At 35.1% G+C, this 243,793-nt stretch overlaps 1 long non-coding RNA gene across 1 annotated transcript; it reads right to left on the reverse strand.

Moving 5' to 3' along the window:
• Positions 133,187-233,123, reverse strand: LOC102163767. The gene is made up of 4 exons (XR_002339001.1): positions 232,932-233,123; positions 199,198-199,252; positions 133,745-133,902; positions 133,187-133,517 (listed from the first exon to the last, which is right to left on the reverse strand). It is a non-coding gene; the product is annotated as an uncharacterized LOC102163767 (long non-coding RNA).

A 243,793-nucleotide genomic window follows, 5' to 3' on the forward strand; every position in this document is an offset into this window, starting at 1 on the left:
CTGACCACAATGCCATGAAATTAGAAATCAACCATGGGAAAAGGAAAGAGAAAAAACCTACTACATGGAGACTCAACAACATGCTACTAAAAAACCAATGGGTCAATGAGGAAATCAAGAAGGAAATTAAAAACTACCTTGAAACAAATGATAATGAAGACACAACCTCTCAAAATCTATGGGATGCTGTGAAAGCAGTGCTCAGAGGGAAATTTATAGCAATCCAGGCCTTTCTCAAAAAAGAAGAAAGATCCCAAATGGACAACTTAACCCTCCACCTAAATGAATTAGAAAAAGAAGAACAAAGAAGTCCTAAAGTCAGCAGAAGGAAGGAAATTATAAAGATCAAAGAAGAAATCAATAAAATAGAGACTCAAAAAACAATAGAGAAAATTAATAAAACCAAGAGCTGGTTCTTTGAAAAGGTGAACAAAACTGACAAACCCCTGGCCAGACTCACTAAAAAGAGGAGAGAAAGAACCCAAATAACCAAAATTATAAATGAAAAAGGAGAAATCACAACGGATACAGCAGAAATACAAAAAACCATAAGAGAATACTATGAAGAACTCTATGGCAACAAGTTTGACAATCTGCAAGAAATGGACAATTTTCTAGAATCTTACAGCCTGCCAAAACTGAATCAAGTATAAACAGACCAACTGAACAGACCAATCACTAGAAATGAAATTGAAGAGGTCATAAAATCACTCCCTACAAATAAAAGTCCAGGACCAGATGGCTTCACAGGTGAATTCTATCAAACATATAAAGAGGAATTGGTGCCCATCCTCCTTAAACTCTTTCAAAAGGTTGAAGAAGAAGGAATACTCCCAAAGACATTCTATGAGGCCACCATCACCCTCATTCCAAAACCAGACAGAGATACCACCAAAAAAGAAAATTATCGCCCAATATCATTGATGAATATAGATGCAAAAATTCTCAACAAAATCTTAGCCAACCGAATCCAACAACATATCAAAAAAATTATACACCATGACCAGGTTGGGTTCATCCCAGGTTCACAAGGATGGTTCAACATACGCAAATCAATCAGCATCATACAACACATTAACAAAAAAAAGGTCAAAAATCATATGATCATCTCAATAGACGCAGAAAAAGCATTTGACAAAGTTCAACATCCATTCATGATCAAGACCCTCGCCAAAGTGGGTATAGAGGGAACATTCCTGAATAAAACCAAAGCCATTTATGATAAACCCACAGCAAATATAATACTCAATGGGGAAAAACTGAAAGCCTTCTCACTCAAATCTGGAACAAGACAGGGATGCCCACTCTCACCACTGCTCTTCAACATAGTTTTGGAAGTCTTAGCCACAGCAATTCGACAAACAAAAGAAATCAAAGGCATCCATATAGGAAGAGAAGAGATCAAACTGTCACTGTATGCAGATGACATGATACTATACCTAGAAAACCTTAAGGACTCAACCCCAAAACTCCTTGAACTGATTAATAAATTCAGCAAAGTGGCAGGATATAAGATTAACATTCAGAAGTCAGTTGCATTTCTGTATACCAGCAATGAAACATTAGAAAAGGAATACAAAAATACGATACCTTTTAAAATTGTACCTCACAAAATCAAATACCTCGGAATACACCTGACCAAAGAGGTAAAGGACCTATATGCCGAGAACTATAAAACCTTAATCAAAGAAATAAAAGAAGATGTAAAGAAATGGAAAGATATTCCATGTTCCTGGATTGGGAAAATCAATATTGTAAAAATGGCCATACTACCCAAAGCAATCTACAGATTCAATGCAATCCCTATCAAATTACCCATGACAGTTTTCACAGAACTAGAACAAACAATCCAAACATTTATATGGAACCACAAAAGACCCAGAATCGCCAAAGCAATCCTGAGAAACAAAAACCAAGCAGGAGGCATAACTCTCCCAGACTTCAAGAAATACTGCAAAGCCACAGTCATCAAAACAGTGTGGTACTGGTACCAAAACAGACAGACAGACCAATGGAACAGAATAGAGAATCCGGAAATAAACCCTGACACCTATGGTCAATTAATCTTTGACAAGGGAGGCAAGAACATAAAATGGGAAAAGGAAAGTCTATTCAGCAAGCATTGCTGGGAAACCTGGACAGCTGCATGCAAAGCAATGAAACTAGAACACACCCTCACACCATGCACAAAAATAAACTCCAAATGGCTGAAAGACTTAAATATACGACAGGACACCATCAAACTCCTAGAAGAAAACATAGGCAGAACACTCTCTGACATAAACATCATGAATATTTTCTCAGGTCAGTCTCCCAAAGCAATCGAAATTAGAGCAAAAATAAACCCATGGGACCTCATCAAACTGAAAAGCTTTTGCACAGCAAAGGAAACCCAAAAGAAAACAAAAAGACAACTTTCAGAATGGGAGAAAATAGTTTCAAATGATGTAACTGACAAGGGCTTAATCTCTAGAATATATAAACAACTTATACAACTCAACAGCAAAAAAACCAATCAATCAATAGAAAAATGGGCAAAAGACCTGAATAGACATTTCTCCAAAGAAGATATACAGATGGCCAACAAACACATGAAAAAATGCTCCACATCGCTGATTATAAGAGAAATGCAAATCAAAACTACCATGAGATACCACCTCACACCAGTCAGAATGGCCATCATTAATATATCCACAAATAACAAGTGCTGGAGGGGCTGTGGAGAAAAGGGAACCCTCCTGCACTGTTGGTGGGAATGTAAACTGGTACAGCCACTATGGAGAACAGTTTGGAGATACCTTAGAAATCTATACATAGAACTTCCATATGACCCTGCAATCCGACTCTTGGGCATCTATCCGGACAAAGCTCTACTCAAAAGAGACACATGCACCCGCATGTTCATTGCAGCACTATTCACAATAGCCAGGACATGGAAACAATCCAAATGTCCATCGACAGAGGACTGGATTCGGAAGAGGTGGTATATATACACAATGGAATACTACTCAGCCATAAAAAAGGATGCCATAATGCCATTTGCAGCAACATGGATGGAACTAGAGAATCTCATCCTGAGTGAAATGAGCCAGAAAGACAAAGACAAATACCATATGATATCACTTATAACTGGAATCTAATATCCAGCACAAATGAACATCTCCTCAGAAAAGAAAATCATGGACTTGGAGATGAGACTTGTGGTTGCCTGATGGGAGGGGGAGGGAGTGGGAGGGATCGGGAGCTTGGGCTTATCAGACACAACCTAGAATAGATTTACAAGGAGATCCTGCTGAATAGCATTGAGAACTATGTCTAGATACTCATGTTGCAACAGAAGAAAGGGTGGGGGGAAGAACTGTAACTGCAATGTATACATGTAAGGATAACTTGATTCCCTTGCTGTACAGTGGGAAAAAAAAAAAAATTTTGCTTAAAATGCTACCCATCATTTGAGCCTTCAGTTAATCATAATCTTTTTGCCGGTGGAGGATCTTGATGTTGTTGGCTGCTGACTTATCAGGGAGGTAGTTGCTGAAGGTCAGAGTGGCTGTGGAAATTTCTTAAAATTAAGACAACAATAAAGTTTGCTGCATTGATTGACTCTTCCTTTCATGAATGATTTCTTGTTTCCTGAAATGCTGTGTGATAGCATTTTACCCACAATTAAATTTCTTTCAAATTTGTAGTAAATCTTCTCAAATCATGCTGCTGCTTTATCAAATAAGTTCATGTAATATTCTAAAGCCTTTGTTGTCATTTCAACAATCTTCACATCTATACCGGGAGTAGATTTCACTTTCTTTGCTCATCTATAAGAAGCACTCCTGATTCATTAATGTTTCTTTTTTTTTTTTTTTTTTTTTTTTTTTTTTTTGCTTTTTGGGCTGCACCTGTGGCATATGGAGGTTCCCAGGCTAGGGATCGAATCAGAGCTGTGGCTGCTAGCCTACATCACAGCCACAGCAACACCAGATCCGAGCCATGTCTGCGACCTACTACCACAGCTCAGAGCAATGCCAGATCCTTAACCCACTGATTGAGGCCATGGATCGAACCCGCAACCTCATGGTTCCCAGTCAGATTTGCTTCTGCTGCGCCATGAACTCATGCTAACGAACTCCCTGACTCATTAAAGTTTTATCATGAGATTGCATCAATTCAGCTACACTTAGTTCCCTTTGTAATTCTACCATATCTCCTGCTACTTCATCCACTGGTGTTGAACCCTTGCTCTGGATTAGAGTTAAGGCCTTGCTCTGGATTAGGCTTTGACTTAAGGGAATGTTGTGGCTAATTTGATCTTCTATCCAGACCACTAAAGCTGTCTTATCAGAAACAAACTGTTTGACTTTCTTACCACTTGTGTTTTCACTGCAGTAGCATTTTTAATTTCCTTCAAGAACTTTTCCTTTGCATTCACAACTTGGCTAACTTTTTGGCACCAGAGGTCTGGCTTTCCACCTATGTTGGCCTTTGACATGACTTCCTCTCTAAGCTTAATTGTTTCCAGCTTTTGATTTAAAGTGAGACACATGTGACTCTTCCTTTCAGTTGAACACCTAGAGGCCCTGGTAGGGTTATTAATTGGCCTGACTTCAATATTGTTGTATTTCAGGCAATAGAGAGGCCCCAGGAGAAGGAGAAAGACAAAGGAATAACCAGTCCAGTAGAGCAGTCAGAACATACATAACATTTATCTGTTAAGCCTGTCGTCTTACATGGGTACAGTTCAAGGCACCCCAAAGCAATTACATGATGGCATCAAGGATCACTGATCACACATCAGCATAATAAACATAATAATGATGAAAAAGTTTGAGATATTATGAGAATTACCAAAATGCAATATAGAGACACAAAATGAGCAAATCCTGCTGGAAATACAGCACCAAAGGCTTATTGCCACATACCTTCAATTTGTTAAGAACGCAATATTTGTGAAGTGCAATAAAATAAAGTACAGTAGGAGTTCCCTTCGTGACACAGCGGAAACGAATCCAACTAGGAACCATGAGGTTGTGGGTTCGATCCCTGGCCTCACTCAGTGAGTTAAGGATCTGGCATTGCCGTGAGCTGTGATGTAGGTCACAGACATGGCTCAGATCTGGCGTTGCTGTGGCTGTGGTGTAGGCCAGCAGCAACAGCTCCGATTCGATTCCTAGCCTGGGAACCTCCATATGCCGCAGGTACGGCCCTGAAAAGACAAAAAAGAAAAAAATAAAAAAAAATAAAGTACAATAAAGTGAGGTGTGCCTGTATTTCTTTCCTCAGCCAAGGCAGATGATGTGTTTGTTCCATTTTAACAACTTATATTTCACTTATGATTGCAATTACCTGCATGTCATCAATTGTTATTTAAAATTATTATTTATACAATGAGAGGTCCTATCTCCCTAAATAAGCTCTCTGAAGACAGGAATTATGTGTTAGAATACCAGTCCGTAGCTTACATGTTTACACATGGTTAAAAATAAGTATGGGTTTATTATGAGCAAAAATGGGTCACTAATCTAAAGATTTATTTATTTATTTATTTATTTATTTATTTACATTTGGCCAATCCTGCAGCATATGGAAATTCCAGGGCCAGGGATAAAACCCATGCCACAGCTGTAAAAAGGCACAGCAGTAACAATGCTATATCCTTATCCCACTGAGCCATGAGGAAATTTCCAAATATTTTCTAACTAATAATGTTAAGTTTCTAAACATCATACCAAAGTATAATTATCCATATTAGTAGAGAAGGGAAAGGGATAGATGATAATAATGTGCTGGGCACTACAATAAAATGGAAAACAAGCATCCTGTCTGGAAGAAAATATCTGCATCGTCTATTTTGACCTGCCTCTAAGTATTGGTTGTATGGATAACCCTGATAAGATGACCTTTTTCCAAGATTATCTTTTTCCTTCATAAAAGTGTAGAACATGGATTAAGAGCATGATCTAGTAAGTCCGTCAGATTTACACTCAAAAATCTTGTTCTAATATTTACTAGTTGTAAGACCTGAGTAAATCATTGCAGTTTCTGTACTTCGGTTCCCTCATCTTTAAAATGGGTAAAAAAAGAAATGTGTTCCCACCTCAATAGGTCATTATGAGGATTAAAAGAAATCATGTGAAAAAAAACCCTGGAACATGAAACATGCTCAAGAAATAACAATACAAGCACATCAAATCTGCTTTATTTCTAAAATGTATTTCTATGGTTGAAATTCATCTGTAGGTTGTGTTCGGAGAACATTCTAGGAAACATAAGTCTTCTCCAGAAACCCTGCTTCACCACTGGCACTGGCTAAATAGCAATGACTAATGAAAGGGGGAAAAGTTCTCAATTTCTATGGAGTCCATTTCCTCAACTATTAAGTGATATGCTTAATTCAGACAGCATCTAAGAGCCCGTTTCTGAATATACTTATGTACCCAGAATACTCATGAGTAAAATCTACCACCCTCTTCTCAGCTATCTATTGTTTAGTGTCATTAATATGATTATTAGTCAATATTTATTGAATATTTACTCTACACCAGACACTGATGTAAGTGTTTTACACAGATTCTTATTTAATCCTAATAATTACCTTGTTTCATGGATCAGAAAATAGAGACTTCAGAATGTTAATTAACTTGCCCAAACCTAAACATCTAGGAAGTACATGACAAATTAAAATATCTTTATAACTCTAAAGGCATTGCATTTTATCTCCCTAATAAATTATTTTTCTCAATCAAATGTTTTCTAATTTAACTTCTGACCATCAAATTTACCTTGCCATAATGTTGAGGACATTTCTACTACCTCATATTATCAACTGCTAAATTAAAAAAAAAATTAATATCCTGAATCTATCAAACACATAAAAATCTAGTTCAAATTAACTGTGACACTGAATAGTCCTGGGGTCTAACCAATAAAGCCCATATGCAACCAAAATAGAGGAATAAAAATATTTTAACAACTTGATATAATGAAAGAATTCCAGCTTGTTCTCATTAAATCAGACCCACGGTTATTTTCATTATAGAGAAATTGAGAGACGTGAAAGTATCTTGTACCATTTTTTTCCCCCAAAATTTAAAAATATCTATTCTCCATACTTTGATTTCTTGTGGAATCCAATTTAGGGTTCTTATTTAAGTATTAATCTAAATCTATTTTGAATTTATTTAAAATTTAAGCATGAGGACAATAAATTCCTAAAATTTTCTCCCAACTTATATGTTTACACTTTTAAACAAACATTTTCCAAATTTCTTTATCTTCAGCTTCAAGGGGTATGCTCCTTCCTCTCCTCATTCCATAAATGGGTTTGTAACTTTCAAACACTTTATGGCCTTTATCTGCGCAATGTTTAATATGAACTATGCTGCTTTAGGTGGTTTCCTGACCCATAGCTCAGCAGTTCTCTTCCATTGATGATTTCTGTTACTCTTTTCTATGCATCTTAAGATTCTATTATGTCTGAGGTATAATAACAAAAATTGTAAGTAGTGCCTCAGATGAAAATTATCAGAATCTTGTACAATTGAATTTAATTTGTTTCCAGTGCCCTGCCCTTCTATGTTATAGTCAATATTCTGTTGGAGTTTTTAATACAGTAATATGTTAAATTTTATTTTTAACAGAATCTTAATAACTCTTGAGTATCATTACAAGCCCAGAATCCTATAAATCAACTTGAATTTGCTTACTCTCAAAGTTTTATCTTGCATTTGTACATACTGAAACAATACTTTTATCATCTTACTATTCACTTGGACATTCTTACAAGAATTTCCTAAAATTTGCATCTATTGGCTTACCTGACTGCTATCTACTGAATAAATTCCTCACATCAGATCATATTAAATCATGAAATAAGACTATTTCTAGGTCTTAAATCCAGCAAAATTCTTCACTAACTCCCTAAGAGCTTTAAATTCCCAAACATAAGATGTAGAGGGAAGCAGAGACAATGAGTGTGACACTGGCCAAATTTGCAACCTGCCTGCTTCATTTTAGTTTACATACAAATAGAACTTGGAAACGAGCAGCTCTAGTAACTATCAAATAATTCCCAGATCCAAGCTGTGTCCAAAAGCTTGAGAGCATAATATTATTAAAGGTTTATGAATCAGCTTGGACTTTTCTCCACACTGACCCCTACTTACCCTCTGCCCTTTACTTCTAGGCAAAGATAAATTCTGCTTTTCACATAACATTTTATTATTTGTAATAACAACAATATTGTCACAAAATATTAAATCACAGTAGCTAGGGTTATTTTCAGGTTTGGCCCTACAGCTTATTAGCAGGGAAAAAAAAACAACTTAAGGAAACTAAACACTGAAACTGAAAAATTGATTTGTTAAAAATTATACTTTTTATTTATAAAGCTCTTTAGATTTTACAAAATACTTTCAAAAACATGATCACAGGGTGGTTCAGAAAACAGGCATCCTGGGTTGGAAAGCTGTATATTCATTGTGGCTAAGGATAAGATTTAATATGTTTCAGTTTCCTCATCTGTAAAGTGACTCTAGTGGAAGAGTTCAGACTTCAAAAGACTGTCAAGACTAAAAGGGTTAATGTTTATAAAATGCTTAGTACAAGAGTTGATATGCATTAAGTGCTATTTACTTGTAAAACAACAGCAGCAGCTGCAGTAACTAAAGAAATAATACTCATTTAAACACTTTGAGATAGATGTTATTATTACTTTTCCAGAGCTAAGAATTTGTAGCTCAAAGAGATAAAGGACTGACCCAAGCTCATATGACTACTAAGGATTATAGCTGTGATTCAACTCCAGCTCTTCTGCTCCAAGTCTAGTTTCTGTTTTTCTTCATAGACATAAAATTCTGTGAATTAAATCTTCCAATTATGCATATCTAATCACTTATTTCATTTGTGTATTATGAAGCCAGTAATTATGACACACAGTTTCTGTATAATGAGGTACCTTTTATGCAGCAACCCTCCATAAACATTTGAGTAAGTACAAGAATCACAGACTTTCATTGCATTATAGACTTTAAGTCTGGGTTCTGAACCCACTTCATCAACAACACTTAAAAACTGTTTGTAGACAAGATCTCCTCTAATGAGAGCCTAGAAGACAGTTAAAAGTCAGTATTATTACAGCTGTATCTTTTATGGTCTGGAAAAAAAGAAGACTGGCTACTGAAGGTCATTGCACAATACTTCCAGAATAACCTCCACACATCAACAGTCAGAATCTTATCTGCAGATGTGGTCTTAACAAGCATAGCTGTTTTGGTCTCATTACCAAGCATTTATTTTGACTTGCCATGTGCCAAATGTTGTTTTGGGGCTGAAAAAACAAGAAAAAAAGCAACCTATTCTCAAAATGTTCACAGTCTTGTGATAGACATATAGACATACTTATAGGACTACAATGTAATATGATTTCTTAAGTATTGGAGATATAATCCAAATAGTTTTACAGTTTTTATTCACCAATGAGGACTTATATAGCAGTTAAAGGAAATCTCTGCCTTAAAATTTATATTTATATGTCTTTCTTTTTTGCACTTTAAAAAAAGAGCATGTACTATTTTTGCAATGTAAACATTTTAAGGTGCAAAATGAAAATTAAACTAAGTCTAATACAAAATAAATACCTGCCCAGTGATAAGGAAGGGAATGACTGGAATCTCTTGGAAGGAGTATGTATAAAGAACAGATTTAAGAGTGACGAATAAGTGTTTGACTCATTCTATGTCTTAAAAAGAATATGAAGAGTATTCTGGGAAAGTTTATGATAATGTGATGCTCATGGGTGTATGTTTGTAATAATTTTAGTTGTCTACCAGGCAGATGATATAGGGGAGAAATTTCATGTGCTTTTGGAGAAGAACATACAAAGTTGCAGATGAATGAAGTCATGTGGGACAGACAGAATGATCATAGTTTTCTCTTTAGCAATATCATAAAATGTAATTCAGGAACTAGTAATAAGAAACAAAGCTGCAGAAGTAGGCAGCACCCAAGTCTTTATGGATTCTATACACCTGTAAGAATATTATGTTCTTATATTCTAAAGGATTTTAAGCAGAGAGCTATCATAGCAAGACTTATGTTTTCCACTAATTGCTTTTAGACCACTTCCTAGGTTCCTCAATCATTCAATAAACATCAAATGCCTATGGTAGGCATTGTTCTATATATTAGAGATACAACCAAGAGGAAAATAGACAAAAATCCAGTAGTATGCTGAGGTCAGCCCAGCTTGTACCAATTTTCAAAAGCTTATTTTTACATTTTGAGCAATTTTGAAAGCTGCTCATTAAACCTTGGCAAACACCAAAGAAACTGACTGGCCTATGTTACAAATTGGGATTTTTTCCCCCTAGAGAGCTGATTATTAGGCATTTACCAGCCCACCACTGCAGAGATCCCAAATCTCATTGGGCTTGTATTTAATATAACTGTATAATTATATATATTATATATAGCTTAAATTTTATATAAACGGTGTTATGGAGAAAAAACATAATGGTAAAGTTGATTGAAGTAAAGGTTTGTGGAAGGTGAAGGAGTAAGCTACTTGTACAGGACCCTAGGATGAGAGCAAGCAGTGTGATGTTGGGAGAGTGAGTTGGGGCCAGTAAAACAGAAGCAGAGTGAGTGACGGGAAGCACATTTAGTAGGTAACAGTGGAGGTAGAAGGGCCAGCATGAGACCGGAAACATTCCCTTTCGTCGTGGACACTGCCTTTTAGGCTGCATGGAATGGGAAGTCATTGGAGACTAGCAGAGAAAATGACCTGATCCATCTACACAAACTGCCCTTTGATATTTCTACTAAGCATCCAAACTCTGCATATGGCTTTTATAAATAATAACTGAACATTACAAAGCTTCATCATACCTTTGCCTGAATGTAGCTTTCATTTTATGATATTAACGAACTTGCCCCTAAATATGCTTTATCTCCAGACATAAGCTGATTCTCATCACCCTTGAACAGTGCAACTGGAAATCTGGCCAATGAAGAAAGAGGGTCAACACTACTTAGCAGGCAAACACTGTCCCTTTCTCCAATATTACCAGAGGGATCCAGAGCTCCAGACTGGACAGAGGCACTAGTTCACAAGCGATTGTCCACGATCAAGTCCAATGAAACCTGCCCAGGCTAAATGGAAGAGGAGGCCAGTTATATCTCCCCCTTTCACATTTCACAGTATAAAGCCCATTAATACTAACCCATGATGACAGCACAAAGTCTATATTATAGGTTTTCCCCTTACACATACTCTTACAAATTGCAATGGTATAAGACTCTATTTATGCACATTGATCTTTTAAGCAGTAAATTCAAAGAGGTCAGAATCTGTGTTTCACTGATTTTGAGAACTATGTAAACTTATCATTAGCAGGGAGTTATTTAATAAATATTACAATGCTAATGATGCTAGTGGTGATTAGGCAAGCATCACAAGTAAATAGTGAAAATTATTTTAAGCCTTATTAGCAGATGCCTTTTTTCTTATTCTCAAAAAAGAATGAGCTGAGACAGCATTAGAAATCATGGTGGAAATGAGTCAGAACTGAGAGGTTTGGGGTAGGCTAAGTGCATAGTCAAACCTCAGAACCAAAGAGAAGATAAAGAACACGTAATCGTACAAAGAGTCAGTCTTCCTGAAGTGTGGTGGGCAGCTGGTTCTACCTCTAGCCTTTCAGCCACCGTTCACTATACCTCTGAGCCTGGAAAATGGATAGAACTAAAATGTGCATTATGAAATGGATAAGAGTAAATTAGACAAAATGTTTCCAAGCCCTTGATCACATAGCAATGCTCTGCACAGGCCACATGGTAACATAATAATGTTTCTCAAAGATCTCAACTAGGTAGACACTATATTTAATAGTAAAATAATGAAAAAATGTTCACACTTCCTTCGGTCATAAAAATAATTTTGATAATTATAAGGCAGTTTTATGGGTATCTATTTTTTCACTATATTTCTGATAATGGGTCAGGTGAATAAACTAGAGCCATTTTATTTCAGTCAATAGCATATTCTTTAACAAGCTGAATTTTATTATCTATAGAATAATAGATAACCCTGTGGCAAGCAGAGACTTCCAGACCAGAGACTGAATTCCTGCCACAGCAGTAACCAGAGCTACAGCAGTGATGATGCTGGATCCTTAAACTACTGAGTCACCAGAAAACTCCTGAATTTTCATTATTTAACACTAAGTTCATGGTCTCTCTGGTCTCAGTGATTAAAATGTAGTTGTCAGAGTTCCCACTGTGGCTCAGCAGTTAGCAAACCTGACTAGCATCTATGAGGATTCGGGTTCCATCCCTGGCCTCACTCAGTGGGTTAAGGATCCTGTGTTGCCGTGAGCTGTGGTGTAGGTTGCAAACGTGGCTCAGATCCTGTGCTGCTGTGGCTCTGGCAAAGGCTGGCAGCTACAGCTCCGATTGGACCCCTAGCCTGGGAACCTCTATATGCAGCAGGTGCGGCCGTAAAAAGACAAAACAAAACAAACAAACAAAAAAATTAGTTGTAGTATATTTCCAAGTGAATTCTGGAACAATTTGATAAATAGATGAAACAGTTAAGAAATGCCATTTTGGGAACTTCTTGAGGTGCAGATTATTGATAACATACAACATCAACAGAATGAATATATGTCACTTTCTCTTCACTCCGTTTCAATTCCTTGATAGGTACAGCAGTGATCAATACAATAAGACTCAGCACTTCTCCATCAAATTTGTATTTGATACAAACATTGAAAAATAATACCTCTTACTTATCTAATACAAACATATTTTACAGTTACTCTGTAGATGCAATATACTTGACGTTTTAAAGTCCCTTTAGAAGACTAATATTTAAAATACAATTGCATTAACTATACTTCCCTGCATTGATAAAACAGGATAATGTCTATTCAAGACTCTTCTAAATTTGTGTACAATAATAAAGCAAAGTAGAAAAATGAGTAGCTTAATGCCTTTGTAAAATATACTTCCTTAAAATAATTTAGTGGATTCAAGTAGTGACTGAACTGGTTAATTAATACGGTGAAAAAAATAGGAAACTGAAAAAAACTTCACATGAGAGAGAGAGAGACTTTATTTTTTTAAAAATAACTTTTTAAAAGAATTTACAAATTGTCAAATCTCACAAAAAATAACAGAAGCAATTTTTTATAAGAGTTTAACGAAAAAAATCAGCCACTTTTAATCTATGTTTCTTAAGCAGAATTCTTTCTACATCAACGTTTCTTTTCTTTCCAGCAGATTTTCCAGGTGGCAAAAACTGAAATATCTCAAAAATAAACCCAGGATTCAGGTAATTATAAAAACCTATTATTAGCTAGTTACACTTTCTATATCTAAACAGTTATGGCTTTGTAATAGTTAAAATTCCATCCATTTAATATCACTAATTATTTTCCCTCTGCAGCTTTGATGGGTTAGTTATAGCCTGGAATAAAAAACACTGTGGTAAGGACAACTGTACAGCAAGGTTAAGTGCCTTCTTGTCTTCAGTACCAATAATTACCTTTAAACAAAAAAAGGCTGTTTTCAGATTTGACAGTTAATTTACTAATGAGTATGTGGACCCAATTTATAATAAAGTAATATTGACCAGAAATAGTCCTACATTGGTACTCATCTGAATTATTTTATTGTTCACGTCCTCTATTAAATAAATTGGAAAGGATTAATTTTGCAAGATGGGATTGTCAGAGACTGCTGCATAAACTAGATGCATGTCAGCACTAAATTTAATTATTGATCACAATACAATAGTGCTGAGTGTTCCAATCCCCAAACAGCTTCCAGTAACTATCAGCAGATTCCAAATATAGAGACTCAAGTAAAAATTTGATTGCAGATGACTACATTTTTAATAAATAAATATTTCATCAGCACTAAATAAAAATTTAATTTTACAGTACTATTTAGATCATTCATTGAACCATGGAGCAAATGTACGATGAATGAGGGTGACTCCCTTCAAGATATGAATTTTATTTTAATGGTTTAATAGTCTCAGTAGCCATGGGTCTATTTTGCTCCCTTCATTTTGGCAGAGAAATAAAACTTGTAAATAGAAGGGCACTTACAGCATGCCCTTATGTTGTTGAAAAGCATGAAGTGGCAACTGACTGGCTTGGATTCATATCCAGAATCCCGAACCATAATTTCCTTCAAGACATTATAGACTGGTGCAGTATAAGTATCAGTATCAGGATACAACTTTAACTGTGCCAATTTGAAACTAGTTAAAAATTAGAAATTCAGTTTTAATTGGCCATAAAATATGAAATAAATAGTTTTTTTTAATTGAAATTGAATGCATACATGAACTGCTTTTATTGTTGAGCACATTTTACAAGTCACAGCGGACATTTACCTTAACTGAAAAATCATTTTGACACAATGGAAAATATTCCTTAAGCTTAGCAATCAAGCAGATTTGTAGTTGCTCTTCCAACGACTATGGTTAAAGAATCAATGAGTGTGTATTGTGATATAATATATTTATAAGAACTGAATTAAATGACTGGTCCTGCTACCAAAAAATAGATATGACTGCAGTCTCAGTCAGAGCTGCTCTCTATGAAAACTCAAATATTCAGTGTATTCAAGATTTTATTATATAACCATAAAAATTGTACTTCAAATGAGAAAATAAAGATTATATTAGTATTGCTATTATAGTTTGTATGACTCGGAATATTCATTCTATGGCTGGTGTTCAAATAAAAACATAAAAATATTTAATACCATGTGAAATATATTGTGAGAGTAGAAGTCATTTTATTTTAAATGGAAAAAAGAAGCGAAATTGTCCTACTAAATAAATCTTAAAGGAGAAAAAGATGCCTATAGCTTTTATCAAGAATTTATAGAGTGAAATTCATGCAAATGTTGATTAGATCATTTGACTCATTCAACCTATTTTTAACTTGATATAAAACTTTGGAAATTAATATACTGTTTTAATTTTGATAAGCATTGGTAAAGGAGAAAGTCATCAGTATTCTAATAAATTTTTAACATGTATCTTGACAATTTTTCAATTTCCTCTGACCTTTTGAACAAGAGCTCTACACATAATTTTTTACTCCAAAATTCATCAGTTTAGTTTGAAGTAGAATTTATTCTTCTCTATCTTGAATTTGAATCCAGCTATTCATTTTTTGTATTACTGTAATAAATTAGTAAATTAAAAATAAAAGGTATAGATCTATCTCAGAATTTATTCATTTATGTGATGGCATTGCACATTAAAAAGAGTCCAAGCTTCATGGACAACCAGATGATGGTTCAGAACCCAAAACAGCCATTGAAAACAATGTCATCCAAGCAATTGACATAAATCCTCCTGAGTCTCTATCCATCAAAATTGTTAAACATTACTTTTAGTAAAATAATATTCTAAGTTCGGAATATGTCCTTAAAATGTAAAAGATAGTTTTAAGAAGATTCAGTCTATGTAAGCTCATCATTATTTCACTAGTCACTCTCAACAAAGTAAATGACATCTCATATAGTATCTGCCATAGCAACCAACATACATATTATGTATTTGCTATCACATCATTGAGTTGTTTGGAGAACAACTTTAAAAATATTAAGTACATCAAACACAATAAACACTTGTTTCAGAACTTCACAAGGAAGTAAAACAGGACATTGTTTTGTGAAAAGTAGGACTATATATTACAAGTAACAGAAAATCCAAATTAAACTGGCTTAAACCAAGAAGGCTGTTTTTTGACTTATGTAACTCAGGAGAACAGGAGGAAAGTGGTGTTCAGACAGAGTCAAAGGAAGACTCATCTTGCAAGGCGCGTTTCTGAATATAAGCTTAATATCCATGCTGGGTCCTCTTGTGATTGCAAAATAATTCACTTCCTTTTTCATTTCTAAGAGAATAGGGCAGGGGTCTGCAAATCAGACCTGCAGGAAACGGTTGGCTCACTAGCTGTTTTGTTACGGCCTGCAGTCTAAAAACGGCTTTTACATTTTTAAATGATTGGGGAAAAAATCACAAGAAAAGTAACACTTTGTGGCACATGAAAATTACTCAAAATTCAAATCCTCATTCATTTAATTTTCATATGTGGCTGCTTCTGTTATAACAGCAGGGTAGTTAGAGCAGAGATAGTAGCACATGACCAACGATAGATCATACATCCTGAGTTCAACTTTGAAGGACAACCATAAAATAATCTCATGACAAAAAGAATGCCGCGCATTTGGTTTTCTAATGAATCAATGTGGATTTCTCTCTAAAAACAACCGGTGAGTAAAAGTGAATGGAATTACCCTAATTGGCTTAATTTATCTTTGCTATGCAATGCAGAAGCCACTAGCCACCTGTGCAGGTATGACTGAGGGCTGATTTTTTTTTTTTTCATTTAAATTAATTTTTATTCATTTTAATTTTATAACACTAAATTGTTAATATTTTAAATGCATTTGGAACAACCTCAGTATGTAAATCTACTTTTTAAACTATAAATTTAAAAATCTCAACACAGATCAAGAGTTTCAGATGAAAATTTAGCATCCAAGTGAGGTGTGCTGTTAATATATGGAATATATACTAAACTCTGAGGACTTAGTACCAATAAAAGGATGTAAAATATTTCATTAATGTTTTCATATTGGTTACAGTTGAAATGACAAACTTTTGGATTTTCTGGGCTAAATAAAATGTATTAAAAGTATCTGTATCTTTGTACCTTTTCAAATATAAACATATAAACATTAAAAATCATATGTATGGCTTGCACTATATTTCTGCTGGACAGCATTAGCTTCAATTAATTTCTCCTGTAGGTGTTATCTGCTGGTGAAGAGGGCTTCGATGCTGGTATGCAACAACTACATTTCTGCTATAAAAGTAACTGCTGTATTGAGTCAAGAAAGCACTTAAGATGAATATTTTAATGTGATAATGTTAGACATTACCTAAGTTCTTCTCAAAACTGCACAAAAGCACATTTTCTAGTAAAAATCAAAGCTAGTTTACACAATTTAAAATACATTAATAATAAAATAATACATTGTTTTCTGTTTCGCAAATTAGAGTACATACATACATTAGAACACAAAGGAAGGTGCTATAACAAAGAGTCCACCAAATGCATTAGCTTTAAAAAGATAGAAATTGATTTCTTCTAGTAAAACAGTTAAGAAGAAGAGAAATGTTTGAGGATAGGAAGGTAGCTGTGCTCCCTTAGTTAGTCAAGGGATCCAAAATCCTTTTTATAGAGGCCATAGGATATCCTAAAACAAGAAGCATAAGTGACCAACTCCAGCTGTCACTCTTCTGGATCCACCACCACAGAGGCCACACTGATTCCAGGATGTTACCAACCAATGACTGTAAACAAGTGAGCTACCAATGAAAGCCTTTTTCTGCCAAGCACAGGTTTGTCTAACAGGCAACTTTAGACAGAAGGCTCCTTATAACCTTGGCTGAAACTTTCTAGTAACATGTTGCTGCCTCTCGGATGAGAGTCTCACTTTGCCTGGCCAATTCTCCTTCTTTCAGAAGCCCTTTATCCTTCAGCAGTGTTTTCTCCAAAAGATCTCTCACACACCTAAGCCCCTCTTGATATGTGGTTTCAAGAGGGCCTGGACTAACACATCTCCATTCTGCTCCTGTCCCATTTCCTAGGCCCTTGTCTGCATGGTCAAACCTAGCTGACCAGTAATACACCCACACTCCAGCCTACAAGAAGTGGGAAAAAAGATAAAGTGAGTTCACGCTCAATCAAATTACAAGGAAAGTTGCACGAGTCCCTTCAATTCATTTCTCAGGTAAGAACTTAGTCACATGGTCACACTATTTCAAGGAAGGGGAGAAAAATCTAATCTCTAGTTGGGATGAAATGCCCTACTAAAAATCAAGGGGTTCTATTTCTAAAATGAAAAGGCAAACAGTAAAGCCTAAGGGATGTTTTGAAGTTTCTGCCAAAATATACTGTAAAAGATTTAGATGTTTGGAAGATTGTTTGCTATTTTTCTCCTAGCAATCATAAATAAAGTACATATTACTTCTTTTGTAGACACTGCCGTGCAAGAAATAGAAATTATATTTTATGTGAATCATCTGGAATCTCTTGAAATCATTAACAAAAATTAATGACATTTGGATATTGAATAAAATCAGTTGAAAATGTTGATCCTAAAATTATCGTTTTGACTATCTCAATTTATAAATGATACTCGCAATATCACCCCAGTATCATTTTAAAATAAATATTTCAGCTTTTGAACGAACTGTATTTACACTGTTCCCTCAGCCTGTGGGAGACAACAACTCCCCACTATAGCCCTGGAGACCTCTATACCATGTCCATTTCCTTTATTAACAAATATATTCCACCTACACTCTTATAAATTGTCCTTTCACAAAAAAAGCCAGCTCAAAAATTCCAACTGAATGTGCCATATTATTCCCACAAAGAACTTGACAGATAACAGCAACCCAAACCATATTTACCATTAAAAGATTAAGTATAAAAGCATATAAGGAAGAATCCACAAACTTACTAAAGGACAGATATTGTCCGAGATATTCTCCATCTCTTCACTTGTCTCCTTCCCGGGTTGGCCCCAGGAGGCTCATCTCTGGAGACTGAACCATCCTAGTTCTTTTGCCTTCCGGATTCAACCAATGAGAGGCTCTGGTGAAGAAGAAAAGGATGGTTGGAGAAAACACTCGAAGTATTTCTTATCTCTATTCTCTCTGTCTGGAGCCTGGAGGTTAGTGGTGGTTGAATTCCTCAACTAAAGGCTGCTGCTTCTATCAGATAGCTCTATTCTATTAGAGATTTCACAGCATTTTGCTTTGTTGCCTCATCTTATCTCTTCAAGCCTAGGGATCTAGGAGTGACAATAGTTTCCTACCATTACAAGGTGCTTCACCATCCCTTCTTGGTTTCCCTTCCATATCTTTGTCAATGGTCCCTTCATCAGAATCTCTTCAATCATCCTTTGGGTGTGCTATCTGTCTCCTACAGTATTTCTACCTGAAACAGACATAAAAGAATTTCTGAATACACAAAGAAAAACCACGGTTCTGAATGTGAAAACAGAGTACTACAAAAACGTTTCTCAGAAGTAATTTATATATTTATAGATAGTTTCAATAAAAAGTTTAGTTTTTATAATTTTTAACATTACAGAATAAAAAGGATACACCCAAGAATATTTTTAACATTTAAGAAAATTCTGAAAAATAATATTCGTGGCAGAGGACTTCTGTTAAAAATTATTAAAACTGGAGTTCCCGTCGTGGCACAGTGGTTAACGAATCTGACTAGGAACCATGGGTTGCAGGTTCCGTCCCTGGCCTCGCTCAGTAGGTTAAGGATCCGGTGTTGCCGTGAGCTGTGGTGTGGGTTGCAGACGCGGCTTGGATCCTGCATTGCTGTGGCTCTGGCGTAGGCCAGTGGCTACAGCTCCGATTCGACCCCTAGCCTGGGTACCTCCATATGCCGCGGGAGTGGCTCAAAGAAATAGCAAAAAGACAAAAAAAAAAAAAAAAAACTATTAAAACTATGAAGCAATGATAACTAAAAAGTATGGTATTACATAAAGAACTGACAGATGGACAATGGAAAAAATTATCTCTAAACAGCCTGTTATAGAAAATAACAGAATAAAATAAGGATGTCATCAATATTAGAAAGGGAGGGGAATTAATCATTATAGGATAATTATTTAGTCATTTAGAAATTGAAAAAAACTAGATTCATCTCTGAAGACTTAAACCCAAATAAACTTCAGAAAAGAAAACAGATCAATACAATCATTCAGGAGTTCCCATCGTGTCTCAGTGGTTAATGAACCTGATGAGTATCCATCCATGAGGACATGGGTTGAATCCCTGACCTTGTTCAGTGGGTTAAAGATCCGGCATTGCCATGATTGTGGTGGAGGTTGTAGACACGGCTTCGATCCTGCATTGCTATGGCTGTGGCGTAGGCCAGCAGCTACAGCACTGATTCAACCCATAGCCTGGGAGCCTCCATATGCAGTGGGTGTGGCCCTAAAAAGACAAAAAAAAAAAAAAAGAAAAGAAAAAAGAGAAAGAAAAAAAAAAAGAAAGAAAATCATTCAAAAGATGAAACAAAAAACAAACTGCAAAAAGTCACCATAAATAAAAAGAACAATAATTTTGACTGCTTCTGAGCCCTAAAAAAGTCCGTAAATAGTAAGAAATTAATAATCTTAATTAATATTTGTTAGTATTTGTTATGAACATATGCATATAAAAGATTAAAAATTCAATATAGAAATCAATAAGGAAAATATAAATACAACTAGCAAAATAAAAAAGGATATGAGTAAAAAAATTCTACAGAAAAAAATGTAAAAAATATATAATCTTGAAAAAAGTAACAATTTCACTAATAATCCAAAAGTGAACATTAAAGCTATCAAATTGATAATGGAAGAAAATGCTGCTCACTGTCTTTAATATGACAATGAAAGATGCCTCCATGCTTCTAGAGGTAAAATAAACTAACACTTTATTTTCCAATTACAATCAAATATTTTTAAATATTCATTACCTTTAATGTAACATTCAAACAGACTAATCTCTTACAAAACTAATTAGTGATATTTAGATTTGTAAATTTAGGTTCAGATTTATAATGAGTATATGAACCATAATTTCATTTATAATAATGAAACATGGGGGAATATACTAAATGATATGGAAATGATTAAATAAATTATAAATCATTGGTAAGAAAATAAAACATAGCAACAAAAGCAATAACATAATTCAACAATATTTAGTTGAATATCATGAAAAATACTTAAAGTAAAATTAAGTTAAAAAGAAGGTATTAGCTTTAAATAGTACTATCCTTATTTTATTGGTATACATATACATGAATACATAACACAGAAACCAAACTTTTCTAAACATACATATGATATACTGACTATATGCCAAACCTGATGAATACCTTAATGCTTAAATAGGTATAATTTATTTTTGAGCAATTTGGTTCATAAAAGGACAATTAATTTTAATTTCCGCAAATTTTTCTGTGTTCAGTGGTCTTTAAGAAAACACCTGCATCTTTTTTGTACGTATATGTGTATACTCACACTCATAAACCATATAAAATAGAGATAAATCTAAATGTATGCTTGTTTGGAGGTTCTAGCAGGGGGCCGCAGCTACTTGTATGCTCTTGACTGAAGAATGGTCCCCCTCTATCAGGGATGGTTGTCCTCTTTGACCTAGCATGCAGCTTTGGGAGGGATGCACATGGAGCAATGAGGGAGGAAGGGGACACCTGCCTAGCCAGCCAGATCAGCCGAATCAACCCTGGTGATCAATGGGTGACAGATGTTGCAGCCAGATTGCCCTCACATCCAAGTCCAACATCCATTCATGATAAAAACTCTTACCAAAGTGGGTATGGAGGGAACATACCTTAACATAATCAAAGCCATTTATGACAAACCCACAGCAAATATAATACTCAATGGAGAAAAGCTGAAAGCCTTCCCACTCAAATCTGGAACAAGACAAGGATGCCCACTCTCACCACTGTTATTCAACATAGTACTGGAAGTCCTAGCCACAGCAGTCAGACAAACAAAAGAAATAAAAGGCATCCAAATTGAAAGAGAAGAGGTAAAATTGTCACTGTATAAGATGACATGATACCACATATAGAAAACCCTAAGGACTCAACCCAAAAACTACTTGAACTGATCAACAAATTCAGTAAAATAGCAGGATAGAAGATTAACATTCAGAAATTAGTCACATTTCTGGAGTTCCCGTGGCGCAGTGGTGACGGGTCGATGGGAACATGAGGGGGGTTCGGTCCTGCCTTGCTCAGTGGGTGGCGATCCGGCGTGCGTGAGTGGGTGGGGGCGGGCTCGGATCCTGCGTTGTGGCTCTGGGTAGGCGTGCTACAGCTCGATTGACCTGCTGGAACCTCATGTGCGGGAGCGCCAAGAAATAGCAACAACAACAACAAAAAAAAAAAAAAAAAAAAATAAATAAATAAAAATCACCAGATCCAATTAGGTAAAAGACAAAGTGCAATGATTACTGTTATGACTGACAATCAAAAAAAATACTCTACAAAAAAAAAAAAAAAAAAAAAAAAAAAAATACATTTGTACACTAATAATGAAATATTAGAAAAGGAATACAAAAATACAATACCTTTTAAAATTGCACCCCCAAAAATCAAATACCTGGGGTTACACCTGACCAAGGAGGAAAAGGACTTCTACACCGAGAACAATAAAACATTAATCAGGGAAATTAAAGAAGATGTAAAGAAATGGAAAGATATTCCATGCTCCTGGGTTGGAAAAATTAACTTTGTAAAAATGGTCATACTATTCAAAGCAATCTACAGATTCATGCAATCCCTATCAAATGACCCATGACATTTTTCACAGAACTAGAACAAACAATCCAAAAAGTTATGTGGAACCACAAAAGACCCAGAATTGCCAAAGCAATCCTGAGGAACAAAAACCAAGCAGCAGGCCAGCAGGCATAACACTCCCAGACGTCAGGCACTATTACAAAGCCACAGTCATCAAGACAGTGTGGTACTAGTACCAAAACAGACACACAGACCAATGGAACAGAATAGAGAACCCGGAAATAAACCCTGACACCTATGGTCAGTTAATCTTTGACAAAGGAGGCAAGAACATAAAATGGGAAAAAGACAGTCTTTCCAGCAAGCATTGCTGGGAAACCTGGACAGCTGCATGCAAAGCAATGAAACGAGAACACACCCTCACACCATGCACCAAAATAAACTCAACATGGCTTAAAGACTTAAATATAAGACAAGACACCATCAAACTTCCAGAAGAGAACATAGGCAAAACATTCTCTGACATCAACCTTATGAATATTTACTCAAGTCAGTCTCCCAAAGCAACAGAAAGAAGGGCAAAAATAAACCAATGGGACCTAATCAAACTGACAAGCTTTTGCACAGCAAAGGAAACCAAAAGAAAACAAAGAGACAATTTACAGAATAGGGGAAAATAGTTTCAAAGATGCAACAGACAAGGGCTGAATAAAGGAGATTAAAAAAGAATGTATACATGTTTGTGTAACTGGGTCACCACGATGTACAGTGGGAAAAAAAATTGTATTGGGGAAATAACAACTTTTAAAAAAGGATACGTTCCATAGGAAAACTTTAAAGAAAACACACACAAAAAAAAGAAAAAAGAAAATGTTACCAAAACATACTCAAAACTATGCTGCACAAATATCTTAATATTACATTTCATTTTTTGGATGCTGTTGAGTCAGGCGAAATATTGTAATCCCTATCTCCTGCATAGTAACTAGTTTGGCTATATTAAGTCAAGAGAATCACTAGACTCGTCTTTAATGGCAGAGAAGAGGACTCTTTGTTCTGGCAGTAAAATGTGCAGATGTGAGGCCTAAAATTCCTGGTTGTTTTGTTTTTGTGAGGGAAGCCAGCATAATGGCAAAGTTGACATATGGGGAATGGCAAAAGGGGGAAAATCACAGACAAAGGAAGCAAGGGACCTCATCAACTTTTACTTTGATGACGAAGTCTATATGCATAACACTGGAATTGCATTCTGCTGCTAGTAACAGAACTTTCAAAAATTAGAAGTTTAGTTTAAACTGTATGAATGAAATCTGGAGATAGGTAATCCAGGATTGGAACAAAGACTCTCTGATACAATCAATAGCCAATAATTCAGGCTCTTAAAAATCCTTCCATCATTTTGTCCTCAAGATGGCTGCTCGAGTTCCTCTCATCTTCTCTCTTTTTGTGGCAGAAAGAAGGAAATGGGCAAAAGGTAAAAATGAAGGGTACATTTAGCTGAGTCTCTTTAATCTACATATATTGTCTTCTGAATAAAATCAAGGTTTTGTTAATAGGGAAGATGGGAAAGACATTTTGGCTAAGTAACCAGCAGTCTCAGCCATCCCACCCTAACCTGGACACTTCAGTTAAGGGTGCCAATAAATTATTTCAATATTAAAACAAAAATCAAGTAAAACAAAATGGAAGAACTCAACATAGCTATTTGTTTTTTGTTGTTTATTTATTTGTTTGGTTGGTTAAGTGGCACTTTGGGGTTTGTTTTTCCTATATAGATTTTTTTCTCCAATACTATAATAGAAGGCCCAAGATATTAAAAGAAAAATCTATCATTTGATGAGATCTTTAATACCTTCTGGTGTGCCAGCATTTAATTAATGACCAGTTTTTTAATGTAATGTATTCTCAACCAATTCAGTTTAAAATACTAAACATTTATTTGTTTCACCTATTTTATGAGGCCCTTTTTTCCCATGGAATATCTATGAGATTGCATTCCACAAAAAGCAATACTTATGAATTGTAATAAAATTCTCCCATAAATGTATTTATTTTACATTCATGTTATACCTGAAAACAATTACACTCAAGGCTATGAAATGTTTAACATGAGTGTAAGCCAATCTCTCTTTCCCTTAATAGTAAAGAGATTTCAATACTTTGAGCCACTGCTCTAATAAATATGATACATTAGAACTGGTATTACAATAGTTTGTATTGATTCTATTCATTTTATTTAGCTCTGTTTATTTAATTTTAATCATTCATCAACATAAAAATGAATGTTTGCTTCAACTTTCCTTTTAATTCTTTCTATTTAAGAAACTTCTGCTCTTTCCACTATTCCTCATATTTCCAAATGGGACCTATAATAAAACACATTTTCACTTATTTCTCTATTATTCACTTACATTTGTCCCTAATATATTTCAATGCCACTTCACTAAGTGGTATGTAAAAAAAGTTAAATTGCTCTTATTTGGCTCAGTCGTGCTGAGGAGCTATCTATATAAAATTCCAATATGCATCAAGCTTAGTTTCCTGAAAATATTCTTAACTCAAAAAATTCTAGTATTTTAAATGGTAAAACCCATAGAGTAATTCCTGCCTTAACTGGCAATCAGACTTCAGATAACCATAATCAGCTTCAACAAAACCACAAACCAAAATAAGGCAATAAAGACCCCTGAGCATCAGAGAAAGCAGTTGTCACAAAGATCTTATACTATAGGTTAGGCATGGAATTATCCCTGGGACAGAACAAATTGATTTAGTGTGTGTTTGACTAAAGCAAACAGTAAAGGGTAAATAGTACAAATCCAAAAGAATCTGAGGATAGATTAGAGAAAAACATTTCTCAAGAAGAACCTAGCAAATAATTGGGAGACCCAAAGGCCATTATTCATCCATCCATTGATCCTACATGTACTTACTGAGCATCATTAAATGTTAAGCACTGTTTTAGGTGCTAAAGATATAAAAGAAAATAGCCTCTTGCCTGTTCTCAAAGGCTTACATTCTATTTGGATGAGGTATGTACAGATAGATGTATGCAAAGTGAACAAAGTAATATGTATACCAGAGTTTTATGGGGATAAATAGAAAGGAATATGTATATACTTTTACTAGGATGGTCAGGGAACAGCACTCTGATAAGGTGACTTTTGTGATCAAGTTAGTGAGAAAGCAATCTATGGGCATATAGGAAAACAAGCATTTGGGTGGAAGAAAAAGCAACAAACATAAAATCTGTACCTAATATATCTGATGAATAGCAAGGAGGCCAGTGTGTCTGTTTCACAGTGGGAGGAAATGAAATAGTAGGAAAACCAAATGGCCAGGTTACACAGCACCTCATGGGCAACGCCAGGGGTTCTTGATGGTTTTTTTTTTTGTTTGTTTGTTAAACTCAACAAGAAACTATTGGAGAGTGGGGAAAATATGTGCATGACATGACATAGGGTTTCATATATATATATACACACATATACACACACACACACACACACCACACACACACACACATATATATAATTATTTTAATTTTTTTCCATTATACCTGGTTTACAGAGTTTCATTTTTTTTAAAGATCGCTCTGGCTTCTGGAAGGACACAGGGCTCTGGCAGGCAATGAACAGAAGCATGGAGATCAGCTAAGAGGCTATTGCTCTAGTCCAAGAGGTACAGCAATCTGGAACAGGCAGGCAAGGATGAGAGAGCTAGTCAGATTCTGGATATATTTCTAAGTTAGAGCTCAAAGGATTTGCTGAAGATTTGGCTATGAAAGGGTGAGAAAACAAAGGTAATAAACATTTTCTCCAATCTTTTAGGCCAGAGCAACTTGAAAAATGAAGTTGTTATTTCCAGAGATGAGGAAGACAGAAGAGCCATTTTATGAGGGAAAATCGTGTTTGTTCCAAAGCCTATTGTATTGTATTGTATTGTATTGTATTGTATTTTTAGGGCCACACTCACAGCATATGGAAGTTCCCAGCCTAGGGGTCAAATCGGAGCTGTAGCTGCCAGCCTACACCACAGCCACAGTAATGCTGGATCCTTAATCCACAGATCGAGGCCAGGGATGGAACCTGCATCCTCGGGATGCTAGCTGGATTCATGACCGCTAAACCATAAGGGAATTCTGTAGTTTAGAGGTACCTTTTGGGCTTCCAGACAGAGGTGATTAATAAGCAACTGATATTCAGGACTAGAGGCAGGGTTTGAGATACAAATTTGTTACTATCAGCATATAAACAGTCTTTAAACTACAGGGTTGGTTAAACTCACTCTGTGATTCTGTATAAGCAGAGAAGAGATTCGATATAAGAACGCTGACACATTTCAACATTTCAAAATCTGGAAAAGAGTTGGAACCAACAAAGGAGACTTAGTTGCAGCAGTCCTTACAACTGATGGAAAATCAAAACATGAAGTGTGAAAGCCAAGTGAAGGTGTTTCAAAGAAACAGCAGTGATCAACTGCCACATGCTGTGAATAGGTCCAATAATATGAAAAATGAGATTGGACCATTGGATCTAGCAGTTATCTAGGTCACTGTTGACCTCAAAATTAACAGAGTAGGCACTAGGTCACATGGCTTATGGATTTCAGGAAAGCCAAACTAAATGGGAAAGGAGGATGACTAAAGCAGACAGGGAAAATGGTAATTAAGTTGAAGAGATCTAAAGAATTATTATTTACTGTGGTATGTACTGTATCTAACACTAACCTTAGGAGATTAATAAATTGTTTATCCCAAAGAAAATACCTTGTATATAAATTTGAAGGGAACAAAGACTACAGTAGAGTCATGATAAATAATCTGGACTCCAAAGCATGGACACTTTAATACACACACACACACACACACACACACACACACACACACACACCTGTCTTCCATATCAGCCCAGGAAAGGGATGCCTCATCAATATTTATGAGGGAGGAGAACATCAAACCAAAACTCTCAATGTCTACTGCAACCTATACATATTATTTATATGTGAGATATGTACAATTTTTATTAATTAAATATCTCATATAGCATTTTAAAAGAATTTTTCTCATTCCAGATATTTCCAGGAGTTCTACGAATGGGGAATATGCCAACTGGCAGTATTCTATGAAATCAATTACCTGGGATTAGAATCCATGTAACAAATGTACCAATTCAGGTATTACATGTCTCAAATTAATATTACTGTTTTAACAAATATGGTTATCTTGTTTCCCTAGCAACTGAGAATGACAGTTGACAGAAGAAAAGCAGTAGAGACCAGAAGACCAACAAGAAAAATATAGCAATTTGAGTCCATTAGATTTTAGACACAAACCATTCTGCCTAGTTCAATGGTCCCTAAGGTCTGCATTGTTTTGGTGTAAAGTGTGATTAATGCTTATTATAATGAACCTGAGCCATCATGAAACGGTTAACTCAAGCTTATTCTCTTATCTACAGTATGTAATACAATTTTGAAAAGATGTTTATCAAAAATGGTTAAAACAAAAAGGTTTGAGAGATTAGCTTCAGTTATCTGAAACATTCATTTACCCAAAAAGAGTTTTCTGATACCAGATATAGAAGGCATTAAATAAAGCAGTCAAATAAATAGAAATGGTTAGAATTTATTTTGCTAAATAACGGTGATAATAAATCATTTATACACAAAGTGAACAATTTATTCAACAAAAACTTACTGACTCTGAATTCACTGTTTTCGGCAATGGGAAGAATGATAAGTAAGACCCATTTTCTATCTTTTACAAGCTCATATTCTACGCAGTAAAAAAAGAGTCGATGTCCAAAATTCTCAACAATTTTTCAGCACCATCGGAAAGTAGTTGCTTGCATGGTCATATCAAGATACTGTCGGGGAAATTGGATAAGTGTGGTCTTCTTACTAATGAAATGCTACATGAGAAGTAAGCCTAAAATTTGCATAGGTAATGGGTAGACAATATCTATGATTTTTTCCAAGTGGAGTCTATGAAGTAAATTGTAATATAAAGTTGAGTATTTTGATGGTAGCTGGTACACTGAAATGGTCTTTTCGGCTATAGAAGAGCTAAATGCCAAAAGTATGACATATTCCTATGCAAATAATAATTTGTTATATACTAGTGGGTTTAGAAATTTGTATAATTTGTATTCTATTTGAACTAAAAACCTATGACTATCACAAGACTCTGCCAGATACTCCAAGCTGAACCTCTGCCTATTCAATGTTTCTACTGGATTGTCTTGTCACTGTATTTATTTATTTGGCCACACCCATGGCATATGGAAATTCCCTGGCCAGGGACTGAATCCAAGCTGCTGGAGTCAGATTCTTAACCCATTGCATCATAGTGGCAACTCCTAACTTGCCACTTTAAACCTGAGGCAACTCTGTATGTCAATTTTTCATACATACAGAAGGGCATAAAATGATACTATAATGATACTGTATGTATTTTTTATACATATAGAAGGGCATAAAATGATACATACTATAATGTATGTCAATTTTTTATACATACAGAAGGGCATACAATGATGTTATGCTATTCCTAAGCACAACATACTCAGTGTACCTGAGTCAAAATTCAAACTTCTTTCCCCATTCCAAAAAAAAAAAAAAAAAAAGTTCTTTGAACCCATTTTCCCCTTTAATGGTACCATGTCTCTCAGTTACACACCACCTGAGATCTAAACTTATGATGAGTTTCCAAGTTTTAAAACCATCAATCCGGTTAATTAGTCCTCCTTTTTCCCCAACGACAGAGCCATAGCTTCCAGATATTACGTGTGTTTGAAGTGATGCTACTTTTAAATTATGATTCATGCTATAGTCAGAATGATATAATACATAATTAATCTAATAATAACATGGCATTACCCCCAATACACCTGGTATCTCCCCATGGTCTACAGACCTTCTTAGCCTGGCATTTTGAAAGACTGAAAATCCTGAATGTTTTTAGAATCTTTAAGCTTATTTAATACCTTCTTCATTTCATTCTGTATGCCCCAGTAGTACCACATTGCTCATAGTTCTATATCTCACCTTGCTCTTTTACGTTTTTCATTCTGGTTTCTACCCAAGATGCCCTTTTAAACTTTCTAAACTGGGCTGGTTTTACGCAGCCTTTAGAGCTTGTCCCAGACATCATTTCCTCCAAGAACATTTCCTTAAAGTATCTATTCTCTGTACTCTCATACTTTAGCTGAGCATATTTCTGTATTCACGGCTCCCATGCTGAATTGAAGTTGTCTTTATCTGCCCATCTCTACCATGATGCTGCACATTTATTGATAATAAAGAATGTATCTTACACAGCATTGTCCCAAGAACATTTTCACTGGGGAGAGTACTTAGGGGGTACATAATAAATATTTACTAGGCTATATTAAATCTGTCCGGGTTCTTTTTACTGTCTAGTTCCTATCTTTATTTTCAATATATTTTCCCTCTCAAACTCCTTCCTCTTCCCAAATGTCCTATTGGTAAATCCTTTAATACCCTTGTACTTTACTTCCTCCAAGGTTTGTTCACCCTTTTGGCTTAGCTCACCCTCATTCCTCTCATTGATTCCATTTTCATGACCCAAGTGAGCACAGTGCAAGCTTAGATGCCTGGGAAAGATGGGTCCCTGGACTTCCAAATTTGGCCTATGACTGCCTTGGGCAAATTATTCACACCCACACTGGCTATCCTGCAATGTTCTACTTTAAATATTACTGTACTCTATTTTAAAATTTACTTTCCGGAGTTCCCGTCGTGGCGCAGTGGTTAATGAATCCGACTAGGAACCATGAGGTTGCGGGTTCGGTCCCTGCCCTTGCTCAGTGGGTTAACGATCCGGCGTTGCCGTGAGCTGTGGTGTAGGTTGCAGACGCGGCTCGGATCCTGCGTTGCTGTGGCTCTGGCGTAGGCCGGTGGCTACAGCTCCGATTCAACCCCTAGCCTGGGAACCTCCATATGCCGTGGGAGCGGCCCAAGAAATAGCAACAATAACAACAACAACAACAAAAAAAAGACAAAAGACAAAAAAAAAAAAAAAAAATTACTTTCCTTTGGAGTTCCCGTTATGGCGCAGATGCTCGGATCCGGTGTTGCTGTGGCTCTGGTGTAGGCTGGTGGCTATCGCTCCAATTCGACCCCTAGCCTGGGAACCTCCATATGCCGTTGGAGCGGCCCAAGAAATGACAAAAAGACAAAAAAAAAAAAAAAAATTACTTTCCTTACTATAGAGTTTAGAAAAAATCTAACATGGCACTACAATACTTTTAGATGTCTTCACATGTCTAGTATGTAGTAACATTTGTCACACCTCTAAGCAAATAAAAGAACCCACACAGAATCACTTTTCATGAAAGACAAAGAGAAAAAAGAATAAGGAGAGAATGAAAATGGGAGCTGGGGTGAGGACCACTGAGAATATAATAACTAAAGGACAGGTTCCTTTATTTATTTATTTATTTATTACTTTTTTTTTTTTTTTTTTTAGGGCCACAACCACAGCATATGGAAGTTCCCAGGCTAGGGGTTGAATTGGAGCCATAGCCACCCAGCCCACACCAAAGCCACAGTTGAGCTGCCCAGCCTACACCAGAGCCACAGCAACACTGGATCCTTAACCCAATGAGTGGGGCCAGGGATTGAACCTGGGTCCTCATGAATACTAGTCAGGTTTGTTACCCCTGAGCCACAACAGGAACTGATACAAGCCACATCTGCAATTTACACACAGCTCACAGCAACACCGGATCCTTAACCCACTGAGCAGGGCCAGGGATCGAAACTACATCCTCATAGATACTAGTCGGGTTTATTACCCCTGAGCCACAACAGGAACTCCCAGGAAAGTTTCCTTTAAATGCGATGATAAGTCACTATGAATTAGATCAAAAATTATTTTGAGTAGGAGTAAGAAAATGTCTAACCAGCTAAAAAGTCTCTTATGCTTCTGGACTTAGGTTGTCTAACATTTTTTAATTCCAGTAAATTTTGGCAATAGTGAAATCTTTGTGTCCTAATCCTATACTTAAACCAGTGTCAACTATATTGTTATTTCTGCTTTTTTCCCAGCATGCTGAAAAATATTCATTTAATAATAACCAAACCATTCTAAAGTAGAATATATTGTTTTAACAGAAATCCCAAGAGCTATGTGGCCATAGCAATAAAGTTCTAGCGCCTGCAGTAACTCAGCTGATTCTGTGATTGGCAAGTTTCCTATTACTTTTACAATGCACCCAAAACATGACATACTAAGTACTTGACTGTGGCCTTTTGTGATTGCTTCACATGAGATATCTTTTTCCTTTCCAAAAGAAATTTCATTACTATGCCCATTTGTCTACAGGGCCCCCAATGCAGTGATATTCCCTCAAATGACTGCTGATTTCAAGGGAACTAAGGTCTTTTCTGTGAGTGTCCATCAAGCTTCCAGTTCTCAAAGAGCCATAAAAATGGGATCCTTTGAGCTCCTGAGTAACTGGAAATTCTTCACACTATGTTATTGTTTCAGCAGCTAAGCAAGAACTTTTATCCTTTGTCTGCTCCTTATTTCTCAAAGAACAGAAATAGAACTGCCAAAATGCCACAAGAAAAGCTATTCTCATTGTCAGGCCAAACCATAGTCCCATTAATAATGCTAGCGGAAGTAAGAAATATCATACAATTATACCAGTGATTGTTCTTGTTAGAATTTTACTCTCTTGATTTGAAGTAACCTTTTTTTTTTCCTATTACAAGGGGGTTTTAATTTATTGTTGCTTTTTTCTTATTAAGGAACTTGGAAATTGTCTGGTATCTGTCTGGTATGATTCTAAGATAACTGATTTCAATGACAGGTAAATGCATCCTCTAACTAGAAACTAAGTTTTGAGCAATTCATAGGCTCAGTTTAAGGTCTAGTTCATGTTCCCATAAATGTTATTCTTTGAGTTTTAATTCAATAAGATTGTTTCACCCTTACTGTATAGAGAACAAGTGGGAGACCATGTCAAATCTCATGTCCTACAGAAGAGGTTGTCAAACTTTTCTGCAAAAGACAAGAGAGCGAGTATTTTAGACTTTGAGGGATGTACAGTCTCTGCTGCAACTGCATAGATTTTTCACTTTAATGTGAAAGTAGCTATAGATGTAACATAAAGGAAAGGATGTGGTTGTGTTCCAATAAAACTTTATTTAAAAAATAGAATATGGGTTAGACTCTTGTTCTAGAGGAATTACTGTATCAGAGAACACAGTTACTGAGGACTGGAAAAATACTAGGGATAATTATTCAGACAATCAGGACCCCACAAGAGCTCTGTTACCCCCATCTAAATTAGAATTCATCTTACTTTTGGTGACAAGTGTATTTGTACCCAAGTATAGGCTAAGCTTATAAAACAGAGGCCTTGCAAAAGAATGATTTAAATTACATGGAAATGTACTCTTTTCCAAGTGTTATGGATTAAATTGTGTCCTCCAAAAAGATATGCTGAAGTCCTAATCCCCAGTATCTGTGAATGTAATCTTATTTAGATTGACAGTCTTTCCAGATGCAACTAGTTAAAATGAGGTCATACTAACGTAGGGTGGGCTCTTAACCTGGTATGACTTGTGTCCTTATTAAAAATGAGATGATGTGAACACACACACACATAGGGAGGATGTCACCTGAAGAGGAAGGTACACACATTAAAACAAATCTAATCAAAATATTAGAAAAACATTCAAAATATAGCAATATATATTCTTTCTTAAAACATTAAATATCAAGATTAAGTAATTGGTCTAATAACTACTAAAATTTCTTTTTTTGGTTGCATCTGTGGCACATGTAAGTTCCCAAACCAGGGATCGAATCTGAGCTGCAGCTGCAGCCTACACCACAGATGCAGCAATGCCAAATCTTTAACACACTGCCTCGGGCTGGGGATTGAACCTGTGCCTCAGTAGCAACCCAAGCCACTGCAGAGACAATACCGGACCCTTAAGCTGCTATGCCACAGCGGGAACTCTATAACTAACAAAAATTTTAATAGGGGTGAATATACTATTTTGGTGCATCCTCAACTATAACAATATATGAGAATATCTGCTGTTTCTATAGATGAAAAAGGCACAGATACCACTAAGAAATGTTTTTTGCTTATATTCAGAATTGAAAGAAATGCTAATTTTCAATTAGAGGTTAGTAAAAATTAAGATGTAATTGTTCCCTTCCAAGTTCATGCCTCCTCGGATTCTATCCCTAGATCCTTTGGTTCATCAACCTCAGGAGTTAAAAATCCTTCCCAGTATGTTCATATAAGCAAAATTAAAGGTAGTTCTCTATAAATCCTTTGCTCTATCCCAAGCAAAGGGATTTTAGAGATTGTTCTAGGTAAGGGTTTTTGGTTTTTTTTTTGTTTAATTAGGTGCCCAGAGGTTGCATATTCTCATTCTTAGTCATAGAACTACAATTAAAAGGTTGGAAATCAAGAGTTCCCATCATGGCTCAGTGGAAACAAATCTGACTAGCATCCATGAGGATGCAGGTTCGATCCCTTCCTTGCTCAGTGGGTTAAGGATCTGCCATTGCTGTGAGCTGTAGGTTGCAGAGGAGGCTCAGATATGGCATTGCTGTGGCTGTGGTGTAGGCCAGCAGCTACAGCTCTGATTTGACCTCTAGCCTGGGAACTTCCATATGCTGAGGGTGTGGCCCTAAAAGAAAAAAATAAAAAAGCCAGAAATCCAGTCTATCTCTATGTGCTCACATTATATTATGGTATTATGGGGTTAATTTAATATAAGGAAAATAAGGAAAATGAATAACTGGGAATATTAGTACCCATCTCTAATTAAGAAATATATTTTCTGGAGTTCCCATCTTGGCTCAGTGGTTAATGAATCCAACTAGGAACCATGAGGTTGCGGGTTCGATCCCTGGCCTTGCTCAGTGGGTTAAGGATCTGGCGTTGCCATGAGCTGTGGTGTAGGTCGCAGACGCAGCTCAGATCCTGCATTGCTGTGGCTGTGGCGTAGGCAGGTGGCTAAAGCTCTGATTAGACCCCCTAGCCTGGGAACCTCCATATGCCGAGGGAGCGGCCCAAGAAATGGCAAAAAGACCAAAAAAAAAAAAGAAATATATTTTCCTTTTGGATGGGCTTATTTCTAGAAAATTAGGGAAAAAAAGGAACCGAAATAAACTTTAATTTTTTAAATATTTAAATAAACTTTAATTTTTTTAATATTTTAATAAAATTTTATTTTCAAGAAGAACCAAGAGATATACTGTCTGCCTTAGGTTTTGTTTTATACCAAATGTGCTCTTACACAAAGAAAGAATTTTATAGGGTTTAAACACATATCACTGTTGTCCTTATCTGCTTTTCATCAGAAATTTCAGAACTCTATGCAAATATAAGAAGAGCTTATATTTATTCCACCTGGTATGGATGAAACTACCTCTGCTGCCCAGGTTGCAATGATGGGCAACCAAAAAAATCACATCAGTATGACCACAGTAATGGGTTAAGCTATGAATCTTCATAGAATTTGACCTATGATAAAAAACACTCTTGAATATCACAATAAATGAAGGTAATGCGTTCTTGCTATCACATAGAGAGAAACTATCTGGATATAGGCAGAGGTAAGCAGAGCCTGGAGATAAAAATCATAATCCTATTAGCAACATGCAGAGGTCTGGATCTGGCCATGAGGAAGCCAGACACACCCAGTGCCCAGTTCCATAACCAGCTAATTCTCCTTTAGTTTAAATGAATATGGGATATATCTGCATTCAGCATACCTCTGCTGTCTGAATCAGAGTGATGGCTTGTATTGCATTTTAAAACTTTTGGACTGATGCAGATTTTGAAAACTACATGCCATAAGCACCACATGTGTAATCTTATGACACCAGTATGCTTCTCTAGAATGCTTTTCTTCACTTTGATCACTCTTCTTGCTTGATTTTGAGCAAAACTGACAAGTATTCTGAATGATTCTACTCTCTGTAACACACTAGGGATATTGGCTAATATCAATATAGATTTATTCTCAGAACTGTAAAATAGCTTTCTTGAAATTGTAATTTTTTGTTAAGATGTCATCAGCCTATACTGAGGGCTATCATAAGAAACACCCCTATAAAATGGGTTACTCTACTCCCTGTAAGATGTAAATGCAGACCCATGTCCCTGAAGTTAAACAGTGCCTGTTCGATGAAGACCCAGAAGAAGTAGTTTATCTTTGTTATCTGTATATCTTTGTGTTGCCAAGGCAACTAGATTATTTTTAGGTTATGGATACTATGAATTATGTAACTCATAATGTGTTTTTTTTTTCCTAAGAGGTTACTTAGAAGCTTAAAGCCAGTGTGTGACCATCTCTACTAAGATAGAAAACTTATCCTATACTTTGTGTACCACTGTCACCCACAGATTCAATTTTTTTCTTTGTCCTAGCTTACTTAAATTTAAAAGTTCTTTTATATTTTGTTGTAAGGATCTTCATACATGGCTTTAAATTCCTGTTTGGGGAACAGAGTAAAGAGAAATAAACATTTTCTCTTATGATATTATTTTTGCAGTAATAAAATATTAGAATGAATTATGTAAATTAGTGATGTCAATAGCATAACTGGGAGTCATCCTTAATCAGATATAATTGAGGCTTCTATTACTACCTCCAGTTTATTAATCTACAAAGTTTGCTTTATAAATTAATAAAGATACCATAGGTATTAATGGTTTGTTCTTTGAGTTTACTATTCTAGACAAACTGCGTATGTCTCATCATGAGTTTACCATAGCAATAGTGACAGAAAGCAATATAAGTTTGAATATTAAATTTTTATCAGGGATTCAGTACAACTTCGAAAGCTCGGTTACATTGGATGGACACAATGTTTAATACAACACAATGAGTTTTCACTAAACACAGGATGAAGATTTTGAAGACATGGGCATTAGTCATGAAAATTATCTTTAATTGGAAAAGGAAATCACAGGCCACTGTCAAACAGAAGAATGGTGTGGAATATTATAGTACATTTTTCTGAAATTGATATCTAAATTATTAAATATACAAGCTTTCCCCTGACTCCTATTATTTATTTTTTTACTTCTCTAAGTAAGATACATCTGATATAACTGAAAAAAGATATTTTTTTTGCATAGCACTTACATATTCCCTATTATATGTTAAGTAATTTTCCAGTTGGCTTGCAATTTCCCCTGTTCCTGATTGCTCAATTCTAGACCATATTCCACTTACATTGACAGCAGTACTGAAAGCAGCCTAATATTTAAAAGATGCAAATGAGAATAGTAACTCATGCCCTAACTAGAGCTCAGTTAATTAATATTTATTTGGACACACTCGCCATCAGTTTGTTTATATAATATTAAAAATAATACTGATCCAAAATAAGTTAAAACAGACTGGACATACAGACTAGAATATAAAGTCACTGACTGAATTGCTTGCTTTCTCTCTGTTTTCACAAAACTGGTGTCCTCAAGCAGTGGTTTCATGGGAAATACAATTATTCTCTCATTGGAGCATCTTTCCTGGAGTAGAGAAAAGATGTATGATACAACAAAGATGATATAAACAGGAAAATCACTGTAATGCCCCTCCATTCCAATTACTGTTCTTAAGTGCTGCAAAGAAAATATTTTTGATAAACCCACTTAATGGCAGTAATGCTGCAATATACTATTTTGCAGGATCTAGTAACATATACCACAGTGTTTTACACATCCCAGGTACCAATGTATACAAGAACTTTCAGCTTTTGAGATGAAAATCACCCTCCAGAACTTCCGCCTTTTACTGAACCAACAGGAAATAATGAACTATTTTGTATGTGTCAGACATGGGAGATACAGTTATGACATGGCAGATGAGGATCCTGCCACCGTAGGATTGAGATGCTTTGTGACAAAGCAGCAGTGAAAACAGTGTTGAGGTTTGGGCTTTGAAAAAGAAAAGGGATTGTCTTTCTAAGGGCATCTTAGCTAGAGGAAGTACTTGAAGGGGAAGAAAAACTAAATAAAATAACAATGAAACTCAATATCCAAAGGACAATTTATAATAAGAAAATGAGGCAATAATACTGAGAAAATAGCTTGGAAATATGGAAAGTATAAGTATAACCTATCTAGTCTCAGTCAAATTCCTTAATTAATCTTGGATCTTTTGCATTATCAAAAATAATATATAATTATATAATGTCAAGGAAAATACTACATATTTTATGATCATTCAATCAAGATTTATGATGAGAATGTTATGAACAGTTAATAAGTATTAATGGTAAGGAATAATAAATTTATGAGGTGTATTCTTTCTCCATTTTATAAGCTAAATTCATATATGATTTAAATTGAAGTAAATTCCAGATATTTAGAAAAATGCTAAAATGTCTTTCTGCTTCTAATAGTATTCCATTATTTTCCTACAAATCCATAGACATATCCAAAAAATCTAAATAAATGCAAAATACTGTATTGACACACTCAAATTTCCAAACTAATAAGCAGTAGAAAAATGCCAGTCTTGTTCTAGCCAAACCATACTCCCAGCTCTAGAAAGCAGTGACAATTCAATCACTGGGCTACTTAAGCAATGAAATCATTCTACTTCATAATTCAATGATATAATTTATACCAGAAACTTTAAAATAGATTTCACATACTTAAAGATACATTTTTATTTGTATTAAATGTACTTTATATATTACCAGAGGGAAAAGCGAAACAGCTCTGATAGCACTGTAACTGACTAAAAGCCTGAACTCAAGCAAAAAAAAAAAAAGTAAATTTCAAAACTATTTTGTATTTTAATAGGATCAGTTAGCAAGTTTAAATTCCCTCTGCTCACTATGCTTTCAAGTTATAAATGAGATCTGAAACCATAAAGTAAAAGCAGGAAGAAAATTATTTCCAGATTCTCTGATGCTGGAGAAAATATATACAATGGGTTATGTGAAGAAATGACCTTTATCTGCCAAAGTAATCTGAATATATTTCATACACATTTTGAATAGTCTACAAGAAAGCAAATTATATGAGATAAAGTTGTTGAAATAAAAGTTAAATGAGATAAAATGTCATTTGCTTTAAAATGTAATACTATGGAGATAAATTAATACAATGTAACCAGTTATAAACATGCAGAAAGGATCCCTTTTATATTTATCTGTTTTTATGACTAAGAAGCACACAGTGCTGCTTGTTGTACCATAAGATATCCCAGTATCATCATGTACAAGACCTTCAGATTTAACCTGACCTCCTCAGGATGGATAGCCCCACTACAGTAAGTTAGGAGACCTTTTTGATACCACTTTGATAATTCCTTGCAAACCTCCATTAGAAACAGAGAAAGCCACTTCAAGAGTGTGCATGTACAGCTTACTGTTTACCTATACACTCGTAAGATCAAAACCCCTGGTCTTACTGTTTTTGTTAACAAGGAGCAGTAAAAGTCTTCCCACATACTGAGTTTGGGTTTCCATTTTACAATCTGAGATGACAGACGCACAAAAATGATGAGAAAACTGTGGGGAGGCTTCCAGAAGATTGATTCTCTCATCAGCTGATTCTTTTCTAGTTAGTCTTTTATTGACTACAAAGGTATAGCCAATGCAGAAAAGGAAAACCAGACTGCCCTGTTTAATCCTGAGGGCATTGGCAAAAGGTGATCACTTTTTGAGAAAACAGAGGCCTACAAGGAAATCAGCACACTGTATGAGCCGTTAAGCTGATTTAAACACACAAGGGATGCCTGGGGTTGAGCACAAGATCTCTGAGGTGTGAGATGAGAATGAAACCATTCCACAGACTAATATTACTGAGCTTTAGTAGCAGGTGGTACAGTTGATCAGTCAGGAACCTGTCATTTGGAGAGTAGGCCAATATATCCGAGAGACAAGAAATATCCTTTTTTCCCCCTCCTTCTCACCAAGAGTAAAAATATTGCAATTTTGAACATTTGGCAATTATCAACTACAAGTTATCATGATTCAGGCACCCTTAAGAAGTAAAACCGAAGCATAGGTAAATTTTCTGATGTTTGTCTAAGATTGCAAACTATTAAAAACTCACAGTGGCTGAACCAAATATTTAGTTCTGATTGAAGTCTAACTGGAATGAAATCTTTACATGCTATCAGCATAATCTGCAATCCAGACAGCCAGAAAAATCCACATGGGATTTTCATAGCTAGAGAGAGAAAACTAACATTTCCCTTTTTGTTTTGCTGATTTTGCAGCTTGGGTGGTCAGTTTTCTCTGTGGCATCTTACTACTTAAAAAATTGCAGAGAAAATATGCAATTTGACAATTCTCATTTGCTGATTGGAGGTTTAGAAAGAAGGTGAAATGTTGAAGTGTGCTATTAACTTATATTTGTAATGCCATATATGACCCTATCATTCTCCATTTGCTAATTCCTACACGCAATTCAGCACCAATCTGAGACTTTAGTGACAAATTAAATAAAGCATAGTAAATGAAATACATCATGTCTGAAAAGAGCATTTTTACTACAATTAGTTCTATATCTTGAACAGTTAGATTTACCATATAAACTAATAAGAATGTCATTAAGATATTTCATTAAAACTAAGACACCATCAATTTTAAACGCATTTAATTTCAAACATGTAATGTCCTGAATTGAGAACACACAATATTTGATTTTGCTTTTATTTACAATGGATTAACCACAGAATTCCTAGATAGAGCAGTCATTTCTTCAAGGAACATTTTATAACAGTGCATATAATTAATGATTATACCAAAAATTATTTTTAAGTGTCTACCAGATGTCTTATAATTTCCTAAATTCTAGGGGGTAATGTGGTAGTACAGGGTTTTTTTAGTTTGTTTTTGCTTTTGTAGTTTACAGTCAGTAATCAAAAAGTTGAAGGAAATTTGCTTCATCAATTCATTTATTTACTCCTTACTAGAATCTTTTCAGAAACAGAGCCCAAAACAATATACCGAAAAAATGTCAGAAAGACATCTACACCAGCAAGAACTTTGCAGAGGATAAAGTCGTCTTAGAACTTTAACCTATGTTACAGATTTTCAAAAAACAGATTTGCAGTATACTGCCTTCTCATTACTTCTGCTCTTCAGTCTGAACCTTGACATAATGCACTAATGATTACATGCATGAGCTCAAATCATGAAATTATCTGCTCTGAGTACAATCTTCTGTCTTTACACCTCTCTCACCTCCTTACATCTACTGATTTCATACTATCCCTCATCCATTGAAACCTGACTGTTGTAAAAACCAATTAGCTCCCCTTTGCCCTCATTTATCTCTGTTTAGCCATAACCAAGATCTGTCTATCTTCATGCTAGAGATGATGATACCTCTAGACTTTCTGACTGTCAGAACATGGCCAAACAACACAACATAAACACCATAATTACATGGCATATAATTCTGCGGAAGCAAACCCAAGGATCAGGCATTGTGGCAGGTGCTCAGGACCAGCTGCCCCATCCCTACACATTGTGCAGTACACAGAAAACTATCAGGATCAGACCTCAGACTTTCGGTGAGGATCAAAGATCCTCAAATTATGGAACCTTTAAACTGCACGGTAAGGGAAGCATTGCTCCTCCATTGGCATGATCAGGAGTCAGCACACAACAGTAATATGATATGCAAGATACTAACCCCAAATTTAACCCAACAATACTATGCCCTTCCCTGACACAATCATAGGCTTAGGGGACAGCCATGTCTTCAAAGCTGTGTCACGTGACTAGCACGGAGTATCAGCCTTCACAAGAGAGAAAACATGAATCCCCTCACTAGTGCGGTCATGAAGCTAGGGTCCAAGTCTTGAAAAGGAACCTCCATCATGTAGCAAGTGCAATTCATTAGCCTTCAAGACTGATGAAGCACCAGCTCCTTTCCAAGCACTATGTAGGACTGGGATCCAGCACTGGGTCATATCTGGTCTCTATGGAAATTTGCAGTGAGCTAGTGCCTTCTCTGGGTAGCCAGGCTGCAGCAGTTGTCTTAAAACATTAACCTTTACCTCTCAGGGATTAAACAATCAAAATGAAATAGAAGTTCTAATAGTTGATTTTTATACTCTGATTTTTACTTTCTCTGGAGTTCAAGTTTTTTCAACCCTGGGTAAATTTTAACACATCTCAATTCCTGCTCCCTCTTTGCCAGGCATTGCTGAGAAAGAGATTAGATTGTGTTCCATATCAGTTGAGTGCTTAAGTGTCCTTTTAAACAACTCATTTAATTTCTTTAATATCAATTTCCTTCAATAATGATTAGAAAATTTCCTCTCTGTGCATATAACTACAGAATCTTAGGAAATGAACATCTTCAATATTTCTAATCCAACTTGAAAATGTTTTTTCATATTCATTTATTCTTTTGGCTGTTTAACTCTTTTTCTGTATTAGTACACAGTTTTTCTCCTTTAGCTCTATATCCTACTAGCTGTCCATTAGTTATCCATTAGTCATCCTATTAGATACCTCTCATGTCTTCAGTTTCTTATTTATACATTTTCCCTGCACATGTTTCAATGAATCAAAACATAGTTTAATAAAATATCTCTATTTGTCCCCTGGTTATCTTTGCTTCACAGTATTCCTTTCATTGCAAACTTCTTAAAAGTATTTTTGCCTTGATATTTTACCCATTCACTCATCTCTTAATTCCTATTAACCAGGGTTCTACCACCAAAAATGCTTCATCTGAGATCTACAATTATAGCAGTTACTAATTAGAAAGAAATTTGTTAAGGGCTTTGAAAATATGATAGATCATTCTTATCAGATATCCTCAAATTTTCAATTCTATTCTTGTCTCTGATTTCTCCTAGTTTATCAGCTAAACCTCAGATCAGAGAAATTCTTTCATCTTTAAAAATCTTTTTATCTTCTATTTTATCATATTTAGCCTGACCTATATTGAATAAAGTTATTGAAAGAATTAACAAGGATATCAGCAAATTAAAGTGATGAAACCAATGCATTCAATTGCAAAAGTATAAAAATTACTTGTATACATGTATGTCTTTAGTCTCCTGTCACACAGGCTGTGCTTAATATGAATCTGTCAAAAGAAAAATATATATATTTATTTAAAACTATGTATTTAAAAATAAGCTCTGCTCACTGCACATGTCTATTGCTTTGCATTAGGATTAATTAATTCTTTATGGTGTTTTAGGTGTTTTTATAAAATTAAGTTTTGTATGGTTCCTCTCCAGCACTGTAGCAGTTTTTGCTTTCAGCTATCCATATATTATATATGACATGCATATTTAATGTAAATATCTCACACTAGATGAAAAAGTAAGATTGTACAATTTACCATTTACAATCAGGAGTGGGGGTTAAGAGACATTTTATTTTTAAAAGAAATTACTTAGATTAAAGATAGACATATCTTCTCACTACCAAAACAAATTTAATAGTAAAAAAGGAAACTCCTAGAAAATGTAGACATACAATGGAATTGATGAATAAGATAACAGTCTTGTTTATCTATAGTACCAAAAGATATATTTAAATATTTCCTTTGCCAAATAGGGGAAAAAGTAGCAGGAAAGAAAATTTATTTCTCAGTCTCTGAAGATAGAAAGGAAAATTCTGTGTAAGAATACATAAATTGTAAATGACATTTAACAGATATCACATGTGAAAGTGCCTTCAGTGCACTATTTCCAATTTGCTTAGACAACTTGAAAGTAAAACATCAAGATAAGTGCATGTAACTTGCCCCAGAATGGCCAAGCTTTAAAGAGAAACAGCATTTTCTGATTTAACTTATTACTATTGATTCACAAGGGAGAAGTTGCATTCAAATATGTATTTTTCAAAATAGCACATTATATACTAAAAACATAAAAATACATTGGAACAGTGTTTAAATGAAGAAAGAAAAATGAAAATAAAAAAAATAATAATTCACTTGCAAGCAAGCATATCCATTTCAGCTCACCCTGGTAGCCTAAAATATATATAATTTGTTTCCTTTAATATATAATTGTTAAAAATACAGTTAAAGTTAATAGCGAGAAGAAAAGAGAATATAGCAAATATTTATTTTTATGCTATATTCAAGGATTTTTTGTCTCTCATTCCAAGTTATAACCTTCTCCATTAAACAACTCAATTACCTACCATATCACACAAGCATAATTACTGGCTTATGTCATTCGGTTTTGCTTTTCATGGCCCGCCTCAAAGCAGCTGGCACCAAACTATAGTTCTACACAGGGAAAACTACTAGCTGGAAGGACTCTGCCATACATCTTACAGGGGAGTTTTTAATAGAGCCTCTATTTTAAAGTTACACAAGAACTGCTAAGCAGGGGGTTCATAGAAGTCTGCTTTCCCACTCATTTTTGCAAATCTTTACTCCCAAACCTTGGCTATAAACCAGATTAGAGTTTAGTCTCTATAATGAAATTTGGGGCATACTTTGAATAATTCACTGTATGAGCTGCAAACCTAGACTATTAACTATCTCTGTAATATTCTGGTCCTTCTAGTTCTAAGCAGACTATTTTACTTACTTATATACCAAGCTGACTGGATACAATTTTTACAGGATGTTTATATTATTTTTATAAGAAAATATATGAGCTAATTAAAAGGTTTCAGTAACGTAAAAGGCCTGAATAAAGTTTTTTAAAAAAAAAAAAAAAACACTCTAAATCCAAAGCCACACAATGAAAAAGTTTAAATATGAATAAGATGGAAAAATTGTGCCAGACAACTATGAACAAAAATATCTAGATAGAAATCTTCATATCCGATGAAATCAAGCTTAAGGCAAAAATAATATTTTAAAAAAGTGAAAAGATCCTATAAATACTGTATTTTGAAAAAATAAACAACAAAAAATATTGCATTAAATAGAGTTAACTATGTAGTCTCATGATCTATCAAGAAACTTAAAAGAACAGAAACTATTGTAGCTGGTGATATTAACACACTCCAAGCAGGTACAAAGAAAGCAACCAGACAAAATCATATGCAGAGGCATTGAAAATCTGAAAAAAACAATTAATAAACTTGAGTTAACAGATAATATGCAGAACTCTACTCTCGCAAAGAATGAATATTGCTTTTGAAGACATACTGAATATTCACAAAAATAAATCTTATATTCAGTCATGAAGACAGTGGCAATAAATCATGAAAGATGATATAATGCACTTGTTCTCTGTCTTCAGTGTAACAATATTCTAAATTAATAACAGAAAGATAATCTTAGTTTCCTATAATCTGAAAATTAATTAACATACCATTAATTTTTGGTTCAAAAGAAAATGATAAAGAGATTTTAAGGAATATTTTATAACTTCATGACAATGAAAACAGAGGATATCAAAATATGTGCGACAGTTTGAAGTGGTACCTATAGTGAAATTTATAGATTAAATATAATCTGTTTTGTTTTTATGGCCACACCCATGGCATACAGAAGTTCCCAGACCAGGGATTGAATCTGACCCACAGCTGGGGAATGCCAGATGCTTTAATCCACTGTGCTAGGCTAGGGAATGATTTCATGCCTCCATAGCAATCTGAACCACCACAATCAGATTCTTAACCATCTGTGCCAAGGCAGCAAGTCTCAAATTTAGGGTTTAATGAAAGCAATTGTAGAATAATAACACCTAAAGAAACAAAGAAAATAAATAACAAAGGTAAAGGAAGAAATTGATGAAACTGAGAATAAAAATAGAGATAATAAAAATGACTATTCTTTAGAAAGATTGATTAGAATTTAGAAAAAAAAAGATCAAAAAGGAGGAAAGATGTAAATAAACACAATGAAGAACAGAAAGAGGAACTATTTAAGACCCCCAATTTTTTTTACAAATGACAAAAGAGGAGTTCCTGTTATGGCTCAGTAGTTAACGAATCCGATTAGCATCCACGAGGATGTGGGATCAATTCCTGGCCTCACTCAGTGGGTTAAGTGGGACCATTGCCATGAGCTGTGGTGTAGGTCACAGATGCAGCTTGGATCCAGCATTGCTGTGGCTGTGGTGTAGGCTGGCAGCTACAGCTCTGATTCGACCCCTAGCCTGGGAATCTCCATATGCCACATGTGCAGCCCTAAAAAGACAATAAAATAAAATAAAATAAAAATAAAAATGACAAAAGACAAAAGATAAAATAAAGCTCTGAATAGACCACTAAATCTCACAGAAATTTAAATGTTAGCCAATATCTATTTTTTTCCAAAACTCCAAAAAGTGCCTACCTTATTTACGGAGCTACTGTAATACTAAGACAACACAAATTAGCAAAGTCATGGAGCCATTTCACCTATAAATATACAAGCAAAATTCCTAAAGAAAATACTACCTAACTAAAAATCTGAGAAAATAAGTCATATCAAGTAGAGTAATATTATGACATTTCAACATCCAAAATGTGTATTTTGCTACACTATTATTATGAAAAAAAGAAATCTAAATAGGCAAAACAATCTTGAGAAAGAAGAGTGGAACTGGAGGAATCACACTTGGCCTCAGACTACACTACAAAGCTATAGTCATCAAAACAGTATGGTACTGACACAATATCAGCTACATAGATCAAAGGAACAGGATAGAAAGCCCAGAAAGAAGAAAAACAAATTTATGGTCAATTAATACATGACAAAGGATACAAGATATACAATGGAGAAAAGACAATCTCTTCAATAAGTAGTGCTGGGAAAACTGGATAGCTACATGCAAAAGAATAAAATTAGAACATTCTCAAACACCACGCATAAATACAAACATGACATGGATTAAAGACCTAAATGTAAGACCAGATACTGTAAACCTTCTAGAGGAAAACATAGGCAGAACACTCTTTAACATAAATCACAACAATACTTTTTTGGATTTATCTTCTATATTAATGTAAACAAAATTAAAAATAAATAAATGGGACCTAATTAAAATATTTTGCATATAAAAGGAAACTACCAACAAAATATAAAGACAATCTATTGAATGGGAAAAAATATTTGCAAATGATGTGAGCACCAAAGGATTAATTTCCAAATATATATAAACAGTTCATATAGCTCAATATCAGGAAAAAAAAATGGGCAGAAGATCAAAATAGACATCTCTCCAAAGAAGACATACATATGGACAATAGGCACATGAAAAGATGTTTGACATTGCTATATTAGAGAAATGCACATCAAAACCGTGAGGTATCATCTCACACTGGTCAGAATGGTCATCATTAAAATGTCTACAAACAATATATGCTGGAGAGGCTGTGGAGAAAAGGGAACCTGTTTACATTGTTGGTGGGAATATACATTGATAGAGCAACTTTGGATATTTTACTGATTTTTCACTTTGATATTTTTTTATCCTTATTTGATATTTATTTTTTCTTAATTTTCTAGTTACTTAAATTTGAAGCTGAGGTAATTAACTTGAGATCTTAATGCGTTTTAATGCAAGCATTTGGTGCCATAAAATTCCTACTGTGTAAAACTTTAGCACCATCCCATAAATTTTGCTATATTCTCATTTTCATTCATCTCAAAATTCTTCCTAATTTTCCTTTTTATTTCTTCTTCTACTCATGAGTTATTTAAAAGAAAGTTCTTTACTTTCCAAATATTTGGCTACTTTTCAGATAGCTTTCTTTATTGATATCTAAATTAACTCCACTGATGTTAGAGAATATATATCATATGATTTAAATTCCTGCATATTGATTAAGACGTTTTATGGCTCACTGTATATTCTATCTTTATAAATGCTGATGTACTTGAAAAAAAAGTGTGATTTTGTCTTGTTGTACAGTATATTCTATAAATACCAATTACCTCAAACTGGTTGATAGTTTTGTTCAAATCTTTCACACCCTTACTAATTTTTTATCTACTCTTTCCATCAGTTATTGAGAAAGACAGTTAAAACTCCAACTGCAATTATAAATGTATCTATTTCTCCAAAAAATCCTCTCAGTTATGGCCTTATATATTTTGGAGTTCTGCTATTTGAGGTAAATACATTTAGGATTATGTCCTCTTAATAAATGATCCTTTTGCCATTATGAAATAATCTTTATCTCCAGGGATATTTTTGGCTCTGAAATCTAGTTGTCTGATATTAACATAGGCTCTCTGGTTTACTTTGGTCAGTATTAGCATAGTATATTATTTCCCATCCTTTTTCTTTTAAATTATTTTGTTGAATACCTAAAGTCCATTTTGTGTAGGCAGCAGATAGTTATTGCATCTTTGTCCAGTCTGAGAATCTCTGCAATTTAATTGGTATACTCACACCATTCAATCTAATTTATTCATATGGTTAGATATAAGTAAAACATCTTGATAAATGGTTTCCATTTGTCAGTCTTCGCTCCTTTTTTTTTTTTTTTTTCTTTATGCTGCCTTCTCAACACTGGATACAATCACTTGAAAGAGGATTCTGATGAAAAAGTAGATGGATGAGTGAGATTTCTTAAGTATCAAAGTGAATTCCAGTAGAATATGAGTGTGAAGTTCAGGAGAATGGTCTAGGACAGAGATGATGATTTAAGAGTCATTCTGCATATTCTTGGTATTTAAAGACTTAAGACTTTAAATGTAATCACTTGTATTGTTAGTTTGTGGGGTAAGGATAAGGAGATCAAGGAAAAGTTTAAGGTACCCAAATTTTAGAGAAGAGGAAGAGTTAAGGAGTAACCTGCAAATGGAACCCACAAGAAAGTCTGGAGGAAAACCATATTAGTACGTTGTCTTGATATTTAGGTGAAGAAAAGCTTTCAAATAGAGGAATAAGTTGTTTAAAATGTTGCTTTAGGTCAACAGGATAAAGCTGGGAGAGTGACTAAGAATTAGGAATGTAGAAGATCAACTAAATAACAGTTCATTTGTTGGATGAGGTAATGGGAATGATGTAATAGAGAGGAAAAGTTACCAGAAAATAAAGGACGATGTTTCATTGCTCATTTTATTTTATGATGCCAGCATAATCCAAATCCCAAATATGAGAAAACATTATGGAAAAACAACATATAGAATACACCCATCATGAATATAGACAAAAGGTTCATTAAAATACCAGCAAATTGAATGCAGCATATAAAAAGTGATAATTCATTACGACCAAATAAGTATCTTTTATTCCTAAAATGGTAAATTGGTTTGGCCTCCAAATTTTAGTCAATGTAATATACCACATTAACTGAATAAAGGACAAAAATTACATGATTTAACCAAGTTTAATAGTGATTCATTATTAACACTCTCAGAAAAATAGGAATACTAAGGAATTTTCTTAAACTGTAAAAGGTTCCTTGAAAAATGTACTAAATTGTGAAAAACTAAATTGGTTCCCCAGGAGATTGGGAACAAAGTAAGGATACTTACTTTAACCACTTTTATTTATTATCTCACAGAATGTCCTAACCATTGCAATATAGCCAGGAAAGTAATAAAAAAGAATGAGTATCTAAAATGAACAAGCGAAGCTGTTCTTTTTTTTTTTTTGGTCTTTTTGTGATTTCCTGGGCCGCTCTTGCAGCATATGGAGGTTCCCAGGCTAAGGGTCTAATTGGAGCTGTAGCCGCTGGCCTAAGCCACAGCCACAGCAACGTGGGATCCAAGCACGTCTGCAACCCACACCACAGCTCACAGCAATGCCAGATCCTTAACCCACTGAGCAAGGGCAGGGATCGAACCCGCAACCTCATGGTTCCTAGCCGGATTCGTTAACCACTGCTCCACGACGGGAACTCCTGAAACTGTTCATATTAGTAGATTATATAATATTCTGCCAAGTACCAGTAAATGTATAAAATTACTAGTAAAATCAATACAATTTATTAGCAAGTATGACACAAAGTTAATTCTTAAAAATTAATTTCATTCTTATAATAGAAAACTATTGGAAATAAAATTTTAAAATCCCATTTACAGTAGCACCAAAAATCATGAAATACCTAGTAGAACATGTTCAAGACACCTACACTGAATACAACAAAAAAATGCTGAAGGAAATCAAAGAAAACTTTAATAAATGGGAGGATATACAGCAGGTTCCTAAATTTGAAGACTATGTTAAGACGGCAATTGGTCTATAGATTTGAAGCAACTCCAAAAAACTTCCAAGTCTTTTTTTTTTCCTGGAATTTGAAAAATTGATTCTAAAATTTGTTTGGAAAGGCAAAGGACCTAAATTAACCAAAGTATTTAAAAAAAAAAAGAAGAAGAAAGTAAGTGAACTTACCTTACTTGATTTTGAGTCTTCTTATAAAGCTAATGACCTTACTTGATATTAAGTCTTACTATATATAAAGCTAAAGTAATCAAGACAATTTAACATTCCAAAACAAAATAAAACAAATGAACAAAAGCATAGAAATTGTGAGTTCCATGGTGGTCTAGTAGTTAGAATTTGGCACTTTCACCACTGTGGCCCATGTTCAATCCCTGGTCTGAGAACTGAGGTCCCACATCAAGCCACTGCATGCCATAGCCAAAAAGAGCAAACGAACAAACAAAAACATACACATTTAGATCAATGTAATAGAATAGTCCAGATGTAGATCTACATGTTTATTTTTCACAACGGTGACAAGGCAATTCAACAGGGAAAAGAAAGACTGCAAAGTTGTTCCAATAACTGGATATCTCTATGGATAAGAGTAAATGCTCACCTCATACCAATCACAAGATTAATTCAAAATGGATCATGGATCTAAACATAAGACCTAAAATAATAAAATACCTAGAAAAAAGGCAAAGTCAAATTTTCTTAAACGGAACATAGAAAGCTTAAGTCAGAAAAGAGAAAATCAATAATTGGACCTCATCAATATAACAAGACTTTTGCTCTTTGAAAAGTGTCATTTACAAAATGAAAAGACAAACAACGGACTGGAAGAAAAGATTTGAGATAACTTGTATTAGTCAAAAACTTATATCTAGAGAATATGAAAAATTCTTACATGCCAATAATAAGAAAACAAACAATCTAATAAAATTAACCCAAAAGAATATATTTGAATACTCAATAAGTGGATGAAAAGATATTCAACATTATTATTCGTAAAAGAAATATTAAATTAAAACTAAAATGAGATACCATTACATAACCATGAGAATTGATCAAAATAAAGTCTTACCATACCAAGTGTTAGTGAGGATGCAGAGGAATTGGAAATCTCATACAATACTGATAAGAAGGTAAAGTGGTATAATCACTTTGGAAAACAGCTTGACAGTTTCTTAACAAAGTTAACACTCATCTATCATGTGACTTAGTCATATTATTTCTCAGTATTGACCACAGAGAATTGAAACATATGTCTGTACAAAAACTTGCCTTTAAGTGTTCACTGAAATTTTATTAACTACGAGGAACTGAAAATATACATCTGCATAGAGACCTGTATATGAATATTCATTGAAATGGAGTTGCAATAGCTCCACACTGGAAACAATTCGTATGCTCATCAACAGCCAGTGAATAAACAATTTGGGATATATTTGCTCAATGGAATACTTCCTACTCATTAAAATTAACTAATGATACATAAAACAACATAAATGAACCTCAAAATCATTATGTTGAAGGATAGGAGCCAGACCAACAAAAAAGTTTGTGCATTAACATAAAGTTCTAGAAAATGCAAACTGAGCTATAACAGAAAACGGTTTACTGATTATTTAAGGATGGGGTGGTGGGAGGGATGGATTATAAAGGGGCACAAGGAAACTTATGCAATTAACAGAAAAGTTTTTTAATTCGATATTGGTAATGATCTCACGTTTGCATATATATACTGAAACTGATCAAATTAAGCACTTTATATATTTTTAGTTTATTTTCTCACATGAAATTCAAAGTTTAAAAGAAGACATAACTTCCATTTAAATTCCTATTAAGTTGTCAAATATAGCTGAAAGTTATAGTCTCAATAGAAAAAGGATGGGTAAAATGAGTGGGGGATTTACAGTTTAAAGACAAAAAACTTTTGTAAAAATATCTTAGCATACACAGGAAAACTTCCAATTTTATTAGGTAAGGCCACTTATAAGCAGCAGATGTCATAAAAGCAATAATTAAATCACCACTACCACCAAACTATCTCTTTTGGATATTTCTACCACTCTGGTATTACAAAAGAATTCTTAGTACCTGCAATGCTCAGGAATAGAAACCAGTAGGAATGATGAGCAATGGGAGTAGGAGAAAAATCTTCCAACTTAAAAAAATACTTTCTGCAATATATAACCAAATATATTATAAAAATCCCAAGTGTATTACTGTCTCTGAAATATACATGATCTGTTCTCTCCCACTCTCCTTTCTCCCTGCCTTTCTCTACTCGTTTCATCTGGCTACAATCAGAGACTTCTCTCTGGGTCTTACTTTCCTTTTCCTTTTTCCAATTTCAAAGCAGTCAAAAGGATATCTTTAAAACATAAATTCTTCATTCCATTACCCTATCTTCGAAATGGACATAATGCCCTAACCTAATAGTGTTTTTAAGGATCAGAGAGATACAGATAGATAAGTAGATAGATAAATAATAAATGCCAGATAATAAATTATAGTATATAATAGACAGATGATGGATAAATAGACAGATGAAAGATATTCATTAAATGATAGCAATTACTCAATTTAAACTATGTGAACAGAGTTTTCATCACACAGGCTTTTGAATGCTCTTTTTCAAGCAGGACATCAGCATATTCATATACATATGAGATCAAAACTATACATTTTTGCCTTTCTATTTAACTGAGACTGCTTTCTCAGTTGCTATATAAAACTATCTTCCCTTTTGAATTCTCTTTTGAATACTCATCAAGGTAGAGAAAGATCTGGAATCAAGTGCTACACACAAAAGCAAGCACTTGTGGAACAGCATAGGACCCATTTCACTAGAAGTGTAGCTGATCTCCTACTGACTAAAACATAATGTCTCTTAAACCACTTTTGCAAGTACTTTTGAGGTGGAAGTCTGCCATGGAAACAGATTTCTGCCAATTAATATGGGCAACAGAAAGGGGGTAAAGAATGGCTTACAAAGGTGCTCAGTTCTGGCACAACTTCTTCTTTTAAGTTAGTTGTAATCACCTGTACAAGGGTTATTTTACATGGGTTCAACCTTTGATAATTAGCTTTTAGTTTTGTCCCACAACTGGATCATGGCTGGTGCTGCTAACTCTATGGTGATACATATTTAAAGTGCATTATTTGCACTTGGCATTTTTCATCCCCCTGGATTTATTTGTCAAGAATATAATTGATTTTTACCACAAATACCAAACCCCAGAGGACATATTACCCACAATGCTCCTTTTGCTATTTCCCACAGGTGCTGTTGTCACTTTCCTACTGACGTTTTATTAGATGAGTATTCAGAAGTTAGCTTTGTTTTCATACACACACACACACACACACACACACACACACACAGAAAGCTAAATCTCTGCAAAAAACAGGAAAGTTCAAATATAATCAAACCAAGACAAGTGCTTCAGTTTGTAGTTCAATAAAGGAATAAAATACTTTTAAAAAGTCTTTTTTACAAAGTTCATTGTCAAAGATTTCCTAAAATGTAAGCTAAAATAATAAAGCTACCATTGCTATTAATTGCTTTTTCCTATTGTTTCTTTCCTTCAGAGGCAAGAATGTCGTGGCTCTAAACAGTTTCATTTGCTTCATAATAAATCTGATGCTTTAAATTGTCACTTGTTGGAGGAGACCATCTGTGCTTCAATGTTGGCGTTCCTCATTGCAGGCTAATAAATTTGTCATATTAGTTACTATTTCAGCCAATAAAATCATGGATAGAAAATCTGATTATGGGATGTGTCATTAACAAACTGTTACTTTAGATCAAAACAAAAGCACCTGCTACCTAATTTTTAAGATATGTAAGTTCCCCTAAAAATATTTGTGATTCTATTTTGCACTGGAGTCTACATACACACAGTGTTTATTTGCCAAAGACCCTGTCTTTGTAAGGATACTCTGGCTATCTGAAAATGCTATTATCTTATGCTAATGATGTATCACCACAGTAAGCAATAATTAATTATTCAAGAACATATGACTGCTTGGTAAGGCATCCTGTATAATGGGGTCGATACAACTTAGCAGCCAGTGTAAGGCACAGTAATTTTGTGAAACAAACTGTTTATTTTATAATTGAATTTCACTGAGTTTGTGTTATTTTGTTTTGTTTTTGCATGTTATTTGAGCAGAAAACATTTTACCACAATTTTGTCCAATGTAAAAGTTAGAATTTTAGTTATTGAACACTAAATTTAAATTGGATTTGACTTAGTTACTGATTTTAGTGAAGAGATTCTTTCACTTAGATTAAAATATTAAGTAATTCTATTATACAATGCAAAATACAGTCCTTATAACCCCTTTGTTAATTATATCTAGTTCTTTTTTTAGTTGTTGCAATTATTATGTATTTCCCAGTAAAGAATATAAGCATTTAGTCACCTGTCAAACATGACTCACTTCCCAAACATAAAAAAATTGTATATCTCCCAAATTATTTCTATATCTGAAATATATCTGGATCTGCCCATTTCTCAATACTTTTATATCATACTTACAATTAGATTAATATTTAATGCTTAGATTATTAGGATTATGTGAACATTATTCCTAGAAGGACTAAGTACTAGATGGAGATTACATTGGGGGGGTACAACTTTTCCTTTACATTTCAGGTAATATTTATTTTCTTTTTAATTTTTTTGTGTTCTCTTTCCCATTAATTCAGTCCCAAGCTTTCCCCAAGTTGTCTACAATCTCTCTCAATATATTCAAATACCTCATGGGTCCTATCAATTGCCTCATCCTGGAGACAGGTCCTCTGGAGTGTTTGGACATGTTTTCTACTCCGGAGCACAGCTCTCACCCTGACATCCTGGGACTATATCTTTTTCTTGAGTTAGAGCCATTGTTTCCTGGTTCTTGTTATTTCTTCTTTCTTGGATTACCCACTCCTTCACTTCCTGAGAAAGGATATGTCAACAAAAAAATGTTTTGAGAATTCTCATACCTGAAAATATCCTTGTCTATCTCATACACAATTACTTCTGTATAAAATTCTAGGTTGGATGTCTTTTTTGTTTTTTTCAAAATGGGAATGCTTTGCTCCATTGGCTTTTAGTTTCTAGCGTCACAACAGAGAAATCCAAAAACATTTGGACAGCAGATTCTTTGTCCATCACCCCTTTTATTACTTTTTTCTTTTCAACAGGCTTTTGGAATTGTCCCATTTACTTCAGTGTTTTGATATTTCATAATGATATGTTTCATGTAGGCATATTTTTCCCCTTGAACATATTTTTGTTGAACACAATCTTGAATCACTTCTTTGATGATTTTAATCTCTTAATTTTCTATGATCTCTCTAATACATCAGCCATTTAATTTTTGGACTTCCCCATTCAATATTAAAAGTCTTTTTCCTATATGTCCGTTTGGGTTTTGTCTTTCATGCTGATAATTTTTGGCTATGCGTACTTAGAGATGAAACACCTAAAAGTTGATTGAAGCTCTGCATTGGTGAATGGTCATTGCCAACTGGGAGCCTGTAGGTCAGCTGGCAGGGCTATTTCCTCAGGGAAACTTGAATGTAGATGACTTTAGAGTTCTCTCTTTGACTGCCCGGATTCCCCAAAATGGAATTAGCCTATGTCCTATTTATGGAGAGCATAAACATTACTGTCAGCACTCTGCTTTCCAAGCTAGGGATGAAAATTGAACATTTCAATAATAAGAGAAACAAAAGACAATATATGTCTACTTAATAGGACTTCCTGTTGTGGCACAGCAGAAACGAATATGATTAGTATCCATGAGGATGTGGGTTTGATCCCTGTCTGTGCTCGGTGGGTCGGGGATCCAGCGTTGCCGTGAGCTGTGGTGTAGGTCGCAGATGCGGCTGGGATCCAGCGTTGCTGTGTCTGTGGCATAGGCCAGGAGCTGTAGCTTGATTCGACCCCTATCCTGGGAACTTCCATATGCCTCTGGTGCAGCCCTAAAAAGCAAAATATATATATATATATATATAAAATGATTGTAATGTCATAAAGAAGATGGTTCAAATAAGTATTATAAATCAATATATTTTTATATACAGCAATAAACATTTAGATCTTTGAAAGTGTATTCATGCTTTTATTTTAATGAACTTGTTTTAAAATTTTAATTGAAGGAAACAGAAATTTGGCAAAGATTTTTGTATAATGTTACTTAATATTATTTATGATACAAAAACTAAAAAAACCCAAAATGCTCCCATATGGGATCTACTCTATCACAGGAAGGAAGAAAGGAAGAAGGAAAAAAAAAAAAAGGGAGAGAGGAAGAGAGAAAAAAAGGAGAAAATAATCTTTTCTACTTCTTATAATCTTGGCCAGTAAAACAGAAGGCCAGAATTTTGACTTGTCCTGTATTTACTGTCAAAGCTTTTGGCATTTTTATTGGCTTAGTGGCAATCTCTTCATGCTGTAAGTGGCCAAGAATATAGAAGACACTAATGACTAGCTAATCAATTTACATAGACTGGAAAATATTCTAAAGCCCCTTCCCTCTACAGCTAAGGCTGTCCTTTATCAAAATGTTGTAAATGCTGAAGTTCTGAAAATCAGAATCTCAAAACCATAAAAATAATGTAAATTTAGCTACAAGGCCATCTCAATGCCCTTTTCAAGGCTCTGGTCTTTGAATAAGCAGTCCAAGTCAGAAGTGCTCAAGGTTTTTCTATCTTGTAAAAGGCAGTAGTAACCTGGCACAAACCAGAACAGTGCAGTCAGAAATCCTAAGAAGTTTCTTTTGTTACACAGAACAAAGAAATGAGCTACACAGTTTAAAACCCATCAGGGTTTCAGGAATAAGTGGAACTTTTTTTTGTTTGTTTCAGAACTGTTGAAAAAAATGTTATAGTCCAAAGGTTTTACAATCAAAAAAGGCTATGTTCATGGTATCTCAAGCAAAGGAAATAACTTATCTGAAGAAAACTACCTTAAAAGTAAAAAATAATAGTAATCTTACTTATGACCCTTACTGAGCAGTCAATATCACAAAGTATATGTATTATATAATCAAGGTATGCATGGAGAGCTTTTCCAACTTTAAAGGTTAATTTCTTTGGAGGGTTACATGACAAGACATTTACAATGACTAGTGTTCAGTCTTCTCCAAGCTCTGCTAAATAACTCCAAGGAAAAAAATTCTGATTGGAAAAGGAGTGCATTATATATGTTCATTATACAATTTCAGTGATAATTATCATTTTAATTATGTAAACTGTGACCTTCATTCTGTGTATCTTGATTTCTCCAAACAGTTCCTACAAATGTTAAGAGCTTAGAGGACTTGAATTTTACTCCACTGTCTTCCTTCTGGCAAGTAGGTTACAGTCATCATTAATATCTAAATATTAATGAAAACACAAGTAGAACATAAAACTCTTTTTTTAAGGTCCCACAGACCCCTCTATTATATGACTCCAATTTCACTGGAAATTAAAACTACTTTTTCTGAAATTTATTGGTAATGAAAGCCAATCATTAAAGAAATGTGATAAAACTACTAATGAAAGTTTACTGAACACTTCTTTAATAAAGTGTTTACCTATGCAAAGTAACTAGGGAGCTGAAATTAGTACAATATAAGTAGGAGATGGTTTCTTTTTCACCTATTCAGCAACCATTTCTCCTTTTAGTAATAATAATCAGCTCTTTTCAGGGAAACTAGCCTTCCTTATTCTATGTGTCCAGATGATGCTGTCAATACTTGATAAGCAGAACCATTGAATATTGATATGAATAAAAAGACAGACTCATGAAAACATTGAAATTTATGCTATGTCTAATTATTTCTCTCATCCTCAGATGACCTGAAAAAATTACTTAAGTTTGTGAACAATGCTTATGTAAGAAAATCAAATACAGTCATAGCATAAAAAATCTTATAACTATGAAGGCAATTTTTGAAAAGTAAAGAATAAATCATGGTCCCAACAAAGTTACAAAACTGAACATGATGTCATAGATTATTGATGGGAATTTTAAAGTAAAATATCTTAATTACCACCTGAATAGTCCAATTGTCTAAAACAGCAACAACTATAAGACAGAATGGTCAAGAAAGAAATTAATTTAGTAATTTAAAATATAATGAGCCATATAAATTTTAAAAACTTAAATGAAAAATATACTCTGAACTCTACTTGTATTTAGGGTTGTTAAGATTCTTTCTTCTCTGCTCTTGGTGATAAAAGAATAAAAATCACATCAACTGTCATAATAAATGTAAATGAGATAAAATTAAGATTCCAAATTAAAAATCAACCACACTCAGATGGGTTAAAAAAACACACACAGGCCAACCAAATGCTGCTCACAAAAAGGTAGCTTAGCAAAAAGAGGTGAGAAAATATTAAAATATAAGGATGAGCAAAACATAGACATTAGATCTTCTCTCTTCCAAAAAGTGTTAAAAAAAAAAAAAAAAAGGAAGTGAGGGGGCAGAGGTAATAAAAAAAAAATAGGTGAAGAAGAAAGGGAAAAGGAAAAAGTAGAAGAAACAAGAAAAATGGGCAAACATCAATACAAAAAAATTTACTCCAGAAAAGGTATTTAACAGGAATAAGAAAACTTTTACTGGTAAAAGTTTATTTCCAAAACAAATGTACAATATTCATGAACATATGAGCTGAACAGCATGGAAACATATAAGGGAAAAACGCCTAGAAATACAGAAAGAAATTGATCAGATGAAAGTCATAAGAGTATTCAATAGAGTAATTTTTGTAGATGAGAGATAAAAATAAGTAATATATAATGTTTATTAACATATTAAATAACATATGTTATTATTTTATAATATATAAACTTTATGGACTAAAAACCAAAAATTCACTTTTCTCATCTGTGAAATATTTATTAAATTAACAAAATTGTTATGTATAAAGATATACATATATGTTAGAGATATGACCAGATGATAGACAACTATATATGGATATTGTGATATAGAATCATTATATTTTCACTTCATACTTCATAAAATTCTGTTCATGTTTCTATTTCATATCTTTTCTCTATTTGATATAATTCCTTTAGTTCCATATACAGCATTTTAATCATGCTTTTCCTTACTTTAGGGACAAGCCATTTTAATTCTTTAGTTTAAGTAGGGAAGGGATGAAGAAAAGAAATTGACTACTTAAATATCCAACATTATCAGAACAATTAAACAGTATATGGTAAAAAAGTAGGAAAATGATACTTAAATACAATATTTGCACATTTTAATGCCATGAAATATGTTCATAAAATAAAATGTTTTAATAAAACAAAATTATACCAAAAAATGAGAAAAACAGTAAATGATCAGTGTTTATTAGGGTTTTAGTGGGGAGAGAGGGATCAGCAGACAGAGGAGAGAGGATACTTCGGGCTAATCTGCAGAACACTATAATGGTAAACACACGTCATCATACAGTTGACAAAACCAATATCAAAAGTGAACCCTAAGTAAACCATGCATTTTGAGCGATAATGATGTGTCAATATTGACTGCTGTTTTGTTACAAATGTACCACTCTGATTCCAGATGGTGATAGTGAGGGAGTCTGTGTATGTGTAGGGATAGGAGTACGGGGGAAATCTCTGTGTTTTCTGCTCAATTTTGTCGTGAAACTAAAACCGCTCTAAAAATAAAGTCTATAAAAAATAAAGTATTATTTATGCTACAAATGTATGTATATATGCACATGTGCATATGTACACTTATACATATATACACACCAGTGGGTATGAGAGAAAAAAACTAATAGTAATTATTTCTAAATCTAGAATTTTCTGTATTTTATAAAATCAGAATATAAATGATAGAAAGTTATTTAAATTTTGTTTTATATAATATGACTAAAAATAGAATGGTAACATAAAAATTTACATTAAATATGAGTTCCCACTATGTTGTAGTGGATTAAGAATCCAACTGCAGTAGCTGGGTCACTATGGAGGCATGGGTTTGATGCCCTGCCTGGTGCAGTGATTTAAAGGATCCAGCATTTGCCACAGCTGCAAGGTAGTTCTCAGCTGCAGCTCAGATTCAATCCCTGGCCTGGGAACTTCCATATGCTGTGGGTGCAGCCATAAAAAGAAAAAATTAAATTAAAATTAAATTAAATTAAATGTTATTTATTGTGAAAATGTGTATGTGTATAAATATGACTAATAATTTAGAAACATGTTACAAATATTTTATAAATAAATACATAATGAAAACAAAAGTGCAATTTATTATGTTTTTGAAAGAATTAGTGACAAATTCATTTTTATTACTTAAACCTAATGTTTTACATTTCCATATATCTTCCATGTGTTTAGAGGTGTTATCTGAGCTGGCAATAGAAATGAATCCAAATCATCTAAATAATACATGAGGTGGGTGATATACAGTCTTCTATTTAAAAAGGCATGTTATTCATAAAATGGGGACTTAAATTTCATGTGGAAACCCTGATTAATATGTGTAAATCATTGTTTGTAATGTCTAAACTTAACAAGCTTTTCTTAGTATTTATAGGGTTCCGTTCATAGAAATCTGCTGATTCAATGCAATCCCTATCAAAATACCAAGGGCATTTTTCACAGAAATAAAACAAAAATTTCAAAAATTGTATGGAAACACAAAAACCCCAAATAGTCAAACCAAACTTAAGAAAGAAAAATGAAACTGAGGATTCAGGCTCCCTGACTTCAGACTATACTAAAAAAATACAGTAATCAAAACAGTATAGTACTGGCACAAAAATAGACACATAGATCAATGGAACAAAACAGAGAGGCCCAGAAGTAAATCCACAAAATATGCTCAATTAATCTATGACAAAGGAAGCAAGAATATACAATGGAGAGAAGACAGTCTCTTCAATAAGTAGTGCTAGGAAAACTGGATGTCTACATGTGAAAAAATGAAATTAGAACTTTCCCTAACACCATATACAAAAATAAACTCAACATGGATTAGAGACCTAAATGTACAAATGGGAACCATAAAACTAGAAGAAAACATAGATGGAACACTTTGACATAAATCATAGCAATATTTTTGGGGGTCTGTCTCTTAAAGCAAGGGAAATGAAAGAAAAATAAAGCAAATAGGACCTAATTAATCTTAAACTTTTGCACAACAAAGGAAACAATCAGCAAAATGAAAAGACAATCTACTGAATGGGAGAAAATATTTACAAATGATATGATCAATAAGGGGTTAATATCCCACATACATAAACAGCTCAGACAACTTGACATCAAAAAAACAAACAACCCAATTAAAAAATGCAGAAGAACTGACCAACATTTTTCCAAAGAGGAAATGCAGCTGGGCAACAGACACATGAAAAGATGCTCAACATCACTAATCATTGGGGAAATGCAAATCAAAACCAGAATGAGCTATCTCCTTACATTTTCAAAATAGCTATCATCAAAAAGAACACAAATAAGAAATATTTGCAAGGATGTAGAAAAAAGGGAACCCTTGTGCACTGTTGGTGGGAATGTAAATTGGTATAGCCACTATGGAAAACAATATGGAGATTTCCCAAAAAACTAAAACTAGAACTACTGTATGACCTAGCAATTCCACTCCTGGGTACATATCTGAAAAAACAAAAACAAAAACAAAAAAAAAAACACTAATTGGTAAAGATACATGGACCCCAAATGTTCATAGCAGCATTATTTAAAGCAACCTGTCAATCAACAAATAAATAGATAAAGAAGATATGGGACATATATACAATGGAATATCACTCAACCATGAAAAGAAAGAAATCCTGCCATGAACAGATTTGGAGGGTATTATACTAAGTGAAGTCAGTCACACAGAGAAAGACAAATACTGTATGATATCACTTACATGTGGGATCTAAAAAAATAAAATAAACTAGTGAATATAATAAAGAAGAAACAGACTCACACGTATAGAGGACAAACCACTGGTTATTAGTGGAGAGAGGGAATGAGGAAGAACAAGATAAGGGTAATGGATTAAGACGTATAAACCACCATGTATAAAATAAACTAAAAAAAAAAAGTCACAACACAAGGAATATAGCCAATATTTTATAATAACTGTATATGGAATGTAACCTTTGAAGATTGTGAATTACTATATTGTACACCCAAAATATATAATATTGTACACACATTATAAAAATCCTATTAAGAAATTTCAAACATCTAGGTCTACTAGACTGGTCTACAGCCTTATTATAAATACTCATTTTAATTTAAATTATTTTTCTTTTGCAGGATTTATGGTTAAATGTTATACAGTTTTGTTATTCTACCTTGTTTCGTCAAAAATTGTGTATTTTACTTGCCTATATGACAAATACACTATAAAATTACAAAGTAAAGTATCAATGATCTGGTTGGTTTAGCAGATTTATTTTCATTCCACTCACAGACTGTTCATGAGTATTGCATTCTAGATTTGTTAATGGAACATAGCCAAATGCATTAATCCTTGAATGCTTAGTTCACCAGGATGATTTGAAAAATGATAATGCATGTGCAACTCCTGAGTACAGTAACTCATAAACGTTAGTTACGTAATGATGTTGACAATGAAAATGATGACTTTACTCTAAATCAATGTTAAATTTAATTGAAAGAAAAAAAATCAATTGAGCACCAATTGAGTTGAAGATGCAAAATTATAACAAAAATCCAAAATCATACCATTCTCAAATATCAGAATCTTGCCATTCAAAAGCAGAGAAACATATGAAATATTAAATGCATAGTTGTATACATAAAAACAATACCATCAGCACAATGGGAAAATAAATAATTATGGAACTGCATTTAATCAGTAAAGTCTAGAATATGGTGGGATGTCATGCAAAATGGCATTCATGAGGAAGACCACAAGTAGTCCAACGGGGGAGGGGTCATTTGTTCTTTCTTTTCTATCATTTAACCAAAAAGTCTATATTTTAATTTTAGAAAATAATAATTGTTTGTGATAGGTCAAGAAGAAATTGATAAATATTTAAGAGAAACTTTAGAAGTTTCTCTACAAATGAGACAAATGCTTTAGAGAAACTGACATTTTTTTAATTTAAAGCTTCTTAAGTACCACCCTACACCAGCCAGAAAGGCCACCATCAAAAAGTCTACAAACAATAAATGCTAGAGAGGGTGTGGAGAAAAGGGAACCCTCTTACACTGTTGGTGGGAATGTAAATCGGTGAAAGCACTATGGAAAAGAGTCTGGAGATTCCTCAAAAAACTAAAAATAAAATTAATGTATGATCGAGCAATCCCACCCCTGGGGATCTATTTGATCAAAACCATGACTCAAAAAGATACATGTGCCCCAACGTTCACTGCAGCACTATATACAATAGCCAAAATATGGAGGCAACCTAAATGCCCATCGACAGAGGAGTGGATAAAGATATGGTACATATATACAATGGAATATTACTCAGTCATAAAAAAAGAATAAAATAATGACATTTGCAGCAACATGGAATGATTTAGAGATTATACTAAATGAAGTTAGGCAGTGAAAGACAAGTATCATATTACATCATTTATATGTGGAATCTAAAAAATGAATACAAATGAACTTATTTGCAGAACAGAAACAGACTCACAAATTTTAAACAAAGGGGACAGAGGAGCAGGGAGGAATGGCCTGGGGATTTGGAATTGGCATAGGCACACTGTGGTATGTGGAATGGTAGCCAAGAGGAACCTGTTGTCTAGCACAGGGAACCCTACCCAATATTCTGTGACAATCTATACGGGAAAAGAATCTGAAAAAGAATGGATGTGTGTGTGTGTGTGTGTGTGTGTGTGTATAACTGTTGTGGAGCAGAAATTATCGCAATATTATAAATCAACTGTGCTTCAATGAAACTTCAAAAAATAAAAAAATAAAGCTTCTTAAGATAATATTAGCACTCTTCCATAAATGGATTTATCTAGGCAGTTTTAAATATGTGTTTGTATGTATGTTCACACACACAATAGTACTACAAAATTCACACACATTCTATTTAATTAAATATGTAAGGGTATAGTTAAAAAAATAGGCCTAAGAGTTAACAAGACATTCTATTTGCCCTAGACATTTCCATTCTTTCTTAACTAAGATAATGAAATTAATTTTGATAGAAAAACTCATGAACGTTTTTTAAAAACTCATGAAAAATATTTAACAGTCAAGTATTTATTATCTTTTTATTAAAAAAAAACTAACAGTCTTAGGTGGATCTCAGACAACTGTGGAAGTTACTAAAATAACAACTTCCATATGCTATTTTATATGAAGTTCTTCCATCATTTTGGCAAGAGTCATTCTCTATATAAGTAGTAAAAATCAACCCCTCTTATAAAGTGTGTTAGGAATTTTCCAGCTCTCAAGTTTATTTATTTATTTATTTATTTGTCTTTTTGCCTTTTCTAGGGCCACTTCCCGCAGCATATGGAGGTTCCCGGGCTAGGAGTTGAATCGGAGCTGTAGCCACCAGTCTACACCAGAGCCATAACAACGCGTTATCTGAGCTGCGTATGCAACCTACACCATGGCTCACAGCAACACCGGATCCTTAACCCACTGAGCAAGGCCAGGGATCGAACCCGCAACCTCATGGTTCCTAGTTGGATTCGTTAGCCACTGAGCCACGATGGGAACTCCCTCTTAAGTTTAATTTTTAAAAATTTAAGAAATGAGAAAAGACAAAAAGCAGGAAGAAGGGAGGGATGGAAGGAGGAAAAGGAAGGAGGGAGGGAGGGAAGGAAAGAAGGAAGGAAGCAAGGAAAGAAAATGGAAACATGCTTATGCAGAGCTAGATCTATGCCCTCAATGATCTGCTTACTGACTATGCCATATGTTAGCCGCTTAAGATGTTGGAGCCCAGAATTCATTAGAGATAAAGTCAACAGGATAATTACAGGAAATTGAAAATAATGAAACACTGAGTTTTAAGTCCCATTAATTCTTTAAAATGTCCAGCTGCTAGTGGACAAACTCTTGGAGTGGTTAATACCCTATGGTGAGAAATGTTTTCCTTTTTTTTCTTTTTCTTTTTTTTTTTTTTTTAGGGCCACACCACCTGTGGCCTATGGAAATACCTTGGCTAGGGATTGAATCAGAGCTATAACTGCCAGCCGCAGCCACAGCAACGCAGGATCCGATTCGCATCTGTAAACTACACTGCAGCACACAGCAATGCCAGATCCTTAACTCACTGAGTGAGGTCAGGGGTTGAACACAAGTCCTCATGGATACTAGTTGGGTTTGTTAACACTGAGCTAGGACAGGAACTCCCTCCCCCTTTTTTATAAATGACTCAGTTTATGAGAAGGAAATTCTCTCCATTGATAAAAGCATATGAAAATTACATTAACTCTGAATATTCTTTAAATATCAAAAGACAAATTCTTAGTTAAAATAGAAATCAAATATAAAATAAAAAAATTGAACATTTACATTTGTAGAGGCAAACAAAAATTGAGTCACTTACATCAAGGACAAAGCGAAGATGGTCAACGCAAGCACACAAAGGAAATAATCTAAACTTAACAGAATTTTACGGGTCTCATAAGTCAGCAGAGGACACTAGACAATCTCTAAACGCCAAGTCAGTTTATACCATTTCTAGACTTCCTTGTTCCCCTGACTCAGCTACCTTGATCCAATAAGACCAGTAGGCAACAATCAGCTGAAGCCAAGTGATTTCTGCATTTACACCATTAAAACCCCTTAGTCTATAGGCAACTAAGAATTTATTACTCCCATAGCCTTGAGTTTTCTAGTTTACAGATTGAAAGCCTTTCAATGAACTGATCTTTCTGCTTTGTTTTATTCAGTATATAAAGTTTGGTTTCAGACACATTAAATGTGACTAGTTCCCTTGAAATATGTGGTTGCTTAGTTTTTGCCTTACCTATGTGGTAGTAATTATAGCTTGGCAACAGAATTGAACATTTCTAAATGTGAATATTCATGTCCACTATGGATAGTGTTGCCACGGGAGTCATTTCCTTCCTTGTTTCCATAGAAAGGTATAATAACACTTATCTTCCTCACTGGGGTGCTGTAATATTAAATACTAATGGTGGTGATTTCCACAGGCTGAGTTTTATCACAAACCTAATCAAATGATCTTACATATCAAGAAGTAAATCACAAATTTTTCATCTTGCAAAATTTGAAACTAAACTCTCTTATACATTCTGATTGTCAATACTCTTACAATATTATAGTTTTCTTCAAGCTTTTAAAAAAAATCTGTATATGCCAAAAGGCAATAACATCTCTTACAATAAAAAAAGGGTGAAAATAGTATTCTCTGGTTGAAAGGAGCCTTATGCATACTTGTGTTGGATTCTTCAATCTTCAAAGGAGGTCATTCATATAAATTCAGTAAAGACAGTAATGTGTGAATCTGATACTACCCTGACCCCTATCCACCTTAGAAGGCAACTCTAACATTTCAAACAGTAAAATTCAGACCAAAAGCCACCTCTTCTGCTGCCAAACAGATAGATAGCCTATATCTGAACTCAATTTACAAAACAGGGACATCACTATATGTTAGCCACTTTAATAGATTCAAGTTTATTTTCAGAATATACATCTACCTTCAGTAGAGAATAAAGCAATTTGAGACCAAGGGGGAAAAAAGTGCTGACGGGCCAATAAGACAAAGAAAAGAAACCGTCAATTAACCTACAGTGATAGACCCCTTAAAAAAAAAAAAAAAAAAAGCATGGCAAATCAATTTATTCATCTTCAAATACTGCTTCTGTGATACTATTTCTCCTCTTCCAAAGGTTTCTAGATGCGGTAGACATATTCATGCACAGCATGTTGTAGAAAGCTGTCAGTAGTTCTGATATAGTCACCCCAAGGTCTAATCCTATTATATTAGATGAAAAAAATACAAGGATGCTCACAAGACCAGTCCTTCTTAAGAGACATCAAGAAATACATAAAGTACTTTAGGTGCTTGGCCCCTAAGTGTTGCTAGAACAGTAACAGCCTGCAAACAATCTATGAATCTAGAGACGGCAGTAAACAGGATTGCTTTCAGTTTATGAGCTGTTAAGCCTGTTTCATAAAGTAGTTCATGGTGACTGACAGTTAAAACACTGGGTCATTCACTAGTTCCTGTGTTATGTGCCAAGTGGCACAAGGCCATGAAAAATGATGGTACTAGGAGAAAAATCTTACAACAAATGATCTTTTTGTGCAGCCACCTACAGGGGAGATGAACAAAAAGTACAGAAGTATTTCAAAACTATAAATATCTTCAAAAGCAAAGTCTCAGACTGCTACAACCAAAGTAAATAACCACTTATAAAAAACAATTTCTAGTGACAACCCAACACTGTCAATCTTATAGTATTATTTAGAGCAGTGTGGGTGGAGTTGAACAAGAGGTTGAAACCAACTTTATCATGAATGACCCACACTCAAAATTTTAACAGTCTAAACCAGTTATCTCAGTTAGTGTTTATAAAGATTCACTCTGTGTATTGGTAAATTTGTATCAAATGTACAATGTTTCATGACAACAAGTAGATCCCTACATGCTCTTTGCTATAAGCGTATATATTCTGAATTCCTGGGTTCAGATTGTTGACTAAGCCTGGAGCACACACTCTAATTCCTCCTCCCACTTGAAACTAATTGAAATGTTTGGTAACATATACATAAATTAAGAAAGAGAAATAATTTCCAGGTGCCAGAATCTGAAAGAAAATTCACAGAAGTAATAAGAAATCTCAGTGACTATGGAATATTAGGACTCAGTAGAAACCACGTTTCAGGTTTCACTGCAATTTCAGAGAAAGAGCCACAGGCTATTTGCATGTCAGGGAAGCAGGACTGTGGAACACACCTCTGCCTGCCAAGTGGAACAGGAAAATCACTGCTGAAACAAGTCACTAACCATGTCTATGGGGAGAAAAATCCCATAAGCCAGAAATCGAAGTCGGCATTTTGAGGGTGCTGTGGCTCAATTCACAGAGTAGAAAGCTGCTTAAAAGAAAAAATAAGCCCAAAGTACCCAAGAAGAAGCAACAAGCAAAACCTTACCTAGAAAGGCTTCTATATCTCAGGATGAAAAACCTCCCCTTTACAGCAACTCCGAAAGAAAATAAATTTGCAGAAAGCAATTACAGAACGTATGAAGAATGTCACTTCCAAAGAGGAGAATTTATACCTGAATAGATGGCTTCATAGATGCTCTGAACTTTAAAATAATTACAGTAATCCTCAATAGAACTCATGTACCAGGAACAGAAAGTCATGCAAAAAATAAGCAAGGATATAGGAAAAAACAAACAACCAACCAGGAGTTTTAGTAGAGTAAATCATAGCTACTATTAGTAGATGAGATACAACTGAATGAAGAATTAGGAAATTTGAAGAAAAGAACTGAAGAAAATTTTCAGAATATACCTCATAGAGATAAAAAGATACTAAAATATGAGACAGAAATGAGAAACACAGAAATGGCACAGAAGCTCCAGAATCTATGTAATGGCATGGTAGAGATGCAACTTTTAAAAGTATATATATTGAAAGAGAAATAACCAACAATGAAGAAAGCCATAGGTTCTCTAATTGAAAATATACATCAAGTGTTAAGATCAAAGAAGAAAAAAATCATATGCAGACACAGTTTAACATAACTGTGGAACTCAAATATAAGGATAAAATTCTAAAAACCACTGAAGGAAAATTATACATAGCATGTACAAAATAATAGTAATTAATTAATAAAAAGTTTTCTTTGTGGGGTCCCCAAGCCTCCTTCCCATCCTCTCAGGTTCATGACCCACCAGAAACACTCACAGGACTTAACTATATAGTCATATTCATAGCTATGATTTATTACAGCAAAAGATGAAAAGCAAATAAGCAATGGGAAAGGCTCATGAAGCAAAGTCCAGAGGAAACCAGGCTCAAACTTCCCAAAGGGCATCTCATACCCAATAAGCCCCTAAATTTTTATTCCTCTGATTTAAAAACAAAAACTTTATTTCCCTTCACTTCATATCTACCAGTGTCACTGATCACATAATCTGGAAATCTCATATAAAAATCCAATTAAAAAAATCTAAAAAAATTTCCTAGAACTAATGAGTACATTTAGCAAGGTGGTGTTACCTCTTAGTAAGGTCTCAATATACGAGACTACAAAGGTAATCATCTTCCCATATATCAACAACCAACATTTGGAATTTGAAATAAAACATTACCACATAGAATGACAACAACAACAAAAAATAAGCACTAATTAAATATGTGTAGGATTTGGACCTATTTTCAAGACCTACTATAAACCTCCAGGTAAATAAAAACAGTATGATGTTTAAAGAGAACAGAAACATACATCAATGGAACAGAGCAGAGAGCCCAAAAATAAATAGACTCATACTGACAGAATTATCTGATATCTGAGAAAGTATAAAGGTAATACAATGGAGGACGAAAGTCTTGTCTTTTCAACAGGACATGCTGAAACAACTGGGCCTCCATAAATAAAATAAAATAGAATAAAACAAAATGTTGCATACTCGCAACTCATTAAAAATTTAACTCAGCATAAAACTACAGAATTTCTAAAAGAAAACACAGAAGAGTATCTGCATGATCTTGGGTTGGGTTATGAGTTTTCAGATAAAAAAATACCAAGCTTCATGAAAATAACTGATGAATTGAATATTAGCATAATTAGAAATCCATATTTTATTAAGAGAATGAAAAGCCAAGCCATAGACTGGAAAAAAATATTTTCCAAACACATATATTAGATAAAATATTTTTATCTAAAATGTTTTTATACAGAACCCCTAATCAATAATAATTAAACATACATCAAATTAAATGCTGGGGGAAAATTTGAACACAAACAAAAACACTATTACAGTGTGAGAAGTTTTGTGGAATCACTCGCCAATGAAATAAGCATAACGAGAAAACTATTTAAAGAAATAATCATTTACAGTCTCTGAAAATTATCCGAGGGAATACAGCCAATGAAGAAAGGTTCATTTTTAAAAAGCTACTAAAACTTGATAAGAATAGCAAGAGTTTGTGGTATCTGAACCAGGATACATGTCCTCCTTCCACTTTCACCTCAGCATAGCAGAAACTCTACTCTGGGATTGTACATATACAAATGCAGAAGCCCCCACCCTCAGGTCCTAGTCAATGACCTTACTATCTCCTCAGGAGTTACAGACCACCAGCACTTCTCATTCACCCTACATGCTCGAGAGGCTAAATTTAAGACGAATGCAGCCAAGAGGTCAGGAGTTCCCTTCTTCAGTCCAGGTTACACTTGTAGAGTAATGCCTTACTCAGGCATGAGGGGTGGAGAACACTTGGCACCTGATCATTGTCATCCAAGCTCACTCATAGGCTGAAGAATTCACACCGAGAAACCAAGAAAACCAGAGGCTATTGATTCTGCCAGGCTTGTTGGTCATAAAGCGTGAATGTTACACCAAGAGAAGCCTACCTCTGTCCCTGCCCCCTGATATGGAGTGGTTCTGAGATTTTGCCAGAGGGAGAGGCAGGCAATAATAACAGAGAGCTCCAAAGCTCTCCCCTATTGGAAACGGTGTGGGAAAATCAAATTTCAAAAACAATGGATATTTTGGTGGTAAGCAACTAAGAGAAGGTTGCTTCATGAGAGCAACAGGATAAACCAAAGGTCTGTTAATTTCCCAGAGAGAACCAAAGAAAGAGGAAACTAAGAGGGGTTCCCCTAAGGTCAGAACAAACCTCAAAGACTAACCTCAAAAACTATTCCTGAAAAGGTTAGATTTGGATCAGATTATGGAGAAATTTATGTCCTAGGACCTAACTATAAACAATAGGGAAATCAGTAGTAAATTAGTGTAGCTTAACAGCTGGATGTAATACTAACAAACACAAGTGTTCAACTGAATGACTATAAAAAGAAATAGTTGAAGAGAGCCCTGCTAAAAGTACTGTCATCCCAGTACATGCCTAAGGAGTGACATTAGGGGCTTCACAATGTGAGAAAAATAGACGGCACTAAAGTAGACTGGCCCAGTGCAAAAAATTAACTCCAGATCCTTACCTCACATTATGCACAAAAATAAAATGGATTATAGACATAAATGTAAAACTACAAAATATTTAGTAGCGATCATAACATTTATCCCCAAGAAGATATATAAATGGCCAATGAGGACTTGAAAAGATGTTCAACATCATTTGTCATCTGAGAAATGCAAATCAACAAAGTGGCACATTATTTGAAAATAAAAAGAAAGAATTGCTGACATGGACTAAAACATAGATGAACCCTGAAAACATTATGCTGAGTGAAAAAAGCCAGTCACAAAAGACTACGTATTATATGATTTCATTTATATGAAATATCCAGAATAGGCAAATGTATAGAGACAAAAAGTAGATTAGAGGTTGTCTACAGCTGGGCAGTTCAGGAAAAATGGGGTAAAGAGTGACTGCTAAAGGGTATTGAGTTTCTTTTAGGCACTATGACAAGGTCCTAAAATCATATAGGTAGTTTCATAATCCTGGGGATAAACCAAAAACACTAAATATGCATCTTAAATAAGTAGATTTTTTGTTTTATGAATTACATTCCAATAAAGCTAATACCCCTCCAAAAAAAGATGTGAACAATATTTGCCAAAGATACACGGTTAGGAAATAAACATAAAAAAATATTTAGTATCATCTGCCATTTGAAAAATACAAACTAAAACCACAACAAGAGACCTGTTAGGAAGGCAAACAAATATAAACAATATCAAATCTTGGAAAGAATGCAGAAAAACAGTAACTTTTATTCATTGTTGGTAGGAATGCCACATGGTAGAGCCACTTGGCAATTTTTTATAAAGGTAAATATACACTACCATATGGCCCAGCCCCATACTGTCCACACTCCTGGATATTTACCCAAGTGAATGGAAAACTTAAGTCCAAACAAAAATCCAGATGTGAATGTTTATAGGAACTTTATTAATAACCACCAAAAAGTTGATGCTGTGGTCTGAATTTTGTTTCTCCCCCCTAAAAAAAAAAAATCCATATTTTGAAATCCTGATGCCCATTACAATTGTATTAGGAGGTGGGACCTTTGGAGGTAATGAGATCATGAGAGTCGAATTCTCATGAATAGCACTGGTACCCTTATAAGAGAAGCCCTAGCGAGAACACTCACCCTATCCACTATGTGAGGATACAAAAAGAAGTCTGTGACTTCGAAGAAAGCCTTCATCCCATCTTGTTGACTCCCTGATCACAGATGTCCAGCCTCCAGAACTGTAAAAAGTATTCTTTATTCTTATAAGCCACTCAGTCTGTGGTATTTTGTTATAGCAGCTTGAATAGATTAAGTCATGGACATAAAAAAATCTTTCAGTAGGTGACTGGGTTAACAAATTGTATTATATGCATAATACTACTCAGCAATAAAATAAAAGGAACAAAGCTACTGATTCTTGCAACAACATAGATGAGTCTTCAATGCATTATTCTAAATAAAGCCAAGCCCCAAAATTAACATATTGTATAATTCCATTTATATAATATTGTAAAAAAACAATAAAATTATAGAGATGGAAAAAGATCAAAGCTCACTAGCAGTGAGGAGTAGGGGGAGTGCTGAATACAAAGGGACCTCATACTGGAGTTTTTAGTGTGATGGGCTTTTCTGTATTGTACTGCATAGGAAAACACAAGACTACGTATTTGTTAAAACCCATAGAACTGTAACATTACCAGGTGCAAATTTAAATAAAATCAACTAGGATTCTGTGTGCTATCATGACTGAATACAAACTGTACCCGATGAAACTAACTGTATTACAATTTACGAATTAACCTCAGTGAAGAAGATAGAGAAAAAGAGACATTACCTAAGTAACTTTTGGAAAACAGTATTTGACTAAAAACTATATGTGTGAAGACAAAAAGAACTTTACATAAACACTGTATTCTAACTAGCAAATGTGACCTTCATAGAGGTATTGGTTAGCAATTATGAAACTAATTTACATATGTACTAACCTTGGGCAAATTCGTAAATAAACTGTAGATGATGTGAGCCAAGTTTTATCACTGTCGAAGAAAGAAATCATAAATAAGCTAGAAGGTAAGGTTAGAGTGAAATCTATAGTTCTAGATTAATCAGTGATATAAGTGTAAACTTATATGCATTTTAAAATATATAAACACTTATATACATATAGATATATGTATATACCTAAATCAGTACAATATGCTGAGAGGACCTAGAAGCAGTGGACACCTCAGTAGCAATGAGCACTGAAATCTTGGTTTTTAAATCCTATTCTCCAATAAAAAGTAATCAGGTCTTTGGAAAAAACCTGATTATAAGATTGTGGCAATGACAATATAAGATTAGGCTTGAACTTCTTTAGCAAGTGTCAGAAAGAACGAAAGCGTCCTAAAAAAACAAAACAAAACAAAACTATATTTAGCATCATCATGCTTAAATTTTGTGTTTTTAATCCCAACTTTTCACTAATTGCCCCTCCCACACTTGTGTTGATTTTTGGTATTAGGCCTACATGGAAAAGCCAGACTGCATTACCCCTTCTCAGAAAAGCCATCATTAGAATGCATCCTCTTGTTTTCTTTGCTTTAAAGATGCCAGCTTTAAAACAGTCTCAGCTTTCAAAACTAAACAAAATCTCATTTCCCCAAGCAATACTACTAAACACATTTAAATGAAACTTAAATGAATTTTAAAGCAAATCTATGTAATTTTCAGGGGCATCATTTTCCCCAGAAATTAAATATGTGATGTACACCAGTTCCTCTTTAGTTAAAATATATGAATTTCATGTAATCCCAAAGCTAAAAGAGAACTTTGACAGTGAAGCAAAAGTTTTGTTTGGTTTTCCTGATGGTTTTATCCGTGATGTAGTCAATTAAGTATGAATCTTCTGCGTTTATCTCATTGAATCTGTCTCTGTTCATAAAAATGATGCAAGTTCTAAGTCCTGATTTTAGTGTTAGCTAAGCTAAGAGCTATCTGGGCAGCCCTATATAAGCCATAATCTCTTAGGATTCAGCAATCTTACCTGTAAAATTAGGGAATTAGAATATATTCTTACTATCCTTGAAATCTGGAAGGCTGTATTTTTTTTTTTATCATTTTTATTGTGTAAGTTAAGGACTTGTAATGTTATCAGGTCTTTGAGTAAGAGTAAATCTGCCTTCTACTTTGGACTTGCAGTTATTACCCTGGCTATGCTTTGTCAATTTTCAAGCCCAGGGTTTTTACCTCAAACTTATCTTAAGGGAATTAATTGTTTGATTACTGAAGAGCATATGCAATTCATTAACTCAAGGTCTGTCAAAAGGCATCTGAAGCAGCTTCATTGGTATATCCACTGAACCTCTATCATCATCACAAGAATTGGTCTCTTCTGATTGTCAAACTGTTGTGATCTATTTTCCTCTATCATTCCAAATTCCATTTATAACTTTGAAAGTGTGCTGAGAGTATTGAGATGAAAGTTGTGAAATGTACAGTATCCTGAACACAGTAATTGTTCATTAGATGATTAGAAAGAGTTCTTTTTAGTGAATTTCATAAATTCTATGAGACTGTTTTGATTCATGATCTTCTATATACCTTATTCATATAGAAAACAGGTGATACCAATGAAATGTGAGAAATATTACCTCTAATACTTCTTTATAGTCACACCCTGTGATCACACATTTGCCTTCCTGAAGATATGCTGGCTTTCTATATTATGAGGTACCTAATTAAAAAACTAAAATTTTGGAGTTTCTGCTGTGATGCAGTGGGTTAAGGATCTGGCATTGCCACAGCTGGGGCATGGGTCACAGTTGAGGCTCAGATTTGATCAGGAACTTACACATTCTGCAAGTGCAGCCAAAAAAGAATTAAAATTTGTCCTTCCACTGGACAAAATTTATAATCTAGCTATTTTTAAACACTGGAAGGTGTATAATTTAGGACTGTGATCCCTGATAAAAGGGAAACAAGGGAAACAAATGAGAACATCTCTACAATTATCAAAACATTCTGCCTAGGAAATGGTGCTGGGAGGGGAAACTCAAACAATCTTAACAAATTGAGAAGGCATATTGGTGTTTGGGGAATCAGAAAACTGCAATTTTCAAGGCAAGGGAACTAAAGAAGAAGAAGTTATTCAAAGGAAGAACTCCAGAAATATTTATAAGATTCCTCATACGTCTTTAGCTAAAGTTGCACATGCATAAGGTAATAATCTGAAAGGTTTCACAAAGATCTTCTAGAAATACTTGGAGCTACAGGCTGAAGAATTCCCAGAGCTAATATAAGACTAGAAGACTTTCAAATTTCAACCAGCCAAAGTGGAAAGACCTTGTTAAACACTCAGGACACATTCACTGGCAACCTGAGCATAGTTAAATCATAGCAGTAGGACTAAAATTTGTAGTATAGCTCTAGAGTAAATGCTATTTCAGAATTTTTCTAAAGAAACACAGAAACAAGACTCAAAAGAATCAAGCTAATGTGAAGCAATATAACACTTACCAAAACAAAAGTAAATACGCATTAAAGTACCTCAACAAAGTGACTCGAAATGCCCAGCAGCCAATGAAAAATTACTAAATATCCAAAGACGCTCTAAAGTATTCACCCAAAACTAGGGGGTAGGGGTTGCAGTTAAAGAAAGAGATTTATAATAATGTTCAGAATTTTAAAGGAAATCATGAATATCCTGATATACTATGGAGAATATAAAAAAGCAAAGGGATTTCTAGAGCTTGAAAATAAAATATTTGAAGTGAAAGATGCGCTAAATAGAATGAACAGCAGATTAAACACTGCAAAAGAACAGATCCAGGAACTGTAAGCTATAGCAATAGAAATCAAATAGGCTGAGGCACAAAAAGAAAACACTAAGACAAAAAAATGTGAGTAAAGTAACAGTGAGTTGTGGGGAAAAAAAAATCAATCATACTATCATATATATAATTAGAGTCCCAGAAATAGGATGGTAGAAGAATATTTGAATTCATGACAAAGTTCAAACTGGATGAGAATACTAAACTTACCAAGCCTAGTGGCTTAATTCAAAAAAAGTAAACCCAAATAAAACAACAATAATAAAAAATCATAACAAATTGACAACTAAGTATATAGAGAAAAATTACAAAAGAATCCAGAGAAAAAGGTCTGTTATACACAGGAAAACAAATAAAATAATTATAACCAGTTATTTCCTGAATCAAAGCAAGCCAGATGATACTAAAATGACATTTTAACATCTTGAAAGAAAAAATGTCAACAAAATACATTTTTCCATTTATATGAAACTCTTGAAAAAACTAATTTAATGTATATTAATAGAAAACAGAGACATGGTCAATTGAAACCTGGTGGGAGACAATTTAGACTAGAGAGGAGCAAAGGGGAACTTTTTGGAGTAATGGAAATAGTGTATATCTCAATTGTGTCAGTGCATAGATTGTCAAAACTAATTAAACTACAGTTGAAATAGTGCATATTATTAGATTGATAGATAGCAATAAGTTGATTTGAAAACAAAAACTAAAGTTAAATAATATAAAAATGCCTGGCGAAGTCCCTCACTGCATGTAAAAAATGTACTTATAAAAAGTTATATATAAGCCAAATTAAAATAAATAATATTTTAAATGTGCAAAAAATGGTTACTAATTAAATAATCACTTCATAAAACAAAAGTATGCTTTAAAATTTGCATAGTTCTGTGATTAAAATTAATGCACAAGAAGGTTACAGAAAGGCAGAGTAAGGAGCTCAGCACATCCTTTCTCCCGCAAAACAACAACGTAACTGGAGAAAAAAATAAAAACAAACAATAATTTAAAGTCTGAAGATTTGTCCTGAGGGCATATAGCAATGGAGAAACATTCATTTAGGAAAATCTATTAAGCCTCAGTAAGAACATCTGGAGTCTATGGCATTTGAGCCATGATCCATTTCCTTACCCTCACCCAAAATTCTGTGTAGAAGATTTTCCCTAGACATTCCACTCCATGCAGCTTTGGCCAAGAATATAGGAGCCTGCTCTCCCCAAAGCTCCCAGCCTAGGGTTATAGTTTTACCCCAGGAGGGGCTGTCTATGTTTCTCATACCTTTCAGTCCTATATTATAGAAGCTCTATTCCAGGCATATAGAGCTGAGGGGACCAGGACTCCCTTTCTCCATCTAGCTCTCGCTAGGAGGGAAGAAGCTCTATCTCAGGTGCAGTAGGTTGAAAATACTGGGACCCAGATCACCTCCACTCAGCTCACTCACAGGAGAGAATTTCCAAGCTGGGACAGGCAAGCCAAGAGGATCAAGAGTTGCACGTCTTTCTTGGCACCCACTCACAGCTGAGGTATCAACACACACACACACACACACACACACACACACACACACACACACAAAATGAGTCCTCACACTCAGTTCTGATATAGTGGCACAGGGTTTCTTCTCAGAGGTCAGGCAAGTCTTAAGAATAAAGACTTCTAAAGCTCTGCCAGGAGACACTGACTTTTTATGGAACACAGAGTAAAGAATTCTATGGCTAAAGGCATTGTTGAAAATAATGGAGATCTTGGTGGAGAGCAATTAAGAGAATACTGATAGCTCCATGATACAAGCAAAAAGGCAGAGCAGCCAGAAGTTTAATAGAGAAAACTAAGGAAAGAGAAAACCAAGAAGAATCCTCCTGAGATCACAGTCAACTCTGAGAGATGGGAAAGCTGTGCCCATGCACTAGGGTACCAGCACTCAGAATCAATCAGAGGAGGATGTGGGGCAGATCTGAAAGGACACACACATCAGAGGGCTCATTGGCACAAAGGAGCTTAAACACAACCTCTGACCAACACTTACTGAACAATATACTACTTTAACCCAGAGTGATTCCTGGAAAATTAGGCTTAAAAATGAAATCACATTCAGCCCTAGTATTTTGGACGACTGTGAACATGCCCAAGGCTACACTTTCTCAGGAGAAATCAGAAAGGAAATCTCCATGCTACTAGTCCCAAAAACATGAGAAATAAGAACTTAAACTTCATTCACATGATAGCAATCTCCAAAACACATAAACAATTCAATAGTAATGGGTAAAAATCTAACTGGCTCATGGGGATTAAGTACAAACTTTGACCAATTAATGACTTAACCGCAACTCAGGGAGGAACCTTAAGTAGCCAAGTTAAAAGATAAAAGTAAGGGGAAAATTCTGCACAGGAACATCAGACACTGCACACTATCAGAAGATAAGGAGAAAAATATCAGTAGGGACATTGGAGGATGCACATGGCAGGGAAAATAGACTTTGTAAAATCAGATCAATAAATAACCAAGAGAACAGATGACAATGCAAATAGTAATAACAACAACATTGGGTGAGGAATCAATATTCACAGTTGCTACAATACATTCACTAAAATAGCCAGTTTTCAACAACCAAAAAAAGTGAGGCATGCAAAGAAACACACATACAGGGCAATAGAAATGACAGACATCTTAGACAAAAGTGAGAACAACCCAAATGTCTTAGCCAATGAATAGATAAATAAAATATGCTCTATCCATACAAATGGATGTTATTTAGAATAAAAAGGAGTGAAATTCTAATATATGCTATGACATGGATGAATCTTTAAAATATCATGCTAAAAGAAGACAATTACACAAGGCCACATATGTATGATTCCATTTACACTAAGTGTTCGTATCAGACAGAAAAATTATTAATGTTTGTGTAATTGTGACAGGAGGAAGTGATAGAGAGTGCCTGTACAAGGTTTCTTTTTAGCAGACAAAAATGTTCTAAATTGGAATGTGGTGAAGATTACACAACCCTGAGGACATACCAAAAATTAAATTGTATACATTAAATTGGTGAATTGTATAGTTTATGCATTACATGTCAATAAAGCTGTTAAAAATAATGCACAACTATATCCTAATTTTTCAACTATTTACACATTACCTCTAATAAAAGTGGAATGACTAAAGGCCCACCCCAGCAATGTAATACCGTATAATACCATATATCCAAATATTTAAAAGTTATAAATTGAGTGAACAAAACTGTTAGCTAAAATATGTCCTTTCCTCTTACCTTGACCCATGTACCTCCAAAATAAAAAGTATATTTTAAAATATATAAAGCAATTATTTTTGCATGACTTAAAATCAGTAAAATAAGAAAGATAGCCAAATTAAGTATTATAACTTTTCCTAGACTTTCTGACAGAGAGAGAAACAATGTCTCCATGAGCAATAAAATGAGTGCATATATATAATTCACAAATTTTTACATACTTATAAAATCTAGTTTTTCTTGCTTTCATTTCTACAAACTCATCAATTACATGGTTATAATTAAGATAGTCACATCATTTATGTTCTAGTCACAATAATGATTTAAAGAGTTAAAATGTAATGATATTAAAAATGTACAAAATTTGAATTTATTTTCATTAAAAAATGCAAAGGATTAATGTTATTCATTTGTTTTCAAAAATCATTATTTTTCTTCTTAAATATGCAAAATATTTAAAGATTAAGGCAAAATCCCAAAAGATTATTTATTTTATAATTTCATTTCTAAATTATGAAATTTAGAAATAAGCTGACATTTTAAATAATATTTTGAACATTTACTAAAAATTTATTAAGTATGTTTTAAATAAAACTGAAATTCTAGCATTCAATGTCCATTTCATGATCAATGGGGAGTCATTTAGGGTTACAGTTGCTTTGTGTGAGGGCTAAATCCAAATTCCAAATGATAAGAATTGCTCAAATGTTCTTTAATAAAATTTTTGTATGTGTCCATGATATGCCAATCCCTCTAAAGAACAGTCTCTCTTGACTTTGTCTAAGGGCAATACTAAATGATTAAGTGTAAAGGGTAGTGTATTAGTCTTCAATTGCCACTATAATAAATTATTACAAACCTGATAGCTTAAAACAGCACAGACTTACTATGTGGAAGCTGGCTACAGAGAAGCTAGAAGTCTGACACTGGCAAAATCAAGGTGTTTCCAGAGCTGCATTCCTTTTGGAGGCTCTAAGGGGAAAACTGTTTCTTTGCTTTCTCCACCTACTAGAGACTGCCCACTTTCCTTGGCTCTTGGACCTCTCCTGCATCTTCACAGCTAGCAACAGAGCATTCCTTTGACCCTGCTTCTGTCATTACAGCTCTTTCTCTGATCTTTTTTATTGCTTCCCTCTTGTGTTTTCAAATACTCCTGTAATAAAACTCTACTCTCATAAACCACGATAATCTTCCTATCTTAAGGTCAGCTGATGAATACCTTAACTCCACCTGCAACTTAATTTCCCCTTGCTATTTAATCTAATTTATTTACAGAATCCAGTGTGGAAAGTGTGGTAGAGCCATTATTCTGCCTACCACAGACAGAATAGGTTAAATTATGCTATGATTAACACACAACCAATTAAATAAGCAGAAACTCCAAAATTTTTGTGATTTATAATAATAAAGATGTATTTCCTAATTGTGATGGATGTCCCTTTTAAGTCAGCAGATAATCTCTGTTCATTGTATTTAATGAGAGACTCAGGCTAACAGAGAAGCTGCCATCTTGAACACAGCTAATTAATGTGCCCTACATATAAAGAACCCCAGGGGATCACCCACCAGCAACTCAATGCTTGGCACAAAAAACACCATGAATCCTATCTGCTCAGAATTCACTGTTGAGAATTTGTCCCTTGACTCCACCCAAACACAGAGCATTCAGTCATGATAATTCTATTCTGTGCTTTGAAAGGGAAAATCTGTATTTGGTAAGCAAACCTAATACCCATTATCTTACTTGTCACAGCACATACAAATGTTGGCTAAATAAAATAAGATATAATTGATAGCTGAGTTTACAAAAATGAAAGTAAAATCCTCGGATCCCAGAAATAAAATCCAGAATCATAGGAATGTGAGCTAGTAATGCTACTGCTTTAAAGATGGAAGAGGGGAGTGGGGAATAGTTAATTAGATCCAATAAATCCTAAGGGATTGAAGTTTAATATTCTCACAGGGAATTAGGACAAGGGCACAACCAGAAGGGCAAAAGGAATTGGGATTTCTGCATAAATTCAGATTTCCCTTGGAAAAGAACTATAGGGAAAATTCTATTCAATTGAACAAGAAAAACTGTGTTTATACCCATGCTCTAGAGAGAAAGTAGGTGTGTCCCTAAAGAAATCCAGCCCAGCAGCATGTTAGGTTTTCCTATTCTAACCATGAAGTTCTACTCTAACCGTGGACTTGTTTTTCTCCTTTTTTTTTCTTTTTTCTTTTTTTGCTGTTTTAGGGCCACACCTGTGGCATATGGAGGTTCCCAGCCTAGAGGTCGATCAGAGCTGTGGCCGCTGGCCTATGCCACAGCCACAACAACATGGGATCCTAACTGCATCTGCAACATACACCACAGCTCATGGTAACGCAGATCTTTAACCTACTGGGCAAGGCCAGGGGTCGAACCCACATTCTCATGGATCCTAGCTGGGTTCATTAACCACTGAGCCACGAAGGGAACTCCCATGTTTTCTCTTCTTTTACCTCTATATTTCATATATATTTTTGAGGTCTTATTGTTAGGTACATTCATACAAAAATTACATCACAGTGTTGTATCAAACCTCTCATCATTATGAAATATATCTTTTTATCTCTAGTAATATATTGTCTTAAAGATTGTTTTGTTTGACATTAATATAGCTACACAAGCACCTGAGGTTAGTGTTTATTTAGTACCTCTTTTTCCACACTTTATTTTCTACCTTTCTTTAAACTTATATTTTAATTTTGAATCTTTTAAGCAAAATGTAATTGGCTGTACTTTTAATGCACTTTTTCTTTAGAATATCCAGCAAACACTTGTGTGTGAAAAAGAACACAACTGCTACATTAAAAACCACAAACTACAGGCAAAAAAGTTATTACTGGAACATATACAAGAGGCTACCTATAAGCCCTACAAATCAAACAGAAACAGACAAATAACCTAATGGAAAAATGAGCAAAATACATGAACAAGTTATATATATTGAAGATGTAACTCAAATGGCCTAAGAGCAAAAGTTGAGTAGCTTTAGCAGTAATCAGGGAATTGTGAATTAAACCCACACTGCAATACACTGCACAACTATAAGATTGTCATTTATTTTTTATATTCCATTAGAGTGAATAAGAATGGGGTTCAGTTCTCAAACCAAAGCAATATTAATAGGGTACACATCTGAGAACTTCCAAAAGTATCAACTTCAGAAATTCAGACATATATCTGAAGAAAAATAAAGTTGTTTCTATGCCTAGAAACTTAGACCCAATTTTGTAATAGATTACTAATGAAATAAGTTTTTATTTGATTGGGTTAGCTAGAATTGAATCATAATCATTTTCTATTTCAAATAAGACAGAGAATTGTACTTACTAACTATACATGTTTTCAGTAGTTTCCAGAAGTTGCTGAGATAGCAGAAACCATAGGAGTTTCTGCAGAGTAATCAGGCATATAGGCCAGAAGATTGCGTTCTTTGGGAGTCATCAGGAGACATGGCTTGAACAGCCAGTGCACACTTTCATATACTCAGGAGCATGAACTGTTGTAAAACTTTGTCAGGCAAGTGATCTCAAGTCTCAGGGCACTTGGCCAAATGCAGCAGGATTCTGAATCAGCAACACTATGAGAAAAGTGAACTTTTTTTCTGATTTGGGCTCCAGTGTCAAAGTCTGGACAGTCCTCTAGGATAAGGCCAGCAATTTCAGTGGCATATGTCTAAGCTAATTTTGATCTTTCAAATACCTGTTAAAGTTATGGGGCACTATCAGTAGAAATCTAACCTCTCAAGGACGTATGCATGGGAAAGCAGATGGCTTGCAACAGACTGTTTAATCCCAAATCAAATAACAGAATCAGCACTTCAGGATGACTGCTTATATAGACACTTTTGTCAGATAATGTGGCTGAGAGCTACACTTCCCACACAATAAGCTCCATAAAGAGTTTGTGATACACTGATTGATCAGTGGCAAATTCATTAAGCTTATATAGCAAACAGTGAGCTGTAGAGTGCATAATAAACACTGTCCCAGACTGACATGAATTTACATTAAAAGATAACAAGACATTAAGCTTTTGGTATCTATAGCCTTTTTGTTGTTTATTGTTTTTATTTCTTGATATAGACTGCAGGAAGATGTAAGTAAGTTTAACAGTGAAGCTGGAGATGGAAAATATATTGATTTAACATAATAAAGGAAGATTTCCATGAAGGTAGCAGTGAAAATACTTCCAAATAAGCAACTTTGGTATAAATCATCTATATAAACCTTCCGTCCAGAGGAAATAAACACTAAAAGTGCTGTTCTTCATAGGCAGCTTTCTTTCGGTATCTGGCATGGGAGTTGCAGTTTGCAGGAATCTCTACCTTTTTAAATTAGGGCAATCCCAGACTTTGATCTCATTTTTAAAAGAAAGCTCTGAAATGTAAATAGATGGAAATGATAGCATAAAATGACTTTCTTCAAAATATGCTTTTTATTTATACTGGAGTGATTCTGTGGTCAAGTAAATTTAAGAAATAATGTCTATAAAATGCTAAAAATGATTAACGTTTCCATAGGACTTATAACTTCAAGTAAACTGGTGTGAATGACTCTTTAAAAGAATATATTGTGTGAAGCATTTCCCAAGATTATTTGAGCACAAAAGTGTGTGTGTGTGTGTGTGTGTGCAATATCTCAAGAGACTAAAAGTTCCATGGGATGCACTTTTTGAAATGTTGATGATCGTTTGTACCTTCAACAAACAGTGGCTTCTGCTTTTCAATACGTTCATTTTGAAGTTAAGCCATTTTCTTTCCTCTGGTTCAGAAGTGCCAATAGATACATGGACTTCATAGCAATCTAGTAGTTGAGATGGAAGAAGAAAGATAGAGTAGCAAGAGTGTGGAAGATTGCAATAGTTGAAGCAGAAATAAAAGAAAATAAAAGAAAGTAGATTGGGGTCTTGGTGGTGGAAACCAAAAAGAAGAAACTGGCTTTTCAAACATTATAAAAGAAAGAAATGGCAGGACATAGAAAGGTCCTAGATGCTAGGTAGAAAGAGAGATAATCAAAGATGGACTCAAGGTTGTAACCCTGGGTGATAGGAGAGTTGTCGTGCTGCTAGCAATAATGGAAAGTAGAAGGGAAAAATGATAAGCCTGGACTATTATTATGACATTTTTAACTGAAGGGGCACAATGAAGGAGGCTTTTGTATGGGATGGGAAAAAAATTCAAAATCAAATACGAATTTAGAAAATGTAAAAAACTAAACATTTCCCAAGCAAGTATCAAAAAATATTTCTAAAACAGGATTTTATTTTTAGTTGGTATATGTAGAGCTAATTGAGTCAGTTGTGGCATGTGTTTTTGTTTTCTTCATCAACACTATTCGCTGGCACTTTTTTCTAATAATAATATAAAGACACACATTATGTATTTTATACATATATATATGTATATATATAGAGAGAGATGGCATAATCTTTGCAAAGCCTATGCACAAATGCAAATATATAACTTTTATATACAAAAATTTAATCTGACCATAAATGTAGATTGCCCACGCTGGGAAAGCAAAGGTAGTCTTGAAAAAAAATCTGAAAATTGAACACTGTCAAAGAGTTCTGATTTAATTTGCTAGTCTAATAAAGAGGAGAATGACAAAAAAAAGTCTTTATTTGCTTGAAGAGCCTCTGAGGCTTTTAGTACCATTGAAATGCTATTCTCAACTCAAGTACTTTTCATATATCAGAGAAGTGGCAAATTTAACAAAGCCTGCACTAATGTTTTGTATTTCTGTTCTAAGTAAAATGCTCCAGAAAGTAAACATGAGTATTCAATAATATTGTAACTGAAAACAATGAAAACAGCTCTTGTTTCATAATACATTGATAAGTAAATAATTTTAAGAGAAGCAAACAGTATTGTTGAACACTGAAAGGCTAAACTAGTCATAAAATAGAAGCTGCTTAAATACCATTGTTTATTTTGTGATAATACAAAAAAAGTTGGCATACATATGTTTTGTAAATTGTAGATACATTGTATAGATAATTTAATATTTAAACACATCATGAAGAGCAAATCCAAACTGCTGCTACAGGAGGAATTTTAACACAATCTAGATCAATGAGTCTCCAAATAAGAAAAAGAAAATGAGGCCAGAGTAACAAACTCTCTTTTAAATAAATTCAGAGAGCCTAGAAGACATAAACCAAGAAATTGCATTTCATGCAAAAATTGCATCTTTATCATGTCTTTAATAACCAAAACCTACATGCATAATTTATAATTTGGCTGGATACTGAGAAAATTTCACCTTGCTGTAAAACAGCAGTTAAGAGCAAGTCGAGATTAAGCCGACATTGGTTTAATTTGTTGTTGTATGGCATATTAGCAATGTGTATTTAGGCGCATTCTTTTAGTCACTCTGTGTCCTGATTCCCTAAGTGGGGAAAAAAAAAAAAAAGATGGGAGGGATAATAATGGCATCTTAATAAATGCAAATGTTTTACCCACTGCCTACAACATAGCCAATATTCAATAGATTAGATTTTATCCTAATTATTGTAGTAACTGTTATCACAGAATATCTTCCTATAAATAGCATTGTCTGATTACCCAAGGAACTTCTGGCCACTCCCAGAGCATGTGGAACTTCCCAGGCTAGGGACTGAATTTGTGCCACAGCAGCAACCTGAGCAGCTGCAGTGACAATGCTGGATCCTTACCAACCATGTCACTAGGGATTGCCACAAAAATAATTTTTAAAGCCTGATTTCAACATATAAGTCCTTAAAAACAAGATAAAATTACATATAATAAGTGTTTCAGGCTGACATCTTCACTAAGACTCAATAATAAGTATAGAACATAGAAGGAAAGTATCAGTGATTTTATACACACACACACACACACATATATATATACCTACACAAACATATACATATACATATATTTACATCTTTATCCATTCATCCACTGATAGACACTTAGGTTGTTTCTATATCTTAGCTATTGTATAATGGTACAGTAATGGTTCAGTGAATATGGGGGTGCATATATCTCTTCAATATCTTATTTTCTTTTCCCTCGGATATATACTCAGAAGAGGGGTTGCTGGATCATTTGGTAGTGCTAGTTTTATTTTTTTTAAGGACCTCTATACTGTTTTCCACAGTGGCTGCACCAACTTACATTCCCACCAACAGTGCACAAGGGTTCTCTTTCTTCACCTCTTCACCAATACTTACCTCTTGCCTTTTTGATGATAGCCCTTCTCACAGGTATGAAGCAGTAGACCTTGAGGGCATTATGCTAAGTGAAATAGGTCAGACAGAGAAAGACAAATACTGTATGTTATCATTTATATGTTAAATCTAAAAAATATAAAACTCAAAGAAATGAAGTAGAATGACGGTTGCCAGGGACTAGAAGAAAAATGGGGAGATGCTGATCAAAGAGTTCAAATTTCCAGTTAGAAGATGAACAAGTTCTGGGGATCTAATGCAAAGCACTGTAACAGATAACAATACTATATTATATACTTGCAAATTGCTAAGAGATTAAGTATTAAATATTCTCACCACAGAAAAATAAATGATAATTATTGTGACATGATGTAGATGTTAGGTAACACTATGGTGGTAATCATATTGCAATATAAAACTATATCAAATCAACACATTCATACACCAGAAACTTATGCAATATCATATGTCAATTATATCTCAGCAAAGCTGGAAAAAAAAAAGTGGAAAGGGCTTCAACTCTAGCCAAACAGCCAGAGTCTGGTGAGAATGTTATTCTGTCTTCCTTTAGGATGAGGGTAAATGATATTTATTCATTGCCATTATATCAAATCCTTTACATTTATTATCTCATTTCAAGATCTCAGTAACTCAAAAGACTGTATTTTACACAGAATACCAAAACAGTTCTGTTCTTTCAGCTTAAGATCATAGACACTGAACCCAGACTGCTAGTGTCTGAGTACTGGCTCTGACATTGGCCAATTTGGTGATCTAGAGAAACTTATTTAATTTTCTTTGTAAAATATGTAAAATTATAAGCCTGTCCTCATAAATTTTCTTTGTGTGTATATATATGTATGTGTGTGTTCAAACACATGCTGGTGTCTGCGTAAAATGAGTCAATACATAATAAAGCATACAGAACAGTGTGTGGAACTCAGCACCCAGTACATAATCAATGTATAATAATAGCCTACATTTGTAGGGCATTTACTCAAGGTCACTCAGCCAGTAGGTACTGGAGTAGAAGTCCTAGATGAAAATCTTCAACTGTACCGTATCTGACTAATGCTGGGGATCCTCTTAGCTTTGCTACGTCTCATACCTTCAGCTCCTAGGTGACTTAATTACTTTACGTATGAATTGAGGGCATTTTATTATCACATAAATTCGTGGCACTCCCAGTATAAACATGCCTCCTGATACTCTGAACCTCACCAAGAATATTAACACAGATTTAGTCTTAGAGACACTTTGCTGATCTTCCATTGGATCTCAGAATACTTGTCAGCTCTGTCCACTAGGCAGCCACTACCCATGAACTCAACAAATATTTACTAGTGCAAGTCTCTGGTATTCTCTTTCATGCATATGCTTTTTATTTTAGAACAGCTTAAGATTTAAAGAAAAATATCAGATAGTACACACAGTTTCCATGCAATGCAAATCACTATTTCCTCTATTATTAACATAGTACCCTGGTATGACACATTTGTTACAATAAGTGAACAAATATTGATACATTACTATTAACCAAAGTCAATAATTACTCAAAAATCCTTATATTTTGTCCAGTGCCCTTCTCTGTTCTGGGAACTCATTATGAACACTTCAACACTTTTAGAAGTCGTGTCTTCTTAGTTTCCTCTTAGCTGTGAGTGTTTCTCAGACTTTCCTTGTTTATGATGACCTTGACATTTTGAAAAATACTGGTCAAGAATTTTGTAGAATATCCCTAAATTAGGATCTGTCTGATCTTTTCCTCATGCTTACACTGGAGTTTGTGTTTGAGGGAGAAAAACTACAGAAGTAAAGTGCCATTTCCATAATATCATATCAAGAGTACACATTATCAACATGATTTATTGCTGTTGATATTAATCCTGATTACCTGGCTGAGGCAGTGTTTGTCAGGTTTCTCCACTGTAAAATTATTCTCCTTTTCCCCTTTCATATTGTATAAAGTCACCATGCACAGTCTACCTTAAAAAGTATACTTATGCTCCACTTCCTGGAAAGTAGAGTCACTACAAAAATTATTTGCAATTCTCCTGCATAGGAAATTTGGCTATTACCCATTTATTTCTTTATCCAATTATATATATCTATATGATATCTATATAGAAGATATATATAGATATATATGATTATGTACCTGTAGATTTCTATTTTATATCATGGGTTATAATCCATTACTATTTTATTTTTATTGATATTGAACCAAAGTTGCCTCTTGGGTGCTCTTTTAGTTGGTTTTTGTATCCCTTTGATATGCACCCATCATTGTGGTTACTTTGGTATTTCTGAGTCTTCTTTTTTTTTAGCATTTCCTTACTCTTTTTCACTGAAATCTTTTCAAAGGCTTGGTCTTCATATATTATGGACCAGTCCTAGAATCAGTCATTTCTTTTTTTTTTTTTTTTTTTTTTTTAGTCATTTCTTTTAAATCCCAGGGTCCTTATATTGAAGATTTGTATTAGAAACCAAGATCTAGATGCTAGGTGCACTCATTGATACTGAGTCATCCCTATTGTATGTCCCAGAAATACTGTCCCTATTTCTTCTCAGTTAACAGAACAAAAGAATAAATATATGTATCTCCTAACATAGGTATATATACAAACATCCATAAACATATCTATGTGTAACTATCTGTACATATAGTAAATTAAACATTAGTTCATACTGGTATCTCTAACTCTAATCCATTACCATATGGATCATTCATTCTAGCCTCTTCTCATTACCTGTAATCTCCCCTTAAAATGATGAAAACTATCTGCTATCATCTGTTATTCATTTATTTAATTATTCAGTTCCAGAGTATATTTATAGTGGTTTCAGGATTGCTGACTTTACTCCCATAAGAAACAACTTTATCAATTGGAATACAGTGCTTATTTACAGTTGCTTTTGCCTTTAGTCTTAGACTCCATTTATTTCCAAAGTTATATAAGATAGCAACTTTTTACCACATATACTTCAGTAGGAACGTTTCACACATTTGTAAAGTAGCTGAATTACTTTGTCACTTTCTACATTCCATCCTGGGATCCCCTGACCTAAATAATTTTCTTTTAATTTGCATACATTAGGGTTCACTCATGTGCTATATATTTCTATGGGTTTTGACAAATGTGGTATCAAATACCCACCATTATCATTTTATATAAAATAGTTTCACCATCCTAAATAATCCTCTGTGCTTTATAAGTTCAAGCCCTATGCCCCTGGATCCTGGAAACTACTAATCTTTTAACCATCTTTATAGTTTTGTCTTTTGCAGAAAGTCATATATTGGAATTATATGATATGTAGACTTTTAAGACTGTTTTCCTTCACTTAGCAATATGTAGTTAAAATTCATCCAAGGCTTTATATGGCTTGATAATTCATTTCTTTTTATCACTGAATAATATTTCATTGCACAGGCATATGTAGTGAGTATGATTATCCACTCACCTATTGAAGGACATCTCAGGACTTCTAGCTTTTAGGTGATTATGAATAAAGCTACTATAAACATTGGTATTCAGGTTTGCGTGTGGTTGGACATAAATTTTCAAACCAGTTAGATGAACCCCTAGAAGCACAATTTCTGAATTATATGGTAAAATTATGTTTAGATCTGTAAAAAATTGCCAAAATCTGTCCCCAAGTGGCTGTATTATTTTGCATTCTCGCCAGCAATAAATGGGAATTGTTGTTTCATAAGTTCACCAGTAACAAATAGAAAATTTTTAGACTTCAGCTCTTCTAACAGATGTTTAAAAGCATGTTATTGTTTTAATTTTCAAATCCCTAATGACAAATGATGTTAAGCACCTTTCACATAACTATTTTCCATCTATATATCTTCTTCTCCTTCCTTTTTTTTTTTTTTTTGACAGTTTTTCATGGTAACTTTCTCCACTTCTGCATTTGTTCTGAGGCCTTGTCTATGTAATTTTAAAAAGGACAATTATTCAGGTATATTTCAGTTTATTTTACTTTATTTTTTAATAGACCTTGTTTTTAGAGCAATTTTACATTCATAGCAAAATTAAGCAGAAAGATACAGGGATTACCCATGCACTCCCTGCCCCCACACATGCATAGCCTGACCCATTATCAGCATCCTCCACAGGAGCAGACATTTTTTACAATTGATGAACCTACACTGACTCAGCTTCTTTAGTGAGATTTCTGTTTAGATCTTCTGGCTATTTTTTAATTGAGTTGTTTGTTTTCTTATTGCTGATTTTAAAAGTACTTTGTATGATTTGGGTAAAAGTCCTTTCTCATATGTATGTTTGCAAATGCTTTTTACCAGACTGAAGCTTTGCTTTTCATTCCCTTAACAATATATTTTACAGAGCAGAAGTTTTAAATTTTAAGAAAAGCGAGACATCAAGGTTTGTTTTTGTTTTCCTGGATCACGCTTTTGGTGTTGTAAACCAACATCATATAGATTTTCTCCCAAAGCTTTTCAAATGGTTTTATATTTTTGTATTTTACATTTAATTTTCTTATACATCTTTGAGATGATTTATGTGAAACGTCTTCAGTATACATTTAGGTTAATTTTGTTTGTATATAGACATCAACTCTTCCAGAACTATTCATTAAGAAAGATTATCCTCTTTTCCCATTGAATTGCCTTTACTTCTTTCAAAAAATCAGTTGAGTATAGTTATATAGATCTTCTTTGGGGCTCTGTATTCCATTCCACTGGTCTATGTATTTAATTTTTTACTAATACCATGCTGTTTTGCTTATTGTATCTTTATAGTAAGTACTGAATTTTGGTAGTGTAAATTGTCCAATTTTGTTTTGCTTCATCTTGTTTTATATTGCATTGGCAATTCTAGATATTTTGCCTTTCCACGAAAATTTTAGAATCAGCTTGTTACTATCTAAAATATAGCTTGCTGGAATTCTGATCACATTGAATAGGTTTATATCTTAACAATGTTGAGTCTCTGATAAATGAATACAAACTACCTTTGCTTTTTAGTTCTTTGGTGGTTTTTTTTCTTTAGTTTTTAGTGGCAATGCCAGATCCTTTAACCCACTGCACCTGGCCATTGATCAAATCTGTGCCTCTGCAGTGACCTAAGCTGCTGCAGTTGGATTCTTAATCTACTGTGCCACAGCACAAACTCCTCTCTAGTTTTATTACAACATATTAGAATAATGCTAGTCCAAGAGATTAAGTTAGAATGTGTTCCCTTTGTTTCTACTTTTCTAGAACAGATTGTAAAAAATTGATATAATTTATTTCTTAAGTATTTGCTAGAAATTCCAGTGAAAATGATCTGGTCTTGTTGCTTTCTAATTTTGGAAAAATATAATAATTGATTTATTTTTTAAATTGATATAAGTAGGTATATTTTGATTATTTCATCTTGTGTGATATTTGACATTTTATCCTTAGGAAATTAGTGCATTTCATCTAATTTATCAACTTGGTGAGCAAAGAACTATTCATAATATTCTTTTGTATTCTTTAATATACATAGTATCCACAGTGGAGACATCACTTCCATTTATGATAGTGATAAATTTCGTCTTCTTTCTCTTTTTTCTCAGTTAGGCTGGCTAAAGGTTTATCAATTTTCTTGACAATTTTCTTGATAATTCCAAAGAACCTACCTTTGGTTTTGTTAATTTGTTCTATTACTACTGTGTTTTCAATGTCATTCATTTTGTGTTGGTGGTATAGTGGTGAGCATAGCTGCCTTCCAATGTCATTGATTGCAGGTCTGATTCTATTACTCTTTTCTTTTTAAAATTTCCTTAACTTAAGCTTCAATTACTCTTCTTTCTTTTTTTTAATGTTATTTATTCATTTATTTATTTATTTTTCTGCTGTACAGCATTGGGACCAAGTTGCACATACATGTATATGTACTTTTTCCTCCCATTGTTGTGTTGAGATGTAAGTATCTAGACATAGTTCTCAATGCTTCACAGCAGGATCTCAGTGTAAATCCATTCCAAGAGCAATAGTTTGCATCTGTTAACCCCAAGCCAATCCCTGATTATTAGAGAAATGCAAATCAAAACTACTATGAGATACCACCTCACATCAGTCAGAATGGCCATCATTATTAAGTCCACAAATAACGAGTGCTGGAGGAGGTGTGGAGAAAAGGGAATCCTCCTGCACTGCTGGTGGGGATGTAAACTGGTACAGCCACTATGGAGAACAGTTTGGCGATACCTTAGAAATCTATACATAGAACTACCATATGACCCAGCAATCCCACTCTTGGGCATATATCCAGACAAAACTTTCCTTAAAAAAGACACATGCACCTACATGTTCAGCAGCACTATTCACAGTAGCCAGGACATGGAAACAACCCAAATATCCATCAACAGATGATTGGATTAGGAAGATGTGGTATATATACACAATGAAATACTACTCAGCCATATAAAAGAATGATGTAATGCCCTTTGCAGCAACATGGATGGAAATAGAGACTCTCATACTGAGTGAAATAAGCCAGAAAGAGAAAGATAAATACCATATGATATCACTTATAACTGGAATCTAATATATAGCACAAATGAACATTTCCACAAAAAAGAAAATAATAGACTTGGAGAACAGACTTGTGGCTGCCTGGGGGGAAAGGGAAGGAGTGGGAGGGATCAGGATTATTAGAGAAATGCAAATCAAAACTATTCTTCCTTCTATAAGATGGAAACTTAGGTTGTTGATTTTAGTGTTCTGTACTTTACCAATACAAAGATTTAGCGCTATAAATTCTATAAGCACATCTTTTGTTACTACTCACAAATCTGATGTTATATTCATATATTATAAGTTCAAAATATTTCCTCAATTCCTCTTGCAACTTCTTATTTGACTCATGTGTTATTTGTAAGTATGTTATTTATTGATACTTTGGGGTTTTTTTCCTATTATTTTTCTATTATTAATTTCTGGTTTAACTCCATTGTGGTCTGAGAACATACTTTGAATCATTTCTATTCTTTTAAATTGGTTTAGGTATCTTCTATGGCCCGGGATGTGGTCCATCTTGCTGAATATTTCATGTGAGCCTTAGAAGAATGTATATTCTGCTGTTGCTAAATGGAGTATTCTATAAAAGTCAATTATCAAATTGATTGGTAGTGCTCTTCAGGTCACCAATATCCTTACAGATTAATTATCCACTTGATCTATCAAACATCAGTCTTCCAACTACAATAGTAGATTTGTCTGTTTTTTCTTTCAGTTCTATCAGTTTTTGCCTCCTGTGTTATGATCCTCAGTTGTTAGGAACATACACAGTTAGGATAATCATTCCTTCTTTTTCATTTTGTAATGCTCACTTTTATGCCTAAGAATTTTTGTTCCTTTGAGGACTGCTTTACCCAAAATGAGTACAGCTACTCCAGCTTAAATTTTATTATTATTAGCATGACATATTTTTCTCCATCTCTTTACTTCTAATATTTCTGAGACTTTATATTTAAAGTGGGTTTCTTATAGAAAATATTCAGTTGGGTTTATTTTTTCATTCACTCTGGTAATCTCTATCCTTAATTTGTGTATTTAGATCATTTGCATTAAAGGTGTTTATTGCTGTGTAGTACGTTTAATACCCACATTGTTTGTAACTGTTCTCTTCATTGCATTTCCCCTCTATTTCTTCAATCTCTAGTTTGAGTATTTTATGTGATTTCATATTATCTGGTCTCTTAAAATATCAATTATACTATATTTAGTGATTGCCCGGATATTCCAATATACATTTTGAAATAATTTAAATCTTCTTCAAATAAAACATGCCATTCACCTATATTACAGATACCTTATGACAGAGTATTTCTAATTCCTCTCTCTTATTCTTTATAACATTTCTGTCATTTATCCCACTTATCTCTATGCTATAATCATCCAATATAACTATTAGAGTACTCTAGATAAACAGTTACCTTTTAGTTTAATTAAGAATAAAAATAAAAGATTTTTACTACCATCAGTAATTCCTTAATACTTTCCTTTCTTTATGAAAATCTGAGTTTCTGATCTATACCATTTTTCTTCTGCCTAAAGAGCTATTTAACTTTTCTGGTAGTGTGGGTCTGCCAATGATGAATTTCCTCAGTTTGTTTGGGAATGTCGTATATTTATTTTATTTTGAAGGTTGTCACTAAATATAAAATTTTAGGTTTGTGTGTTTTTTTATTTCAACACTTTAATTGATTAAATTAATTTCAATTTACTGTGTTCTTGTGGCTTGTTTCTGATAAGTTTCCTGTAATTATTCTGGTTCCTCTACTTTTTTTCCTTCCTGTTTTGTCCATATTTTCTGGTTTTGGTTCTCTGCAGTTAAAATGTATTCTCTGAGGTACGTCAATCTCTAATTTGGTGTCTGTCATTAATTTTGGAAAATTCTTGGCCATTATTCCTTCAAATATTTCTTCTGTTTTGTTCTTGCTTTCTTGTCCTAGTATTCCAATTGCATGGATGTATTTACTTTTTGAAACTGTCCCATAATTCTTGGAGATTCTGTTTCTTCCTTTTCTCCTCTTCCTTCTTTCTTCTTTCCCCTTTTCTTTTTTCAGACTTTTTTCTCTTTGCATTTCAGTCTGAGAAGTTTATATTGACCTAACTTTAAGTGAACTAATTCTCTACTGTCTGTGTGCAGTCTACTGATGAGTCCATAAAAGGCATTATTCCTTTCAGTTACAATATTGTTTCTAGCATTACTTTTTTTTTTATCTTTCTTAGAGCTTCCATCTTTGTGCTTTCATGACTTATCTTCTTTTATATGTTGTCTAAATTTTCCATTAGAGACCTTAACATGGTAATCACAGTTATTTAAAATTTTTATATAATTTATTTAATTATTTATGTAGTTATGGATGCCAGAGGTATTAAGTTCTTCTATTATATTTGTTTTTTGTCTCCTCTCTTGATTTGGGGCTTCCCTGAGTACTCTTGTTTATATAAAGTCTGTATTTTACAGCTTTTAAACTATAATACATTTTTATTACACAAGAGATTTGTTAGCATGATGCTAAGGTTTAGAGAAAGGGAGGGTATCCTGTAACATTCTGAAGAAATCTCAGCCTTTTAGTGAATCTGTGTCTTGAGCTGTGACCTACACAAGTGTTTCCCCAGTACTTCTTTTCTGTGACTGTGTCATTCCCTGTTTATTTCCTTAGAGTCTTGGTATCTACTGAATATGTTTGCTTGTTTCATCCAATGAAAAGAAGGTAGGAATGGAATAAAGTGTGAGAAACACTTTTCCCCATCTGTGATAATACTCTGGTAAAGTCGTTTTCCTTGGAGATTAGACCTTTGTTAGGAGGACCCTCAGGATATATTTCATAGTGATTACTCTCCCACTATTCAGTTCTTTCAGCTACAATCCAGTGTTATTATACTAGAGTCCTGTTGGTGAGGTGATAAGATATGGAGAAGGAAAAGTGTTCTATAATCTAATGATTAAATCTCTGTGTTTTAATGGGTCTCTTACCATGACCTTCACCTTCTCCAGAGGAATAGCCCTTTTTCCCCAAATAGATGAGACAGGAAGGCTAGCAGGGACTGGAGAAATATTCTTCCCTCCCTGGAATAAGCTTCTTATAAAGTCATTTTCCCTTGAGAGTAGGCATTCGTTACGAGGAAATCTCAGGTTGAATTTCATAATGATTACAATTCCCTTGCTCCTTCCACAGGGATGAAGAGGTATTTTTCAAATGTTTATCTTCAGAATCTGGTGGGAGTTTTGGAGGTAAAACCCATGAAGCTGAGGAGGTCCCCTAAGACTACAGCCCCAGGGTGTCTCACTCCATGCTAATCTGTACTCATCCTCAAGAAATTTGTCATTTATTCATATCATTTATGTGTTCTTAACAGTTATGACTCAAACATCTCCTTCAAGTAAACTGATCTCATCTGTGACTCTCTGGGTTCACCTGTCTCTCCAGACTTTGAGGTCTTGATTTTCTCTACAAAAATTTTTCCAATAAATCCAAGAAAGTAACTGATTTTCAGTTTGTTCAATTTCAGTTTGTTTAAGCTCCTTATACATGTTGGAGCTGAAGCCAGAAGTTCCTGGTTTTAATTTTTTAAACATAAACAAGATATAATCTCTACATTCATAATTTGTCTAACAAAACAACATAGACAAATTTTAAAATGCACACATTAATGTGTTAATTGAAAATGATGACAATTGCTATAAATGGAATGAATAGAGTACAACAAGGGAGAATAACAGGAGATAATTTAGATTAGTGTATCAGGGAAGGTCTCTCTGAGGGAGGAAAGAAAATTGAGACCCAATGAATTAGTAGAATTTAGGGTATGAAGGAAGAGTGTGTAAGAAAGCTCAGAGATAGGAGAGCTGACTCAATTATTTGCCTAATTTGTGACTGGTGTGGGGGCAGAAATAGCTCTGAATAAGTTTAGAGCAGCTGGCAGCAGTTTTGAGCAGGTATATTAGGCGATGCATGTTAAGGAGTGTTTCTCTAAGTGCCTAAGAGAGCCATTGAAGGGCTTTAAGCAGTGAAGGGAAATGATCTCCTCATGCTAGATTATTCTTACTGCAGTGTGAAAAACTGATTAAAGTGAGGCCAACAGAAGTGGAGGCACCAATTAGGAGGCCACAGTACTAGTTCAGGAAGTAAATGATGGTGGCTGGATCCAATTTCATAAAGTAGAGAATGAAAATAAGTGAACTGATTCAGGATATATTTTTGGACATAAAAATAAGAGTGGTAATTACATTTTTAAAAGGTTAACAAAAACCAGTTTCCAGTTCTGCATGTAAGGAGTTTGGACATTACCATTCCATCCTAACAACAAAAAGTCAAACAGACTGAAAAAAATGATCCACTCATTTTGGATCTGTAAGAGAGGGGGAGACACTGGAAAAATGGCCGCCCCTATGATTCAAGAGACAGATCGGAAAACACAGAAGTCTGGCTTGCTGGAGCAGAGTCCAGAGTAGAAACCTCCACAGAAACCAGCGATGACATGAACTGTAATTGATGAATTGCCAGGACAACTCTGATACTTGAAAAACCCAGGGAGAGCGAATCATAGAAGGAGCCCTCCTACTATTGTGAGATTTACTTTCACAAAGTAGACTTTAAGTAAACACCAGAGAAAACATCAGTAAACATCAGAGAAAATTCCCCTCATGTTTCTGGCACGCGGAGGAAAAATAAAAACATTTTAAAATACAATAGAGCATTCTGGTCTCCCTAACAAGGCTTGCTCTCAGGGGAAACTATTTAACCAGAGCCTAACCTCCTGGGGCATTATTAGAGCCTAACTGACCTGGGAAAAGAAAAAGAAATTCCAACTTCAACCAACTGTAGCCATTTTTTTCCCCATCAACAAAAGGAGGAAAAAACTGGGAAACACTTGTGAAGTTCAGAGTTCAGAAGCATAGATTCACTAAAAGAATGAGAACTAGAGTTCTCACTGGGGCGCAGCAGAAACGATCTGACTAGGAACCATGAAGTTGTGGGTTCCATGCCTGGTCTCACTCAGTGGGTTAAGAATCTAGCCTTGCCAGGAGCTGTGGTGTAGGTTGCAGACGAGGCTCGGATCTGGCATTGCAGGGCCTATGTAGGCTGGCAGCTAAGGCTTCAATTAGACCCCTAACCTGGGAACCTCCATATGCTGTGGGAGCAGCCCTATAAGTAAATAAATAAATAAACAAACAAACAAAATCAAAGGAATGTAGAATGTCTTCCTTCCCACAATACTTTACCACCACATTACTAAAGGACTATTTAAGTGTTCCTTTCACCAGGTACACCATGTCCAGTTATCAAGAAAAGTTACAAAATTACAAAGCATACCAAAAGGCAAAAAATACAATGTGAAGAGAGGAGAAAGTATCAGAACCAGACGTGGTAGAGATGTTGGCATTACCAGACTGGGAATAAAACAATGATGCTAAAAGGCTCTCATGGATAAAGTAGATGGAAGGCATGTAAGAACAGATGGGCAATGAAAGCAGAGAAATGTAAATCCTAAGAAATCACCAAAAAGAAATACTGGAGATCAGAAACACTGTAGCAGAAATAAAGAATGCCTTTGATAAGCTCACTAGTACACTGAACATGAATGAGGGAAGAATCTCTGAGCTTGAGGATATACAAATAGAAACACTGAGAACTGAAAATCAAAGAGAACAAACACTTTTAAACAAGAATAAAATATCCAAGGACTATGAGACAACTACAAAAAGTGAAACATAATGGGAACACTGGGAGACGAAGAAAGAGAGAAAAGATCAAAAGAAATACTTAAAACAGTAATGACTGAGAAATTCTCCAAATTAATTTCAGATACTACAAATCCAGGAAATTCAGAGAACATCAAATAGAATGAATGGCAATAACAATAATAATAATAATTACACATAGCATATCATTTTCAAACTGTCAAAAATCAAAGACAGAAGATAAAAAATCAAAGAAAAAATTTCCTGAAAAAAGTCAGAGGAAAAAAAACAGCATACTTATAAAGAAACAAAGAATTACATCCAACTTCTCAGAAACCACATGAGCAAGAAGAGTACAGTGAGAGTTAAAATGCTGAGAGAAAACCCCCTACCAATCTAGAATTCTGTACTTGTCAAATATACCATACATACTTATGTATGCTTACATATGTGAAATAAATGATAGCAACAAGGGATGAGATGTAGAAACTAAGGTTACTTTGTTATTATAAAATAGATAATGCCCATGAAGTTAAATAGTGTTATTTGAGAGTGAACTTGCAAATGTATTCACAAACTCTAGGGAAAATCACTAAAAAAAGTTTTTAGAAAAATACAATTTGTATGCTAAGAAAGGAGAGAAAATAGAATCATATAAAATGCTCAAATGAAACCATAAAAGGCAGAAAAAGAATGGAAGATAAAAACAGGAACAAAGACAAGGCCAAAAATAGAAAACAGTAATGAATATGGTAGATACAAAACTAATTATATAAACAGCACTTTGAACATCAATAATTTAAATGCCCTAATTAAAAGAGATTGTCAGAGATGATCAAAAATAAGACCCAAGTATATGTTGTCTATAAGAAACCCACTTTAAATATAAAAACACATGCCAATTAAAGCAAATGATGGAGAAAATACACCATGCTGATGTGCAAAGCTGGTTCAGCATTCAAAAATGAATTACTGTAATATATCACACAAATAAGCTAAAGAATAAAAATCACATGTCAATAGATTTAAAAAAAAGCATTTGACAACATCCAAAATCCATTCATAATAAAAACTAAGGAAACTAGGAATAGAGAGGAGTTTCCTCAACTTGATAAAGAATATCTACTAAAAAGCCTACTGCCAACATCATACTTAGTAATGAGAAACTCAACGCTTTCCTACTAAGATCACTCCTCACTCCTTTTCAACAATGTACTAGAGGTTTCAGTTAATGCAATAAGACAAGGAAAGGAGATAAATGGTATACAGATTTGGAAGGGGGAAAAAAACTGCTTTGCATATAGTATGACTGTTTATGTAGAAAATTTTTAAAAAATCCACAAAAAATTCTTCTCAAGCTATAATAAATTACATCAGTCAGGAAATGACATAACTGTCTAGGCTGAAAATCTAAAAGAATCAACAAAAGGACTCACATAATTAATGAGCAATTATAGCAAGGTTGCAGGTTAGTACACAAAAGTCAACTGATTTCTATTACTATCAATTAAGTGGAACTTGACATTAAGTACATACCATTTACATTAGCACTTTCAAAAGTAAAATAGTTACAAATACAGAAAAATACTTACAAATATATATGAGGAAAACTACAAAACTGATTAACAAAATCGAAGAAGGACTAGATAAATGGAAAGATATACCACGCTCACGGATAAGAGAATAAATACTGTCAAGATGTCAGTTCTTCCCACATTGATCTATAGATTCAATGCAATTCCAGTAAAAATCCCTAAAAATTATTTTGTGGATAGCAAAAAAAAAAAAATTATTCTAAATTTCAAACATAGAGGAAAAAGACCCAGAATTGACAGCACAGTATTGACAAAGTTGGAAGACTGACACTACATGATAGCAAGACATAAAATAAAGCTACAGTAATAAAGATAGTGTAGCTTGGGTGAAAGATTAGACACATAGATTAATGGAAAATATTTGGAAGACCAGAAATAGACTTACATAAGTGTAGGCAACTGATCTTTGGCAAAGGAACAAAGCCAATACAATGGAGAAAAGATTGATTTTTAGCAAATGGTAGTAAAATAGACTTCCACATGCAAAGAACTGAATCTAGACTCAGATTTTACACTCTCTACAAAAACTGACTCAAGATAGATGACAGATCTAAACACAAACACACAGCTATAAAAACCTTGAGGATAATTTAAGAAAAACCTGAATTAATGGGGTACAGTGATGACTGTTTATTTATTTATTGTCTTTTTTTTTAATGGCCTCACCTATGGCATATGGAAGTTCCCAGGCTAGGAGTTAAGTACGAGCTATGTCTGTGACACACAACTCTGGATCCTCAACACACTGAGTGAGGCCAGGGATTGAACTTGTGTCCTCAAGGATTCTAGTCATGTTCGTTAACATTGAGACACAACAGGAACTCTGGTGATGACTTTTTATATACAATACCAGTGGCATGACCCATAAAAGGAAAAACTGAAACATTGGACTTCGTTAAAATTAAAAACTTCTGCTTTGTGAAAGACAATGTCATGAAAATGAGAAAACAGACTGGGAGAAAATATTTGCAAAACATATCTGGTAAATAGCTGTTACCTAAAATATACAAAGAATTCTTAAAAGTCAAAAGGAAAACAAATTACTCAAAAAAACAAATCACTCAAACAAAAAAGTCAAAAAGGAAAACAAATTACTCAAATAAAAAATGACCCAAAGACATTAAGAGACACCCTACCAAAGAAGGTATACAGATGGCAAATAAACATGAAAAGACAGTCCACATTAAATATTATCACAGAAATGCAAACTCCAAAAAATAACAATGAGATACCACTGCACACCTATTAGACTGATCAAAATCTGGAACACAGACAACACCAAATGCTGGTAAGGATTTGAAGCAATAGAACTCTCATTTATTGCCGGAAGGAATGCAAAATAGTACAGCCACTTTGGAAGACAGTTTGGTGGTTTCCTACAAAAGTAAGCATACTCTTACAAATGATTCAGCAGTTGCAGTGGTTGGTATTTACTCAAAGGAGTCGAAAATGTCTATCAGAATACCTGCACAGGGATATTTATAGCAGCTTTATTCATAATTGTCAAAAACTTAGGAGTAATCAAGATTTCTTTCAGTTAAATGAATGGATAAATGAACTGTGATATAATCAGACAATGGAATATTATTCAGTACTCAAAATAAATGAGCTACCAAGCCAATAAAAGACATGGAAACAACCTTAATGTATATTACTAAGTGAACAAAGCCAATCTTAAAATATTACATACTGTGTGGTTCCAAATATAAGACATACAACTGGAAACAGTAAAATTATACAACTATGAAGATAGTAAAACAATCATGGTTGCCCAGGGTTAGGAGTTAGAGAAGGATAAAATCGGCAGTGCAGAGAGGATTCTTAGGGAAGAGACCACTCTGATGCTAAAAGGGTGGATATATTTCATTATACATTTGTCCAAACCCATAAAATACACAAAACCAGAGTGAGTTTCAATGTAAACTATAATCTTTGGGTGATCATGATGTGTCCATGTAGGTTCATCAGTTATAATAATTTTACCACTCTAGTGGGAGATGGTGACAATGGGGCAGTCTATACAATCGTGTGGGCAGACATTTCTGTTTCTTCTTAATTTTGCTGTGAACCTAAAATTGTTATAAAAATAAAAATTTCATAAAAGCAAACAAATAAGAAATAACTTTCTGATCCAGATAAAGATGGCATGGTAGAAACATCCTGAACTTACTTCCTTCTCTAAACATGCTGAGTCTACAGCTACATATGGAAAATTTTCCTCTGAAAAAAACTTAAAGGCTGTCTGAGTGATGTAGAAAGGACTTTCTGATAGCTTGAATATGAAATGTATAGAAGACAGGAAGGTATTAAGGGTGACTTTCATATTTCTAGTTTAAAGCCACAGGGTAAATTCTGATGAATTTACCTGAAATAAACAGGAGAGGAGCATTTATGGAGGTATGACCTCTATGAAAGGGTAGAGGTCAAGAGGTCTTGTTTATACATTAGCTTTAAGATATCAAAGAATAAGCAAAATGAAGATGAGATTGCTGACTTCTAAAACATGTGGTTAATGAATTCCCCTAGCTAGAATGTAAAGTGATTAGGAAATGCAAAGTGAACAGAAAACAGGACCACAACCAGTCAATTATCAAGGCCTCTTGGAAAGAAACTATTTTCCAATTCTGATCTAAAAATACAGAGATTTTCACCCAGATCTAACACTATATATCTGAATCTAAATTGCTATCATAGTTCAGGTGCCAGTTAAAATATTTTTATGTTGTTTCTTTAGCTAGAGAAAATAGCTAATGACTGAGCATCTACTATATTCCAGGAACTGAGCCCATGTTTCAGGAATATCAGATGAATGAGAAAGCAGTTTTTTTAAAAATAAAAGCACAGAAGCAAAAGAGACAGAAGAAAGAAAAAGAAGGAAAGAAAAGGAAAGAAAAGAAAAGAAAAGAAAAGAAAGGAAGGAAGGAAGGAAGGAAGAGAGAAAGAAAGAAGAAAGAAAGAAAGAAAGAAAGAAAGAAAGAAAGAAAGAAAGAAAGAAAGAAAGAAAGAAAAGAAAGAAAGAAAGAAAAAGAAAAAGAAAGAAAGAGAAGGAAGGAAGGAAGGAAGAAAGAAGAAAAGAAAAGAATGGAGGGAGAGGTAGGCAGGGAGAAAGGAAGGAAGAAAGGAAAGGAAGGGGGGAAATGTGGAATGAAAAAGAGAAAGCATGGAATAGGGATGGGGTGATTAGAAATTCATAGATTTATTTAGACCATTTTAGTCAATTGTCAAATCAAATAATTCTATTTATTGTCTTTCCCTAGAGTAGAATAAAATATTCATGTCTGATTTCAATTATTGTCATTATCAATTATCAAATATATAACAAGATGTATAAGTCAAATTTCTGACATTTAAAAGCTTATAATGTATATATAAAATTGACCTTTTCCTTTAAGTAATGCTCCCTGATGTAGGTGCTGAATTAGGTATAAACTTGCCTTTACACAGGCAAAGTCAAGTATGCCGTGAAAGTAATTTTGTAGCCAATTGGTAATAAAAATTGAAAAGAAAAGAAAACCACATCCACATACCGACAAATATTTATAAAAATTATAACAATGATCCTTGCCAATGGATGCTTTTTAAAAGCTGAGTCTTCTATACAAAACATATTTGAAAAAAATATATGGTAATCATTATAGTATACGGGGGAGGAAACATGAATTCTGCTTAAACTCTATGGTCATTACATGGGAAAGGAGGTGTTGTTCCCCTGAATTAGTTAGATATGGTCTCATTCTTCATTTCACTACAAAGGTGCTCAAAGCATTTGACAGTCAAGCAAAGTATAGATACTTGTTAGAGATTTCTCTGAATATATGCCTAGGAGTGGGATTGCTCGATCCTATGGTAAATCTATTTTCAGTTTTTTTTAAGGAACCTCCATTATGTTCTCCATAGTGGTTACACCTATTTATATTCCCACCAACACTGTAAGAGAGTTCCTTTTTCTCCACACCCACCCCAGCATTTACTATTCATAGACTTTTTTTTTTTTTTTTTTTTTTTTTTGTCTTTTTTATAGGGCTGCACTCGTGGCAAATGGAAGTTTCCAGGCTAGGGGTTGAATTGGAACTGCAGCTGCTGGCCTACGCCACAGCCACAGCAACACAGGATCTGAGCCACGTCTGTGACCTATACCACAGCTCACGGCAACACCAGATCCTTAATCCATTGAGCAAGGCCAAGGATCAAACCTGTGTCCTCATGGATACTAGCTGGGTTCGTTAACCACTGAGCCATGATGGGAACTCCTATTTGTAGACTTTTTGATGATGACCACTCTGACTTGTGTGAGGTGATGCTTCACTGCAGTTTTGGCTGAATTTCTCTATTAGTGATGCTGAGCATCTTTTCCTGTCTATTGGCCATCTATTTATCTTCTTTGAAGAAATGTCTATTCAGATCTTCTGCCTTTTTTTTTTTTTTTTGATTGAATTTATTTTTAACTGGGCTGTGTGAGCTGTTTATATATTTTAAAGAGTAATCCCTTGTTAGTTGCATCATTTGCAAGTACTTTTTCTCATTCTATAGGTTGTCTTTTCATTTCATTTATGGTTTACTTTGCTGTGTAAAAACGTTAAAAACTTGTTTATTTTTGTTTCATTTCCATTAATCTAGAAGATGGATACAAAAAATATTGTTGCAATCTATATCAAAGAGTGTTCTGCATGTTTCCTTTCAAGAGTTTCATAGTATCTAGTCTTACATTTAGGTCAATTTTGAATTTGTTTTTGAAGACACTATAATGTGAAAAGATACATCTCAATATCTTTTGCACCACCATTTATACGAGCCAAGACATGGAAGTAACCTAAATGTCCATAAACTGGATAAATGGATAAAGAAGAATGGTATATATACACAATGGAATATTATTTAGCAGTGAAAAATAATGGAATAATGTCATTTGCAGCAACATGGATGGCCCTAGAGATTATCATACTAAGTAAAGTGAGACAGAGAAAAACAAATTTATGATATCGCTCATGTGTGGAATCTAAAAAAGTGATACAAATGAACTTATTTTCAAAACAGAAATGGACTCAGACATAGAAAACAAATTTAGGGTTACTGAAGGGGGTGGAGGAGAGAGATAAATTAGGAGTTTGGAGTTAATAGACACACCATACTATGTATAAAATAGGCAACAAATAAGAACTATTGCATACATAGCACAGGGAACTATACTCAATATCTTGTAATAACCTGTAAGGGAAAAGAATGTGTGTGTGTGCGTGTGTGTGTGTGTATTTATACACGAATCACTTTGCAGTATACCGGAAACTAACACAATATTGTAAATCAATGATTTGTCAATAAAAAATATAGACTTAATACAATGTCAGAAGAAATGCAATGAATAGTAGATTAATATACATACCATTGATGCCTATACCCTTTTGTTGAACAAATTAGTTTTGGCTGTGAACTTATCTATGCAATAGTTATTATCATGTAAATCACAATTTCAAGTGAACTATAGGGATTTCAGATATTACAAGTCTCCAACAGCTTTTTCATGACAAGAAATATTTGCCCTGTAAAGTTCTCCATGCTGTCCATTTAAGAGTTCCTTCAGTAAGTCTCTCTGTTGATCCCTGCTGATGACAGAATCTGTTCTGGAGTAGTCTACTAACAGGACATGGGAAGAACTTACTGTCATCTTCTGTTGACCACATAGGAAAGTATTTTTAGTACATAGTTGCAAAGCCTATTCTTATATTCTATAATGATAGGACAGCCTACAGACAGATTATCAAGTGAAAGTGGTGGTCAAATTCACAAATGTGGTCCCAAGTGTCCTAGTAAATTGCTATTACAATAATGTCAATGATGTAAGCACTTCCCAGAGATTTTTTTAAACATAAAATTTAGAAATACAACTCTTGCCTAAGAAATGTTGGGTCTCCCCTTCCCATGGTATTTGAGCAGGGAAAGATGAGAAGGTTTCACCTATATATATCAATAGCCTTGGTCAGGGCTCCTCTTTTCATTGGTTTTCCTGGGGTCCCTGGGAGGATTTTTGTTTTATCGACCTTACCATACCTAGGACTGGTGTCATTATAAGAAGAAAAAGTTTAAACACACAGAAAGACACCAAAGATGCATGTGCATAAAGGAAAGACAATGTGAGGACACAGTAAGAAGACATCCATCTGCAAGCCAAGGAGAGAGGCCACAGAAGAAACCAAATGGGCTGACACCTTGATCTTGGACTTTCAGTCTCAAGAACAGTGAGAAAATAAACTTCTTTTGTTTAAACCACCCAGACTTTGCTATTTTGTTATAACATCCCTGGCTAAATAACACCACCACCTAAGTTCTCCTAGAATAATTTATATCTATAAAATACACATTTCCAGTCTGTATTCCAGTGTCTGAATCTTGGACTTAGTATGCAAGAATCTACATTTCAACAGTTATCCCCAAGAGTCTTCTGAGGTCAAAATTTGAGAACCTCTAATAGCAATCATCTTTATAGATTAAAATTAATAAACATTTAATCTTTTCCATTTTAAAATAAGGTTTTATGATTACATTTAAGAAGTAGCAAGGCTTGAAAAGTAAGATAATAGAAAACTCACCATCTTTCTCTCTTCAGCTCTGTATTAACTGACATTTACAGAATCAGACTATTTTATAATGGTTTCATGTCCTACCTCTTACCTTAGATAGGGGCCCCTGACAAGTAGAGGACAGGGAACTCTTCATTAACACAGATGGCTGATTTCATGTCTAACACTTGCCAACACCTGCAGACTCAACCAAGACTTACTCCTCCTTTGACTAATTTTCTCTTTATTCTTAAAATTTAAAATACCACTAAATTAAAACCCAGTCACTATATATAGAACATATGACATTTTAAAAATATTGTGATACTTGTTAGAAAAATCTTGGGGACAAATCTTGCCCTCAGTCACACAGATTCTTCCCACTAATGTCATATTAGGGCCCTCTCACTATCTTCAACTAATTAAAGACAACAAATCTTACAAAGGTTGAAATGAACGTTCTGATCAATTGTAGGGTAGTTTTTTCTCTGCTCTACAAAAAGAAGAACCCTGTATATACACATATAAAGAAGTATGCAAAGGGGCAATGACAGGGAAAACACTAAAGTTCTGGCAAAATCTTAAAAATAGTCTTACTCATTGCTTTAGCTTACTTTCCTGAAAAGGAAAATTTCACCTACCTGTGGGTGTATGCAAGATTCTACCTGATTTACACAGTCTCTGAAAGCATGTCAAGTTTATTTTTCAGGTTTGCTTTTTGTCAGTTATTTCACTTATACACTCTATTTGATAACAAAACTAACAACTTGAATATTCCTTATCACTTTAACTCAGGTCTGAAGACATTTATTTAATGTCTCCTATATATCAGCCATTGTGCCAAATTCTGCAATGCTCACCTTTCTGACGCTACAGATGTGACATATCTACTTTAATTGAAAATACGGTATTTCCAAACAGTGTACACCATATATGCAGGCACAAAAATACACATGCACAATGCATATTCTCACTTCCTTTCTCCCTTCTCCCCCGCCCCTTCTCTTCCCTCCTCTCCTCTTCTCCCTTCTCATCTCCTCTCTCTCTCATACCAATTACAACCATCTTTGCTAGGACTGTCAGTTTCTACCTGACCAATAAAAAAACTCAGAGCAATTTTTCTAAGTTGCTCTGGAGGAAACAGCATAATTTTTATTCCTGTAATTCAGCCATATATTTCCATTTCCTACTTCAATAACAACAATGATAATAATAAAAAATAATATTTTCTGGTTTCTTATCTCTGTAATAAAAGCTATGTGATGTGATCTACATGGACTATATAGTAACATAATTATCTGTATTGTGTAGATGAGTCTCAGAGTAAATTCTCTTAGGCTGCTGAGCCAGTAGCTAGTAGAACAAGGCATCTAAACTGCCTTTTCTAGCTCTATAATTCATTTGTGTAATGTAACATGCCATTTCTAGTTCTCTTAAAACCAAAAGTTCCAATATGAAATAAAAATGCTTTTATATTTCACTAGGGTCATTACTGGAAACAGCCATCTGAGGGTGGGTTTGCTTTTGAGAATATTATTCATTAAGGTACTTAAAGATAGTCATATTTATTTGTTCCCAAAGCTCCTTCCCATTTTGTTACATCTTATGTTGGCATGCTATTTGGATAACACTTTTTTTTTTAATTTTGTGTGTGTGTGTGTGTGTGTGTGTGTGTGTGTGTGTGTGTGTGTTTTCTAGGGCCGCACCCATGGCATATGGAGGTTCCCAGGCTAGGGGTTCATTCGGAACTGTAGCCCTGTAGCTGCCAGTCTATGTCAGGGCCACAGCAATGCAGGATCCGCGCCATATCTGCAACCTACACCACAGCTCACAGCAACACCAGACCCTTAACCCACTGAGCGAGACCAAGGATTGAACCTGCAACCTCATGGCTCCTAGTCAGACTCGTTAACCACTGAGCCATGATGGGAACTCTGGATAACACATTTTTGTACTCTTTGTTATTTCTTGGAATTTTGACTACTATATTTCTTTTTATTCTCTCTAGTATTTAATATTTTATTAAATATTGCTTTTGCCTTTTATTATTTCCTCACTTATTAAAGTTTTATGTTTACTTCAGTGTAACTCTTCTTCCTTAGGTGAGGATGATATTATTTATTTTCATTTGTTCTTCTATTTTCAACAAAAACATTTGAAGCTTTCAATTTACATAAAAGTACTATTTTGACCGCATGACACAGGATTAAATGCACATATTGATTTCTTTCGATTTACTCAGTTGTAAATATTTTGTCATTTCCATTATGATTTTTTGAATAATCTATTACTTGTTCAGGAATTTACTATGAAATCTCTTAATAGGAAGAAAATTTCAAATTTTTCCCTGTTGATTTTTAATTTAATTGCATTATTAGAGAATATGGTATGTTTGATATTAGTTATTTAAAACTTCTTTGCAAACTAGTACCTGGTAAATTTTTGTAAATGTTCTAACAGTACTGGCAAAGAACATAAATTTTCCAATTATTGGAACAGATTTCTATTACTACTATCAGCTCAAACGTTTTAGTTTTGTTGTATAAAGTATCTATAAATTTCTTGTGCCCATAATTTTATAGATAATATAAAAATTTATACTTGTGCCTGTTTAATCAATGGGTCTGAGAGAGCTGCATTAAAATTTCCTGCTGTCATTATGGATTTGTGAATCCCACAATATCATTTTGTCACAAGGTTGCTATATACATTTTTGAGCAAGGTTATTAAGTGCACATAAGCTTCTGAATAAAATATCTTTTCGGTGTACTTTTATGATGTGCACATTAGCTTCTGAATAAAATATCTTTTTGGCATACTTTTATTTTTATCACGTATAATGACCCCCTTTATTCTTTTTAATTGTGGGGGATGCCAACATTTTAATTTTGAACAAATTTTGCTAATTTAAATTTTAATATTTTTATTTGCCTATTACAGCACTTAAATTTTATTTTACCTTTTTAATTAATTACTTAAATTGCTTTTTAATGTGCCTAAGGCATTTGGAAGTTCCCTGGCTAGGGGTCTAATCGGAGCTACAGCTGCTGGCCTACACCACAGCCATAGCAACTGCCATATCCAAGCCATGTCTGCAACCTACACAAGAGCTCACAGCAACACCAGATCCTTAACCCACTGAGTGAGGCCAGGGATCAAACTTGTGTCCTCATGGATACTATTCAGGCTCGAGCCATAACAGGAACTTCCAGTATTTTATTTTAAACTATTCTTTGGGAGTTTGTTTATGTATATCACTTGTACATAGAACACAGCTGGTCTTTGAACTTTAAAAGGAAAATTTTAGTAATGAGATCCTGCTGTGTAGCACTGGGAACTATGTCTAGTCACTTATGATGGAACACGATAATGTGAGAAAATAGAATGTGTATATGTATGTGTAACTGGGTTACCATGCTGTACAGTAGAAAAAAAAAAAACTGTATTGGGGAATAACAATTAACAATTAGCAATAACAATTTTTTAATTGTTATTTGTATTGGGGAAATAACAATTAAAAAAATGAAAATAAAAACTGAAAAAAAGGTTAAGTTTAATTTGTGAATATGTATTATGACTAAGAATATATTTAAAATTATTTCCTCCATATCATTTTGTGTTTTCTGCTTACCATTCATAATATTTGTCCTATTTCTTTTCCTTCTTGGTTTTCACATGGGTTAACAAACATTCTACGCTTTTTTTTCATGGCTTATCTTCACAATCTGTTATGTTTTTCATCTTTTAGTGTTTACCTTGATTTTTAATATATTACAAACTTTCTAAAATCTTCATCATTTAGTACTTCTAATTGCATTTTGGCCATGACAAGGTAATATTTTCACTGTTTTTTTAAACGTGTTTTCCCCCAAATCTTATATTTTGTGAACATTTTTAACTGGAAAACTTCTCATCTGTCTTTACAAAATTCACACAATTTTTTTTAATGATGATGTGAACTAAATTAAAACCAGCAATTTTGCTAATGTGTTCACCATTCCATTAGCCACAACTTCTCTACTTTTTTCACTTTTTTCTTCATTGAAAAAAATTTGGGGAGTTCCCATCGTGGCTCAGTGGTTAGCAAATCCGACTGGGAACCATGATGTTGCGGGTTGGATCCCTGGCCTTGCTCAGTGGGTTAAGAATATGGCGTTGCCGTGAGCTGTGGTGTGGGTTGCAGACGCGGCTCAGATCCCGCGTTGCTGTGGCTCTGGTGTAGGCCGGGAGCTACAGCTCCAATTCGACCCCCTAGCCTGGGAACCTCCATATGCCGCGGAAGCGGCCTAAGAAATGGAAAAAGACCAAAAAAAAAAAAAAAAATTAACAAGTTTTTTGTTTTTTTTAAGATGGTGTTTATAGGTTTATATGTCTTAATATCTGATAATGTTTTAATTTTACTTTTACTCTTGAATGACACTCTGATGGGTCATAAAATTCTAAACTGACAGTAATATAGCTTAACATTTAAAAGTTATTATTTTATGGTTTTCTATCATTTATTATTACCAATGAAAAAGCTTATTATCAGTTACTTTGTATAAAGTCAGTATTAAGTCATAAAAGTTAGGCATTTCGAGTTGCAAAAGATGGTACAAATAAATGGCTATATTTCAAAACCATACAAAAAATACGTAAGTGGCTACTTCACAACAATCATAAAAAGAATACCAGGTGAGTTAAATATTCACATATTAAAAATTTAGAAATAATTAGAAGATGAAGAATTATATTACACCCTAGAATTTACTTTATTTTTGTACCCCTGGACCAAAACACACCATAAACAAAGTTGAAAGACAAAGTAATTTATAGACTAGGAGACAGTCTGTAAAACATGCCAGATGAACTGATATCAAGAATATATAAATAACTATTATCAACTATTATATTATCTTTTCTACTTATGGGTATACACACATATATATGTTATACACACACACACACACACACACACACACACACACAGATATGGGTATATAATTTGTTCCATTTTGACAAAGGTAAAAATAAAACATGTTAAATAGCTTTTGAACTGTTTTCCTATCTCTCAAGTTAAAGTATGAAAAACATACTGTTTCACAAATATACAAATCAGATCCACTGAAGGCGTAAGGTTTTTACTACTCATTTCTAAGCTTCAGTGCAAAAGACAAAGGAGACTAAAGTGAGGGCCTTTATGTAGTTGATGTACTGCTATGTACTTGTGCAATTATAGAAAAGTGACAAGCTATAGTGAAAAAATATATAAACTGTTGAAGGAAAAGAATATGAATTCAGAGGCACTTCTACTCCTTATTAACTGTGTAATCTTGGGCCAACTTCCTAACTTCTCAGAACCTCTGTTCTCTACCTTTAAAGTAAAAATAATAATACCTACTCATATTTTTCTGTATTTAGTAAGTAAATCACATAGCATGCCAGGTACAGAATTTAAGAATTATTATTTTGTTTGTTTTCATCCTATAGTAATTATTTATAAAAACTTTTTTTTTATCTTACTAGGGCCGCACCTGCAGCATATGGAGGTTGGTATACTTTTATTTTTATCATATATAATAACCCCCTTTATTCTTTTTAATTGTGGGGGATGCCAACATTACATCCGAGCTATAGCTACCAGCCTACGCCACAGCCACAGCAATGCCAGATCCAGGCCATGCCTGTGACCTACACCACAGCTCACCACAACTCCAGATCCTTAACCCACTGAGCGAGGCCAGGGATTGAACCCGCAACCTCATAGTTCCTAGTTGGATTTGTTTCTGCTGCACCACGATGGGAACTCCTATAAAAACTTTTTAAAAATAATTTTTAATTTATGATTTTTAAATTATTGTTTTTATGTGTTATTTTTATTCTTTTCCTTCAATTTCATATCTTCTTGATTTGAGACTAGAAAGAATTTGTTTTAATAGTTTTATGGGGATGATTTTCACATAAAGAATAAAAGCTCTACCATTAAAACCTGCTAGTCTTTCCTCATAAAAGGTCATTTAAAATCATGTGTTGTGTCACAGTTATTAAAAAAAAATTTTCCCCAAAACTGGAATGCACAATATTAACCTGGGACCACCAGATATACAACTTCATGCCAGTTGACTAAAGCAGAAAGTATTTCCAAAAGCAATCTCTAAGCTACACGTAGAATAAAACAGATCAAAGAAATAACCACATCTTCATAGAAATAGTTTGGAGGGCTTAAGTTACCACAATAAGCAATAAAAATGAAGTTCTTTTGCAAGCAGAAGAGTCATATGTCTTCTTCACTGATTTTGTCACTTTATTACGCACAACAAATCTATGTCAACAGGAGTGGCAAATCTCAAAGGGAAAAAATGTGCATATCAAGGCCGTGAAAGCAGAAGATACACTTAGGAAATTGTCACTGCAGTAATAATGAAAGGGCTTGTCTTTTAGGATAGGATCCACAATACACTGTATCCAAAGAGGTGTTAAAGATCATTTTTTAGATTTAACATAGTTGTCCCCAGTCAACATGAATCAAAATTTTTTAAAGAAATAGAAAAAACATGACAATGTATGGTCACCTTACTAATTGGGCATCATTTTCATAAGGTGTTATTAGTTTTTTACTGTATCAGTTTGCTAGGACTGCTGTTACAAAGTACCACAAACCGAGTGGCTTAAAGAACAATTATTTATTATCTCATGGTTCTGGAGACTAGAGGTTCAAGACCAAGGTGGCACAGGGGCATGTTCTTTCTGAAGATGCTAGGAAAGTATCAGTTCTGGGCCTCTCTCCTAGCATCTAGTGTGTGTTTCTGTGTCCAAATCTCCCCTTTGTATAAAGACATCAGTCACACTGGATTAGGGGCCCAACCAACTTCAACTTGACCTCATCTTAATTAATTAAATCTGCAATGACCCTGTTTCTAAATCAGGTCATACTGTGAGGCACTTTGGGTTAGAACTTCGACATGTGAATTTGGGGGACCCACATGAACCCTTAACACTTACTAATACGTAGTATTTTTGTTACCCTTAAACATTTATGGGTAATGTAAGAAATCATGCTTTTTTTTTTTTTTTTTTTTTTGAGCAACTTTATCTTGTGCAAGACAACAAAGCAAATGTAGACATTGTCTTCTTGCTCAAAGAGCTTGCAAGTTTGGAAGGGAGATACACTGTAGATATGTGAAGAGATGTCCCATAATACAAGACATAAGTGATATAGTCAAATAAATATTACTAAAAGAAGGAATAATGGAATTCTAGAAGGTCTTTACAAGGATGATCCAGCTTTCTAAAAAGAAAGTTATACAGTTAGCAGAATTTTATGTGCAAAAATGTGGAAGTAGTGAGTTGTACCCAACACAGACAAATGCAGGTACACATACTCTCTCACAAACACAAAATCAGGATTCCTAAAAGGGGAAAAGGGGGCAAAAGGCTGAACTCTTCAGGGAGATCCTTAAATGCTAAGCTGAAGAGTTGGATTTTGTCACATAAGCAACGGGAAGATACAGAAGCATTTATGAGTAACATTCTAAAATAATATTTCAGGGAAATTAAGGCAGAATTGAAAAAGACGAAAGGAGAGAAATCATGGAAATAACATCAAATCTCTTCAGAGGATAAATCAAAAGACACTTTCCTTTCACATCTATGAAATCCTTATCCCTCTTTTGAAAGAATTCATTTTACCAATCCTCTTCCTTTCCTGACACTTCATCAATTATGAAGCAATGAAAGCCTGGAAAAGCTGCAGAAGTGGGCTTACTGCTATAATTGATTATGGTATTCTAGATCATCATGAAGCAGAATAAGACAGTAATTTGAAATCCCCAACCTCAAAGAACTAGAGATCACAATTTCCCAATTCTACTAAACACCTACAGTCATAAGATGGGGAGTGAGTTCATATTTCTGAAATATTTTAAATATTACCAGAAGGTAATGATGAAACTTGATAAATGGGGAAAGTCATTGTTATTTTGAATGGCATATGCAAAAACAAAATGTTATGAAACAGAGGAAAAGAGTCCCCTCTTTTTAATTCAGGAGAGACAGAAGCAGGAAATGCATTTAGTTTGGGGATCTCATTATGTGAAAAAGAGAGATATACTGCAGGAAGTTTAGAAGAAATCAACAGGAATAATTAAGGAACCAGAGATATTTACTCTAGAGGAAATATGAAAAGAATAAATAATGTCCATGCACTTGGCTAACGAAGGGGAACATGAGAATTGTCTACAAATACCTAATGTGTATAAACAATGAAAACTGAAAGTCAATATAAAGCCCAGAGGCAAGAAGGTAAAATTAAAAATAAGGCAAAATTAAAAAGAAAATTCTGGCAGAATGCAAGAAAAAGCAAGGAAAATTCTGTACAAATAGTTGGCTTAACTTTTCCCAGAATACTTAAAAATAAACTAGTCAAATAAAAACATGTGTTCTGTGGGGTGCAAGCACCAGGAATATATGTTTTACCTAATAATGTATTACTTTCCTTCCTTAAAAACTGTTTAAAAAATATGTCGTCACTAGTGAATAAAGACATGGGAAAAAATGTTTTGGCTTTACTGGAAAATAAAAGTGCAATTTAGTCATCTAAAACATTTGAAGATAAAATGTTTCTGTACATTAGGAGGTTGCAATCAATGTCCTCTCTTATCTGGAATAAATTCTAGTTAACAGCAAATGGGAGAAATGAACTGAATATTTGTATCGTTTATCTCTTTTCCATTACAACTCTCCCCTTGGAAGAAAGATGAGAGAAAAGGACGTTTTTATGAGGCTATACAGCTAGTGTCCCCTCTCCCCCCAGGCTTCCCTTCTCACCTGGGACTGCTTAACAACCCCATCACCACTAAACCACAGGTCTATAACTTCTTTTTTCAAATACTTACCCACAGCCTCTTACTTGAATCTATCTGATTTGTGGGCTCCTATCAGAACCTCTAGAGCAGAGGAGGAGACCACTGAGGGGAAGTTTTCATCACCAGAAGTATGAAATCCCTGTTCATTACTCCCAGTGCCTAACACAGAGCTGGTTCAAACCTCAGAAAACATGTGTGAATTCAATGAATGTGCTATGCCCCTCAATATCTGGAATGAGGAGGAAATGAGTCTTACCCTCTTTAATACTCTGTAAATGAAAAAAGAGTTTCTGATTATTTCATAATCCTTGTTAGATTTGGTTTTGATTTCAGTTTTTCAGGAGCATGACTACTACTTTCTCACTGATAAAGCTGAAATATTTCATTGAAAATAGTCTTCGTGAAAAACACTGTGCATGTTTCTGTTTTCACACAAGAATCAGATTAGACAGTCACTTTAAAATCAGACTTAACTATGCACAAGGTAGGTTGAATGGAGTGTCCTGGAATTGGGAATGTGCTCTGGGGTTTAAATTTGCTGCATTGTTTTAAGTCAAAGTCTCAGTTTATGTATGTGTAAATAGGAGCTACTCCTGCTGACCTGTGTCATCAGCAATGCTTCACTTTTCTGAAGGAAGTCCGGTTTAGGAAGGCAAACAGAAATGCCTTCAGAGGACCAATGCAAATTGCAGTAACCACAAGATTTATTGACCACTACTGTGTAGAAGGACAGAGCCACGGAAGACTGCCTCCCAACCCATCAACATTCAGAGAGTAGCTTGCAGTAAGTCTCCTTTTAATTTTAATGCAGTTCCTCCTGTTACTCTAGTAGTCTCTCATGTTATACTTTCAAAATAACACCTTTATTTATAATAAAAAAGTGACTTTCACCCTGTCTGAATATCATAAACTTTCTAAATAAAAACATCTTAAAATTCAGCTCATTGCACAAAACCAACTGACAAATTTCCTGCAGTTTTATACTTCAGCCAGCAAAAAGTACTGCCTATTCCCTGACTGATACCAATAAAAAATTAATTCTATTAAAAACTTAAATATAAAAACACATATTCTTATAACAAAGTTTTATTGCTATGTACATTCCTTTCCATTTAAATTTTAAGAAGCAACAGTGAGATCAGTGGGTAGTAAATTGATCACAATCCTATATCTAATGAATGTGAAGACATATGGTGTGACTTGGAGCAGGAGAGCCATGTTCTCTTGGTCTAGCACAGTTCATGAAGTGAAGTGTAAAATTGGACACAAGTGACTTGGGTACAGTCATTTAACATCTGTTCCAGTCATGTTAATTTAGGTTGGACATCATATGAAGGCAGGGCTATACCATGATGCAGAAACACTTAAAAAATTATCAGTTTAATAGCTTGGCAAAGAATGAATGTTTAACCTTTGCAGCCAGGAAACTTGGTTTGTTTAACAGTAAGAGTCTCCCTTCCCCTGAAATCATGAAAACATACCATGAAATAAATGTGCCCTTCCTCTATAAAGGCAATGATGATCACTATTTATTTATTCATTCCCTCATGCTTTAAAGATCAGCTCAAATATGAGCCCCTTTGTGAAGAGCCATTAACAGTTTTAAAGGGATGTATATTACATAAGAGCAAGTGTGAATGAGTCCCCAGAATCGAAAGTAGGGAATTCAGTATTTAGGGTAATTCCTTACTAGAAAAGCACATAAGACAGTAGGAGGAATAAAAACAAATTATGTGATGTGAGGCGCTTTGATTAAGGGCTTGAAAAATATCACATATTTTAGCCAACTCTTTATTTCCTATACCAGCATGAAGATAATATTCTTACCCACGGTTTTGCTGGATGGGGGAAAGAGACTACAGTTCCTCAACTTTCTGGCATTTATGCTAAGCCTACCCTCATAGTTTCAGTTTTTAAATGTAACAAAATGTAGCCAAAAGAATATCAGTCAATATGCTTTGTTCATTAACAGCAGGGTCCAACGGAAATTCAATAGTTTCATAACAGTTTTAGAGAACAGTTGTTAAATGTGTAAATGAGGACTTTATATCATTTATATTCAAAGCTTGGCAATAGGAAAGCAGAAAGATATAAGGGAAAAGAGGACATTGAACTGGAAGTCAGGAATTGTGGCTTCTGTTCATGAACATTAATAATGGCCAATCAGTCAATCACTATAAGCTTCAGTTTCTGCAATGATAACAGCAGAGTGGGATCAGATGGTCTCCAAGATCCTTCCCATCTTTACAGTCTATTTTAAATTTGTGACATATTATTGTTGCAAAAAAATTATAAAACTGGGCCTATAGTTCTAAGTTGATGTTACTTAATAAACTTTACTTTGCCCTGAGTTATATATACTGCTAATGAATCTCCACTAGCAATATATCTATTTCCAAAATGGCTTACTGAAAAGTAGCCTAAGGTTAGCAAATAGACTATTTCTGGGAATCATGCTATCGAGATTTTTTTTATAGAATAGACTTACAACTTTGGTCTCTTATTTGTTCAAAAAACCATTTTATTGAGTACCTACTATGTGCTAGGAAATAAACTGGTTATTGGATAATAAAGTGCAAAAATATTTGCAATTACACTTGCTGTTACTACTTCTCATGTCTTATAAAACTTTTCTGGATTTTTTTTTTCTCATGATGATATTTCTAAAGCCTGTTTTCTTTTTCTGAGCAGAAAATGTAAAAGTTAGTAAAACGTTCAAATTGCAACATGGAGAGAGAATTTTTAAAACACCTAAAAGATGCTAAGAAATGAAAAATAAGAAAATATAAAATATAATAAATGTACTTACTGTTTTCAAACCAAATAATTACTCACAAGCTATTTCTATATTGGTATATATTAAAGAAAAACTGAAAAATTTCAGCTAAACATTGTTATATAAGGCAACTGGTAACATGTCAAGTTTATCATTTAATTTTTTTCAATACCTTCTAATATGTGACATATAGGCATAAACGAAGTTAGTATGATGGACTTAAGTAATTTCTAGTTGTAAAAAAAGAAAAATAATAAAATGAAGCTATATTAAAATGTAGTAGCTTTACATAGTAAATAATGTAAAAAATTCTTCATGTGTTTGTAACAGTTCAGAAAATGGTCCAAGTAGATTTCCAACTTCATTTTTTATTGCCCATGTCCACAGCCCCTACTCCAACTAAAGGCACACTACCCTTTTTTTTTCTCCACAACCTGGCTCATTAGCCTCTCCTCCTGAACTTTTTCTCAAGCCATTCCCATCTTCAAAAAGTATAATACTGTTCTGAAGCACAATAACATAGTTTACATGATAAGCAGATAATAATCACTTTCATAGATTGTAATACTCTTCCTAATTCTATTGTTCCTAATTTTTCAGGCCATCACCCTGTAAGAGGATCATCTATCCCTGCCAACTAACTTGCAGGGCCTTCCTAGGGGAGGAACTATATCCTTGAAAATACCTTGCACATTTTTTCATACAAAGTTAAGTACTCAGTAACGGTTATTTGAGTAACATGTAAGTTATTGGAGAAAATGAGAATGATGTTATGATATAAAGTAGCAGTGAGAATTATGTCTAGCCACTTATGATGGAGCATGATAATATGAGAAAAAAGAATGTGTACATGTATGTGTAACCGGGTCACCATGCTGTACAGTAGAGAAAAAAAAAATTGTATTGGGGAAGTAAGAATTAAAAAAAATAAAAATAAATTAAAAAATAAACTTACACATGTTTTACAGCAAAAAAAAAAAAAAAAAATCTTCCATAAAAAGGAAGTTAGAGGCTCACAGTTATTTAGAAGACCTTAATTTAAAAACAAAATTTTTTTTTCAGTTTCCTCGGAAATTAGTGATTCTTCTTAAAGATACCAAGTATACTGGAATCTCTGTATAGAACTAAGTATTTCCCTTTTATTTATTTATTTTTTTTGTGTGTGTCTTTTTGCCTTTTCTAGGGCTGCTCCCACGGCATACGGAGGTTCCCAGGCTAGGGGTCGAATCGGAGCTGTAGCCACTGGCCAATGCCACAGCCACAGCAACGTGGGATTCGAGCCGTGTCTGCAACCTCCACCACAGCTCACGGCAATGCCAGATCCTTAACCCACTGAGCAAGGCCAGGGATCGAACCTGCAACCTCATGGTTCCTAGTCAGATTCGTTAACCACTGTGCCACAACAGTATTTCTCATTTAGCTTTCTACACTACAAAATGCACACATGATCAGAATGAATAAATTATGAATTGAAAGAATTAAATATTTCAAATAAAATACTGAAAGATATATTAAGCAAAATTATAGGTACTGGAATTAGTTTATGTTTGGAATTTTAATCATGAATATAAACAAAGCAACTGGAAGATTCTGTAGCAAAAACACAAGCAAACAGCATATCTTGAGTACTATTGACTCAATACTGATGAGGACAATAGCTAACCTATAGTAATTTCTATATGCCAGAAATTGTTCTAAGCCCTTTAGATATATTAACTCATTTAATTTCCTCCAACAACACAATGAGAAAAGTGCTATTATTATACACTTTTACAAATCACGAAACTGAGAATTAGTGAGCCTAAGAAATTACCCCCCCGCCCCAGCTGCTTACTATATGCCAGAAATTATGCTAAGCTCTATAAACATTACATTATCATATTCAATTGTTGAGGTAGGAATCATTTCATTGAAGAGAAAAACAGGGTTTTCAATGAAGAGAAAACAGAGTTTTCATTTCATTGAAGAGAAAACAGGGTTTACCTCATTTGCCGAAGGTCACAAACTAGTAAGTGCTAGACCCAGAATTTGAACCAGATTTATTTGATTTCAGAGAATGAGCTCTCAGCTACTGCCCCATTCTGATAAAACACATGTATGCATACAACACGCATATATGCATGTCCACATATACAATTAACTTGTGAGTTAAACAAAGCTTGGAGTGATAGAAAATATGTCGAATAATAGAGTTTAGATTCAAAAAGATCCCCACAGATAGGAAAGGATCTAGATTATTATAAGAAGAGGTTGAATAAAAAATAAATGCCATGCCCTGTATTTGAATCCAATGAACCATCATCATAAATGGAATATAAGAAGGTATAACTTCTTAGGAGGAGCATGTATAAAAATAAAAAGGATTAGGGGGAGTCATACTTAATTATTTTAACAGGAGTCAATGTGTAGGGTGATGACTGAATTTCGAATTGATCCAAAATTGCTTCAGTATAAATAACTGACCTCTCTACTCTGTACCAGACCACCTGAAACATCACATTCTCTGATGAAGGTACTGGCAATTTTTAACCTTTAGAATTGAATAAGATATGATAGTTGTCTAGAATATTACTATATCAGGGAGAAAAAGCGTGATTGGCTCAATATGGACCTAAATAGAAGAACAAGGTATGGCAATTACAAGAAGACAGATTTTTGGTTCAATCTAATAGTCAAAGATCTTCAAACATGTACCTGGTTGTCTTGATGAGAACAGCATCATTCAAGATGTGACTGGAGTATAGCATGTTAGAGATACTTTTCAATGGATTCAAGCACCGGCCAATAGGTCATATTTAATGTCTTTTCCAAGCCTCACTTTCTATGACTCCATGGAGTCTCATAAATGTAGAAGAGTAAAATTCAAGCTAACGATGTTAACTAAGGTGGCAAGTCATTTAATAGAGGCACTCAATTCCTCCCGCCAATTCTGGACTAGCTTGACCCACAGGTACATTTCAGAAAGTAAAGGAACATGGAGTCTGGAGTTTTGTGATAAACATGTTTCCCTTATTTTCCCACTGTAATATATTGGAAGCAAACTTTTAAAAATGACTCATATTTCAGCACACTCAAGCTATGCTTCTCTCAAATACACATACATTTTTCCTGGCCCTAAAAAGGAAATTTAACATTATAAGTAAAAATTAATATTCCATTAAATCCCATTTCAAAATAACTTCAAGGATTCAGTGCAGGGAGAAATTCACATATTCTTTTTCTTTCTTATGAGAAGTAGAGTGTATGAAAAACATGAAGAAAATGTATATTGCTTCTTTAGTTAAAGAACATTCCCTGTCAAAAGGTCTCTCCATCCCCCTCCCCACTTGACTGTTGTTTCCAGCATTCTCTGTCTCTCCATTATCCTTTGCTTGCTAAAGTAGCTTAGTCTATAATAAAGGCAACTGAGTGTCGGCTTGAGACTGCCATGAAAACTCACATCCACATAAAGCATTTTTCCACTTTTGTTAAGCTTCTTATCACATACACACAAAAGAAAGAACTCTCTCTCCTTCTCTCTCTAGCCTCTCTCTCTCTCTCTGCCCTTTTTAAATGATCGTTCTAATTTTATTGAGACTCTTTTGCTAGGGTACCACACTACAGTTCACTCACTATAGGAAAGTGAACCCCAAAGAGCCAGCTTGCAACTATGACAAACCATTTCCACTTCTTATGTTAACATTTCATCTCAGAGGACTCTTTTCTCTCTCCGGCAGTTGCAAGGCACCTCTTTGTCTCTATTGCACTTACTGTGTGAAGGTGCGTCATTGACGATAGTGAAGTGAACTCGAAATTGCCAACTTTAAGCTGGCACGCGTTTTAAAAATTTTGTTGAAGTTGATGCCCCCACGGGACTTGTACTGCCCTAAGCGGCAGTTTATACTTTCATGACATTTCCCTTCTGAGACAGCCTTAGGTAAAGCCAACATGTCAACTTCTATATTTGGGGTGTTGGGAGAGTTGGTGATTTGATGGAGCTCTTTTGATCACACCTGCACCCCCTTCCCGTGTTCATCACAGGTGTCCTTTCTCATTGTTCTCTCTTCTCTCTTCTGAACTCACTTGGTTCTTTAAAGTAGAACAAGTTCTAAAATGGTAACTGTGGTGGCCCTCTCAACAGGAGGATTTCCCAGCAAGAGAAAATGCAAGGCATTAAGGCAGTTCACTTGCCAAAGCTATAGGCAAAATTCTCAAAGTTCAGTTCTACATCCTTTGCTAGGACATACTTCATAAAAAATTATGTAGAGAAGCAGCTGCTCTTTCTTTCCAAGGTGATACTAAGCATGCTGAATATCACTTAGACTAATGTTTCTCCAAATGTAGTATGAAGACCAGCAGCATCAGCATCACCTGAGAACATGTCAGAAATGCAAATTCTTGGATCCCACCTCAGGCCTATGGAGTCAGAAACTCAGAGGGTAGAGACCATTCATCTGTTTGAACAAGCCTTCCTTATGTTTCTTATACATGGAAAAGTTTAAACTAACGAAACTAAGCTAATAGCTCAAGTACTATTGCATTTGATGAAAGTTTATAACTGGTGCAGAATCAAATAAGGTCACAATGATAATAGGAAATAAGGAAATAAATGACAGTATATAATTCATGATATAGTAAACTAGATTTTAGCAAATTGAACTCAACAAAATAGGGCCATTTCAAAATTGATATTTTATTTGAAAAATATCCTTAAGAATAGGCATAAAAATAACACCCAAATCAAAGTACTCTATACCAGTATCTGCTAAACTAAATATGAGGATCAGTTATTGAGGCATAAAATAACACCCAAATCAAAGTACTCTTTACCAGTATCTGCTAAACTAAATATGAGGATCAGTTATTGACTAAACAAATACATCTTAAGTACTTGTTTTATGTGTTACCCTGTGTTAGGATCCAGGAAAAGAAACAATAATTCCAACCTCTCATCTCTGAGGGGAACTAGGAAATTCTACAATATGAAAGAGAAAACTTTAACCATTGATTTGGAATGCAAACTGGTTTGTTTCTAGAGGAAATTTTCACATTGAAGCCCTAAAAGTTCTTATGCTATTTGACCAAGTAATTCCACTTTATAAATTTAATCAGAAGGAATAATCAGAAATGTATAAAATGTTTTAAATATAAGAATAATCATTGAAGCAAGGGAGAAAAAAAGATAGAAAAATGAATGTTCAAAAAGCAGACTAAATAAATATGACACATCCATATAGAGAAATATGTGCTGCCACTAACATCACATTGTCAAACAGTATGTATTGACAGGAAAAAAAAACGCCCATAGTATATTTGGTGGAAAAAAAACGTTACAGATGATATATATGTATATGTATCTCTGATATATTTTTAATGTAGTTCTATATATCAGTAAAAAGTACTAAAGAGAAATGAGTTAATAATTTTTCCACAGTTGGTGTTTTCTATTGGGCTATGGATTCTTTTTCTTATATTTCTAGTTTTTATATTTTATAATAAACTCAGAATAAAATTTATCCTTTATCATGGCTCTGGTTTCTACCTTCTTCTGTGAATTCATTTAATATTTCTCCCTCTACCACTTTCTGAAGGCCACGCTGTGCTTTTTTGTTCCTTAGTTATACCAAGTGCAATCTGGTATTAGAACCTTTGCACTTTCTCTTCCTTCTGCCTGGAACACTCTGTCCCCAGGACACTGAGTGACTGACTCCTTAATATCATTCTATTCAATCACATTCTCAGAGGAGACTGCCAAAACTGAAACCACCTCCCTGCCCCACACATTCTTCCTCTTTTATCATATTATCACCCATCATATCTGAAATTATCTTGTACATATGCTTGCTTACTTGTTATTGCTCTCCTCTCTCAAAAATGCATTGTTCTTGGGATCTCACTTACCTTAAATATTACTGTATCAAAGAACCATATCCAATGCCAGGCATGACCAGAACCCCATTCTACTAGAATGTGTATAAAAACTGAGAACTTAGGTTATCTGGGACTTTCTAGGGATCAAGGGATCAAAATCCTCCTATATCTAGAATCTTCCTTTATTCCAAAACCATTTTCATTCTCTGCATCCCAATCTCTTCCCTTGTCTTTCTGAGCTGTCAGAAATGTCCACAGAAAAATGTAAGCTGCTAAATGATAATATATGTACACTAATACATATCATTGTAAAGATAGGATTATAAAAAAGAAAACCATTAAGCACAAAGTGCACCAAACAAGAGAGACTTCTTGGAAGAGGTGTACCTTGAAGTTACTATTCCATATATATATGCATAGTACTTATGTACACAAAAAGTACACAAAAAAACCTACAATCTCTAAAACTTGAATGTTGTATAATAAAAAATTTGTCTGAGTTCCCACTGTGGTGCAGTGGGTTAAGAATCCGAATGCAGCAGCTTAGCTCACTGTGGAGGTACAGGTTCAATCCCTGGCCCAGGGCAATGAGGCAGTGGGTTAAGGATCCAACATTGCCACAGTTGCAGCATAGACCATAGTTACAGCTCAGATTCAGTCCTTCACCCGGGAACTTCTGTATGCCATGGGCATGGCCAAAAAAAATATAATAACAAGTAAAATAAAATTTTTCAAATGATAGGATGGTCTTTGTCACACATGGAAGGCCTCTCAGAGGACACCTGAGTTTATGCTAATGAGCAGACTCACAAAGTGGGTCCCTAGACAGTTTCAGGTTGGGGACTGGCTGTACCAAAAGGACTAGTTAGAGGGTTGAGACTATGCTGCATGATTATTAGTCCAATCTCAGGGCAGTGACAGGAGGTGGAAACTGAATTCAACTAAGTGACCAATGATTCAATCAAACATGTCTACCTATAAAAATTCCAATAAAAACGCTAGACACTAAAGCTCAGGTGAGCTTCCAATCTAGTGGTATACGTAGATTTACTGGGAGGATGAAGGGTCCTGGGGATACAGAGTCTTCACATTTGAGACCCTCCCAGATATCACCCTATACATCTCTTCATTTGGCTGAGCTGTATAATTTATAATAAAAATATAATCGTAAGTATAGCACTTTCCTGAGTTCTGTGAATTATTCTAGTGAATTTCTAAAGGGTAGTGGGAACCCATTACTATGTAGCCAGTTGTTCAGAAGCAAAGGTAACTTGAGTATCCCAGAGCTTAAGGCAGGTGTCTATAGAGAAGTGAGTCTTGTGGAGGACAGTGCCCTCAACCTGTGAAGTCTATGCTAACTCCAGGTAATTAGCATGAGAATTGCATTGCATTCCATAGAAAAACTTGATTTTCCATGAGCTTAAAGCAATTTTTCTTCCATTTGGCTATAAAAATTTAATATTCCCATTTCTCTGACTGTTAACCAAAACCACATGGTTTCATCACCAACAAGATATTATATTCATAAACTGAAATTTAACCAGAAGTAGATTTAACTTACTTTTTTAATCATTCAGAAGCAGATTAAATAAGTATAATATACTCCTGGGATCTTCCAAATGAAATTCAACAGTGGAAGTTCTAACTCTACAAAGGCTCTACATGGACTGGTGTCTTATTTTATAAAAGCATATATTCTCCTGAAAAGTTATGTCTTCTCAGTAGTGGCAGAAGTTGAAGAATAACATCACCTACATGATTCCTACTTGTACTGAACTACAGATAAGAGAAAAAATTTAAGCCATATGCAATATACTATTGTTGTTTCTTATATTTTAATGTAAAAAAATGTAGTTTATTTGTGTATCTTCTATACTCAAAAAATAATTGTAAGATCATATGTTGGAGAAGAGAGAAGAAAATAAGAAAGGCTTTTAAAAGATCCCAATTAACTATAAAACTTTTTATTCTTTAAGTTGCTTATTTCAGGGAAGTAACTGTAAACATTTCCCTGAGGTAGTAAAATTCAGAAATTGGCCTGAATCTTCTAAAGAGGGAAAGTTTTCATGTTCATATCAAAAAGCTTTTCTTGAAAATGCCACAACTGTACCTTTAAAAAAAGTCAATTTATTTTTTTTGCTTTGTAAAATGCCAAAGTTAAGAAATATGTTGTTCAAAACATAATTATGGAGTTAAACTATAATATGACAAAGTTGGTAGATATGCATGCTAAGATCAAGGCTGAAGTTTTTGATCCTTAGAAGAACCCCTACAGGAAATAAATCAAGTAATATAATCTCCATTTTCCATTTAATGATGTGAAGTGTTTATTTTACATAGAGTAAAAATAGATAGGGAACAAACAAATCTTCAAAACATCCTAAGTTTTCTATAAACTACCATCAGATTTAACTACGGTGATGCAGAGAAACAAAACAATTGGAATTGGGCTGGGGCCCTCTGCAAGAGAACACTATTCTCATTATGGTCAAGGTACAAGGCTGGCTCTGTAGTATAAAAAGGAAACAGAACCAGGACTTTTCCCCTAGCAGTTTCAGTAGCCAGAGAATTATTGCTCCTTTCACTTAATGACTTCTGTGAGTCTTTACAAGTGCAAGCCATGCCCACTGACCCCCAAATCTCAATTATTATGACAAAGACCTTGTTCTATCTCTATATTTCATAACAATAAAAATTAAAACAACTGATATTTATTAAGTGCCAAAAACTGTATGATAAGCATATTCATACCTTATTTTATTTAATCTTAACTATAGCTTATTAGGCAAGTAGCATTAGTCCTATTTCCAACCAAGGTAATTGAGGAAAGATATAAAGTTAGCTGCTCAAGATTGCTTAGGATTAATGATTGAGCAGCTAGCAAGTAGTACAGTAAGGATTTGAACCTAGATCTGTGTGTTTGAAAACCCCAAATCTTATTCACTACAAGACATTGAAAAGAATGGCCTTGTGAGAGAAAAGTAGTGGAAATAGATATTTAGCAATCATTATTTAGAAGTCCTAATAAGCTTTTAGGTACAATTACCTGGCAAACACCACCAAGAAATTTGGTGGCCAAAATGTGATTTTTGAGAAGTCAATATAGATTATACACAATTGTGGACTATGTAAATACACAAAAGTCAAGGGGAGAAACACATAAAAGCAGAATAAATTTTTCTTTAGAGTGTTATCTAGAGACAATTAGAATCTGAATCCTGGAGTTCCCGTCGTGGCGCAGTGGTTAACGGATCTGACTAGGAACCATGAAGTTGCAGGTTCGATCCCTGCTCTTGCTCAGTGGGTTAACGATCCGGCATTGCCGTGAGCTGTGGTGTAGGTTGCAGAGGCGGCTCGGATCCTGCATTGCTGTGGCTCTGGCGTAGACTGGCAGCTACAGCTCCGATTCAACCCCTAGCCTGGGAACCTCCATATGCCGCAGGAGTGGCCCAAGAAATGGCAAAAAAACAAACAAACAAAAAAAAGAATCTGAATCCCAATTCTGGGCATGTTTAGTATTATACGATATCCTCAACCATAAAGTAGAAATGATAGTAATACCTATTTTAATTAGTTTGGAGTGCTATAACAAATAACCATAGACTGGGTGGCTTAAACAACAAACATTTATTTCTCACTGTTCTGGACACTGAAAGTCCATGTTTGAGGTGCCGGCATAGTCAGGCTGGTGAGGGCCTTCTGGGCTGCAGATGTGACAATTTTTCTTGGTATCCTCATATGGTTATAAGAGGGAAAGCTAGCTAATTGGCCTCTTCATTCAAGAAGATTAATATTATTCTTGAGGTCTTCACCTTCGTGACTGAATTACCTCCTAAAAGCCTCACCTCCAAATACCATCACTTTGGGGATTAGCTTTCAACACATGAATTTTCAGGTTCACAAACTTTCAGTCCATAGCAATACCTACCTCACACATTTACCTTAAGGATCAAATAACATGGTACATGTAAAGTACAGTGCCTGAAATACAGTATGGAATCAATAAATATTAGCTATTATCATTATTATTATAATTTAAATCATTGAAAGTACTATACTTTAGCACACAGGAACTCAACAAGATCTTTAGTACTAAAATTAACTCCATACTACTCCTTGGCACTTAGATTAGGCATGCAACAATATGTAATTTGAGCCCAGATCTCACAGCTGGATAGAGGTACTGGCTACCTTAGCCTTCCAGCAACCTTCTTCCAAAAGTTGCCCAGTTTTTAAGAATGAAAAATATTTTGTGACTTTCAGTAAAATACTGCCGAGACCAGCTCAGCAGGATGGGGCTGAAGAACGGGTGCTACGGAATTTAAGGGAAAAAAGTTAACATAAAACAAGACACAGAGACAATTATCTTAAGGAAAGGTGGGACCAAGAGCCCTGCCTCTAGAAACCACACTGCTTTTATTGTGCTCTTGAGGATTACTTCAAGTGAAAAGGGGGTTGTAAGTTTTTTTATTATTTTATAAGTACTTTTATTATTTTAAAAGTCACTTAGCTGGTAGATGGTTAAACTTTTACTCTAAACTTTAGGCATTTAAGAATCATTAGCATTTGAGTTAGCTATCTATGCATAGCATTCCAGAGAATCCTCACTGTGCTTCCGCAGAGGGCATGCCTATTTGTGGCAACCCTGTGTGCCTAGGTTTGCACCTTGGTTCTCTTTTCTAATGCATATTCTGTTAATGACCACCCATAAACCACTTGACCATGAGGTTCCTCTTTCTCTTATTCTTTAGAGGACATATCATGCTTGTGCAAATAGCATGCCAATCTGCACAGGTCCCACCTAGACCATTGTATTATGTCCTCATTCAGCTGACCCCGTGAATAACCCATGCCTGTAGGTCTTTGTTCTTAAGCTTAAGTCATTTACCATTACCGTGACTGTTTCTCAAGCAGGAAGACGGGACAAAGTAAGGAAGGACAAGATGGAGTTTTCAGCAAAGAGGCTAAGAAAATATTATAAAAACATGTCTTGCAACAAAATACCATCCAGGTCTCTCTTCAAAATTAATGAGTCTTCCTAAGTTACATATACCTGGTTCAAATTGAATGATTTGCCTCAGGTCAAAGATAAACCAAAGTGTAGTTTAGAAAAGAGCATCATTATCCTCAATCACTTACTATTTCCTATTAATTTTAATTATAAGACATCGGTCAAAATTTGACAGATGAATAAATTTAAGCAGTCTTTGTCTTTGCACAGATTCTTACCAATAACCAAAGTTACTGATTTGAAAACAAGTATGTACTTTTTTATCCACTGGGACACCATTTGGTATGGCCAAGAGCAACTTACTGAATAGTATAAGGAGAATAGAATAAATAGATAAACAGAGATATTTATAAACAGATAAATATAAAACGGTATGCTAGCAAAAGTTGGGGTGAATCATATTCTACCATGTAAAGTTATAGGAGTCTGCTCCTATTAATATTACTAAATGTGATTTTTTTCCCCCAAGAAGAAGAGAATTATGTTCACTGTTAATCAAAAAAAATTAAATTGGAATGGAGTGATCTGATAAGGGTTAGGCATAGTATTTAGAATCTACTTGTATATTCTTACTAAGAAAAACAATGTGGACAGATGCCCTGAAATGAGAGGAAACTGAGAGTTATTTTCACTGTAACTTTTAATTTTGTCAACATAACCTCAATGTTAAATCAGCTTTAGAAACCAAAGTTACCAGAACTGGACAGCTCTAGGTGGCAAGTTAATGACGGCGCTATGAGACCTATCTTACATCCAAGAACTTTTATAGAGAGAAGAACAAGTAGATTTTAAACAAGAAATCTGTTAAAAAATAATCAGTCAAAATTTAAAATAAGTTGCCCACAGCCTTAAACACATCTTTAGCAAACTGGAAGAGATAGAACTGGATAAGTCAACAAAATTTATTTGGCAATCTTTCAAAGAAATAAAGAAGCATAATATGAACATTTTTTCAGGCCTCAAGAGTATTGGTGAATATTCTACAAACAATGGTATTTCAACATATCACCATTTACAATCACACCAGATGTTATACTTCCAACCCTTATTCCCTGGCTTGTGGTAAAAAGAAAAGGAAAAAAAAAAAAATCCTTCTATTTACAGCAATAGGGAAATACAGGTAACTATTTTATAGACTATCAGTTCAAAGATGGTAGGCTGGATAGTTTTGCCTTGAACAGAACTGTATTATAATGGTATATAATGGCAGTATAGATTTATGATATCCTGTTTTCTCAAAACTCAACTAAACTTGAATTTTATTCCATTCACAGTCTTTCAGAGGAAAACTGAAAGAGACATAACCTCTGCAATAGTTAGTGGCAACTTTCTATGAGATTGGAAATGTATTCACTGTGAAAATATTGAGTCACTAAGCCTTCAGACTGCATTCCAAAAGTCTACTAGGGACATTTCAATCAAGGGTGTGAGAATGTGACAGCCAGGCCATTTGGGCTAAAAAGCGCTGTGCAGAATTATGTTGGTGAATCTAGTGCCCTCCAAATGACCTCGTGTGTGGCCATGGTATTAAGTCATGGAGAAACCTATTCATAAGTTGAATATTTTTTTTTTCCAAAAAAAGGAGAAAAAGAAAGAGTCCTGAGTTCCCAGTAAGAATGTTAAATTACCCCAGCTCCCAATGGAATGATTCACTTTCATTTCCAATAGCAGTAAAGCCTATTGACCCCCGTGGTATGATCCTTCTCGCTGCTCATGCAGTACTTTCTTTAATCTTTCGGATCAAAGATTGGTCAATAAAAATCATCTTTTCTTTTGTGGGGAGCAAACAAACCACACTCAGTCCTATGATAATTGTAAGTTTTCACAAAATTCTAGAGAAAGAAATTCCCATGTGTTTTTATTAAATTGGCAAAGGAAAAATACTTGTCTTCTATTTGATAAGCCCATTGAAAATGCACTAGGTTTTCCAAATAAGGGACATATTATTTCTCCTGAGGAGTTTTTGTTCTGGTTCTTTCCCCTTTCTTCCTAAAATTTTAAATGAATTTTGAATCAGTGAAAGATCTCTTATCAATGACCCTGAACACTGAAGTCCAATTTTTCTGTAGAAAAAAAATCACATGGAGGTGTCATTTTGAAAAAAGAACATCAATATAAATGACAGCCTCAATATGAACTGCCCTTTGTAATAAAGGAAACTTGCTTCAATCCCAAACGAAAAGGACAACTTCTTTGGTGAGAGAGTAGACCAGTTGTTTTCTCCATTAAAGTTTTGGTCCACTTTGCTAAGTAGTAGCAAGTTTCAGGAAAAGATAGGAATAATCTCTAATTTTTGTTAGGTCTGTCATAAGTCAGTTGTAATTAGACTCAGTTCATTGACTTATTTCATAATAGGTCATTGATCAATCACTCATGGAATACTCATGGTTCTACTAGATTATTTTGAAGTTGACCAACTGCTAATTATTAAAGTACAATTTGCCATTTCCAATCCCAATAAGCTTTTAAAACTTTATTTCAATTTCATAATTGCTGGTCATAAGGCTATCTATACTGCCTTCTGAACTCTGTTTCTTCCATCCTTGTTTAAATTAAAAAGTGATGGAAAATTAACACTCTGTAGACATGAATTCTATGGGGTGTATTCTGATAACTTTGCCATCAAGAGGAAATAATAATCAATTTCAATTATGTGATATTAAATACCAGTTACAAGAAATGGTTTACTATATATTACTAGGTATTTACATAATGCACTGGGAGAAAATAAGTGACTAAAAATATAAAAATCTGTAGGGACTATGAAATATAAAGAAGGAAAATTGATTGTCAGGGATACAAAACATATTCTAAACTGAGATATATATTTTGACCTATTTTACTCTGCATTAATATGGATATTACTACTGATCTTTTCTGTATACACATGTGTTTAATAGTTTTTTGGTGTCACAGGGAATTTTAAAATTCACCTATTCCATATCTTACAAGGCTCTTATATAGGCAAATGAAAGCATATACTTTAAAATCATTAGCAAAATGAGATTAATTAAATGAATCCAAGAATTATGGTTAGTCACTGCTAATTTGAGAAATTATTCAATGAAACTTTATCACTCTTAAAATCCAGTCATCTTTTTTTTTTGGTCTTTTTAGGGCCACACCTGCAGCATAGGAGGGTTCTCAGGCTAGGGGTCAAATCGGTGCCGTAGCTGCCTGCCTACACCACAGCCACAGCGATGCAGGATCCGAGTCACATCTGTGAGCTACACAACAGCTCACCACAGCAATGCCAGATCCTTAAACCACTGAGGAAGGCCAGGGATCAAACCCATCTCCTCATGGATACCAGTTGGGTTCATTAACCACTGAACCAAAACGGGAACTCCATATCTCTGATTTTTTTAAAAAATAATTAAGAGCATTAGCTTTACAGTTAGAATTAGACTAAAATTCCAGAATCACGACTCATCTTTACAAAGTTCTTATACTTGCTGAGTTTTACTTTCTTCTTTCATAAAATTGGAATTTAAAAAAATATATATTATTGCTTTGTGGTAAGAATTGAATATAAATAGTACACATAAAATGCCTAGTGCCATTCTTGGTTTACTTTAAGGACTCTAAATAGCTAAAGTTTGTTGAGCACTTATTATTGGTGGACTTTGTTCTTAGTACTTTGCTTATATAAACTTATTTAAACTCCAAACTAAACAATAAGGTGAACAGCATGATGACCACATTTTACAGACAAGGACATAGAGAAACGGTAACCTAAGTTCTTGTTGAATGGCAGAGGCAGAATGTGTTTTAATTCAAGAGCTGGATCTTCTGGGTACCAAACTATATTGGCTCTTTAGTTAACAATAACTACTAACTTGTTAGCCATTTATGTTAATGTCTATAGCACTGTCTTGCATTGAAAGTACTTGAGGTTTGCACTCTTTTAATAGGGAAAAGCCTAGCTTTTGGTGCTCAAGGGTAAGCCAACATGGGAAGTCCACTGGATGTCTCTAACTTTCTTCTTCACTATTAGTAAGAAAAACTAACTCTCAGTGCTACAGAGAAGATCACAAAATAAAATGGATATAAATAGGTTAAATACTCAAGATATTTTAGTGGACCATGCTGAACCCCAGGGGAAAAAGTATTCTACCTTAACCTAGTGATCCAAATGCTTGTAAACTCATGCTTTTCAGACTGTTTTTCCCGAATCCAGGCTCCTAGCGACCCTCAGTAAGAGTCAGACAGGAACCCAAACTCCCTCCACTCTACTCCAAACAACCAGAACTGCTTGTGTGAACGTAATTTCATGAATATACTGAATAAAGGATCCCAAAGCTAACAATATTTAAAAATCTCTAAATTCAGCAGTCTGTACTTAGCAGCCAAAATTCAATTACTCTATTAACATTACCACTTATATTACATGCCAAAGAGATTTGGAATTGCTAATTAATTTAAACAGGAATGCTTTTTAAGGATCTACGTATCAAAGAGTATGTTTCCAAATTTTGAGAAAGTTTAAGAGGTTCAAAGTTTTCAAGCAGTACTTTCCCAAACTTTGGTGAGTGTACAAATCACCTGTAGATCTTATTCAAATGCACATTCTGATTAAGTAGGACTAGGCAGGATCTGAAATCCTTCATTTCTCACAAGTTCTCAGGGGATGACAATGTTGCTAGTCTCTCTCTAGTTCCTGTGACTCACCAACGCAGAGGTGAAATGCCCCTAGTCTGCTGGATATAGACAGTGGGCTTCTGAGAGTCAGGGAGTACACTTTCAAAGAAGAAAGAATCCACTTACTTTTCTGTAGGTGATTGAGATTTTTCTGGTTCTTGTTTAAAAATTATCTGCAAGCCACAGATTGATTTTGTGTTTCGATTTGCATTATTTCCTATGTCTCCATAAGCCTGTGAGTACAAAATTAAGAGAAAAGGTATCAGGGACAAGTAACTCTTAAGTATTTAGATCAGAAATTAGATTTAAGTCATCCTTAAGAATTAAAAAATAAAAATAAATGTAATGTGACATAAGTTGTGTCAACAGCCAGCAGTGAAGAAGCTGGAAAGGAGGAACTGCCTGGAAATTTTTAAGAATAATAATTCTCCCACAGGACCAAAAAAAAAAAAAAAAATACCTTTTTTATCTTATTTCTTTCAATGCAAAGTGTTCAAATGATATTAGCAGCCAAAACCCATGGTGCCGACAGGTGAGTGTAGACATATCCTAGGAGATTCCATGCCTGGGGCCAGGCACAGATGGCTGTCAGTGATCCTGTTCGGTATTAGAAACCTCCTGCAGCATGAGAACCAGAGCAGAATATAATTTAGACCACATTGCAAACAAAATCAAGTGGGAGAGAATTTCACTTGTAAATGTTCATTTGCCAAAAACACAAATAAACAAAACCAATCTATCTACACAGCATTGTGTTCCCCTGAGGCAAGTGATTACATCTATGCATTAGCTGGTTTCAGGGAGAGCTTTGTGAGCCAAGATAATTAAGTGCTGTCCTGCCCAGAAGCAGGGGGATGGGTAAAATGACCTCTTGAAGTCCCACTCCTATAATTTAGGAAATGGTTACTGACTCCTTCAGTATAACCACAGAAGTGGCGGTAAAAGGGTTAGCAGGCACTGATAGCCAAAAGGCATCACACTTTAACCCTCTGTCAGATATGCCAGAATATTAGCAGGGAAAATGTCTTTGCTTCCAATTCTGGAAAGTTCCAAATTCCTGAGGTCCTTTACTCCTAGTGGAAGTCATCATATAATTTCCTATTGAATCTCCAGGGAATCTCAGAACTTTTATGGGTAACTGCACTGTGTTGGTAAACAAACACAGATTTTTAAAAATTTTTTTAACTTGCGGTTTTTGCAGGAAAGATACAAAATCAAAGGCCTTAAAGCATCGTGAGAGATTATCTTAATGATTCCAGACATATTAATTAAGACTAATTTTGAGTAATACTCAGTTATACAGAACGGCATTGGCTGAGAAATTTTTAATATATGTTGAAACATGAAAAGATGCTCAACATCATTAATTATCAGATAAATACAAATTAAAACTACAATGAGGGAGTTCCCAATGTGGCTCAGCGGTTATGAACCCAACTAGTATCCATGAGGAAGCAGCTTCAATACCTGGCCCTGCTCATTGGTTTAAGGATCCAGCATTGCTATGAGCTGTGGTGTAGCTTACAGATGTGGCTCAGGTCCCAAGTTGCAGTGGCTGTGGTGTAGGCCGTCAGCTGCATTTCCAATTAGACTGCTAGCCTGGGAACTTCCATATGCCTAAAAAGACAAAAACAAAAACAAAAACAAAACACTACAGTGAGATACTACCTCACACTTGTCAGAATGGCTATCATCACAAAGTCCACAATAGCACATGTTGGTGAGGATGTAGAAAAAAGGGAAACCTTGTACACTGTTGGTAGGAATGTAAATTGGTGTAGCCACTGTGGAAAATAGCATGGAGGTTTCTCAAAAAACTAAAACTAGAACTACTACATGACCTAGCAATCTACTCTAGAGTATATACCCAATAAAGCAAAAACACTAAGTTCAAAAGATACATGCACCCCAATGTTCACAGTAGCTTTATTTGCAACTGCCAAGATATGGAAGCAACCTAAGTGTCCATCAACAGATGAATGGGTAAAAAAGATTTGAGACACACACACACACACACACATACACAATATGGAATGCTACTCAACCATTAAAAAGAATGAAATTTTGTTATTTGTAACAACATGAATGGAATTGGAGGGTATTACACTAAGTGAGCTAGGTCAGACAGAGAAAGACAAATACTGTGTGACAGCATTTATATGTGGAAACTAAAAATTAAAACAAAATAGTAAATATGTATAAAAAAAGAAACAGACTCACAGATATAAAGAACAAATTCCCCAGTGGGGAAAGGGGAGGGAGAAGGGGCATGAAAAGGGGAGAGAATTAAAAAATATAAACTACCATGTATAAAATAAATAAGCTATGAGGAAGTTCCCTTGTGATTCAGCAGGTTAGGGATCCAGCATTGTCACTGTTGCAGCTCAGGTTGCTGCTATGGTGCAGGTTCAATCCCTGGCCCAGGAATTTCCACGTGCTGTGGGTATGGTCAAAAAGAAAAAAAAATCATTTGAGGAAATATATTACAACACAGAGGTTATAAGCCAATATTTATAATAGCTCTAAATGGAATATAACCTCTTAAAATTATGAACCACTGTGTTGTACACCTGAAACTTATGTAACATTATACATCAACTATACTTAAATAAAACTTTTTAAAAAAGGGACATACACAATCACACACATATATATGTGTATACATATATATATATATGTCATAAGATTTGATAAATTATACTCTATGTGGATGATCAAATTCCAAAGAATTTAAATACCTGATCCTGAACGCTTCTGCTAACTCTCAATGGTTGTCTTTGTCTTGTGTTAGATAAGAGGGAAATTTGGACAAGAGATTAAATGACTTTGCCAATCTATTACCAACTACTAAAAATAAAATCAATCAAAAAAGCCAAATTCATCTGCCAATGGAGGTTCAAAAGAATTTTCATTGATGAAAGAGGATAAATATTATTATGGGATGTTATGGGTGCTGTGATGTATTTCTATGTGGTTTGGACCAGGCTGTCAATTTCCAGTTTAGAATCTGTAATACAGAAATGCAGCAGCAACCAGGCCTCCCTATGAAATCCTTTCACAGGCTTTTTGGCTTTTCTTTTATGGAATGAAGTTTATGATTTTGTATTCATGGATCAGTTGAATCCTCCTGCCTTTCCCCACTAGACCGTAATTCCATGTTGACAGAGAGGTTTTTGTTCTTTCCCTCTTGAATCCACAGCACTTCCTAATCCTAATACCTTGCACACAGTAGGTCCTAAGTAAGTAGTCACTGAATAAATTTTTTTAAAATTGGATTTTTAATATGTAAAATTTCCTTGTGCTACCAAAGGTTTACTGAACCTTTGATAAAGATACTTTTCTTAGGTAGAGTTCATTTTAATCATGGAAATGGTATATTTAAATATTAATACCTTTCACAGAACTATTGCTTTGTCTGTGGAACTGATTTCTCATTGTCCTTGTATCTTAAGCTAAACAAGTAAATTAGTCCCATGTTATGGATGATAAGAGAGAAGGACAAAGATTCCCGATTAGCAAAATTAATATCCCAGATAAACAGGGAATTAAAAGCCAGATATGTAATCAGGTTCTTAAAATATTCTGTTACCTGTTCAACCACGAAGTACAACTCCCTCCATTACTAATAGAGTTCATCCATTAGCTCAACAATTACATTAATGGAAGCACTATTTAAATCACATGAATACCTAATGACTTATTTTTAAATTACATGTATTTTAAAAGTAAATATGCAGTATAAAAATTCATCTGCATGCAATTAATAAATAACACTTAAGATTCTTGTTTTATTTTTTCATACATTGTAACATACAACATTTTTGCTATAATAGAAGCAACCGATCAGAAAATATCAAGGTTTATTTTTTAAACAAAGCACTCAGATACTAAAAAAACTGAATACTTCATAAAGAAAATAGGTTGCTTTTCCTTAAAATTGCCTCTAATGTTAGCTGAATATTAATAAAATCCATAAACCATTAGTACATTATAGCTGCTTTGTTCTGAATTACACAGACCTTTTATGTTTATTCCTCAGTGAAAATGCATAAAAAAATGAAATCCACTCTAATTGTACTCTCTGAAGATAGCTGGTAAAATCATTTCTAGCAGCTATAAATCAATTGTAGTATTAAAATGACCTGCCAGGTGCATCTTCTGGGTATCAGACTAATTAAGGGAATGTATTAATTGCAACTATTCATCAACACCACCAACGTTGTTAGGTAACCCTTACAATGAATCTTTTTTACCATATTATCTAGCAATAAAACTACAGTTTTATAAAACGTGAAGAAAAAAACAAAGCTGGGAGAAGGGTTTGCGCTTCTGCTTCTACATTTAAAAAAGGTCTTCCACAGTGTTGCAAGATGGCTAGAATAGAATTTTTCCTACACAAAAATCTTTACGTCACCTTTATGCTTGGTGTCTATTATATTTTATATTAGAAAGCACCTTTAATATGTTAATAAGTCAATTCTGGAGTTTAAAACAATTATTTTACTGTTTTATCATTGATGGATATATATGTCATATATATGTATATGTATAAAACAGCATTACATGGTTACATGTCTGTGTATGTGATATATACACATATATATACATATATATGTGTGTGTGCATATATATATATATACTTCTCCAAATTTTAGTCAATTAAACTGTAGTGGTAATTAGTATCAAAAGAATGTCAGAAAAATGTACTTTGATCTTCAGTGGTAAACTAAGTAGGCTTTTGAAATTAATTTCAAATGACTGCCATATCAGTTTTATATTTTTCACTCCTCAACAAAGAAAAATAAAATCTAAAAAAGTGTTACAAAACAAGAAGTGTTTTTTCTTTCTTAATGAGCCAAATACTTAGAGCTTTACATATCTCACTGGTTCTAAAATCAACATTAATTCACTTTGTCATTATAGTAATATTTTTTGAGTTTGGCTCTCTTTAAATATAAACAATACAAATGAAAAAAAAAATGACAAATTCCAAGTGGAAAAGACTGCCATTTTTCATTCTTCTGTGTAAATCACTTGGAGACTCTGAATTGGCTACGAATATCTCTGAAAAACCAGTTGCTTTGGTACAGGTTGCATACTGGTGTTTGGCCATGATGGAACAACCTCAGGTAATGCTGTCCTGTGAGGCTTGTGCTGAGAAAAAGGAACTCCCCTCCTCCTGCATGGCTGGAATTTTAAGGTGGGACAAGAAATGTGTTTACTTATAACAACTGCCCTAAATCTAAGAATAATCTACCAGTCTTCTGCAAGGGGTACATTGGAGATAACTAATTGATAGGCACTGTCTTCAGCTCACCAATGGAAAGGCAAAGTCAGTAGCCCCGTATCAGTGATTAGAACTATAAATTCTCTCTTGTTCTCTGTTTCCCAAGGAGCTAAGATAGAAAAGAACAGGAAAAAAGGACTGAAGTCTAAATGGCCCAAGGCCCCCATGTAAGGGCCAGAGGACTAGGGCCTCAGGCTAGAGAGCCCAACAACTACAACTGACCCTTCACATCCAGAGGTTCCACATCCACAGACATAACAAACCACAGAAATAAAATATATATATATATATTTTTAATTCTATAAAGTTTCAAAAAGTAAAACTTGAATATGTTCTACACTGGCACCTATTTACATAGCATTTACATTGTATTAGGTATTATAAGTAATCTAGAGATGATTTAAAGTACATGGGAGGATGTGTTTAGGTTATATGCCAATACACTACCATTTTATATAAGGAACTTAAGCATCCACAGGAGTCCTGGAAACAATCCCCCAAAGATGCCAAAAGTGTACAGGAAAGCCCTGGCAATAAAAAGAAGTCATTCATTTAAGCAGTTCTGCCCTCAGTGAGCACTGGGCATTTGAGCAGTCAAGACCAGCTTGTAAAGAGCAGAAGAAAAGTGATTTGAGTACATCTCCAGCAGTGTACCAAAAGAGGAGAGTGGAGAAGAAACTATATCCTCTGCCCATGACTACCTGAAGGGTCTCACTTGCTTTTCACTCTGAAAGCTAGGAGTTCCCATTGTGGCTCAGCAGAAACAAACCCAATTAGTATCCACGTGGACAGGGGTTCGATCCCTGGCCCTACTCAGTGGGCTAAAGCATCTGGCATTGCCATGAGCTGTGGTATAGTCACAGATGAAGCTCAGATTCTGCACTACTGTGGCTGTGGTGTAGGCCAGCAGCAGCAGCTCCAATTAGACCCCCAGCCTGGGAACTTCCATATGCCATAGGTGCAGCCCTAAAATGCAAGAAATAAACAAACAAACAAACAAAAAACACAGGAAAAAAAAAACTCTCAAACCTACCTCTAGAGAAAGAACTGTAAAATCTTAACGTTAATACCATTTATTGATTATTCACCCTGTGCTGAGCCTTTTGCAAATATTATCTACATATCCTCATTTCATCCTCATCACCATCCTAGATGAGGGAACTGAGATACAGTGACAATAAAAAAACTCTGCATGAAATTCCATAATTAGAGGGAAATAAGATTTTGGCTCTAGTTCTGCTGAAAGATAATCCCATTCTCTTAATCAGTATACTATACTATTTTTAAATATTCTCATGGAATTCGAATCATCTTGATGTACAAGTTAAAACATGAATTTCTCAGGGTTCTCTTTCAGCACCCTGACTTTTATTTCTCAGCTTAGGTCCACCAAACAATGCCCACTAGGCCTATGTCTTCCAAAGGTCCTATATATATTGGGGAGCACACGTTCAACCTCTGCAATTTTACATTTTGATATCTCTCATGAGGCCAGACTGGAAGACATGCTCACATTAAATGAAAGATATAATCTTTTTGTGCATGTCATATTTCCCCACTGAAAAAAAAAATGCAGATTTTCAGATCTTTGTTTATCCACCTGGGTTTTCACTTTGTGTTATTTCAGGAAGATTTTTTTCCTCCAAGTAAAAGGGGATAAAAAATTGATATATTAATAACTACCCTATGTAGAGCCTAAGAAAGTTTGCACAACACAGAACAGCAAATGTGACATGCTTCTCTTTATTCAAAAGTCAAATTAAACCTAGCAGAGAAGCACGTATCAGGCCACAGCTACGAATCTATACTGTTAGGACCAGAGTCACAATAACTGTGACTGCAGTGACTGACTAAAGATCAGGTATTTTCCATACAATTAAAATAACTGTACCCTGTTTTCATATGTTCTGACTTAAAGAAACAAACAAACAAAAAATATGTTATTTTGAATGTCTCATCTGCAAACAGGGCCAGTTCACTTATTTATACTAATCTAGGAGAGTAGAACAGAATAATCCCAAAGTCACCTCAGGCTCTGAAATAAGTGTGTTTGGATAGTTCCTTTTTGGTACAGGGATGCTGTATGAGGCTTTTTTTATTTTTATTTCTCTACTCTTAAGCTCAAAAAGGAAAAAAAAAAATCAGTTTCATCATCTCTCAGTTTTATCCACTGCAGTGGTTTGTGGACACTGTAAAAGAATGAAATAGACTTAATTCAGAAAATGCTTGTAAGCTATTCAATTTTCCCAGTCAGTCCCATTGGTTGACACCTTCTTGAAATTCTCTCCATGCTGGGAATAATTAACTCCCACTCAAGCTGACATTTTGTATGGCTCTTCATCTTTCTGTGTATATATCAAAGGCATGATTATCTCTGACAACATTCAAGCTTATAAATATAATATCAGATTTTTCATGTTTCTTCTTTTACCTTTGACACAGAGTCCATCATCCACTAATTCTTTCAAATCTATCCACTGTCAGGCCTTTCCTTTACCTGTATGATACACAACAGCATTTTTTTTTTCGAGATATTTCTGCTTTCCCAGTCTCCACTCCATCCTATAGGTAAAGGAATTTCTCTGTCACATTTTGATCTTGTTAGTTCACTCTGCTGGATAGCTCTTGGGCCACAAATCCTCTGAAATTCAAATTACAATTCTAAAGGACAGTGCTGAAGTGTTATCCTTTAGAAGACCTTTCTCAGTTTTCTCAAGAAAGCCAGCTTCTTCTTGCTCATTGCCACCACTGTACCAGTACACAGCTCCATTTTACACCTTCCAATGTGAAGAGTAGTAGTTCATTATTTGATGCCTCATTAAACAGTCAACACCTCAAATGCAGAAATCATGGTTTATATATCTCATAAATCTAGCAGCTAGTATTTTGCTTGGCATAAAGTGGCACTCATTAAGTGTTTGTTGAATAATGAATGAAGACTCTATTAATTATCCCACCACTGCCTTGCTACACATATGCCACTCCTCTCAACCCTGTCCAACGAGTCCTGCTTAAAAGATCCTCTAAAAATTTAAATTAAAATGATCTCACCTCCAAGTTATGGCAGACATTCCCTCTAAACTTGAATGAGCTTTTCCCTTCTCTGTCAATCAGGCCTTTCAAAGTGCTAATCAATATGAACCTTATCCCTTTAAGAAGGATTATTATCACAGCTCACTCTACAAGTCACTCAGCAATTTGATGACGATAAATAACATTAACTAGAAGCCTACTATATTAATTTCTGTATATCAATTATCTCTTTTAATTTACCACATTTTTGAAATGCATGGAATGAATATAACATTATTCCTATTTTACAGACCAGTACCTGAAGCTGAATGCAGAATAAATAACCCTGGTTAGCTCCAACATTTTTGTCATTGACTAGGACAGAGTCTTGTATTAAAGGATGAACAAAGTCTTTGGAGTCTGGGATATCTTCCAAATTCTACCTTGACAATTTATGACCTACAAGACTATTCAAGAAGCCAATCTGTTCTTCAGTTTTCTAATTTACAAAAAGAAGATAAGACATCCAAGAACTGAATTTCTTTTTTTCCTATTCCCAGACAGACTATATTTTACATGCAGCCATCAATAAACAGTATTGATGATGGTGACGTCTACAAAAGTTGATGCCTTTTGCTCTCTACATGCACAATACAAAGAGGGTGGATTTTGTGTTCTTCATCACCCAAAAATACCTATAAAGTTCATTCATATTTAGCAGTGTTCGGAACAAGAATTTTATTAATATTTTTAAAAGTTAATAAACTGTTGGAATTTTTAGTTAATCACACCCCATCTATGTAGACCTACTACTACTACTACTAAAGACAAATAATAGGGGAGTTCCCGTGGCGGCACAGCAGAAATGGATCCAACTAGGAACCATGAGGTTCCGGGTTCAATCCCTGGCCTTGCTCAGTGGGTCAAGGATGCGGTGTTGCCATGAGCTGTGGTGTAGGCCATAGACGTGCCTCAGATCTGGCATTGCTGTGGTGTAGGCCAGCAACTATAATTCTGATTCAACCCCTAGCCTGGGAATCTCCATATGCCATGGCTGCGGCCCCAAAAAGACAAAAGACAAAAGATGAAAGAAAGAAAGAAAGAAAGAAAGAAAGAAAGAAAGAAAGAAAGAAAGAAAGAAAGAAAGAAAGAAAGAAAGAAAGAATAAAAATAATAAACAGAAAAATATAACTATACTGTATTGCAAGATAAGAAACTTTTCTTGTTATAAAAGTGAGAAAAAATAGCTAAGAAATCATAACATTATTTCCATTTCATTAGGGAGACTTTACCAGGGTTAGGGTAACAGCATCTAAAATAGGTTTCTAATGGAATCTTTTAGTACATACCTAGATGATCATTTCTCATCCTTTAAATCACAAGGGGAGATGTGACAACTTCAATTTCTTAATGTAGCTGTTTGAAACACTCTTTTGTGACACTCTCATCATAACACTTAGTTAAAGCCTGCTGCAACCTTAAAATGGGAACCAAATGTCTCCTGTCAAGAAAGAAACTTAGCACATAGTAATATAACCAAATGTTACAGTTTATCCTTTGACTGCCCTGGAATTTTCCTGTCAGGGTGCTATTTCTAACTAGTCTCCTCACTTTCCTTGGATTTTGCTTCTGACACAATCAAAAGGGACTCCTGGAAATTATTGATCAGCTGTGGCCCTGCAGTGAGAGTCTGAATGCCATTCAATAATAGTTGCTTGCCAAGAAAGCGCAACGTGCTGCAAGTTGTCGTGAATTCCCATCATGCTGGTTTCCTTTAGGTTCACTGATGCCTCAAAAGGAAGCCTGAAAAGCAGAGACGCGACTGATGTGGATGGCAAGAGAAGGAATCACAGGTGGGATTTAAGGGTAACATCAAGAAAACATTTGTTAAAAAACATAAAACTCTCTCGGGTGCTTGCACGCACCCTCTCTAGCACTGCCGTTTCGACAACACCCGCTCTCTGCAGTCCTTTATTCTCCAGTCTTCTCAAAGGACTACTGAGCCAAGAGCAATAACACAACAGGGAGTACTTATGTCAGCCCGCACACACATTTCTGTGAACTGAAATATGAGGTGTGGCTAAGTAGACCTCACTATTACATATTTTATCTGTGTGTTCACTCCCTAGAATTGCTCTCCTATTACTGCCCTGATTGTAGCTAAAAATAATAAATGAAAATATTGAAAGATGACACTCTAAAGTCATAATGGAAAATACAGGCACATAAAGTAGCACTGAAATACCTGGGTGGCCATTTAACTAGGACTGCAGACGTCCTGACCACATGCAACAGAGCAGCTCACATCTCCCCTTCTCTGTAGCTACAAAATGTACTCTCAGCACATTGGAACACGGAAACTTTGAGAGTTGGTTTTCCTGGTAGCAAATCCCTGGCACCTCTTTAACTCATACACCTAAAGTTATTGGGGCACAAACATAAGTCACAATAAGCTGAGGGGGTTGCCCAAGCTAACATAACATAAATAGCTACATATTTCTTATGTCAAGCCAATACCATCAAATCATACTGGTTGCACTGGGAATGTTGCATACTGTCCAATCTCTGAATAGATTGAAGCTCAGTTATTTCAGAGAATGTTCATGAAAACCTGGTGAAAGAGTGACTATAATATTCTTAAGAAGAAATAGCTCTGTTCTTAAATGTAAGGACCTATATTCTATGAAGAAAATGATACCCTGGTCAATACCTTTGGGAAGTTTTTTACTGCATCCTGGAGATGTACAGTAAAAAAAAAAGTCTTGAGATACCTTTTTCATGAGTGCCATTCTATTTAATATTCCATGAAACACAGTGGAAATCATTGTTTTATATATCTGAGAGAGTAGAAATTTTTGTGCCCCTCTTCTTTTAACTTGAATTCCCCCTACTTCATTTTCATTACTGAACAGACATGTTAGGACCAAACTCAGGTGTGCCAAGCAATATTGAGAAGTATTATGCTTAAGGGTGGCATAAAGTTTATCTATATAGTGTCATCCTTTGAGTTCATTATCTAGACATCAATTTAAAGATTCCTTAGAACTTGACAACTGAAGTCTTTATGCTGGAGGACAAGACAAATCCACCTCACACTAGCTGTTATTTTTATTATGAGACTTATATACCCTTTGGATGGTGAAAAAAAATTTTTTTAATTGTCTGCACTGAACAAGGAATCATGGGGTTAATACTACTATGCAAACTCATGCCCTCCAATTCTGCCCAACCTTCACTAATAACGACACATCTGCTTGGATTATCTGGAGCAAAACAATCATGGATCCAGCAAACTAGTTTTGGTCTAGGAGGAAAGTTCAAACTACCTGTTAATTCATAAAATCTCTTTCACTAAGGTTACTTTTCAGTGTACTACTTTCTAGTTACTCAGATTCAAAACTTTCTTGGTGCCTTTTAACATCAATTGGTGATTTTAAAATGCCTGGAGAGTTTAGTCTCTATCTTGAAACTAAACAAGAAATTCTCTGTTCTTTAACACTCTTGTTGTACTTTCTCCCCCTTCCTTTTGTCCTCTATCTCCTATTTATCCCTTTCACCTTCTCTCCACTTGCCTCATTCTCTTGATCCATCAGACATAGCCCAGCCATCTGATAGCTGTACCTTAAAGTAATTTTGGACAGACGCAAAAGGCCCTGGAATCCTTAGTAAATCTCCTTCAGATCCAGCTACTGAGTGCTGGTTAGGCTCCTGAATAGCCAACAGTCTTTTCAGGCAACTACCTTGGAAATTGAAAACCTGTTAGAGCATCCGTGGAATAAGGTGCGCCCTGAAACAAAATCATACAAATAGAAAAGAAAATGTCCTTTCAGTGTTAAGTTAAGACACTCCTGAAACAATTGAAAGGAAGACAAGCTCTAGGTGATCTCTATTGATGAGCCTCAAAGTGGCTGGTGCTTAGAAGCTGACTGGTTATTTTGCCTGCATTTCAGGTGTCATTAGGCCTCTGCCCTAAATGCCGAGTAGCTTACTCTACTGCACATAGCTTCCTGTCTGAGAGGCAATAGCAAATCTGAGATGAATGCATATTTGAGAGTTACTAACAGGGAGCAATGCTCCATAAGCAATATGCACGGAGCATTCCAGCCAGCAATGCCTGATACTTTGTTCAAGGGAAAAGTAACTGCAAATTTAACTACTGCAGCTGCTTCTGTTTTTTTGCTTTCTGTCCCCAACCTCCACAAATGCGCTCCTCCTCCATTCCTCCTGGGGAAAAACCATCATCCTCTCCCTTGGCCACTTCTTGGACTCACTAGTCCCTAAATTACTTTCCTTCCCCACTCCTCTCACAACTTTACTCTCTTTCCCATTACTGACTAAACTGCATTGAGCCAGAATGTTTGACAAGGATCTACAAATATGTCAAACAAATGTCTCTGCAGAGCCAAATTTAGAGTAACTTTCTCTGCCTGTTGAGATCATCTCTGAAATTATTCCTATGGTTCAACATTTTCACTTCTGCCTAATGCACAGGGTATTTGTAAGCAGGTGATTTTATTTTTGTGTGCCAGACTGCCACTATTAAAAGCGTCTAATGTGCCGAACATAATGCATTTCCAAGAAATTCAAGTCACACCACCCATTGACTTCTCTTAATATACTCCCCTCTCTTCCTGTCTCTGTTCCTCACTTCCCCCTCCCCAGGCCCACTTGTTTTGCCTCTTATTTCTCAAGCTCCCTCCTCCCTTGTTCTCTTCCAGTCTTCCCCAATTAAAACAGATTCTTCATCAGGCCATTTCTGGTCACCCTGATACCCTCCTAACAATGCATACCCATCTTTCCTTTCCCATTTCCACTCTCGTCTTCACCTTGACTCATCCCCTGGTCCCAGGACAACTGAGCTCTGCAAGATTGGGACAAGGATCAAGAGCAGGAAATTTAACAATGGCAGAGCTGTGACAAGTTAATTCAACTCCTGCTGTTAAATTAACCAGCGTTCCAGCCGAGTTAACGCGTCACCCAGTTTCAAAAGGTTAAGCTCCAAGCTTAATCTTATTCATCATTATGAACTCTTCAAATTGGCTGAAATATTTAAAATTCAGTGAAACGCAAGGACTGTAGGAGACATTTAAGAGCCAACTACCCAGTCTTCAAAAAATGGAGAAATAATCTACAAAGATTAGGAAAAGAAGGCTTCAGAATGGGTGGATGGAGACACTCGAGAACCAGGTTAGAGTGAATGATAAAAGGACGTGGAGGACAAGGACATCTTATCTTTCCACCATCATGATAGAGGTTCAGGCGTTAGGAAGAAAGTTAATGGAGCACCCTGGAAATGCCTGTCCTATCTCATCATAAGCAACAGACCAAAACTGAATGCTAATGAAAGGAGCATGTACAATAATACCTCCTAAGCTCTCGGCTTCTCTTTGGACTTCGGACACAGATGGGAGGTGGGCCACAGCGTGCCCACCACTTATTGGAGGGAGATCCCAGTCTCCTGCGTGCTCTCTACGCTGGCTTCTGTGATAGCACACAGCCTATTTGAATTTTGAGAGAGCAACTAACTATGCAGCAGGAAAGAAGACTAGAGGAGCTAAAGCAGCATTTCTTAGCAAAATGTTTAGTAGACAGTGGGACTTAATAAAGGTTAACTCCTTCATTATCAATATTACTTTTATTATATACTTTCAATTATAAACCTCTGTAGACTTTTGAACAGTGTAGCAACTGAGATGGAGGAAAATGATATCCCACACATCCCTTTCCTTTCCTCAATCTCTCACACCAAGTGGAAGTGTATGGACTTGTTTAAGATGTTATTTCACATGTACATGAGCCACTGCTACCAGCCGCAACCCAGGGCGTTTCACACACATAGCCACATTTTTCCCAAGCGGTCCTCAGCCTCAATTTTCTCCCTGCTCCTGTTGGCCACACATACATGCTGTTACAAACTCCTTCATGCTCCACCTTTTCACAGAAAGTTTTGTATTAGGATCATCCACCCTTAATTTTCCAACATAATCATACTTCAACTTCTCACAAGAGGTAGTGTTACAATTTATAATGATACTGCTTTGCTGACTGTATACTTGATCTGTTTGTATATTTTATTGCACCTCAGGTATTTAGAGGGCAAACCAAGCCTGTCTATTTTTAATACACACTCTGTATGACTAATACAGTGTTAACCATCTCTTGAGTTCCTAATAAATAAGACTATGAGCATCTGTGTGCCCTCCATCTTAATTTTGTGCCATATTTAACTTATTCCTCTCTCACACACACATACGCACACACATGCACACACAACCATCCTTTAATTGGTTATACTATCCCTAGTATACTGGTAAAAACCCCAATACAAGGCATATAGGCTAAACTGTTAAGCAGTAGTGAAGATGGTGATTATCTTGCCTTTATGGCTTTAACACATATGCCTCTATAATCTCGCTATTAAATAAGATGCTGTTGTGATTGATTATATTTTCCAGTAATTGTCACAACATTATCTCTGATCTCAAATGCCCATATGCAGTGTGACCTTGCCACTTCCCCATGAAGAGATGAAATTGAATCTCCTCTCCTTGAGTTTGGGTCAGCCTTGGTGATTCAATTGAAACCAATATGATGTGGCAAAAGTGAAGGTGTATGGCATGTGAGCCCAGGTCAAACGAAGCATTCTGACTCTTGGAAAGCTATTTCTCCAGATGCTGTCTCTCAGAACATACTCTCTTACAACCAGCCACCAACCTCTGAGAGCCCAAACTAAATGATGAGAATGTACATAGGCACTCTGATCAAAAGGCAAGAGAGCCCAGCCTTTGAGTCATCTCAACCCAAATGTCAAGGGTGTAAGTGAAAATCCACAAGGTGATTCCAGCCTTTGAGTCATCTCCATCCATCCAAGTCCTCAACTGAGGCCCCAACATCAAGTAACAGAGACAGCGCATCCCCACTGTGACTAGTCAGAATCCTGACCCACAGGGTCTGTGAGCAGAATAAAATGGTTGCTTTACACACCTAATATTGATGCTTATTGCATTAAATGTTTTTATTAGAAATCATTAATTTTTGTGAGAAGAGTTTTGAGCATCTATGAAGATGATCACATTTTTTGTCTTCTTGGATCTTATGCTGAATTATATTGATATAGGTTTCTTAATATAAATCCAGATTTACCTTTATGAATCAAATCTTATTAGTTATGTATTATTTTAAAGGTACTTTTGAATACTATTTGCTATTAATTTAGAATATTTATATAAATATTCATTGGTTAATATTGGAATTGATTTCTTTTTTTACAGTTTTATATCAGGTATAAGTATCAATGTTGTATTTACTGCACATAAAGAATTTGCAAGTTTTTTTCCTTTCCTATGATCTGGAACAATTTAAGCAGAACTAAGATTATCTTTTCTTTGAAGGTTCTACAAATACATAAGCCTGATGTTTTTCTCTGGAGGGTTCATTGATAAATTATGCATTTCTTTTATATAAATCATTCTTTTAAAACTTCCTATCTATAGTGGGATCAATTTTAATAAATTGTATTTCCTAGAAAATTAGCCATTTACCAAGGCTGTCAATGTGACATGCACAGGATAGGACAACACTATCTCTTTTTAAATATACCTTTTGTCTTAATAGTATTTCGTGGTAATTTTTTTCTTTATTGTGGTAAAATATTTATCATAAGATCTATCCTCTTGATAAATTTTAAGTGTACAGTAAACCAATGTAAACTATATACACAATGGTATACAGCAGATTCTCTAGAACTTAACTAATCATCTTGTATAACTGAAGCTTTATATTGGAGTAAATCCCTATTTCCCCTTTCCTGTAGTCACTGGCAATCATCATTCAACTCAAATAGTGTGACTATTTTATATACATAATGTTAAGTGGCATTATACTATATTCAATTTCCTGTAACTAGTTTATTTCACTTAGCATAATTTCCTCACATGCATCCACGTTTTCACATATGGCAAAATTCATTTTTTAAGGTTATAACATTCCACTGTATGTATACGCCTTTATTCATTTATTCATTTCCTTTATTCATCCATTAATAGACATTTACGTTGTTTCCCATCTTGGTTATTGTGAAGAAAGCCTGCTATGAACATAGAAGTGCAAATATCTCTTTGAGATCCTGTCTACAACGATTTTGGTTAAATATCCAAAAGTCAGTCTTCCATATCATATGGGAGACCCATTTTTAATCTTTTGAGGAGTCTCCATACTGTTTTCCATAGTAGCTGAATAATTTTACAGTCTCACCAACAGTGTACAAGAGTTCCAATTTCTCTGGGTTCTCACCAACACATATACTTTTTGATAATGCCCATCTTAACAGGTGTGAGATGATACTTCATTGAGTTTGGTCTACATTTCCCTGATGTTGAGCATCTTTTCACACACATATTTGCCATATGTGTCTTTTTTAAAATAAATGCTTATTAATGTCCTTTACCCATTTTTAAATAAGGTTATTTGGTTTTTTCTGCTATTGAGTTGGATTTCACATATATTTTACATTTTGGATTCAATTTTGTGAGGGTATAAAGTCTGTGTGTAGATTTGGTTCATTGTATGTGGCTGTCCCACTGTTCTAGCACCATTAGTTGAAAAGATTATCTTTGTTCCATTATGTTGCCTTTGCTCCTTTTTCAAAGATCAGCTGAATCCATTTACATGGATCTCCTTCTGGGCTCTCTGTTCTATACCAGTGATTTATTTGTTCATTCATTCACCTATACCTTACTGTCTTCATTACGGTAACTTTTTTGGTAAGATTTTTATTTTTTCTATTATAGTTGATTTAAAATGTTCTGTCTAGTAAGCCTTCAGGTGTCAGTCTTCTAACTTTGTTCCACTCCTTCAATATTGCATTAGCCTTTCAAGGTCTTTGACTCTTCATGCAAATTTTTTTTTTTTTCCCCCACTGTACAGCAAGGGGGTCAGGTTATCCTTACATGTATACATTACAATTATATTTTTTCCCTCACCCTTTCTTCTGTTGCAACATGAGTATCTAGACATAGTTCTCAATGCTATTCAGCAGGATATCCTTGTAAATCTATTCTAGGTTGTGTCTGATAAGCCCAAGCTCCCGATCCCTCACTCCCTCCCCCTCCCATCAGGCAGCCACAAGTCTCTTCTCCAAGTCCATGATTTTCTTTTCTGAGGAGATGTTCATTTGTGCTGGATATTAGATTCCAGTTATAAGTGATATCATATGGTATTTGCCTTTCTCTTTCTGGCTCATTTCACTCAGGATGAGATTCTCTAGTTCCATCCATGTTGCTGCAAATGGCATTATGGCATTTTTTTTGATGGCTGAGTAGTATTCCATTGTGTATATATACCACTCTTCCGAATCCAATCATCTGTTGATGGACATTTGGGTTGTTTCCATGTCCTGGCTATTGTGAATAGGGCTGCAATGAACATGCGGGTGCATGTGTCTCTTTTAAGGAGAGTTTTGTCCGGATAGATGCCCAAGAGTGGGATTGCGGGGTCATATGGAAGTTCTATGTATAGATTTCTAAGGTATGTCCAAACTGTTCTCCATAGTGGCTGTACCAGTTTACATTCCCACCAGCAGTGCAGGAGGGTTCCCTTTTCTCCACAACCCCTCCAGCACTTGTTATTTGTCGATTTATTAATGATGGCCATTCTGACTGGTGTGAGGTGGTATCTCATGGTAGTTTTGATTTGCATTTCTCTTATAATCAGCGATGTGGAGCATTTTTTCATGTGTTTGTTGGCCATCTGTATATCTTCTTTGGAGAAATGTCTATTCAGGTCTTTTGCCCATTTTTCTATTGATTGATTGGTTTTTTTGCTGTTGAGTTGTATAAGTTGTTTATATATTCTAGAGATTAAGCCCTTGTCAGTTACATCATTTGAAACTATTTTCTCCCATTCTGTAAGTTGTCTTTTTGTTTTCTTTTGGGTTTCCTTTGCTGTGCAAAAGCTTTTCAGTTTGATGAGGTCCCATGGGTTTATTTTTGCTCTAATTTCGATTGCTTTGGGAGACTGACCTGAGAAAATATTCATGATGTTGATGTCAGAGAGTGTTTTGCCTATGTTTTCTTCTAGGAGTTTGATGGTGTCCTGTCGTATATTTAAGTCTTTCAGCCATTTGGAGTTTATTTTTGTGCATGGTGTGAGGGTGTGTTCTCGTTTCATTGCTTTGCATGCAGCTGTCCAGGTTTCCCAGCAATGCTTGCTGAATAGACTTTCCTTTTCCCATTTTATGTTCTTGCCTCCCTTGTCAAAGATTAATTGACCATAGGTGTCAGGGTTTATTTCCGGATTCTCTATTCTGTTCCATTGGTCTGTCTGTCTGTTTTGGTACCAGTACCACACTGTTTTGATGACTGTGGCTTTGTAGTATTTCTTGAAGTCTGGGAGAGTTATGCCTCCTGCTTGGTTTTTGTTTCTCAGGATTGCTTTGGCAATTCTGGGTCTTTTGTGGTTCCATATAAATGTTTGGATTGTTTGTTCTAGTTCTGTGAAAAATATCATGGGTAATTTGATAGGGATTGCATTGAATCTGTAGACTGCTTTGGGTAGTATGGCCATTTTTACAATATTGATTTTCCCAATCCAGGAACATGGAATATCTTTCCATTTCTTTACATCTTCTTTGATTTCTTTGATTAAAGTTTTATAGTTCTCGGCATATAGGTCCTTTACCTCCTTGGTCAGGTGTATTCCAAGGTATTTGATTTTGTGAGGTGCAATTTTAAAAGGTATCGTATTTTTGTATTCATTTTCTAATATTTCATTGCTGGTATATAGAAATGCAACTGACTTCTGAATGTTAATCTTATATCCTGCCACTTTGCTGAATTTATTAATCAGTTCAAGTAGTTTTGGGGTTGAGTCCTTAAGGTTTTCTAGGTATAGTATCATGTCATCTGCATACAGTGACAGTTTTATCTCTTCTCTTCCTATATGGGTGCCTTTGATTTCTTTTGTTTGTCTAATTGCTGTGGCTAGGACTTCCAAAACGATGTTGAAGAGCAGTGGTGAGAGTGGGCATCCCTGTCTTGTTCCAGATTTGAGTGAGAAGGCTTTCAGTTTTTCCCCATTGAGGATTATATTTGCTGTGGGTTTCTCATAAATGGCTTTGATGATATTCAGGAATGTTCCTTCTATACCCACTTTGGCGAGGGTCTTGATCATGAATGGATGTTGGACTTTGTCAAATGCTTTTTCTGCGTCTATTGAGATGATCATATCTTCATGCAAATTTTAAAATAAGTTGTCAATGTCTACAAAATAATTTGCTGGGATTTTAATTGGATTGCATTGAATCTTATGAAGTTGGGAAGAACTCCCATCTAGACAATAACTGAGTCTTCCTGAATAAGAATTATATCTGCATTTATTATTTTATGATTTCATTCAACAGTCTTGAAGTTTTCCTCATAGAAAATGCAAAAAGACTAAAAAAAAAAATTGCATGTATTTATTAGATTTAAACATAAGTATTTCATTTCTGTGGGTACTAATATAAGTGGTATTGTGTTTTTAATTTTAAATTTCATCTGTGCATTGCTGATACATAGGATATAGTTGGATTAATAACTACTATTTTTATTACCATTTTCTATTTTTTGCCGTATTCTTTGTTCCTATTTTTATCTTCTATATTTTTATGATCTTTGTGAGTTTTTTTTGGGGGGGGGCACATCCATGACACTTGGAAGCACCCAGGCCAGCCATTGAATCCAAGCTGTAGTTTCTATGGAGGTTTGCACCCATGAGTCTGCTCTGGTAATCCATGACTCCCTGTATTCATCTCTTTCAATCTTGGGGCAGCAGTTGTTCCTGCATCCTCCCCTCTCTTACATATCCAAAAAGAGTTACTGATGTTTTAGTCTATTCAGCTTTTTATTTGCTGTGAGGATAGAGTCCATTTTCAAGCTCCTTATATGCAAATATGGAAGCAGAAGTCCTTTACTTTCATTTTCCTTGACCTAATTATTGAATTCTTCTGATCATTGTTTTAATGGTATTCCAAAGAATCTGTTATGTAGTGTTTCCATTATCATTATTTTTATGTTTCCCCTTTAACCCCAAGTATTGCTTAATAGGAATCTCATAGATTTCTAAATCATAAGTATCTTTTAAAATTTTTGCCATTACATGCCTATTTTTACTGTATTTGACCACAGAATGTTGGTCATATTATTTTTCTTTTGTGGAATTCAGTGAGTTATTGTTTTATTTTGAATGATTGGTGTATATTTAGTCTTGGTATATACTCAAGATTATTGTGCACTTAGAAAATGCTTTCTCATCATGGACTTGGAGAACAGACTTGTGGTTGGCAAGGGGGAAGGGGAGGGAATCGGATGGGCTGGGTATTTAGGGTTAATAGATACAAACTATTGTCTTTAGAATGGATAAGCAATGAGATCCTGCCGTATAGCACTGGGAACTATATCTAGTCACTTATGATTGAGCATGACAATGTGAGAAAAAAGAATGTGTATATGTATGTGTGACTACATCACCTTGCTCTATGGCAGAAAATTGACAGAACACTGTAAACTAGCTATAATGGAAAAAAATAAAAATCATTAATAAAAAAAAAAAGAAAAGAAAATGCTTTCTAAATCTTCAGGTTTTCAGCTTCAACTTACATCCATTAAATTAACTATACTGATTTTCTACTTTGTTTTCTATAGGTCTATATATTTTTTACATTTAAATGAACTGTGAGTGCCACATATAAAGACTGATATTGTTAAAGAGTTTCTCTTTGCATATTCTGTAGGGGATGTGTTATCTGGTACATATATATTCATAATGTTTACATATATATTGTCAATTGTAGCTTCTAGTTTTATCAAAGTCTTTCCATGCCTTATTTAGTAAGTTGAGTCTTGAGCTCAAGCTCGTCAAATATGAAGGTGATTCCTGCTTTGCTTTGCTTTTTGTTGGAATTTGACTCAGATGAAAACCACAACCTGTGGCAAACACTCTCAAAGAACTGAAATAAGGGATGCAGATGATGAAATAAAGAAGGAAATAAAGGCAACACATTATATTGTCTCACCAAATTGATTGCAGTTGCAGACACCTGATTCTCAACATTGCAGAACTGTCTGTGAAATATATCTCATGCACCTAAGGGATGAAAGGGAGAATCCTTCATCTATAGGTGCCCATTTCCCTTTATTTAAGAGTGGCTCCACAGGTGTTAAGTCCTCTACACACTGGTTTGGTCAAGACTGTTAATCAGGTTACCTTGGTTGGTTATTGCCATGACATCACAGAATTTCTTGTGTTAGAAGTAAGGTAGTGGCATAGGTTCAAACTGAGGCACTATGAAGTACAAAGCCTATTTGCAGCCAATAAGCCAAGGCAGTGTCTGGAATTGGAAAAGGACATAAATAGATAAGAAATGGTGCACAAAAGTATCCAATGCACAAGGTATAGCTTTACCAATATTATTTATTTTTAATCTTTATGGGTCACTTTGTTTCAAGCACATTGCTTACACAGAGCAGAATTGGGTTTTGCTTTGTAAGCCAATTTTTTTAAAAAAAATTTTTCGGTTAAGTGATTAATCCCACCATAAACATTAATATAATTGATATATTTGGTCTCAACTATGTCATATAGATAACTAGGTAGACATATATGTGCAATTAACTGCACTATGATACGTTTATTGTATTTTTCACTACGCTTCCTGTTTTCCTTGCTTTTTTTTACATTATTTTGATAGGAAGATGTGGATTTTTTTTTAGCAATTACTTTTATATTAGTACTTCTGTATAATCTCCTAGACTTTCTTCTCCTTATTTAAGCTTCTCCTACTTGGTTTCTCAGCTTGAAATAACAATTTTGACCCCCAAAATGCTTATTACATGACATTTCAAGGGTTTTTCCTATTTGTTACATTCTCCAGTCTCCTCTCATTTTCTTTTTAGTTGCATCACTTTTATTACATACTATCTTCCATACTTATACCCATCTAAGTGTTTTCAATCTTAACTATCAGCCTATTTGCCAAAAAGTCCCCTACCATTTAGAAGCTGAATAAAATTTCCTCCATGGCAGACTCTTTGAAAAGGGCTTGAGGGCATACTATTTTTTGAGTTTTTACTTTGTTAAACTGTTTAGTTTTAGCTTCTTAGATGACAGTTTGAACTGATATAAAATCCTTGTCATTCTATCCTTGAGTTTCTTGAAAACATTGCCCCACTGTTGTCTTGATTTATATGGTGCTATTGAGAATTCTGAAGCCAAGTTACTTTTCTTTCCTTTGTAAGTGGCTTGCTTTTATATTTATTTTTTAATCTGAGAGCCTGAAGGATTTTTTTTATCTTTAAAGCCCAGGATTTTCACTATAATATATTTCAAAATAATTTTTTCCAGCACATGGAAGGCTTTTTCAATACATATAACCAAGCCTTTTTTTTTTTTTTTTAATTTCAGGAAAGTTTTCATAAATAGTCATTTTTTAACTATTAGTTCTTTTTCACTGTTTTGTTTTTGTTCTTCTTGGGCTCAACCATACCAACTTATTCTGATATTTACCCATCTTTATTATTTTTTATTATTTTGGCTTTAAAAATTCTTATTTGCTGTACCTTTTACTATTATCAAACATATCTACTTTTCCTTGGATATCTTGTTATTAATCTTTATTACGGGCATGGGCATGTCTTTTCCTTCAACTATTTCATTTAGTTTGGTCAGCTCATAGTACAGCATTTTGATATGTATCTATTTTGAATTTCATAATTTTCTTTTATATTTGCAATTAGTCTAATTCATATTGGAGCATTTCCTTGTTTTCATTAGCTCTTTATCATCAAATGATTTTTGTTCTTTTATAACCAAGTTTTAATTGATATATCCCACTTCTACACTGTTGCCCTCATTCTTATATACACTATAGTCCCAAGATTACCACCTCCACTGGTCTCATACACTTTCCAAGCCCCTTCCTTAATCTAATCCACAAGTTAACAGAATTTTTCACAGTACTTCTCCATTGGGAGTGAGACACTCTTCTGCCAAGGTTAAACCCTAGTTGACATGATCTGAAAATTTTTCCCCAATAGATTCTTTCTCACTCTTCTTTCTTCTCTTCCATTCTTATTTTTTATTTCTTTGAAAGTTTCGGAGCTTGCATCCACTTATGGTGAATGTATATTTACTCACTCTGTGTGAACTATAGTTTCAAGTTATTTCTGTCTCCTAGTTATGACTAGCTATGGGCTAGGTCATGTGAGCTATGGGCAATGTTATTTACTCCCTTGTTTATATGCATGGATTTTGGAGGCTGTGTGCAAAGATCTGACTTCAGGATGCAGCCATTAATTTACAAGAATTATGACATACCAAGTAACATAAATATTGAATGAGTCATTAAAAATCCTTTATTGGAAAAAGAAATTTTGAGTATTAACTGATTTAATTTGGACTATAAGAGGGGGTGGAAAATCTAATATTTGGGGATATTTTAAAAATGTAAGGACCAAATTACCTTAAAATGGTCACCTTTTTTCATAAATCAACAGATAAATTCATAAGTAGAAATATGTGAAATTTGGAAATAATGCCAATACTTTAACTTCTAAAAACCAATATATTAAAACAGTGCATAGCACTGGTCTCATTCAATGGATTATGCATAGATTCTATTGATACATTTGCCCTGAGGTGTGATACTCAAGGTATACTAAAATTTCCCTAAATTCATATTTTTAAAAAAGATTTATTTGGCTCATATATAAAGAAACCAGAAATTCATTCAACTCTTGAATGCATAAAAAAAGACTCACCTATAAAAAATTCTATTTACCATATAGAAAATTTGATAATTAGTAAATGTATAATCAATTTATTGACTATATATTATACTTAGATAAGATATCTAAATATAACATACACAATATCTAAATATTAACTAAACATATAACTAAATATCTCTAGAGGTAAGAATTCTAAATAAAAAATAAAATAATATCTAAGATATATTAAAGAAAACATACTCCATTTTTTTCATCTTTTCTAAAACACTGACTTAACACTGATGAATTACTAATATTTCCTAATTAACGTTGCTAATTTCTAGCCTCATGATTTGTCACTTTCCCTCTCTCATTCTGCTCACTTATTTCTAAGACCTTATACATGTGATTCCTCCTTCTTTAGAATGTAATTTTATTCTTACCTTCCTGGTAAAGTCTCATTCATTCACATAACTCTGTTTAATTTTTCTTATATGATGTGTTCCATGTCTAATTCCCCACTTTCTACAGTTTTGTTTTTTTACAATACTCTTGAAATTAATTGAAGAATTATAAAATTTTGTTGAATGTACTTACCCACTCACTATATGACTTTACTGAGAATTGCTATTTAGGCAAAATATTATATATAAGCATAACATGTTAAAGTACAATTGATGAATTTATACAAAGTATGTCAAATATAAGTCCTAGAACTGTTTAATAATATTTAATAATTTTTTGTTAAGCAACATTGAGCAAAAAGAAAAACTAATAGAGAAAAATTGATGATTTTGTGGGTATCCATGAGACCCCCCCCTCAAAATTTTTACAAGTCTAAAGTATAGTTTGTGGGAGGTCACAGACATTCCATCAGTGGTTAACTATGAATGTGTAAGGCACCATGTTCCACAGTGATGTAATCAATAATCTATCAACTATTTTAAAATTTTATATGTACAATGGGATAGAAGATATTCTTTAAAGTTCTGGGAGAGAATCACACCCATTCCTTGAGTTAATTGTTTTACCTCCTCCTGCTCCTCTCTCCCTACCTACCAAAAAAGTAAAGGAAACAGTGTAAAGGTTGAAAGGGTTAATCCCAATTTAAGATAATTCTTTTTTTTTTTTTTTTTTTTTTGTCTTTTTTTTGCTATTTCTTTGGGCCGCTCTCGCAGCATATATGGAGGTTCCCAGGCTAGGGGTCAAATCGGAGCTGTAGCCACTGGCCTACGGCAGAGCCACAGCAACGTGGGATCCGAGCCACGTCTGAGACCTACACCACAGCTCACGGCAACGCCAGATCGTTAACCCACTGAGCAAGGGCAGGGACCGAACCCGCAACCTCATGGTTCCTAGTCGGATTCGTTAACCACTGCGCCACGACGGGAACTCCGATAATTCTTTTTATGAGAGTTCCATAAAGTTAACATGCTTTCAAACCTCCTCATTCAGTATGTGCCCCATAGACTCTTCTCTTTGTATGCTTTGAGTACCCTCTCATACTTGCTCAAACTTGGATTCTTTACTGAAGTGGTTCTGACCACATCCCTACCAGTTTACACTGGATGTTACGTAAAAATGCAATAAACATAAAGTATGGTAGAAATCCATAGAGGCTAATGAACAAACTTTTCTAGAAATTAGCTACTAAGAGAACTATAGGCACAATGTATCAAAAGACATTTAAAATCCAACTACTCCAAACCAAAAAGGAAATTAATGATCAATGTTCTAAGATCTTAGAACAAGGATGCAGTTCAGGAGAGTTTTCTCCTCTCAAACAGATAAGTATTAGTTAGTTTTCCCAATTTATAGATGTGTTTACTGAAACTCAGAGAGCAAAAAAATGCCCCAAACCCCAGTTATTAGCAGTAGGGGAAAGGAAAAATTGTCCTTCGTCTCTTGTGTTCTATAATACTGTGACCACTTGATCCCAATAGCCATCTTAGTTTAGGAATTAGTTTTGCACCAATAATCTTTTTTTTAAGATTTTTATTTTTTTCCACTCTAGCTGGTTCACAGTGTTCTGTCAGTTTTCTACTGTATAGCATGGTGACCCAGTTACACATACATGTATAATATCCTTTTTTCTCACATTCTTATGCTCCTTCATAAGTAACCAGACATAGTTCCCAGTGCTACACAGCAGGATCTCATTGCTAATCCATTCCAAAGGCAATAGTCTGCATCTATTAGCCCCAAGCACCCCGTCTATCCCCCTCCCTCCCCCTCCCCCTTGGCAAGCACAAGTCTATTCTCCAAGTCCATGATTTTCTTTTCCATGGAAAAGTTCATTTGTGCTGTATATCAGATTCCAGATATAAGTGATATCATGGTATTTATCTTTCTCTTTCTGACCTATTTCACTCGGTATGAGAGTCTCTAGTTCCATCCGTGTTGCTGCAAATGGCATCACTGATTATTAGAAAAATGCAAATCAAAACTACCATGAGATACCACCTCACATCAGTCAGAATGGCCATCATTAATAAGTCCACAAATAACAAATGCTGGAGGAGGTGTGGAGAAAAGGGAACCCTCCTGCACTGTTTCTGGGAAGATAAGCTAGTACTACTATTATGCAAAACAGTATGGAGGTACCTTAGAAAACTATACATAGAACTTCCATATGACCCACCAATCCTACTCTTGGGCATATATCCAGACAAAACTTTCCTTGAAAAAGACACATGCACCCACTTGTTCGTTGCAGCACTATTCACAATAGCCAAGACATGGAAACAACCCAAATGTCCATTGACAGATGATTGGAGTAGGAAGATGTGGTATATATACACAATGGAATACTACTAAGCCATTAAAAAAGGATGAAAAAATACCAATAATCTTTAAAACAAATTATAAAAGAGTAGCATTAACTCTGCCTTGTGAGTGATGTGATGGGAAAATTAAAATTGAACAAATAGAAGTCACTTTATCAAAATACACTAAAGATATATGGGTCATAATAATGGAAAATTTAAAATAAAAACTGTGTGAAAAAGGGAAAATACCACATAGGAATATGGACTATGAGGGAAAGCAAAGAGTAGACAAAATTCAACAGTATGGACAAAAAAGCAAATACTTGACCTAAATATTATCAAAGTGTATGATAACTAACAACTTTAAAGCCATAACTAATGTAATTAGTGACTAATGTAATAGTGACTGTATTTAAAAGGTAAAGCATTTTAGCTCACAGCATAAATACTTAAAAAACTAAGTTATGACTTTCTTATTTTGAGGCATTCTAAGTCTTCAAGGAAAGACAGGAAACAACGAAGGAAGATCTAAAGGCAGTTGGAAGGTTAGTTCATCAAGTTAAGGCAAATATAATTAGAAAATATTTTGACTTGTAATTATTTATTTATTTATTATTTTTAATAGTTATTTCCCCAATACAATTTTTTTTTCTACTGTACAGTATGGTGACCCAGTTACACATACATGTACACATTCTATTTTCTCTCATTATCATGCTCCATCATAAGTGACTAGACACAGTTCCCAGTACTACACAGCAGGATCTCATTGCTAATACTTGTAATAATTTAAAATTTGCCATTAGCACAAAGTCTTCTATAATTAGCAATAATTCACCTATAATGTTTAAGTTGAATAAGGGAAGGATTATCATTGCAATAACATTTGCTTTACTATCTCAGGACTAAATGTTAAGTGGCATTATGTTTAAAGAATAAAATATATTTAATTCACACTTGAATTCTATCAATTTGAAAAATTTTTTGGATTGTGTTCTTAATGTCAAAGACCACCAGCTGAAATTTTTTAAGTATTATTTTTAAAACTTTTAAAGACTTTGAATTTTTATTTTATCATTTGTGAATAGCTTATATAATAAAAAAATAGTTATATACAAAGTTATTACAGACATAAAATAATCTAAAGACAAGGAAACAGGGAAAAAGAAAAATCTATTTCATTCCCTATAATGTAACCTCTAGAAAATGAAAATAATGCACTATGTCTTCTGACTACTACAATCACATTATATAAGTGATTCTTGAAGTCAGAATTATTGGTAAAGAATTTATCAAAACAAATGACTCTACTGAATACAGCCGTGAAACCAGGCACTGTGAAGTGTTTCTTTAATTATTATTTCATTGGGGAAAAATGCAATGCCATACTTTAAAAAAGAAGAAAAGAGAGTGCTCATAATTTTCATTCTTAATAGAATAGTGCAAACTCACAATTCACAGCATAATTAAGTCTATTATTGACACTACATGCAAGGTTAGCACTTCTTCCATTCAGATTGATGTCACTAAATCAAGCACCACTGATTCTTTGTAATAATAAGTTATAAAATATTCAAGATACAGCAACATAAAAGTCCACCATAGCAGTAGAGGAAATATGAATTAAAATTACATTCCTAAGCATAATCCAAAGGATTAATTAATATAGTATTAAATTAAAAATGACTGAGTGCATCAGATCTTGAAAGGATGGTGCTTATGTTATGACTATTAAATATCATCTTGAAGCAGTTTTTCAGTATCACCTATATGTATATTTCATACTTGAAGATGACAGCATTTCCCAAGCTTCTTTTAATACTACCTCATGAGAGTTCTCCATCCATACACAAACATTAAGCACTCTGACAGACAAGCTCCCTGCTGCAGACTTCAACCTGAGTCTTCCCAAACTGCTAATTCACCCTTTTTCCTGAGTATTCTTTATAAGTACTCATTTCTCTTTAGTGCACATTTGGCAAATTTGACCAAACTTCCTCTCATATTGCATAGTTTCTGAACATAGAGATTGAGACTCCTCTTTTTCATGTGATAAAGCTCTTTACAAATCCAAACCAAGGTCTGATTTTGGACCTATGATTGAAGAGTACAAAATTATAGACAGGAGTTCCTGCTGTGGCATAGTAGGTTAAGAATCCAACCACAGCAGCCTGGGTTGCTGCAGAAGCAGGGTTTCAATCCTTGTCTAGGTACAATGGGTTAAAAGGATCTGGTGTTGTCACAGCTTTGGTGTAGACTGCAGCTGTAGCTCTGATTCAATCCCTGGCCTGAGAACTTCCATATAACCCAGGTGGGACTATAAAGCTAAATTTTTTAAGTTATGTATTAGTCATTACTTTCGTAATGCTTGATTCAGTCAAAAGTGTTGTTAAGAATGATCTGACCTCGTTCCTTAATTTTCCCATAACTGAGTTCTAGCCAGAGTACTCCAAATCCCACAAGAAAGAAATTTCCAGTCTTTGATGATCAGGTTTCTTTTGGAGAAAACTGGATTTCAGACTTTGTTCATAGCTCTTCTTCCATGTTTCTATGACCCTAGGATTACCAATGATAGTGCTGCTTGAATAATGTTCCTTCTTTCTTTTTTTAAATCAGAATCAAAGCAATACCAGCAACTTACAACTAGATCCAGAGTTAGGCAAGAATTCATGAGAAATAAATCCAGAGTATTGGACATAATATTCTGGTCCTGGTAAATCTGAGTGAATATTGAAATTGTATAAAACTAACTATTCTGAATTTGGGTGTTTTATAATAGTTTTAATTTGTATTGCTAAGTTAAAGATTTTCATTATATTCAAGTAAAATAATTATTTAGTGGGTGATCAGTTTGGAAACTGCCCTGAGATTTATAATTTAAAACCACTGAAGAGCTACTATAATGAATATCAAACTGTACTAACAAGATGAAACATGGACATAAAGGACTTGATATTACACAGACTGAAAAAAGACCAACTAAAAAGATACAAGAAGAGCCGCAATAGCTGGGGAAGGTTACTGTGCAAAGTGATCAGCTTTCTTCAGAATTCCCTCGAAATAGAATTAATAGAAATTGTCTTAAAGGATCTCATGCTAGTTCTACAATTAAAGAAAAGTAGCATACATTTAGCATTGTTCAATACTGAAGGTAATTCAAACATTTAGAAACCATGTTAGAAGTGTCTGAATTGAGGATATAAATAACACTGTCAAATGTATTTAAAGTAATGCCTTGCCTCTATTACACATGCTATAATTTTGAATATTGATATGCATAGCCCTATTTGATCATCAAAAAAACCTTGAGATATATAAGGCAAATGGATCTTTATTTACCCAGCATAGCCCATTTTTTAGCTTTTTTTCCAAGCAGATACTGCCACTTCATTTTCAGTATTTCCCCAAGTGTTCCAATTTAGACCAAATTATATGGATACCATAGATAAAACACCCCTTCCCTCATTTCACAATTGTGAAAATCGAGATACCCTCCTGGAGTGAAAAAACTGTTAAGAGGGAGAAAGGTAGGGATGGAGTAGGTACAGGTAGTTGTAGAAGTTCCAATAAAGGATTATAGATAAAGAGGGAAATCTAGGAGATGTTGGGAGATCACTTTATAAGACAATAAACTGCTAAAAATTTTTTTTAATTAAAAAAACAAACAAACAGCCATCAGAACAAGGCAGGCTTGCTTGACTAGTGGAGGTGCGAGAATTGCCTCAGGTCGTTGGGTGGGGGATGGGATGAGGCCTGCATTCAGATTCAGACCAAGAGCATAAGTTTGAGGACCACCCTTCTGCTGATTTGAATACACATCTTACTGCATACCAAAGAGGAGCTACTACTCCCAGAAATGAAGAGGTGGTCTTTTCTGACCCCACTCCCCTTGGATGATAAAACTGGAGCCCACCAGATCCTTAGGGCAGAGCATCCTTGCCTGCCCTCTTGCATCTCTCACAAGCCTGCTATCTTAGTAAATAAACAGACAACTTAACCTACCAGCTAAATGAATTAGAAAAAGAACAAAAAAAACCTAATGTCAGCAGAAGGACAGAAATCATAAAGATCAGAGAGGAAATCAATAAAATAGAGCTTCAAAAAACAATAGAAAAAAATCAATACAACCAAAAGATGGTTCTTTGAAAAGGTAAACAAAATTGACAAACCTCTGGCCAGACTCACCAAGAAAAGGAGAGGGAAAAACCCAAATAAACAAAATAAGAAATGAAAAAGGAGAAATCACAATGGACACCACAGAAATATAAAAAAATGTAAGAGAATACTATGTTAACAAATTTGACAACCTAGAAGAAATGGATAATTTTCTAGAGACTTACAGCCAATCAAAACTGAATCAAGAAGAAACAGATCAACTGGACAGACCAATCAGTAGAAATTGAACATGTAAAAACAAACAAACAAACAAAAAACACTCCCTACAAATAAAAGTCCAGGACCAGATGGCTTCACAGGCGAATTCTACCAAACATACAAAGAGGAACTTATGCCCATCCTCCTTAAACTTTTCCAAAAGGTTGAAGAAGAAGGAATGCTCCCAAAGACATTCTATGTTGATCTGAGACTTTTTTTCTTTTTTGAGGAAGGCCTGTATGGCTATGAATTTTCCTCTAAGAACTGCATTTGTAGCATTCCACAAATTTGAAATGGTTCTGCCTTCATTATCATTTGTTTTGAGGTATTTTTAAATTTCCTTCTTGATTTCCTCACTGACTCATTGGCATTTCAGTAGCATGTTATTTAGAGAAATGAGATTTTGGAATCTGAGATAGTACTGCAATAGGGCAAGAATTTGTAGGATTTAGAGAAAATGAATTTATTTTCTATGTGGAAGAAATATAAACAATTTTTGGTTAAGGGCAGACCAAGTGAATTTAAGATGACTGCACATTCTTTCAAACTCTTCTCATTAAGATTTGGGCCATCTGAGTTCCCATTATGGCAAAGCAGAAACAAATCCAACTAGGAACCATGAGGTTGCAGGTTCGATCCATGGCCTTGCTCAGTGGGTTAAGGATCCAGCATTGCTGTGAGCTGTGGTGTTGGTCACAGACATGGCTCGGATCTGACATTGCTGTGGCTCTGGCATAGGCCGGCAGCAACACCTCCGATTAGACCCCATGCCTGGGAACCTCCATATGCCAAAGGTGTGGCCCTAAAAAGAGAAAAGACAAAAAAAAAAAAAAAAAAAAAAAAAAAGATTTGGCCTATCATTCTTCTCTTTAAACTGAGTTCTATTATTGCTTAGATTATATAATTCAACACAAGTAATACCATCCCTAGTCTGACAATAAATTTATTCAAACCAATAAAGAACACTTACAACAGCCTATAGCTAGCACCATACTTAATGGTGAATGACTAAACATTTTGTCCCTAAGACTGAGAACAAGGTAACAATGTCTTGTCTAACGGCTTCTAATCAAACTTAAACCAAAAATTCTAACTAGCACAAAAAGACAAGATAAAAACAACAAAATTTACATAGATTGGAAAGGAAGAAAATGATGACATGATTTACATAGAAACCACACCAAAAAACTTAAAAAAAAACCCTGAAATTAATAAGTATAGCAAATTCATAGGATAATAGGTCAAAATATACAGAATTACATTCTTACATACCAACAACGAACAACTAGAATTTGAGGTTATAACATAGTACCATTTACAATGGCACAAAAAATACAGTACTTAGGTACAAATCAAAAAATTATGTATAGGGTTTGTATATGGAAAACAAAAAACACTGATGTAAGAAATCAAAGATTTTTTTACTTTTTAAAAATTAAAGTACAGTTGATTTACAATGCGTGCCACTTTCTGCTATACAGCAAAGTGACCCAATCATATAGATGATAGATAGACAGATAGATAATAGATATTATATATTTATATATACATTCTTTTTTTTCACATTATCTTCCACCATGTTCTATCCCAAGAGACTGGATGTGTTTTCCTATGCTATACTGTAGGATCTCAATGCTTATCCATTCTAAATGTAAATGGGATGATATTCCATGTTTTTAGATTAGAAAACTCAAAATTGTTAAGATGTCACTTCTTTCTTACCTGATTTATACATTCAACGAAATCTGCATCAAAAGGCCAGGAAGCTATATAGTTAATATCAACAATTGTTTTTTTTGTTTTTTGTTTTTTGTTTTTTGCTTTTTTAGGGCCACACCTGTAGCATATGGGAGTTCCCAAACTAGGGTCAAATCAGAGCTGCAGCTGCTGGCCTATGCCACAGCCACAGCAACATGTGATTCGAACCGCATCTACAACCTACACCACAGCTCCCCACAATGCCAGATCTTTAACCCACTGAGGGAGGCCAGGGATTAAACCTGCATCCTCATGCATACAAGTCGGGTTAATAAACCACTGAGTCACAGTGGAAACTCCCTCAATTAATCGATTTTAAATTTGATATGGAAAGGCAGAAGACATGTAATGGTCAATAAAATACTAAAAAAAACCCAGAAACCTATTTGAAGGCTTAACATAGAGTAATAAACACATCATTGACTGGCAAAAAAAGAGAAAGATATATAGAGTAATATGTCAGCATATAAGACAATAGACCCTCACAAGTATAATTAATTCATTTTTCACAAAGTTTCAAAGGCAATTCTATGAAGAAATGATAGACTTTTAGCAAATGGTGCTGAAAGAATTAGACATCCATAAGCAGATAAGAAAAAATTTAGATGCAGACCTTATACATTATGCTAAATTAAATTAATTCATAACAAATTATAGATTAAGTATAATATGAAAAACTAAAAACAACAACAGCAACAAACTATTAGAAGAAAGCATAGGAGAAAATCTATGGAACCTTGGGTTTGATGATGAATTCATAGATACAGAATTAAAATTATTATCCATTAAAAATTATAAATTAAACTTCATTAAAATTAAAAATTCTTCCCTGAGAAGGACAATGTTAGGAGACAAGACACAGACTGGGAGAAAATATTTGCAAAAATACATATCCCAATAAGGGAATTATATCAAAATAGTCAAAGAACTCATAAAATTCCATAATAAGTAAGCAACCCAATTTAAAAACCAACAACAGATACTCCAGCAAAGAAGATATACAGATGGCAAATAAGCATATGAAAAGACGCTCAATATGATTTGACTTTAGGAAAATGTGAATACCACTACATACCTAATAGAATGGCTAAAATCCAAAAATCTGAAAATGCCAACTGCTGGTTAAGATACATACCAACAAGAACTCTCATTCATTGCTGAGAGAAAGGCAAATGACACAGCCAGATTGGAAAAGAGTCCTACCACATAGTCATACAATATGATTCAGTAATCACACCCTAGATATTTACCTGACTCATTTGACAACTTATGTCCACATAAAAATACACATGTGAACATTTACACTAGGCTTATTTATAATTATCCCAACTTGGAAACAACCAAGATGACTTCAACAGGTGAATGGATAAACAACTATGCTATATCCATAAAATGGAATAGTATAATAAAAAAAGAATGAACTCTCAAGTTATACAAAGACATAAACGACTCTTAAAGGTATATTGCTAAGTAAAGGAAGCCAGACTGAAAAGGATATATATTGTATGATTCCAACTATATGAAATCTAGTAAATACAAAACTAATAGCACTTGGGAGTTCCTGCCGTGCCTCAGTGGTTAGCAAATCTGACTATGAACCATGAGATTGTGGGTTCGATCCCTGCCCTTGCTCAGTGGGTTAAGGATCCAGTGTTGCCGTGAGCTGTGGTGTAGGTTGCAGATGTGGCTCAGATCCCGCGTTGCTGTGGCTCTGGCATAGGCCGGCGGCTACAGCTCCAATTCAATCCCTAGCCTGGTAACCTCCATATGCCATGGTAGTGGCCCAAGAAATGGCAAAAAGACAAAAAAAAAAAAAAAAAAAAAAACTAATAGCACTATTAGAGATAGAAAATTGAATCACTGATCATTTAACTAGGATAGGTTGAAGATCAGATGTTTTTAGGGTAGTGAACCTATTCTGTTTGATACTGTAATAAATGGATACATCTCACAAAGCACTTGTCAAAATCAATAGAGATTTCTAAAATAAAGAGTTAAGCTTAACATATTTAAATAAATGATTTCCCTCTAGGATCAGGATAAAAATAAGAATGTTTCCTCTCACCATTCTATTTCAACAGTATACTAGAAGTTCTAGCTAATGCAATAAAGTAAGAAAAGGAAATAAAAAGTATACAGATTAGGAAGGGAAACTGAAAATTTGTTCACAGACGACATGACTGACTATGCATCAAATTCAAAACAATAGACAAAAAAATTCCTGGAACTAATAAGTGATTAGAGCAAGGGTGCAGAACACAAGACTAACGTATAAAAAAAATAGCCATTCTCTGATATAACAGCAATAAACAAGTGAAATTTGAAATTAAGATCCTATTTTATTGCCAAAATGAAAGAAATAGGTATAAATCTAACAAAATATGTACAAGAACTACATGAGGATACCTACAAAATTCTGATGAAGGAAGTCAAAAAACAACCAAATAAAAGAAGAAATATTTATGGATAGTAAGACTCAACATTGTCAAGACATGTTCCAAATTTATCTAAAAATATGTATACATGTACACAAACTTTACATACTTTGCAAAAATTAATTAAAAATGGATCACAGACCTAAATGTGAAACATAAAACTATAAAATTCCTAGAAGAAAAGATAGGAAAAAAAATATATAGATAGACTTGGGTTTAGTGATTACTTTTTAGATAGGACACTAATAGCCCAATCCATGAAAGACTTGATAAGCTAATTTCATTAAAAATTTCTGCTGTGCAGGAGTTCCCGTCATGGCGCAGTGGTTAACGAATCTGACTAGGAACCATGAGGTTGCGGGTTCGGTCCCTGCCCTTGCTCAGTGGGTTAACGATCCGGCGTTGCCGTGAGCTGTGGTGGAGGTTGCAGACGCGGCTCGGATCCTGCGTTGCTGTGGCTCTGGCGTAGGCCGGTGGCTACAGCTCCGATTCAACCCCTAGCCTGGGAACCTCCATATGCCGCGGGAGCGGCCCAAGAAATAGCAACAACACAAGAAATAGCAACAACACAAGAAATAGCAACAACAACAACAACAAAAGACAAAAGACAAAAAAAAAAAAAAATTTCTGCTGTGCAAAATACAAGGTCAAGAAAATAAAAATATAAACCCCTGACTCAGAGATATATATGCAAAAGATACATCTGATAAAAGACTGTTACCCAAAATATATAAAGAACTCTTAAAACTTAACAATAAAAAGATAAATAACCCCATGGGAAAATGGACCAAAGAACATAACAGATACTTCACCAAAGGAGATATACAGACGGCAAATAAGAACATGAAAAAAGGGAGAAAAAGATGGAGGTGGAGGAGTAGGACATGAGATTCACCTATTCCCACAAATCCATCAAAAATACATCTAGGGAGTTCCTGTTGTGGCGCAGTGGTTAACGGATCTGACTAGGAACCATGAGGTTGGGGTTCGGTCCCTGCCCTTGCTCAGTGGGTTAACGATCCGGCGTTGCCGTGAGCTGTGGTGGAGGTTGCAGACGCGGCTCTGATCCCGAGTTGCTGTGGCTCTGGCGTAGGCCGGTGGCTACAGCTCCGATTCGACCCCTAGCCTGGGAACCTCCATGTGCCGCGGGAGCGGCCCAAGAAATAGCAAAAAGACCAAAAAAAAAAAAAAAAAAAAAAAAATCTATATGTGGAAATACAGAAGGCTTACCAAAGAACCCAAGATTCCAATACAGAAAGAAAATCTTCACAAAACTGGATAGGACACAAGAAAGAAGGAAAAAAAAGTGGGGGGAGAGAAAAGGAGAAACAAAACGGGTTGGGACCTGTGCCCCATACCCCTGGGAGGAAGCTAGAAAAGGAAGAAAAACAAACAAACAAAACTCTGCACCCAGAGAAGTCCCCCCACACCAGTGAGGAGACCAGCCCAGACAAAGGAACTTTGGTGTATTGGAGGAATAACACAGCAACAGACTAAAGCAGTTGAAATGGAAATGGTTTTCTACAAATGGTCAGTGTCATCTCCCTGCACCTCCCAACCATAAGTGGGGGTGGACCAGGGCCAGAAACTAAACCTCCAGCTTTGGAGATCAGACGCAGACAGAAAACTGGTGCTGGCAACCTGGGGAAAAACTAGAATTGGTAGCACAGAGACAGCCTGGAGGGACTGGAATCTAGAATAAGCACATCTGAAGTTGTAAATTGAGGAATCCTGATTGGGCTTTGAGGCCAGATGCCATTGTTGTGGGGAACTGGAGAGAAGAGGCAGGATCCACCATCATACTCTAACGCCCCATGAGTGCTCTCAGACTGAAAGATCCCAACAGCCCAGCTCCAGGTTTTACCCTTAAGCAGGGGCTACTTAGCAGCAGCTGTGGAGCAGCCCACAGCCGTTAAGAATACAGAGAAACTGAAGCAAGCAGAGGGAGCCCTTTGAACAGATGGAGGGCACATAGGAATAATGAAGTCCACACAGCCCCAACCAGCAGCCAAGCAGCGGAACACCAAAGTGACTGCTGTAACAACGCAGGAGGCTCAGGGGACCTTGGTATGGGTGGAGAGCCCCATTTACCCTAAGGGAAAGAAAACAGTGTGGAGGGCCTGGAATCCAGCAGAAGTCTCCTGAGCTCCTGGAGACCTCCAAATTCCCTAGGGGGAGAAGAAAGTTACTTCTGAAGCAGAGTAGAGGGGTAGAATTGTACAAGTTCCCTCTGGAGTGAACAGAGAACCATGATCTTCCCACCAGGTTGGAGAAAGTCACTTTGGAAACAGGGAGATCTCCTGGGAGTATACAAGTGCCTTCCAAGTGGGTGCAGACCTACAAATGGCCTAGCACACAGATCATGATTTTGGAAACAGCATGGAGGGCCCAGAATTCAGCAGGAAGTCTCCTGAGCTCCTGGGTGCCTCCAGATTTCGTGGGGGGGGGTGGTGGAAAAAGTTACTTCTGAAGCAGTATGGAGAGGCGGGATTCCCCAAGTGCCCCCTGGGGAAGGTAGAGAGCTGCAATCTCCCTATTGGGATGGAGAAAGTTAACTTGGAAACAGGGAAAGCTTCTGGGAGTTTATAAGGGGCCTCCTAGGTGGGTGCAGACCCACAATTGGCCTAACACATATTACGACTTTGGAAACAACAGGGAGGGCCCAGAATTTGGCAGGAGATCTCCCAAGCTGCTGGAGTCCTCCAGTCTCTTAGGGGGCAGAGAAAGCTATTTCTGGAGCAGCACGGAGGATGGAATTCCACAAGTGCCCCCATGGTGAGGGTATAGAGCTGTAACTGCCCTAGTGGGGTGGAGAAGGTTACCTTGGAAAGAGGGAAAGCCCCTGGGGGTTCACAAGGGGCCCCCAGGTGGGTATAGACCCACAATTGGCCTAGCACACAGAACATGATTCTGGAAACAGTGCAGAGGGCCTGGAATTTGGCAAGATGTCTCCTGAGCTGCTGGAGACCTCCAAATTTCCTAGGGAGAGAAGAAAGCTATTTCTGAAACAGTATGGAGTAGTGGGATCCTGCAAGTGCCCTCTGGGGAGGATACAAAGATGCGATATCCCAGCTGGGGTGGAAACAGTTACCTCGGAAACAGAGAAAGCTCCTGGGAGTCCACAAAGGGCCTTCTGGATGAATGCAGAACTGCAACTGGCCTAAGAGACAAAAGGTATTTTTGCAAACAGCACAGACCATCCAGAATTCTGCAGGGGTCCTCCTGAGCCGATGGAACCCCACAGATTTCCTAGGGGGCAAAGAAAGTTATTTCTGAAACAGTGCAGAGGGATGGAACTCCACAAAGGACCTTCAGGAAAGGCACAGAGCTACAATATGCCCAAGGGGCAGAGGGTGATTTGGGAAACAATATGGACTGTCTGGGTTCTGCAAGGGGCCTCTGGGACAGACACAGAGTCATGATTTGCCTAGAGAGTGATGAAAAGTATCTTGGAAGAAGTACAAAGAATCCTGGAAATCTGCAAGAGTCTTCCTAGGTAGGTTGAAAGCTACAGAAAGCCCAATGAACTGGTAAATCTGTTTCAGAAATAATACAAAGGTCCTGAGAATCACACAAGGACTAGCAGGGCAGGCAAAGAGCTACAATCTACATAGGAGATGAAGAAAGAGAATTTGGAAAGAGCACAAAGGACCCTGGGAGTCAAAAGAGCCCAGGTGGGCAGGTGGAAAACCCCAAAAGGCTTAATGAAGGGGCAAAGTGAACCTGGAAACAATGCACATAGCATGGGAGACACAAACAGCCAAGTGGATTGTCAGAGTGATCTCAGGAAAAGCACAAGCACAGGGATCCTGGCCAACATTCAACCAGGGGACCACGGAAGCAGAGTACATTGCATGGCTAGCTAAAGAAGATGAGAGGGGCCCACTGGTGTACATTTCTATAGCTCAACAGCTACAGGGAGCACTCTATCACCAGACTGGTAGAAGGAGGGAATGCCAGAATGGTGCAGGCATTTTGGCTACAGAAAAAGCCTTTTAGTAACAGTTAAGGAGCAGGCCCTGCCCCTGGGGCTACAGAGAACACCCCCTAGACTGGAAAAACAAAGGCGAGACTACAGAGAGGTGCCTGCCCTCCCAGCTACAGAAAGCAATCCCTAGAACTTCCCTGTCAAGGGGAGGGACAGCAGGATCAACTGCTGACATTGCCAATCACAGGAAACTGTCCTGAGAGCTCCCTGGAAGCAAGCAAAATCACAGAAGCCAGTCCTGACCTCCCCCCATCACCAAGAAAGCAATCCTATGAACCATGAACCACTACCAAGATTCACACGGACTCCATCCATAAGAGCCACCTGGTTTCAGGATAGGTAATGTAATACCACCACTCCCATCATGTCCTCTAGATACACGTGAGCCACTAACACCTTTGTGAACTTCAAGACAAGGCAACAACCACAGCATCTGCATACCTGTCATTAAAGGGGCAATTTATATAGAAAGTTAAACATTATGAGATGACAAAGAAATAACTTTCAGACAAAGGAAAAAGACAAACACACGCACGCGCACACACACACAAAACTAAAGCAGAGGAGATAGATAATCTACCTGAAAAAGATTTCCGAGTGATGATAATAAAGATGATTCAAGACCTTGGAAAAAAGATGGAGACACAGATAGAGAAGTTACCACAAATGTTTAACAAAGAGCTAGGAACTAAAGAACAAGCAAACAAAGATGGATAGCACAGTATCTGAAATGAAGAATACACTAGAAGGAATCAACTGCAGGATAACAGAGGCAGAAGAACAAATAAGTGACATAGAAGATAGAGTGGTGGAGATCACTTCCACTGGAAAGAACTGAGGGGAGCCTAAGAGATCTCTGGGACAACATTAAACATAACAACATTTGCATTACAGGGGTTCCATAAGGAGAAGAGATAGAAAAGGGGCCAGAGGAAATATGTGAATAGATTATAGCTGAAAATTTCTCCAATATGGGAAAGGAAACACTTACTCAAGTTGAGGAAGCACAGAGGACTCCACACAGGATGAACCCAAAGAGAAACACAGCAAGACACATATCAATCAAACTGACAAAAGTTAAACACAAAGAAAAACTATTAAAAGCAACAAGGGAAAAGCAACAAATAACATACAAAGGAACCACCATAAGGCTAACAGCCAATCTTTCAGCAGAGATTCTTCAAGCTAGAAGGGAGTGACAAGATATATTTAAAGTGATGAAGGGAAGGAACCTAGAACCAAGAATACTATAATCAGTGAGGCTCTCATTCAAATTTGAAGGATCGATCAAAAGGTTTTCAGACAAGCAAAAGCTAAAAGAATTCAGCAACTCCAAACCAGCTCTACAGCAACTACTAAAGGAACTCTTCTAAGCAGAAAGGAAAAAGCCACAACTAGAAACAAAAAATTTCAAAATAGATAAATCAGTGGTAAAGACAAAGATAATATAAAGGTTGAAAATCACTCATCAGCAAAAGTGATATCAAAACTAGCAGACACAAGAAGAGAAGACACAAAAATGCATTTGAAAATAAGAGAACTTCAACCCCAAATAATAAGAACAGACACACACATAAAAAAAGAAAAGCAATCCAAACACGACACTAAAGATAGCAAAATTACAAGAGAAAACAAATAAAAGAGAAAGGAAAACAGAAAGAAAGACAGACCCAAAGTAACAATTTGAAGCAGTTAACAAAATGGCAATAAACACATACTTAGTCATAATCACACCGAATGTAAATGGATTAAATGCTCTAACCAAAAGACATAGACTGGCTGAATGGATACAAAAAAAGATCCTTATATATGCTGTTTACAAGAGACCCACTTCAGACACAAGGACACTTACAGACTGAATGTGAGAGGAAGGAAGAAGAAATTACTTGAAAATGGAAATCAAAAGAAAGCAGGAAAAGCAATACTCATATCAGACAAAATAGATTTTAAAATAAAGAAAATCACAATGAGATCCTGCTGTGTAGCAGTGAGAACTATGTCCAGATACTTACATCACAACACAACAACAGGAGGCAATAGTATATATACATGTATGTGTAACTTGGTCCCCATGCTATACAATGGAAAAAAAAAAGAGAGAGAAAAAGAAAATCATGAGATACAAAGAAGGACACTACCTAATAATTAAAGGATCAATCCAAGAATAAATAACAATTATAAATATATATGTACCTAAAATAGGAGCACCTCAATACATAAACCAACTGCTTGACAGCCATAAAAGGAGAAATTGACAGCAACACAATAAGCAGAGGACTTTAACACCCCACTTACATCAAGAGACAGATCATCCAGACAGAGAATCAACAAGGAAACACAGGCCTTAAACAATACTCTAGACCAGACAGATTTAATCGATATTTCTAGAACCTTCCATCCCAAGCAACAGAATATACATTCTTCTCAAGTAAATATGGAACATTCTCAGGATAGATCACATTTGGGGCCACAGATCAAGCCTTGGTAAATTTTAAAAAGTTGAAATTATCCTGTGCATTTTCTCCGACCACAATGTTATGAGACTAGAAATGAACTACGAGAAAAAAACAGCAAAAAAACCCCAAACTTTTGCAAGATAAACAATATGCTACTGAACAACCAATGGATCATTGAAGAAATCAAAGAGGAAATCAAAAGAAACTTAGAGACAAATGACAGCAAAGAGAAAACAACCCAATACCTATGGGACACAGCAAAAGCAGTTCTGAGAGGAAAGTTCATAGCAATACAATCCTACCTCAAGAAAGAAGAAAAAGCTCAAATAAACAACCTAACCTTGCATCTAAAACAATTAGAGAAGGAAGAACAGACAAAGCCTAAAATTATCAGAAGAAAAGAAATAATAAATATCAGAGCACAAATAAATGAAATAGAGATGAAGAAAACAATAGAGAAGATCAATGAAACCAAAGCTGGTTCTTTGAAAAGATAAACAAAACTGATAAACCTTTAGCCAGATCCCTCCAGAAAAAAAGGGAGAGGGCTCAAATCAATAAAATTAGAAATGAAAAAGGAGAAATTACAACTGACTCCACAGAAATACAAAGGATCATAAGAGACTACTATATGCAACTATATGCCAATAAAATGGACAACCTAGAATAAATGGAAAGATTCTCACAAAGACCAAACTAGGAAGAAACTGAAAGTATGAACAGACCAATCACAAGTACTGAAATTGAATATGTGATTAAAAAACTTCCAACAAACAAAAGTTCAGGATATGATGGCTTTACAGGTAAATTCTATCAAATATTCAGAGGAGAGTTAATACCTATTCTTCTGAAACTTTTTCAAAAAATATCAGAGGAAGGAACACTCCTAAGCTCATTCTATGAGGCCTCCATCTCCCTGATACCAAAACCAGACAAAGATACCACAAAAAAAGAAAATTACAGGCCAGTTTCACTGATGAACATAGATGCAAAAATCCTCAACAAAACACTAGCAAGCCAAATGCAATAATACATTAAAAGGATCATACACCATGTTCAAGTAGGATTTATCCCTGAGATGCAAGGATTCTTCAATACCCTCAAATCTATCAATGTGATACACCACATCAACAAACTAAAGAATAAAAACTATATGATCATCTCAATAGATGCAGAAAAGGCTTTTGACAAAATTTCTCATTAAAAACTCTCCAGAGAGTGGGAATAGAGGGAACCTATCTCAAAATAATAAAAAAATATATATGAGAAACCCACAGCTAACATCCCACAATTCATCATCTCAATGATGAAAAACTGAAAACATTCCCACTAAGATCAGGAACAAGACAAGGATGTCCACTGTCGCCACTATTATTCAACATAGTTTTGGAAGTTTTAGCCACAGCAATTAGAGAAGAAAAAGAATCCAAATTGGAAAGGAAGAAGTAAAACTATCACTGTTTGCAGATGACAGGATACTATACACAGAAAATCCTAAAGATGCTACCGGAAACCTGTTAGAACTCATCAATGAATTTGACAAAGTTGCAGGCTACAAAATTAATACAGAGAAATCAACTGCATTTCTATATAATAATGAAAGATCAGGAAGAGAAATAAGAGAAACCATCCCATTTTCAATTACATCAAAATGAATAAAATACCTAGGAATAAACCTAAAGAGACAAAAAACCTATACTCTGAAAACTATAAAATGTTGATGAAAAGAAATCAAAGACAACACAAACAGACAGAAAGATATACTGTGCTCCTGGATTGGAAGAATCAATGTTGTCAAAATGACTGTACTACCCAAGACAATCTACAGATTCAATGCAATCCCTATAAAATTGCCAAAGACATTCTTCACAGAACTAGAACAGAGAATTTTAAAATTTGTATAGAAGCAGAAGAGACCTGAATAGCCAAAGCAATATTGAAAAAGAAAAATGAAAATGGAGAAATCAAGCTTTCTGAATTTAGACACTACTACAAAGCTACAGTCATAAAAACAATATGGTACTGGCCCAAAAACAGAAATATAGACTGATGGAACAGGATAGAAAGTCCAGATATAAATCCAAGTACCTATGGGCAACTAATCTTTGACAAAGGAGGACAGAACATACAGTGAAAGAAAGATAGCCTCTGTAAATGTTGCTGGGAAAACTGGAAAACTACATATAAAAGAATGAAAGTAGAGCACTATCTAACCCATATACAAAAATAAACTCAAAATGGATTAAAGACCTAAATATGAGGCCAGACACTATAAAACTCCTAGAGAAAACCAGGCAGAATGCTCTTTGACATAAATCACAGCAACATTTTGTTTTATCCACCTCCTAGAATAATGACAATAAAGACACAGATAAACTAATGGGACCTAATCAAACTCAAAAGCCTTTGCACAGTAAAGGAAACCATTAAAAAAAATGAAAAGACAACCCAAAGAATGGGAGAAAATCTTTGCTAATGATGCAACAGACAAGGGCCTAATCTCCAAAATATACAAACAACTCATGCAACTCAAAAACAAAAAAGTAAACAACTCAATTGAAAAATGGACAGGAAAGCCAAATAGGCATTTCTCCATAGACATATAGATGGACAAGAGGCATATGAAAAAATGCTCAATTTCACTAATTATTAGAGAAATGCAAATCAAAACTACAATGATGTACCACTTCACACCAGTCAGAATGCCTATCATTAACAAGACAACAAATAATAAATGCCTGGAGAGGGTGTGGAGAAAAAGGTACCCTCCTCCACTGCTGGTGGGTATGTAAATTGGTACAACCACTATGGAAAAAAGTATGGAAGTACCTCAGAAAACTAAATATAGAGCTACCATATGATACAGCAATTCCACTGCTGGGCATATATCCAGACAAAACTTTCAGTGAAAAAGATACATACACCCCTAAGTTCATAGCAGCACTATTCACAATAGCCAAGACATGGAAACAACCTAAATGTCCATCAAGAGATGGATGGATTAAGAAGATATGGTACATATATATAATGGAATATTACTCGGTCATAAAAAGACAAACCAACGCCATTTGCAGCAAACATGGATGGAGCTAGAGATTCTCATACTAAGTGAAGTAAGGCAGAAAGAAAAAGACAAATACCATATGCTATCACTTATTTGTGGAATCTAAAATGTGGAACATATGAACCTATCTAAAAAATAACAATCAAACAAAAAATAGGAACATACCATGGCCAAGAAGGGCACATGTGGGCTTTGGGGAGTGGGAGGGATGAGCCTTTTAGAGGCTTGGGGGATGCAAACTGTTATATCTGGAATGGGTGGGCAATGGGATCCTACTATACGGCACAGGGAATGTGTGTGATTGGGTCACTTTGTTGCACAACAGAACTTGACAAAACATTGTAAATCAACTATACTTTAATAATAATAATAAAAGAAGATTAAAGAAAAAAACGAAAAAAAGAACATGAAAAGATGTTCCACATTGTATGTCATCAGGGAAATACAAATTAAAACGAGATACCATTACTTACCTATTATAATAGTCAAAATCCAGAACACTGACAACACCAAATGCTGGTGAAGATGTGGAGCAACAGGAACTCTCACACACTGCTGGTAGGAATGCAAAATGGTACAGCCACTTTGGAAGATGATTTGGTAGTTTCTTACAAAACAAAACATATTCTTATTATATGGTCCAGGAATCACACTCCTCAGTATTTACCCAAAGGAAGAGAAAACTTAAGTCAACCCAAAAACCATGCATACTGGTGTTTACAGCAACTTAATTCATAATTACCAAAACTTGGAAGGAACCAAGATGTCTTTTGGAAAGAAAATGGATAAATAAATTCTGGTTCATCAGGAAAATGGGATTTTATGCATCACTAAAAAGAAATGAGCTATCAAGCCGTGAAAAGAACGTGGAGGAAACTTAAATCCATGCCACAAAGAAAAAGAATTCACCAGGAGTGAACACCAATGTAAACTATAGTCTTCGGGATAAGGATGTAGCAATGTAGATTCTCAGTGATAACAAATGTACAGCTCTGGGTGAGGGATATTGATAATACGGCAGACTATGCATGCATGGGAGCAGAGTGTTATGGGAAACCTCTGAACCTTTTTTCTCAATTTTGCTATGAATCTAAAACTGCTCTTAAAAAAAGACCATTAAAAAAAAGAAATGAAAAAACCTTAGTGAGGAATAAAAGAACCTCAACACTGACTTTACACTTCACACAAAAATTAACTTGAAACAAATCATAGACTAAATATACAAGATTAAATTATTTAAATTATGATATAATACAGAAAAATATTTTACTTAAGTATTTATAGAAATACACATTGATACTGATCTCTTTTTATAGAGAGAAACAGATTTAAAGAGATCAAATTGGGCAGAATGTTAACAGTTGAAGAATCTAAGAGAAGGATATATGAGTGTTCTTTTCACTATTCTTAAAAGTTTTCTGTGGTTTGAAAGTTTTAAATTTGAATTTTCAGGAGAAGATAATAATAGAGTCAAATCAAACTGAAAAGGAAAAACCTGCATTATACTCTAGGACTGCTCCAAATGTCTCAAAATAATTAAATTTGATGTTATTAAATATTCCAGCTTTAGAAACGAAAGGCTTTAAAATAGAACAAAAGGAAGTAGTAATCAATGACAAACACACAAGAGATTAGAGGTAAAGACAGAGATAGAAATTCATTGAAGTTAGAACTTGCAGGACATTGGTGCTTTGTTGAAAGTAGTTTCAATTGGGTAGTGAGAGTGGAAACCAAATTTAAGTAGAGGGGGATTGTAAATAAGTATTAGAGAAATTAAAACAGCTTTATAATTGGCCATTTTGTGAAGATGGAGGGAACCTCTTCCTTTTTAATAGGGAGGAAAGAGAAGGAAATGGGTGCAGAGATTAAAAGGGTAAAAATGCTTAAGTAATTGGAAAGTTAGCTTCCAGAACATCACGATATTGTTTCTGTGCTATAGTGAAAGTCCATTTAAGAATACATTTATAGAGTTCCCTGGTGGCTCTGGGGGTTAAGGGTCTGGCACTGTCAGTGCTATAGACTGGGTCACTGCTATAGCTCAGGGTCCATCCCTGGCCCAGGAACTTCTGTATTCCCAGATGCAACCAAAAAAATAAGAATATGTTTATACTTATCCAGTATTCATAGTTGTACATAAATCATTGTTCACTAGGTAACAGCACTGTCTTCTCTGTATTTATCCAAGAGAAATGAAAACTACGTTCATTCAAAAACCTATATACAGATCATTATAGAAGCTTTATTCCTGATTGCTAAAACTTGGAAATAACTCAGATGTCTTCCAGTTAGTTATTGGATGAGATGTCCATAGAATGGAATACTCCTCAACCAGAAAGAGAAAGAAACAAACTACTGATATACAAACCAACATGAATTTCAGTTGCATTATGCCAAGTTAAGGAAGCCAGACTCAAAAGAATACATAATGGCTAAGTGTGTAGTATTCTGGAAAGATAAAACTATAGGGTACAAAACCAGTAGTTGTTTAGGGTATGGATATGAAAGAGGAATGGATTTTAAAAGGCCCAAGGGAATTTCTTGGGGCAGTGGAACTGTTCTATCCTTTTTTTTCTGTTTTTTTCCATGCCTGTGGCATATGGAAGTTCCCAGGCCAGAGATCAAATCCATGCCACAAAAGCAACCCCAGCTGCTGCAGTAACAATGCCAGATCCTTGATCTGCTGTGCCACAAGGGAACTCCAGAATTTTTCTATTATTAATCGTAATAGTATCTACATGACTGTAGGTATTTGTAAAATCTCATAAAACTATACACTAAAAGGGGAGAATTTTACTGTATGCATATTAAATCTCAATACATTTTTAAAGAAATTAGTTAACAGTTATGTGTGGAGATCTGGACCTCTGATATTGACTGTGGTAAACAATTTCATGATGAAAGTGGTCTTAAAAGTCTCTCAAAGCAGAAATTCCCAACTGGTGTGCCAAGAATAAGTACCAGAATGTTGGTCTCTTAGTTCTGAGGGAAGCTGAGCAGGTTCTGGGCCCCAAAGCTCCTAAACTAGGCATTTCATCTGGAAGCAGCCTTAACTGTTTACCCCACTGGGCTGTACACATATTGCCATTGTCTATGTTTGCCATGATGTGAGCAATCATGGGAAGCTCTGTCTTAGAAGGTGATAGTGCTATAGTTCTGACTGCTTCACTTAGTAGTATAGTAGATTCTAAGACACTAGCAATCAGAATCCTTAGGAAATCTGGTCCAGATAACAGAAGAAAACAGCTGCTATTACAGGCTATACGCAAAATAATAATATGAGAAAAGCTATAGAACAAAACTGAAAGAATGCAATCAAATCTGTGGTTAGAGGGAATTTATAATCCTAAAATGTTCTTATTTATTTAATAAAGAAGTATAAAACTCAATGAACTTAGCATTTAATTCAATAGCTCAGGGTAGGAGGTTTATATTAACAATAAATAAATGAAAGTAATGAAGCAGAATTTTAAAAAAAATTGACATTGAAGATCTTGCACACACAAATGAAGAGTCAAATATAAGAAAAATATTCTAGATATAAGTAAGAAAATAAGTAACTACCGTTATAGCAATAAATATTAAATTTTAAATCAAAAGGATGAGTTCTCAAGAAAATAAAAACCTACTAAAAATCTACCCAAGAACTAGTAATCCTGAATATACTCATAATCCCTCAAGAAATCAGAAAATGTGTCAAAAATTAAACTCAACTTTCTTATACTATCTATAACTTTTCAAATTAAAGAACAATTCTGTCAGGGCCATCTAGTGATAGGCGTTGATTTTCCTCTTTTTCTATATTCCCCAAATATGGCGAACATGCATTACATTTATAATCAAAAATAAAACACTAAATTTATTTTTTGAAGAAATAGCCCTGACCATCCTTCTGTTACTATTACTAATTCCTTTTAGATTTGGCCTTGGCAATCCTGATACCTCTAAATTAAATAAGTTATAAAAAATCATCCTCATTCTTCCAAAGTTTTTTGCGTCTTATCAGATAACATATATTGCAATCTGTCACACAAGTACACCTGCTTGAGAGCAGAAAACTAGTTTAAGTACATTTTAAACTAATCAAACTTCCAGAGGTTTGAATGACCTCATGTGAACATGAATCATAGGAATTCTCAAATGAATCAGTTCAAAAAACTATCCTTCCAAATTCTCCCTCATCACTTAACTGTTACATAAAAAGAAATGTCAGATGACTCGAAATGTTGAAATATAAACTCCCTCTGAAATCTAAATTGTATTTTTGTCAGATTAAAATAGTTCCCAAGTTGCTAACAAAGCAATGGGAAATTTATTTTTTCTCAAAACATAACGAAAGTGTAAGGGAAAAGTACTGAAACATTTGCCCTGTATATGGTGACAGACAAGCCTCTCGTTATCATCAGTGGAGAACATGGGGACACTATGTGACAGAGAAAATACTTCTTAAAGGGTATGTCCAGTGATTGTGAAGGAAGAATGAGTGGGGTAAGAAGCCATTTTCTTAACAGAAGAAAATGTCAGAATGAAAAACACAGTAACATGTTGTAAAACATTCCTTACTTACCTGTTAAAATTTTAATAATTGACAGAAAGATTTCAAAGTTATCTAAGACAACAAATACATTCACTTTAAAAAGGGCTCCAAATATTATTTTCCACTCATCACCATACAGTTGACCCCACAGGAGCTCATTATAGTGTATACAGGAATACAAATAGAATGTTGTACACATAAAACAGATTACAAACCAATATTCAATCAATAATTTTTTTAAAAAGGACTCCAAAGATGCCTATAGGTATCAAAGGAGTGGAGGTGAGAACCACAGTGAAGCAGCTTAGGAGTTCTACCAAGAGAATCCTTATCTCTTTAGCAAATACGAATGAGTAAGGGACATATACTAAGAGAGAAGTGTCAGGGGCAAGAGGGAGTTCGGCTTCCATATACCATTCACTGAATAAGTATTTACCATATGTTCTTTTTACTAGCTAGTTTTTTTTTCCTATGATGGAAAAGTAGTGCCAATGAAAAGGATGTCATCTCATAGATATCCATCTTTCAGACAGCTCTAGAGTTTCTCAGAGTTGGGGTTGGGATTGGGGGAATTAGTAAAGAAAAATATAAAGTCATTATGGGCAAACTGACAAAGATTTGTAGCTATGGAACTTGATTTTTGCCACGTATTCTGTGAAATTATGCATGTATGTGCGCTATACACAGTGCTTTAAAAATTAAAAGGAAAATATGTAATAATAATATGAGGGAAAGGACAAACAACAGAGGGGTAGCCAGCCATCACACACAGGAGAAAACAATTTTTAAATGGGATTAGACTGAGTTTTTAAATAAATTCTATATATGAGATTTAATCATATTCTATTTTAGGATGATGGTAAACAAATGTCATTTTATAACTACAGAGAAATATATGTGAAATCAAAAATGTGTCAAAATAATAGAAATAAAAAGGTTCCTAATTCTTAAATCAGGAGGAGTTCATGGATTAATTTCTCCACCAAGTATTTATTGAGCACATAATATATGTTAGTTCTTATGATAAATATGGCAAATAGAACACAAAGAGAAATATGAGTTCATTCTTTCATGGATTTGACAGCCTAAGATAATAGTCTCTATAGTAAAAGGAAAAAAAGAAATTCACTAGGGTTGGAAATAAAATATTAGAACTGTGCCTTTATATTTTTTTAGCCTATAAATAGGAAGGATACGAAGCTACATTAATACTTAGTATACATATTGGTAAAGCCATCCTCACTAAGCCAAATATGAGACCACTGCATGTGCTGTATTGGTTTATAGAGACATCTTAACGGAACAGTGGGAGTTCAATAAGACGGGTGGCCTTTGCTCACATTTAAATTGTTCCAATCTAAGTGCACCAGTTAAGCAGATTTACAGATTATATTGTCTAGTTTTAATGAGATTCAACCTCACAAAATGAACAAGAAATTCAAGAAGATTCCTGCAAAGGAGCTATGGATCAAAGGCAATTCTATTAACACAAGTACAATTGAACAATTAGAAAAGGCAGTGCTAAGGTTCCTTTTCCCTTTTGGACAAATTTCCTATCAGACATTCATGAGTTAGAAGTCAATGATAACCTCATTGGATCGAATACAAGCATGTTACTATTACTAAAATACTAAAATTATTAATAGTATTGACTATAATGTATTATTAAAATTAAATGAGAAAACTACTCCTGCTAAAAAAGAAAAAAATAAACAATGTTGCATTCAACTTCCTTTATTCTTCTTCTATTCCTATAATTGGCCAACTTTTATAATAGATTTATCACATTTGTATTTGAACATATTTATATTTTAATATAAGAATATAATTTTACAAAAACATATTGGGATACAAATTCATAAAAATATTTTATTATAAAGGACGCCTCTTGGAAGCTATTGATCTGGAAGGTGTAAATTCTATAAGTAGATCTATGAGCTTAATATCAATAATCAGGAACATTTTAAAAGAGATATTTTGGGATCATTAGAAAAGAAATGTTAATATAATAAAAAGCATGTAGTGATCATTAGAAAGCAAAATGACTTTTGTAAAAATAACTTGCACAACTGACTTGATTTGTCTTTTTAATAATGTCACTCTGACATTAAGAGAATGGAGTAAATACTACTATCTTGAGCAAAGCACTTAAAAAAATCAAGATGTGAATAATTTAATAGAATTTAGATGACATATAACAGAAGGAATAATATAATACATAACCAGAATAATCTTTCCAGCTCACTTCCAGCAGTACCACAAGTCTAAAGTCTTTTGATTGCTCTGAGAATGAGATCCATACAATTCATTGTTTCTACCACCTTTCACTGACTCCTCACCCCATGATGCCCTCACTACTCTCTTTAGCCAGTTTAAATTCCATGATTCAGTCATTACAACCATTCTCTTGCATAGGCAACTTAGCTCGCCTTTTTTTAACCAAATATATATATATATATATATATATATATATATATATATGTATATATATATATATATATATATTTTGTCTTTTTTTTTCCCCTTAGCTCTCTTACTCTCCCTGGTTTTCTTGACTGAACTTCTCCCCTCTACATCTAAACCTATGCCTGAACTGAAAGATGACAGCAGCTAAACTAGTCACAGCCATGCTCCTCTTTCCCATTCAGGTAAATGATAACTCCATTCTTTCAGTTGCTCAGACCAAAAGTTCTATATTCCATGACCTTTCATATTCTGCATCCAATTCTTCAGCTAATTCTATGTGCTCTACCTTCAAAATTATCCAAAAGAGAACTGATTTTCACCACTTCCACAGCTTAGAATATCGAAGCCACCAATACCTGCAAAACCAACATCCTTTTCCCTTAAAACAAAACAAAACAACAAAACAAAACCTGTTCTCCTTCCTATTCCCGTGGCCAGCATTGGTCTATTCTCAATCTAGCAGCCAGAATGATCTGTTGCAAGGTAAGTCGCCCATGTCACTCCTCTACTCAAAATCCTCCAGGGGCCTTCCAGAGTAAAAGTTCTTCTAACTTTCTTGCAGCGACATAGAAGGCTCTAGATCTCATGCCAGTCTCCTCTTTGCTAATTCCACTTCAGCCATACTGCTTTCCTCTTGTTTCTTGAACATTCCACATACAATTTCCCTTCAAGAGCTCTCCCATTCCTCTACCTGGAATGATCAGTTCCAAAGAACCAATGACTCACTATTCACGATGAGACACTTGACCACCCTCTCTAAATTTATAACATTTTTTTCTTCTCTCAGATTTCCCATCCCCACTTCCTTTACATTTTTTCCTTAGCATTTCTCTTTATATATATATTACATACATATATACACAATTTACTCATCCTCTTTATCAGAACATCAGCCCACATAAGGGCATGATATGTGCCAATTTTGTTCATTCCTCTCTGCTCTGCACTTACTAGTGCCTAGACCATGAATGATAATCAATATTTATTTATAGAATGGATTAATAAATCATTTGACAAGGCAGAATTTAACAAAAAGATATGCATTACATTTAGATGCAAAAAATATAAATGAACCTTCACATCATGCTAAGTGAAATAAGCTAGTTGCAGATGGACAAATGTGGCATGATTCCACCATTATGAGTTCTCCAAAATAGATAAAGTCACTGAAGCAGAGAGTAGAATGATGGCTGCCAATGGCTGGGGAGAAGGGAACCAGGGGAATCCATTGTTGTTCTATAGGTATAAAATTTCAGTTTCACTGGATGGAAAAAGTTCTAGAGATCTGCTGAACAACAAAGTACCTGTGGTTAACGATGCTGTTACACACTTAAAATATTTAAGAAGGCAGATCTTATGTTAAGTGTTTTTCTACAAAAACAAAAACAGGAAAAAGAAAAAAAAAAAAAAAAAGGACATGAAGAAATCCTTGGAGGTGTTATGTTTATTGCCTTGATTTTTGGAAGTTTTTTCATAGTGAATATATAATGTCCAAAATCATCAAATTTTAAACATTAAATATGTACAGTTTTTTTAAAAGACAATAAATAAATAAATAAATAAATAAAGTTTTGGGTATCAAATATACTTCAATAAATCCTTTAAGAAAATGAATGATAAAAATAAAGGAAAGGTAATCTAATTTGGTCCTTCTCTTGCTATTTCCACACATATTATGTTATCTGGACCTCAGTGCCTTTGGATGTGCTTTTTCTTCTACATTACATCTTATTTCTCACCATTCATCTCAGTTAGTTGCTCAGTGAAGCCTTGCCTGTTGTAAGACACCTCCTTTAAACCTACTAAATCCTCTTCTGAGCTACCTCTAGTATGTTCATTCTTTTATTGTTGCCCCATTACGCTATGTTGTAATTATTTGTTTTGAGTCTCTTTATCAGCAATGAGTTCCTAGATGTTAAAATTCATATCCAAGATTTGCTGTATTTGACACTCCCATGTCTGTTATACAACTGATTTTCAAAGATAATTGAAATTCTATATATCTTTTTTCATCTAGAATTATCTACTTTTCCCAAAGCTTTATGTGAGCTAAAACTGTCATTAGTAGATATCCATTATCCAGATTATGAAAAGTAGATCTCAAATACTATGCCAAAACACAGCCACACAAGAATATGAGCCTCCTATTACTGGGTGCATTGGGACAGAGCCTGGATGACCAATGCTTAAGAACTCTTATAAAAAAGATTCTTAGACCACATGGAAAGTTAGACTAGAGGGCCCAGAGGAACTGAGAAAATCATTCTCTGATCAGAGAAAATCATTCTCTGACTTTTTGGGTTTTTTTGCAATTTGTGGCAGTCTTCAAGGTTTTAGCATACTATATTTTTTCTGAGTTAATACAATTTGAATATGATTTAGGGATTAAATGCATGGTCAAATATAAATCTATAGTGAATACATTTTCTGAAGTAATCTGAATGATTTCATAGTCAAAAAATACACTTTCAATTTAAAGGTCTCAACCTATTTGTACATACCTTTTATGTTAATAACCTTAGCATTCAAATAACACAAAAAATATTTGGCAATTCTACAATGTTATTAGTAGCAATATTTTAACATTGCTTCTTTTTTTAATTTATTTTTTATTGTTATTTCCCCCGACACACTTTTTTTTCCCACTGTACAGCATGGGGACCCAGTTACACATACATGTATATATAACTTTTTCTCCCATTGTAGTGCTGCACTGTTACATTGTTTCTTAATCACTGTTTTTTCTCCCTCCACCTCACCTTTTATCAAATTTTAAATTAAATAGTTGTTGCATTTAAATAGTTGTTTTGTGTAATTTTAAATGATTTTAAAATGTTTAGAATTTAGAAGGATATACATTTAATACTGAATTTTATTTTTCAGAAAAGGTATATTTAACCACTACAGTGTTAATGTTTCAAGAGTAACAACTTCATTTTGAAATACCTTAGTAACTACGAAAAATAAAAATTATTCTTTTACTGATACTTTTATCATACAACATATTTTAAAGTGGTTATTATATTTTCTCACCTTATCATGAAAACAATACCAAACAGAAACAAGACAGAAATTGTTACCTTTATTCTATAATGAGTGCTCTAGTATAGAAAGGTTTAAATGACTTATCTAAGATCACATAGCGAGTCATGGCAGATTTAGAAGTAGAATGTTCTCCTGATTTTAGTACAGGGCTCAGTACATTTTAAATCTACATATCTAATTTCTACAGTCAACCGATGGAAAAAGAATTTTTTTTAGGATTTCATTTAATTTAAGAAAGAAAACGTCAATTTGCTTCTATTTTCCTAATTAAGCAAACAAAATATATTTCATATCTCAAAATTCAATGTTTTAATTTACTATTTATCCAAAAAGTCAGAATAGATTCTTCAAATAAAGACAATATTTAGCATTTGAATTGCAGTAACCCACTAATATTTTTTTCTTTCAAAACTCTCTCACCCTGACCTTCATCTCCAGAATGCTGTCTTCACATATGAATTCTCATTTGGTAGAAGACCTATTCTGCTCTTGATTTTAAAGAAATCTGATATAATTTAAAATCATTCATATTACAAAAAGTACAAATAGTTTATTGGCTAATTTCTTTCCTTTTCTTTATTATGAAAAACCTTGATGTCTTCTTTTAATGTAAAACAAGTCAAATCACTATTAGCAGGAAATTCACCAAAATGTGGTATGACTCTAACACAATGTCTTTACTGAGGTATCACTTTTGAAGTCCAGAAACCTGCAGCAACTGAGAAAATGCTCCTTCAAAGTAATTCTTATGATTTCAAATTCCTTTTTCTATGCTTATGCTAAATCCATACATTTTCCTACTAAAATATCTGCATGACACGAATAGCAGGGTTTTTGTTGTTGTTGTTGTTAATCTCACAGTAGAAATAAAGATGGTGACAGTGAAAATGAGGATTTTTGAACCTGAAGTTTATATATATTATTCAGTTAATGAAAATCTCCTAAAGTTTATAAATAATTGTTTGAGGAAATCAGTACAGAAAACTTGAAATAACCTTAATAACTTTGCAAGGATATATAGAAGTGATTAGAAAATATATTTTGCTCAAAAAGGCAGATAAATAAACAGCTTGACATACAAACATACATAAATATAATGTACTGTCTAGAACATATATGTGATGTCTCTCAGTTTTTCCTTTGATTTATGTCTACATAATGCCTGAAAAAAAGAAAAACTCTACAGAAGGCAAGTAATAGTTTCCAAGAAAACAAAATGGTAGATGATAACCTACCTAACCAATTGGTAGATATTTTAATCCTGATTATGTTAACCCTTAGTCACTGAGAGATAAAGAAATAGATTTACATCAAAAAATGGGCTCATATTGGGCAACTTCCCTTTTTTTTGGCCATGTTCATGGCATGCAGAATTTCTCAGGCCCCAGGCTAGGAATCACACTCACACCACAGCAGTGACAACACAAAATCCTTAACCTCTAGGCCACCGGACAATCCCTGGGCAACTTTTTTTTTTTTTTTTTTTTTTTTACAGCTGCATGTGCAGCATATGGAAGTTCCTAGGCTAGGGGCAAAATTGGAGCTTCAGCTGAGGCCCACAACACAGCCACAGCAACACCAGATCTGAGTCACATCCATGACCGATGCGGCAGCTTGCAGCAATGCTGGATCCTTAACCCACTGAGCGAGGCCAGGGATTGAACTCACATCCTCATGGAGACTGTTATATTCTTAACCTTCTGAACCACAATGGGAGCTCCAATCCTAGGCAACTTTCTAATAAGATACTCAACATTTCAGTAGCACCCAGTCAGCTTCCTAAGTGGGATACCATCCATGAGACAAGTCAAGTTGGAACATATTGTAGAAATTGCCAAGACATTATCCCAACTGTTCAAAGGCTTCTGACCCCGAACCTGAAGGGGACAGATCAAGAACATACCTACTACTGACCAGCATCTACATGGCTAGAGCTGCTTTAATGATACAAACTACTAAACATTCTATAGCACCTCCAAAAATTATTTTAAGGAAAACTTGCCTTTATCTATTCATCACATGAAGGTGCAAAATCATATTTGAAATAACATCCAATTCATTCTGTGGGCAAGTCACACAAATAGGTCCCGTACATCCAGAAAGGAGGGAAGGTGAGGGGGAAAGAAGGCAGGCAGGATGGAAGAAAGGAAGGTAAGAAGGAAGTGGGGAAGAATATGACTGAAAACAATCTTCTCACACTTCTGAATGCCTGTCTGGAAACATTATACAATTGACCAGAATCCAGCACTAGTATTCCTAAACTGAAATACAATTAACAACAAAATAGAAGGCATTAATTATCTAAGTAAGGTTTTCATACAGAAAATGAAACAAAAAAATTTTTTGCCTATTAAGTTTAAATACATTAAAATATCAATCTTAGAAAAATATATACAATTCTCTCAAAACTTTTTGAAAAATTCAACATGACTTCCCTATTTTTAAAAATAATTAAATAAGAGTCCCAAAATTTTGGATCTTAAAAGCTTTCTCAAAATTTTCACTGAGCACAGAATATGTGTGAAACATGTACAGACTGTGTCCCTGACTTAGCATGGTTTGGCTTAAAATTTTTCAACTTTACCATGGGGGGAAAGAGATATGCATTCAGTAGAAACTGTACTTCAAATTTTGAATTTTAATCTTTTCCCAGGCTAGCCACATGTACAATCTTTCATGATGCTGGGCTAGGCAGAGGGCAGCAGCTCCCAGCCAGCCACGCGTTCATGAGGGTAAACAACCAATACACTTACAAAAGCATTCCGTACCCTTGCAAGCATTCTGTTTTTCACTTTCAGTACAGTAGTCAATAAATTATGTAAGATAGTCAACACTTTTATTATAAAATAGGCTTTGTGTTAGATGATTTTGCTCAACTGTAGGCTAAAGAAAGTGCTCTGAGTACATTTTAGGAAAGCTATCATGTTCAGTAGATTAGGTATATTAAATGCATTTTTGGCTCATGACTTTTTCAACCTATGAATGGTTTATCAGGATGTATGTAACCCCATCTTTTTAAAAAAATTTTTATTAAAGTATAGTTGGTTTATAATGTTATGTCAATTTCTGCTGTACAGCAAAGTGACCAAATTATACATGCATACATATACACTCTTTTTCTCATATTATCTTCTGTGATGTTCTATCACAAGTAATTGGATATAGTCCCCTGTGCTATACAGCAGAGGATGCAACTCCATCTTAAGTTGAGGAAAATCTGTACACGATACAAAGTACACAGAAGTAAGTATATGGCAAATTCATATAATTCATAAAACATAATATGTAGATAATTCATACCCTTCAATTCCTCCAGTGGCTACATCAAAGGAATCTAGTTTACCAAAGTGACATTTACATATTGTCTGTATCTCAATAATGACGATGGAAACTAGGAAAGAAATGGATGTTTAAATCAACCTAAACAGTGTATTCTCGTGGTGCAATGTGGCATGAGTGAGGATACATCCTTAAGCTCCACATATATTTCGCTAATTTCCCTAGGTTCATTACTTTCTGGTTTCTTCTGACACTTCCTCTGCACTCTTGCTCCCTCTCCCTCTCTCTCCCTTTCTCTCTCTCCTAATTAGGCCACTTCTTTCTTCCTATCATTCTTGCTCTAAATATACTTGCTAAGTCTATCGCTGCTATTGCCTCTTTTCCAAGTTATCTTTTTTTAGGCACAATGCCAGTGCCATTTTTCTTATGATTCGTGAGTCTTTCTTTCCTCTGTCCCTGCCCAGGCCTCCTACCCCCTGCCTAAGCTTTTCCTTTTTCCTCTATTATCTACTACGCTTTCTGTTATATTTCTAGCCCTTAAAGTTCACAGGGCTCATGAGAAAAGAAAACTACAGCTGTGGTGAAACAACAGAGGTTTGTCCAAAAACTACCCATGGTTATTTGGATCTAGTTGACAGTGTTGCCTCCAAATAATAGCTTAATTGCAGGAATCTCAGAGAAAGAAAAAAAAGAAAAAAAAAAAAAAAAAAAACTCTGCAAAAATCAAGCAAAAGCCTTGGAGAAAGCACTTGTTGTCATCTGCCTGTTCTAAGTCTTAGGGCTCTTCAGTTTGCCTCATCCCCACTTCCATATGATTAAAACAAGTTATACCTACCTTTTTTCCTTACAGGAGAATTGTATCACAAAAGCTTCTGCTCACCCAATTACAATGAACTGAACATACAACAGTTATACAACACAGAATACTTGCCATCTTAAACTGTAAGTGATAAATATTAAAAAATATATTTAATTTGAATAGATGTTTGCAGTCTTATCCAGAACTCCAGGGAAGCCAGTCGAGTACCTGACATTTGTGCTCGTGGTGACACACACAGACTCTCATGGGCTAAGCAAATTTCCAGAGGAGAACTGTGGCATTTAACAGCTAGTTTGGGCTTCTACACTTGAATCACTTCTTTGCTTAGATATGCAATGATTTTTAAAGTCTTTCATTGTATCAGTGTTGTAATATATTTTGATTTCCTATAATATACTGTTATGTTTATTTTTACGTCTAGTTTACTTCCCAAAAATATTGCCCTTCTAAGATGTTAGGTGAATTTGCCTCAATAATGATCAGTACTTACTAATTTTCATTTCACAAGTAAATACTTTTTTTAAAATGCTTTGAAAAAAGAATATATTTAAAGACTTAATAAGGAAATTGATCATTACAAATGTAATTGGATCCCCTGTCTTTATTTTTAACTTCCCACATGCATCTGCAATAAGTCTACTGAGCTGCTGACTTAGAAAAAATACCTTTCTGATTATAACTGGAAACATTTAAAAAACCCTATGTTTGCAAAATCAAAATTATCAAAAATGACAGCACCAGGATAGCAAACTAAGTTCCCTGTAAGCTATAGTCAGAACTTAACAGTATAGAGGAATTGAACTTCTAAACAAACTCCTTTCACAAAATCATATCTGAATTCATCTTAGGAGAAATACGGGGAGTGAAAAATATATGGATCCTAAATAGATCATTAGGATATTAAAGGTGAATGGAATAGACAAAAAAAGAAAGAAGAAAAGCAAAAAGTGGGGATTTTGCTATTTAATTAACACTGATGTATGGCCATGAATACTGTATAGATAGAAATTCATACTCCAAGAATCTTTTAAGAGAAATACTGCTGTGATAAGAGAAAAAGAAGCATTAACAATGACCGACTTTTGAGCAAGTGATATTTTGCCCTATGAAGTTCTGTGAAAACTGCATTGTACCAGTAATATTTAATTGTAGCATAAAAATTAAACACCATTTACTTGATATAAAATAGGGATAGTATGTAAATTAAGTACGTTTCAATTCATGTCTTCTTACTCACATCTGTTGGCAGTTTAAATAGTTTTAGTGTCATTAATTGTTATAAAAGTGCAAGATTTGCTGTATGTTTGCCACTTAGGACCAAAGGCACAAAAGTCTAATTGAACTAAGTAATTAGTAATTTGTCATTTCCTATTGTCAGCAATTACTTTCCATTAGAAATCCTCACTGAAAATTCTAATTTGAAGTGAGGTTTGCATTTTATTGCTGTCCATCCAAATTAGTTTAAAATTGACAGCTACATTTTCATTTAAAATTTTAAAGATATTAAATATGCTTGAAGAAACGGAAGCACACTTGGCTCCACATAAGCGTCTGTGAGCACACACACACTCACAAGAAAAGACAGCTAACATCAAAGGAGGTGCTTTCTATTTTTCCAAAGGAGAGTTGCTGTGCAAGTATCACACCTTGGTTGCTTCTATGAAATTCCAGGTATCTGATTTTTACATTTACACACAGACCCCTGCAGTGATGCTCTCACCTGCACACAGATGGACAAGGGAACAACACACCATTAGACTTATTTTTAGGGTTCTGAGCTCCCTCTGGGATATGGCTGTTGGATGGTTTTTCATTTGTTCTTTCTTCATGCTCCACTAGCCAATCATCACTTTCCCTTGCCTATGTTCTTAGCACAGTATAAAGCTAAATGGGAACTTAGCTCTCAAAAATAATACTAAGGAATTGATTTATAATTAGCATGAGTCCACTGATGTACTTTAACTAAGGGCAACTGGTGAGTCAAACTTATCTTTAGTTTCCTTTGTAAAAGTTTGAGCACCACATGTTATCCCAACTAGATAGATTTTCCTCTTTTAAAACTTAAGTCTGTTTCCCTTAAAGTACAGCTGGAATTCTTTAACAAATAGACTCGGCTTCCAATTGTTAACATTAAAGATACAGGTGCAAAGTTCACATATTTTTCTCTCTACCCCATGATTAAAATTCTGAAACTGTACAACAAATTTTTAACTAAAAGCCTTGAGTTAATATACCTGTACCAGAGACCCCATGTCTTAGATGAGGCCAGTAGAGGTTGCTTGGGGAAAAGAATATCCACATATTTATTATGATAAAGAAGGCAATGTCCACAAAGAACAGATGTGATTTATTAACCTAGAGTTAGAATTACATTAAAGGGCAAGTGACAATAAAATTTCAAAATTACATGTCTAATAATTCAATAACTAATAAGAGTGGTGTTGAATGCATCTCTGTATTAATTGATGTGGTTTATCGGCTTATTTTTCCCTGAATTATGTAAATGCTAAAATTGATCTGTAACATTAGAAATCATAATGAATTTTTCTTACTTTTTAAAGTGACACTCTAATCATTACTCTAAATTCATGTACTTTCGCAGAACAAATTTTCTACTGTTACCCCTTTGGTAACTAACTAGATATATCACACATCTGTAACATTTAAGTGAACATTAATTAGTGCTAATTTACAATCAAATTCCAATGGAGAAGCAAATTATGCTTTCTTGAACATCAAAAGTCTTTATCATGACATTATTATGAAGAATGCCAGAACATCTTAATTATTTCTGCTTATAAATAATGTTTCCCACAAATCTTCAAAATGTACAAGAATGCTCTAGAAAGCAAAAGAAAAAATGCTAGTCTCATTATAATTTGGTTTTAACTTAGAAATAATGCAGTTCATTTCTATGAATATCTTGCTCTCTTCATTGTGATAGAAAAGAGACCGCCTGAAAATTCAAGAGCAAATTTTTCCATTGTGTGCACTGTTTAAGAGCTATCAAAATAGATTTAAAATTTTTTACTACACTGACACAGAATTTTGCTAGATAACTCCAGGATTATCTATAATAACTCAGTTTTATATGAACCAAAAATTATATAAACTGTAAAATATTTGCCTCCTTACATGAATCACATTGTTCTAAAGCAATATGCTTCACAGAAGAGAAATAAGCAACAGACACTGACAAAGTCCTATTCAACTCTTTCTAAAATTGTGTATAATTGCCATTAAGGCACTGAAGAAAAGAGAGAATTAAATTAAAAATTCAATACACATTGATCAATATGCTTGTAAATGCCAAGTCTATAAAATGATCTCTTTAAATGTAGTTATACCACAGGTATATGTCCTATATTTTGGAATTCAGGTGATTGTTCTTAAATCTAGTTAAATTTGTTTCAAATGGAAACAAGACAGACATCTAAGAAGACCACCATAGAAGATAATAAAAAAAGAAGGAACAAATGAAGGAAAGAAAGGGAGAGAGAGAAGGGAGGGAGGAAGGGGGGAAGGGAAGAAAGAAAGAAGAAAATAAAGGAAGAAAACAGCAGCACAGATTGTGAAATTCTTGCTGTCTTCTGCTTTAGCATTAGCTCACAATCAGCTGAATAAAGAAGTCATCTCTGTCTAAGATGTAAATAAATCACAAGCCTCAGTTACTTTACCACTAGCTGTTTGTCATTCAGGAAAATAATGGTTAATCAATGTCTAATCAATGAAGATGTGTAACATATTAGTTTGCAGTCCTTCATCATCCTATTTTCTTCAATTGCCTGGGGGTTTGTGTTCAGTACTTACAGAATCGATTACAATTGAGAGTGATCATTCAGCTCATGTTGAGAGCTGTCAGCTGTGCTTTCCACGAGGCAGTTTCACTCTTGTGTTTAATATGAGATGCTAATATTTAGCTACATCTGACAAACTAGGTTCCAGGGTGGAACATTTTATGAGAAGTGCTTAAGTAACTAATTGTATCACTACATGTCACTTGATAAAACTAAACTTTTCCTGACTTCACAATAATCATAAGCATTACTGGCTTGCTGTGGAAAATTAAAGGGAAATAGCTGCCTGTTTGAGTCTGGCCATGCCTTCAGGGAAGATGTAAGAAAGGCAACTACCAATGACACCCTTATAAATAACTACTTGGGGAGGTGGAGGAGGTAATTCTTCAATTTTCATATAAAGCAACATTTTTCTTTAAAAATAAGGACAATGCATCCTCACATGTAAACTTCCTCGAATGCCCGTAATTTCTCACAAACACGAGGAGAAAAGTTGGACCCGCAGCCTCCTCCTGACACATTTCGTTTAAGAAACAATCTTTTGTGGCTACGCATCTTTAAAGTCCAGAGAAAATGTTAATTGCCCGACAAGCCCATTTTTCTTGCCATTTATAAAAACGTATCACTAATCTCTATGTATCCTGAAGAAAAACTGGGGGAGCATTAGAAATGTGGGAGAGGCGAATCTTGATTTCCTTTCAACAGCCACAAATAATTGTCAGGTTATGGAGATCTTTGCATTAATTACCGCCTTGTGATTTGTTTTGGAAGTTACACTGATGACATTCACAAAACCCAATGTTAAAAACTAATAATGATATAGTATTTCATGAGAAACATTTTTGGATCTTGATAGTATTGATATTGAAAGCACAAGTTCAAGTGTCTCATGGTTAGTATCAGTTCCAACAGCACCCTCTAGTGCCCACTGCCCTGAAGCACCATGTGGAAGGCAGAAAAGCCTTTTGCATGCAGTTCAAGCTCACTGACACTTGCTTTACAGCCAATATTATGAAACTTTTAAAAGTATATTCATCATCACAAGTGACCTAAATGTGCTCTTAAACTTAAAAATGTTTCAATACCACTCTGTGATCAAGCATACCTGAGAAATGTATAATGATCTAAGATTTTTAAAGTTAAAATGGCACATTAACTTTATTAGACTACTGCTTTGGTGATATGTTGTCATATTTTATGGATATTTCAGGATTTGTTTTAATTGTTTAAATTGCTGGGACATATGAGAAAAACTTGACTAATGACAACACCTTAAAGAGAAAGATTGTTTCATGCTCAATGCCACGACATACAAGGAAAATATTGAACTTACATTGTTTCCACTAACAGTGGTGAAAAAAATAAATCTTTACCTCTAAATTCAAAATTTTGATGACTCTGAATTGTTTTTAAAAATAACTAATTTAGGAGTTCCCGCTGTGGCTCAGAGGTAGTGAACCCGACTAGTATCCAGGAGGTCACGGGTTTGATCCCTGGCCCTGCTCAGTGGGTTAAGCATCTGGCGTTGCCATGACCTATGGTATAGGTCACAGAAGTGGCACGGATCTAGTGTTACTGTGGCTGTGGTGTAGGCTGGAAGCTGCAGCTCCAATTCGACCTCTAGCCTGGCAACTTCCCTGAGGCTGTGGGTGCAGCCCTAAAAAAAGAAAAGAAAAGAAAAAGAATTTAAAGGTGAATAATAAAGATTCTATTAAATAATTAAATGTTATTCTTGTTTTCTCTTAGTTTTAGCTTTCATTTCACAGATAAATCCCATTATACTCATGAGTACATTGAACCAAATTGGGCCTGCTGGAAAGATGAAAGAATATCTGCAAAACACTGGTTTTAGTTATTTTTTGAAATGGAATTTCATGGTCAGAAAGAACAGCTACATAGAAGATGTGTAATGGAACTATAACAGATAATGGATATATCTTTCTGGGTTGATGAGATGAATATGTAGTGAAAGAATTACAAATCATGAATTCATAGTAGTATTTTATGCAGGCATAAACTACATCCTATATACAAGTTACTTAGCTAACCTGACCTAAAAAAAGAGACACACAAAAATTTCATCCTATAAATGAATCAAAACTAGTGGTGTATGTGTATGCTTAAAGATATGACAAGCAGAAACTAAGGACAGAATTACTCAAGACACGCAACCCAGAAAGATTCCCAACCACAAAAATACTAGAATGTTATCAAAATACACAAGAGGGTCTTCTTCTCCTTTACATCAAACTTATTGACAAACAATTTATACATTTACAACCTAGGGTACTTCAAACTTTACAAGATTATTTTTTATATATGTTTCTAGTGGCAAATAGAATATTTGAAGAGGGAAAAAAAACTAACATTTATGAAGTGCCTAATATATATTAGTCTCTGGGCTGGGCATAAATATCTGTGCCATCTCACATAGAATCACATCAAGCTCTGCAATAAACTTGGTCAACATTTTCTAGAAGTTACTCTTTCCCCCATTATTCATGTTACTTAGAATATGAGAAACCTTGTTAGCTGGATGTCTTAGAAACTGGGCTTACATTCCTGAGCAAATATTTGTAGCCTTCTTAAATTACATTTTGGCCATCAGCAGTTCCCAAATTGAGCACACACACACTATAAAAGGCAAACCAACAAAGAAGTATGTAAAAGATCTTCATGTCTCTGCACAGCTACCAGGGAGGTGAGCTAGCCCCACGAATGTCTGTACTTTGATACAAGAGCTGTGATAATGATGAAAAGTTAATGGATTTTTATCTATATCAACCTGATGATCACAGACCCTGTTATTTTTATTATTTTTTTTTTAAGAAGGGAATTGGTGCTGCATGAATAGGAAGGCATATATTCACAGCATTTCTTAGATTTACAGGTACAGGGGCTACAAAGCCTTCTTTCCTTTCTAGGCAGATAAATTGAGTTCCATGCAGTTTACTATGTAGGGGTCTTTCAAATGAGACCACAAAATCTTAAATCCTACTCTCCTGTGTGGACATTAAAGATCCCATAGCACTTTTCATAAGGGTAGGGGCTTGTCACCATGCCACTAGGCAAATTCCTGGGACTTACCTTAAAGTCCAACAGCCAGCTTCTCTCCACAGGAGATCACAGTGTATTAGGTACCCTGGAAAAGTTCAGTATATTTATTTAATTTATTAAAAATGTTAACCTAATGGTTCTGAAAATATCTTTTCTTTTTTAGTAAAAAGGAATCAAAGGTCTCCTTAGGCAGAGTTACTGTAATGTTTGTTGCATGAAATCAAACTTCCTTCCCAAAATATTTGATTAGTCCCTTTTGAACACAAATGCCTACAGTATTAATTTTATTTAAAAAAACAAAAACAATCCGATATATAATAAAAAAAATCTTATAATCCATGATCCATGCTTTCTGATACAGGTAATGTAAAACAAATGATATAATCTACAAAACAATGACAAATGAAAGACTTGGAAAAGGTTATGGTTTGACAAGGTAACATTTTTGAAATCTGGACACCAATCAAATTGATGTAACTATTGGTGATGCAACACTCTTTGACACTAAAGTCTTTACCACTGTCTAAAACACAGAGAAGAGCCCATTGTGATTGTTTAATGTCAGCTTTTGTTCATAAGCTCTTTCATAAAACTGAAACGGGGAAAATGATTTAAAGCAGTTCAATTTGTCTATTTACCTTAATCTTTAACTATTCCCATATGTCTGGCTACATGATGTATGACTCTTCGTAAACCAATTTTTCAAAGATATACACGACAGAAAAAAGTCAGGCTCCTAACCTTTTATGCGTTGAACTTTTATAGAGCTCTAGAAAACAAAATGCTTTTAGGTTTCAGAAAAGGAAAAAAAAGGGCAAAAGTTTATTTTCTTTCTCTCTCCTCTTAGTAAATATTTGCGTCAGTGACAGTAGAGCACTAATTTCTAGGTGTAGGAAAAATCCTTTCAAAGGTCCCATCCACAGACATTGATGATGCAGGTTTTTATTTTTTTTTAATTACTTTGAAAAGGATGAACCATAACTTAAGATCATTAAGCTCTTATAGTTCCAGCAGTTGAGGTAGGAATATTGTGCTAGGTATAATACCATTCAGCAGGGTGAACAAAAAATAAGAAATGCCTAATCTGCATTTAGTATAAAGATCTTTAGTATAAAGAGTTTGGATTATTATCACAGTGGAACCGCTTTAGCATAAATCTTATGGAAAATAATAAATGGAGAAATTAATAGGTATTGAAATAGAAAATTCTAATTTTTTTTTAAATCACAAGATTACTATATCAATTTTAATTAATTTACATGATTTTATGAGGATGGAAATAAAAAAAAGTTGTAGCTTTTTGTTCAGGTAACCAATATTTAGTGAGTATCTACTGTGTGCTTGGAGCTGGATAAACAACTGTGAACAGGATTAGTACACATCCCTGCCTTCTTGGAGCCTATAATTTAGCTTTAAACTAGAAAACCAGATTCAGGATTATTACTCTCAAGTTATAATTATGAGTCAAGGTAAAAGTAAGGTTTTTCTGGTACTTTTTGTTCTTAACCCTCATGTAAATTTTGTACTACTGTCTGTGTTATTTTCAAGGGACACTATAATTTCCCAGCTAGTTGCCCAACTACAAAACTTAGTCTTATCTCATAAAAAGGCACAAAACAATAGAGATATTGTGATGAATAGAGAATGCAGAGTTGGTGTTTGCTACCTATCTAACCATGTGCCTAACCCAGTTCCAGGCACTTTGCATATTTAACCACATTCACATCTTTCATAAGCATATTAAGATCAGTCAAATTATCTTATAGACCAGAATAGCCTTTATCTTAAAATAGAAGAAAGTCAAATAGGAAAAATAAATAAATAAATCATTAATATTAACTCATTTCAGCACATGAAATAATTAACTCATCTTACACCACTATTTCAATATCTATAATTAGATAAATAGCACTTTTCTTACCCAGATTTTGTAAAGGGATCTTAATGAACTACTATATCAATTGATAAGCTATACTATTAAGGCAGCTTCCTAAAGTAGCTTACATGCTTAAAAAGGTAAACCAGTCAATGTGGGGAAAAAAAATTACATTCTAAATATTATTATCATCAAGAACTGTTGAAATCTAACATATGAAATCTGCATGACAAAAGTCAACAGAATGCTGCCTAGAGTTTAACAAAGAATTTTATTCTCAGCAACATCACAAGATGATTCTATGATTTCTCCATGCCATTTGGCCAAATAACCATAAATGTCAAGCTTAGTACCAGCTTCTAAAGTACATGGAATTTATGTCTCACTTATGTATTTTCTATCCTCCACACAAAATACTGAAAGTACATGTATAATCACATATACGCTTATACACAGATATTATCTACCTGTATGTAGTATGTACTATTACGTACATAGGTATACTTTAAATGTAGCTATCCTTGTAATTGTGAAAATGAAAAAGAAGCATAAGCTTATAAAATATGTGCTAGGATTTATCTGATGTGATATTATTTTAATGTATATCCTCAATTTATTAAAACTCTGAAAAGGAACCCCGTAAACGTAAGAAGACGACGAGAAATGTTTATATTCCCAAATTAAGCATATTCCAAAATAATTATTTTTTTCTATTTAGTAGGAATTCTAATTTCTAATCTTATTCCAATTTCAGAACTAAAAATTGTCATTTTAAAGCAATCTGAAAGACCTACACAAATGAAAACCCACTAATAATTAGTGGATGTATAAGTTGATAAGTATTTTAATGAAAATAAACTAGCAATTCTCAGGATGAAAGAAAAGCAAACACATCTGTATATTTGATAATTGACTCTAATCTGTTTTGTTGAAATCTTGCCACTTATCTTGTTCCTAATCCACTACTAAAATAAAGAAAAAAAAAAATAGAAATCAGACAGATATCACACTGTATGTGCTCATATACGGCTATTGTTTGATCATCAGATTTTAGGAAAATGGAAAAGATGAGCATTTAACTATACTTACAGCCATAGAAATATTAGAACATAACTTTAAAATTTTAAGTTATTTTTAAAACTTTAAAAAATTATATTAAACTATTTTTAAATAAAATCATTTTGGACACATTTATCAAATGATTAGATTTTGCTATTTAGCTCATTTGAACAAATACATTTCAAATCAACTATTCACAAAAAACCAACTCATTTAAAATAGATTTTTTTTAAGTTCCAGTTTTTTTTAATGGTTCTTTTTAAAACTTCAAGTATGCTTGAGAAACTGACTGTGGATCATGTATACAATGTAGGGTCAATGCTGTATTGAATTTCCAGACCATTTTCAGACTACCTTCTGGCAATGGAAGCATTTTGACCACTGACACTCCCTTTGGGTATATCTGACTATCCTGGTACAATGCACCATTCCCCATTATTGAATCTACAACAAACTGCTGTAGGTTATTCATTGATTGAGTGTTTAAGTATATTCTTTAGGAGCAAACAGAGAACTAATCTGTAAGCAATCACATAAAATAAAAAATCAGCAGAATTGCTGCTTCAAAGATGCTTTGAGCTTGAGCACTTAATTACGTGCATTCTTTGATTATATTGTGTCACATTCAATGAAGATATATAGGAATTCTATTTCTTTATAACACTGTAGATTCTTCCCAATGCTTCACTGTACCATGCAAGGAAATTAAGAAAGTACCTTCCAAACCAACCATGCCAAGTTAAAGTACATCTGCTCCCTTTATATCCTAATGTTTTTTTCATGGCTCAATCACAATATTCACCAGAGTGTTTATTTAACCAATGAAGATGCTAGCAGTGATTCTATAATTTTCTAATATGCATCACCTAAGTATCAGGTAAACTGTTTCCAGCCTCAAGATATACGTGGATACAGGCATAAGAGTCTGCATTAATCTTAACGGGATTGTATTTTAAGAATAAGCTTGAGGACTCCTTGCACAGTCTTCTTAAACAATTCAAAACCTGAGAGTGTGCGTGGTGGCATGAGTGAGAGAGCAGACAGCTCTGCGTCCATTCTCATGGCCCTTCTGTCAGTGTATATTTAGGACAGCTTTCTAACATGAAATCAGCTCAGGTGCAGAGTCGATTTCAGAGCCTTCTGATAGAGAGACAGGGGAGAGAGAATATTTCAACTCCTAAAATGTATTTCACATTATTCTTCTCTGAAAATCTGAATGTGTTTTCTTGTTTCTCAGGGAAATGACTTTTTGAGGCTATACCTATCACATCAAACTGATTTTGTTTGAATTAGCTTGGTAAGCTTCTAATGACTTGACAAATACATAGAAATGTTTAAGAATAAGAAAATTAAAGACATTTGCTTTCAGAAAAAAATATATAGAAATACGTACACTTTAACATCTGGCTTTTTAAAAATGTGATGAGAAAATGAGGTGGAAATATTTTGTTATAGGCACATATCATGTGTAAAGTTTTTATTTTATTCTTTTGTAAAATATTTTTGGTTGGTTAGGTTCTGTGTTTTTTGTTCCGTTCTATTGCTAGCAAAGCTTTCAATGAAGCCGCCATCTGCATAACAGAGGGAAGAGATGTACAAAGTATTAATATCAATAAACAAAAGTATCAGAATTTCATCTAAATTCCTTTTCTAAAATGCAACAGCAGCTCTGCTTTGATGCTCATGCTTTTATTTACTCAACTATTTTCACTTTTAGGCAGCAGAGAGGAAAGCCTGTGGAAGAAGCTATCACTTTGTTGCCTTGCTAATATAAGAGTTCAATACAATCTAGAGTTTATTCCATCTACTACTACATATGAAAGCAGTTTATTTTAACAAAACATTTTAGTAATAGTGCTTTCAGGTAGGAAATAACCAGGGACTAGAAAAAAACTTTAAAATACAAGCAAACAAATAACAAAAAAGGAAAATGTCTATCTCTATGGCCAAAGTCACATTATTACTTCTCTGATCAAGTTTATAGAGTTCTTCAAATACTTGTTAATAACAATTAACAATCCAGGTCAATTAATCTATGCGATTATGCTGTGGGGACCTGTATATGTGAGACAATGTGGCCCATTCACAAAAGGACTTTGCACTACGAAACAAGGGCATAGAAACAGAAGTTGGTTGACTATAATAAAGTGGAAAAAATATACTGATAATGTGAGATATTAAAAAAAAAAGATTTCTCTAGAGATAGTTCCCCTAAGTTATGATCAATTTCAAAAGACTTTTTTTTTTAAAGTGGGGAGAAAATGCAGTGCAATTTTTTTTATAATCTTTTTACAATATCATGTGAAGTCTTATTTTATTCTTTTATAAATCATACTTTTGGTGGGTTAGGTTTTTCTAATGATCATACTTTCCAACTTGAGGTGAAACTTATTACTTTTATATGTAATACTTTTATTGCATGGCATTTATCAACTACGTGCTTATATTCTTGAAAATGAATATACTTAACAAAGATACCCAGAGGGCATTGGGGAAATTTTCCATAATTTTTAATAGATTCTTCATTTTGATTCTTCCAGGAAGAGAATGTCTTTTTTTCAATTTAAGAAAGATGCTTGCTACTACTAAAGGTTGACTGATGAAAGCCCATATCAAACAAATAAAAAACTTACTTAAGCCACTAATGAATCCCAGCTAACATCGTCCTACTGCTATCTCTTTTATTAACACTGTACTTAGACACTTACCACACAGAATTGTTTTTGTGGGTTTTTTTTTTTTTTGTATGTACATAGTCCTTATTAAACTATGAAGTATTTAAAAACTTGAGTCATATATCATTTAGAGTCTAATTCATGTAGCAAATTTACTATCAGTATCTGTGGAAGAAGAGAATAGAAGGAAAGGAAGAGAGGGAGTGAGGGAGGGAAGGAAGGAAGAAAGAAAGAAATAAAGGAAGGATGGAAGAAAAGGAAAAAGGAAGGAAGGAGAGGGAAAGAAAGGAGAAAAGAAAAGAGGGACAGGCTTGACTAAGAAAGCTAAATAATAAGAAAACTCAAAGAAAAGGAATGATATAAAATATGTAACAATATTAAGTTAAACAGCCCTTGCTATCAGACAGGGAAAAGCATTTATCTCTAATTAAGTCATACAGATACAAATTACTGGTCTTTCTATTTATCTATTCTTTGAGAATTTCAACAATGTTGGGGTTTTTTTTAATTATCTGAGCTCACCCTACTTCATTAAAATTCTCCAACGGCACATCTGGTGAAGGTAAGTTTGTTTGTTTTTTTTCAAATAAAGAGAAACTATTCCACACATTGCTGCCTACTTTCTAAGCCACACTGTCATAACGAAGCTTCCCTCTGTGAAAGCCACACAAGAACACCCAAGGGTGCTCTTATGAACCATCAACAAATGGTCCCCTTAAGAGTAAGTGGACAATGGCAGCAGCCAACAGCACACCTAAGTTGAGAGTTCTGCTATCTGGGAAGCCTCTACTAGCAAGAGTCTCAGACTGACCTCAAGTCTAAGGCAGGATGGCAAACATGGTCAGTTTCTAGGAACAAAGACTACAGCATTCACCCCAAGAACAATCTTCACATGTATACGTTACAGAAAGGATTACTCTTGGTTGCTTTAGGGAATACAGTCTTTCTTGTACATTCATTTTTGAACTTCAAAGAATGGCAAGGTCTTCCTAAAGTACAACTGAACTTTCAAAACTTAAATTTTATTGTCAGAAATTGAAATTTTATATGCTGCTCTTTTCTGGTAATAAGCAAGACATTTCCTTCTCACAGCTAATACAGGTTTCAATTCTACTAACTACAGGACAAGGTTTCACCACGGTCTAGAGCAATCATATTTCATTTGGCACATGGGCCTGAACACATTCCCTAAAACTGCATGTTACATCTGTCTGTAGCCTTAAGAATTAACAAAAATAAATTCTAGTGTCCTATTATATAGGCGATCTACTATTACAGTAAAAAGTGAAGATGCTACAAATATCAAAATATATTAAAGGTTTGGAAAACAATTTTGGAATAATCTTACTCGAGAAGGAAGAAAATATACAGAACACGTTTAATGCTAGGAAAGAAAAGCAGAGTTAAATTGTATGTCTAAAAAGAGAACAAGGAATGTTATTTAATTTCTTTTCAGTCTGCCTACTTATAGCCATTTCTAGACAGATTAGATAATTTGTAAAATGAAATAATTTATTAAATTCTACAATTTATGTAGGTCAATTACATGTGACTTGTGAACTGAGCATATCTTTTTTCTTTTTCAGTATCAGAGCTTAATGCCATGCAGACACCATATGTCTTGTTGAATTTGTTGAGTTTATTTGAACTGAATGGGGCTTTGCATAGCTTTCATCTAGTTCAATGACAATGATAATGCAAGCTAAAATAGTGAACAATATTTTGAGAATTTGTTGTGAAGAGAGAGGGAGAAATTGAGAGGAAATGATTAGCCAGATAAGCTTTAAGCTTAACTGAGAAAACCTCACTAAAAGATTTCATAAAGGCTTATTTTGTATTGACATATACATGTAGTTCCCCTCTCAGCTGGAATGACTCCAAAAGGGCTGTCATGGTTGGTTGAGTAAATAATACATGCTTTAAAAACAATTATAAATCTGTATTCACCTGATGGACTTTGTATTCATTCCAGTCAATTGGGCATATAATACTCGTTTAAAAAATAAGTACATATAATGCATTAAAAACTGCTTAAACGCCCATTTAACCGGAGGGGCCAAAACAGCTCTAAAATGGAGCATGTGATTAACACTAATGGAAGTCATGCATATGTAATGTAAAGGAGAACCCCAAACCCCTTTTAAAAGGGCCTTGACAGGAGAATGACAGCTGGAAAACACTAAGATTTAAGGCTTCTCTTGCTTTCGAAAGCTTGCTCTGCCCACAAAGCTGCCAGTAATTCCCAGTGTGGTGAATCTTGGTGTCCAATGCGCTGATAGTTATGGTAAGATAATGCTAAAGGAAATGGTAGAAAAGGTTGATGATAAGTAATGCAGTGCTGTAACTGGGTTGCCTCTCTGTACTTAAACAGCTATTAACTGCTGACGGCTCCAACATCACGTAAAGATCTCCCCTGGGACTGCTTCTTTACAATGTCAAACACAAGAAAGACCTATATTTTAGGTCTTTTTATGAGCATAATGTGGAAACAATCTCATAATATTTTAGGTTCACAGTGGTTTCTTCTTTCTAAAAAGAATGTGGGACATATGCAACAGTTGGTGGAGAAACAGAAATGATTCTGACGTATTTTTTGTTTGGTTGGGCTTTTAAGAGAGTATTTACCAATTAGCCAGATAGATGGTGAGATCTGGGAAACAATTAAAGTTTGTCTGTTGTCCAAATTGCTTCCTTACTATCCTGAAAAAAAAAAAGTTTTGAAATTATCCACAGAGGTGCTTTGAAGTTAGGGAGTTAAGATGAGGGAAACGCCTTGCTGAAATAAAACAATACTGGATGTAATATGAATTAATCCATAGCATTCCCTAGACCATAAATTAACTTCACAGATAAGCTTTTCATGACCTAGGGAAATGGAGTGGTTCTGTATGGCAATGGGACACGGGTAAGAGCAGTCTGATGGGAGAAAATGTATAAGCTAACAGACTGAATGTTCACATCTGTTACTTTGCTGATCACTTTCAATGTAATATCATAGCAGGAACTACTAGAATTCTACTCCAATGTCAGCCTTTTCCCCACCTCCCAGTTGTGTGAATAGTGCTGGAATGTGAATATCTTGAGTACAGGGATGTTTATGTGTATAGTATCTAGGTATTATTACTAGTACCAAAAAGAGTGCAAAAAATGTGGAAGGCACTCAGTGATTATCTGCTGAACAAAGTAACTGAATGAATAAATGAGTAAAAACAGTAATGCTTGCAGAGGCACAGAATTAAAAATTAACTTCAAAGTCAAATGATGAGCTGGCTTCCTTTTTGGTCTTTTCTTCCAAGGTATAATGAAGATAATTTCAGCTATGAATAGATGTTTTGACTAGATTAAAGCTTTGACATAGATAAAAGGACATACAGAGTAGAAAATGCATAAAACAGCTAGCAGCAGAGAAGAAGAGAAGACAAAAAGAAAAGAAAGAAAAGAAAAAACAACCAAAAACAATCTTAAGGATGTTTTGGAGGGCCATTAACAGGAGAATGCAAAAATAAAAATACATAAAATGGAAGTCCCTTACAGATTCATGAATCTAGTTCTAGTCTCTGCAAAGGCCAACACGTTATGTTTCCTGTTCTTTATTCCCATGGGATAAATGCTGCCTTCCTCACTGCCAGGTGTAGTCTCACAATAAATCCCTATAACCTGAGCCTGGCAAATTTAAGGTCCCAGTCCTCTGAGAGTCACAAAATACTAGGCCCCGTGCAAGAGGGCACAAAGTCTCCTTTCAAACTCTTTATCACCTAAATACAGCACAGTCCTGAAGAGTCTCACCACTGCTGCCCCCCTCTATAGTTGTCTAAATCCAGTTCCAGGGATGTGAGTTGCCAGCAGGTTGGAAAAGTGACTCCATTTTGTTTCCCAACCTCTTCTATTCTTCCTACATAAGGCATATATAACTTCATCTCGACCAGGGAGAAAATAAATCTCCCAAATGAAAGGAAATAAAGAAGTCTTAAGGAAGTAGATGCGGAAGGGAAATCCAAAGATCTAAAATAAGAATAGCCTGCCAAAAAGCCCTATAATTCAATTCTCACCAGGTCCTCATCTTTACGAGGTGGAAACTGAGGCTAACGTGAGAAAATAAGTAACTTGCCCAAGAAGGTATCTAGAACCCATAAGGCATTAGCATTAGAAGCCCTGAGCTCAGCCAGAAGACATGGTCATTTCCTTCATGGAACATACTGAGTAAAGGAGATTAAAAAAGAATGTACACATCTATGTGTGACTGGGTCACCATGTTGTACAGTAGAAAAAAAATTGTATTGGGGAAATAACAATAAAAAAATTTTTTTAAAAAGCCAATATGAAATTAAATACATTGTGATAAGTGCTACAGAAGCACCTAGGAAAGCTTCTAACTCACACGACGAATCAGAGAAAGGGGTAGATACCTTGAACACTAAAAAATGAATTGGATTCAGCAAAACAAAGAGGTAGTGAAGACAGCCCATTTGGAAGATATATTTGAAAGACGAGAGACAAGATGAGAAAAATTGCAAAGATGTAAATTACCAAAGAAGGATGCTAAAGAAATCAATAGAGACTAGCTCACATAGGACCTTATAGGTCATGGAAAGGAATTCAGACATTATCATGAGGATGATGGAAACCCACTGAAGGGGGCTAACAAGGATGAAATACGATTATATTTGTATTTTTGAAATATTCCTCTTACTGTAATGTGAAACAAATAGATTAGGAAAAAAGAAAAAAAATATTTACCTTGAAATACTCAAATTGTGCATATATGAATATTTCTGTCTAACAAAAACATTTTTGTCTAACAAAAACCAACTTCATAGGCTTCAGCCTACTGGATGGGCAGCTGTTACTTGTGCTAAAGCAATGATAGAGAAAACAGAAATATGTAAATGCTTTCCATATCTTCTGTAGCTATTTTTGAGAAGACATAGATAGCACTTGAAGAGTGACTGGATATGATAAAGAGAAAGAAAATGAGGCATCAAGAGGGACCCTCCCCCAAAGTTTCCAAATATAGCACCTGGATAGTTAGTGACAGCACCCATCTATGTAGGAAAACAAGTGAAACAGGAAGAAAGAAACAAAGAAATAGATTGATTGGAAGAGGTTACTTATTCCCAAAACTCACTATAACAAGAGTATAGGAAATGGCTTAAAATAAAAATTATAATTTAACAAAATAAAAGTGATGGGATTTTCTTAAATAGATGATACTATGAGTAGATCTTACAGATACTTATATTTAAAAAATAAAATTCTTAAGCTAGATTGCCAATCCCTATCTTTCTGTAAAATAGATATTGCTCTCAACCCATTTAAAAAATAGGCTCTTATTTTTGCATAGATTCATAATCTGACCTTCTCCCTGTTGCCAAAGCCTAAGAAATAGCTTCAAGACTATAGATTAACCTTTATAGGGTGTACTTGACATGAATTTTTAAGAGATATAGTGTCTTCAAATAAATGATCCCAACACAAATTTAAGATTCAATCAGCATTAATGGTGGTATTAGAAATGATAACTTCAATTATAAGCATAATGCATTTTCCTTTGGGAGATTAATTTATGTAGAGTAGGTACTTGGAGTTTGCCCTGGTACAGTCATACTTCAAACCTGCTTGTGACCAAGAAAAGGCATTTGTGCTAGTTTGATCTTAGATAATAGCAAATGTTTTAAAAAATTAATGCGATGGAACTCATTTTCCAGAAGGTTCTTTTTTTCCAGTCATCTAAGAAGAGATATGGGTTGAAATTAAAATAGATAAGATACGAAATTAATCAAAGAAATCTACAATTTTTCCCTCATGTGAATTTTGTATTCAACCTATGTCTCAAAAGAAATAACTATAAAATGTTGTGCTACATAAGAATAAACAATTTATCTCAGTATTATTTTTCATCACTTCACTGAAAGAAAAAGGTAGTTCTTCGAGGAGATATCTGACTAAAACTATAAAGTAATTTTTTTTTCTTTTTTTCTTTTTTTTTTTTTTTTTGTCCTTTTCTAGGGCCACACCCACGGCATATGGAGATTCCCAGGCTAGGGGTCGAATCAAAGCTGTTGCCACTGACCTACGACAGAGCCACAGCAACACGGAATCCGAGCCGCAGGTCTGCGACCTACATACACCATAGCTCACAGCAATGCCGGATCCTTAACCCACTGAGCAAGGCCAGGGATCAAACCCGAAACCTCATAGTTCCTAGTTGGATTTGTTAACCACTGAGCCACAACAGAAACGCCATAAAGTAATTTTTAAAGATGCTGGTAGCTATTTTTAAAATGAAAATCTGGAGAGTTCTGAAAATGAAATCGTAAGTCTCTATAATATCAAAATTACCTAAACAGAAAATTCACAAAAAGAATTCTTTTTTCTAATTTGAGAAAAAAAATTTTTTTAAAGAAATTTTCTTGGGGGACATTGACAAAGCAGAATATAAAGATATACATTTCTTAGAGTATACTATAAAATATATGGATTCAAATCCATATTCAGTATCTATAAAATACATTGGATTAGTATTATTAAAATTTTCAGTTAAACTGTAAAGCCCTTGAGTGTTAATAATTATAGGTAACATTTATGAACAGCCTTTTTGTTTGTTTTTGGCTGTGGCCATGGCATGTGGAACTTCCCAGGCCAGGGAACTGAACCCTAGGCACAACAGTGACAACACTAAATCCTTGACCACCAGGCCACCAGTGAACTCCCACTAACAGCTCTTCATATGCTACACAAAATATATCAGATGTTTCAGGGACTTTGAGGTTAAGTACAATTATTAGTCCCATTTTGCAGATAAGTAAACAATGCATAAAGTTACTTATCTGAATACTGCAGGCTAAGTGGCAAAGCCAGCCTTTGATCTCCAATCTGTGTGCCTCTCAAGCATGAGCTTAACCCCAGCATTCTCTTTATTGCCCCTCCAGCAAAGTATAAGGTAATCAGATATCTTTATATTTATTATAGATCAGTGTATCTTGTCATTGGTGTTATTTAACTAATGGAGGAGGTAGTACTAAGTGGTGAAAACTGGAGGTTTTGAGTGGAAGTACCCAGTTACTTCTCTGGACTGATCATTGAGTTTTTAACCAAGTGAGTCATTCATTTATGCAGTTTTTCCAATTGCATATTGAGAATTAGATTAGACTGTACTACTGCACCATTTTGATCACATGATATTTCTGATATTGTCTTTTATTATAAAAACTTCATAAAAACTCAATTTAAAATAGTACAACATAATATTCATTAATTCATCCAACATATACTTGTTATATACTTTGAGAAAAAAAAGTCTAAGATATTCTTTGCTTTCCATGATATATCAATCTACTTGGAATGGTACAAAACACATGCAACCAACATAAAATTGCTAAGCAAAATAATATAGCAAAAAAAAAATTCACCTAAGTAATGAGGAGATAGGGAATAAATGCATTATCAGTGTACACAGGTACAGCTAGAAAAGAGATTAAAAGAATGGGTTTTGACCCAGAACATCAAGGAAGTGATGAAGATGGACATTCAAAGGAAAAAGGTAGGAAAGCATGATAATGTATATTTGGGGATAATAAAGTTGTAGAGGAAACAAGAACTGGGAGGTTGAGGTGAGGCCCCTGACAACCTCAAAGCTCAAATACGATTTAAATGAAAAAAAAAAAAAAAACTTGTTTCGATTTGCTTCTTCAAAGTGCTTTTGCAATTTGGAAGACAAAAATTCTAATACACTATTGGCCCAAAGGATTTGCCTAAAGTATCTATCAAATCAGTGTTCCATAAGTTACTCTGTAAGTTTCATTCTAAACATATTAAATGAGAGAACCAAACCCAAATATTTTCAATGCACACTGAAAGATGGTTCTTCTTGCCCAAAGTTTTCCTTTAGAAAAATACATGTTTATATACTTTATACTTTCTTCCTCCCCACTGTTGTCTTAATGACAGTTGTATCTTTTAATTTAATTTCACTTTTGTAACTTTTAATGCTTTCTATAAATCTCAATGGTTCAATCTGGAGCTAAAGAATTAACATCTTGATGACTCAAAGAGTTTAAGATTAATGCAGGAAAAAAATAAGATTAATGCAGGAAGAAATTGCCTTGGTTAGTCATGCCTATTCTTATCAACAGCCTGATGTTTGCTTTTGCTGCAGAGGTGGTAGGATTCGATGTGAAGCCAAGGCATGGTGGATCATGCTGTATGGTTTGTTCTTAATCACTGAATTCAAGGAGAAGCTAGAATTGCATTTTGAATGATTATATTATTGTACATGCAATCAAAGAATAACCAACAAGATCAGACATTAATGTGCAGGATAAACAGAAATTAAGTGTCTTATTTCCTCTTTAGATTATGTTAACAAAACAAGTAAATATTCTATAGTTCTAAAGCAATATAAATGGAAGCCCACATATAACTGTCATGAATGTCTTTCCAAATAAGAATATCGTGGGCAGCTACTCAACATCAAGACATGTATTACATAGGGAAATTTGTAATTGTTCTCTCAAAATATGCTAGGACACTGCACTGTTTAATCAGTTAATCATGCAGCTACTGTTCTCCAAACTGTCTACCAAGTAAGCTGTGAGTGTATCTGCATAGTGTACATGAACTAAGAATATGAACACAGGAAAAAAAATTCTTTTTTAAACCTGCTTTTCCTTTTTCAAAATAAAAGACATAAGGGCCAGTTGAAACTCAAGACAAAGAACATTTACATATGGCTGGATAGTGAATGGTTTCCCCTAATAACTGTTATTATTTAATATTTAATAAAAATACCACTCACATTTTTATCAATTGGTAAAAATAAAATCTAACATATATTGAGAAATACTATATGCCAGATACCATGCCAAGTGCTTTGCAGAGAGCCTCATTTTTCCCACTATTACACTATTGCAGTGGTTCTCAACTGGGACCATTTTTACCCCCTTGGGGACATTTTGCAATGTCTGGAGTCATTTTTTGGTTGCCAGAACACAGAGTGGAGGGGTTGTGCTATTGGAATATAAAGGGTAGAGGCCAGAGATGCTGCTAAACATCCTTCAATGTACATGACAGCTTTTGCAACAAAGAGTTATCCAGTCCAACATGCCAATGGTGCAAAGGTTGAGAAATCTTGCACTACTTTTATCTTCATTTAACAGGCAATTGATTATATTAGGCTTAAAGAGGTTAAATAAACTTCTCAAGGTCACAGAGCTAATAAGTGGTGGAGGTGAGACTCAAACTCCATGTTGTTTAACTTCAAAGCCAACACCCTCTCCACCACATCATACTCCTGCTGCCTTGAACTTCATGGAAAATCATTTGCCTCACTGCATACAATCTCATAATGTCCAAACCTAGTGGTTTTATCAGAGGTCCTAGGATTTGGTGTAAGGAAGGTTGCTCTCTACCTGTTTGATCTTCAAGTCTCATCAGTAATCTGGGGGCCTATAGCTAGAGTTTTAATTAAATGTTTCTCCTAACTTTCTATGACTCCAGACCTGAGCCTTCTAGCAGGGTTACCTGATTGTCTCTCCATCGCTCCTCTGGGTGTTAGAGTAGACCTCCCTCAGGCTTTGACCTTATTCTGTTCCCTGCTTCTCAGGAAGCAGTAGAGGATTCCCTGGAGTGGCCTCCTGCCAACTCTGCCATCTTCTCTGTGGAACAGAATTCTACCCTCAGTGATGTCATGGATGACTTTTTCTACTTTTGGAGAACAACCAAAACACCACTGAGGAGGTAAGAGGGGCTTGGCACTGCCCCTTCCCGCCAATTGTCTATGGAGTATCAGTTATTCCTTAGAGAATCCACTAAGAGTTAACTCTCTCCCACTTTGAAGTAGTAAAGACTCCTAGGGGAAGGAATCCATGGCCTGACTTCCAAACCAAACAGCTGAGGACCCAATGTATGTACCTCAGTTACCTGTATGCACCCCAGGGACCAATCTAAAACTTCCCACACAAAGCTAGAAGACAACATGAAGCTAGATTCTCCATGCCCTGAGACACCTTATTTTTACACCCATTAAGTAACACACAACATGTCTTCAAAACAGCAACTCACTAACCCAGAACATCAGGAGTTGTAATTTTCTCTAAATACAGATTTTAAATAAAAGAAATAATCCTTCCTATTATGCACCCTTTGGAAAAATCAGATTTTTTTTTCTGTAGAAAAATGGGATATGGAAGAACACACAAGAATGCACTAAGATATCAAGGAGAACTTAACCTACCAACGAGGATTTCATTCCATAGTATTTACAGATGTGACTGCCAGAAGAATTTCTGGTTCTTGAAACCTGCCTGTGTTATACAGTGGTGATAGGTTTTTCTGCCCCTGTTAAAACATATACATGTCATTTCAAAGAGGACGCATGGAGCTATGAAACCAGGAGCTCTTAACCCTATGAATAAAGCTTGAAATTCTTCAGAGGATGCCATAGTCACTTAATAGTGCTGAGCTTCTAGGAGGAGAAATAAGATGTACCTACTCATAACCATGATAGTTCACTTGTAATAATCAATGATTGGTGATCTGGAAAGTATATAAATGTCTAAAGTTTAAAAAAAAATCATTCTTACACCCAGTTACACATAGTAATAGTAGATAGGTAAAACACGGAATAGTCATCATAACTAGATAATTGGAATTTAAAGCTCTAAAACCTTAACTTCGACAAATAGTTTCTTCTTCTCCTAAGTCTCATCTTCTCAGATGTGCTAACAAAGACCAAAATTATCCAGTGTGGATTGTTTTTCCCTATTGAAGGAGGTCATAAAGAGGACATGACCATAGGCTGACCCAAGAACTGGTCCCCATCAAGTGAAACGGCTCCTTACCCTCTCCCCTGTCCTGGAATGCACATTCAGCCTACCATCCCTGCACTTGGAGCCACTTCAAGGATGCAGCCTTAGAAAAGTGTTAATTGAAACCATCTGGACTGTGTACCTGACTGAATCACATTAAAGCCTCTACATAAACTCTTAGGATTCTGGTGGGTGGATGCAGAGACCTACTCATCTTGCAGCCACCCAAGACAAGCCTAGTACAAAGTTCCCTATTAAAACTGCCATCTGCCAGTCTGGGGTGGTGAGCCTTTTTATTCAATGCACTGGGGCCGGTTTCAAATTTTACCCAGGGAACTTCCTAAATTGAGAATCAACATTCTCTCATCTCCACCAAAACAGCTTCTCTTCCTCCTTCTCCAGATTCTAACAATGACTAAAGTCCAAGTGGTAGAATGAGAGAGAAATAGGAACTTTCCAATATCCAGAAACCTGAAGCTTCCTGTGAACCAGTGCTAAAGGGCTACATCTTTATTATCAGTGCCATGAAATCACTCTTACCTACTCCCAGTCATACCTGATTTGGCAGAGTTTCTGCTTTAATTCTTCCAAGGGAAGCATGGGACTGCTCCCTGGAAAGGCCAGTGCAGTTCAGAAACACAAGCACATTCCCCATCAGAAAAACCATCAAGGTGGTAAGAATATCAACTCTGGCCTGGTTGCTTACGGCACTTGTGGTAGTCAAGTTCCTTCAATTCCACAATATAAGACCACTGGTTAGATTCAAAATGGCCTTTCCACTGCCTGAAAGCTAATCAAATGCCTTGGAAATAAAGCACAATACCTTTCTAATCTTTGAGCTTCAGATATTGCAAAAATGGAATCAACTGCTTCTAATGGAGACCTAAGCTAATTGGATTCTAAAGAATTCACTGTTTTCTGGCCACGTCATTACTGTGCCCCGACACTTATCCGGTCTACTACCTGAAAACACACACACACACACACACACACACACACACACACATACTCTTTTTTTTTAATCCCATGTATTTCCAAATATTCAAGTGGGATAAAAGTGAGCTGGCTAAACCAGGCTAGAGCTGGGACAGCCGAAGCTGTCACGGAGCCATTTCGCCCTGACATATAAGTCGGCCAAATTGTCACAGTCAAGTAGCAGTCATTTATCTTTTCCCTCCTCTTCTCAGAGCAGAGGCTGATGCTCAGGGTGGTTTTAGAATATGGACAGGGGTCTCCACAGCCAGGAAAATACATCTGATGCCTTCCTTTCCCCTCCCCCAAACTGTACTGAGCAGTTGTGACTCCTCTAAGGCTTGCATGTGGGTCTCCAGAGGTGAAAGAAGCATGGATTAGCCCACTGTGCTGCCTTGCCCACAGCATAGTATAATATTAATTAGTCACCTTCCTTATTATTCAGTCAAAATATGCCAGACTGAAATAAATTACATTCTTAGCACATATTTCACACCCCTGGATCAAGTCTTGCAAGGGTTTTCTTTTATTATTTATAAGATCATGTGCTGTCTTCCTGCAGAAAATGAGATGGTCTGCATGAAGAAAAAGGTAAAAGAAATGCAGAGAAATGAAACAATCAGATATTCCCTAATGATATTTAAAAATAGAAAATTTGCTACTGTTACATACAGCATGTTCCATCTTTTGAGATTTAATGGCTCTCTTGTGGTTTAATGGAGAATTACTTTCAGTAATTGATTATTAAAATTTAAAATTGCTAACCATCTTCATTATTAGATGAGCGAACATGTTATCCTTGTAATTAAAAAAGCCCGAGACTCACTTTCATCCTGTTGACAGAGCGGGCAGACCGTCTCTGCACTCAGACTTGATGGTTTCAGGCTTCTTGTTTGACAAAAATAACCAGCCAGTCATTTGATGATGAAAATGCAGAACATCCACAGAGACTGAGCAGAAAATATAATGAACAAAAAAATAAAATAATAAAAAGCCCTACAAGCTAATTAAAGTTTTCAGTCCCGACTCATTAAATTCTATGCATCACTCATGTGATATTTCAATGTGCTGGGCTCAGGTAACACAGGCACTGCCACATTAGTCCAGCCTCCCTCAACATGCCTTCAAAAAGCATCACAACCTTTCCTCCTCCACCTGTACCAGCACCTGCCCTTTCACATTTTACCTCAAGGTGCTACCACTACAAATCGTTGGCTTCAGCAATATATTATACCAAGGGATACTGGAAAAATACAGTGTGATTTCCTACTGTCTGGATGTATTTAGGATATGTCCAGACTGGCATGGGGAGCTCCAAGGCTTAAGTGCCCTGTTGAGTCCACACAGTGGTACCTCTAAATCTCTTGTGAAGTCCCACATCCTGAGAGAAAAAGTGTTACTAGTCAGGTATCCACACATTGTGGGTGGGGAATCTACCTTGATAGGAGCTTGCATTTCCTTCATCATATTAAATTAGAGTGTACCTTCTATGAAGGCAGCACTCAGTGATTTCCAGAAGGAAATTTTGTAATTGTCAATGAAAAGAGCCTATCAAAGGGGACAATTTTCCCAACTCAAGCATTAGACAAATGTCAGCCTTGGGGAGAGAAAAATCCAGCAGACTTGAGAAGCACAAATATGAGTGAAGCAAAGATTTTCGTACATGACCATATATTCTGAAAATCAAGGAAACCCATCTGAGCATCAGCATTCCTGTAAAGTCTCAATTGCTTAGCTCCTAAAATCCCCACTCAAATGTCAAATTTTAAAAACTGACTAATCAATGATTTGAATATTTTCTTAAGATTCAGACCCTCCAGGATGTCATCTATGCTTCGACCGAGCCAACTTTGATTATTCTTTAATGCAAATCACCACCCTACCCTTGCCCGCACTCAGACTATGACATCACTGGGCAATATTTAGAGGGTTCTATAAAGTTACTCTCATTTACTTGTCCTTGTATTTATTCTCCCAATTAGATTATACAATTGTCAAGAGTGAGAGAAATTTCTTTTATTTCTTTTGCTATTTTCACTTACCACATAGCTTCATACCTGATGTCAAACTCAGCCAGACATCAGGTCTACCACCCATCTTATTTGCTTTCTGGGCTAGATATAAAAGTTTGACAAGAAGCTGAGATATTCTGTACTAATTAAATATAACCTTGAATTTAGGACCCATGCAGACTAGATCAGACTTTTCAACCACAGAGCAATTTTCTCAATTCTCTGAAGGATGGTTTATGTCTAGTTGCATTCTAGATGCGTATGAGATAAATAAATAAATTACATGAATGAGCATTAGGGCTTAATTCTCAAAACTTCTTGAAGGAAGGCTGATCTAGATTGTTCTTTCAGATTACCTTCAACAAAATCACAAAGTCATTAATAAATTAAAAAAAAAAAAACTTTTCTCTCTTCCATACTTCCGGCTTTAGTGATGTAACAACTCCCCTGCTGGAATATAAAGTACCAACCAATTTATAAGGTTATTTCACATGTTACCCTCTCATAATCACTTTTGTGTACCCAAACACCATGGTACCTTACCATGCTAATGACACACATTTTAACACTCTATCAAGTACCACTATTAAACTAAATGCATGCTGATAGCATAATTCACATTTGAACACTTTTCTTTGTCTCCCAGCACCTAGTATCTTGCTTTAAATGTGTAAGAGAGTACAGCACATATTAACTGAAAAAATGAATGAACCAGTTAAATCCAGAGAATGGGCTAGTCTTGGATTTTTTTTCCAATTTCTCAATCCCCTTTCTTAAATTTAAATGTGAAGGAAAACAGTTCCTCAATACAAGCGTACTGAATGTTTATAACAATTCTTTCTCAGATGGGGATCAAAAACTAATACCCACAAATGCCTGATCTTCCCATCTCAGTTGATGAAAATTCCATAGCTTCAGTATCTCAGGTCATAATCTCTGAATCATGTTGGACTTGTCTCTTTCTCTCATCCCTCTTATCCTATCCACCAACAGATTATGTCAGCTCTCTATCAAAATAGATCCAGACCATTTTTCATCACCTCAGCTAAAACCAGCATGTTCCAGATTACCATCATCCACCCCCTAGATTATTCTAATTGCCTCCTAAGGTCCCTCTCTCTTTACTGCCAGAAATATTCCATCACAACATCACACATCACTTGGTTCAAGTCATTCCTCTGCCCAAATCCTCCAATGCTTCCTGATTTCATTACAATGGCCCATAAAGCCCTACAAGATCTTCCTGCCCTTTCTCATCTTTCACGTCATTCTCTGCCACCCCACCTCTCCCTCCTGTCACCAAGCATTCTAACCTCTTTGCTCCTCCTCCAACCAGGCTTTATTCTGCCTCAAGAAATGCCTCCAGACCTTTACACTCTCTTCCCTCAGCTTGGATTGCTCTTCGCCAACCTGAATGGGAGGTTTGTTCCCTCCCTTTCTTCAGATCACTGTTCAAATACACTTTACTGGTAAGACTTTAGAGATGTCTAAATCTGTTTTTTCTACAACGAGTTTAATCCAGCTAAATTATCCAGGCAATTTAAGATGGAGAAACAAGAAGAGTTGTAAATTGTTTACAGAATATCACCATATGAAAGGAAAATCCAAACAGTGACATTGTTTAGGGGTCTAATATGGACACACAGTGTAGAAGAGCTCTGGCTTCCCAGAAGCAGACTGCTAAAAATGCATTTCCCACTCTAGTTTCTTCCTGTCACATTCCTTTCAACTCCTACAAATGGTGAGGATGCCTGAAAAGCATTCTCAGAAGGCTTTTGACAACTAGAAATGGTTTCTACCACTCCAAATTAGCTTCGAACATTGATTCTATGGATCCCATTTTTCTATAAGGAATAAGGCTCTGGAAGGACGGTAGGAAGGGAAAGGAAAAATTTAAAGAAAGAAAAAATTGTATTTACTTCTGCTTTATACTCAAACAAATGAGACTTCACTGAGCAGCAAAAGATTTCCCTCCAAGCTTTTACTGTTGTTTGTGTTCTTATTTTACACTGGTTCTTCCCACACATCATAGTGTCCTAGCGGCAATACAACTGATAAGTCTTTTGGTTTTCAAATGATTTCTAGGAAACATCAAGTTTTGTTAAATTTTTACAACCTATCATGTTATGGAACCTGGATGAAAAGTGATTGTTGTGGTTGAAGACTTTATAGTAGCAATTTTCCCTGATTAGCTTCATATATTTAAAAAGAAAGTTTTTCCCAAAGATCTCTGAAATTTTGACCTGGATGGTCTCATTTTAAAGATAAGACCAATGACTTAGTGATTAAGTGATTTAGTGATTAAGTGATTTGTCCAAGGAATGAGATTTCTTTCTTTTTGTTTTTGCTTTTTAGGGCCACACCCACAACATATGGAAGTTCCCAAGCTAGGGGTTGAATTGGAGCTATAGCTTCTGACCTATGCCACAGCGACAGCAAAGCCAGATCTGAGCTGTGACCTACACCACAGCTCACCGCAATGCCAGATCCTTAACCTGCTGAGCAAGGACAGGGATCAAACCCACAACCTCATGGTTCTTAGCTGGATTCATTTCCACTGAGCCATAACGGGAACTCCAAGGCATGAGGTTTTTTTTTTTTACCAGAGAGAGCTAGAGATAAAACTCAAGCTCTTTGGCATTCCCTCTGCTTCACTGTGTTTCAGACTTTTTCATGATTGTGCCATTCTGGCACTCAGGGAAAATCCAACTACTTAGCCCTATTGCCTAGGAAGTTGTAATCCAAAACTTGAGACCAAATGGATAACATGAAAATCATCCTAGTAGTAATTATGATAAAATATTTTTATTTTTAAATTTGTTATTAAAGTATAGTTGATTTACAATGTGGCAATTTCTGCTATACAGCAAAGTGACCCAGCCATACATTCTTTTTCTCATATTATTTTCAACTTAAAATTCATAATCTTCAAAATGTTTTCAAATCTATTACCTCATTTTATCTTCAAAACATGCTCTAAAAGTTATGTAATAGAAAATATTGCATAAATATCAATAGTTAACATTTAAATGCTCCAGTGTGCTCTCTGGGATATGGTAAGGAAAGGAAAGCCACTGTGGTTTCTCACATGTAGGAAGAAGATGCTCTCACCACATACGCTGAATGACACTAAATTGGTTTTATGAGCAACCTTTTATATATGTGTGCGTATACATACCATATATATGTATGTGCGTATTGTAATTTTATATGTGTACTTGTATACATACACATATATATGTAGGTAGGTAGGCATGTATATTTTTATATATACATACATATATATAAATTTCTGTTCTTTATCCTCATAATCATATTTGGAATCCACTAATGCTCTTTGCTATATTCCATGTGTCAGCACAGACTAAAGCCATCTCAGGGCTCTGGAAATGGCAGAGAGTGAATAATTAAGATCAGGCATCAAGACATTGACATGTCATTCACTGGTAACACGGAGGGACGGGATGCCAATAGTACTTTCTAAATATGCCACCAAGGGAGGGATTTCCTAGATCCATAATAAAATTGGTCCCCATACATAATGGATACTACCAGCCAGTATCTGCTTTCTACTGCATAGCTTATGTCAAAATTATGAAGGGAAAAAAGAAGAAAAGGATATTGTCCATTTGATTATGGGGTAGACAACTGTCTATTTTGTGAAATTTGAATGGAATGAGGCAGGGCCTCTGGCCAAAAGTATATCCCTCAATACCTGTCATACTGCCTGAAATCCCACCATTATTGACTCAGTCCTTTGTGTCTTGAATCTTTTTCAGGCCTTAAGCAAACCCATTAAAATGCATATACTCTAAAAAGGGACACAATTTTCTCACAAATTAGGCCCTTAATTAATTGAACCCAAGATAAACCAGGAATGAGGACAGTGATAGTAGAGGAGTGTTTTTAAAATAATACAACACAAATGTACTTCCAGATATGGAAAAATTGCCTGGGGGCATTATCCATATCAGAATGTTGAGTGGGGCTTTTCTACTTGGGCATGAGGGTCCACAGCTGAAAATAGGCCAAAAAAATGCTCAAATTATAAAAGGAATCACCAGCAATTGGGGCCTGGCAGCCTGATTCCAAGACTGCAGGAGTTTGGTATCTTTAACAAATAACTGGAACCTGGCTTTGGGAAGGGGACTCAGCAGATCCTGTATAAAATTTTAAGCCTGTTATACTTGTTGGTGGGGGAAAGGTCCTAATTTTTTTGTTTTTAACATAGCTGAGTCCTAATCTGAGATCCTGCATGCCTATCAAAAAGTCTTAGAAGCTGGTAACACAGGAATTCCTGTTGTGGCTCAGCGGGTTAAGAACCCAACTAGTATCCATGAGGATACAGGTTCGATCCCTGGCCTCACTCAGTGGATTAAGAATCTGGCATTGCTGTGAGCTGCAGTGTAGATTGCAGATGTGGCTTGGATCTGGCATTGTTGCGGCATAGGCCAGTCGCTGCAGCTCTGAATTGAAAGAAAGAAAGAAAGAAAGAAAGAAAGAAAGAAAGAAAGAAAGAAAGAAAGAAAGAAAGAAAGAAAGAAAAAGCAAGAAAAGAAGAGAGCTGGTTGCATAATGATGTATACTCCTTATTGTTTTTCTCATAAAAGCCAAATGTCATGATAGGCTTCCCATCCAGGAAGACCTCATTATAATTGACCCAATTATCATCAATGCTCAGATTCCTAAAATCTATGAGGTTGAACTAACATGTGAGAGATTAGCTAATGGACAATTAAATCACTTCATGTGAGATGAAGAAGGTAAGGTGGGAAAAATACCATGAAGACTCCTTGAGGAGGAACTGGCACTAATGTGATCCTGAGAACATCTATGAGCACCAGCCATCCCTCACCCCCCTGTATGCCAGTAGCCCACTGTGCACACCCAGGCAAGCCAGGACCGAGTGCCTCCACCTTTTATTGAAACTGTTCATTTGACCAATGGTAAATCAGGAGGGAAAGGTCACCCAGCTCCTCTACAGGAAATTCTAGTTATGAGTGGATAAAACCCTGACTGAGTTTGAGAAAACCTCACAAGAGAAAGAAGGAGGGAGTAAAGAAAACCAAAAATGCAACAGAATCTAATGTATACTCTTTCTGGCAAAACCCCTCAGACAGACCAAACTGTGACATGTCCTGGGAAGCAGCAGCTCATTTGAAGAAAAGATGTTCTATGATCCCCAAGAGGACAGTACAGCCACCAGGGATAGATTCTCCAAACCTAGATAGACAGGGTAGGGAAAGGCTCTATTCACTCACTGGAATTTCCCAGCACATCCATAAATGTCAATAAACACTAGTCTAAGGGGTACATGATGTTCCCATATATTTTGGTATAAAAGCTGTAACTAGGAGAGTCTTAAAATAAAAGTCCTGAATAGAAATGTGTGAGTTGGTTGCAGAAAGTGAGACCATTCTTAAAGCTAGCATCTAACTGCATGGGGGGCTTGAATCCCCCCAAACCAATCATATAATCTGCTTCACTGATACAATTATTAAATCATTTATTAGTGGTCTGAGTTGTCTTTATTACAGGTGAAATGTAGCCACTGCCAGCTGCTTCTGTGGCAAGGTCTATAGCTAGAGAAAAGCTGGCATTGTGCCCAGATGTAGCCTGGGAGCCCCACTGCTTCAAAGTGTTTTTTCTTCCCCCCCTGGCAAGTGCTTCCCCAGGTCATTACATGGTTTCCCTGTGCTCTCATCATTACAACAACAGAATCATAAAACCAAACACAGAAACAAAGGGATAACTTATGGCAACTAATGAAACACAGAAAGATTGTTCATGCGGTGTAATGCAAAAGGCTTTTAACCAGTTTAAATGAACCACTTGTATTCCATCTCCCCACGGTTAACACAGGCATGCAGACAAGTGTCTCAGCTTCATAAAAAATTACGATCTTTGCCTTAAAGGTCTGTTCTACCTCTCAAACTCTTTTTGGAGTGCTGGTTTTCTTTCTGTAAATTTGTCCAAAGTCTACCCGTTTGTTAAGGTTGGCTTATCTACCACCTTACTAAGAAACTATCCCTGAACATGCAGACTCTGCTGAGCTTTCTTTTCACTCCTTCACTAATTTAGGTTGTGTCATTCATTTGGCCAAGTATGGGAATTTCAAGAATCCATGCTGTATCACAAATAGATCAAGGTACTTTCCTCTGATCCCAGACGCACACTGAGAAGCTTTCTCAATCAACACTCCAGTTAACTCCATCACTTACTCAGCACTGGTAGATGAGATGAAACCTGTTTGCTGTGTCTGGTACTTAGGAAATAGGACAAGCCTTGACATCTTATGAACCAGGATTCAAAACCCAGATGAAAAGTTTATTGGACGTGCAACCATAGATTTTTGTTCCCTTTTTTAATCCCCTGAGAGTCAGTGTCATAATCTATAGAATGAAAAAAACGTATGATGTTTTACACAGCATGTGTTATGCCCAGTACCTGGAACACATTAAGCATCTAAAGTATGAACATACCCCCACCAAGGACACTCATTATCATGCACTACTAATCAGGTTTTCTCTCTCCAAACAGACTGTAAGTTCCTTGAGGACAGGGCAACAGAGGTTCTCTGTGCTAAGGCTAAAACTTTATACACAAGCTAAACTTTGTGGCCTTTTTCCTAAAATAGTAGGAATAGACTAGAAGAAATTTAGGTTATTTTAATGTCTTGGCTGCACCCAAATATACGAAAATTCCCTGGGCCAGGGACTGAACCCATGCCATAGCATCAACCCAAGCCACTGCAGTGACAATACAGAAACCCTTAACCTGCTGAGCCACAGGAGAACTCCCTAGGTGATTTTATGAATGGAAGTAGGAGATTAATGAACTAACACTTTTAAGTAGTTGATTTCAGCATTATGATCATTCTCTATAGCTCCTATGATATGAAAACACTATAAAATAAAGTCCTTCCCATTTGGGGGCAAGATATATACAACAACTTTACTACTATGCTTGTAGATTCCTGTCTGAGAGTATTCTGACATATTCTTTTAATGTCTCCATAGGCTCAAGGCGGGAGGGGAGCATACTAGTTTGGTAGAGCACAACTTTGACAAATGGAAAGTAAAGAACACATCCATCTACCTGTAAGCTTGATGCATGCTGCCAAGCTGTGTTTGGGAACCATTTTGAAAGAAGAATGGAGTTAACACAGATAGCATGTTACTCTTCTTCGGAGAAGAACTCACCTGTCATGAATTTGAAATTGCACCTTTAACCAGGACTAGAAGGATTTTTTTAATATTTCCATGTCCTACCCCCACAATATATCACTGACTAGGCAGGTTACTACATATGGTTCAATATATATTAGAGACCAATTTCTTTAACTCAAACACCTCCATTCCTTCTCTCTTTTGAAATACAGCCTAGGATGGAAATAAAATTCAAATTTTCCAAGTTAAAAGTCGCCTTTGTTTCTACACATAGTAAATGCAAAACCTCCAGTCACTGAGAAATAGATTAAGTAACCATTGAATCGTAGCATTTTCAGCACTGGAAGAGACGTCAGAGATCATCTAGTCCAACCCCCTCATTTTAACAGATGAGGAGACTGATGTCAGTGGAGGATTACAGCCTCTGGGGTAAAACAGTTCATTAGCTCATCCTAGAAAAGACCTGTTTTTGTTGTTAGAAAAAATGATTAAATGATTCCAATTTCATGCCATCTCCTTTATTCAGAAAGTTTACTGTTCGCCTTCTCCTTTTGTCCGTGTAACCATGACAATTGCTGGGAATAATATAGCTATCAGTATAAAAATAGCCTCATTAGCATCAACAAGGAGCTCACCAATCAGCTTGGACCTATTAAGGGGCTGATAACAACCTTCACTGCCTTAGAGTTTGCAACATACACTCTCCTGACTCCTCCCTTAGACTGGCTCTTCCCTCTTTAGAGACTGTCCATCACAGTTTGACAGCTGGGATTTGCAAGCGGAATCCTACCTGAGAAAGCCCTGTTCTCAAGCAGGCTCAATTGGATCTTGTCCTGGGATTTCTGACCTGCCTCTGCTTTTGAGAATATCTGAAGCAAAAGTGAACATGCTTCTTCTGTGTATATGGCACAGGACCAAGAAAAAACTGGACATAATTTAGGAATAGACACATTCATTAGCAGGGATGATTTAGAAAGGGTTTGGTGTTTAGGTTCTTCATTTGATTTTTTAACTGCCACTCTCTATTGTATGCAATAGAAAACAATTTGTCAAAGTATTATCATCACACACACACACAAACCCCAAAAAAGCACAAACCAAATAAAAAAGGAAAAATGAGAAACAAAAATATCAAAGGGTAGAAGAAACTTTTAATTCATTTTAAATCATTGGCTAAATTCACCTTAGCTTAACTTCACTAAAAGAGAAAATTAAACTGAACTGTCTAGTTGAAATACAGAGAAGGAGAAGACTGATGGAATGGTACTCAGCAAACTGTTTTGAGAAGTAAAAGGTTACAAAATATAACCTTAAAAATAGATAAATGGATCAAGGGACCAAGACAGAGAATACAGAAATTGATCCATGCATATATGATCAATTGATTTTTACAAAGGTGCAAAGGCAATTCAGTGCAGAAAGAGTAGTGTTCTCAACAAAAGAAACTGGGACAATTGACTACTTACATTCATAAAGATGAACACTGATCTGCATCTTTCACCATATAAACATTCTTACTCAAAATAGACCTAAGTGCAAAACTTAAATCCATAAAATTTCTAGAAGAAAGCAAAGGAAAAATTTTGTAACCTTGACTCAGGCAAAGATACATAGAAGATAAAATTGATAAATTGGACTTCATCAAAATTAAAAATGCCCCTTCAAAGACACCACAAAGGGAATAAAAAGATAGCCACAGACAGGGAGAAAATATTTGCAAAGCACATTTCTGTTACAAGATTTGTATTTAAAATATACAAATAAGTCTCAAAATGCAATAATTAGAAAACAATCCAATATAAGTTCAAGCAAAATATTTGAATAGTCACTTCACCAAAGAGGATATAAGGATGTTAAAGAAGCACATAATAGTCATTAGGTAAATTAAAATCACAATAAGATGCCACTATATCACTCTTTAAGTGACCAAAATTAAAAAGATCAAACTTACTTAATGTTGGTGAAGGTATGGAACTACTAGAATTCTACACTGACAGAGAGAATACAAAATTGCACAATCACTTTGGAAAAGTTTGACAATTACTTTAAAAGTTAAACACAAACTTAGTGTATGATCTAGTCATTCCACTCCCAGATATTTCCCAGAGAGAAATGAAAGCATGTTATCTATAGACAGACTTGTATTTGACTCATAGCAAATTTATTTATAATAGCTAAAACTTGGAAACAATCCAAATGTTCATCAACTATCAATGGGTAAATGTTATGTCTATAACATGAAATACTATTCAGCAAGAAAAAAGGAATAAATTGTCAACATACACAACAACTTGGATGTTGCTTAGATAGAAAAGGTGCCTTCCCTGAGGTCAAAATAAATAAATCTGCTGTGAAAATAAAATTCACCATAATTATGCTGAGTGAAAAAAAGCCAGATTAAAACAACACCAAAAAAAGATTCTATTTATATAAAATTAGCATATCAATGGTTGCTTGGGAATGGGAAAGGAATTTTGCAGGGCTGAGGATGGGAGGGTAAAGGGAAGGTCTACAAAAATGCACAAAGAAACTTTGGTGGGGGTGAAAGATATGTTTACTATTTTGATTGTGTGGTGAAAGCTTCACAAGTATAAATATAGGCCAAAATTTATCCAATTTTACAGTTATTTTAAATTGGAGGGGTAATAAAAATAAATATAACATGGACAAATTTATTGATATGATTGCCTTTGAGGATTATAGAATGCCACTTTTGAGGACATGGGTCAAGGAGAAGTAAAGTATGAGGTAATCATGACTAAAGGATATTTAGGAAAAGAGTCATGCAATACCCCCAGTTTAGGTACCCGAGTGCCCCTATTTCAGCTTAAGTTGGGAATCATTTTCTAGAAGAGTACAGCTTCTGAAAACAGCAGTATCTCCAATTGTTTCTTTTTTAAATTTATCCTCAGCACTTCAAACATTACTCTCTACTAAAAAACAAAACAAAAAAAATACCTCACATCACCCTGTACTGAGCACTTACTCTATACTTAGCTAGCATCTTACCAAGCACTTTATATGCATTTCCCCATTTAATGCTCCTAGCAGGTACTATTGTACCCATTTTACAGATGAGAAAACTAGGTCTACAAGGGTTAACATATTCAAAGTCATATAACCAGTAAACTAGTCAGATGGAACAAGGATTCACAAAGAAATCTGACTGTAAAAACCCCAAGTCCTAAATTGTTGCTACTTATTCAGCAGAGAGAAGGAAAATGCTGGGTGTATAAATAACACCAAGTGCTTTTTTTTTTTTTTTTTTTTGGCTTTTTAGGGCTAAACCCAAGGCATATGGAAGTTCCCAGACTAGGGTTCAAATTGGAACTGTAGTTACCTGACTATGTCACAACCACAGCAACATGGGATCCACATCTGCAACCTACACCACAGCTCATGGTAACACCGGATCTTTAACCCACTGAGCAAGGCCAGGGATCAAACCCGAATCTCCACATCTCATGGATCCTAGTCTAATTGCTACTGCTGAGTCACAACGGCACTCCCACACCAGGTGCTTTTGAACTAATTAATCTATCCCCTTGCAAGGGCTTCCCTGCTCAAGTACATGATCTCCTTCCTGCAGTTCAACAAAATGCATCCTACTCCATAATCCTGAGCAGATTTTGCTCTTCGAAGGATGGGTTGACTAGGGGAAAGCCTCTTTCTCTCTAACAATAGAATTTAAAGACATGAAATCCTGGATGAAGATAAGTAAATACAAATAGGTAAAGTGCAGAGATAAGACAATAGATCCACTAAAGGATGTCATATACCTCTCTGCAATCTGTTCACTGTACAAGTGCCTGTGCCTGAAGGGGCAAGTGGAGCTTTATACCCTGACTTCACCCACCAAGCTTGGGCTTGTATCCTCCCTCAGGGCTTCAATGACAGAAGAAAGGGCACTTAAAAAAAATTTGCACAAAGCTATGAGCCAGCAGTGGCCGTGATGAAGAGATTTCCTTTGTTTGTCTTTTGTTCTTTTACTATCTTCCAAACTCATGGCATTACATTAACACTCTGGATTTTGCATTATTCATGTCAAACAATTTTCTAAATATTATGTCCTAGAAGGCACTATCCAAGCCAAGATAACTCACATAAAAAAAAAGAAAAAATAATGGCATAAATGATAAATGAAATAAAGATTTTTAAAGAAATTTTATGGTATTTAATTAATCTACCAGTTTTACTAAGTTGCTTTCAAGTAAAATGGCTCTTTACCAGTGCCTTTTGAAAAGGTTAGAAGTGAATTCCCTGAGCTACAATCATTAGCATATAGATGTCTCTAAGTGTTAATTTCTGTTTTCACTGAATGAATGTAATTTAAAATGAGGCCCTTTCAAATCAGTTAACTTCGGCCATTTGAGAAAGATAAGAAAAATGGACTCAAGCATGAACCCCCAGCAGAACCTGCTTCTTCAGGATAAGTACTATATGCCACAGCCACGCACTACTTTGGGAAATTACAGATCTGCTCAGAAAGAGAAAGAGGGTTTGAGGTGAGCAGGTTAAAAGGACCCCAAACATTTGCTTTCGATTTAGCTAATCATGAAAAGGAAATTGAAAATGAATGAAGAAATCAATTTAGAAAAATATGGCAGTGGTGTCCCTATAGAAAAACCCAGTAACATTGTTGGTGAAATCCTGCAGCATCAACTTATTTCTGCACATTGCTTGGCACATGGAGGTTACGCTTCAACACACTCCTACTAGTTGTGTTATCATAAATACAAATACAGGTATAAGAGTGATCTCAAAGACTGTCGAGTCCTTTATTTTACTCATGCTCCCTTTACAACTTCTTTTTACAGCAATAACCCTTTAAAATTATAAATCAGATTCTGTCAATCCTGTACTTTCAACACTTCAATGACTTTAGAATCAAATTCAAATTCTTATGCACATAAGTCCATACATGATCTATCTTTGTGACCCCCCTCCTCATCCCCACTAGGCCCAGCGACACTGGTTTCCCTCAGTCTTTCACACATACAGCCCTGTCCTACCTCAAGGGTCTTAATTCTGCCCCACTGTGAATGGAAGGCTCTTCATCCAAGCTCTCCTATGGGCAGCTCCTGGCCATCCCTCAAACCTCAGGTCAAATGTCACATGCTTAGGGAGGGCTCTCCTCATCAGCCTACTTAAGATGACCTACCTTCAGCCCCTCAGTGGTTCTGCATCTCATCGCTCTCCTTCTATCATCATACTTTTCAAAATCTGACATTATAGCTCCTCTTTAACGTCTCTCTTTCTCGCACAAACATATGGGCATCATGAGAGCAAGGAGCTAGTCTCTCTTATTCACAGCAATATCCCTGGTGCCAAGCACACTAGGCACAATGCCTGTTCCTTTGTAGGAGATCAAAGAGTATTTTCTGACTTAATAAGAGAATGGCAGACAGATAGCCAGAATGGCAGACCCATCCCATTCTAGATTTTTCTAATAGCATGTAGACCTAAAGGTGCATAAAGCCCATGGCTTATACGGAACAGTTTAAATTGGAAAGACTACATAGAATTACTGCTTTCAGAGTGCTAGTTTAAAAATCCAAGTATATACCCCCATAGTTCTTAGAACACAGCAGCACAACTGCATTTAACACATGGTACTGACCTGTCTCCCACACTCACACCAGACGTCTATTTAGAGGAACACTACCATACCCTAAATAGTAACATGTGAAAGGAAATCACCTCTCCTTCAACCTGGCATCTCCCAGAGTGCTTAATCTAACAAACACCCATTAGCTATTCGATTGGTCCACACCCTCACCAGAATTCAGACATACTGCCATTTGGAGTCCTTGTCTAAACTGGCTTCAGGCACTCATCATTGTGCCACAGCAAGGAGAAAATGAGAAAAAGACTTGTTTAAATTGACAGACCCTCAGAAATGTATGAAGCCATTGGCCTGGAACTCCAATTCATGTGACTGATTCATCTAACATCTCTAGGAGACTAGACCAGAACAACTGATTCAATCATTCACTCATTCTTCACTCAGCAAATGCTACTGAACATCAACCTACATATCATGTTCCAGTAAGTCAAGGATTGGCTATATAGTGATAAACAAGGCAGATTAAAGTCCCTCTTGGAGGTTACAGTCTAATGGAGAAGAAACACCATGCACAAGTTTAAACAAACTAACAAAACCCCATAATTCATATTATGAAGTCTTTTATGAAGATATGAATAGGGCTAATGATACAGAATAGGCTGTAGAGGGGTAAAGTGGCTGAGGAAAAGCCTCTCTGAGACGCCCTTTTAAAGGATATCTTGGGAACAAATCTGACTCATATCCATGAGGACAGGTTCCACCCCTGGCCTCGCTCAGTGTGTTAAGGGTCTGGTGTTGCCATGAGCTGTGGTGTAAGTTACAGACACGGCTCAGATCCCGTGTTGCTGTGGCTGTGGGGTAGGCTGGCAGCTGTAGCTCTGATTCAACCCCTAGTCTGGGAACTTCCATATGCCACGGATGCAGTCCTAAAAAGACTAAATAAATAAATACATAAATAAATAGAACGTTATCTTAAAGAGGAGAGGGAACAGCATGTATTGCAACCTGATGTGGGAAAAGGCTGGGTGCTGAGGGACTCAAAGAGGCCCCCGGGTCTGGAAGCCTGCTTAGAAAAGGGGTGGATGACACTGCAAAGGGAAGCACAGTCTGGATCACAGAGGACCTTGTAGGTGGTAGCATAACTTTCTAGGATATCAAGAAAAAAATGGAAAGCCACCGAAAAGGTTTAACAGAGGCATGATAGTTTATACCCCCATTTTAGATTCTTTCAGGGTATATGTGGAGAATGCAGTAGTTCCCTTTTGCCACAAGGGATATGTTCCAAGACCTCCAGTGCATGCCTGAAACTGCAGATTGTACCAAACCCTATATATACTGTGTTGTTTCCTATACATGCATACCTACGATAAAGCTTATTTTATAAATTAGGCACAGTAAGAGATTAACAACAGTAAAAAGCTAGGAGGACAATTATAACAATATAATGTAATTAAATTATGTGAATGTGGTCTCTCAACACATTGCACAAATGCAATGCTGTTTTCAAACTTAACTAAGCACTCCTCACACACTGTGGCCGTACCTTTTGCAGTTTAAGGTGCAAGAGTAAACCTAGCACAAATTTCTTTTCCCTTCTTCACAATTTCATGGACAAAAGATTCATTCTTACCATAGGCCTTAGCAAGCTCCTCATACAATTTTTTCTCTCCGTATTAAGCCGAGAACTTGTCCCTTTTCACTTAAAGGAGGCACTTTACAGCTTCTCTTCAGTGTATCAGAATTGCCAGCGTCACTACTCACGCTTTGGGCCCTTATTAAGTAAAATAACACCACTGTCCATCCACACTCCCCACTGGGTCACTAAAACCGCCGGGATACCGCTGAATCTACGGGAGATTCACGTCCAGGGCGAGACCTAGCGGGAACATCGCGAGATTTCCTCTTGCGAGCGACTCAGAACAGTGCTCAGTTTAAAACTCATGAATTGTTTAAATTTTCCATTTAATGTTTTTGCGCGGGGGTTGGTTGTGGAAACTGAAACCTCAGACAGCGAAACCATGGGTAACGGGAGACTACCGTAAATCGGTAGATCGGTCGTGAAGATTTGCAAAGTGTCGCTCCTTCACAAACTAATATTATTTTATATCTAAAGAAATCTATTCCACACTGATGGGACCTCATGCAGTAAACTCAGAAAACACCACTGGGGATCCCCCACTTTTCTGGGTTTCTGATCACACCATCATATTCATCACAGTGGATACAGGTGAAACCCCTCTGCTTTGACACTGGATTCCTAAATGAGTTTTCTCTTTAACAGCTTCATTCTTTTGAGAGGAGTTCATTCCTTTTTGGCTTGCTTTCTCACATGTTTGTTTACATATGTTCCAGTTTTATCACTCAAAGTTCATATTTTTAAAAGCAAAAACTTCAGAACTATGACTCTTACCACCCACTACAGTGCTAAGCCAGCTCTTCCAAATCTTATTGACAAAGGTGATGCCTAGCCACATCTCAGGACACACAGACACACACACAGTCACACTAGGGGCGGAAGATGAAGGGAACCAAAAGTTTTGTAGTTTTGTTTTCCTTTTTTCTAGGGCAAAAGTAGAATAATACCTTGAAGGTCATGTAGCAACTTGGTGGCTCAGATCAGCACTCTACAATAGATCCTGTCCCCTACTTCAAGGAGCTATTTAAAGGACTCAATTCTCTCAGTGTCCAGCCTTCCTTCAGTTAAGAAAACATCAGTGCCTTAAAAATCATATCCATCCTTTATGACCTAAATAATATCCTAGATAGCCTGAGTTGACATGTCAACCAAGATGACAAATGCATTACCAGGAGAACCCTAAACTGAAGATTACATAACTAAGGGAGTGATGTAACTTCCCATAGCTAACTTCTCTATACAAGGTTAAGCCCCAAGGTTCATGAAACAAAGGTATCATACCTCTAAATTCAGAATGCAATCTGGTTCACCTGTGCCCCCTCGTAGCCCTATTTATGCAACAAATATGTATCACAATTATGATAATAAAAAACATAAGATACAGATAATAATTATTTTAACAGCTAATCTGTATTGAGCAACCATGTGCTTAATGCACTTAATCCTCCTAATATAATGTTGTGATGAAGCAACTATTATTATCCCCAATTTATAGATGAGAAAAACGGAGCTCCAATAGGTTAAATAATTTGTTATGTTTACATTTTGAGTGATAGACCTCCTGGGATCCAAATCCAGGTCTGGTCGACCCCAGGTCCAAACTTTTAACACTATAGTGTGCTGCTTATTGCAGGCAGAATCCAATAGGAAAGCCAAAACAAAACCTACTAATATGTCCCTTGGAAGAAGCTATATAGTGGTCCCTGTGGAAACTCAGAAAAGGAATTCCCTGGGTCAGAAAAGAGTTTCAGGAGCAAGTGAAGTAGGAGTTGATTCTGTGGTACGCATGTAACATATAGGTCATAATATCCTACTGTGGAGGCATATTGCCTGAGTTTAATCTGGTAATCTGACTTTGGGTTCCTGTTCAAGTTATTTAAATTTTAAGTATATCAGTTTTCCCATCTGTCAAATGTAGATGGTAATATTACAGCATCAAGTCAATACAAGTCTGTAATCAGTGAAGTCATATCCTGGGGTTAGAACTTTGTTTGGCATAGAGTAAGCATGTTACAAAGTTACTAATTCTTGTTGCTATGGAAGTAAAAGTAGGAGGTTATCAAAAAGAATTGGTGGTGGAGGAAATGGCATTCTAAACCAAAGAACTATCTGCAAAAGCCTGTAAGCAGGAGAGTGCAACAGAATCAAAGCATTCTGAGGCATTCTGTAGGTTGAAGTTGAGGGCCTCCATGTGTACAGGCAGGAGGTGTAACTACATGACAGGAGAGTTAAGCATGCACCATAACGTTAAAATGATCTTGCATGAAACTTCTGAATTAGGGAAGAATTTGTACTTTGTGTTTACATCAGTAAATTGGAAGAATTTAACAAAATGATAATGTAACACTTTGCAGCTCTCATTATTACCATAGTCTATAATTCTTACAATATCCATTGTAAATTCTTGTGGAATTTATTCTTGGGTCTTTTTAATCTAGCTAGCCACTTGGCATTCTTATTACAGAATCCTTTATTAACCGAGATGAATTCTTTACTTACATTTAATGTCATCAGTTTTAGTAGGGACCCTATCCCTGTAAATAGAAAATTCTAAAATTTTGGTAACTTTCATAATTTGGTCAAATTTTTAACAGTTAAACTTTTCTCACCCCAATATTGTGAATCTTGTCATAGCATCATTTTTTTAACAAGTCTGTGAAAAAAGATAAATATCTTTCAGATATAATAATAAAGAGAAATGCTAGGGACATAAAGTACTAACAATAGTTAACACCTCATGGTAATGTTTATCTAATAAATATGTGTGGTGTGCTTGACATTTTCCCTGGTATCAATTTATTTTATTTCATTTTTTTCCTTTGACAGTAGCACAAGTGCACTTAAATAGTAAATTTGCTCTGTGCCTAAAATGTTCATATTCATAAGAACATACACATCTTGTTTTAATATTTTGTCAACACCTATATTAAAGATGGATCCAGAGCCCAATATCCATCCAAAAGTCTGCTTTAAGGAAATCATTTGTTTCCAGCCAGTCCAGTTGCTGTGAAAATAGGAGTTGTGCTGTAGATCACAGCATTGTTATTTATAAAGTGCTGCTGTGGAACAGAGTAGTGTCATCCATCAGTATCCAATCAGCAATGAGGCTGGCAGAGGGAAGTAGGGTGTACAAGAATGCATTGGCACAGACCATTTAAACTGGCAGATTCTAGAGCTTGAACTTGGCAGTGGTTTTTGAAACTAATTTATTTGTTATTTGCGGGAAATGGTTACCACTTTGAAACACATTCGAAAAGTTTCCAATTTCAGGACATTGAAGAGTCAAACAGTGCAAGACTAGCATTCTCCTGTGACTCCCTCCCAGTATCCCCTTGGCCTCATCCACTTACCTGATAAGATGTCATTTCATTCCCTGCCATGGCTACATTTTTTTGCTCATTCCCTATTTCTGTTTTTAAAATTGAATCCAATCCAAATTCTTTTCCGTTTTTAAACACCACCTGCTCTTCTTTCTAAAGTACCGTCAACACAGGTTCACATCTCTTTAGAGTTCCATTAGGTTTGGAAGTGATGTATACATGCTATTTGTGGCTTGGAATTAAAGGTTGGAGAACATAGTGATTCTTTATTCAAATATGTTAGTATTATGTAGACAAAATCAAATTTTCATGGGTATTATAAATATAATGAAATTTCGATTGACAGCACAATAGAATATTTCATATACCTTGACAAACCGATTCTTAAATCCACATAGGGAAATAAAGCTCTAAAATTACCTAATATGTTAGGGGAAAAAAAACAGAAAGAGGTCTTGTTCCACCAGAAATAAAAATTTTTATATAAATTCTATGGTAATGAATACAATGTGGTTATAGAGTAGAAAAAAAATACTTTAATCAATGGAACTGAATAGGAATCCCAGAAACAGAAGTGTGCTATAGATGAGCTTAGTAAAATGAGTATTGAGAACACATTATCAAAGAACAAACTATTCCAAAAATAGCATTTGGAAATCAGCTTCACATATTAAACAATAATAAAAATAAAATCAGACCCTTAACCAAACAAATACACACAGATGTTAAAACTTAACTATAAAAAATAAAAATAGGAAATACTTGTAGCCTTAGGATAAACAATTAAGAGCTATAAAGGAATAGATGAATTAATTTGTCCATATCAAAATTTAAATCTCTGTGCACTAAAGAGATCTAAACAAAGTATAAGGACAAGCATACAACTGGGAAAGACATTTGAAATACATATCACAAGGAAATTGAATCAATAAAATTTAAAAAACTCTTCTATGTGATAAAAACACAACATAGTAAAATAGGCTAAAGATTTGAACAAATACCAGAAAACTTGAATTAATTGTCAGTTAACACAATCTTGTGGAAAGATATTCACATATATAAATATTTTCAAAATACTATTTCACACCAATCAGACTAGCGAAAAATTGTAACACTAAGTGTTGGTGAGGATTAGGTAACTTTGGTTCATTGCTGGTAGGGGTATAAAGCATTAGAACCAATTATGAAATCATTTGGCAGTACCTTGTTTATTAAAAATGTACAAAATCTGCATCCAGCAATTCAATCCCTAGGTATATACTGTAACAAGAAAATAAAAAAACACAAAAAAAACTCTCATAAGAAAACGTAATTTAGAATATTTTTGAAGCATTATTTTTAATAATGAAAACTTTGAAATAATTCTCCGCAAATAATATATATGGAAATAGATAAATTTTGGTATAATCTTTAAAAAGCAGCAAAAATGAAATATGTACACACAGCTAGATAGAATGATAGGATAATAAGTAGATAGGCCAACACAAATAGATATTAAAATATGTTTATTTCCTTTTTAAAAGCCAGTTATAAAACACCATGTATAGGGTGATAGTATTATGTAGTTTTTCAAACACACAGGTAGAAAATATATTTTGTTTATAGATAGTTACATACAGTGTAAAAATAACATAAAATGTGTGCATGTGATTACCTTTGGGGAGAACAAAGGGGGAGCTATAATGTTTCATTTCTTTAAAAAATAGCATGGAGCAAATATAACAAAATGTTATTTATTAATTTCAGGGGAGGGGGGATGGGATGTTGTCTGCCATGGAAATTAAAGCCGCAGGGAAGGTTATGAAATATTTCTGCTTCTTATATACTCAAGGAGTTAATGTCATATCTCATTTCTCACAAGCTTTACCTTCTTGAACTTGAGTTATGGTTATTTTTCACATTAATACTTGAAGAAGTTTTACTTTAAACAACTTAAAAGTACCTACCATTTCAGAAGCAACTGACTCCCGAGTTTACACTGACACAAACTGGTGTGGAAGATTGTGGTATCCAGAAAGCACTAGCATTCTTATTAGAACCCCAGGAAGAACTAAGGAAAAGCCCTCCCTCTAAATTATCCTCTCCTACTAGTCAGTCTTAGAGCTCTGATGTTCTATCAACAGTTATTTCCTTGGGTAACAGTTTTGGGACATACGATCACCCTTGTCTTCTTTCCTACCTGTGTTACCTCACTACCTTCCTTCTTACCATCAAGGCGTAGCTATAGCTATTATTTTTTCATACATGAAATTTCTTAACCCCTTTCTAATCTAATGAAACAACCAGCTAAGATGAAGAAAGTTTTTTTAATTTGATGAATTTTATTATATTTATAGCTGTATAACCATCATCACAACCTAATTTTAGAACTTTTCTATCCCAAACCCCAGTCCATCCCTACCCCCTCAAGTTGTCTCCTTTGGTAACCATAAATTTGTCAAAGTCTGAGTCTGTTTCTGTTCTGCAAAAAAAAAAACTAATTGTATCCTTTTTTTAGATTTCACATAGAAGTGACAGCATATGATGTTTATGTCTCACTGTCTAACTTCCCTTATTATGATAATTTCAAGGTCTATCAATGTTGCTGCAAATGCCATTACTTCATTCTTTGTATGGCTGAGTAATATTCTGTTGTATATATGTACCACATAAGATGAAGAAAGTTTTGATAGGAAGAATAGGTATGGGAAATAACCTCTGTCAGAGCAATTAGGTTGAGCTAAGCTTGGCTTAGTAGAGAACAACTCCAAAACTCTAGTTGTTAACTCTAGTTAACATAAAAATGTTTCTTTCTTTCTTTTTCAATGTTTCTTTCTTATTTGTTCTATATGTGCAAAACAGATTAGTGGAGACCTCATTTTCACCAAAGAACCCAAGAGGTAGAAGCTTTACCATGTCATAACTGAGGTGTCTGGATCGTGTCACCTTCCCAGTACCATTCATGGGTCAAGGCAAGGGAGAAAGGCACACAAGTTCTTCACCTTCACATAATCTTTTGGTCAGAAAAAGTTAGAGGGTCCACTCACTCCAGAAGTTGGTCTTCCATGTGCCTGGAAGGGGAGAATATTGAAAATATCTGGCTTCTAGCTACGTATGTCACCAAAATGCAGGCCTGGGTTGGAGGTGGGTAGCTAGAGAGGACATCAGGACTGGACAGCTAGTGAAAGGCTAAGCAAGTAAACAAGAAGCAGACTTCCAATCCCTCCCTACAAGTATCCCTCAGGTTCAAATATTTGCCTGACATACAGAAACTTGGGAGGAGGAGGAGTTTCAGCCCATTGCTTTTAGCATAGAACTTCAATGTTATATTTACAAGATCCTCTGAATCAGAACAACATCACAGGCATTTTCAAGAATTTTTTTCAGACAATTCAAGGCAGATATCTTTTATTTTGCCAAGGACTATTGTTGGAAAGTAGATGCTAGGTCTTCCATAATTTAATATGTTTATGGGAAAACACAAAAATCAAAGAAGGGAGAGTTCCCATCATGGCTCAGTGGAAATGAATCCCACTAGTATCCATGAGGATGCAGGTTTGATCCCTGGCCTTGCTCAGTGAGTTAAGGATCTGGCATGGTTGTGAGCTGTGGTGTAGTTCACAGAGGCAGCTTGGATCCCATGTTGCTGTGGCTGTGGTGTAGGCCAGCAACTGTGGCTCTGATTCAGCCCCTAGCCTGGGAACTTCCATGTGCCACAGGTGCAGCCCTTAAAAAAAAAAAAAAAAAAAAAAGAGAGAGAAAAAAAAAAGAAAAAGAAGGGTCATTCATTCTTATTCTTTCACTTCTGCTTATGAGACCTAGCACAAGAAAACAAAAATTTGTTGGAGTCTCAGAAACACTTTGTGCAGATTTTTTTTCAAAAATCTTTTAAGGGGATTATGTTTCTTCAATGATGTTAAGGTTCATGGCAATTATGCCTAAAAGTAATCTCATTTGGATGAGTCTCTTCACCAAATTCGTTTATTATATGGTAGCTTCTGCAATATATATTTGATTCTCTTCTGGCTGTATCATCTACGCTGGCAGTTTTCTATGTGAAGTTGCATACTTGGTATTTTTATGTCTAAGGCAATTTAATGCCAAAATGAATCCATGTTCTATAACAAGAGATTCTAAACAAATCTAACAGATTGTCTGCTTCCTTCATCTTTTGTAAAAACTATTGGTAGTTGCAAAAATAAAAGCATAGCATTTAATTATTGGCTCATAATTTTATTAATTTCAATGCAGCAACTGTAATGAGTTTGTGTTCAATTCTGCATTCAGAATCAAGATCTGGGGATTAAGTAATCTTCTTATATTCCTATTCATAACTAAAATCCAAAAGCATTATATCAATTTGATAAGATGTAAAACCTCAAGGAAATTGCTATGGTCAACTAGATCTGTAGTCCTAGTTTTGATAGCAGAGATAATCTGATAACTTCTTTAGGAATTTTTTTGCTTAGATTTCTTTTAAACCTACTGCATTTCTTTGCAGGCATGTCTCTGACAGCAAACCCAGATTTTTTCCCCCTTCATTTCTCTCTTTTTGACAAAGAAAGAAAACAAAGTCAAGGAGTAATCCTTTTCTTAGAATAAGAACCAGCAGAGCCTTTTAAAGGATCTTCATTATTTTATGTGGTAAATGTTCACAGCTCTCAAATTTATTGGCATAGCTGTCAACATGTATATTCAGTTTGATAATAATGTTCCAGCTTAACGAGGCCTCTTGGAATTATTTATTATTAAATTTCATTACTTTCTGAAAATGTTCATGCTGATTAAGCCCACCCTTTCAGGGCTACCACACTTAGACCAATCACAGTATGACGTGACAAGATGGTGAAATTTAAGTTAACGTGCTTTCCGCAGGACCTGTCTTGTCAAATCTTTAAATATAATTTAATGAAATGTCTGTTGACGTAACTATGGAAAGTGGAAAACTCATTTATAAAATCAACCAACCATACCTGAAGAACATTTTCACTTTCTGACATGACAAGAATTACTTAAACATTTTAGACTGCCTTTGTGTGGAAAGAATTGCCACACATGGTATTTGCTAAATATTCTTCCCATTATACTCTGCTAAAGAGCAAGGCTCAGATCTCCATAAAAATTCCTTGAAAACTATCAAGTGATATAGAAATATGCCATTATCTTTATAGATGTTGATAGAATAGATCTTGTCGAAATTCTTGATGATTTTGTAATGTAATAGAAGAATAGGAATACATTATATGTTATCACTATTGCTGTAAGAGGAAATTTCATGTATAGAATGGAGAGTTCCTGTGAATAGGAGAGGTTAGGTAAGTAGATAGATAGATAGGTAGATAGATAGATAGATAGATAGATAGATAATTTCCAACATGAAATATGAAAGTGTTAAGATTTTATGGAGTCAGTTCAATAGGAAAAGTAACTGTGGTGATAAGAGAAAAGGTATGGGCCCACTGAATCAAAATTATCACAAGCGATCTGTGAGATATAGAATATCCCAAGAATATGCCGAAAGAATGGCAGCCAAAAACATGTTGAATTTGTCCAACTGGGATGCTCCCATGATACTTCTGAGTTTTTTAACTGCACCAGCCATATTTTGATACTGGGTATGTCCTCATTTTTCATGAGTTCTTTGGGGACAGAGACTTTGGGGTTGTTTTGGTTTTTTTTTTTTTTTTTGGTTCATTTCTTTAGCATCTAGAGCAGTATCTAAGGAGGTGATGAATAAACATTAAATAGATTAATTGGAGGTAGAGAAAATAATCATAGCCAAAAAACAATTAGGAAAATTTCCTTACATACAAATGGACTTAAAAATTATTTTCATATTTCTCAAAAAGAGGGAATAAAAGAAGTACTGGTAAAAGTGGAAGGAGAGGAGAAAATGCCAAATATTTTTCTAAAATTCTCAAGAGTATTCACTTTATACACTTTCTTTCTGATGGGCTTTGGTTGGAAATGCATCTGCTATTCAAATCAGCAAATATTTGAGTGCCTCCTTTGAGGACCCGGGCAGCATCAAGAACATAGTTAGAAATACATGCAGTGCATTCTCTACCCATGAGGACCATGGGTCTGTTTCAATACATGCTAATTTTATAAAGCCCACCTCAACATGTCCTCACAAACATAAAATTTTGAAAGAACTGGGTGCAGTGTGAATCTAATATTTTTCTCTTGGAAGTTCACATTGAAAAAGTACATGTCAAGTTGTGCTTTGAAATACAGCAAGATTGTGAATAAGTGAAAGAAGCCTTGGGTGAGGAAAAAAAAGTCTACTTTTAGGAGAGTATATATGAAAAGGAGGGCATGAGAGCCTACCAGAAACAAATGCAGCAGTCGGCAGAAGTAGAACCCAGAGAGATCCTGGAGACAACAAGCTCACAGTTAAAACAATTGGAAGGTAGGCATTGAAAGATTATGATACGGCTGGAAATAGTAATAAGCTGGTTTAAAGTTATTCATACAGTTGCGGTCATTTATTATTTTAACCAAAATTTGTTGAATAATTACTATGTTCACTAGAGAAAGGAGAAAGGAAAGGATTCTTAAGATAGCACTTATGGAGTTATTTTATGCCCAGGCCTCAGGCCTCATTTTTACATATATTATCTCAATCCTTATGGCAACTCCTTTTATAAAGGAAAGTGAAGTACATAGAAATTAGGTGTGCCAAAGTCACAGAGCTGTTAAGTGGACTTGAGCCTCATCTTTCTGTAAATAAAGCACACAGTCTCTTCATTCCCCATCCTTTGCACCCCATGTACCTTACTTAGTCCCATAGGTGCCTTCCAATTAAAACATCCAGTGATGGAGGCTTCTACACAACGGCCTTGTAATTTGGTTTTAAAAAAGTAAAAGAGGAATTCCCGTCGTGGCGCAGTGGTTAACGAATCCGACTAGGAACCATAAGGTTGCGGGTTCGGTCCCTGCCCTTGCTCAGTGGGTTAACGATCCGGCGTTGCCGTGAGCTGTGGTGTAGATCGCAGACGTGGCTCGGATCCCGCGTTGCTGTGGCTCTGGTGTAGGCCGGTGGCTACAGCTCCGATTGGACCCCTAGCCTGGGAATCTCCATATGCCGCAGGAGCGGCCCAAGAAATAGCAAAAAGACAAAAAAAAAAAAAAAAAAAAGAAAAAGTAAAAGATGAGATATATACATAGCCAGATAACTAAAGAGAGACAGAAATTTGACCATTAAATAGCAATAGAAATGCAACACATATAAGCAACTGTAAAATAAAGTAGTTTTATCAAAAATATTGAACAAACTCTGAAGTATGAAGAAATAGAAAATAAATTGTACCACCAACATCCTTAAATGTACATACATACTTCTATAAATCCAGAAGCATAGTTTTTTTATCACTTAACCTACTTTAAATCATTTTACAATTGCTATTTTATTCACCCATAATATTTATCCACAGATATAATTGTACCATGCTGAGTTCGAGGTAATGTTAGAGCACTTAGTTAACCTAATGAAAACTGGAGTTACAAAAGCAGTCTTCAGAAAAATGTCTTCATAATCAGCCTCAAACAGGTGGT

Source organism: Sus scrofa, chromosome 15 (assembly GCF_000003025.6).
Source record: "Sus scrofa isolate TJ Tabasco breed Duroc chromosome 15, Sscrofa11.1, whole genome shotgun sequence".
Taxonomy (NCBI): domain Eukaryota; kingdom Metazoa; phylum Chordata; class Mammalia; order Artiodactyla; family Suidae; genus Sus; species Sus scrofa.